General features: G+C 42.2%; 6 protein-coding genes and 5 long non-coding RNA genes across 17 annotated transcripts; 10 read left to right on the top strand and 1 right to left on the bottom strand.

Annotated features, from left to right (window-relative positions):
* Positions 1–24,329: 24,329 nt before the first annotated feature.
* lrrc3c (leucine rich repeat containing 3C) lies at positions 24,330–187,839 on the bottom strand. 7 transcript variants are annotated; one of them, XM_031894813.1, is made up of 7 exons: positions 187,623–187,839; positions 185,915–186,019; positions 184,681–184,785; positions 48,813–48,951; positions 39,444–39,884; positions 34,414–34,489; positions 24,330–27,548 (listed from the first exon to the last, which is right to left on the bottom strand). In XM_031894813.1, the coding sequence occupies exon 7, from the start codon at positions 27,470–27,472 to the stop codon at positions 26,690–26,692; it is 783 nt and encodes a 260-aa protein (XP_031750673.1). In that variant the 5' UTR covers positions 27,473–27,548; positions 34,414–34,489; positions 39,444–39,884; positions 48,813–48,951; positions 184,681–184,785; positions 185,915–186,019; positions 187,623–187,839; the 3' UTR covers positions 24,330–26,689. The 7 variants fall into 7 exon arrangements, with proteins under 7 accessions (XP_031750673.1, XP_031750676.1, XP_031750674.1 ...); XM_031894816.1 differs by having other exon boundaries at positions 39,444–39,818; XM_031894814.1 differs by having other exon boundaries at positions 184,681–184,780.
* On the top strand, positions 71,240–78,898 carry LOC116407992 (serine/threonine-protein kinase mig-15-like). Its single transcript, XM_031894596.1, has 11 exons — positions 71,240–71,329; positions 71,807–71,854; positions 72,109–72,144; positions 73,128–73,193; positions 73,832–73,888; positions 74,817–74,942; positions 75,510–75,614; positions 76,201–76,291; positions 77,041–77,171; positions 77,362–77,416; positions 78,819–78,898. The coding sequence occupies exons 1-11, from the start codon at positions 71,240–71,242 to the stop codon at positions 78,896–78,898; spliced, it is 885 nt and encodes a 294-aa protein (XP_031750456.1).
* On the top strand, positions 78,964–80,543 carry LOC116408052. The gene is made up of 3 exons (XR_004220698.1): positions 78,964–79,285; positions 79,436–79,525; positions 80,263–80,543. It is a non-coding gene; the product is annotated as an uncharacterized LOC116408052 (long non-coding RNA).
* Positions 95,431–96,346, top strand: LOC116408054. The gene is made up of 4 exons (XR_004220700.1): positions 95,431–95,530; positions 95,636–95,671; positions 96,079–96,171; positions 96,321–96,346. It is a non-coding gene; the product is annotated as an uncharacterized LOC116408054 (long non-coding RNA).
* LOC116408053 lies at positions 98,342–98,960 on the top strand. The gene is made up of 3 exons (XR_004220699.1): positions 98,342–98,401; positions 98,604–98,639; positions 98,928–98,960. It is a non-coding gene; the product is annotated as an uncharacterized LOC116408053 (long non-coding RNA).
* Positions 111,186–111,847, top strand: LOC116408056. The gene is made up of 3 exons (XR_004220702.1): positions 111,186–111,221; positions 111,370–111,411; positions 111,802–111,847. It is a non-coding gene; the product is annotated as an uncharacterized LOC116408056 (long non-coding RNA).
* On the top strand, positions 112,970–125,312 carry LOC116408051 (serine/threonine-protein kinase dst1-like). Its single transcript, XM_031894812.1, has 20 exons — positions 112,970–113,074; positions 113,217–113,252; positions 113,660–113,752; positions 115,247–115,339; positions 115,471–115,530; positions 115,733–115,768; positions 116,056–116,103; positions 116,247–116,294; positions 116,549–116,584; positions 117,569–117,634; positions 118,273–118,329; positions 119,258–119,383; positions 119,951–120,055; positions 120,524–120,614; positions 121,526–121,656; positions 121,847–121,901; positions 122,804–122,879; positions 123,117–123,270; positions 123,945–124,034; positions 125,023–125,312. The coding sequence occupies exons 1-19, from the start codon at positions 112,994–112,996 to the stop codon at positions 123,984–123,986; spliced, it is 1,434 nt and encodes a 477-aa protein (XP_031750672.1). The 5' UTR covers positions 112,970–112,993; the 3' UTR covers positions 123,987–124,034; positions 125,023–125,312.
* On the top strand, positions 137,752–138,486 carry LOC116408055. The gene is made up of 3 exons (XR_004220701.1): positions 137,752–137,851; positions 137,957–137,992; positions 138,400–138,486. It is a non-coding gene; the product is annotated as an uncharacterized LOC116408055 (long non-coding RNA).
* Positions 139,771–150,493, top strand: LOC116407991 (serine/threonine-protein kinase dst1-like). Its single transcript, XM_031894595.1, has 18 exons — positions 139,771–139,957; positions 140,107–140,199; positions 140,331–140,390; positions 140,593–140,628; positions 140,915–140,962; positions 141,106–141,153; positions 141,408–141,443; positions 142,191–142,256; positions 142,895–142,951; positions 143,880–144,005; positions 144,572–144,676; positions 145,245–145,335; positions 146,317–146,447; positions 146,638–146,692; positions 148,009–148,084; positions 148,322–148,475; positions 149,150–149,239; positions 150,204–150,493. The coding sequence occupies exons 1-17, from the start codon at positions 139,940–139,942 to the stop codon at positions 149,189–149,191; spliced, it is 1,242 nt and encodes a 413-aa protein (XP_031750455.1). The 5' UTR covers positions 139,771–139,939; the 3' UTR covers positions 149,192–149,239; positions 150,204–150,493.
* A 162-nt stretch (positions 187,840–188,001) lies between the features above and the next one.
* Positions 188,002–199,699, top strand: psmd3 (proteasome 26S subunit, non-ATPase 3). Its single transcript, XM_002940377.5, has 12 exons — positions 188,002–188,210; positions 189,251–189,441; positions 189,767–189,904; positions 191,763–191,899; positions 192,002–192,192; positions 193,178–193,281; positions 194,299–194,413; positions 194,847–194,966; positions 196,351–196,454; positions 197,497–197,652; positions 198,761–198,811; positions 199,504–199,699. The coding sequence occupies exons 1-12, from the start codon at positions 188,093–188,095 to the stop codon at positions 199,579–199,581; spliced, it is 1,503 nt and encodes a 500-aa protein (XP_002940423.2). The 5' UTR covers positions 188,002–188,092; the 3' UTR covers positions 199,582–199,699.
* Positions 199,700–223,271: 23,572 nt separating this feature from the next.
* Positions 223,272–228,052, top strand: csf3 (colony stimulating factor 3). The gene is made up of 5 exons (XM_031894876.1): positions 223,272–223,376; positions 223,710–223,855; positions 225,749–225,856; positions 226,643–226,783; positions 227,468–228,052. Exons 1-5 carry the CDS (start codon positions 223,361–223,363, stop codon positions 227,612–227,614), a joined length of 558 nt encoding a protein of 185 aa, XP_031750736.1. The 5' UTR covers positions 223,272–223,360; the 3' UTR covers positions 227,615–228,052.
* Positions 228,053–239,049: the final 10,997 nt, after the last annotated feature.

Genomic DNA, 239,049 nt, shown 5'->3' with positions numbered 1-239,049 from the left:
GGAGAAGTTGTTACAATGTGTAACATCAGTGTTTTAGTCCCTCCTCCCCTGCCAGGATTTCAAATGATGCAGAAAGAGAAGAACAGTTTTGCAGTTGGATTTCAGCATATAAAAATGGTATTTATTCCTACTGTTTGAAAGAACAGATTTTGGTTGGGATGCCGGCGTTCCCCTTACCTTTTGTCACATATTAACTAGCAGTAGTCTATTTATACTATACTTTTGTGCAGGTTTGTGAGTTATTTCAGCCTCCATCTATGGCCATTTATCTGCTTTATGGCAGTTGTTCATCACGGCTCCACTGTTTCTTGACCAGTCAATAGATCTCTTCATAAATGCTGCATACAGTACCACTTAGTAGTCATATGTTTTTAACAATAGGAGCTTTATAATCTCTGCAGTGAGGCTCAATGTGTTCAAAAGGTAAACATGAAAAAAATCTCAGTCTAATAAAACTGTCAATGCATTGAATTCATATTCTACTGATCTTTTCAATGGGTCTATAAGGTTTTTTTTTAAAAAACTGAAACAATTGCTTACGTTTTTGCCTAGGAGAGCACTTCTACATGAACCCACAAGCTGACAGTTGGGTTTTTAAAGCCGTAATTAGCACAAAAATCAAATTGCCGAAAACAATTACTATTTGAATGTGGGTAAATCAGCTCTTTGCTGTCACAATCGCTGTCACTTGCTAAAGCCTGAACCACTGGTTAAGGGGTCACTGCCACAGGCAGTCATTATTTATTGGGCTGGTGGGTAGTGATGAGCGAATTTTTTTGCCAGGCATGGATTCGCAGCGAATTTCCGCATTTCACCATTGGTGAATTGTTTAGCGAACCTTCCGTGAAAATTCGCTGTGTAAAAATAAAGTTTCTTCGTCAAAAAGAGCACAGTCGTGTCAGATTGGACGAGCCCGTGTAAGAAAAGGCCGTGGTCATGGAAAATTGGGTGTGGTTACATCAAAAAGGGTGCGGTCATTTCAGATTGGGCGCGTCCGTGTAAAAAAAAGCCTGTGGTTGTGGCAAATTGGGCGTGGTTGCGTCAAAAAAGGGTGTGGTCGCATCAAAAAAGGGCACGGTTGCATAGAAAAAGTGCGGGCGACAAAAAAAAGGGTGTGGCCGCATCAAAAAAGGGCACGGTTGCATAGAAAAAGTGCGGGCGACAAAAAAAAACAGTGGGCGACCAAAACAGACGCGGCCAATTTTTTTGCCGTTTCGCAAATCTTCTTGCTGTTTTGCGAATTTTATGGCAAAGTGAAACGGGACAGATTTGCTCACCACTATTGGTGGGAGCTGCGAGGTCGCCAAGTGAGCAGATCTTCTCCCGATTTCCCCACCTACAGGTGAGCGATATCAGGCTAATTCGGTCATTTGGCCTTGGGGCCAAAGATCAAATTAGAATGGTGGGTAAAGGCATCAACGAGCCAATGGGGTCTACGCTCCGACGAAAAATCAAACCTGCACGATTGAGATCTGGCCGATTTCAGGGCAGAATTCTGCTTGGCAGACCCATTGTTAGTGCCCATACAGGGGCAGATAAGCTGCCCAGTCAGTCTAAAGGACCCATATCGGCAGCTAGAATTGGCCCCTGTACGGCCACCTTTAGCCAGGGTGCTAAGTGCCTGATATTTCCCATATAACCCCCTTGGGTTAGACATACAATAATAGCATTGCTTGAAGACCCTGTACTTTTCTTCAGTTACAGCCTGGCATATCTGTTAGATTGGAGGGCAAATGATAGTAATATTTTATTGGCATATTAAGATATAAGGGTTTGTTGTGTATTTTTGCCTTCACGTCTGTAGATAAGTCTCTGTACAGTTCGGCGGTACCAGGTCCAGAGCTGTCACGTTCAATTATACAAAGCTCATCAAAGCCTGATCCCAAAGGCTCCTACCTACTGTGAGTTAGTGGTCGGACTTGAAGTATTGCCAAACTGACCTTTCTGCAGAGACAATGCGATCTCTAGAGCCAAAACCTTTCCTTTCCAACGCGCCCAGCAGGAGCTTCCCGAGGCATCTGCTTTTTTTGAAGTGAAGGTGAGTGGAAATGCTACGGTCTTGGCTTTTTTTTTCATCTCCTGCAGAATTCTTCCAGCGATGGAGAGTGATGAGAGCAGAACTAGACTGGCAGTATTATGTAAGGCAGCCGAATTCCGAGGACATGGCCATTAGCGTTTCTCTGGCTGCTGCTTCTACCCAGCCGAGATAATACCCGCCGTGCCATTGTAACTCCATGCCATCGCCCATGATTTGTTTGCAAACAGATCTTATCTGAAGTATAAAAGAAAAGTCTTTTTTTAGATAAATGAGGATGTGATATTTCTCCCTTATTCTCTGGTTTGATCCCATATTGTGCCTGAAGCTATACAGCCCCCTAGAGAAAGCATTCATTGATGAGAAGGGTCCAACTAGGGTTGCCTATTGGCTGGTATTTCACAAGCGTAGCTGCCAGGGCCGGGGTCGCTATTACAAATTTTACGGCAATGTAGCTGGTGGTGAATTTGTAATAACTTACAAATCCGATCCACCCCTATCCAATATCCCACTTGCTATCCCCTCACCCAGCCTGCCCCAATCACTATTTCCCCTTATATGTGGCCCACCAAAATCATGCTCGCCCCATTTACCTCACAGCTCCACCTCTGATGTTAAAGACCAGCCCCCTTGTGGACCCACCCCTGCTCTGGCCGGTAAAAAGACTGAGGAAAGGTGGCAACCCTAAGTCCAACTGAGCAAGCTACGCTCTGTCGGGAACAGTCACGCTAAAGGTCCCCATACATGGGCCAATTCTAGCTGCCGATATGGGTCCCTTAGACTGATTCGGCAGCTTATCGGCCTGTGTATGGGCACTAACGACGGGCCTGCCCGACTGATATCTGGCCTGAAATCGGCCAGATATCGATCTGGCGGGTTAAAAAATCTAGTCAGATCGGGGACCGCATCAGCTCGTCCCCGACCCGACTTTGCCTATACCCATCATTATAATTCAATTAGCCTGGATTCTCCCGATATCACTCACCCGTAGGTGGGGATATCGGGAGAAGATCCGCTCGCTTGGCGACATCACCAGGCAAGTGGATCTGAAGGTGTATGGGCACCTTAAGAGGCAGATTTCTGGCACCAACTTCATCCAATACTTGTGGAGTAGTGGAGTAGTGATGAGCGAATTTTTTCGCCAGGCATGGATTCGCAGCAAATTTTCACATTTCACAATTGTCTAATTGTTTCGTGAAACTTCCGTGAAAATTCGTAGCGGAAATTTTTTTTTCTGTCACTCCAAAAAAAGGGTGGGCGACAAAAAAAATGTGCGACAAATGCGTTTTGCAAATGGCGAGAGATTCGCTCATCACTATTGTGGAGGGGAGGGCTGCCATCAGGAGAGAAGGTGTTCTGCAGTCAGGGATCCTTGAATCCTACAATTGCTAGCGGGTGGGTGGCTTTTGGATGGGGTTTGGGTAAAATGGGGCATGTTTGGAGCAAATCAGGGGCCTGGTATGGGGGTTCCTGGATAGGAGAGGCCTGCTAACTTAGTTGTATAGGGCCCCGTTATTTCTGATGGTGGGCCTACTATTAACCTAGCTACAATAACAATTATACTGTGTACGCATCTGTACTTTGAAAATGGTTCCTTCAGGGACCCAGTAAGGCAGTGGTTCCTAAACTGTGGAGCTGGCCACACTGCGGGTCTGAGGGTCAGACTGAGTACTTAGTGCTTAGTTATGTTGCTGGGTATCCAAGGAACCATAGGAAAGTGACTGTTAATGACAATATTTCCTCTGACCACATTTTAGATGGTTGAAGAGGGTCTACTCTGAACCTAAAAAGTCTGCACGTCTTCAGTAAAAGCTGTCGTTCTCTTTAGTTTCATCCCCCTGTAGACCTGCTGAGACCCCTCTTAGGTTAATACTCCTGTCACATTCAGGGATAATTCCCATAATATCCTGCACACTCTTTGTATTTTGAGCTGAGGCCACTAGATGGCTTATTGTAACTGTATAAACCCTCTGCCTGGTAGGATTGATCGATTGCCGGCTGGAGAATGGATTCTCTATAATGGAAAAGGTCCCAGTGGTCAGAGGGGGTTTATTTATAGTATATGAGTGTGTAGTCCTTCAATTATATTGGGATATATCATTAGGGTTTGCATCCCAGTAAAAGAGTTATTAGTCTCAGTGGCGTTGTGTTGAACATCATCCAGCCATGTAATTTGGCATGTTAGCAAACAGAATGTACGGCATACACCCTGGGCTACATGTCGGTCTAAGCCACATGAACAGCTAAGGCTAAGAACACAACAAAGTCAGGGCTGATGGGTAAAATTCAGTTGATAAAGGTAAAATAGAAATCCAGCATAGGAGAGGCCAGTCACATGGATGGCACAGATAACATATAAGTAATGATAAGCAACATTTTTCACCAGGTTTCGCCATAAAGAACACCACCCATAGACTTTAATGTGTTTTTTGGCAAAGAAAAAAAATGTCCCCGTTCACCTCGGGGTGCCGAGAACTTAAATCCGGCCCTGACTGCATATCTAAATTCCCAGATCCCTGCTTGCTTCTCTGAGATATGGTGCTGGCAGCCTACAGCAGTGTGAAGCCTACAGTGACATCACTGAAATCTCTCTCCCCTTCCTGTAGGTGCCAGCGGCAGCCTTCCTATTCTCTGAGCATGTGTGTAACTTGATCCTGTCTCCTGTTCTGAGCTACACATGCCCACCAGCCAATCAGAAGCGGATCTGGCAGAGGGGAGGGGGGGGAGGGAATAAAACACATGTGCAGTATGAAGCAAGGAGGGAAAGGGAGGGAGAATACCTGTTTAGAGATTGCTGCCTGTTCTAGAAAATGTGCAGTAAGTGTGAGTGAGTAAATATGTGATTAGGTGAGCCAAAAGTGTGGTGTTTTTACTAAACAACAGGAGGACTATTGGGCAGTATGCTTTTTACATTTTGACTTGCATTCTCCTTTAAACCCATTTACCCTGTATGAAGCCTAATCAATGCTGATAATAATTAGTGCTATTGCAGACATACAGGTCACTTATTAGTGAATCCCACCCTGAATAAACGATTACAGGAATGATTCATGTATTTAACAGCGGTTTTCCCAGGAAAGGCAAATTTTTATATTCTAAGCGTCTGTGTTACCAACAGCGACAACAGGGGGGGCTTCAAAGAAATCTACTGGAAAATTCCACTTGACTTGAAATTTGCTTACAAATAAGCGGCGCATTAGCATTCGGCGGGCGGATTAGCGGAACCGCCATACATTTGCACACAATCAGGGTGTAATAAAGGGGGTGAACCTTTATTAATATTAATAATTTGTATTAATTGACATTAATGACAAATATTAATAATAATGCAGGATCAATGATTAAACCTTCTGATAGACTGTTAGTGAGCAATAACTTACACACACACAAGTAATAATAGAATTAAATAGATTTACTTATCTTCGTATGATTAGTTACAAGTATAGCCAGTTCTGTATCAATTCAGCACAATCGGGGAGCCCCACAGCCTTTGGCGCAAGACCTTCAGGTTCCCGATAACCAAGCGATGATCCAAATGTCCCGGCACTCGTTCAGGAGTCCTAGGCGAAGCTACCGACCCATGGTGGGGGCTCCCTTTTATACCAGAGGTCTTTGCAAATCCCCAACACCAAGTGCTGACTTATTGTGCAATATTGTGTGCAAACTTTTGTCATGAACAAAACCTAACTAGACAATTTACTAACTTTGTAGAAAGCCTTATTTGTTTCTCAAATAAGTTGTACATTAAGTGTATTGTCTATAAGCTGTCTGTTTGTTTATTCCAAGGATATTTGCTGGGTAGCAATACCTGTGTTTACTGTTTACCCAGCAATATACATAGAACAAAGACATTGTACCTTGAACACTGGACAATAGCTGGCCCAAAATCTACTGCTTTTACTTGACTCAAACCTAAGATTTGATTCATATGTCAAAGCAGATGTATATTGTAAATCATTATAAAATCAAAATAAAATCCACCGTGCTACACAGGGTGACTTTCCTAGGGAGTACAGCGAGCAAGAAACTGACGGATCGGATCAAACGCTCGACAGAAGCGCAAACTCAGCCTCCAGCCAAGCAGCCAGCGGGGCATCAGCCTGGGCAGAAAGGCTTTAGCATGAAATGTGGCACAAGCGAGCGCGGAGCCTGGGATTCAACCAGAGCAAGGAATGGATTATTCTTTTTCTTTATTTATGTGGCACCGACCGATCCTGCATTATTTTATAGAGATTTATATCAGTCCCTGCCCCAGTGGAACTTCCTATGGTCAGTTTTATCAGCCAATTAACCTGCTGGCTGTGTGTGCCCAGAAGTACCCAGAGGAAAACAACAGAGCCACAGGGAGAACCTATAAATGTTGTACAGAGGGGCCCTAAAAGCTCCACACCAACAGGGTCGGACTGGGGGGTGCAGGGCCCACCGGGGCTCCCGCCCCAGGGGCCCTGCAGGTGCCCCAGCCAGCCGTGTCCCCTACCCCCTAGGGGCCCCCACCCGACGTCCTCCCCGAGCGTGTATAAATTGAACGTGTCAGGGGAGGAACAGTCAGTAGGGGGAGTGCCGGTAAAGGTTGGACTGGGCCACCGGGGCCCATTAGGGCCGGGGCCCACCAGGATTTTTCCCGGTGTCCCGGCGGCCCAGTCCGACCTTGCACACCAATAGTATTGGACGCTACCTGGGTGCCTGGACAATGTAGCAGAATGTAGATAAGAAGAGGAGAACGACACTCACAGGAAATTTCACACTGGAGACATCAAATGAAGTGTAGAAAGTGAGGTCTTTTATTTAGTCCGACGTTTCAGTTCCAACTGGAACTTTCATCAGGGGCAACAGTTTTCCTGGTATCCCATTGGGCCATTCTGACACTGTGTAAGAGCTAATACTGATAAGAGCTAGAATGATAGGGGAAAGAGGCAACCCTGGGGCTTTGCATTGTTATGTTCTTTGTTTCTGTTATAAGAAAATTCCAGTTATTTTCCCTTAAGAGTTACAATTCTTAATGGAAGCTAGAATCAATAAGTAGCAGAAAGGGCAGTTTTCATTACAGTGACCTCCTTACGGAGAACAACGGTAATAATAACGCCCCAAACCTGTTGGCAGAGGCTTCCTATCGACTTTCCAGCCTATATTTGCTTATTTGTAGAGCAGTACAACAGGAAGCAGTTTCCCATTTACTGCTGCATGGATTGGTTCTGCCTCAGACAGGCTTCCCAGCAGAACATGGGCCAGAAACCCATAGAGTGCCCCTCAAATATATATATATTGGGCATGGACCCAAGGGACTCAGTCCTAAGCCCTGCTCCTGCCGTGCCCCTGGCTCTGCTCCTCTGTTGTTACCTCACAGCCCTGGGAGTGTGCCACTGGCACTAGCATCGGTGCCTCGGTTTCTGGCTAATCAATATCAGTGTTAGACGTTGCCATGGAAAATGATCTTTCTGAGCTGAAGTTGGAAAGGATACACTGAAACTGAGGCCGGATAAATACAAGTAGTACAGGGCTGCTGCACTTGTGGCTCATTAAGAGCTATCTGTCACCCTATTCTTCCCCAGTACCCAGCTGCTCAGGGTCGGACAGGTTATGGCCCAAGAGGACTGGGGCCCACCATGTTTTTTCCGGTTTCTGTGGCCCCAGACCTGATCCCCGGCAGTGTTCCACTTTCAATATCCCTCTCCCAATCGTGCTGAAAATACTGTATATACTCGAGTATAAGGCTCCCACTAGCAATACTTATTCCCCCTTACATCCCTCCAGGACTGGGTCTGCTGCCAGTTTGCCAATGCACAATGAGCGTGGGGTAGTACTCATATTGTTTTTGTTGACCCTCTTCTCCGCTTACAGAGCTGGTTTACTGTTTTTCTTTGAAATAAATATTGAAAAACATATACCCCACTGATGCCTCAATTAATGTTATTTTATTGGTATTTATTTTGATTATTAATCCTTAGCAGTAGCGGCTGCATTTCCCACCCTAGGCTTATACTTGCGTCAATAAGTTTTTCCAGTTTTCTTAGGTAAAATTAGGTACCTCGGCTTATATTCGGCTTATACTCAAGTATATACGGTAAGTATAATGTACTAGCACTTGGGGGGAGGGGCTAGCAGACATTTGGGCCCCCGGGTCAGCAGCACTGGTGGGCCCTACACACCCCAATCCGACCCTCGCTCAGGTGCAAAATCACCACTTTCTTCAGCATTTGTGTAACCTCCTATTTGTATCTGTAAGTTAGACTGTAAGCTCTACAGGTCAGGGACCTCCATCCTCTTGTACATTGTCACTTAGCCCTGTGGAATCTTTAATGCAATTGTACTCTTTATTAATTTGTATTCCTTACTGTACTCTGTATTTATCTATTAATGTACTGACTCCCTGTTTGTTTATTATTTAATGTTCTGCTGTACAGCGCTGCGTACATAAGTAGCGATATATAAATAAAAAATATACATATAAACATTCTTTGTTTTTTTCCTTTATTAATGCACAGAACTGTCTATTTGGGGTGGACGTTTTCTGAAAAAGCCAGGGACACCCTGTTTTTGAAATTAGGACATTTTAGGATCCCCCCAGACTTCCAAGGACACACCCTTTTTAACTAACCACGCCCACAGCCTGCTCTAACCCCTCCCGTTTCCAGTAATCCCCACCCCATTTTGGCTCCACAACCCAGGACCCAGGTATGGCGGCTTGCAGTGTATCCTGATTAAAAGAATAGACATAACTAGAGCTGTATGATCTATGGTTTTGATTCCCACCAGCAGTGAAGGGGTATCTGCCAGCAAACCAGACTGGTCATTCTAACAGCAGAAGGGGTTAATGCCTAATTCTTCTCCAAGATGCAAAATCAAGACTGGAAAAAAAGATCTGAATAATTGATGATGAGAGCAGGCATTTTGGCAGCAGAAAAGGGAGGAGAGCAAAGAGCAAATTATTTTCATGTCTCTGACAATAAATATAACAAGTCACTGGCACGGATACCCTATAGCATCACTAGCCCGGGCATGGCCAGCTGCTGCCTGGGCACAGCATTAGCACTAATCCCACAGGGGCTCACTGGGGCGCTGTAGATGGATAATGAGGTCCGTTCGTCCTGCAAAACTAATAAAAGCTGCACCTATTTGATCAAAGCCTTGTTCCATTATGCTTAGTGCTAAAAACCAATGCCAGTATTATATAAGAGGGGGCTGCTGGGAGTTGTAGTATCTGCTGTTTTGCTGAAAGTTGCAGTTGGTTTCTACTGAAGTCACAACTTATTTCAGTGTCGGCAGTCAAGTACTTCTAGTGCCAATGTGGCTCCAACACGTCAGACTGGTATCTAGCCATATGCGCCCAGATCTGGTTGGGCAGTTGCACCGTGGCCAGTCCTGCTTCCCCCATGGTTACGTGTCTGTATGAGCCCATGCGGAATGGAAGAGTTATTTGGGTAAATATATTAATTATAAAACACAGCAGGCAGAATGGAGCGCCATGTAAGCAGCTCCTATACTCACGCCTGTCTGTTCTTCATAGGGTGCCATTATGCAGTCCAGCAGTAGTTACCCCCTATTATTCTGGCATTTATTCCCACCTTAGGTTCCTACAGACCTAATAGTCCAGGTGGAAAACTATACCCCCGAACAACGTAGGTCTCTATAAAAAATATATTGTATAAAGCAGCTCATATGTAAAACCCTGCTTTATCTAAATAAACCATTTCATAAAAATATACTTTTCAGTAGTATGTGCCATTGGGTAATCCTAAATAGAAAACTGCCATTTTAAGTACTAAGGGCCGCCCCCTGGATCATAGGATTCACAGTGCCCACAAACAAGCCAAGGCACACATACATGTTAGGCCCCATCAGCCAATGAATGGACAGAGTTCTGCCTGTTACTCCCACACTACTTCCTGTTACAGTTAGAGCTGCATTATTTCCTGTCAGCTGATCTCTGAGGGAGCACACAGCCCAGCACAAAATGGCGGCTCAAGGGAAAGGATGTAAAAGGGCAATATTTACTGATATATATATTCCAGTTGGGTAAGATTCTTCAATAAGTCCCTTAATATAAAATACTATCTGTAGGTTAAGTATTCATTCTGGGGGTATAGTTTTCCTTTAACCACAGTTTTATACTGGAGGCCTTCAAAGCATTGAGTGCCTCTGCACATAAGTCCCACCTGGGGGCCCACACACTGACATATATTTAGTTTAATTGTATGTGGCCAGGTTGGCCGGGTCAATCCATATGCATTGCATGGCCGGTGGCTTCATTATTTTGACAGAGCTGTCTATACCTATGTGAGCCAATTCTCATTTGTTGGTCGGGCACAGTCAGCTTCTCCACCAAACTGTTGCTGTAAGCGGAGGCTATTGCCGTGACAAATTCCATTGTTATTCTACTCTGTTTTGACGTCCGATAGAATGGTATCCACAAACGCCGGCAACACGGGAAAATTGACCACAAAGACAAAGCACATCGGCTTCTTATTATTTACAGGCAATTACTGGGACCATCAAGCCAATATCAGATGATCTATGGAGCTGTAGTTCTCTCCGGCAGCGCTGGGCATTATCCTCTGCCGCTCATTTATCTGTCAGTAGGACACTGCTAATGCAGCAGCTATTGTAACCCCCCATCTCATCAGGGAAGAGGTTAATGGACTGGAGTTTAGTGCCAGACGTACTACAAAATGATGCTGAAGAACAAAGCACTAGCGGTGAGGCTATAATGGGCCTTGGGTTCCTATTCTCCTGAGCTCGTGTTTTAGGAGAGACAGAATATTCTTTTATATCGGATAGTGTTCCAGTAATATTTTGGCACATCGCTGTTATTAGACGGGGGAGGTGCTCTCTGTGGCGCCTGATCCACAACCTACCATGGCGGAGTGGTACCTATATAGGAGGTACCTCCTTGGGAGACTGAGTAAGGTAAAGCACCTAAACAACCACAAAAGATCCTCTGCACTCACCCATTATCAATATGTAGAAATAGGACATTAGGACATTTCTGTGCATTCAGCTACTAAGAAATGCCCTCCCCCCCCAGACCCAAAAGAGGGATTGTTTGTCCGTACATTGCAATATACTTCAAGCTGGCCAACTACGTCAAAGTCATCCTTTCTGGCCAGTCCTACACTGACCTATATAAGTAATTTAAGATTAGTACTGAGCAAAGGGACTAAGTTTTACCAGCAACTTTCTTGCTTATATGGTTAAAACCCCCTTATGGTTGCCATTTTATTGGCTCCATTGGGATCACCTGACTGTAGCTGGGAAGAGTGGGGGCTACAGCATGGAGCTGGCCACTGCTCCTGTATAAACTTATACTTATATAGGTCAGTGTAGGACTGGCCAGAAGAGATGACTTTGACGTAGTTGGCCAGCTTGAAGTATATTGCAATGTACGGACAAACAATCCCTCTTTTGGGTCTGGGGGGGGAGGCATTTCTTAGTAGCTGAATGCACAGAATTGTCTTAATGTCCTATTTCTACATATTGATAATGGGTGAGTGCAGAGGATCTTTTGCGGTTGTTTATATGTATTTTGTGGTCACAACCTCATTGCACATTGTAATTGTAATGGTTTACAATTTAGTGGTTGAGCACAACTTTCCTTTTTCTTGTGTTAAGGTAAAGCACCTGTCAGCTTGGCACCACTATGGAGGGCAGTCTGGATAGTTACTCCAATACTCAGGTTGAATACCTTTAGCTGGAAAGGATCCTACAGCCGACTATGGATCAGGGATTTACACTGACCTGTATCCTGTGTCTTAACTGTGGCCCTAGGCTAAGGCAACATTGCCTGTATGGAAGGTACTTCCAGCTAACCTCCTGGTTGGAGCCAGAACTGCTCTTACTCTCTAGTTCTATCTGTCTCATCCTCCTAGAGAGTGCTATTACTACTGCTATTCTACATAGTCCTCATTCACAGGGTCCCTGTCCCCGACTTCATCAGAGTGGATGTTAACTCTGGGGCAATGTCTTGGCTTAACTGGGGCCTATTCTGATCCCAAGCTCAATGGACTTCACCTGAGACACAGAGGCAGCCAAAGAGGAAGCCACACCCTCCTGCTAAACACTATAGGAGAGTGCAAGAGGCGTGGTCAACCCAATAACCAATAAGGGATAAGGCAAACTCTAAACTGACACATGGGTCTTTGCCCAGTAACAGCATAAACTAAGGAAGTTGTAGGGTTTAAAGCCATAGGGACATGTTAACCCTATGGGTCCCTACATATTTATATATCAGTAAATATTGCCCTTTTACATCTTTTCCCTTGAGCCGCCATTTTTTGCTGGGCTGTGTGCTTCCTCAGAGATCAGCTGACAGGAAATAATGCAGCTCTAACTGTAACAGGAAGTAGTGTGGGAGCAAAAGGCAGAACTCTGCCCATTCATTGGCTGTTGGAGCAAATCAAGTTCAACCTGTTTGTCTAAGTGAAACCTGGCTAACTGCCTTGTAAGAGGAAACATTTCCTTCCCGACTCCCAAGATGGCAGTCGGACCAGTCTCTAGAGAGTTATTAGAGCCGGTTTCCATAACTTTGTATTTTCACACTTTTTATGAGAATAGAAAATGGAGGTGGGATAAGCCGTGTTATTATCACACAGTAATTAGGCCCCTGTGCTGCAATACACAGGGGGGGTTTCATCTTCATTTTACCCAGGATCTGAAATTGTCATTCTGACTGTCAGCGCTGGCAAATTAGTGTCTAATATTAAAGGCAATTAAAGCCGTAGGCATGAAAATGTATTGATCCTGGTGAATAATCTCCCTGGGGAACGTCACCGGTCTTGCAACAATTATCTTTGCTTCTGTATGTAATTAGCAGTGTGGGCGGGGCCAATTACATGATGTCATTTCTCCTAAAAACATTGGGAATAGACGTAAAATCCCTCCCTCGTTATAAGAATAAATAATAAATAACTATAGTATGATTAATATCAACTATGCTGCCATTTTATTCATATTTTATTAACATTAACCTTTGCAAAGCAATGATTGGCTGTTTAAGAACTGACCTTTACCCAGTAAAATAGCTTTCCCTCTTATCCAAATGGCATTAACGTTGCAATCCCTTTAAAGTTAAAGGGGACCCGTTACCCTAAGGAATAATTCAAAATCCTTTTCTATCATGTTAGAGAGGCAAACTAAGCATTACTTACCCTATATACATTATTTATACCTTGTTTCCTTTACACTTGGAATTCACAGTTACAGCATACAGGCCGGCGCCATTTTGTGGGCACTGTTATTAAGGCAAGTTTTGAATCTAATTCTAAAATCTGACCTGCTGGGTGGGTTTGGACGTTCGGCTGAATCCTGCTGGGTGGGTTTAGAGGTTCGGCTGAATCCTGCTGGGTGGGTTTGGAGGTTCGGCTGAATCCTGCTGGGTGGGTTTGGAGGTTCGGCTGAATCCTGCTGGGTGGGTTTAGAGGTTCGGCTGAATCCTGCTGGGTGGGTTTGGAGGTTCGGCTGAATCCTGCTGGGTTGGTTTGGAGGTTCGGCTGAATCCTGCTGGGTGGGTTTGGAGGTTCGGCTGAATCCTGCTGGGTGGGTTTAGAGGTTCGGCTGAATCCTGCTGGGTGGGTTTGGAGGTTCGGCTGAATCCTGCTGGGTGGGTTTGGAGGTTCGGCTGAATCCTGCTGGGTGGGTTTGGAGGTTCGGCTGAATCCTGCTGGGTGGGTTTGGAGGTTCGGCTGAATCCTGCTGGGTGGGTTTAGAGGTTCGGCCGAATCCTGCTGGGTGGGTTTAGAGGTTCGGCTGAATCCTGCTGGGTGGGTTTAGAGGTTCGGCTGAATCCTGCTGGGTGGGTTTAGAGGTTCGGCCGAATCCTGCTGGGTGGGTTTGGAGGTTCGGCTGAATCCTGCTGGGTTGGTTTGGAGGTTCGGCTGAATCCTGCTGGGTGGGTTTAGAGGTTCGGCTGAATCCTGCTGGGTGGGTTTGGAGGTTCGGCTGAATCCTGCTGGGTGGGTTTGGAGGTTCGGCTGAATCCTGCTGGGTGGGTTTGGAGGTTCGGCTGAATCCTGCTGGGTGGGTTTGGAGGTTCGGCTGAATCCTGCTGGGTGGGTTTGGAGGTTCGGCTGAATCCTGCTGGGTGGGTTTAGAGGTTCGGCCGAATCCTGCTGGGTGGGTTTGGAGGTTCGGCTGAATCCTGCTGGGTGGGTTTGGAGGTTCGGCTGAATCCTGCTGGGTGGGTTTAGAGGTTCGGCCGAATCCTGCTGGGTGGGTTTAGAGGTTCGGCCGAATCCTGCTGGGTGGGTTTAGAGGTTCGGCTGAATCCTGCTGGGTGGGTTTAGAGGTTCGGCCGAATCCTGCTGGGTGGGTTTAGAGGTTCGGCCGAATCCTGCTGGGTGGGTTTAGAGGTTCGGCTGAATCCTGCTGGGTGGGTTTAGAGGTTCGGCTGAATCCTGCTGGGTGGGTTTAGAGGTTCGGCCGAATCCTGCTGGGTGGGTTTAGAGGTTCGGCTGAATCCTGCTGGGTGGGTTTGGAGGTTCGGCCGAATCCTGCTGGGTGGGTTTAGAGGTTCGGCCGAATCCTGCTGGGTGGGTTTAGAGGTTCGGCTGAATCCTGCTGGGTGGGTTTAGAGGTTCGGCTGAATCCTGCTGGGTGGGTTTAGAGGTTCGGCCGAATCCTGCTGGGTGGGTTTAGAGGTTCGGCTGAATCCTGCTGGGTGGGTTTGGAGGTTCGGCCGAATCCTGCTGGGTGGGTTTAGAGGTTCGGCTGAATCCTGCTGGGTGGGTTTAGAGGTGAATCCTGCTGGGTGGGTTTGGGAGTTCGGCTGAATCCTGCTGGGTGGGTGCGGGAGTTCGGCCGAATCCTGCTGGGTGGGTTTGGGAGTTCGGCTGAATCCTGCTGGGTGGGTTCGGGAGTTCGGCCGAATCCTGCTGGGTGGGTTCGGGAGTTCGGCCGAATCCTGCTGGGTGGGGCTACCCAATAGCCAATCACAGTGCTTATTTGGCCCCCAAAGAACTTTTTTCATGCTTGCATGGCTCCCCAGCACTTTTTACATCTGAGTGTCGCTTACAAGTAAAAAAAGACTGAAAGATTGGGGATCCCTGGTCAAAAGTATAATGAGACCTGTCTGTTCAGCCCCCCATTCTGAAATCAAGGTATAAATATAAATCTTTGTATAACTTTATTTATATGAAATTCTGTACAGTAAGATCATCTGTTGGTCCTGTCTTGGATTCTGTAACAACCCATTCTCTTCTGTAGGATTTGTTTCCATTCAGCCCAGAGAGCATTAGTGAGGTTGGGCACTGATGTTGGGCACTGATGTTGGGCACTGATGTTGGGCAATTGGACCTATGGCACCTTATTTAGCTATTAATGCCGGCTTTTAGGTTGGGGGTGACATTACTTGCATTAATTAGGGGTGAGGAAATGGGCGGGGCAGGCAGGGGAATGGGCGGGGATATTGGTGGGTAGGGATAATGGGTGGGGATGGGATCTGCCACAGAAAGAGCCAGGGAAGGGATTATAGGTAAAATACCAGCACCAGCCAGAGACGGCGATTTACTGGATAGGCTGGTCACATACCAACTGGGTGGTACAGTACAGGTATGGGACCTGTTATCCAGAATGCTTGGGACCTGAGGTTTTCCGGATAAGGGATCTCTCCGTAATTTGGATCTCCTACCTTAAGTCTGCTAAAAATCATTTAAATATTGAACAAACCCAATAGGGCTGTTCTGCCCCAATAAGGGGTAATTATATCTTAGTTGGGATCAAGTACAGGTACTGTTTTATTATTACAGAGAAAAGGGAATCATTTAACCATGAAATAAACCCAATAGGGCTGTTCTGCCCCAATAAGGGGTAATTATATCTTAGTTGGGATCAAGTACAGGTACTGTTTTATTATTACAGAGAAAAGGGAATCATTTAACCATGAAATAAACCCAATAGGGCTGTTCTGCCCCAATAAGGGGTAATTATATCTCAGTTGGGATCAAGTACAGGTACTGTTTTATTATTACAGAGAAAAGGGAATCATTTAACCATTAAATAAACCCAATAGGGCTGTTCTGCCCCAATAAGGGGTAATTATATCTTAGTTGGGATCAAGTACAGGTACTGTTTTATTATTACAGAGAAAAGGGAATCATTTAACCATTAAATAAACCCAATAGGGCTGTTCTGCCCCCAATAAGGGGTAATTATATCTTAGTTGGGATCAAGTACAGGTACTGTTTTATTATTACCTGTACCATTTGATCCTACAGGCGGTCCATTGGGTTAAGGTAACCTGCCAAGTTCTTTCACTCTCTACTCAGCAAACCATGGTGGTATGGACCTGGCTTTGTGCATTGCCATGCTGAAATAGGATGGGGCCTACCCCTAGCTGTTGCCCAAAAATAGTAAGCTTGAAAAACAGTCTGTGAGCCAGTAAATCTGGGATTGTAGCCGAAAACATAAAAAAACAGCCCCAAGTCATTATTTCTCCTCCGTCGTTACGTTCCGCATTATGCATTCAGTGCTTTGTGCCTATGCCGTACCCACGATTCTTAATTATTAACTAATAAATGAATGAATGAGTACATTGGAGGCTTATTCCCAGCATGCAGCACAGCGTAGCCGCGTACCCAAGGGGTGTCTATGCCCTCTATTCCTTTATGTTGATTGGGTCTGGAGTGAAAAAATCTTGAAAAAAAAGAAAGTCTCGAGCATTAACCTAACCTGTTCCCAGCAGGACGTATTTATTTTCCCATTCAGGCCCTCGGTTCTGGCACAGCGCTGGAAATGAATATTATTATTAACCCCTTGGAGTGCATTTGTTTTGTTGCTCGAGCGGATCTGGCAATGGAATGTATCAGAACACGGAGTTTAGTTTACACATGAGATTATCAGAACGCCGGCGTATCAGTGTCGGCTACCCGAGAAGCTTTAGCCAAGATTACTAAGAGCAGGGCCTTATCACTTACACTGATCCACGCACATTATACATAGGAAACTGCCGGCTCCGATTCTTTCATTAGTTCTTACTAAGTGTAAATTCCCTTTACGGGGGGCATGGAAAGGAGAGGTAAGAGGGGGAATTGAATTTCCTGAGTAATTCTTGAAAAAGCATGTTTTCGTGATTTTTATGGTATCGTTTTTATCACTATATTACACTGTTCACATTGAAAATAATTCATTCTACCATTTAACATTGAATTTTTCAATAAATGTATATTTTAGCTGCAATATTAGTATGTAGGCACCATATCAATACATTGTGCCTGAGTCTGAGCTTTCAGCCAGCGCTACACATTAGAACTGCTTTCAGCTAACCTATTGTTTCTCCAACTCCCATGTAACTGGAGGAGTCCCAAGCCGGACTTGGATTTCTTACTATTGAGTGCTATTCTGATACCTACTGGGAGCTGCTATCTTGCTCCCTTCCCATTGTTCTGCTGATCGGCTGCTGGGGGTGGGGGGGGGGATATCACTCCAACTTGCAGCGCAGCAGTAAAGTGTGCCTGAGTCTGAGCTTTCAGAAGGAGCCAGTGCTACACATTAGAACTGCTCTCAGCCAACCTATTGTTTCTCCTACTCCCATGTAACTGGAGGAGTCCCAAGCCGGACTTCTTTCTATTCTTTTCTATTGAGTGCTATTCTGATACCTACTTGCACCCTTCCCATTGTTCTGCTGATTGGCTGCTGGGGGGGAATGATATGCAGTGCTGAAATTCTAACACAGAGTTGTGGAACCACAAATTTTGCCACAAATCTGCATCAGACAAAAAAAAATGTGCTCATCCCTACTCATAAATGGCCATGACAGACCCCGGACGGGATTTAAAATACACAGACGCCCCCAAAAGCCCAATAAATAGTGAGTGCCTATGGCATCTTACAGCAGCCCCCCTGGCATTTGGCAGAACCCACAGTTTGCCAGTCCACAACCCAGGTACATAGGACAAACGTAACTACTAAATTCTATTCGGCATTTGGAATCATTTGCTGGGGACTCCCTTAGAGAAATCATAAGGAAAAATAATGGTGGCCATACCCGTTAAGATCTGCTCGTTTGGCGAGGCCAACCGATCAAATTATAAAGGGAGCAATGGGCGCAGTCGGTTCGGGGACTGCATCAACGAGCCAATGCGCCCCCCGATCCGACTAAATCTTTTAACCTGCCCGATCGATATCTGGCCGATTTCAGGCCAGATGTCGGGCGGGCAGGCCCCTCGTTCCTGTCCCTCATTCCTGTCCCTACACGGCACGATAAGCTACAGTCGGCCCGTGTATGGCCACCTTTAGAACATTCCGGCTTTTATACTTGAATTATAGGTTGGGATGTTGCATTATGGGTAAAAACATGGAGACAACATTTTTAAAATTGCACTCTGCCGTTATGTTCTTAAACAACCCCTAAAATCATTTGTTGGGACTCTGGATAGTGAAATAGCAAACTGAGCAGTCACTGCCCTACACTATTGGGAGAGTTCAACTTGAAAAGTACTTTTTAGTGTATTATATAGACATTTTGCAACTGGTCTTTTTTATTTTCTTTGATTTTACTTGCATCTGCTACAGCTCTATTGGGGGCAGTCTGCACACAATGCTGCCGTGCCCAGGTATACCCTATTGTACAGCGCTGCGCAATATGTTGGCGCTTTATTAATAAATGTTAATAATAATACCCCTGTGTAAGTGGAAGTTCCTATTACACTATTATCTATGAAAGAGCATTAAGGTCCCCATACACGGGCCGATTCTGGCTGCCAATATGGGTCCCTTAGACTGATACAGCAGCTAATCGGGCCGTGTAGGGGCACTACCGACAGGCCTGCCCGACCGACATCTGGCCTGAAATCAGCCAGATCTCGATCGGGCAGGTTAGAAAATCTAGTCGGATCAGGGACCTCATCGGCTCATTGATGTGGTCCCCGGACCGACTTTTCTAATGCCCATCACTATAATTCGATCGTTTGGCCCCAGGGTCAAACGATCGAATTATCCTGGATTCTCCCAAAATCGCCCACCCGTAGGTGGGGATATTGGGAGAAGATCCGCCAAGCGAGCGGATCTGCCAGTGTATGTAGACCTTTAGGGCTCTATTGAATTTTAATAGTCAAAATGATGACTTTTTATCACATAATTATGACTAAAACTCAAATTTATCTTATCTTATTTTTTTTGAAACCATGAAAAATCACATGCAGGAAAAAGTCGCAGAAAAAGTTGCAAAAAGCGAGACTTGTCTGTCTTGTCGCACCATAATCACTACTCTTTCTAACTGTCATGCAAAAACCAGTGTCAAAAATTTCCAGGGAAGGGACATCTGCCGTATACATGACCTCAACAGGCGGAGAGTTCTTGGATTCAAAAAAAAAAATCTTGAAAGTGGCGCCGTTTTTACATGCAGCTTTTTAGGGGGTTGTGACTAGCGATGAGCAAATCTCTCCCGTTTCACTTCGCCATAAAATTCGCAAAATTGAGTTTTCTTGGCAAGGAATGCCCCCTGAAAAGTTTTTTTAGTAAAAAAGTTTTAACAAATGCCCCCTAAAAAGTCTTAAGGTGGCCATACATGTGAAGATCCGCTCGCTTGGCTTGGCAAGTATATTTTCTCCCGATATCCCCACCTAAGGGTGGGCGATATCGGGAAAATGTAGGCTAAAGGTGGCCATACACGGGCCAATTGTAGCTGCTGATATTGGACCCTTGGACTGATTCAGCAGCTTATTGGCCCGTGTAGGGGCAGGAACGAGGGGCCTGGACAACCGATATCTGGCCTGAAATTGGGCAGATATCAATCGGACAGGTTAAAAGATTTAGTCGGATCGGGGACCGCATTGGCTCGTTGATGTGGTCCCCGAACCGACTGCACCCATTGCTCCTGTTATATTTAGCCTTTTCCTGACATCGCCCACCCGTAGCTGGGGATATCGGGAGAAGATCCGCTCGCTTGGCGAGGATCTTAATGTGTATGGCCACCTTAATTCGATCGTTTGGCCCTGGAGAGCAATGGGCGCAGTCGGTTCAGGCACCGCATCAATGAGCCGATGAGGTCCCCGATCCAACTACATTTTTTAACCTTCCCGATCAATATCTGCCCAATTTCAGGCCAGATATCGGTCGGGCATGCCCCTCGTTCCTACCCCTACACGGGCCCATAAGCTGCCCATATCGGTCCAAGGGACCACCTTAAGTTTTGACTTTCAAAAGCCTGGCCTCTGTGCTCTTCCGTAGTTATCGACATATATAGAAGGGAAAACAAAATTGAACTGGCAAGATGATCATCTAGAAATAGCCAGGGCGGCTTAATACCTTACTGAGAAATGGGTTTCCCAGGAGGTGACATAGATACAGCCAACTGCACGGCAACGGTGACCTCAGAGCACAGGGAAGTCGAACATGGAACAATGCCGCGAAGATCAAGTTACCTGGAGGTTTTGTGTGCGGCGGAGTTAGATGCCACCTTATCTCTCAGCCCAAAGTTGTCTGTATATATTATTCATACCCAGGAGAATCTCGTCAGCTTCCTACAGGAGGTGAGCCTTGCAAGGAGACTTAACCCCCTCCCGCTAGACAGTAAGGATACGCCTGGCTGCAGGGGAGGATTTATATCTAAATACATTAAAAAGGGATATGCTATCTAATAGGCGTGAAGGGCTGGTGCTTTAGGAACTGAAAATACAGGTATGGAATCTATTATCCAGAATGCTCGGGACCTGGGTTTTCTGGATAAGGGATCTTTCCATAATTTGGATCTCCATAACTTAAGTTTGCTAAAAATCATTTAAACATTAAATAAACCCAATGGGATGGTTTTGTCCCCAATAAGGGGTAATTATATCTTAGTTGGGATCAAGTACAGGTACTGTTTTATTATTACAGAGAAAAGGGAATCATTTAACCATGAAATAAACCCAATAGGGCTGTTCTGCCCCCAATAAGGGGTAATTATATCTTAGTTGGGATCAAGTACAGGTACTGTTTTATTATTACAGAGAAAAGGGAATCATTTAACCATTAAATAAACCCAATAGGGCTGTTCTGCCCCCAATAAGGGGTAATTATATCTTAGTTGGGATCAAGTACAGGTACTGTTTTATTATTACAGAGAAAAGGGAATCATTTAACCATTAAATAAACCCAATAGGGCTGTTCTGCCCCCAATAAGGGGTAATTATATCTTAGTTGGGATCAAGTACAGGTACTGTTTTATTATTACAGAGAAAAGGGAATCATTTAACCATGAAATAAACCCAATAGGACTGTTCTGCCCCCAATAAGGGGTAATTATATCTTAGTTGGGATCAAGTACAGGTACTGTTTTATTATTACAGAGAAAAGGGAAATCATCTTTAAAAATTAGAATTATTTGCTAATAATGGAGTCTATGGGAGATGGCATTCCATAATTCAGAACCTTGTGGATAACGGGTTTCCGGATAAGGGATCCCATACCTGTACTATGTTTAATGTGAGGTTTGCAGTGTAAGAACACCATGGCTGGGGTCAGAAGAGGGCCTCAATTTCACTGCCAGAGCCCACGAGGAACCAGTTACCCCACTGCCATTTAGTCTAGTCTAATTTTTTTATGATATAAAGGTATCCAGTATTTTGGATCAGGCTGCACTCATGGAGACTTTCTTAATTAGCCTTTCTGCACACAGCATGTTAACATGGCTTGATAATGCCAGCCACATTACATTAGCTATTGCCAAGCAGATCATGGAGTGACATTTCTGTTCCGGCCGGCCCTGTTGCGCTAATGGGCAGAACCATTTGGCATCCGAAAATCCTGCTTTTGAAGGCAGGGGGCAGCGGTGCAACTAGAAGTTACTGGCTCTCGCAGCAATGTCCCTTTAGGGCCCCACTAAACTCTGAGAATAGAACATTTTTCATAGAAATACAACTGCTCAGTATCCCCGATGGTTCCCTCAGTAAGTAAGTGCAGAGTCTGCTCCATCCGGCAGGGGCATAACATTGGCAGCTTTATTCAACAGCCTCTGAGCCACCGTATTACACCACTTTATTATAAATTCTTTGTCAATAGATTTCTTCATTTCAAGGGGAACTCCACCCAAACACAACTTTTGAAAAGTAAACATGATTAAAAGCAACTTTGCAAGTTGTTACAATGTGTGTTTAGTCCCTCCTCCCCTGCCAGGATTACAAATGATGCAGAAAGAGAAGAACAGTTTTGCAGCTGGATTTCAGCATATAAAAATGGTATTTATTCCTACTGTTTGAAGGAACAGATTACAGGGATAGGGATATTAGGGGTTTCTGGGCTGTCTGGGGCTTTTTCTTATTGTAAATGATCCCTAGTTCCTCCCGCTGTGTGATCCTGTGCAGTGCATGGTAAAATTGGGGTAACTAAGCCATATGGTTCTATACTCAAGGGGGGAAGATATTCAACACAAAAACCCGAATTGACAGACTCACTAGTAACACACACGCCTACTGTATAATATATATATATATATATATAGTTTTTCCCTGAGGAAGAGCACAGTTGGTGCTCGAAACATTGGGTTTTTATTTTCCCGGTCCCGGTGTGTGCGGCTCACTGTCTTGCTATATATATATATATTTATATAACACATATAAGGCATATTTCCTACCATAATACAATTCTCAGCTTCCGCGGCACACCTATACTTTGTTCTACTCTCTACTATGGTTATTTATGACTGTTATTGCTCCATCTAATATTTTCAGAGGGGTGGGTTGCATCTCTTTGAGAGTATTCCTTCAAAATGGTGCTTGTGGGAGCGACTACTAGGTCAGGCCCAGGGTGGGGTAACGTCCAGGGTTCCCCAGTGCCAACAGGTAAAGTTGCTCCCCATTTGTTAAAAGAGGCAGGATAAATGCATAAGGGGTCAATTTAGAATCTACCCCCAGAGACAAATGGGGAGCATGTGAGTATCCGGACAGGATCATGCATTTCCAAATGGTTGCCTATGCCTGCATCTTGCTTCTTCTGATGAATGGTGGAGAAGATTGCATCAGCTAGAGGCAGATGGGTGGGGGGCTACGGGATGGTGGGCATAGTGCCAGCAGCTGGAGGTTGGTGTGGGTAAGTGTTACATAGTTACATAGGGTTGAAAAAAGACCAGAGTCCATCAAGTTCAACCCATCCAAGTAAACCCAGCACCCACACCCTATACTTACCAATCTATACACTCACATACATAAACTATATATACAACCACTAGTACTAACTGTAGATATTAGTATCACAATAGCCTTGGGTATTCTGCTTGTTCAAGAACTCATCCAGGCCCCTCTTATAGGCATTAACAGAGTCTGCCATTACCCCATCTCTAGGAAGGGCATTCCCCAACCTCACTGCCCTCACCGTGAGGAACCCCCTACCCAACATCCCCCGGCAGGGCATTCCCCAACCCCCTCACTGCCCTCACCGTGATGAACCCCCTACCCAACATCCCCCGGCAGGGCATTCCCCAACCCCCTCACTGCCCTCACCGTGAGGAACCCCCTACCCAACATCCCCCGGCAGGGCATTCCCCAACCCCCTCACTGCCCTCACCGTGAGGAACCCCCTACCCAACATCTCCCGGCAGGGCATTCCCCAACCCCCTCACTGCCCTCACCGTGAGGAACCCCCTACCCAACATCTCCCGGCAGGGCATTCCCCAACCCCCTCACTGCCCTCACCGTGAGGAACCCCCTACGCTGCTTCAAATGGAAGCTCCGTTCCTCTAATCTAAAGGGGTGACCTCTGGTGCGCTGATTGTTTTTATGGGAAAAAAGAACATCCCCCAACTGCCTATAATCCCCTCTAATGTACTTGTACTAAGTGTGGGCTGCAGAGGGAGGGTATGAGCCCCAGGGTTAGTGCAGGCTGTGGTGGAGGGTTTCAAGCAATGGGCATGGGGCCTAGGGATGCCAGGGGCAGGCTTAGCCACCAACCTGGTCAGCCACCCCGCCCCTGCAACCTCTCCACCCGGCGTGCCCATGCATACACAATGCTGTGGGAGGGGGGGTCATTACCCCTACTGCACAATGATAAATGGTGGGGGCAATGTCAACGGAGCACAGACTAGGGGCAGGCTGGAGAGGTACTTGCCTGGCGCCCCCTCATTGTTGCACCCTAGGCAGTTGCCTCTTCTGCCTGCCCCTAGGGAAACTCTACATTATACACATTGAACCTGTATTTGTTATTGGCCCCCAAAGGGCAACCACGCAAAGGTGCAGGATTAAAGTAATCTTTAAAATAAATCACTATGCGCTCTCTGTGTCTATTTTAGGGCACCAACACTTTGTTTATAAATCCCCCCTAGTCACATTCAAACACACTTACCCCCTACTGACACCCTAGTGCTTTAGTCGTCCTTAAATAACAAAAAAAGACACATTTTTGTATCAGTTTATTGTGAAAGTAATAGTTAAGGCAAGTGTCTTCCCACTCTGTCTCATGTATTGATCTCTAGCCCAGAGTAGAGGGTTTCAGTTGGGGAGAGATACACGGTTATTCTCAGTTATACGGCCAACGGGATCACATTTTATTAAACAAGAACCATATAAAATTGGGGTACCAGGTACCCGGGCCGCCCAGCAACGGGCCTGATGCAAACGTTCCGTGTTGTTTGCAAAACTGCTTCACAGTTTTCTGGTCAATATCTAAATGTATTAAAAAGGTTCACCTGATCTTTAAATCCCTAGAAAGACATGGAAATGCCCCGTAAACGCCGCTCGTTTAATGGAAACACAATGGAGGATAAAGCGGAATCTGGCCTAGATCCAGCAAACGGGTTTAATATTCATGTTAAGCGACTTAGGTTCGTAGCATCGCCATCCGCTCAGCCCTGACTCGGAGATGAAATGGATGGAAATTTCATGTAAATCTAGTGATTATGCCGGGGAGATGAGATTTGGCGGAACACAGAGGAACGTACATCGTAAGAGAGGAAAATATACGGCATTGACATCTGGCGCTTAGCGCGCGTAATAAAATAACATGTGGAATGGAGCTGCCAAGCAAGAGGGATGCAAAGCAGAGGCTCGGGGCAGCTCCATCCTATCAGGGAAAAGGAAGGGGGGGGGGAATCAATTTTAAAAAGGCAGACAGTTTGCAAATCAAATCCTGAATAGAGTGGCGGCCAATATGTCATGCCTCATAGAATAAGAAGGGGTATAAATCTCCTAAGAGAATAAAAGCTCTGATGTACGTCAGAGATCTCAACGCTAGCCGTAGGAGCTTCTTGCCCCACCGTAATGGCTATTGCTGCTTTTCTAGACCTTTCCGTTACAGGTTGCATCACCTTTTCTCCAAGCCAAGAATCCATGCTGCAAATAGAACTACACTGTATTATTGTCAGTGCTGTATTATTTTCAGTTGGTGAACCTTTATAAAGGGCAATGTGTTTGTTTCTTTCATCTGGAATTCAACAGCTTCTATAGGAAATCATTGCAGACAAAAATGTCTAGCGGCTGAGGGACCAGGGCAGGCTATCTAATGCAGGGAACCCATATCATTGGAGCTCACTGGCAACATTCCATGGGCATCAATAACAAGGTGATTCAGGGCATGTAAGTATGGTGGCTAGCAGGCACCAACAGTGAAAGTGGCTGAGGGACCAGGGCAGGCTATCTAATGCAGGGAACCCATATCATTAGAGCTCACTGGCAACACTCCATGGGCATCAATAACAAGGTGATTCAGGGCATGTAAGTATGGTGGCTAGCAGGCACCAACAGTGAAAGTGGCTGAGGGACCAGGGCAGGCTATCTAATGCAGGGAACCCATATCATTGGAGCTCACTGGCAACACTCCATGGGCATCAATAACAAGGTGATTCAGGGCATGTAAGTATGGTGGCTAGCAGGCACCAACAGTGAAAGTGGCTGAGGGACCAGGGCAGGCTATCTAATGCAGGGAATCCATATCATTAGAGCTCACTGGCAACACCTCATGGACATGGTGATTTGGGGAACATGGATATGGTGGCTAGCAGATACCAAACAACATGGAAACATGTCTTGTCAACGTCTAATGGTAACAACGGCACAGACTGCTTGCACTGAAAAATATATGAAACTGTTGCCATCAACCAGCCCCCCCACTACTGGCCTTATTTGTGTTTCTCTATGGACAGTTCTCTCACTGGGTGGAAATGAAGGCAAGGCATGCATACGATTGGGCATGGACACACACACACGCAATACATATCCCTAGGGGATCACATTTTGTGCACGCATACTTATCTAGTCCTATACCCACAGCTATTGGTTTATATTTTCAGCATGATAAACTATAATATCTTTAGAGTTTAGGTTACCCAGGCCATTCCTAATGATGATCTTGTGCCCTGCAGCCTATCTGTTGGAACCCTAAACCTATGCACCGTATATAACCTCCCATCCTCGCTCAGCTTCTAGACCCCCCTCTATCGTGATCAAAAACATGAGATTCTATTTAATTAGCTCTGTTTTTATCACTCATTCCCTTGGATTTATGGCTGTCATGGAATGAAGAGAACATGTAGAGCATGGAGAAAGCAGTGTATGTTTCCAGTGATTGATAACCTAGTCAAGGTAGGCAGGGAGGCCATTGCGTTGGCCTTATGACCTAATGATCCAGTGAAGGTTAGCTGGGGTGGCTGAATGTTGACCTTAAGTGATAGGAATAATCTCTTCAGCCATAAAGTACCAAATAGAAGAAACAGCAATTAAAACCCTTATCATAAAGAGCCTCATTGGTCTTTTCCCTGAGTCACACCACAGTGCTGAGGGTGGATGGCTCCTCGGAGTGCCTCTGCTTGCTTGGCAGGGATTTGAGGTACTCAAGGTGGCGTCTAGCGTCCTCCTGGTTCTGACGCACATAGTACACTAGATAGGATATGACCATGGCAAACCATCCAAACATGGTGACAAGCATAGCCACATCTGTGGTTTTCTTGTAAACATTACAGAGATCAACCTCTTTTACTACCTGCAGGAAAGGCTTGCCTGCGTGCTCCTCTAGTACCGAGGTAGCACAAACGATCCCACTGGATGAACCTGGGTCCAGCTCCATCAATCGGAACACTTCTTGGAGCTCACAGTCACACATCCAAGGATTGCCAGATAGGTTTGTCCGAGCCTTCAGATTGGCAAAGATCTCTTTGCTAATAGTCACCAGTTTGTTGGAAGACAGGTCCAGTGAGTGTAAGTTATCACTCAGGCCCTTTAAGGAAGCAACATCCAAACGTCCCAAAGAATTGTGGGAAAGGTCCAGCTCCATAAGCACAGGAAGGTTACGGAAGGCGTCAGAAGGGAGGTAGGTGATCTGATTGAAGTCTAAGTAAAGACGATGGGTGTCATTGGGGATGCCCCTCGGTACCTCTGTTAGCTGTGCATTGCTGCATCGCATAGTCTTGTAGCCATCCTCCTGAGAGAGGTAACAGCCTTTGGGGAAGGTTGTGGCTGGCTGGAAGCAGAGAGACATAAGGACAAAGCTGTGCAGCAGCAGCCATGTGGCCAATGAGCACCGGAGATACCAGTCTAAGAAAGGCATGGCCAGCCAGCAGCATGCTCAGGTGGAAATAGGGAGGTACGGAAGATGTCAGAACGTAGAGGTACTCACATTTCCTCTGAAATACAAACAAAAATATGATATTAATGGTGGCATCAGATCACAAATATCTACCTCTCCCATTCAACAGCAATAAATGCATCTCCCTCCCGGTATAGGGATGCTCACCCCGCTAGGTAGCGCTCAACTCAAGCTGAAAGTGCCAGTGTCCTTCATAATATTGTTCTACATTATTGATTCTACAACAGAGCTTAGGTACACATAGATGCTACTGACAATCAGATAACATTGGAGTAAACAACAATTCCGCTAGAACTAATTATTACGACAGCATTTGGGGTACAGCTAGAACAAGGGGTAGGCCAAACATCTTGGTGATGGCTGGGGGTGCACCAGTAGCCTGTCTCCAGTCATTCTATGCTTAAACCAGTCCCCCCCCCATATAACTACCCCTGTATGTACTTTATTTCCAACCAAGAACCAGCAGCGGGTGATTTGCCCAGTGAGCTGAAGATCTCAAGGAGAAGGCAACGTTCAGGCAGCTGATTTTGCTTTCGGACGAGTGACATTGAGTGCAGCCACGTGTGAAATGACAGGGGAATATGATTTCTATTGGTAGACTGACTTGGCCAAGATCATAGCATTAGTGAAGAGTTAAATGTGACATGATTTAGTCTGATAATGAATACAGGCGACGAGAAAGAGAGAGGGGGGGGGCAGTATCAAGAGTTTCTCCAAGGCAACAAATGTTATTGACAGAATGAATGGCAAATGTATTGTTTGTGAAATATCATGGGGATGACAGTAGGAGGATGGGCGAAATCCAATTAATTCCCTCCAGAGGGGCTATCCTATCAAAAGTTAGACTGCATCCGTTGTGTGACAGCAGAGAGACAGCCTTGTTCAATGGAACAGAGACAGGAGCACAGGGCAAGAGGAGACGTACATGGATTTACCGATGTTCGAAGGCGGCGTTTCTGGCCAAAGACTTTATTAGTTTTCCTTAAGCAGTTGGTGTAAATAAAGAACCAAGGACATAGCCTTGAGGGACCCCATCAGACTGACAGTGGGAATACTGTATGTGCTCTATATATAGATCTGAATATACTGTACATTAAAAGTCTGGGTCTACTGTCAGAAACAGCAAAGAGACCAAAAAGAATTATTATAGGTACAGGTCTGGGATCCCTTATCCGGAAACCCATTATCCAGAAAGTTCCAAATTACAGAAAGGCCGTCTCCCATAGACTCCATTATAAGCAAATAATTCTAATTTTTAAAAATGATTCCCTTTTCTCTGTAATAATAAAACAGTACCTGTACTTGATCCCAACTAAGATATAATTACCCCTTATTGGGGGCAGAACAGCCCTATTGGGTTTATTTCATGGTTAAATGATTCCCTTTTCTCTGTAATAATAAAACAGTACCTGTACTTGATCCCAACTAAGATATAATTACCCCTTATTGGGGCAAAACAGCCCTATTGGGTTTATTTCATGGTTAAATGATTCCCTTTTCTCTGTAATAATAAAACAGTACCTGTACTTGATCCCAACTAAGATATAATTACCCCTTATTGGGGCAAAACAGCCCTATTGGGTTTATTTCATGGTTAAAGGATTCCCTTTTCTCTGTAATAATAAAACAGTACCTGTACTTGATCCCAACTAAGATACAATTACCCCTTATTGGGGCAAAACAGCCCTATTGGGTTTATTTCATGGTTAAAGGATTCCCTTTTCTCTGTAATAATAAAACAGTACCTGTACTTGATCCCAACTAAGATATAATTACCCCTTATTGGGGCAGAACAGCCCTATTGGGTTTATTTCATGGTTAAATGATTCCCTTTTCTCTGTAATAATAAAACAGTACCTGTACTTGATCCCAACTAAGATATAATTACCCCTTATTGGGGGCAGAACAGCCCTATTGGGTTTATTTCATGGTTAAATGATTCCCTTTTCTCTGTAATAATAAAACGGTACCTGTACTTGATCCCAACTAAGATATAATTACCCCTTATATGGGGCAGAACAGCCCTATTGGGTTTATTTCATGGTTAAATGATTCCCTTTTCTCTGTAATAATAAAACAGTACTCCGTTATCCGGAAAACCCTGGGTCCTGCGGATTGTGGATAATAGATCCCATTCCCAGCATGCATTATGGGAAGACACGCTGAGTTTGGCTTATAGGGTTGTTTACTGCAAACTGAGCAAGTTGAGCTTGTGATGTACAAGTTCTATGGGAACAGATGGGAATTAGGGAGATGGGAAGATAATGGCAGAGCTAAGCCGCTGCAGATGAAGGGATAGTTCTATACCCTGGGATTAATGCAGACATGAGTTAATATATACAGGAAGGAGTCAGATTTAAAGAGAAGCTTTGATTCCGTTTTCACAAAGTTGAAAGGGGATCTAAATCCAAAAACGTAATTGATAACAAGTTATGTGACGTGATCCTCAGAGCAACATTACAATTTACATTCATTTTCTGCTCTTATAGGTTTCCGAGATATTAGCAGTTCTACCCCCCTATGTAATAAAAGGCAGGGGCCATTTATAAACTCTGGGACAATTTGCACCTGGGCAGTAACTCATGGCAACCAATTAGATGATTGCTTTCAGTGTTCAACCTGAAGCTGGCTGAAAAAATCAAATCACTGACTGGTTGCTATGGGTTACTGCCCGGGTGCAAATTTGCCCAGTTTCTATAAATGAGTTTGCCCAGGAGCAATAATCCATGGAAATCAATCTTTGTTTTTAAACATGTGACCAGTAAATGCTACTTGCCGATTGGTTGCTATGGGTTAATTTGCCCAGTTTTTATAAATAAATTTGCCCAGGAGCAATAATCCATGGAAATCAATCTTTGTTTTTAAACATGTGACCAGTAAATGCTACTTGCCGATTGGTTGCTATGGGTTAATTTGCCCAGTTTTTATAAATAAATTTGCCCAGGAGCAATAATCCATGGAAATCAATCTTTGTTTTTAAACATGTGACCAGTAAATGCTACTTGCCGATTGGTTGCTATGGGTTAATTTGCCCAGTTTTTATAAATAAATTTGCCCAGGAGCAATAATCCATGGAAATCAATCTTTGTTTTTAAACATGTGACCAGTAAATGCTGCTTGCTGATTGGTTGCTATGCGTTACTGTTCCCGGACAAACTTTACATAACCCCATTAGTGTCAATTAACGTTCTAACCGCTTTCTGTATAGCCACTTAGGCCTAGGGCCCCTGACTTTTATTTGAGCCAAAAGCCTGGTATCAGCAGTCTAAAAATGCAAATATCACAGAAAGCTCAAAGAAGACCCTGATGATTAATCTTTTGGGTTTATGTGCCTTGTAAAGGAGAAATAAACCCTTTTTTGTATTCCTAGGACCCCCCTCCAGAGCCCAGATTTTGCCATTGCCTTGATTACATTTCTCAAATGCCTTTCAGATTAATCCTGCACTGATTTAAACTATAGCTTTCGGATAAGAGGGCTCATTTACTACCATAGGTGCTATATTGCACAAGTGGAGTTGCCAATAGCAACCAATTAGCAATTGGCTTTGAAAGGTCTACGACAACTTGGCAGATGAACAGTCTGATTGGTTGCTATGGGTAACTGCACGGGTGCAATTTAGCACCTATGTTCGTAACAACCACAGCGGTTTGAATGCTCTGAATGATTACTTGCACATTAGCCATAAACCACGTCAGAACTGCTGCGCTGTGAGGGAAAGAAGGGAGACCATTTGAATATACTTTATTACTGAAAGTGTCTCATTAAAGGGGTTGTTCACCTTTGGGTTAACTTTTAGCATGATGTACAGAGTAATATTCAAAGACTAATTGCAATTGGTCTTCATTTTTTAATATTTGTTGCGTTTTTAAACATTTCCTGTTTTGCTCAGCAACTCTCCAGTTTGGAATTTCAGCAGCTATCTGGTTGCTAGGGTTGAAATTACCTTAGCAACCAAAGAGTGGTTTGGATGAGAGGCTAGTATATGAATAGGAGAGGGACTGAATAGAAATACAAGGAATAAAAAGTAACAATAACAATAAAATTGTAGCCTTATAGAGCAGTAGTTCTTTGGCTGCCGGGGTCAGTGACCCCTATTCGAACAATGGAAAAAGTCAGAAGTAGTAATGAGCAAACTTTTTCGGCAGGCATGGATTCGCATCAATTTTCCGCATTTCGCCATTGGTGAATTGTTTCACGGAACTTCCGTGAAAATTCGGCGCAGAAAAGTTTGTCGCACAGAAATTTTGTTTTTTTCGTGCGTCAAATTGGGCGTGGTTGCGTAAAAAAATGGCTCGGTTGCGTCAAAAAAAAGATTGTGGCCGTATCAAAATTGGGTGCGGTTGCGTAAAAAAAACCGCCTGGGTGTCAAAAATAATCGTGAATTTTTCGCTGTTTCGCGAATTTTATGGTGAAGCGAAATGGGACAGATTCGCTTTTCACTAGTCAGAAAAAGAAAGCAAATAATTTAAAAACTATAAAAAATAAATAATGAAGACCAATTGAAAAGTTGCCCGTTCTATAACATACTAAAGCTTAACCATCCCTTTAGTGCAGCAAGAGTCTATGGGATGTTGTAAGAAACAGAGAGAGATGGAGGTATAATGGGGCTCAGTGTTAGAAACAGATGGGCAGTAGGGTGGGGGGGGGGGGGTAATTACTGGGCTGAGATGTCAATTAAGAGATCCTGTTAAATTATGCAATGATCAGTACACAGTGAATATGGCAGCTCCACCCTCTTTGCCCAATGAGAGACATCGCAGCTCTAAGCCCATTCCCAATATACACTCGTTACAAACCTGAGATTATTGTAAAATTAATTGGAAATGAAATTGCAACTGGAAGCCGTTATGTATTTGGCCAAAATGTTTAATTCTCAGTTTGATTACATAAACAACAAAATCACCTCTCCTGCAGCCAAGACTCCAATTCCCACAATGCTTTGCGTGTCTCTATTATTCTGCTTGTCATGGCTGTTAAAGGGAAAATAACCCCCCATTTTTTTTGTTTTACTCAGTTGGGCTTATGTATATGTGCATAAACACTATATGAACTGCCTGAAATAAATATAAATGATTCTGTAGATACCTGTGATGGGCCGGTGCCCAACATCCTATAGGCTGACAGTGTAATGTAACCCCTTCCTCACCTTGTTCCATTGTGAAGTGATGGATTGTGGGACCTAAAGTCCCTCTGCTTTGTATAGTGGGTGGTGCACATACAGGCCAAGCTGTTGGGCAGTATAACATGAAATCAGGCCAAACTGCCAGACCTATCAGGGTATGTATGGCCAGTAAACCAGCACACTTTTGCCACTATGCTATATCAGGCCTGGACTGGGATACAGAATAGGCCCTGGCATTCCCAGTACCCAGAGGCCCAAACAGCCCCCCACCAGCCCAATAAATAGTGAGTGTCTGTGGCACTTTACAGGCCCTCTGGTCTTGTCTCCTCACCCCTTTAATACCAGCCACATACTGAATCTTTTCCTTTGAGCCACCATTTTGTCTGTGTGCTCCCTATTGGGTTTATTTCATGGTTAAATGATTCCCTTTTCTCTGTAATAATAAAACAGTACCTGTACTTGATCCCAACTAAGATATAATTACCCCTTATTGGGGCAGAACAGCCCTATTGGGTTTATTTCATGGTTAAATGATTCCCTTTTCTCTGTAATAATAAAACAGTACCTGTACTTGATCCCAACTAAGATATAATTACCCCTTATTGGGGGCAGAACAGCCCTATTGGGTTTATTTAATGGTTAAATGATTCCATTTTCTCTGTAATAATAAATCAGTACCTGTACTTGATCCCAACTAAGATATAATTACCCCTTATTGGGGGCAGAACAGCCCTATTGGGTTTATTTCATGGTTAAATGATTCCCTTTTCTCTGTAATAATAAAACAGTACCTGTACTTGATCCCAACTAATATATAATTACCCCTTATTGGGGCAGAACAGCCCTATTGGGTTTATTTCATGGTTAAATGATTCCCTTTTCTCTGTAATAATAAAACAGTACCTGTACTTGATCCCAACTAAGATATAATTACCCCTTATTGGGGGCAGAACAGCCCTATTGGGTTTATTTAATGGTTAAATGATTCCCTTTTCTCTGTAATAATAAAACAGTACCTGTACTTGATCCCAACTAAGATATAATTACCCCTTATTGGGGGCAGAACAATCCTATTGGGTTTAAATGATTTTTTAGTAGACTTAAGGTATGGAGATCCAAATTATGGATTATGGAAGCCCCAGGTCCCGAGCATTCTGGATAACAGGTCCTATACCTGTACTAAAAAACTTATATTTAATGAAAATGGTTAATTTAGATGAAGCAGAATTTTACATATGAACCCTTTATGTGCTATATATCCCTACATTGATTGGGGATGGAGTTTCCCTTTAATTGCCACTAGATACATGCACTCTTTGCACTGTAGGGAGTTGATGAGGTCACGAGAGGAGCCCAATTAGCGCCAGGCAATATGGCAGCCACGGGGGAGAATTATTCAGCATTCGTTTTCGCACGTTGGTTCTACACATTGTGAAGGTGGTTCGGGTTGGGCGCTTACCAGCTGTAATAATAAACCTGCCTTTCTTCCCCCTTGGAATTGTGCTGATGGGCTGAGACAGGAGAGGATAGATTTTCCGCTAACAGAGGGCTGCTGGGAATTACAACAGATGGAGCACTTAAAGTTGCCATTCCTGCATTAGCGGAAATTAAGTGTCAAAGCCATATAGAGAAATTGTGCCTGTGTTTTGTAACCCCGAGGCCGTGTATAATGACTACACGGATGTCATGTGTGTTTTATGGGGAGGAGGGGGGTCATATAATAATAAAATGTAATATGCCAATACCCCAGCCCCACTCTGTATATGGCAGAAAGCTCACCTTTATTTACAGAGATGGGCAGTAGTAGTAGTAGGGTGGATCTTCCATTGTGCAGGGTGTCCTATTGCCTGGAGGCCTGAAACCATAACAAATAGATCAATAACATGAAACAGAATTCTAAGAGTGTGATGTAGTAACAGGGACACACATGGGTCTTGTAACTCATAGCAACCAGATATCCTGTTTTCATCAGTTGACTAACCTTGGTTGTTAGACCAGGATGCTTAAGGGGTTATGTGGAGCAGAAACCCATAACAACCAATCAGCAGGCAGCATCTACTGGTCACCTGTTTAAAAGCAAACATCTTATTGGTTACCATGGGTTACTGCTCCAGGGGAAACTTTGTGCCTTTTATTACATATGGGGGTTAAAGCTGAAGGTACAAAACAGATCCAATACTGCAGACTGAATATTTTGGGTCCTGCTAATGCAAAAGGTCCATGGAGCACAGCTGGTTCCTCTGGCCCAAATGGCAATGAGTAAACAATGAGACAGAGTTTAGGTTTTCCCCAGGTCCCCAGAGAAGTGTTTGAGAAACCCAAAAGCTAAATATCCCACAGGTACTTGCTGGTCCATGTCGAGTCCGGAAGAAGAGACAGATGTCGCCAAGGAACTTTTTTAGTTAAGCTCAAGGCTTCAAATGGCAATGATGGCTAATATAATGGTAGATGGACCAATTGTTGTTTATCCCTGCCACCATGATCTCTATCATTTATACATATGTAAAGACCCATTTATGAATGGGGCAAAGTACCAGAATGGGTGCAAAGTGGTATATGGGTGCCCTTAAACGTCATTAAGATGTACAGACTAGGGAGCACCAATGGGTGCAAGACACAGAGCGCCCTGTACTTACCTCCTGCCTAGGGCAAGTATTACATACAGGGCTGTGTTCTGCCCAGCCCCCTATTCAGTGCCAGGTGAGAATGTCTGCAATGAAATTCCTGGACTGGGATGGCCCATTGCCCCATTGCCGCCAATATAATTTGATCGTTTGGCCCCAGGGCCTACACACTCCCCGATATCACCCACTCGTAGGTGGGGATATCAGGTGAAGATCTACTCGCTTGGCAATCTCGCCAAGTGAGTAAATCTTAACGTGTATGGGCACCTTTAGGGTCCAAGTGTCCCTGGCCAAAGGTCGGACTAAGCCAGCGGTACACCAGGAGAATAGCCGGTGGGCTCCAGCCCTCATGGGCCTTGCCATCCCAGACTAGTGGGATGGCATCCCCTCCAGGACTAGTGGGCACAGGTTTTCAGGAGGAGGGGGATGTAGAAGATACGGACAAGCAGTATTGGGCAGTTGGGCGAGGGGGAAGCCAATCTGGTGCATTGGGCGGGTGAGTTGACCAATGTTGGGGGTGAGTTCACAACAGAGGTAGGGAAAATGGCCCCTTGAGGTTGGGCCCCAGTAAGCCCCGGACACCCCAGTCCAACACTTTCCCTTAGAGCTCTAGAACTTGTACCCAGGGAACTGATAATGACCCCTATACAGTTCTCTAGAACAATGACTATAGAGTAGATATTATATCTTGTGGATATTGTTCTTTATTCACAGACGCCCCTGTGCAGCTTGCAGTGTTAGATCACATTGACACAGACACCAGTGGCAGTTTCATCCTGAGCAAATCATCTTCAAGCTGCCTATATGTTATTGCAGTATGCCGGGAGATTAGAGAACCCAAAGGAAACCCACAGAAGCCCTGGGATAACATACGGCTGGCAGATAGTGTCCTGGTCAGAACTGACATTTAAGGAGATTATGGGAGATATCAACTGTGTAAGACATGAAAGTGACAAAAGCATCTACAAAAGAGCAGCTGCAGGGAGCAGTTAGTTGGGGGTTAATGGCCAGGGAGCAGTTAGTTGGGGGTTAATGGCCAGGGAGCAGTTAGTTGGGGATTATTGGCCAGGGAGCAGTTAGTTGGGGATTATTGGCCAGGGAGCAGTTAGTTGGGGATTATTGGCCAGGGAGCAGTTAGTTGGGGGTTATTGGCCAGGGAGCAGTTAGTTGGGGGTTATTAGCCAGGGAGCAGTTAGTTGGGGGTTATTGCAGGGAGCAGTTAGTTGGGGGTTGTTGCAGGGAGCAGTTAGTTGGGGGTTGTTGCAGGGAGCAGTTAGTTGGGGGTTATTGGCCAGGGAGCAGTTAGTTGGGGGTTATTGGCCAGGGAGCAGTTAGTTGGGGGTTATTAGCCAGGGAGCAGTTAGTTGGGGGTTAATGGCCAGGGAGCAGTTAGTTGGGGGTTAATGGCCAGGGAGCAGTTAGTTGGGGATTATTGGCCAGGGAGCAGTTAGTTGGGGGTTATTGGCCAGGGAGCAGTTAGTTGGGGGTTATTGGCCAGGGAGCAGTTAGTTGGGGGTTATTGGCCAGGGAGCAGTTAGTTGGGGGTTATTAGCCAGGGAGCAGTTAGTTGGGGGTTATTGCAGGGAGCAGTTAGTTGGGGGTTGTTGCAGGGAGCAGTTAGTTGGGGGTTGTTGCAGGGAGCAGTTAGTTGGGGGTTATTGGCCAGGGAGCAGTTAGTTGGGGGTTATTGGCCAGGGAGCAGTTAGCTGGGGGTTATTAGCCAGGGAGCAGTTAGTTGGGGGTTAATGGCCAGGGAGCAGTTAGTTGGGGGTTAATGGCCAGGGAGCAGTTAGTTGGGGATTATTGGCCAGGGAGCAGTTAGTTGGGGGTTATTGGCCAGGGATGTGGGCCGCTTCAGGGGTTCTTTCGAAGAGAACAGTAGTTGTAGAGAAGTTTCAGGATACCCATACACAACCCTCCCTGCACCCAGCTAGGATCCGCTCAGTATTATATTCTCCCATATCCCCATAATCCACCCGACAGCCAATTACCTAATGATTTCATGTTCTCTGATTAATTTACTGATATAATTGTACAGTAATTAAACTTCCTCCAATGACATTACGTGTGCCAGTTTATCACATGACGTGCTGCGGCCAGACTGACGGGATCATGTATTAATTCATGTAATGCTGGACAAGTGTTATTAGCCGGGGCTGCTGGACGTGCTTTTGCTTTCCCAGGGGAGAAGCCATTGCTGCTTTCCAGTTAAAGGGGGATCTGGCTGAGCGTTTACAGGTGCAGAAATACATGGTGGCGCTATGGTGGTCTCAGAGATGCTTGCTAATGTGTATAGCTGGAGGAGGTGGGTGAGGAGGGCAACACCCTAAGTTTATTTTTGGGCTTTGGTTCCTCGCGAGTCAAGTCTACAGCTAAAGGTTGGGGCAGATTTAATGGATGAAAGTGTAAGTTATAGCCGGGAGTATTAGCCTCTAACTCACAAGCCAAGGGAGGTCCTCGGTGGCCCATGGTCCTCTGTATTAGTGTTGAATTCTGGTTACTTAGTACCCTGTCTTTCCTAAAACATATAATTATTGTGATAATTCATAGTTCTAAAGCATTGATATCTGTGGGGAATCCCTCTGCTAGGGCCGCTCCCTCTCCCCCCGGGCTTTTCCCAAAGCTTTTCCACTACTGTCTCAAGAGCAAGTAAGTGTCCACTGTTCTTCTCTTGTGAATAGGATCTGTTTTGCGGAAACCCATTATCCAAAAGGCTCCGAGTTACAGGAAGGCCATCTCCCATAGACTCCATTATAATCAAATAATTAATTTTTTTTAAAATGACTTCATAATAAAACAGTACCTGTACTTGATCCCAACTAAGATATAATTACCCCTTATTGGGGGCAGAACAGCCCTATTGGGTTTATTTCATGGTTAAATGATTCCCTTTTCTCTGTAATAATAAAACAGTACCTGTACTTGATCCCAACTAAGATATAATTACCCCTTATTGGGGCAGAACAGCCCTATTGGGTTTATTTAATGGTTAAATGATTCCCTTTTCTCTGTAATAATAAAACAGTACCTGTACTTGATCCCAACTAAGATATAATTACCCCTTATTGGGGGCAGAACAGCCCTATTGGGTTTATTTCATGGTTAAATGATTCCCTTTTCTCTGTAATAATAAAACAGTACCTGTACTTGATCCCAACTAAGATATAATTACCCCTTATTGGGGGCAGAACAGCCCTATTGGGTTTATTTAATGTTAGAATGAATTTTTAGCAGACTTATAGTATGGAATTCCAAATTACAGAAGGTTCTCTTATCCAGAAAACCCCAGGTCCCAAGCATTCTGGATAGCTGTACACACATAATATTGCATATATATATATATATATATATATATATTTATATTATATATATATATATTTATATTATATATATATATATATATATATATATATATATATATAGGAATAAAGGGCTGGCTTTCCAGTACAGCAGAAATAGAACTTTCCCTATGCCCCTAATCTCTAAAGGTGCCCCTTAGGGTAAATGTTATTTTTATTTCCAGGCATCTATGCTGACACATTTCCACAGTGCTTTACAGATACATCATTCCCATCAGTCCCTGCCCCAGAGGAGCTTACAATCTAAACTCCCTATGACAGTCACACAAAATAGGGTCAAGTTAATTAGGAGCCGGATTAACCTGCCTGTATGTTTTCGGGTGTGGGAGTATACTGGAAGAAACCCATACAGACATGGGAAGAACATACAAACTCCTTGAAGACAGTGCCCAAGCCGGAATCAAACTCAGGACCCTAGTGCTACAAGAGAGAAGTGCTGCTACCCACACAAAAGTATATATATATGTATATATTAAGGGTGTCTGCAGCTCCCTAGTTCTTATTGAACCCCCAATGAATAGCTGTAGCTCAACGATAGATTGGACATCCCTGATTTATGGAATGCCCCTAAGATGGGGGGCCACTATTACCAAACCACCCCTCTACTCTGTATAAAGGCACACATAGATACACACACACAATTATTTTGTACTGGGAGGAACCAACAACATATAACACACCCGCATCCCCTTTTCTCCCCAAAAAAGTACCAAACTTCCTTCTGCATGGAGAGTTCTTGCCATCACCTCCTATTGGGGTCTGCCTGCCTATAAGCAATATCTTGCCGTAGAAGATAAGAACATATAAAGAAATACTATGTTCTTACCTGAATATCCTTCTTTCCGGACGCTTGTCCCACTTTGGAATAGAGATGCTGAGCCTGGAAATCCAACCATCTACAGCACCCACATTGTAGATCACCCCCAAATAGGAATAAGGTCCGCAAGCAACAGGCTTGTTCTCATCATGGGGAAAGAGAAAGTTGAGCTGGGGAGATAGGAAGATCCATCCTATGCAGGGAGGGAAATGATGGGCTATGGTAGCCTCTTCGGCTTCTGACTGGCCCTGCTGGGCTACTCGTGTACTGGGAGTGTGTAGCAGATCATCCCCGTACTGTGGTCCAGCCTCACCTCTCCCTAACAAGCTCTGTGTTTTCCTACACGAGAAATGAGGTCCCTCTGCTGGGGATTGGAGACTCCGCCTGATGTGAGAGAAGGAGGGAGACTGGGGGGAGGCTGGGATAAGGAGAGAGGACGGGAGGCATCGGCTAAGGATCCAGGGAAGGAGATGGGAGAGAGGTAAATGACAGAGGGAATGGCACGGCACAGAGATAGACACAATCATTGGGTTAGCAATAGTGACAAATATTCCCTGCATTCCTGGTTCTGACTCCTGAAACAATGTGGCAGAAGCCAGCTGATTAACAGTGACACCTGCAGCATCTTTCCAGCATCAGTCGACTAAAGACAAGAGGGGGATAAACAAACCCAGGCCGTTACAATGGAACTGGGCAATAAATGTGCATTGGGAAGTTGCTCAGCATTTTGGGTGGAGTTCCCTCCCCTTTAATAGAAGACGAGGACCGTGCTATCCCGCTGCCGGCTATAGAAACGGAGCAGGGCAGTTTGCACGATGGAAATCACACTAAAACAAACTGCCTGCTGTTTGGAAATGGCTCTTAAGCTTTAATGCCAGTTAGGAAAGTGGCGGCTTCATTAGGCGCTGGGAGAAACCACAGCCACTTTCCCTGCTGCTGCTAATGCCTTGGAGAAACCATATAGAACAGCCCAGTAATTGCTTATGTCTCATTCTCTGTGTGTAGCTGAACTACAGCTCCCACTATTCTCACATACCTATCACTGGCATGAACTGTGGCAGGGAAGTAGTGCAGTTGCCCCAAGACGTGGGGTTGGATGTAAAATGGTAATTGCCCCTTTCAGAGCATAGCTTTACATGTAGAATATGTTGTTGCACACAAGGAGCCAGTTGTAAGCAGGTTTAAATAAGCAGGGCAAGTGTGGCCAGCATTTTCCACATGGGGTGGGGCTAATGAGTAGCCGCAGGCACTGGATGTATCCTGCCATATGCTTGGGGGTTATTATACATGGAATTGGTACTGTATGTATCCTGCCATGTGTTCTAGGGACATTGTACATTAAATTGGCATCTTATTTCATTTGCCATGTGTTCCAGGGTAACATGCATGAAATTGCCACTGCATACATGTTGCCAAGTGTCCTGCGGTATTTAACATGGAATTACAATGGGATACAATGTAGGATTCTAAACAACGAAAATGTTGCACGTCAAAAAATGTTTTCGCTTGCTGCTATTCTTTTGCCGCCCGCGGCTATTCTTTTGCCGCCCGCGGCTATTCTTTTGTCGCCTGCGGCTATTCTTTTGTCGAGCGGTTATTCTTTTGACGCCCGCGACTATTCTTTTTTGACGTGTGACTATTCTTTTGACGCGGGTGACAATTTTTGGATGCACGGTGAATTTTTTCGCGGCAATTTTTTTCATCCGTTCCACAAAACAATACGCCAATGGCGAAACATGGAAATTTGCAGCGAATCCATGCCTGCCGAAACAGGTTTAGGAATTTCAAGTAACAATTACTTACAAAAGCAGCTCTATCAGGGAAAAACATGACCTATAGGGAACTTTAAGAGTCGTTGTTTAGTGTCAATATCACTTTAAGAGCGTTCCTTACGTCATTCATATCACTCCGTGCCCCAGTGGAGCTTTACAATATAACGTCCCTATCCCTAGGGCCAATTAAATAAGCGGCAATTTAACCTTAATGTATGTTTTTGGACTATGGGAGGAAACTAGAGAAAACCCACCTAAACAGAGGGAGAACTTACAATCCCCTAAAGAGATTGCACCCTGGCTGGAACTGAACCTAGAACCCCAGCGCTTCAAAACTGAGAATTGAATATTATAATAAGAAATCATAAGAAATAAATAGCATATCACTCCCTAATCGGCAGCACAAGTGACGGAGCTCCTACTCGGGACTTATCTGACTGACCTCTGCGCCGCAAAGGGATCATTTAGTCTCCCCACTGCTATAGGGCAAGGCTTACACATTGATTAGATATCAAACTGCTCTCAATTTATTATATTCAAGGATACGGCAACCCCCAACTCTCCATCTGTTCCAGGACTACAGCTCCTAGCAGCCTCCATCAACCAGAGGCAAAGGGTTAGAGCCGGGCTGTGAGTGACAAACGCTGCCTATACCTGCTTAAGGGCTTGTGTTCTTGGAAGGTGACAGTTGATATTGTATGAAAGGTCACATAACAAGAATTTCCACTAGCGGCTATTAGATTAAAGCAGATGGGTTTTATTTGTGCAACGCTACAGGTTGGCTTGATATTAGTGCTACTGTCACATTCAGGGCTCTTGGGGCATTGAAAATACAGAGATATTATTATTATTATCATTTATTTTTAAAGTGTTATGTATATCCCGAGGCCATACAGAAAATAGCCGCCCATTGGCCTAGATATTGTACATGGCAGAGATATTGTTAAGCTGAGCTTCTGTTATTTAGGCATTAAAGGGGATATAATTAGTGATAGGCGAAATGTTTCGCCAGGCATGGATTCACGGTGAATTTCCGCGTTTCGCCATTGGCGGAATGTTTTGTGAAATGGATGAGAAAATTCACAGCGTGTCCAAACATTGTCGCGCGCATCAAAAGAATAGTTGTGCGTCAAAATAAATAGTCGCGCATCAAAAGAATAGTCGTGCGTCAAAATAAATAGTCACAGGCGTCAAAAGAATAGTCGCGGCATCAAAAGAATAGTCGTGCGTCAAAATAAATAGTCGCGGCATCGAAATAAATAGTTGCAGCGTCAAAATAAATAGTCACAGCGTCAAAAGAATCATCGCAGCGGGTTTCACGGGTGACATTTTTTTTATGCGCGACATTTTCGCTGTTTCGCGAGTCTTTTGAAAGATTTCCGAAGTTTTCGGCGAAGCGAAATGGGACAGATTCACTCATCACTAGATATAATGCCTAAATACCCCAGTGGGCAAGTCTGATCCTGGCGGTGCCAACATGTTAGGCACACAGTGAGAAAAATCCCTAATCTTTAGCACCACCAAAGCTGCAAATGCTCCTTGGACCATAAAAGTGCAATTGTGTGGCCACTGGGGTTGGTAATTAAACCCAATGCGTTATATTGACTTTATCTGTCAACTCAGATGGAAAAAATAAGACCCCCTACATGTTCTTTATTTTCTATACCCTGCAAGGGAATATCATGCCTAGATAGAAGCTCATTCTAATATACAAACGGTTTCTGGGCTAAATACACCAACCAGAAATGGTTCCATGCACTTTTTGAAGAAGCCAACAATAAGACATGGCTGATGGCTATAGCTCCGTAGCACTCACATGGTGTGACACCTTGTTTATATATTTATGTATGAAGCAATGATTTCACATGATAGGATCTCAGGGGCATAAGCAGCATTGGAAAAATGGAGTAGAGCCTAACCAGTAAGGAGTAAAATGTTATTTGCCTTATATTAGTCCAAGCTGGGATTTATGTTTAAACTAATTCACAATCTGAAAAAGGTATGATGCATAGAAAACAAGAAAAGCTTTCCTTTTAGTCCATACGAATTTAGAGTGTATTTTTTTGGTATCCAAGCAACCCCCCCAAAACCTGCAGAATAAGTATGCACACTAGTGATATGCGGGTCTGGGAAAACTCAACCCTTACCTGACCTTAAGCTGCAAAATGTTGCCACTGTAGGACCTGCACCCAACCCATACCCGTGTCTTTCCACTCTGTATGTTACTTCTGCGTGCACCTTAGGTTCCAAGAGGACCTGCACCCAACCCATACCCGTGTCTTTCCACTCTGTATGTTACTTCTGCGTGCACCTTAGGTTCCAAGAGGACCTGCACCCAACCCATACCCGTGTCTTTCCACTCTGTATGTTACTTCTGCGTGCACCTTAGGTTCCAAGAGGACCTGCACCCAACCTGTACCCTTGTCTTTCCGCTCTGTATGTTACTACTGCATGCACCTTACGTTCCAAGAGGACCTGCACCCAACCCGTACCCATGTCTTTCCGCTCTGTATGTTACTTCTGCGTGCACCTTACGTTCCAAGAGGACCTGCACCCAACCCGTACCTGTGTCTTTCCACTCTGTATGTTACTTCTGCGTGCACCTTAGGTTCCAAGAGGACCTGCACCCAACCTGTACCCTTGTCTTTCCGCTCTGTATGTTACTTCTGCGTGCACCTTAGGTTCCAAGAGGACCTGCACCCAACCTGTACCCTTGTCTTTCCGCTCTGTATGTTACTTCTGCGTGCACCTTAGGTTCCAAGAGGACCTGCACCCAACCCGTACCCGTGTCTTTCCGCTCTGTATGTTACTACTGCGTGCACCTTAGGTTCCAAGAGGACCTGCACCCAACCCGTACCTGTGTCTTTCCACTCTGTATGTTACTTCTGCGTGCACCTTAGGTTCCAAGAGGACCTGCACCCAACCTGTACCCTTGTCTTTCCGCTCTGTATGTTACTTCTGCGTGCACCTTAGGTTCCAAGAGGACCTGCACCCAACCTGTACCCTTGTCTTTCCGCTCTGTATGTTACTTCTGCGTGCACCTTAGGTTCCAAGAGGACCTGCACCCAACCCGTACCCGTGTCTTTCCGCTCTGTATGTTACTACTGCGTGCACCTTAGGTTCCAAGAGGACCTGCACCCAACCCGTACCCGTGTCTTTCCGCTCTGTATGTTACTACTGCATGCACCTTAGGTTCCAAGACAGGGAAACTTTGGGAGCAGGGGAAGGAATCACTTCTCCAGTCTGACCCGCACCCAGCCTGAACTGGCAAAGATCACCCAGATTTCAACCCTAGCCCATCTAACCTAAGGGTGGGCCTGTGGGTTCCATGGTTTGTGGGTCAACCCACACATCACTAATGCACAGTACTCCAGCACCATGAATATGCCATTGAGAGCATGTTAGAACCAAAAGAGATTGACCTGAATGGAATCAGTTAATTCCAGCTGACAGTAAGATCTGACAGTGAGGCCACACAAATGAGGACCCCTGGTGGGGAAGGGACTGTAAATAAGAGAAAGAATGGCTAAGTAACTAAGACACTGGGGCTGGTTAGGTAGGCCTATTTTGTTTTTCTATGTCAGATCTCTTACTTTAGCTAACCCATCCTAACCTATCAATAAAGCAGGGGTCTCCAAGCCTGAGTAAAATATATAATGCTTGAAAAGACAAATTACTAGTAGCAACCAGGAATAAGTAGTCAATAACTCTAGACAATGCCCCCACCCCCACCAATTCCTCACTATTACCTACCTCTCTCTCTCTTTTTTTTTTTTTTTAACTTTACCTTTTTAATCTATGTTCATTGATTAAACTGATTGATTATTCTCATGTAATTTGTAAAATGAATAAAAACGCAAGTTTAAAAAAAGAAAAGACGAATTCCGAAGCCAAGCAAGAGACTGAAGGCCTCAGCAAGCCCCCAGTGAAACCCCGGCTGGGCTCAAACAACCTCTGGCATGCCACCTGTTGGACAACTATGGTTTATATAACACAGGGAATAATAGGATTTGTCTCCCTGAATAAACAGACGTCTACCCCTAATGCAGGCAGAGTAAATGGGCCGTTTGCTCCAAAGAGCCCAAGTGAATCCTGGGAAGTCAATCTGCCTAACTAACAGAGTAGGTTTAATCCTGTTGCTCTCCTGCTTAGCATTTATTACAGAATGGAAAAGGTTAAGAGCACTCCAGCAGGGGAGAGAGAGGTTGTTTTATGCATGTGAAATAATTGGCGTTTATGTGGGATCTTCTCTCATGGGCATCATAGCTACTTAATGATTTTTCCTGTGCCATGTTATTGCTGGAGGGGTGAAAGCTTCACAAACCTTTTCTTCCTCTGATTAATCCTCCTCCTCCTCACTTCTTCTTCTAAACTCAAACCTCTAGTGCAGCAATTAATTAGGCAAAATCCTACTGCGCCATTGGACCAAACCGCTTTCATGTCTGTCGTTCAGTCCTGTGGAGGATGTTCCCTCTTATTCTGTTTAATGGCGCTGGCAGACAGAAAGGGCAAGAACAAGATTATTGTTTAAACAGACCGGGCATATTAGTTGCTGAAATTACCCGTTTTTGCCCCAACCTGCTGCCACTGCCAGTAAGATGCTCCAAAAATGGATATATCAAGTCACAAAGAATTACCGGGCAGCAGAGATGGTTCAATTGGTTACTAGTGATGGGCAAAATGTTTCGCCAGGCATGAATTCACGGCGAATTTCCGCATTTTCATGCAAAAATTGTTGCACGCGTCAAAAGAATAGTCACGCATCAAAAAAGAATAGCCGTGTGACAAAAGAATAGCCGTGGGCGACAAAAGAATAGCCGTGTGACAAAAGAATAGCCATGCAACAAAAAAATAGCCGCCGGCGACAAAAGAATAGCCGCCGGCGACAAAAGAATAGCCGCCGGCGACAAAAGAATAGCCGCCGGCGACAAAAGAATAGCCGCCGGCGACAAAAGAATAGCCGCGGGTGACAAAAGATTAGCCGCGGGCGACAAAAGAATAGTCGCAGGCAACAATTTTTTTTGACGTACAACATTTTCCGATTCGCGGATCTTTTGAACGATCCGCAAATTTTCCGGCGAAGCAAAACGGGACAGATTCACTCATCACTATTGGTTACCATTCCCAGTCTAGTTTCAATGATCTCCATTGTTTAAACAAGTGGGTTACATCTGCCAGTCACTGCCTAAATTTGCCCCCCAGCAATAGAGCTTTCTGCATTCATATATCTACAGAGCCAGGGGGCACATGCCAATGCAAGTGGCAAAATTTGATGTGAATATTCTACATAAGATATTCTCTACAGGGAGATACCAGGAAAACAGAGTAATATGGACAGTGTTTACCCTGGTTTAATAATCTATAGCAATGTGCGCTGTTTTCAGACTCAATATGATCAGTAAAACTGAACTGGATCAGATCAAACATAAATTTCTTCCTGCATTCAGTCTCATTTAGATTCTGTGCCACAAGAAGCTCAACTGCAGCTCTCTCAGCTACTTCCTAGTCTAGCAGAAAGTTCTGCACACTTTTCTTTGCTGAGCTCTTCTCATCTTCTGTAAAGATGGTTGAATGGGTGCCTACTGCGCATGCCTAATTGATTCCCATTGGAGCAGAGGCAGCAAGTGTGTGTAGTAGGCACCTCTTCTACCATCTTCACAGTAAGAGAGTGAAGGAAAGCTCCGCAAAGAAAAGTAAGCGGAGCTTCATGCTAGGCTAGGAAGTAGCTGAGAGAGCTGCATTTGGGCTTCTTGTGGCACAGAATTCTCATGAGACTCAATTGTGGGCGAAAGGTAGGGTTTAGGGTTATTTTAGAGATCCGAGAGAAAAAAAAGGTTTACTTATTCTCGGGGTTGTAAACTGTACAAGGGGTTGTAAACTGAAAAATACATAGATACATTTTTGACACAATTTTATATTATATGCAGTGGTGTAACTATAGAGGAAGTAGACCCCAAGGACGCGGGGGGGGGGGAGGGGGCACGGACCACATGGTCTGCTTTCTCTATATCATTGGTGAACCCCCCTCCCCATTGCTTTCCCACCTGAGAGCTAGCAGATAAGGAAGGGGCGGGAGTTGGGATGCAAGTGGTGGGCGGCGAGGGAGGACGTAAGGGGCAGGTGGGTGCAGAAGGGAGGGGCAGGTAGTGTTAGCGTTGCGTGCTGGGTTGCGGCGTCAGAATAAATAGTCGCGCATCAAAAGAATAGTTGCGGCATCAGAATAAATAGTCGCGGCATCAAAATTAATAGTTGCGTGTCAAAATAAATAGTCGCGTGTAAAAAGAAGTCTTGGCGTCAAAATAAATAGTTGTGCGTCAAAAGAATAGTTGCAGCGTCAAAATGATGCAGGTGTCAAAATAGTAGTCACGGGCGCCGTTTCGTGAATTTTTTGCCATTTTGCAAATCTTTTGAAAGTTTCGCAAATTTTTTGGCGAAGCGAAATGGGACAGATTCACTCATCACTAATGCTGTCGGCCCACCCCAATCAGCACCAAAAGAGTTAAAACCTTAAAAAAGCGGTGCATAAGAAAAAATCTGGCGAGCAGACATGTAAATAAGCAATTAATAGAACCGATGACCCATGGAAAATTGATTTTCTCTGTGTGTTGCTTAATGTATGAATGAAAAATTAGGAACCCGGGGACAGAGAAATAAATCGAAATTTTGTGACAGTAGATTAGAGTTTCACTAGTTTTCCTTGTTAGGCTGATATAAAGGGTAAATAAATGAAGCAGAAAATATAAATGAAAAAGCAAAAGAAATGAGCTAACTATTGCTCTAATTGATAAGTTTAATTAAAGAAGGTGTCCTAAACCCAGTTAAATAATGATTTAAAGGAGACGTATAAATTAAAAAAACTCAAGTCTTAAATAATATATGGTGCTGGTGCACCTTGGGCAAAAAATGGCTCCTTTACTGGAGCTCCCTTTAGCTCCTCCCTGGGTGGGCATGTCCTAACAGTACCTGCCAGAAGCACAGCAGGAGGGGGATAGCCAATCACAGTCCTGCAGTCACACAAACAAAGACAGGCTTCATTTCCCTATCAGGTCAGCCTAGCTGCTAATTGGTTCCTATCCATAGGGAAACAATCTAATTGTTAGAAATAGTTAAGTCCGGGGATCAGTCATTTAGGGAGAAACATACAGGGTCGGACTGGAGGGTGCCACCGCTGACCGTGCAGGGGCCCCTCCCCCCTAACCCCCCATAGGGGCACCCGCCAGACATCCTCCTGTGAACACACAAGTGAAACGCGTCAGGGGAGGACACCGGCGGCCAGAGGAGCAGTAAAAGGGATCGAGTCTCGGCCGCTGGGGCCCACCAGGTTTTTCCCGCTATCCCGGCGGCCCAGTCCTGGAAACATTTCACTTGCTGACGCCTAATCAGAGCACTTATAAGACAGTGGGCAGGGTCAAATAAAAGCAATATGTTATCATTATGTAGGGAAGTCCTGTTAGGAATGGACTGGGGGGTGCAGGGCCCACTGGGCTCTTGCCTCAGGGGGCCCCTGCACCCCCCAATGGCCCCCGCCACCTTCACACCTCCCCCCCACAGGAGCCCCCAACAGCTCTCCGACCCCCTCCCCCGAGTGCACCTAAATGAAATTCACCTGCGACACATCGGTGGAGGTTTGGGTCTGGGCTGCTGGGCCCACCGGGTTTTTTTCCATACAACACCATTGACTTTTCCCTGACGGAGCTGACGGCCCATCACAGCCACACAATGTTGATAGCAGGTCGTACAAACATCTGTCAAGGGGAAAATAAAGAAGAGCATGACATTAAAATCCCAGTGTACTTTTTTTGTTGTTGCCATAGAGCTTCTGTACACGCTGTTATGGATAGCAGCTTCACATAAAGAGTTAAAGTGATTTTTTTTTTTTTTTTCTAAATCAGCCTTGAGTTCTTTACATGTATATTGTGCAAGCAGCTGTCACATTTAAGAGCAGACTGTAAACATGATATAGTGCTTGATTTATTATTCAGAAACTGCCCACAAGCTTCCCATTCTAATCTAGGCTTTGGGCAAGAGGATACAGAGGCCATTTCAGTAAAGATCAGCAAGTGCCCATTGAGCAAAATAAAGCAATCGCCTGAAGTGCAGTTTCCAACTGAGAAAATGGAGTCATTTAATGCAGTAGCTTCTCGGCTCTGTATCGGAGAGGTAGGGGATCGAGTCGCCAATACGCAAAGGTGAATCTATCCCTCCAGGAGACAAGGATTTTGAGAATAAAAAATAATAGAGGAGATTTCCAAATTCAGCAATTGAGGATCTAATAGCCAGTCAGTGACTACTACTGTCTGAATGAAAACATAACAAATAGAAAATGTGTATTATAAGAAGTGACCGTAGGACATTAAAGAATACCATACATAAGGCATATATGTTATAAGCCACCATTTTGTGGTGCCCTGTGTGACACTCACTGATCAGCTGACAGGAAATAATGCAGCTCTACCTGTAACAGGAAGTAGTGTGGGAGTAAAAGGCAGAACTCCATTGGCCATTCATTGGCTGATGGGGCCTAACATGTATGTAGTTTTTTTTGTGTCAGTGTCACTTAAAAAGGGCAGTGCTCCAATATGTGATTATCTAAAAGCACATACTACAGGTATTGCATTGTTTATCTGAAAAAAAACTATAATCTAGATCAGGGGTATGAAACATATAAGGAGGCCGAAATCTAAAACACAGGCTAAGTTGTCAGTCAGATTTTTTATTAAGTTAGTTACTGTGTGGTCAGGCACAGTCACCAAGGGCCACACAAAACAGCCAGAAGGGCCGTATTCAGCCCACAGCCTTGTGTGTGACACATGTGATAGAGGAAGGCCATCTCCTATAGAGTCCATTTTAGGCAAATGATTCTAATATTTAAAAAAGATATAATTACCCCTTATTGGGGGCAGAACAGCCCTATTGGGTTTATTTCATGGTTAAATGATTCCCTTCTCTCTGTAATAATAAAACAGTACCTGTACTTGATCCCAACTAAGATATAATTACCCCTTATTGGGGGCAGAACAGCCCTATTGGGTTTATTTCATGGTTAAATGATTCCCTTTTCTCTGTAATAATAAAACAGTACCTGTACTTGATCCCAACTAAGATATAATTACCCCTTATTGGGGGCAGAACAGCCCTATTGGGTTTATTTCATGGTTAAATGATTCCCTTTTCTCTGTAATAATAAAACAGTACCTGTACTTGATCCCAACTAAGATATAATTACCCCTTATTGGGGCAGAACAGTCCTATTGGGTTTATTTAATGATTACATTTTTTTAGCAGACTTAAGGTATGGAGATCCAAATTATGGAAAGATCCTGAAACCCCCAGATCCCAAGCATACCTGTATTATATGAAAAAATATATATTTTTTAATAGTTTTTATATGAAACAGTGGTTCACATCTGGGCTATTTTTATAAAGACTTCCAATGTTTAAGGGTACAGTTTCCCTTTACATTGAAGGCCCATGTTTACTAATGTGCTTTAAGTGGGGGGAAAATTGGAGCAAAAAATTAATTTTTCCACACATCAGTGTCAAATGTCTACACTTTCACTTGTAAAATGAGACTCCCAGCACCCACCTGGTGTTACTTTCCTAGCAACAGGGCATAGAATAAAGGTTCCAGTGAATCCTGTAGGCCAGCCTTTGATAAGGGAATAGACAAGCATATTTTAAATGCCATCTACTAATAATTTGCCTAAGGTATAAATAAATGTACAGTATGTGTGGAATCCAATTATCCCATGTATAATTAGCCCTGGGGCTTAGAGATGTAACCATGACATTCACTTGAGTGGATGTATATTTGTATGAGATGTCTGTCCAAGCAGATTCCATTCCTCCACCAGCAAAATGATTATCCATTGCCCGCGTTTGAACCGAAATGCGTGGCTAGAAGTTAGGTTGATACAGAGGGACAATGAAGGCCAAGACTTGACATTATCTGTATATTATGTGTCCAAGGTACAGGTATGGGACCCATTATCCAGAATGTTTGGGACCTGGAGTTTTCCGGATAAGGGATCTTTCCATAATTTGGATCTTCTACCTTAAGTCTACTAAAAAAAATATTTAAACAGTAATTAAACCCAATAGGATTGTTTTGGCTCCAATAAGGGGTAATTATATCTTAGTTGGGATCAAGTACAGGTACTGTTTTATTATTACAGAGAAAAGGGAATCATTTAACCATGAAATAAACCCAATAGGGCTGTTCTGCCCCCAATAAGGGGTAATTATATCTTAGTTGGGATCAAGTACAGGTACTGTTTTATTATTACAGAGAAAAGGGAATCATTTAACCATTAAATAAACCCAATAGGGCTGTTCTGCCCCCAATAAGGGGTAATTATATCTTAGTTGGGATCAAGTACAGGTACTGTTTTATTATTACAGAGAAAAGGGAATCATTTAACCATGAAATAAACCCAATAGGGCTGTTCTGCCCCCAATAAGGGGTAATTATATCTTAGTTGGGATCAAGTACAGGTACTGTTTTATTATTACAGAGAAAAGGGAATCATTTAACCATGAAATAAACCCAATAGGGCTGTTCTGCCCCCAATAAGGGGTAATTATACCTTAGTTGGGATCAAGTACAGGTACTGTTTTATTATTACAGAGAAAAGGGAATCATTTAACCATGAAATAAACCCAATAGGGCTGTTCTGCCCCCAATAAGGGGTAATTATATCTTAGTTGGGATCAAGTACAGGTACTGTTATTATTACAGAGAAAAAGGAAACCATTTTTAAAAATGTTAATTATTTGATTAATATGGAGTCTATGGGAGATGGCCTTTCTATAATTCGGAACTTTCTGGATAATGGGTTTCCAAATAAGGGGTCCGATACCTGTATATGTATAAGTCAGGGACTCCCTATCTGCCTCATTGATAAGACCCTTGCCATAATGTGACTGTCAGTGGCTTAGTGTCACGTTAATACAGATGGTGCTTCGTAGTACGGAACAAACCCCTGTGAGGAGGTGACATAGTAAATGTACAATGGAAGCCATTGTTGCAGGCAACTAATGAAGTGTAAAGTGCACTGTGACACTGGACATTGCTGCACTAAATAACCATTTATTGATCAACTTTCCCATTCAAGTGAGCACCTTCATCAGTTGCACCCGTAGTAGTGAAATGTGAATCGATAAATGGTAAAATGAAATGTAGTGCTGCTAATGAGAAGTCCTGATGGCATTTGTTGCCCCAACATTGCACCTTCAAGTCAGGTATGTATCCCTGCTGTATATACTGAAAACATCTCACTAGGGATGCACTGAATCCAGGATTCTGCCAGGATTCAGCCTTTCAGAAGGATTCGGATTTGGCCGAATCCAAGGTCCTGGCTGAACCGAATCCTTAAAATCATGTGACTTTTTGTCAAATAACTAAGATATAATTACCCCCTATTGGGGGCAGAACAGCCCTATTGGGTTTATTTCATGGTTAAATGATTCCCTTTTCTCTGTAATAATAAAACAGTACCTGTACTTGATCCCAACTAAGATATAATTACCCCTTATTGGGGCAGAACAGCCCTATTGGGTTTATTTAATGGTTAAATGATTCCCTTTTCTCTGTAATAATAAAACAGTACCTGTACTTGATCCCAACTAAGATATAATTACCCCTTATTGGGGCAGAACAGCCCTATTGGGTTTATTTAATGGTTAAATGATTCCCTTTTCTCTGTAATAATAAAACAGTACCTGTACTTGATCCCAACTAAGATATAATTACCCCTTATTGGGGGCAGAACAGCCCTATTGAGTTTCTCATGTTTAAATTATTTTTAGTAGACTTAAGGTATGGAGACCCAAATTACACAAAGATCCCTTATCCAGAAAACCCCAGGTCTCGAGCATTCTGGATAACAGGGCCCATAACGTACTTTCATACATTGTGCAAATAAACAATATAGCTCCATGAGGCCAAGTCAAAGGGTTACATTATAACAAGAAACAGGATTCAGTAAGTGAAAGGCGCTCATTGTATTATGTACATACACACAATAATATATTTATGGCTTCATTTATAAATAAACACTACCAGCCACATCTCATATACTTCTACATCCCTTTGTATGTTTGTTTTGGCTGCACGGCAAAACAGAGCAGTTTTTAATGTGAAAGAAATTACATGCATCCTATAAACCCAGCCAGCAAACCATAATTTCAAGCAACTTTGCAATATACATCAATTAAATAATATGCAGCCTTTTCATGATGTTTAATGTAATAATCTGGTTTGGAACAGTTCCCTAAGCCCCGCCCCCTGTTCCCCTGCTGATCTGGCTGACTACTTTGTAACTCAAATAAACTGTAACAGTAGTCGCCTGTCCCTCAGCCTGCCTCCTACCAATCCCACAATTCCCTGCTGCACACGTGATGTCAATATGGAAAGGAACATCCCAGTGCAATGCATTGTGGGTTATGTAGTTCCTGCATGCTGTCTGTAAGCTGTGGAGAAGTTGTTACAATTTGTAACATCAGTGTTTTAGTCCCTCCTCCCCTGCCAGAATTTCAAATGATGCAGAAAGAGAAGAACAGTTTTGCAGCTGGATTTCGGCATATAAAAATGGTATTTATTCATGCTTTTTGAAGGAACAGATTACAGGGATAGGGATATTCAGAGTCGGACTGGCCCACAGGGATACCAGGAAAACTCCCGGTGGGCCCAGGTGTCAGTGGGCCCTCCTTCCTCTATTTGGCCTAATTCATGGTCATTTATTATTTCTCTATGGGAACAAATTGACTAAATATAAAGAAGAATAGATTATAGTATGTAAAGAAAAAAAACTAGAAAAATATAGAGGCCGAGTGAGAAGTGGATGAAAAATAGTTTGAAGAGTGGGCCCACGGTTCTTTGGTGGGCCCCTGGGGTCCCAGTCCGACACTGGGTATATTAGGGGTTTCTGTGTTATGTGGGGCAACATGTGTGTGTGTTTGCCCTTACAGAACCTGGTTCCAGTACTTTAACCTGCTCTGTATCTGCCTTTATTGGCTCACCCCGTATCTAGAAGTTACAAACATCAATAAACCCACCTACAATAAAAAAAGGAAAATATTATTAGTGGATGCATGTAGGCACAAGTTCAGCTTGGTTGTTATTATATACTCATACATATAAATAGTAGACACCCCAAACAAAAATGGCACCCCCCCTTCACTGAATGGTAAAACCCATAGTGCAAGTACAATATAGGCCTGAATATGGACCCCCAGTTGTGCCGTATGTGACATCTTCAGCTTGAGTTACGATGCTATCTATTCTGCACAGTGTACTCTATAGTGGCCAAGCAAGGAAATTGTAAAGGGGCAGAGCGCTCTCCTGTAACAGAAGAAATAACTGGAAATTCCCCTCTGTGCTTTAGCCTTAAGCCTCTCGGTGAATACATTAACATTTGAAAATATTGATTAAAACCAAAAGGCTACAAAACATGATCAATGAAATAAATTGTTATTATTGTGTATGTATGTGGTGCCCTATATATTGCACTTGTCATACAGACTGATCCATAAATACAGGGGTCTCTGCCCTTTGCAGCAGCCAAGCAGGAGAAGAGCTTCCCATATATAAATGATGCCGAGGCACAGAAATGTTTGGGAATACTACTAACCCAGCTGGAAGCCATTGAAACGTGAAGCAGTGGATAGGTGAGCCAAACCTGAGGGGCAATTAGGGGGATTGGGGGGTAAATGCAGCCCCTGTCACCGACTCCTGCAACTTTAACAAACCAACTGTGACAACATTATTTTAGTAACCTTTAACCTTGCCAAATGGGGCCTGACCAGCGTTATGTCCCAAATCCAAGAAGCCTGAACACCAGTGCTTTAGGGTATATTTATTGATATAGATTACAACTGGCCCTATTTATTTTGCTTTTTGTTCAGATGCTCTCCAGTTTGGAATTTCAGCAGCTATCTAGTTGCTAGGGTCAAAGTTAGCCTAGCAACTAGGCAGTGTTAAGGAAAAAGTAATTGGCTGCCGGGATCAGTGACCCCCATTTGAAAACTGGAGTCAGAAGAGAAAGGCAAATAACTCACAATCTATGGAAAATAAAAAATAAAGACAAAATGAAAATTTCTCCCTGACTCCAAGATAGCAATCGGACCAGTCCCTGGGTCAGCTTTGTGCTCAGGGTCGTATTCATATATAGGCACCCGAGGGCCTGTGCCTAAAGCAGCAGCATTGGGGGGGTGGCCCTTGGGTGCCTATATATTCAATAAAGTTTATAAAAAAGGAACAAATTAAACCCCCACAGCCACTCTCAGACCTACCAGTGGAAATCCAGCAGCAGAGCTGGTGCGATAAGGGGTCCGGCACAATTTCCCCCGTGTGGCGTCACTCGTACCAATAGCCGTAGGTGTGTGTGTGATGTCCCTTCCATCATCTGGGGGTGTATTTAGGGTGCCCAGGGTGGCACCATACCTAAATACTTCCCTGTTTATACTAAGAGCCAGGGTCGGACTGGGCCACAGGGGCCCCGGGAAAAAACCCAGTGGGCCCCCGGCCCTAACCTGATCCGTGTTGAGTGCAAGGGGTTGGACGGGTCATGGGGGCCCCTGCGGGGGGGTATGATGGCCACGGTGGGGGCCCCTTGGGGGATCCATGCCAGGCACTGGGGGTTGGAAGGGTCATGGGGGCCCCTGCAGGGGGGGTATGATTGCCATGGCTAATATACTTACACACCAGTGTGTAAGTGCCCTAAGTCTTGAGCTCTTTACAGGCAATGACACAAAGCAGCACAGAGCATATACAGTGAATCAGCAGAGAAGATGGGGAGCTACTGGGGTATTTCAGAGGCACAGATCTTGGTAAAGGGTCATGGTTGCCTTGGGCCGGTACAGAAGCCCAAAACCCTACTTGTTTTGTTAAGCTTTAGTTCTCCTTTAAATGCAATTCATTTACTGTACATGCAATCCCTCTACTAATTAAGTATATACCTCATGTTTACACTGATCTGGGAGTTTTGTACTGGTGAGTAGCCTGTAAGTGCCCCAAGAAATAAGCAAAGGTAGAAGGGGTAGAAGAGGTAGAAGGCTTCATCATTTAAAACACCCAGGGTTACAGAGCAACACCAACCTTTATGGCAGTTTAACCAAACAGTTAACTGATTGGGATTTCTGGATTTGTGAATTACCTTGTTTCTGCCCCTTGGGTTATACAGAAACATCGCTACAGAAGTCTGGATGTGATTGAATATAATTTTATGTAGTGTGTAGGGTTTGATTATAGTATGATATTTACATTCATTATTAGTACAAAAAAAATAAATTGGATCTTGTCTCTTATTAAGCCCTGCTAACAACACTTGTCCTACTTAGGTTTAGCCTGAGAACTAGGCATGGTGTGCCAGTGGCAAGATGGCGCCCAAAGATGCAGGCCATCACGCCGGCCTACAGACGTTTCACAGAGACAAAGCGCTGCCTGCAGTAAGTATATTGCCCCATTTACCCCACTGCTTGAATCCATCAGCTGTTCCACATTTATTTATAATGCAAAGTGACATAGCTATCAGCCTAATCCTTATATTGAAAATCAATACAAATAAATATTTCAGCTAACAACCAGAATCCTCACAAATCTAAGTAAATACATTTTATAGCAGGTAACACATATACCGATAAAGTCGGCCAGTTTGGCCATTTTCCAAAGCAATGGTTGCCATATGGCCACTTATCCTCAATTTCAGTGACCAAACAACCTCGGATCTTAACTGCCGTCCCCCCAGTGACCAACTTTGCAAATTTTGGGGACTCAGGCATAAAAACTGTGAGACTGACAGCATTTTACACTTCACCATTGAAAGTAAATAGGTAAAATGCTATTGGCTGTTGGTGGCTCCCCCCACTTTTTCTAACTCTGAACCGCAGTTACCAGGTGACTAGCTCTGCAGTTTGGAGACCTTAGTATTAATATTTAAAGAATGGCAGCAGTTTAAATTTAAACATATGAAGTGTATAGGTGAAATCTGATTGGTTGTTGTTGGCCCCGCCCACTTTTCTAAACTTGGAACATAGTCACCCAGTGACAAACTGTGCAAAGTTTGGGGACCCTGACATTAAACATATGAGAATGGCAGCAGTTAAAATTTCCCCACTGAAAACAATGAAAGAAATGTGATTGGCTTTTGGCGGCCCCGCCCACTATTTTTAACCTTAAGTACGAAGTCACGCAGTGACTGACTGTGCAAAGTTTGTGAACCCTGGCATCAAACCAATAAAATTCAATAGGTGAAATCTGATTGGCTGTTGGTGGCCCCGCCCACTTTTTCAAAACTAAAACTGCAGTCCTCTAGTGACCAACTGTGACAAGTTTGGGGACCCTGGGGTTAATACTGTGAGACTGGCAGCAGGTTGGATTTCCCCATTAAAAGTCCATAGGTAAAATCTGATTGGCTGTCACAGCTCCGCCCCCTTTTGGGCATCCAACAATCATCATATTTTCATTCAGGCTGAGCCCATGACTGTGTGATTCAAGTTTGGGGAGTGAAGTCTCAAAGCCGTAACATTGGCAGGATTTTCAATTTCCCCATTAAAGTCAATGATTAAAATTTGATTGGCTGCTGTTGGCCCCTCCCACTTTGGGGTCATCCAACAAATGTTGCTGCTTCATTCGGGGTGACCCTATGATTATGTTATTCAAGTTTGGGGGGTGTAGCTTCAAAGCTGTAAGAGTGGCAGCAGTTTGAAAATCTTCCCTGTCAAAGTCAATGGGAAAATTGGGGGGTTCAGGGGGGGGGGGCGCCACAAAAAGATGGGGGGCCGGATCACTTAGAAAAGCACAAGCAAGCTTGAACTATTTGCCCCCTGTTTCCTATTGCAGCCCCGAAGGGGGAGGAGTCTGACGTTTGTACCAGTTATATGAGTCCCTAGCATTAAACTAGTAACAGCATTTACTGGTCATCTCTCAAACGTCTCATAGACTGGGGTATTAGCAGCCTGATACCCTGGGGCTTTATACCTGTGTGGCACAAATTACACTTATACAGCTATAGGACCCAATATCCAGAATGCTCGGGGCCAAGGGTATTCCGGATAAGGGGTCTTTCCCTAATTTGGATCTCAATACCTTATATCTACTAAAAAAATCAATAAAACATTAATTAAACCCAATAGGAATGTTTTGCATCCAATCCAATCCAAGGATTATTTCTATCTTAGTTGGGATCAATTACAAGTTACCGTTTTATTTCTACATAGAAAATTTTAAAATTCTGAATTATTTGATTAAAATGGAGTCTATGGGAGACAGACATTCCGTAATTCGGAGCTTTCTGGATATCTGGATTCCGGATAAGGGGTCCGATACCTGTACATTGATTTTCTATGAGACAAGTGCCGATTATATTTTTTATTTCCCCTTGGAAAAACCTTTCTTTGTGATATAGGATTTATGGGGCAGAAGGTTCCGGTAGCTGCAGTATTACTGGCTACATTTCTATTATTATTATTAACATTTATTCATAAAGCGCCAACATATTCCGCAGCGCTGTACAATTCTAGGACATTGTTCTCAAGCTGCAACTTCTGATTGGTTGCTGTTCCTAGCATCTTGGGTGGCCTCTATGACATCATAATGGTTTCTCACTTGGAGCAGAAGAGCTGAGTGGGGAAGCATTGTGACATCACTAAGTGACAAGCTGTAGCAGTAACAGCCAACGGCTTCTCACTTTCTTTGGAGCCAGGAGAGGTGAGCGCATCGCTTTTGTTTTCTCTTATAAGTCAGTATTTTGGGGCTCACAGACACACGGTGGCAAAAATATGATATTTTTTTTAAGCAAAGAAAGCTTGCTTTATAATGTATTGCATAGAGTCACTATATACCAATTGGCAATTAGCCTAGTTTGTGATCATTATGGTGTCTGGCCTTCATTTTGCCTTTTTTCCAAATGTAAACTGTAAGATTCCACCAAATAACACAAAAATCTTGATTTTCCTAAATAGGCAGCTATCACTAATATAGGCCTGCGTGCCATAAATACCATTAATCCAATATTTCAGTATTCTCAGGTACATGCAGACACAAACCACCTAATATATCATTGTTTAACTAATTGTAAAACTCCCCCCCCGTCCCATAGCTGGGTTAATTATGATCCCATACTTACAGAGGCAAGATAATAATAATAATTTTATATTAATCAATTATATTGGGTCTCGTCATTTTCCCAGAAGCAAAAACCTATAGCAACCAATCTGCAGGAAGCATTTTCTGGTCAACTGTTTTTAAGCAAATGTCTTATTGGTTGCTAAGGGTTACCACTCCTGGGCAAACTTAGTGCCTTTTATTATATATGGGGGTTTGCGCTGTGTATTGAAATAGGAATGTACTACATGAATTGCACCCTAAGTTGCACAGTATTGCGCCTGTTACCATAGCAGCAGCTATCCTATAGACTGCACAATAACTAATAAGCCCAATGTTATTAAGACTAATAGACTGACAGTAGATTTTTGGTAAATTGAAATTATTTTTAAGATTTCAAACTTAGGGGCAAATTAACTAATCCACGAACGGTCCCAAGGCGTCCGAATGCGTTTTTTCGTAATGATCGGTATTTTTGCGATTTTTCCCATCGGCGGCGAAACTTTTTCGTATGTCCCGTGATTTTTTCGCTGCCGTCGTGACTTTTTCGTATATATTCTCCGCGACTTTTTGGTCGCCGTTGCAAAAAAAATTGGATTGGTTTTTCCACCATTTACTATTGCACAATACGAAAAAGTCGCGTCAGCGACGAAATAGTTGCGCAAAATACGATAAAGTCGTGACAGCAATGAAAAAGTCGCGACAAATACACTAATCCATGAACGGTCCGAAGGCGTCCGAATGCGTTTTTTCGTAATGATCAGTATTTTTTGTGATTTTTTCGTATTTGTCGCGACTTTTTCGTATGTCCCGCAATTTTTTTGTCGCCGTCGCAACTTTTTCGAATATTTTCCGCAACTTTTTGGTCGCCGTCGCGAAAAAAATCGGATTGGTTTTTCCGCCATTTACTATCGCTCGATACAAAAAAATCGCAGCGGCGACAAAAAAGTCGCACAAACTACGATAAAGTCGCGACGGCAACGATAAAGTCGCGACAAATACGAAAAATCACATCGGAGACGAAAAAGTCGCAAAATTTTCGTTTCCACGATTTTTTCCCTTTCGGGATTCGGATTCGTGGATTAGTAAATGTGCCCCTTAGTATATCATACTGAGTACATCCCCTCTATATTATTTATGTATGATATATGTACTGTATGGTATATATGTATATTTAGCCATACATGCCCAACCCCACAGCTTATTATTACAGAGAAAAGGGAATCATTTAACCATGAAATAAACCCAATAGGGCTGTTCTGCCCCAATAAGGGGTAATTATATCTTAGTTGGGATCAAGTACAGGTACTGTTTTATTATTACAGAGAAAAGGGAATCATTTAACCATGAAATAAACCCAATAGGGCTGTTCTGCCCCCAATAAGGGGTAATTATATCTTAGTTGGGATCAAGTACAGGTACTGTTTTATTATTACAGAGAAAAGGGAATCATTTAACCATTAAATAAACCCAATAGGGCTGTTCTGCCCCAATAAGGGGTAATTATATCTTAGTTGGGATCAAGTACAGGTACTGTTTTATTATTACAGAGAAAAGGGAATCATTTAACCATGAAATAAACCCAATAGGGCTGTTCTGCCCCAATAAGGGGTAATTATATCTTAGTTGGGATCAAGTACAGGTACTGTTTTATTATTACAGAGAAAAGGGAATCATTTAACCATGAAATAAACCCAATAGGGCTGTTCTGCCCCCAATAAGGGGTAATTATATCTTAGTTGGGATCAAGTACAGGTACTGTTTTATTATTACAGAGAAAAGGGAATCATTTAACCATTAAATAAACCCAATAGGGCTGTTCTGCCCCAATAAGGGGTAATTATATCTTAGTTGGGATCAAGTACAGGTACTGTTTTATTATTACAGAGAAAAGGGAATCATTTAACCATTAAATAAACCCAATAGGGCTGTTCTGCCCCCAATAAGGGGTAATTATATCTTAGTTGGGATCAAGTACAGGTACTGTTTTATTTCTACATATTACTCCAAAGAAAGTTACAGTTACAACTTGTCACTTAGTGATGTCATAATGGTTCCCCCATTATGACATCATAATGGTTTCTCACTTGGAGCAGAAGAGCTGAGTGGGGAAGCATTGTGACATCACTAAGTGACAAGCTGTAGCAGTAACAGCCAACGGCTTCTCACTTTCTTTGGAGCCAGGAGAGGTGAGCGCATCACTTTTGTTTTCTCTTATATATCAGTATTTTGGGGCTCACAGACACACGGTGGCAAAAACATTATATTTTTTTAAGCGAAGAAAGCTTGCTTTATAATGTATTGCATAGAGTCACTATATACCAATTGGCAATTAGCCTAGTTTGTGATCATTATGGTGTCTGGCCTTCATTTTGCCTTTTTTCCCAAAAGCAAACTGTAAGATTCCACCAAATAACACAAAAATCTTGATTTTCCTAAATAGGCAGCTATCAGTAATATAGGCCTGCGTGCCATAAATACCATTAATCCAATATTTCAGTATTCTCAGGTACATGCAGACACAAACCACCTAAAATATAATTGTTTAACGAGCTTTAATATGGGAAATGAATCCCCTGTAAAACTCCCCAACGTCCCATAGCTGGGTTAATTATGATCCCATACTTACAGAGGCAAGATAATAATAATAATTTTATATTAATCAATTATATTGGGGCTCGTCGTTTGCCCAGAAGCAAAAACCTATAGCAACCAATCTGCAGGAAGCATTTTCTGGTCACCTGTTTTTAAGCAAACGTCTTATTGGTTGCTAAGGGTTACCACTCCTGGGCAAACGTAGTGCCTTTTATTATATATGGGGGTTTGCGCTGTGTATTGAAATAGGAATGTACTACATGAATTGCACCCTAAGTTGCACAGTATTGCGCCTGTTACCATAGCAGCAGCTATCCTATAGACTGCACAATAACTAATAAGCCCAATGTTATTAAGACTAATAGACTGACAGTAGATTTTTGGTAAATTGAAATTATTTTTAAGATTTCAAACTTAGGGGCCGATTTACTAATCCACGAACGGTCCGAATGAATTTTTTCCTAATGATCGGTATTTTCGCGATTTTTTTCCATCAACGTCACAACTTTTTCGTATCTCCCACGATTTTTTCATCGCCGTCGCAACTTTTTCATATATTTTCCGCAACTTTTTGGTCGCCGTTGCGAAAGAAATCACATTGGTTTTTCCGGAATTTACTATCGCTCAATACGAGAAAATTGCGACGGCAACGAAAAAGTCGCACAAAATACGATAAAGTCGCGACAGCAATGAAAAAGTCGCTACGGCAATGAAAAAGTCACGACAAATACACTAATCCATGAACGGTCCGAAGGCGTCCGAATGCAGTTTTTTGTAATGATCGGTATTTTTGCAATTTTTTTTTGTCGCCGTTGTGACTTCATATGTCCCGCGATTTTTTCGTCGCCGCTGCGACTTTTTCGTATTTTTTCTGTGACTTTTTGGTCGTGGTTGCGAAAAAAAACGGATTGGTTTTTCCGCCATTTACTATCGCTCAATACGAAAAAATTGCAGCGGCGACGAAAAAGTCGCGCAAAATACGATAAAGTCGTGATGGGGATGATAAAGTCGCGACAAATACAAAAAATCACAACGGCGACAAAAAAGTCGCACAATTTTCGTTTCCAATACGTTTTTTTCCCTTTCGGGATTCGGATTCGTGGATTAGTAAATGTGCCCCTTAGTATATCATAGTGAGTACATTCTCTCTATATTATTTATGTATGATATATGTACTGTATGGTCTGATACTGATTGTAAACTCTACTGAGCAGGGATTTTGCATTATTGCCTCCAGAATGATATGTAGCTGCCAGATAGCAATACAAGCCTACTAATAACATTACTAATATTACAGGAAAGTAATTGTACAGCAAAAATAAATTGTACCTTTTCTTCTCTCCTTATAATTTCAACCCACAGTCTAGATATTCTAGAAAGGAATGGCTCGAAGAGTTTTGAAAAATTTATTTTGTTGTTTTTTTCCCCGATTAAAGAAAAAGAAGGTAAGGCTGCAAATTCTTAGTGCTGTTTGAATGTGGAATTTAGTGATTGTGTGTGAGTGTAGGTTGTGTAGAATACGGTTACAAAGCCCCTCTGTAGGGCTAATATCCCTCCCACAAGAAACCAGCACAAGGCAAGTTCTGGGAGGGGGTCAGTCCAAAGTGTCCCGGCAAATCAATAAACCGCTAAATTCCCTCATAGCATGCATAGGGAAATATAATAACATTTGAGGGGAGGCCCCGTTTTAGATCTTGGATATACAATAGGAATTAGGCCTCTCTTGGCACAAATGAAGGGTACTACAGGTTGGCCTGGAAGTGTAGCTAGTAGGAGAGTTAGACCTGATGTAGTTTGCCTCCAACATAAGACGCCATTGGGGTAGTTCACAAGAAGGCTGTGGCCTTGACTAGATGTTTAGTGAGACAGCGTTTGATAAACCAGCCCCCTAATATATAAACCTTCTATTCATAATGACGGCATCAAGTCACTTTATAACTAACAAGTCTTAATGATACAGATTTCCATGCGGCCTATGAGTTATGTGTGCCATGACTGTAAATGGTTCTTTTACGCTGAATAACTGACCCTACTTTTTTTTCTTTAAGAAAAATAAACCTGCAACAACTCCAGTGGATGATGATGTAAGTAGGAAATAATAACAATATGATGCATTATTGGTATTTAATTAAGAATAAGCAACGCTCTTGGCAGTTGACAGTAGCCATGAGATCACATGATTTGTGTACATGCTTGCGAAGCATACTACTTACCCAAAAGTCATGATCAGTGTCACATTATAAAGAATGGGTGGCACATGGGGCATATTCTCCACTGTAATGCCCAGAGAATCACCCCAAACTACCACTGTTGCTCCCCAATCCAAGAGCTTTTTGCTTGATTTTGCATAGTATCTTTATACAAATACAGGTATAGGACCCGTTATCCAGAATGCTCGGGACCAAGGGTATTCCGGATAAGGGATCTTTCCGTAATTTGGATCTCCATACCTTAAGTCTACTAAAAAATCAATAAAACATTAATTAAACCCAGTAGGATTGTTTTGCATCCAATAAGGAATATTTATATCTTAGTTGGGATCAATTACAAGGTACTGTTTTATTATTACAGAGAAAAAGGAAATCAGTTTTAAAATTCTATATTATTTGATTAAAATTGAGTCTATGGGAGACAGGCTTTCCGTAATTCTGAGCTTTCTGGATAATGGGTTTCTGGATAAGGGATCCCATACCTGTAATATAATTAGGCAGATTATATTTTTTGCCTTACAAGAACCTAGAAACTATTGATAGCAACTGGTAAAATCTATATATTATCTATATGAAGCAACCAAGTCTAAAGCTTTCGGATTCAGCTAGATAACTAATCCTTCACAAACATTCACCAAAACACTAAATGGAATCCAAACCTGATTTTTTTTATATATATGAGCAAAAAACAAAAATATTGCATGATTGATTCGGTGCATCCCTAACAAAAAATATATTGGTGTTAATATTTCAAACTTTCATTTGTTAGATTCCCATTGAAGAATGCTTTATATTAGAGCAGAAAGATGCAGGGCAAGGAAACATTTTTCAGGTAAGCCACTAAAGGAAATGGTGAGCCGTAGTCTTACTTTAACCATAATTTTTTATTTGTTCCTTTACCCTGCTAGAAATTTCCATTTCTGAGGGTGGAAAGGACTGGAGACTTAAGGCCATGGGCCGATAATAGCTGCTGATATGGGTCCCATGGACCGACTCGGCAGCTTATCTGCCCGTGTAGGGGCAGAAACGACTGGACTGGCCGACCGATATCTGGCCTGAAATTGGCCAGATATCGATCAGCCAGGTTAAAAGATTCAGTCGGATCAGGGGCCACATCGGCTCGTTGATGCGGTCCCCGAACCGACTGCCCCATTGCCGCTTACATAATCTGATCGTTTGGCCCCAGGGCACCCGTAGGTGGGGATATCGGGGGAAGATCCGCTCACTCGGTGATCTCGCCAAGCGAGCAGATCTTACCGTGTATGGGGACCTTTAGAAACACAGGGAACCTTATATATGTTCTTTTTTTTACCCACAAATCATAGGGCTTACATCTCATTTATGCTAGGCCTGGCTAGGACCCACTGTGAATAGAGTAGTTGGAGTTTTAGAGCTGAACCTTATGCTTTATCTGCCCTTATGAACACCTTTTACATCTCAGTGGGGCTCACATGTAATAAAGGTTGGGGATCCCTATAGTACGGTATTATCCCTATGTTTGTATGGCAAGACTTTTATCTTTCCCCATGAATCTATACACATAGCAGCAGTAGGGACAGACTCTAAATGGAAAGGAAATTGAGCCAGACCATTTTTATTGGGTTCGGCACTGGTTTCCATTCCCGTGGGTACCCATACCAGTTAATATATCAGTTAGTATATATATATATATATATATATATATTATATATATATATATATATATATATATATATACTAATGCTTAGTGAAATGTATATTAATATCACAACCACAGTATTTCTGTTAATACTCTCTATATATAGAGCTTTAAAATCTCTTTATTCTTTCCCAAAGGATGTAGAACCTCCAGCTCAGACTCCTCCAGCTGCTAGCTGTGTAAGTACAATCCAAAGGCCTTTTAGTTACTAGAATTCCTATTTGTTTAGAAGTTAGGTGAAAGCAAGGGGGCTATTTTAGGCCACAGCTGGGCTACTGGAGGCCAGTAGGACAAATCAGACAGCAATGAATTAAAGTAGTAATGAAAAAGATTTGTGTATATAAGATTGTAAGTAACACTATAACTGATACATGGTAAAAAACTGTATATGCCCAGTCAGGCAGCATGTTATGGGTATGTGAAAGAAGGGTATGAGGGCGATCACAGTAGCCTATATTGTGCTGGGCAGTGATATTAGATTCTAAGCAAGTTTTGGAGCCCCTTCATCCACTGACCTGTTTAAAGGCCCTGCCCCATGCATACAACTTATTATATTTCTCTTTTCTTTTAGGAGAGAGAAGCTGTAGACGGTCCATCAGTTGAATGCGTAAGTAGAAGTGATTTACAATAGAATAATAGAATCCCTGAACTATATATTAAGCACACAATAGACATATGTATGTTTATATACAGTAATACTCTCAGTAGTATCTCTAGTAGTATCTCTAGTAATGGGCTTTCTATGCATAGAGCTTAAAAATCTCTTTATTCTTTCCCAAAAGGATGTAGAACCTCCAGCTCAGACTCCTCCAGCTGCTAGCTGTGTAAGTACAATCCAAAGGCCTTTTAGTTACTAGAATTCCTTTTGTTTAGAAGTTAGGTGAAAGCAAAGGGGCTATTTTAGGACACAACTGGGCTACTGCCTGCCATGCATAAAACTTATAATATTTCTCTTTTTCTTTAAGGACGGAGAAGCTGTAGCAGGTCCATCAGTTGAATGCGTAAGTAGAAGTGATTTCAGCAAATATCAATATCTATATTAAGCACGCAACAAACATGTGTGTGTTTATGTACAGTAATATTCCTAGGGGCTGATTTACTAATCCACGAATCCAAATGGGAAAAATTTGGATTGGAAAACGAACATTTTGCGTCTTTTCCGTATTTTTTGCGACTTTTTCGTAGCCGTTACGACTTGCGCGAATTGTCGCGACTTTTTCGTATTGAGCGCTCGAAAAAGTCGCAAAATACCAATTACAAAAAAAACGCATTCGGATGCTTTTCGGGCATTCGTGGATTAGTAAATGTGCCGCTTAGTATGTCTAGTAATGGGCTTTCTATGTATAGAGCTTAAAAATCTCTTTATTCTTTCCCAAAGGATGTAGAACCTCCAGCTCAGACTCCTCCAGCTGCTAGCTGTGTAAGTACAATCCAAGGGCCATTTAGTTACTAGAATTCCTTTTGTTTAGAAGTTAGGTGAAAGCAAAGGGGCTATTTTAGGGCACAACTGGGCTACTGCCTACCATGCATAAAACTTATAATATTTCTCTTTTTCTTTAAGGACGGAGAAGCTGTAGAAGGTCCATCAGTTGAATGCGTAAGTAGAAGTGTTTACATAGAAATAATGCAATCTAATCACAAAGCGGCATGTCCGGTATTAGGGTTTGTTGGCCTGTGTGTAAGCTCCTCCGCTAGCATCTCCTCACTTGTGTGTCTGTACCCAAAGGCACCATGTCAGCCTGGGCGCAGACAAGTTTCTGTAGCAAAATTCATTTCATGTGTGTGCACCCAGGCCAACTCAGTGCCCCTAGTTGCAGACACACAAGTAAGTGAATGCCAGCACAACGGCTCATTCTGGGCCTGCAAATTATAATAGGCAAGCAGAAAATCTGTCCCGTTGGGCCGTAGCCTTATAGATATTTTGCACCCCTATATTTGCACTTTTTTTTGACTGCTTTCCATCCTTTTGTGCATAAAATTGATCAGCTATTTCTACCTTTTTAGATTGAAAACACACCGGAAACATCAGAGAAGAAAGATGAATCTCTGTGTGTTCAGGTCTTGAAGGATGAAGAACCTATGGAAAGTGATGGAGATGTAAGTAGAAGAGCTTGACATAACAATTACACCTAGGGGCACATTTACTAACCCTCGAATCCGAATTGGAAAAATTCCGATTGGAAAACGAACATTTTGCGACTTTTTCGTATTTTTTGCGATTTTTTCGGCGCCTTTACGACTTTTCGGAAATTGTCGCGACTTTTTCGTTACCAATACGATTTGCGCGAAAAAAACGCGAGTTTTTCGTAGCCATTACGATTCGCTCGTATCTTGTCGCGGCTTTTTCGTATTTAGCGCTCGTAAGCGGCGGGCGAAACTTTCAGACTTAGCATGATTTTGGAAGCCTCCCATAGGACTTAATGGCACTCTGCAGCTCCAACCCGGCCCAAGGAAAGCCTCCCATAGGGCTCAATGGCACTCTGCAGCTCCAACCCGGCCCAAGGAAAGTCTCCCATAGGGCTCAATGGCACTCTGCAGCTCCAACCCGGCCCAAGGAAAGTCTCCCATAGGGCTCAATGGCACTCTGCAGCTCCAACCCGGCCCAAGGAAAGTCTCCCATACGGCTCAATGGCACCCTGCAGCTCCAACCCGGCCCAAGGAAAGTCTCCCATAGGGCTCAATGGCACCCTGCAGCTCCAACCCGGCCCAAGGAAAGTCTCCCATAGGGCTCAATGGCACTCTGCAGCTCCAACCCGGCCCAAGGAAAGTCTCCCATAGGGCTCAATGGCACTCTGCAGCTCCAACCCGGCCCAAGGAAAGTCTCCCATAGGGCTCAATGACACTCTGCAGCTCCAACCCGGCCCAAGGAAAGTCTCCCATACGGCTCAATGGCACCCTGCAGCTCCAACCCGGCCCAAGGAAAGTCTCCCATACGGCTCAATGGCACCCTGCAGCTCCAACCCGGCCCAAGGAAAGTCTCCCATAGGGCTCAATGGCACTCTGCAGCTCCAACCCGGCCCAATGAAAGTCTCCCATAGGACTCAATGGCACTCTGCAGCTCCAACCCGGCCCAAGGAAAGTCTCCCATAGGGCTCAATGGCACTCTGCAGCTCCAACCCGACCCAAGGAAAGTCTCCCATAGGGCTCAATGGCACTCTGCAGCTCCAACCCGGCCCAAGGAAAGTCTCCCATAGGGCTCAATGGCACTCTGCAGCTCCAACACGGCCCAAGGAAAGTCACCATACTGAAGCTTGAATGAATCCGAATGAATCCGCGTCCTAAGAAAAAAATCGCCAGATTTTGCGCAACTTTCGGAATGGCTACGAAAAAGCCGCAACAATTTTCCGAAAAATCGCAAAATACCGATCATTACGAAAAAAACGCAATCGGGCGCATTCGGCCCATTCGTGGGTTAGTAAATGTGCCCCCTTGGGTAAAAGGGGTGGCTTGAATAGCATATCATTGCAACCCTATATTTGCACATTTTTTTACTGCTTTCCATCCTTTTGTGCATAAAATTGATCAGCTATTTCTACCTTTTTAGATTGAAAACACACCAGAAGCGTCAGAGAAGAAAGAAGAAGAATCTCTGTGTGTTCATGTCTTGAAGGACGATGAATCTATGGAAATTGATGGAGATGTAAGTACAAAAGCTTGACATTAGTGATGGGCGAAATGTTTCGCCAGGCATGGAATCGCGGCGAATTTCCGCGTTTTGTGATTGGCGGATTGTTTTGTGAAACGAATGGAAAAATTTGCCGCCGAAAAATTCGCCGCACATCCAAAAATTGTCGGCGGCGTCAAAAAAGAATAGCCGCGCGACTAAATTATAGCCACGGGCGACAAAATAATAGCCGCGGGCGACGAAACAATAGCCGCGTCACAAAATAATGGCCGCGGGCGACAAAATAATAGCCGCCGGCGACGAAACAATAGCCGCGCGACAAAAGAATAGTCGTGGGCAACAATTTTTTTTGTCACACAACATTTTTTGTCGCACGAACAGATTCGCTCATCACTACTTGACATAACAATTACACCTTGGGTAAAAGGGGGGGCTTGAATAGCATATCATTGCACTCCTATATTTGCACATTTTTTTTACTGCTTTCCATCCTTTTGTGCATAAAATTGATCAGCTATTTCTACCTTTTTAGATTGAAAACACACCAGAACCATCAGAGAAAAAAGAAGAAGAATCTCTGTGTGTTCATGTCTTGAAGGACGATGAATCTATGGAAATTGATGGAGATGTAAGTACAAAAGCTTGACATTAGTGATGGGCGAAATGTTTCGCCAGGCATGGATTTGTGGCGAATTTCTGCGTTTTGTCATTGGCGGATTGTTTTGTGAAACGAATGGAAAAATTTGCCGCCGAAAAATTCGCCGCACGTCCAAAAATTGTCGCCGGCGTCAAAAAAGAATAGCCGTGCGACGAAATTAAAGCCACGGGCGACAAAATAATAGCCGCGGGCGACGAAACAATAGCCGCGTCACAAAATAATAGCCACGGGCGACAAAATAATAGCCGCCGGCGACGAAACAATAGCCGCGCGACAAAAGAATAGTCGTGGGCAACAATTTTTTTTGTCACACAACATTTTTTGTCGCACGAACAGATTCGCTCATCACTTCTTGACATAACAATTACACCTTGGGTAAAAGGGGGGGCTTGAATAGCATATCATTGCAACCCTATATTTGCACATTTTTTTTACTGCTTTCCATCCTTTTGTGCATAAAATTGATCAGCTATTTCTACCTTTTTAGACTGAAAACACACCAGAAGCATCAGAGAAGAAAGAAGAAGAATCTCTGTGTGTTCATGTCTTGAAGGATGAAGTATCTATGGAAATTGATGGAGATGTAAGTAGAAGAGCTTGACATAACAATTACACCTTGGGTAAAAGGGGGGGCTTGAATAGCATATCATTGCAACCCTATATTTGCACATTTTTTTTACTGCTTTCCATCCTTTTGTGCATAAAATTGATCAGCTATTTCTACCTTTTTAGATTGAAAACACACCAGAACCATCAGAGAAGAAAGAAGAATCTCTATGTGTTCATGTCTTTAAGAATGAAGAATGTTTGGAAAGTGATGGAAATGTAAGTAGAAGAGCTTGACATAACAATTACACCTTGGGTAGTAAAAGGGGGGGCTTGAATCACATATCATTGCAGCCCAATATTTCTATTTTGCCAATACTCACTGTGCTTTTCTGCTATTGCCCCAACAGGTATATTACTCATTTAAGACTGGAGGGTCACCAAGATCAGAGCCTCCACACACGGATGATGTAAGTCTGACGGCATGTTGGGAATATTGCAATATTAGAATCCTATTTGGTATTTTTAGGATTGGTGTTAACCAATTCTTCTCCAAAATGTTAGAATAAAACTATAGGGTTCACTAATGCATTAGCACCCAGCCCAATAAAGCCTTTAATGAGAGAGGGACTGCCATGCATAAAGCTGATCATATTTCTCTTTTTCTTTAAGGATGGAGAAGACTTTGAATTTGTAACAGCTAAAAGTGTGAGTAGAAGAGGGTAACACAATATAATGCATAATAACGTCACACCTTGCTTTATTACACAAGGCTTGCTTATCTTGATTTAATTGGAATTTAGGGTTCCTTACTATTTTTTTGGGGGGTGGCAAGGCCATAATGCAAAGCCCTATGGAAAAGTATGGAGCATCCCAAGCCTAAAACAGGATGACTTTCTATTATTTTATGGGATTTTTATGAGAAAGTTTTGTATAGTACATTTATATTTAATTGACACCTTTATATTTACAACACCTTTTCTGATCCCTTAAGGCTGAAATTCCTCCAGAACAAGAAGCACTGCCTGCAGTTGCTGACTATGTAAGTACTCCAACCCTCTAGCACCCAACACAGTGCCATGACATGATACAAATTCATATGGATCTTTCAAAGAAAGGTTTATATAGTACATATATATTTAATTTACACCTTTATATTTACAACACCTTTTCTGATCCCTTTAGGCTGAGAATCCTCCAGAGCAAGAAGCACTGCCTCCAGTTGCTTACTATGTAAGTACTCCAACCGATGTTACAAATTCATATGGATCTTTCAACCTGGCCATACACTGGCCAATATGAGCTGCCAACTCAATTTGGTAACTCATTGGCTTGTGTATACAGCCAAGTCAATGTCCTGTCCAAAATCACCCAGGTTTCCATTTTCCTGCATTATGATTGGATAACTGATAATATCAAATTAGCACAATTTGGCATTATGATGTTGTGTATAAAAATGATGATGTTGTTTCTTGTTTTCCTTTTAGAATGAACAGGCAATAGGAATTCCAGTGGTTTATGATGTAAGTAACGTGTTTATTATGTATAATGACATGAAAGAAAGCTGTACTATACAAGACAAGTTCAATATTTTGCCATTATTTCCTATATAATCTTATGCCTTTTTCACACCGCTTCCATTACACTGATCCATTGGTTTGGCCAATAGCTAGAATAATCAGATCTACAGCAGAATGAGAGTATTTATGCCCCTCCCACCTCCAGATCAACCAATGTGTCTCAATCTGCTTTCCAAAAAGAGGGATTCAGTGCATGTCTATCCACATTAAAGGGGATAAAGTTGATTGGGAGAGTGAAATAAAATTATTCTATGTAGTATTGAAGTGGTTGGCAACTTTATCAAGTATTTAAGGGCTAATTAAGGTAACTAATTTTGCTCACAATCTACTAAGCCATAGCAACCAATCAGCAAGTAGAAATATGTATTTGGTTGCTGCTGGGTTACTAGACCTAGGGGCCTATTTACTAATCCATGAACGGATCGAAAGCGTCCAAATGCGTTTTTTTCGTAATGATCAGTATTTTGCGATTTTTTTTGTCACCGTCGCGACTTTTTTGTAAATTGTTGCAACTTTTTCGTAGCTGTTACGACTTGCGCGAATTGTCGCGACTTTTTTGTAGCCGTCGCGAAAAAAATCGGAAAGGTTTGGCCGCGTTTACTAGCGCTCAATACAAAAAAGTCGTGACAATTCGCACAAGTCGTAAGGGCTACGAAAAAGTCGCAACAATTCACGAAAAAGTCGTGACGGCGATGAAAAAAAATCGCAAAAACACGAAAAAGTCGCAGAATGTTCGTTTCCAATCCGATTTTTTCTCATTTGGGATTCGGATTCGTGGATTAGTAAATCAGCCCCCTAGTGTACACTTTCCTTACGTGACTCCCCTAAGTTTTTATATTATCCTGGTAAATTATATTTATTAATATATAGTAATTCATCATATTTATGCACCAGAAAATTTATGCTATTCTATATTTTTGTTTAAGTATCAAGCAGTAGATTATTATGACTGGAAAAAACTTGGACAAGGAGGATTTGGAACTGTGTATAAGGTAAGCCTCTCATGGAAACCCCCAATGAAATGTTTGGTTGTAACCACAGTTATGATGAAAGTGCTATCACTGTTCCCCCAAGAGTATAACTAATAGCTTAACCCTAATTTAATCTAATATCAGTGCTGTCCAACTTTTTGCATGTAATTGGTCAGTTTCCCAGTATATAAAATATACACTAGCCAATTGTGTATGTCATTGGGCAGCCTGGGGGCCAGGAAAGTGTCTTGGAGACTCATATTTTTCCTGTGATCTGTTGATGCAGATCATGTAGGGTTTTATTCGTTTTTTGATATCTCCATTGGGATTCTTCATTATTCCTTTACAGAGAATTTCTTCAGCTATTTCTCCCATTAGAAGGAGTTATAGTTGAAGGTAAAACAGTTGTAGCAGTAGTGTCACCACTTTATTCTCCATCTTTGTGTACTGTATTGCCTTGAGTGACAGAAGACCAAGTTAGGACAATTTGATTTGGAATCATAGAGCAAGTAAATGTGCTCACGTTCATAAAATTATTTTCCTCTCCCAATGTTTTACTCGAAAGGCTACAAAATACATCATAAACCTCGTGGCAACCCTGTCACGTTTCTAAGTTTAAGTAAAAAAATAACAAGAAAATGTTTCTGTTTGTGTTACAGGCAAAACATCGAGAGACCCACTACCCTGTGGCTATAAAGATCACAGAAATCCAAAAGGTAATGAACCAGAGGCCTGAGGGTTTTAATACATTTTACTGCAGTGGTGTAACTATGGAGGAGGTGGGCTTTGCAGCCATGTGGGAGCCCTGGGGAGGGGGCCTGGACTGTGGGGTCTGCTTCCTCTATAGAAACCCTACCTGAGAGCTGGTGGGGAGTGGGGGACGTGTGGGGCAGGCTGGGTAGGGGTGTACACCTGGCCCCTCTGAAGATTTTTTTGCATGGGGACCTGGCCATATACAGTAACACCACTGTTTTACTGTATATCTGAAGACTCGTTGTACTGTGTTTTTAATTAGCTACTGTAATTAGCTACATGTAAATCTCACCATATAAACTATGTATATGTAAAGAGAATCAGTTAAAGTTACCAGATGCTAAATCCTCAACAAAAGTTTAATCTCTCTTGTGCCATAAACAACGAGGGCCAGTTAAATGTTGCCTTTAATGCTCACAAAGCTACCAGACTCTTTAATAACTAGTCTTTACCAACAAAAGGTAATCCCTTATACAATACTTTTCTCCCGTGGCACCAACATTTACCATGTCAATCTGGCACCTAATTAGAAGTAAGAGTCACCATCCATTTTAGATAACTGTAGTATTACTACTATGGCACATTAGCAAATCGGCATTTAGAAGGGTCTTATTTAGCAACTCGGTGCCTTTATTTGCTTCACTTTCCCTATGGTGCCAAGCCGCTCAGAGAAAGACACAGACCTTTTGCTCTCAGTTTTATTATTTTTAGGCCTTATTATTTTATTATTTTAGGCAAATACAGTACATGTTTTGTTCTGATACAACTGTTTCTCTATAAGCGCTTATATATTTATAATAAACGCCTTTCCTTGTTCCTATGGCGGGAAAAGCAATATGTCAGTTTGCAATAACGGTTTGTATTTTTCTATACTTATTCTCTGTTGTATAGAGATACACTGAAGAAATCAAAGAACTAGAGGAGGTGTATCTGATGCAGACAGTCTCTGGACACAAAAATACTGTGGAATATTACGGTTCCATGATCAATGTCACTCCAGAGTCAAGCCAGTTATGGGTAAGGAAATATTCATCATAAATTGTTTTAGCAGAAAAAAAAATACACTGACATGGGCCAATCCCATCTGAATGCTGTTATCCCCAATATGCCTACATTTAAGTAAAGTGGGCCTAACAATAAAATTGACCTTTTGCTCAATGTCAATCAAATATGAGGGTGCTACTGAATCCATATATCTATAAATTATCCTACCCCTCTGCACCATTTCCAATTATACACTGAGTAACATGGAAAGGAATAGGGTGGGACACGAGGGGCATTACTTGTAAGGGTAAAACAGAAGATGAGGTAGCCAGCTCTGGCTAGAAAGACCAATTATCCCATAAGGCTTTTTCCTCATAAAATGGCAGTAACGGCAGTAAGAGCACCAACTGCTACTGTCTGGCATCTGTATTGTCTGTAGTGGCCTGCAGAGAAATACGATTAATCCAATAATCCACTAGTAGGTATGAAATCTTATGAGAAGGGTAATGGAAGATAGAATAAAAGGTGTGTGTAGGTAGTGTATAGTGTTTATGGTCACGTTTGTAGCTTATTTGGTCTGCATTCTCTCACTTATTCTAGTGCATTATGGAATATTGTTGTGGCGGATCCCTATATGACCTGCAGAAAATGTACAGATCCCTCCCAGAGTATGCAATTCAGTATATATCTAGAGAAGTGCTAGAGGTAAGCCTGGCTTAACCTTAATCTTTTTCTTATATATAATCTCATATTTTTCAACAGGGGGCACTTTATTTATTATAACACGCAAGTTTCAGTGAGTCATGTGACAGAAATTACATCACTTAGCACTGATGACATCACTAAGCGCCATTTATAAGGATATTATTTACAGGATATCAATGGCTTTTGTGTATTATATATATGTTAGTAATGTGCGGGCTGGCCTGATACCCGCGGGTGGGTTTGTGCCGACCTCAGCACATCACATGCGGATTGCAGACGGGTTCTGGCCGAGTTCTTCCACTCGCCCGCCCGCCTGCAACCTTACACTGCCGGCAGCTCTCTTCCTGATTCTCTAGTTATAGGCGTGTCCCCAGGAAAGGCCCACCCCTTTTGTGACGGGGTGGGCACGGGTCTATAAATGGAGAGAGGGAGCCAGGTCGAGTAGGGTCATGACTCGCACATCACAAATATATATATATATGCACATGTGTATCTAGGATGTGTTAGGATAAGAAATATAATGTTCCATTGATTTCTTAATTATCCATGGAGAATAATCACTATTTGTGCTCATTTATCTTATTAGGGCTTGAACTACCTACATGAGAAATGTATTGTGCACCGTGATATCAAATGCATGAATATCACGCTAACCTATCCAGCTAAAGTTAAGATAAGTAAGTAAAATTCACTATTTTTTTTAAATTCAAGCATTCATAGTTAATAGCTTAAATAAATGTGGGGTAGGGGTGTTTGAGTCTGCAATTTGACATGTATAACTAGGATGTATCAGTCTTTTTTACTCTTATTGTGTGGGTGAGAAATCGGGTAAATGGGTTAGGCCAGAGATAAGCTGGTTCTATATACTATATTATCAGGGCACCAGGTGGTTAAAGGTCCCCATACACGCTGAGATCTGCACCCAATATCCCCACCTACGGAGCGTGTAGTTAAAAAAAATAATAATTTGATCGTTTGGTCCTGGGGCCAAACGATTGAATTATACTGGCAGCAAGGGGCAGTCGGTTCGAGGACCACATCAACGAGCCAATGTGGTCCCCGATATGACGGAATTTTCTAACCTGGCCGATCGATATCTGGCCAATTTCAGGCCAGATATCGGTTGGGCAGGCCCCTCGTTTCTGCCCCTACACGGGCCGATAAGCTGACGAATCTGTCCAAGGGACCAATATCGGCAGCTACAATCTGCCTGTGTATGGGCACCTTAACACTAAGGGGAGTTATCTCCGAGATTGAGCCCTTGCGACTGCATTCTTCGGGGGTTATTCTCGCTTTAAACTGTAACAGCTACAAAAAGATGGCGCAAAATAAAAACAGGGTGTGTAGCGGTTGCAGAAATGATAAAGATCTGCTTTGCTGTGTTACCCATGCTGCAAGAAACATTTTATGTATGCTTCTGTTTCAGTTGATTTCGGGCTGGCTGTGCAGTTAAGAAGCCCAGATGACATTACAAGTGGTACCTGTGGAACAACCTGTTGGATGGCGCCAGAAGTTATTGCCTGCAAATACTATCGAAATTGCACATATGGCTTAAAGGTGAGTTGCAAGCTCTGTAAATATAGTGCATTCAGCGGCACTAGTGTTCCTACTAACTCACTGCCAATAGCACTTTAGTCTGGAACATGCAGCGCTGCAATATCTAATTCATCAGCACCTACAGTTATAGATTATGTACAACTCCGCACAGACATTAACTTACTCATTTTCTTTGTATTTTTATTTCCAGTGTGATATCTGGTCGTTTGGCATTACCGCCATAGAGATGGCAGAAGGACAGCCACGTAAGTAAAACACAAATTTTGTAACTTTAGTTAAGGCTGCTTCTAAGGTGAATACTGTGCCTCAGTGGGCGCTATTCAGTACCTTTTAGCCAACTTTGTTTCCTGATATCAAAAACAATTGGCCCTATATTCTTATAAAATATTTAATTGACTACAGGGATAGAGTAAGACAGCTACTTCTTGCCGGCCCTGAGTTTGCATGTAGGTCATTACCTGTAGGGCAAGTTGCAAAGTGTAAAAAAAAAAAAGAGCCAATGCCAGAGGGGCTGCTGTAAGGTGCCACTGGGTACTGGGAATGCCGGGGGGGCTGTAAGGTGCCACAGACAGTCACTATTTATTGGGCTGGGGGGGCTGTTTGTGCCTCTGGGTACTGGGAATGCCAGAGGGGCTGCTGTAAGATGCCATAGACACTCACTATTTATTGGGCTGGGGGGGCTGTTTGTGCCTCTGGGTACTGGGAATGCCAGGGGGGCTGTAAGGTGCCACAGACAGTCACTATTTATTGGGCTGGGGGGGCTGTTTGTGCCTCTGGGTACTGGGAATGCCAGGGGGGGCTGTAAGGTGCCACAGACAGTCACTATTTATTGGGCTGGGGGGGCTGTTTGTGCCTCTGGGTACTGGGAATGCCAGGGGGGCTGTAAGGTGCCACAGACAGTTACTATTTATTGGGCTGGGGGGGCTGTTTGTGCCTCTGGGTACTGGGAATGCCAGAGGGGCTGTAAGGTGCCACAGACAGTTACTATTTATTGGGCTGGGGGGGCTGTTTGTGCCTCTGGGTACTGGGAATGCCAGGGGGGCTGTAAGGTGCCACAGACAGTCACTATTTATTGGGCTGGGGGGGCTGTTTGTGCCTCTGGGTACTGGGAATGCCAGGGGGGCTGTAAGGTGCCACAGACCGTTACTATTTATTGGGCTGGGGGGCTGTTTGTGCCTCTGGGTACTGGGAATGCCAGAGGGGCTGCTGTAAGATGCTTTAGACTATTTAGTGGGACTCTATGTGGCTGTTTGGGCCTTTGTGTTCTTGAAATTCCAGGGCCTACTTTGAATCCCCGTCCACCCCTGTTCCCTCCCCTAACTTGCATATCATTCAAGCCAACAGTGGGTGCAGGCCAGAAATACAGCCTGTAATACAACCGACCTTATGGTAGATAGTAGGAAAGGGCTGCTTTACACCTGCTGATGTTGTGCTTTGTCATAAGCAATTGAGCAGGGTGGGGTGTGTAAGGCAGGCAGGGTTCCAGTCCAGTGTATTAGGGTTAGAATTAGTAGTATTACTTAGGGCACCAATACTACCTGGCCTTTGAATCTCATAGCATTCATGCTTCCCATGATATACAGTAATATGTGCTTTGGATATCATCAGTGCTCTGCAGTTTTTAATATGCTGTTTTATATCCTTTAGCTTACTATCACGCGTTTGATCCAGCGGCCCTCATTTACACCTATGAGGCGCCCACACTATTTGAACGAAACTATTGGTGAGTCCTTCTACAGAATTCCCTATGTCTTTTAACTAGCAATTCTCTTCCAAGATTGGTATTCTAGTCCACAATTCTGATGAAGTATTGCTATTGGCAAATGTATATAGAACTATTACACACTGAGACGTGTAATTGTACTAGGACCGATTTTTATCATCTATCATATAAGGAACATATCATATTTTAATCAAAACATCCCTTGATTAAAGCTGAATATTTACTGCTTTTTCCCAGGTCTGAAAGTTTTGAGGATTTCCTAGCGCTGTGTTTGATAAAATCACCTGATCAAAGACCGACGGCCAAAATGCTTCTCGAACACAGCTTTATAAAGGAACAACCAATGGCCGATAGCATGGAGAATTGGTTAATGGATTATATCTACAGTGTGGTAAGAGCATTTTTTTATACAAATAATGTAACTGTTTCAATGTGTTTTATACTCTTTATCTTTATATCCATAACATTTAGTCATTTCAGAGTAGACTATTCTTTATTTAGCATGGAAATCCATTTTTGCACTCGTCTCTTTCTTTTATAGTACTGGAATGCTGAAGGGTACGGCCCAGAAAATGCCCAATAAGATACACTGAGGAGTAGTGGCAAATAAGGACTATATCGGCTATTTAAGGTTGGTCTAGCATTTCAAGTTCATGGTGTTATTAATCATATTTTGTTTATTATACTGAAATCTGTGTTAAGTTGGAGGACACTCCCAAAGAAGCTAAATAATAGGCCGAAACCCCATACAGATGCAACTGCTTATTCCTATTTATCTATTAGAGAGATACTGACACTTAGGGGCCAATTTACTAATCCACGAACGGATCGAAAGCGTCCGAATGCGTTTTTTTCGTAATGATCGGTATTTTACAATTATTTCGTTGCCATCGCGACTTTTTCGTAGCCGTTACGGCTTGCGCCAATTGTCGCGACTTTTTTGTAGCCGTCGCGAAAAAATCGGGAAAGGTTTGCCCGCCGCTTACTAGCGCTCAATACGAAAAAGTCGCAATTTGCGCAAGTCGTAACGGCTACGAAAAAGTCGTGACAATTCACTAAAAAGTCACGGCGGCGATGAAAAAAATCCCCAAAAAATACGAAAAAGTCGCAAAATGTTCGTTTCCAATCCGATTTTTTCCCATTCGGGATTCGGATTCGTGGATTAGTAAATCAGCCCCTTAATACTGATATACTGACACCCTGCCTGCCGCTCCCCAATCCCCAAACTCTGCCAATCGGTTTCTCACATTTCTTTCTCAGAACCTAGGAATCTAGTCATCCCTTTAGTATCTAGGGCCAGGGAGAAAAAAGGGTTTATGAAGTTTTTAAAAATGCATCTTCTCACACATTTTTCTTTGATCTAACCAGCTACAGTCATGGAACAGTGGGCCTACGTTACATGTTCCTGAATGGCAAGTCTTCTTAAAGGTCCTCAGGAACTGCAGCCATAATGATTCCATCTAATGGACTGCGGCCACAATGGAGCTGGACCTGGACTTTGGAATGAATGTCTGCGCTGGCTGAGAAGAGACTGCCAATAAGAAAGCAGCCAGCGGGTGGTGGAGGGTTTAAGGATTCCAACATCCTTGGGAACTAAGTTCCCAGCCAAGTTTTGTAAATATGTCCGTAAATAAAATTGTAATATACTTTGTCTGTGTTTTGAATGATTCCTTTGTGAAAAATTTAGCACTGAAACAAAGAATCTTTTAATTTTTTAAAGCCTTTATTTTGATTTTTTTAAGTTCAATAACAAACAGTTGTAGAAATTATCTGTAGAGATAGACTATTTTTAGCCCCACTATGGTTTCTGTGTTACAGATCATTTCAGCCACAGGGCTGTATTTGTATATAGGCGCCCAAGGGCCTGTGCTTAGGGCAGCAGCTTTTGGCTTATGGGGGGTGGCCCTCGGGTGCCTATATATAAAATTTTTCTTTAAAAAAGAAAAAAAAACTTCACCCAGCCTATTATCTAATAATAATAATAATACAATGCATCCATCAATGCAAGCCTGTTTATTGGTTGCTGGTGTCAGCGACCCCCTACAACCAGATTTTCAACTGCAGGATTTAATGAAGCAGAATTGGAAATCTATTTTAAAAAAACATATAAAACGGTCATAGAAATTTACACCCTGTATATTAGGGGTTTGTGTGTTATGTGGGGCAACATGTGTGTGTGTTTGCCCTTACAGAACCTGGTTCCAGTACTTTAACCTGCTCTGTATCTGCCTTTATTGGCTCACCCTGTATCTAGAAGGTACAAACACCAATAAACCCACCTACAATAAAAGTGGATGCATGTAGGCATAAGTTTAGCTTGGTTATTATATACTCATACATATAAATAGTAGACACCCCAAACAAAAATGGCACCCCCCCTCCACTGAATGGTAAAACCCATAGTGCAAGTACAATATAGGCCTGAATATGGACCCCCAGTTGTGCCGTATGTGACATCTTCAGCTTGAGTTACGATGCTCTCTATAGTGGCCAAGCAAGGTCCCCATACACGAGCAAATCCGCTCGCTTGGCGATGTCGCCAAGCGAGCGGATCTTCACCCGATATCCCCACCTGCAGGTGGGCGATATCAGGGAGCATTTAGGTAAAAAAAAAATAATTTGATCGTTTGGCCCTGGGGCCAAATGATCGGATTATGTGGGCGGCAATGGGGCAGTCGGTTCGGGGGCCGCATCAACGAGCCGATGCGGTCCCCGATCCGACTGGATTTTCTAACCTGGCCAATTGATATCTGGCCAATATCAGGCCAGATATCGGTCGGCCAGGCCCCTCTGTTCTGCCCCTACACGGGCCGATAAGCTGCCGAATCTGTCCAAGGGACCCATATTGGCAGCTACTATTGGCCTGTGTATGGGGGCCTTTAGCCTCTTGGTGAATACATTAACATTTGGAAATATTGATTAAAACCAAAAGGCTACAAAACATGATCAATTAAATAAATTGTTATTATCGTGTATGTATGTGGTGCCCTATATACTGCACTTGTCATACAGACTGATCCATAAATACAGGGGTCTCTGCCTTTGCAGCAGCCAAGCAGGAGAAGAGCTTCCCATATATAAATGATGCCGAGGCACAGAAATGTTTGGGCTTACTACTAATCCAACTGGAAGCCATTGAAACGTGAAGCAGTGGATAGATGAGCCAAACCTGAGGGGCAATTAGGGGGATTAGGGGGATTGGGGGGTAAATGCGGCCCCTGCAACTATAACAAACCAACTGTGACAACATTATTTTATTAACCTTTAACCTTGCCAAATGGGGCCTGACCATTGTTATGTCCCAAATCCAAGAAGCCTGAACACCAGTGCTTTAGGGTATATTTATTGATATAGATTACAACTGGCCCTAATTATTTTGCTTTTTGTTCAGATGCTCTCCAGTTTGGAATTTCAGCAGCTATCCAGTTGCTAGGGTCGAAGTTAGCCTAGCAACCAGGCAGTGTTAAGTAAAATGTAATTGGCTGCCGGGGTCAGTGACCCCCATTTGAAAACTGGAGTCAGAAGAGAAAGGCAAATAACTCACAATCTATGGAAAATAAAAAATAAAGACAAAATGAATATTTCTCCCGGACTCCAAGATAGCAATCGGACCAGTCCCTGGGTCAACTTTGTGCTCTGGGTCGTATTCATATATAGGCACCCGAGGGCCTGTGCCTAAAGCAGCAGCCTTGGGGGGGTGGCCCTTGGGCACCTATATATTCAATAAAGTTTATAAAAAAGGAACAAATTAAACCCCCACAGCCACTCTCAGACCTACCAGTGGGAATCCAGCAGCAGAGCTGGTGCAATAAGGGGTCCGGCACAATTTCCCCCGTGTGTGACGTCACTCGTACCAATAGTTACATAGTTACATAGGGTTGAAAAAAGACCATTGTCCATCAAGTTCAACCCATCCGAGTAAACCCAGCACACAACCTATACTAACCAATCTATACACTCACATACATAAACTATATATACAACCAGTAATACTAACTGTAGATATTAGTATCACAATAGCCTTGGATATTCTGCTTGTTCAAAAACTCATCCAGGCCCCTCTTATAGGCATTAACAGAATCTGCCATTACCCCATCACTAGGAAGGGCATTCCCCAACCTCACTGCCCTCACAGTGAGGAACCCCCTACGCTGCTTCAAATGGAAGCTCTGTTCCTCTAATCTAAAGGGGGGGCCTCTGGTGCGTTGATTGTTTTTATGGGAAAAAAGAACATCCCCCATCTGCCTATAATCCCCTCTAATGTACTTGTACAGAGTAATCATGTCCCCTCGCAAGCGCCTCTTTTCCAGAGAAAACAACCCCAACCTCGACAGTCTAACCTCATAGTTTAACTCTTCCATCCCCTTAACCAGTTTAGTTGCACGTCTCTGCACTCTCTCCAGCTCATTAATATCCTTCTTAAGGACTGGAGCCCAAAACTGCCCCCCATACTCAGGGTGAGGCCTTACCAGGGACCTATAAAGGGGCAAAATTATGTTCTCATCCCTTGAGTCAATGCCCTTTTTTATACAAGACAGCACTTTATTTGCTTTAGTAGCCACAGAATGACACTGCCTGGAATTAGACAACTTGTTATCAACAAAAACCCCTAGATCCTTCTCTATTAAGGATCCCCCCAACACACTACCATTCAGTAGATCGTTCGCGTTTATATTATTTCTACCAAAGTGCATAACTTTGCACTTCCCAATAGCCGTAGGTGTGTGTGTGATGTCCCTTCCATCAACTGGGGGTGTATTTAGGGTGCCCAGGGTGGCACCATACCTAAATACTTCCCTGTTTATACTAAGAGCCAGGGTCGGACTGGGCCACAGGGGCCCCGGGAAAAAACCCAGTGGGCCCCCGGTCCTAACCCGATCCGTGTCGAGTGCTAGGGATTGGATGGGTCATGGGGGCCCCTGTGGGGGAGTATGATGGCCACGGTGGGGGATCCGTGCCAGGCGCTGGGGGTTGGACGGGTCATGGGGGCCCCTGTGGGGCGGTATGATGGCCACGGTGGGGGCCCCTTGGGGGATCCGTGCCAGGCACTGGGGGTTGAACCGGTCATGGGGGCCCCTGCGGGGGGGTATGATTGCCATGGCTAATATACTTACACACCAGTGTGTAAGTGCCCTAAGTCTTGAGCTCTTTACAGGCAATGACACAAAAATATACCTGTTGGACCAAAACAAAAATGCATTTTATAGCATCCTCCAGTGTCTCTGTAAAGTGTGCTCTGGGCAGCTGTTGTGAAACTGAGCTTAGGGGCTGTCTCAAATTATCAAGCAGAAAATGAGGTTCGCCTGTCATATACACTGATACTACACAGCTGATTATTATACCAATTGTACTAGTTTCCGAGCTGCCATGTACAGATTACCTGAATTATATACTTATCAGCCTTATACTGTGTCATTTATGAATGACCTGTTAAAGTTTCTGCCCCTTGGGTTATACAGAAACATCGCTACAGAAGTCTGGATGTGATTGAATATAATTATGTAGTGTGTAGGGTTTGATTATAGTATGATATTTACATTCATTATTAGTACAAAAAAAATAAATTGGATCTTGTCTCTTATTGAGCCCTGCTAACAATACTTGTCCTACTTAGGTTTAGCCTGAGAACTAGGCATGGTGTGCCAGTGGCAAGATGGCGCCCAAAGATGCAGGACATCACGCCGGCCTACAGACGTTTCACAGAGACAAAGCGCTGCCTGCAGTAAGTATATTGCCCCATTTACCCCACTGCTTGAATCCATCAGCTGTTCCACATTTATTTATAATGCAAAGTGACATAGCTATCAGCCTAATCCTTATATTGAAAATCAATACAAATAAATATTTCAGCTAACAACCAGAATCCTCACAAATCTAAGTAAATACATTTTATAGCAGGTAACACATATACCGATAAAGTCGGCCAGTTTGGCCATTTTCCAAAGCAATGGTTGCCATATGGCCACTTATCCTCAATTTCAGTGACCAAACAACCTCGGATCTTAACTGCCGTCCCCCAGTGACCAACTTTGCAAATTTTGGGGACTCAGGCATAAAAACTGTGAGACTGACAGCATTTTACACTTCACCATTGAAAGTAAATAGGTGAAATGCTATTGGCTGTTGGTGGCTCCCCCCACTTTTTCTAACTCTGAACCGCAGTTACCAGGTGACTAGCTCTGCAAAGTTTGGAGACCTTAGTATTAATATTTAAAGAATGGCAGCAGTTTAAATTTAAACATATGAAGTGTATAGCTGAAATCTGATTGGTTGTTGTTGGCCCCGCCCACTTTTCTAAACTTGGAACATAGTCACCCAGTGACAAACTGTGCAAAGTTTGGGGACCCTGACATTAAACATATGAGAATGGCAGCAGTTAACATTTCCCCACTGAAAACAATGAAAGAAATGTGATTGGCTTTTGGCGGCCCCGCCCACTATTTTTAACCTCAAGTACGAAGTCACGCAGTGACTGACTGTGCAAAGTTTGCAAACTCTGGCATCAAACCAATAAAATTCAATAGGTGAAATCTGATTGGCTGTTGGTAGCCCCGCCCACTTTTTCAAAACTAAAACTGCAGTCCTCTAGTGACCAACTGTGACAAGTTTGGGGACCCTGGGGTTAATACTGTGAGACTGGCAGCAGGTTGGATTTCCCCATTAAAAGTCCATAGGTAAAATCTGATTGGCTGTCACAGCTCCACCCCCTTTTGGGCATCCAGCAATCATCATATTTTCATTCAGGCTGAGCCCATGACTGTGTGATTCAAGTTTGGGGAGTGAAGTCTCAAAGCTGTAACATTGGCAGGATTTTCAATTTCCCCATTAAAGTCAATGATTAAAATTTGATTGGCTGCTGTTGGCCCCTCCCACTTTGGGGTCATCCAACAAATGTTGCTGCTTCATTCGGGGTGACCCTATGATTATGTTATTCAAGTTTGGGGGGTGTAGCTTCAAAGCTGTAAGAGTGGCAGCAGTTTGAAAATCTTCCCTGTCAAAGTCAATGGGAAAATTGGGGGGTTCAGGGGGGGGGGCGCCACAAAAAGATGGGGGGCCGGATCACTTAGAAAAGCACAAGCAAGCTTGAACTATTTGCCCCCTGTTTCCTATTGCAGCCCCGAAGGGGGAGGAGTCTGACGTTTGTACCAGTTATATGAGTCCCTAGCATTAAACTAGTAACAGCATTTACTGGTCATCTCTCAAACGTCTCATAGACTGGGGTATTAGCAGCCTGATACCCTGGGGCTTTATACCTGTGTGGCACAAATTACACTTATACAGCTATAGGACCCAATATCCAGAATGCTCGGGGCCAAGGGTATTCCGGATAAGGGGTCTTTCCCTAATTTGGATCTCAATACCTTATATCTACTAAAAAAATCAATAAAACATTAATTAAACCCAATAGGAATGTTTTGCATCCAATCCAATCCAAGGATTATTTCTATCTTAGTTGGGATCAATTACAAGTTACCGTTTTATTTCTACATAGAAAATTTTAAAATTCTGAATTATTTGATTAAAATGGAGTCTATGGGAGACAGACATTCCGTAATTCGGAGCTTTCTGGATATCTGGATTCCGGATAAGGGGTCCGATACCTGTACATTGATTTTCTATGAGACAAGTGCCGATTATATTTTTTATTTCCCCTTGGAAAAACCTTTCTTTGTGATATAGGATTTATGGGGCAGAAGGTTCCGGTAGCTGCAGTATTACTGGCTACATTTCTATTATTATTATTAACATTTATTCATAAAGCGCCAACATATTCCGCAGCGCTGTACAATTCTAGGACATTGTTCTCAAGCTGCAACTTCTGATTGGTTGCTGTTCCTAGCATCTTGGGTGGCCTCTATGACATCATAATGGTTTCTCACTTGGAGCAGAAGAGCTGAGTGGGGAAGCATTGTGACATCACTAAGTGACAAGCTGTAGCAGTAACAGCCAACGGCTTCTCACTTTCTTTGGAGCCAGGAGAGGTGAGCGCATCGCTTTTGTTTTCTCTTATAAGTCAGTATTTTGGGGCTCACAGACACACGGTGGCAAAAATATGATATTTTTTTAAGCAAAGAAAGCTTGCTTTATAATGTATTGCATAGAGTCACTATATACCAATTGGCAATTAGCCTAGTTTGTGATCATTATGGTGTCTGGCCTTCATTTTGCCTTTTTTCCAAATGTAAACTGTAAGATTCCACCAAATAACACAAAAATCTTGATTTTCCTAAATAGGCAGCTATCAGTAATATAGGCCTGCGTGCCATAAATACCATTAATCCAATATTTCAGTATTCTCAGGTACATGCAGACACAAACCACCTAATATATCATTGTTTAACTAATTGTAAAACTCCCCCCCCGTCCCATAGCTGGGTTAATTATGATCCCATACTTACAGAGGCAAGATAATAATAATAATTTTATATTAATCAATTATATTGGGTCTCGTCATTTTCCCAGAAGGAAAAACCTATAGCAACCAATCTGCAGGAAGCATTTTCTGGTCAACTGTTTTTAAGCAAATGTCTTATTGGTTGCTAAGGGTTACCACTCCTGGGCAAACTTAGTGCCTTTTATTATATATGGGGGTTTGCGCTGTGTATTGAAATAGGAATGTACTACATGAATTGCACCCTAAGTTGCACAGTATTGCGCCTGTTACCATAGCAGCAGCTATCCTATAGACTGCACAATAACTAATAAGCCCAATGTTATTAAGACTAATAGACTGACAGTAGATTTTTGGTAAATTGAAATTATTTTTAAGATTTCAAACTTAGGGGCAAATTAACTAATCCACGAACGGTCCGAAGGCGTCCGAATGCGTTTTTTCGTAATGATCGGTATTTTTGCGATTTTTCCCATCGGCGGCGAAACTTTTTCGTATGTCCCGTGATTTTTTCGCTGCCGTCGTGACTTTTTCGTATATATTCTCCGCGACTTTTTGGTCGCCGTTGCAAAAAAAATTGGATTGGTTTTTCCACCATTTACTATTGCACAATACGAAAAAGTCGCGTCAGCGACGAAATAGTTGCGCAAAATACGATAAAGTCGTGACAGCAATGAAAAAGTCGCGACAAATACACTAATCCATGAACGGTCCGAAGGCGTCCGAATGCGTTTTTTCGTAATGATCAGTATTTTTTGTGATTTTTTCGTATTTGTCGCGACTTTTTCGTATGTCCCGCAATTTTTTTGTCGCCGTCGCAACTTTTTCGAATATTTTCCGCAACTTTTTGGTTGCCGTCGCGAAAAAAATCGGATTGGTTTTTCCGCCATTTACTATCGCTCAATACAAAAAAATCGCAGCGGCGACAAAAAAGTCGCACAAACTACGATAAAGTCGCGACGGCAACGATAAAGTCGCGACAAATACGAAAAATCACATCGGAGACGAAAAAGTCGCAAAATTTTCGTTTCCACGATTTTTTCCCTTTCGGGATTCGGATTCGTGGATTAGTAAATGTGCCCCTTAGTATATCATACTGAGTACATCCCCTCTATATTATTTATGTATGATATATGTACTGTATGGTATATATGTATATTTAGCCATACATGCCCAACCCCACAGCTTATTATTACAGAGAAAAGGGAATCATTTAACCATGAAATAAACCCAATAGGGCTGTTCTGCCCCAATAAGGGGTAATTATATCTTAGTTGGGATCAAGTACAGGTACTGTTTTATTATTACAGAGAAAAGGGAATCATTTAACCATGAAATAAACCCAATAGGGCTGTTCTGCCCCAATAAGGGGTAATTATATCTTAGTTGGGATCAAGTACAGGTACTGTTTTATTATTACAGAGAAAAGGGAATCATTTAACCATGAAATAAACCCAATAGGGCTGTTCTGCCCCAATAAGGGGTAATTATATCTTAGTTGGGATCAAGTACAGGTACTGTTTTATTATTACAGAGAAAAGGGAATCATTTAACCATGAAATAAACCCAATAGGGCTGTTCTGCCCCAATAAGGGGTAATTATATCTTAGTTGGGATCAAGTACAGGTACTGTTTTATTATTACAGAGAAAAGGGAATCATTTAACCATGAAATAAACCCAATAGGGCTGTTCTGCCCCAATAAGGGGTAATTATATCTTAGTTGGGATCAAGTACAGGTACTGTTTTATTATTACAGAGAAAAGGGAATCATTTAACCATGAAATAAACCCAATAGGGCTGTTCTGCCCCCAATAAGGGGTAATTATATCTTAGTTGGGATCAAGTACAGGTACTGTTTTATTATTACAGAGAAAAGGGAATCATTTAACCATGAAATAAACCCAATAGGGCTGTTCTGCCCCAATAAGGGGTAATTATATCTTAGTTGGGATCAAGTACAGGTACTGTTTTATTATTACAGAGAAAAGGGAATCATTTAACCATGAAATAAACCCAATAGGGCTGTTCTGCCCCCAATAAGGGGTAATTATATCTTAGTTGGGATCAAGTACAGGTACTGTTTTATTATTACAGAGAAAAGGGAATCATTTAACCATTAAATAAAAATCTTGATTTTCCTAAATAGGCAGCTATCAGTAATATAGGCCTGCGTGCCATAAATACCATTAATCCAATATTTCAGTATTCTCAGGTACATGCAGACACAAACCACCTAATATATCATTGTTTAACGAGCTTTAATATGGGAAATGAATCCCCTGTAAAACTCCCCAACGTCCCATAGCTGGGATAATTATGATCCCATACTTACAGAGGCAAGATAATAATAATAATTTTATATTAATCAATTATATTGGGGCTCGTCGTTTGCCCAGAAGCAAAAACCTATAGCAACCAATCTGCAGGAAGCATTTTCTGGTCACCTGTTTTTAAGCAAACGTCTTATTGGTTGCTAAGGGTTACCACTCCTGGGCAAACGTAGTGCCTTTTATTATATATGGGGGTTTGCGCTGTGTATTGAAATAGGAATGTACTACATGAATTGCACCCTAAGTTGCACAGTATTGCGCCTGTTACCATAGCAGCAGCTATCCTATAGACTGCACAATAACTAATAAGCCCAATGTTATTAAGACTAATAGACTGACAGTAGATTTTTGGTAAATTGAAATTATTTTTAAGATTTCAAACTTAGGGGCCGATTTACTAATCCACGAACGGTCCGAATGAATTTTTTCCTAATGATCGGTATTTTCGCGATTTTTTTCCATCGACGTCACAACTTTTTCGTATCTCCCACGATTTTTTCATCGCCGTCGCAACTTTTTCATATATTTTCCGCAACTTTTTGGTCGCCGTTGCGAAAGAAATCACATTGGTTTTTCCGGAATTTACTATCGCTCAATACGAGAAAATTGCGACGGCAACGAAAAAGTCGCACAAAATACGATAAAGTCGCGACAGCAATGAAAAAGTCGCTACGGCAATGAAAAAGTCACGACAAATACACTAATCCATGAACGGTCCGAAGGCGTCCGAATGCAGTTTTTTGTAATGATCGGTATTTTTGCAATTTTTTTTTGTCGCCGTTGTGACTTCATATGTCCCGCGATTTTTTCGTCGCCGCTGCGACTTTTTCGTATTTTTTCTGTGACTTTTTGGTCGTGGTTGCGAAAAAAAACGGATTGGTTTTTCCGCCATTTACTATCGCTCAATACGAAAAAATTGCAGCGGCGACGAAAAAGTAGCGCAAAATACGATAAAGTCGTGATGGGGATGATAAAGTCGCGACAAATACAAAAAATCACAACGGCGACAAAAAAGTCGCACAATTTTCGTTTCCAATACGTTTTTTTCCCTTTCGGGATTCGGATTCGTGGATTAGTAAATGTGCCCCTTAGTATATCATAGTGAGTACATTCTCTCTATATTATTTATGTATGATATATGTACTGTATGGTCTGATACTGATTGTAAACTCTACTGAGCAGGGATTTTGCATTATTGCCTCCAGAATGATATGTAGCTGCCAGATAGCAATACAAGCCTACTAATAACATTACTAATATTACAGGAAAGTAATTGTACAGCAAAAATAAATTGTACCTTTTCTCTCCTTATAATTTCAACCCACAGTCTAGATATTCTAGAAAGGAATGGCTCGAAGAGTTTTGAAAAATTTATTTTGTTGTTTTTTTCCCCGATTAAAGAAAAAGAAGGTAAGGCTGCAAATTCTTAGTGCTGTTTGAATGTGGAATTTAGTGATTGTGTGTGAGTGTAGGTTGTGTAGAATACGGTTACAAAGCCCCTCTGTAGGGCTAATATCCCTCCCACAAGAAACCAGCACAAGGCAAGTTCTGGGAGGGGGTCAGTCCAAAGTGTCCCGGCAAATCAATAAACCGCTAAATTCCCTCATAGCATGCATAGGGAAATATAATAACATTTGAGGGGAGGCCCCGTTTTAGATCTTGGATATACAATAGGAATTAGGCCTCTCTTGGCACAAATGAAGGGTACTACAGGTTGGCCTGGAAGTGTAGCTAGTAGGAGAGTTAGACCTGATGTAGTTTGCCTCCAACATAAGACGCCATTGGGGTAGTTCACAAGAAGGCTGTGGCCTTGACTAGATGTTTAGTGAGACAGCGTTTGATAAACCAGCCCCCTAATATATAAACCTTCTATTCATAATGACGGCATCAAGTCACTTTATAACTAACAAGTCTTAATGATACAGATTTCCATGCGGCCTATGAGTTATGTGTGCCATGACTGTAAATGGTTCTTTTACGCTGAATAACTGACCCTACTTTTTTTTCTTTAAGAAAAATAAACCTGCAACAACTCCAGTGGATGATGATGTAAGTAGGAAATAATAATAATAATATGATGCATTATTGGCATTTAGTATTTATATTTAGTATTTATAAGCAACGCTCTTGGCAGCTGACAGTAGCCATGAGATCACATGATTTGTGTACATGCTTGCGAAGCATACTACTTACCCAAAAGTCATGATCAGTGTCACATTATAAAGAATGGGTGGCACATGGGGCATATTCTCCACTGTAATGCCCAGAGAATCACCCCAAACTTCCACTGTTTCCTCCCCAATCCAAGAGCTTTTTGCTTGATTTTGCATAGTATCTTTATACAAATACAGGTATAGGACCCGTTATCCAGAATGCTCGGGACCAAGGGTATTCCGGATAAGGGATCTTTCCGTAATTTGGATCTCCATACCTTAAGTCTACTAAAAAATCAATAAAACATTAATTAAACCCAATAGGATTGTTTTGCATCCAATAAGGAATATTTATATCTTAGTTGGGATTAATTACAAGGTACTGTTTTATTATTACAGAGAAAAAGGAAATCAGTTTTAAAATTCTATATTATTTGATTAAAATTGAGTCTATGGGAGACGGGCTTTCCGTAATTCGGAGCTTTCTGGATAATGGGTTTCCGGATAAGGGATCCCATACCTGTAATATAATTAGGCAGATTATATTTTTTGCCTTACAAGAACCTAGAAACTATTGATAGCAACTGGTAAAATCTATATATTATCTATATGAAGCAACCAAGTCTAAAGCTTTTGGATTCAGCTAGATAACTAATCCTTCACAAACATTCACCAAAACACTAAATGGAATCCAAACCTGATTTTTTTTATATATATGAGCAAAAAACAAAAATATTGCATGATTTGATTCGGTGCATCCCTAACAAAAAATATATTGGTGTTAATATTTCAAACTTTCATTTGTTAGATTCCCATTGAAGAATGCTTTATATTAGAGCAGAAAGATGCAGGAAACATTTTTCAGGTAAGCCACTAAAGGAAATGGTGAGCCGTAGTCTTACTTTAACCATCATTTTTTATTTGTTCCTTTACCCTGCTAGAAATTTCCATTTTTGAGGGTGGAAAGGACTGGAGACTTAAGGCCCCCATACATGGGCCGATAATAGCTGCCGATATGGGTCCCATGGACCGACTCGGCAGCTTATCTGCCCGTGTAGGGGCAGAAACGACTGGACTGGCCGACCGATATCTGGCCTGAAATTGGCCAGATATCGATCAGCCAGGTTAAAAGATTCAGTCGGATCAGGGGCCACATCGGCTCGTTGATGCGGTCCCCGAACCGACTGCCCCATTGCCGCTTACATAATCTGATCGTTTGGCCCCAGGGCCAAACGATCGGATTTTTTTTTTTTTAACTTCAAGCTTCCCGATATCGCCCACCCGTAGGTGGGGATATCGGGGGAAGATCCGCTCACTCGGTGATCTCGCCAAGCGAGCAGATCTTACCGTGTATGGGGACCTTTAGAAACACAGGGAACCTTATATATGTTCTTTTTTTTACCCACAAATCCTAGCGCTTACATCTCATTTATGCTAGGCCTGGCTAGGACCCACTGTGAATAGAGTAGTTGGAGTTTTAGAGCTGAACCTTATGCTTTATCTGCCCTTATGAACACCTTTTACATCTCAGTGGGGCTCACATGTAATAAAGGTTGGGGATCCCTATAGTACGGTATTATCCCTATGTTTGTATGGCAAGACTTTTATCTTTCCCCATGAATCTATACACATAGCAGCAGTAGGGACAGACTAAATGGAAAGGAAATTGAGCCAGACCATTTTAATTGGGTTCGGCACTGGTTTCCATTCCCGTGGGTACCCATACCAGTTAATATATCAGTTAGTATATATATATATATATATATATATATATATATACTAATGCTTAGTGAAATGTATATTAATATCACAACCACAGTATTTCTGTTAATACTCTCTATATATAGAGCTTTAAAATCTCTTTATTCTTTCCCAAAGGATGTAGAACCTCCAGCTCAGACTCCTCCAGCTGCTAGCTGTGTAAGTACAATCCAAAGGCCTTTTAGTTACTAGAATTCTTATTTGTTTAGAAGTTAGGTGAAAGCAAAGGGGCTATTTTAGGACACAACTGGGCTACTGCCTGCCATGCATAAAACTTATAATATTTCTCTTTTTCTTTAAGGACGGAGAAGCTGTAGAAGGTCCATCAGTTGAATGCGTAAGTAGAAGTGATTTCAGCAAATATCAATATCTATATTAAGCACGCAACAAACATGTGTGTGTTTATATACAGTAATATTCCTAGGGGCTGATTTACTAATCCACGAATCCGAATGGGAAAAATTTGGATTGGAAAACGAACATTTTGCGTCTTTTCCGTATTTTTTGCGACTTTTTCGTAGCCGTTACGACTTGCGCGAATTGTCGCGACTTTTTCGTATTGAGCGCTCGAAAAAGTCGCAAAATACCGATTACAAAAAAAACGCATTCGGATGCTTTTCGGCGTTCGTGGATTAGTAAATGTGCCTCTTAGTATGTCTAGTAATGGGCTTTCTATGTATAGAGCTTAAAAATCTCTTTATTCTTTCCCAAAGGATGTAGAACCTCCAGCTCAGACTCCTCCAGCTGCTAGCTGTGTAAGTACAATCCAAAGGCCTTTTAGTTATTAGAATTCCTATTTGTTTAGAAGTTAGGTGAAAGCAAGGGGGCTATTTTAGGCCACAGCTGGGCTACTGGAGGCCAGTAGGACAAATCAGACAGCAATGAATTAAAGTAGTAATGAAAACGATTTGTGTATATAAGATTGTAAGTAATACTATAACTGATACATGGTAAAAAACTGTATATGCCCAGTCAGGCAGCATGTTATGGGTATGTGAAAGAAGGGTATGAGGGCAATCACAGTAGCCTATATTGTGCTGGGCAGTGATATTAGATTCTAAGCAAGTTTTGGAGCCCCTTCATCCACTGACCTGTTTAAAGGCCCTGCCCCATGCATACAACTTATTATATTTCTCTTTTCTTTTAGGAGAGAGAAGCTGTAGACGGTCCATCAGTTGAATGCGTAAGTAGAAGTGATTTACAATAGAATAATAGAATCCCTGAACTATATATTAAGCACACAATAGACATATGTATGTTTATATACAGTAATACTCTCAGTACAATCTCTAGTAGTATCTCTAGTAATGGGCTTTCTATGTATAGAGCTTAAAAATCTCTTTATTCTTTCCCAAAGGATGTAGAACCTCCAGCTCAGACTCCTCCAGCTGCTAGCTGTGTAAGTACAATCCAAAGGCCTTTTAGTTACTAGAATTCTTATTTGTTTAGAAGTTAGGAGAAAGCAAAGGGGCTATTTTAGGACACAACTGGGCTACTGCCTGCCATGCATAAAACGTATAATATTTCTCTTTCTTTAAGGACGGAGAAGCTGTAGAAGGTCCATCAGTTGAATGCGTAAGTAGAAGTGATTTCAGCAAATATCAATATCTATATTAAGCACGCAACAAACATGTGCGTTTATATACAGTAATATTCCTAGGGGCTGATTTACTAATCCACGAATCCAAATCCGAATGGGAAAAATTTGGATTGGAAAACGAACATTTTGCGTCTTTTCCGTATTTTTTGCGACTTTTTCGTAGCCGTTACGACTTGCACGAATTGTCGCGACTTTTTCGTATTGAGCGCTCGAAAAAGTCGCAAAATACCGATTACAAAAAAAACGCATTCGGATGCTTTTCGGGCGTTCGTGGATTAGTAAATGTGCCCCTTAGTATGTCTAGTAATGGGCTTTCTATGTATAGAGCTTAAAAATCTCTTTATTCTTTCCCAAAGGATGTAGAACCTCCAGCTCAGACTCCTCCAGCTGCTAGCTGTGTAAGTACAATCCAAAGGCCTACAATCCAAAGGGGCTATTTTAGGACACAACTGGGCTACTGCCTGCCATGCATAAAACTTATAATATTTCTCTTTTTCTTTAAGGACGGAGAAGCTGTAGAAGGTCCATCAGTTGAATGCGTAAGTAGAAGTGTTTACATAGAAATAAGGGAATCTAATCACAAAGCGGCATGTCCGGTTTTAGGGTTTGTTGGCCTGTGTGTAAGCTCCTCCGCTAGCATCTCCTCACTTGTGTGTCTGTACCCAAAGGCACCATGTCAGCCTGGGCGCAGACAAGTTTCTGTAGCAAAATTCATTTCATGTGTGTGCACCCAGGCCAACTCAGTGCCCCTAGTTGCAGACACACAAGTAAGTGAATGCCAGCACAACGGCTCATTCTGGGCCTGCAAATTATAATAGGCAAGCAGAAAATCTGTCCCGTTGGGCCGTAGCCTTATAGATATTTTGCACTCCTATATTTGCACATTTTTTTGACTGCTTTCCATCCTTTTGTGCATAAAATTGATCAGCTATTTCTACCTTTTTAGATTGAAAACACACCAGAAGCATCAGAGAAGAAAGAAGAATCTCTGGGTGTTCATGTCTTGAAGGATGAAGAACCTATGGAAAGTGATGGAGATGTAAGTAGAAGAGCTTGACATAACAATTACACCTTGGGTAAAAGGGGGGGCTTGAATAGCATATCATTGCACCCCTATATTTGCACATTTTTTTTACTGCTTTCCATCCTTTTGTGCATAAAATTGATCAGCTATTTCTACCTTTTTAGACTGAAAACACACCAGAAGCATCAGAGAAGAAAGATGAATCTCTGGGTGTTCATGTCTTGAAGGATGAAGTATCTATGGAAATTGATGAAAATGTAAGTAGAAGAGCTTGACATAACAATTACACCTAGGGGCACATTTACTAACCCACGAATCCGAATTGGAAAAATTCCGATTGGAAAACGAACATTTTGCGACTTTTTCGTATTTTTTGCGATTTTTTTCGGCGCCTTTACGACTTTTCGGAAATTGTCGCGACTTTTTCGTTACCAATACGACTTGTGCGAAAAACGCGAGTTTTTCGTAGCCATTACAATTCGCTCGTATCTTGTCGCGACTTTTTCGTATTGAGCGCTCGTAAGCGGCGGGCGAAACTTTCAGACTTAGCATGATTTTGGAAGCCTCCCATAGGACTCAATGGCACCCTGCAGCTCCAACCTGGCCCAAGGAAAGTCTCCCATAGGGCTCAATGGCACTCTGCAGCTCCAACCCAGCCCAAGGAAAGTCTCCCATAGGGCTCAATGGCACCCTGCAGCTCCAACCCGGCCCAAGGAAAGTCTCCCATAGGGCTCAATGGCACTCTGCAGCTCCAACCCGGCCCAAGGAAAGTCTCCCATAGGGCTCAATGGCACTCTGCAGCTCCAACCCGGCCCAAGGAAAGTCTCCCATAGGGCTCAATGGCACCCTGCAGCTCCAACCCGGCCCAAGGAAAGTCTCCCATAGGGCTCAATGGCACTCTGCAGCTCCAACCTGGCCCAAGGAAAGTCTCCCATAGGGCTCAATGGCACCCTGCAGCTCCAACCCGGCCCAAGGAAAGTCTCCCATAGGGCTCAATGGCACCCTGCAGCTCCAACCTGGCCCAAGAAAAGTCACCATACTGAAGCTTGAATGAATCCGAATGTTTCGTACTCGGCATGAAAGCTGCGAAAAAGTCGCGACTTTTCGCTTAAGTTTTAACGCTACAAAAAAAATCACCAGATTTTGCGCAACTTTCTGAATGTCTACGAAAAAGTCGCGACAATTTTCCGAAAAATCACAAAATACCGATCATTACGAAAAAACGCAATCGGACGCATTCGGCCCGTTCGTGGGTTAGTAAATGTGCCCCCTTGGGTAAAAGGGGTGGCTTGAATAGCATATCATTGCAACCCTATATTTGCACATTTTTTTTACTGCTTTCCATCCTTTTGTGCATAAAATTGATCAGCTATTTCTACCTTTTTAGACTGAAAACACACCAGAAGCATCAGACAAAAAAGAAGAAGAATCTCTGTGTGTTCATGTCTTGAAGGATGAAGAATCTATGGAAATTGATGGAGATGTAAGTAGAAGAGCTTGACATTAGTGATGGGCGAAATGTTTCGCCAGGCATGGATTCGAGGCGAATTTCCGCGTTTCGACATTGGCGGATTGCTTTGCGAAACGAATGGAAAAATTTGCCGCCGAAAAATTCGCTGCACGTCCAAAAATTGTCGGCGGCGTCAAAAAAGAATAGCCGCGCGACGAAATTATAGCCACGGACGACAAAATAATAGCCACGGACGACAAAATAATAGCCGCCGGCGACGAAACAATAGCCGCGCGACAAAAGAATAGTCGTGGGCAACAATTTTTTTTGTCACACAACATTTTTTGTCGCACGAACAGATTCGCTCATCACTACTTGACATAACAATTACACCTTGGGTAAAAGGGGGGGCTTGAATAGCATATCATTGCAACCCTATATTTGCAGATTTTTTTTTAATGCTTTCCATCCTTTTGTGCATAAAATTGATCAGCTATTTCTACCTTTTTAGAGTGAAAACACACCAGAACCATCAGAGAAGAAAGAAGAAGAATCTCTATGTGTTCATGTCTTGAAGGATGAAGTATCTATGGAAATTGATGGAGATGTAAGTAGAAGAGCTTGACATAACAATTACACCTTGGGTAAAAGGGGGGGCTTGAATCACATATCATTGCAACCCAATATTTCTATTTTGCCAATACTCACTGTGCTTTTCTGCTATTGCCCCAACAGGTATATTACTCATTTAAGACTGGAGGGTCACCAAGATCAGAGCCTCCACACACGGATGATGTAAGTCTGACGGCGTGTTGGGAATATTGCAATATTAGAATCCTATTTGGTATTTTTAGGATTGGTGTTAACCAATTCTTCTCCAAAATGTTAGAATAAAACTATAGGGTTCACTAATGCATTAGCACCCAGCCCAATAAAGCCTTTAATGAGAGAGGGACTGCCATGCATAAAGCTGATCATATTTCTCTTTTTCTTTAAGGATGGAGAAGACTTAGAATTTGTAACAGCTAAAAGTGTGAGTAGAAGAGGGTAACACAATATAATGCATAATAACGTCACACCTTGCTTTATTACACAAGGCTTGCTTATCTTGATTTAATTGGAATTTAGGGTTCCTTACTATTTTTTTGGGGGGTGGCAAGGCCATAATGCAAAGCCCTATGGAAAAGTATGGAGCATCCCAAGCCTAAAACAGGATGACTTTCTATTATTTTATGGGCTCAGACAAAGAAAGTTTTGTATAGTACATATATATTTAATTGACACCTTTATATTTACAAACACCTTTTTCTGATCCCTTAAGGCTGAAATTCCTCCAGAACAAGAAGCACTGCCTGCAGTTGCTGACTATGTAAGTACTCCAACCCTCTAGCACCCAACACAGTGCCATGACATGATACAAATTCATATGGATCTTTCAAAGAAAGGTTTATATAGTACATATATATTTAATTTACACCTTTATATTTACAACACCTTTTCTGATCCCTTTAGGCTGAGAATCCTCCAGAAAAAGAAGCACTGCCTCCAGTTGCTTACTATGTAAGTACTCCAACCCATGTTACAAATTCATATGGATCTTTCAACCTGGCCATACACTGGCCAATATGAGCTGCCAACTCAATTTGTTAACTCATTGGCTTGTGTATACAGCCAAGTCAATGTCCTGTCCAAAATCACCCAGGTTTCCATTTCCTGCATTATGATTGGATAACTGATAATATCAAATTAGCACAATTTGGGCATTATGATGTTGTGTATAAAAACGATGATGTTGTTTCTTGCTTTCCTTTTAGAATGAACAGGCAATAGGAATTCCAGTGGTTTATGATGTAAGTAACGTGTTTATTATGTATAATGACATGAAAGAAAGCTGTACTATACAAGACAAGTTCAATTTTTGCCATATTCCTATATAATCTTATGCCTTTTTCACACCGCTTCCATTACACTGATCCATTGGTTTGGCCAATAGCTAGAATAATCAGATCTACAGCAGAATGAGAGTATTTATGCCCCTCCCACCTCCAGATCAACCAATGTGTCTCAAGTCTGCTTTCCAAAAGAGGATTCAGTGCCTGTCTATCCACATTAAAGGGGATAAAGTTGATTGGGAGAGTGAAATAAAATTATTCTATGTAGTATTGAAGTGGTTGGCAACTTTATCAAGTATTTAAGGGCTAATTAAGGTAACTAATTTTGCTCACAATCTACTAAAGCCATAGCAACCAATCAGCAAGTTAGAATAGTATTTGGTTGCTGCTGGGTTACTAGACCTAGGGGCCTATTTACTAATCCATAACGGATCGAAAGCGCCCAAATGCGTTTTTTTCGTAATAATCAGTATTTTGCGATTTTTTTTTGTCACCGTCGCGACTTTTTGTAAATTGTTGCAACTTTCTCGTAGCTGTTACGACTTGCGCGAATTCGCGACTTTTTTGTAGCGTCACTTTCCTTACGTGACTCCCCTAAGTTTTTTATTATCCTGGGTAAATTATATTTATTAATATATAGTAATTCATCATATTTATGCACCAGAAAATTTATGCTATTCTATATTTTGTTTAAGTATCAAGCATTAGTTATTATGACTGGAAAAAAACTTGACAAGGAGGATTTGGAACTGTGTATAAGGTAAGCCTCTCATGGAAACCCCCAATGAAATGTTGGTTGTAACCACAGTTATGATGAAAGTGCTATCACTGTTTCCCCCAAGATATAACTAATAGCTACCCTAATTTAATCTAATATCAGTGCTGTCCAACTTTTTGCATGTAATTGGTCAGTTTCCCAGTATATAAAATATACACTAGCCAATTGTGTATGTCATTGGGCAGCCTGGGGCCAGGAAAGTGTCTTGGAGACTCATATTTTTCCTGTGATCTGTTGATGCAGATCATGTAGGGTTTTATTCGTTTTTTGATATCTCCATTGGGATTCTTCATTATTCCTTTACAGAGAATTTCTTCAGCTATTTCTCCCATTAGAAGGAGTTATAGTTGAAGGTAAAACAGTTGTAGCAGTAGTGTCACCACTTTATTCTCCATCTTTGTGTACTGTATTGCCTTGAGTGACAGAAGACCAAGTTAGGACAATTTGATTTGGAATCATAGAGCAAGTAAATGTGCTCACGTTCATAAAATTATTTTCCTCTCCCAATGTTTTACTCGAAAGGCTACAAAATACATCATAAACCTCGTGGCAACCCTGTCACGTTTCTAAGTTTAAGTAAAAAAATAACAAGAAAATGTTTCTGTTTGTGTTACAGGCAAAATATCGAGAGACCCACTACCCTGTGGCTATAAAGATCACAGAAATCCAAAAGGTAATGAACCAGAGGCCTGAGGCTTTTAATACATTTTCCTACAGTGGTGTAACTATGGAGGAGGTGGGCTTTGCAGCCATGTGGGAGCCCTGGGGAGGGGGCCTGGACTGTGGGGTCTGCTTCCTCTATAGAAACCCTACCTGAGAGCTGGTGGGGAGTGGGGGACGTGTGGGGCAGGCTGGTAGGGGTGTACACCTGGCCCCTCTGAAGATTTTTTTGCATGGGGACCTGGCCATATACAGTAACACCACTGTTTTACTGTATATCTGAAGACTCGTTGTACTGTGTTTTTAATTAGCTACTGTAATTAGCTACATGTAAATTTCACCATATAAACTATGTATATGTAAAGAGAATCAGTTAAAGTTACCAGATGCTAAATCCTCAACAAAAGTTTAATCTCTCTTGTGCCATAAACAACGAGGGCCAGTTAAATGTTGCCTTTAATGCTCACAAAGCTACCAGACTCTTTAATAACTAGTCTTTACCAACAAAAGGTAATCCCTTATACAATACTTTTCTCCCGTGGCACCAACATTTACCATGTCAATCTGGCACCTAATTAGAAGTAAGAGTCACCATCCATTTTAGGTAACTGTAGTATTACTACTATGGCACATTAGCAAATCGGCATTTAGAAGGGTCTTATTTAGCAACTCGGTGCCTTTATTTGCTTCACTTTCCCTATGGTGCCAAGCCGCTCAGAGAAAGACACAGACCTTTTGCTCTCAGTTTTATTATTTTTAGGCCTTATTATTTTATTCTTTTAGGCAAATACAGTACATGTTTTGTTCTGATACAACTGTTTCTCTATAAGCGCTTATATATTCATAATAAACACCTTTCCTTGTTCCTATGGCTCCCCCACTTTTTCTAACTCTGAACCGCAGTTACCAGGTGACTAGCTCTGCAAAGTTTGGAGACCTTAGTATTAATATTTAAAGAATGGCAGCAGTTTAAATTTAAACATATGAAGTGTATAGCTGAAATCTGATTGGTTGTTGTTGGCCCCGCCCACTTTTCTAAACTTGGAACATAGTCACCCAGTGACAAACTGTGCAAAGTTTGGGGACCCTGACATTAAACATATGAGAATGGCAGCAGTTAAAATTTCCCCACTGAAAACAATGAAAGAAATGTGATTGGCTTTTGGCGGCCCCGCCCACTATTTTTAACCTCAAGTACGAAGTCACGCAGTGACTGACTGTGCAAAGTTTGCAAACTCTGGCATCAAACCAATAAAATTCAATAGGTGAAATCTGATTGGCTGTTGGTGGCCCCGCCCACTTTTTCAAAACTAAAACTGCAGTCCTCTAGTGACCAACTGTGACAAGTTTGGGGACCCTGGGGTTAATACTGTGAAACTGGCAGCAGGTTGGATTTCCCCATTAAAAGTCCATAGGTAAAATCGGATTGGCTGTTCACAGCTCCGCCCCCTTTTGGGCATCCAACAATCATCATATTTTCATTCAGGCTGAGCCCATCACTATGTGATTCAAGTTTGGGGAGTGTGGCCTCAAAGCTGTAAGATTGGCATCAGTTTCAATTTTTCCATAAAAGTCAATGGGTAAAATTTGATTGGCTGTTGTTGGCCCCTCCCACTTTGCAGTCTTTTTAAAAAAAACAAAAAAAAACTTGAATGCATAGTCACCCAGTGACTGACTGTGCAAAGTTTGGGAACTCTGGCATCAAACCAATAAAAAATCAATAGGTGAAATTTGATTTGAAAAGTGGGTGGAGCCACCAACAGCCAATCTAAAACTGCAGTCCCCTAGTGACCAAGTGTAAAAAGTTTGGGGACCCCGGCGTTATTACTGTGAGACTGGCAGCAGGTTGGATTTCTGCCAAATCAATAGGTAAAATCTGATTGGCTGTTAAAAGCTCCGCCCACTTTTGGGCATCCAACAATCATCCTATTTTCATTCAGGCTGAGCCCATGACTGTGTGATTCACGTTTGGGGAGTGTAGCCTCAAAGCTGTAACATTGGCAGGATTTTCAATTTCCCCATTAAAGTCAATGGGTGAAATTTGATTGGCTGCTGTTGGCCCCTCCCACTTTGGGGTCATCCAACAAATGTTGCTGCTTCATTCGGGGTGACCCTATGATTATGTTATTCAAGTTTGGGGGGTGTAGCTTCAAAGCTGTAAGAGTGGCAGCAGTTTGAAAATCTTCCCTGTCAAAGTCAATGGGAAAATTGGGGGGTTCAGAGGGGGGGGCGCCACAAAAAGATGGGGGGCCGGATCACTTAGAAAAGCACAAGCAAGCTTGAACTGTTTGCCCCCTGTTTCCTATTGCAGCCCCGAAGGGGGAGGAGTCTGACGTTTGTACCAGTTATATGAGTCCCTAGCATTAAACTAGTAACAGCATTTACTGGTCATCTCTCAAACGTCTCATAGACTGGGGTATTAGCAGCCTGATACCCTGGGGCTTTATACCTGTGTGGCACAAATTACACTTATACAGCTATAGGACCCAATATCCAGAATGCTCGGGGCCAAGGGTATTCCGGATAAGGGGTCTTTCCCTAATTTGGATCTCAATACCTTATATCTACTAAAAAAATCAATAAAACATTAATTAAACCCAATAGGAATGTTTTGCATCCAATCCAATCCAAGGATTATTTATATCTTAGTTGGGATCAATTACAAGTTACTGTTTTATTTCTACATAGAAAATTTTAAAATTCTGAATTATTTGATTAAAATGGAGTCTATGGGAGACAGACATTCCGTAATTCGGAGCTTTCTGGATATCGGGTTTCCGGATAAGGGGTCCGATACCTGTACATTGATTTTCTATGAGACAAGTGCCGATTATATTTTTTATTTCCCCTTGGAAAAACCTTTCTTTGTGATATAGGATTTATGGGGCAGAAAGTTCCGGTAGCTGCAGTATTACTGGCTACATTTCTATTTTATTTATTAACATTTATTCATAAAGCGCCAACATATTCCGCAGCGCTGTACAATTCTAGGACATTGTTCTCAAGCTGCAACTTCTGATTGGTTGCTGTTCCATCATCTTGGGTGGCCTCTATGACATCATAATGGTTTCTCACTTGGAGCAGAAGAGCTGAGTGGGGAAGCATTGTGACATCACTAAGTGACAAGCTGTAGCAGTAACAGCCAACGGCTTCTCACTTTCTTTGGAGCCAGGAGAGGTGAGCGCATCGCTTTTGTTTTCTCTTATAAGTCAATATTTTGGGGCTCACAGACACACGGTGGCAAAAATATGATATTTTTTTAAGCAAAGAAAGCTTGCTTTATAATGTATTGCATAGAGTCACTATATACCAATTGGCAATTAGCCTAGTTTGTGATCATTATGGTGTCTGGCCTTCATTTTGCCTTTTTTCCAAATGTAAACTGTAAGATTCCACCAAATAACACAAAAAAATCTGATTTTCCTAAATAGGCAGCTATCAGTAATATAGGCCTGCGTGCCATAAAACCATTAATCCAATATTTCAGTATTCTCAGGTACATGCAGACACAATTCACGTAATATATCATTGTTTAACTAATTGTAAAACTCCCCCCCCGTCCCATAGCTGGTTAATTATGATCCCATACTTACAGAGGCAAGATAATAATTTTATATTAATCAATTATATTGGGGCTCGTCGTTTGCCCAGAAGCAAACACCTATAGCAACCAATCTGACATCATAATGGTTTCTCACTTGGAGCAGAAGAGCTGAGTGGGGAAGCATTGTGACATCACTAAGTGACAAGCTGTAGCAGTAACAGCCAACGGCTTCTCACTTTCTTTGGAGCCAGGAGAGGTGAGCGCATCGCTTTTGTTTTCTCTTATAAGTCAATATTTTGGGGCTCACAGACACACGGTGGCAAAAATTGAATATTTTTTTAAGCAAAGAAAGCTTGCTTTATAATGTATTGCATAGAGTCACTATATACCAATTGGCAATTAGCCTAGTTTGTGATCATTATGGTGTCTGGCCTTCATTTTGCCTTTTTTCCAAATGTAAACTGTAAGATTCCACCAAATAACACAAAAATCTTGATTTTCCTAAATAGGCAGCTATCAGTAATATAGGCCTGCGTGCCATAAATACCATTAATCCAATATTTCAGTATTCTCAGGTACATGCAGACACAATTCACGTAATATATCATTGTTTAACTAATTGTAAAACTCCCCCCCGTCCCATAGCTGGGTTAATTATGATCCCATACTTACAGAGGCAAGATAATAATTTTATATTAATCAATTATATTGGGGCTCGTCGTTTGCCCAGAAGCAAACACCTATAGCAACCAATCTGCAGGAAGCATTTTCTGTTCACCTGTTTTTAAGCAAACGTCTTATTGGTTGCTAAGGGTTACCACTCCTGGGCAAACGTAGTGCCTTTTATTATATATGGGGGTTTGCGCTGTATATTGAAATAGGAATGTACTACATGAATTGCACCCTAAGTTGCACAGTATTGCGCCTGTTACCATAGCAGCAGCTATCCTATAGACTGCACAATAACTAATAAGCCCAATGTTATTAAGACTAATAGACTGACAGTAGATTTTTGGTAAACTTAAATTATTTTTAACATTTCAAACTTAGGGGCCGATTTACTAATCCACGAACGGTCCGAAGGCGTCCGAATGCGTTTTTTCGTAATGATCGGTATTTTTGCGATTTTTTTCTTCGCCGTCGCGACTTTTTCGTATGTCCCACGATTTTTTCGTCGCCGTCACAACTTTTTCGTATATTTTCCGCAACTTTTTGGTCGCCGTTGCGAAAAAAATCGGATTGGTTTTTCCGCCATTTACTATCACTGAATACGAAAAAATTGCGACGGCGACGAAAAAGTCGCGCAAAATACGATAAAGTCGCGACAGCAATGAAAAAGTCGCTACGGCAATGAAAAAGTCGCTACGGCAATGAAAAAGTCACTACGGCAATGAAAAAGTCGCGACAAATACACTAATCCACGAACGGTCCGAAGGCGTCCGAATGTGTTTTTTCGTAATGATCGGTATTTTTGCGATTTTTTCCGTCGCCGTCGCGACTTTTTCGTCGCCGTCACAACTTTTTCGTATATTTTCCGCAACTTTTTGGTCGCCGTTTTGAAAAAAATCGGATTGGTTTTTCCGGCATTTACTATCACTCAATACGAAAAAATTGCGACGGCGGCGAAAAAGTCGCGCAAAATACGACAAAGTCGCTACAGCAATGAAAAAGTCGCTACGGCAATGAAAAAGTCACGACAAATACACTAATCCATGAACGGTCCGAAGGCGTCCGAATGCGTTTTTTTGTAATGATCGGTATTTTTGCGATTTTTTTTTTGTCGCCGTTGTGACTTCTTCATATGTCCCGCGATTTTTTCGTCGCCGCTGCGACTTTTTCGTATATTTTCTGTGACTTTTTGGTCGTGGTTGCGAAAAAAATCGGATTGGTTTTTCCGCCATTTACTATCGCTCAATACGAAAAAATTGCGGCGGCGACGAAAAAGTCGCGCAAAATACGATAAAATTGTGATGGCGACGATAAAGTCGCGACAAATACAAAAAATCACAACGGCGACAAAAAAGTCGCACAATTTTCGTTTCCAATACGTTTTTTTCCCTTGCGGGATTCGGATTCGTGGATTAGTAAATGTGCCCCTTAGTATATCATAGTGAGTACATCCCCTCTATATTATTTATGTACGATATATGTACTGTATGGTATATATGTATATTGAGCCATACATGCCCAACCCCATAGCTTATTATTACAGAGAAAAGGGAATCATTTAACCATGAAATAAACCCAATAGGGCTGTTCTGCCCCAATAAGGGGTAATTATATCTTAGTTGGGATCAAGTACAGGTACTGTTTTATTATTACAGAGAAAAGGGAATCATTTAACCATGAAATAAACCCAATAGGGCTGTTCTGCCCCAATAAGGGGTAATTATATCTTAGTTGGGATCAAGTACAGGTACTGTTTTATTATTACAGAGAAAAGGGAATCATTTAACCATGAAATAAACCCAATAGGGCTGTTCTGCCCCCAATAAGGGGTAATTATATCTTAGTTGGGATCAAGTACAGGTACTGTTTTATTATTACAGAGAAAAGGGAATCATTTAACCATTAAATAAACCCAATAGGGCTGTTCTGCCCCAATAAGGGGTAATTATATCTTAGTTGGGATCAAGTACAGGTACTGTTTTATTTCTACATATTACTCCAAAGAAAGTTACTGTTACAACTTGTCACTTAGTGATGTCATAATGGTTCCCCCATTATGACATCATAATGGTTTCTCACTTGGAGCAGAAGAGCTGAGTGGGGAAGCATTGTGACATCACTAAGTGACAAGCTGTAGCAGTAACAGCCAACGGCTTCTCACTTTCTTTGGAGCCAGGAGAGGTGAGCGCATCGCTTTTGTTTTCTCTTATAAGTAAATATTTTGGGGCTCACAGACACACGGTGGCAAAAATATGATATTTTTTTAAGCAAAGAAAGCTTGCTTTATAATGCATTGCATAGAGTCACTATATACCAATTGGCAATTAGCCTAGTTTGTGATCATTATGGTGTCTGGCCTTCATTTTGCCTTTTTTCCAAATGTAAACTGTAAGATTCCACCAAATAACACAAAAATCTTGATTTTCCTAAATAGGCAGCTATCAGTAATATAGGCCTGCGTGCCATAAATACCATTAATCCAATATTTCAGTATTCTCAGGTACATGCAGACACAAACCACCTAATATATCATTGTTTAACTAATTGTAAAACTCCCCCCCCCCGTCCCATAGCTGGGTTAATTATGATCCCATACTTACAGAGGCAAGATAATAATAATAATTTTATATTAATCAATTATATTGGGTCTCGTTGTTTGCCCAGAAGCAATAACCTATAGCAACCAATCTGCAGGAAGCATTTTCTGGTCACCTGGTGAATGCTCTTTTTCCGTAATGATCAGTATTTTTGCGATTATTTCGTCGCAACTTTTCCGTATGTCCAGCGATTTTTTCATTGCCGTTGCGACTTTTTCGTATATTTTCCGCGACTTCTTGGTCGCCGTTGTGAAAAAAATCGGACGGCAATGAAAAAGTCGTGACAAATACACTAATCCATGAACGGTCCGAAGGCGTCCGAATGTGTTTTTTCCTAATGATCGGTATTCTTGCGTTTTTTACCGTCGTGACTTTTTCGTGTGTCCCACGATTTTTTCGTCGCCGTCGCGACTTTTTAATTTATTTTCCGTAACTTTTTGGTTGCCGTTGCGAAAGAAATCGCATTGGTTTTTCCGGAATTTACTATCGCTCAATACGAAAAAATTGCGGCGGCGACGAAAAAGTCGCGCAAAATACGATAAAGTCGTGATGGCGACGATAAAGTCGCGACAAATACAAAAAATCACAACGGCGACAAAAAAGTCGCACAATTTTCGTTTCCAATACGTTTTTTTCCCTTGCGGGATTCGGATTCGTGGATTAGTAAATGTGCCCCTTAGTATATCATAGTGAGTACATCCCCTCTATATTATTTATGTATGATATATGTACTGTATGGTATATATGTATATTGAGCCATACATGCCCAACCCCACAGCTTGTGTCTGATACTGATTGTAAACTCTACTGAGCAGGGATTTAGCATTATTGCCTCCAGAATGATATGTAGCTGCCAGATAGCAATACAAGCCAACTAATAACATTACTAATATTACAGGAAAGTAATTGTACAGCAAAAATAAATTGTACCTTTTCTTCTCTCCTTATAATTTCAACCCACAGTCTAGATATTCTAGAAAGGAATGGCTCGAAGAGTTTTGAAAAATTTATTTTGTTGTTTTTTTCCCCGATTAAAGAAAAAGAAGGTAAGGCTGCAAATTCTTAGTGCTGTTTGAATGTGGAATTTAGTGATTGTGTGTGAGTGTAGGTTGTGTAGAATACGGTTACAAAGCCCCTCTGTAGGGCTAATATCCCTCCCACAAGAAACCAGCACAAGGCAAGTTCTGGGAGGGGGTCAGTCCAAAGTGTCCCGGCAAATCAATAAACCGCTAAATTCCCTCATAGCATGCATAGGGAAATATAATAACATTTGAGGGGAGGCCCCGTTTTAGATCTTGGATATACAATAGGAATTAGGCCTCTCTTGGCACAAATGAAGGGTACTACAGGTTGGCCTGGAAGTGTAGCTAGTAGGAGAGTAAGACCTGATGTAGTTTGCCTCCAACATAAGACGCCATTGGGGTAGTTCACAAGAAGGCTGTGGCCTTGACTAGATGTTTAGTGAGACAGAGTTTGATAAACCAGCCCCCTAATATATAAACCTTCTATTCATAATGACGGCATCAAGTCACTTTATAACTAACAAGTCTTAATGATACAGATTTCCATGCGGCCTATGAGTTATGTGTGCCATGACTGTAAAGGGTTCTTTTATGCTGAATAACTGACCCTACTTTTTTTTCTTTAAGAAAAATAAACCTGCAACAACTCCAGTGGATGATGATGTAAGTAGGAAATAATAACAATATGATGCATTATTGGTATTTAATTAAGAATAAGCAACGCTCTTGGCAGTTGACAGTAGCCATGAGATCACATGATTTGTGTACATGCTTGCGAAGCATACTACTTACCCAAAAGTCATGATCAGTGTCACATTATAAAGAATGGGTGGCACATGGGGCATATTCTCCACTGTAATGCCCAGAGAATCACCCCAAACTACCACTGTTGCTCCCCAATCCAAGAGCTTTTTGCTTGATTTTGCATAGTATCTTTATACAAATACAGGTATAGGACCCGTTATCCAGAATGCTCGGGACCAAGGGTATTCCGGATAAGGGATCTTTCCGTAATTTGGATCTCCATACCTTAAGTCTACTAAAAAATCAATAAAACATTAATTAAACACAATAGGATTGTTTTGCATCCAATAAGGAATATTTATATCTTAGTTGGGATCAATTACAAGGTACTGTTTTATTATTACAGAGAAAAAGGAAATCAGTTTTAAAATTCTATATTATTTGATTAAAATTGAGTCTATGGGAGACGGGCTTTCCGTAATTCGGAGCTTTCTGGATAATGGGTTTCTGGATAAGGGATCCCATACCTGTAATATAATTAGGCAGATTATATTTTTTGCCTTACAAGAACCTAGAAACTATTGATAGCAACTGGTAAAATCTATATATTATCTATATGAAGCAACCAAGTCTAAAGCTTTTGGATTCAGCTAGATAACTAATCCTTCACAAACATTCACCAAAACACTAAATGGAATCCAAACCTGATTTTTTTTTTTATATATGAGCAAAAAACAAAAATATTGCATGATTCGATTCGGTGCATCCCTAACAAAAAATATATTGGTGTTAATATTTCAAACTTTCATTTGTTAGATTCCCATTGAAGAATGCCTAATAATAGAGCAGAAAGATGCAGGAAACATTTTTCAGGTAAGCCACTAAAGGAAATGGTGAGCCGTAGTCTTACTTTTACCATCATTTTTTATTTGTTCCTTTACCCTGCTAGAAATTTCCATTTCTGAGGGTGGAAAGGACTAGAGACTTAGAAACACAGGGAACCTTATATATGTACTTTTTTTTACCCACAAATCCTAGCGCTTACATCTCATTTATGCTAGGCCTGGCTAGGACCCACTATGAATAGAGTAGTTGGAGTTTTAGAGCTGAACCTTATGCTTTATCTGCCCTTATGAACACCTTTTACATCTCAGTGGGGCTCACATGTAATAAAGGTTGGGGATCCCTATAGTACGGTATTATCCCTATGTTTGTATGGCAAGACTTTTATCTTTCCCCATGAATCTATACACATAGCAGCAGTAGGGACAGACTAAATGGAAAGGAAATTGAGCCAGACCATTTTTATTGGGTTCGGCACGAACATGTAAATATGTAAAAAATGCTGATGCATTGGTGCGCATCAGCATTTTTTATTTTATATATATATACTAATGCTTAGTGAAATGTATATTAATATCACAACCCCAGTATTTCTGTTAATACTCTCTATATATAGAGCTTTAAAATCTCTTTATTCTTTCCCAAAGGATGTAGAACCTCCAGCTCAGACTCCTCCAGCTGCTAGCTGTGTAAGTACAATCCAAAGGCCTTTTAGTTACTAGAATTCCTATTTGTTTAGAAGTTAGGTGAAAGCAAAGGGGCTATTTTAGGACACACCTGGGCTAGTGCCTGCCATGCATAAAACTTATAATATTTCTCTTTTCTTTAAGGACGGAGACGCTGTAGAAGGTCCATCAGTTGAATGCGTAAGTAGAAGTGATTTCAGCAAATATCAATATCTATATTAAGCACGCAACAAACATGTGTGTGTTTATATACAGTAATACTCTCAGTATGTCTAGTAATGGGCTTTCTATGTATAGAGCCTCAAAATCTCTTTATTCTTTCCCAAAGGATGTAGAACCTCCAGCTCAGACTCCTCCAGCTGCTAGCTGTGTAAGTACAATCCAAATGCCTTTTAGTTACTAGAATTCTTATTTGTTTAGAAGTTAGGTGAAGGCAAGGGGGCTATTTTAGGCCACAGCTGGGCTACTGGAGGCCAGTAGGACAAATCAGACAGCAATGAATTAAAATAGTAATGAAAAACATTTGTGTATATAAGATTATAAGTAACACTATAACTGATACATGGTAAAAAACTGTATATGCCCAGTCAGGCAGCACGTTATGGGTATGTGAAAGAAGGGTATGAGCGCAATCACAGTAGCCTATATTGTGCTGGGCAGTGATATTAGATTCTAAGCAAGTTTTGGAGCCCCTTCATCCACTGACCTGTTTAAAGGCCCTGCCATGCATACAACTTATTATATTTCTCTTTACTTTAAGGAGAGAGAAGCTGTAGAAGGTCCATCAGTTGAATGCGTAAGTAGAAGTGATTTACAATAGAATAATAGAATCCCTGAACTATATATTAAGCACACAATAGACATATGTATGTTTATATACAGTAATACTCTCAGTAGTATCTCTAGTAGTATCTCTAGTAATGGGCTTTCTATGTATAGAGCTTAAAAATCTCTTTATTCTTTCCCAAAAGGATGTAGAACCTCCAGCTCAGACTCCTCCAGCTGCTAGCTGTGTAAGTACAATCCAAAGGCCTTTTAGTTACTAGAATTCCTTTTGTTTAGAAGTTAGGTGAAAGCAAAGGGGCTATTTTAGGACACAACTGGGCTACTGCCTGCCATGCATAAAACTTATAATATTTCTCTTTTTCTTTTAGGACGGAGAAGCTGTAGAAGGTCCATCAGTTGAATGCGTAAGTAGAAGTGATTTCAGCAAATATCAATATCTATATTAAGCACGCAACAAACATGTGTGCGTTTATATACAGTAATATTCCTAGGGGCTGATTTACTAATCCACGAATCCAAATCCGAATGGGAAAAATTCGGATTGGAAAACGAACATTTTGCGTCTTTTCCGTATTTTTTGCGACTTTTTCGTAGCCGTTACGACTTGTGCGAATTGTCGCGACTTTTTCATAGCCATTATGACTTACGCGAATTGTCACGACTTTTTCGTATTGAGCGCTCGAAAAATTCGCGAAAAAGTCGCAAAATACCGATTACAAAAAAAACGCATTCGGATGCTTTTCGGACGTTCGTGGATTAGTAAATGTGCCCCTTAGTATGTCTAGTAATGGGCTTTCTATGTATAGAGCTTAAAAATCTCTTTATTCTTTCCCAAAGGATGTAGAACCTCCAGCTCAGACTCCTCCAGCTGCTAGCTGTGTAAGTACAATCCAAAGGCCTTTTAGTTACTAGAATTCCTATTTGTTTAGAAGTTAGGTGAAAGCAAAGGGGCTATTTTAGGACACAACTGGGCTAGTGCCCTGTCATGCATAAAACTTATAATATTTCTCTTTTCTTTTAGGACGGAGAAGCTGTAGAAGGTCCATCAGTTGAATGCGTAAGTAGAAGTGATTTCAGCAAATATCAATATCTATATTAAGCACGCAACAAACATGTGTGTGTTTATATACAGTAATACTCTTAGTATCTCTAGTAATGGGCTTTCTATGTATAGAGCCTCAAAATCTCTTTATTCTTTCCCAAAGGATGTAGAACCTCCAGCTCAGACTCCTCCAGCTGCTAGCTGTGTAAGTACAATCCAAAGGCCTTTTAGTTACTAGAATTCCTTTTGTTTAGAAGTTAGGAGAAAGCAAAGGGGCTATTTTAGGACACAACTGGGCTAGTGCCCTGCCATGCATAAAACTTATAAATATTTCTCTTTTCTTTAAGGACGGAGAAGCTGTAGAAGGTCCATCAGTTGAATGCGTAAGTAGAAGTGTTTACATAGAAATAAGGGAATCTAATCACAAAGCGGCATGTCCGGTATTAGGGTTTGTTGGCCTGTGTGTAAGCTCCTCCGCTAGCATCTCCTCACTTGTGTGTCTGTACCCAAAGGCACCATGTCAGCCTGGGCGCAGACAAGTTTCTGTAGCAAAATTCATTTCATGTGTGTGCACCCAGGCCAACTCAGTGCCCCTAGTTGCAGACACACAAGTAAGCGAATGCCAGCACAACGGCTCATTCTGGGCCTGCAAATTATAATAGGCAAGCAGAAAATCTGTCCCGTTGGGCCGTAGCCTTATAGATATTTTGCACTCCTATATTTGCACATTTTTTTGACTGCTTTCCATCCTTTTGTGCATAAAATTGATCAGCTATTTCTACCTTTTTAGATTGAAAACACACCAGAAGCATCAGAGAAGAAAGAAGAATCTCTGTGTGTTCCTGTCTTGAAGGACGATGAATCTATGGAAATTGATGGAGATGTAAGTAGAAAAGCTTGACATTAGTGATGGGCGAAATGTTTCGCCAGGCATGGATTCGCGGCGAATTTCCGCGTTTTGTCATTGGCGGATTGTTTTGTGAAACGAATGGAAAAATTTGCCGCCGAAAAATTCGCCGCACATCCAAAAATTGTCGGCGGCGTCAAAAAAGAATAGCCGCGCGACGAAATTATAGCCACGGGCGACAAAATAATAGCCGCGGACGACAAAATAATAGCCGCGGGCGACGAAACAATAGCCGCGTCACAAAATAATGGGCGCGGGCGACAAAATAATAGCCGCCGGCGACGAAACAATAGCCGCGCGACAAAAGAATAGTCGTGGGCAACAATTTTTTTTGTCACACAACATTTTTTGTCGCACGAACTGATTCGCTCATCACTACTTGACATAACAATTACACCTTGGGTAAAAGGGGGGGCTTGAATAGCATATCATTGCAACCCTATATTTGCACATTTTTTTTTACTGCTTTCCATCCTTTTGTGCATAAAATTGATCAGCTATTTCTACCTTTTTAGATTGAAAACACACCAGAAGTGTCAGAGAAAAAAGAAGAAGAATCTCTGTGTGTTCATGTCTTGAAGGACGATGAATCTATGGAAATTGATGGAGATGTAAGTACAAAAGCTTGACATTAGTGATGGGCGAAATGTTTCGCCAGGCATGGATTCGTGCCGAATTTCTGCGTTTTGTCATTGGCGGATTGTTTTGTGAAACGAATGGAAAAATTTGCAGCCGAAATTATAGCCACGGACGACAAAATAATAGCCGCGGGCGACGAAACAATAGCCGCGTCACAAAATAATAGCTGCGGGCGACAAAATAATAGCCGCCGGTGACGAAACAATAGCCACGCGACAAAAGAATAGTCGTGGGCAACAATTTTTTTTGTCACACAACATTTTTTGTCGCACGAACAGATTCGCTCATCACTTCTTGACATAACAATTACACCTTGGGTCCTAGGAAAAAAATCGCCAGATTTTGCGCAACTTTCGGAATGGCTACGAAAAAGCCGCAACAATTTTCCGAAAAATCGCAAAATACCGATCATTACGAAAAAAACGCAATCGGGCGCATTCGGCCCATTCGTGGGTTAGTAAACGTGCCCCCTTGGGTAAAAGGGGGGGCTTGAATAGCATATCATTGCACCCCTATATTTGCACATTTTTTTGACTGCTTTCCATCCTTTTGTGCATAAAATTGATCAGCTATTTCTACCTTTTTAGACTGAAAACACACCAGAACCATCAGAGAAGAAAGAAGAAGAATCTCTGTGTGTTCATGTCTTGAAGGATGAAGTATCTATGGAAATTGATGGAGATGTAAGTAGAAGAGCTTGACATAACAATTACACCTTGGGTAAAAGGGGGGGCTTGAATAGCATATCATTGCAACCCAATATTCACATTTTTTTTTACTGCTTTCCATCCTTTTGTGCATAAAATTGATCAGCTATTTCTACCTTTTTAGAGTGAAAACACACCAGAACCATCAGAGAAGAAAGAAGAATCTCTATGTGTTCATGTCTTTAAGAATGAAGAATGTTTGGAAAGTGATGGAAATGTAAGTAGAAGAGCTTGACATAACAATTACACCTTGGGTAGTAAAAGGGGGGGCTTGAATCACATATCATTGCAACCCAATATTTCTATTTTGCCAATACTCACTGTGCTTTTCTGCTATTGCCCCAACAGGTATATTACTCATTTAAGACTGGAGGGTCACCAAGATCAGAGCCTCCACACACGGATGATGTAAGTCTGACGGCGTGTTGGGAATATTGCAATATTAGAATCCTATTTGGTATTTTTAGGATTGGTGTTAACCAATTCTTCTCCAAAATGTTAGAATAAAACTATAGGGTTCACTAATGCATTAGCACCCAGCCCAATAAAGCCTTTAATGAGAGAGGGACTGCCATGCATAAAGCTGATCATATTTCTCTTTTTCTTTAAGGATGGAGAAGACTTAGAATTTGTAACAGCTAAAAGTGTGAGTAGAAGAGGGTAACACAATATAATGCATAATAACGTCACACCTTGCTTTATTACACAAGGCTTGCTTATCTTGATTTAATTGGAATTTAGGGTTCCTTACTATTTTTTTGGGGGGGTGGCAAGGCCATAATGCAAAGCCCTATGGAAAAGTATGGAGCATCCCAAGCCTAAAACAGGATGACTTTCTATTATTTTATGGGCTCAGACAAAGAAAGTTTTGTATAGTACATATATATTTAATTGACACCTTTATATTTACAACACCTTTTCTGATCCCTTAAGGCTGAAATTCCTCCAGAACAAGAAGCACTGCCTCCAGTTGCTGACTATGTAAGTACTCCAACCCTCTAGCACCCAACACAGTGCCATGACATGATACAAATTCATATGGATCTTTCAAAGAAAGGTTTATATAGTACATATATATTTAATTGACACCTTTATATTTACAACACCTTTTCTGATCCCTTTAGGCTGAGAATCCTCCAGAGCAAGAAGCACTGCCTCCAGTTGCTTACTATGTAAGTACTCCAACCCATGTTACAAATTCATATGGATCTTTCAACCTGGCCATACACTGGCCAATATGAGCTGCCAACTCAATTTGGTAACTCATTGGCTTGTGTATACAGCCAAGTCAATGTCCTGTCCAAAATCACCCAGGTTTCCATTTTCCTGCATTATGATTGGATAACTGATAATATCAAATTAGCACAATTTGGCATTATGATGTTGTGTATAAAAATGATGATGTTGTTTCTTGCTTTCCTTTTAGAATGAACAGGCAATAGGAATTCCAGTGGTTTATGATGTAAGTAACGTGTTTATTATGTATAATGACATGAAAGAAAGCTGTACTATACAAGACAAGTTCAATATTTTGCCATTATTTCCTATATAATCTTATGCCTTTTTCACACCGCTTCCATTACACTGATCCATTGGTTTGGCCAATAGCTAGAATAATCAGATCTACAGCAGAATGAGAGTATTTATGCCCCTCCCACCTCCAGATCAACCAATGTGTCTCAATCTGCTTTCCAAAAAGAGGGATTCAGTGCATGTCTATCCACATTAAAGGGGATAAAGTTGATTGGGAGAGTGAAATAAAATTATTCTATGTAGTATTGAAGTGGTTGGCAACTTTATCAAGTATTTAAGGGCTAATTAAGGTAACTAATTTTGCTCACAATCTACTAAGCAATAGCAACCAATCAGCAAGTAGAAATATGTATTTGGTTGCTGCTGGGTTACTAGACCTAGGGGCCTATTTACTAATCCCATGAACGGATCGAAAGCGTCCAAATGCGTTTTTTTCGTAATGATCAGTATTTTGCGATTTTTTTTGTCACCGTCGCGACTTTTTTGTAAATTGTTGCAACTTTTTCGTAGCTGTTACGACTTGCGCGAATTGTCGCGACTTTTTTGTAGCCGTCGCGAAAAAAATCGGAAAGGTTTGGCCGCGTTTACTAGCGCTCAATACAAAAAAGTCGTGACAATTCGCACAAGTCGTAAGGGCTACGAAAAAGTCGCAACAATTCACGAAAAAGTCGCGACGGCGATGAAAAAAATTGCAAAAACACGAAAAAGTCACAGAATGTTCGTTTCCAATCCGATTTTTTCTCATTTGGGATTCGGATTCGTGGATTAGTAAATCAGCCCCCTAGTGTACACTTTCCTTACGTGACTCCCCTAAGTTTTTATATTATCCTGGTAAATTATATTTATTAATATATAGTAATTCATCATATTTATGCACCAGAAAATTTATGCTATTCTATATTTTTGTTTAAAGTATCAAGCAGTAGATTATTATGACTGGAAAAAACTTGGACAAGGAGGATTTGGAACTGTGTATAAGGTAAGCCTCTCATGGAAACCCCCAATGAAATGTTTGGTTGTAACCACAGTTATGATGAAAGTGCTATCACTGTTCCCCCAAGAGTATAACTAATAGCTTAACCCTAATTTAATCTAATATCAGTGCTGTCCAACTTTTTGCATGTAATTGGTCAGTTTCCCAGTATATAAAATATATACTAGCCAATTGTGTATGTCATTGGGCAGCCTGGGGGCCAGGAAAGTGTCTTGGAGACTCATATTTTTCCTGTGATCTGTTGATGCAGATCATGTAGGGTTTTATTCGTTTTTTGATATCTCCATTGGGATTCTTCATTATTCCTTTACAGAGAATTTCTTCAGCTATTTCTCCCACTAGAAGGAGTTATAGTTGAAGGTAAAACAGTTGTAGCAGTAGTGTCACCACTTTATTCTCCATCTTTGTGTACTGTATTGCCTTGAGTGACAGAAGACCAAGTTAGGACAATTTGATTTGGAATCATAGAGCAAGTAAATGTGCTCACGTTCATAAAATTATTTTCCTCTCCCAATGTTTTACTCGAAAGGCTACAAAATACATCATAAACCTCGTGGCAACCCTGTCACGTTTCTAAGTTTAAGTAAAAAAATAACAAGAAAATGTTTCTGTTTGTGTTACAGGCAAAATATCGAGAGACCCACTACCCTGTGGCTATAAAGATCACAGAAATCCAAAAGGTAATGAACCAGAGGCCTGAGGCTTTTAATACATTTTCCTACAGTGGTGTAACTATGGAGGAGGTGGGCTTTGCAGCCATGTGGGAGCCCTGGGGAGGGGGCCTGGACTGTGGGGTCTGCTTCCTCTATAGAAACCCTACCTGAGAGCTGGTGGGGAGTGGGGGACGTGTGGGGCAGGCTGGGTAGGGGTGTACACCTGGCCCCTCTGAAGATTTTTTTGCATGGGGACCTGGCCATATACAGTAACACCACTGTTTTACTGTATATCTGAAGACTCGTTGTACTGTGTTTTTAATTAGCTACTGTAATTAGCTACATGTAAATCTCACCATATAAACTATGTATATGTAAAGAGAATCAGTTAAAGTTACCAGATGCTAAATCCTCAACAAAAGTTTAATCTCTCTTGTGCCATAAACAACGAGGGCCAGTTAAATGTTGCCTTTAATGCTCACAAAGCTACCAGACTCTTTAATAACTAGTCTTTACCAACAAAAGGTAATCCCTTATACAATACTTTTCTCCCATGGCACCAACATTTACCATGTCAATCTGGCACCTAATTAGAAGTAAGAGTCACCATCCATTTTAGATAACTGTAGTATTACTACTATGGCACATTAGCAAATCGGCATTTAGAAGGGTCTTATTTAGCAACTCGGTGCCTTTATTTGCTTCACTTTCCCTATGGTGCCAAGCCGCTCAGAGAAAGACACAGACCTTTTGCTCTCAGTTTTATTATTTTTAGGCCTTATTATTTTATTCTTTTAGGCAAATACAGTACATGTTTTGTTCTGATACAACTGTTTCTCTATAAGCGCTTATATATTCATAATAAACGCCTTTCCTTGTTCCTATGGCGGGAAAAGCAATATGTCAGTTTGCAATAACGGTTTGTATTTTTCTATACTTATTCTCTGTTGTATAGAGATACACTGAAGAAATCAAAGAACTAGAGGAGGTGTATCTGATGCAGAAAGTCTCTGGACACAAAAATACCGTGGAATATTACGGTTCCATGATCAATGTCACTCCAGAGTCAAGCCAGTTATGGGTAAGGAAATATTCATCATAAATTGTTTTAGCAGAAAAAAAAATACACTGACATGGGCCAATCCCATCTGAATGCTGTTATCCCCAATATGCCTACGTTTAAGTAAAGAGGGTCTAACAATAAAATTGACCTTTTGCTCAATGTCAATCAAATATGAGGGTGCTACTGAATCCATATATCTATAAATTATCCTACCCCTCTGCACCATTTCCAATTATACACTGAGTAACATGGAAAGGAATAGGGTGGGACACGAGGGGCATTACTTGTAAGGGTAAAACAGAAGATGAGGTAGCCAGCTCTGGCTAGAAAGACCAATTATCCCATAAGGCTTTTTCCTCATAAAATGGCAGTAACGGCAGTAAGAGCACCAACTGCTACTGTCTGGCATCTGTATTGTCTGTAGTGGCCTGCAGAGAAATACGATTAATCCAATAATCCACTAGTAGGTATGAAATCTTATGAGAAGGGTAATGGAAGATAGAATAAAAGGTGTGTGTAGGTAGTGTATAGTGTTTATGGTCACGTTTGTAGCTTATTTGGTCTGCATTCTCTCACTTATTCTAGTGCATTATGGAATATTGTTGTGGCGGATCCCTATATGACCTGCAGAAAATGTACAGATCCCTCCCAGAGTATGCAATTCAGTACATATCTAGAGAAGTGCTAGAGGTAAGCCTGGCTTAACCTTAATCTTTTTCTTATATATAATCTCATATTTTTCAACAGGGGGCACTTTATTTATTATAATACGCAAGTTTCAGTGAGTCATGTGACAGAAATTACATCACTAAGCGCCATTTATAAGGATATTATTTACAGGATATCAATGGCTTTTGTGTATTATATATATGTCAGTAAAGTGCGGGCTGGCCCGATACCCACGGGTGGGTTTGTGCCGACCTCAGCACAACAAATGCGGATTGCGGGCGGGTTCTGGCTGAGTTCTTCCACTCGCCCTTCCAGCCTGCAAACCTTACACTGCCGGCAGCTCTCTTCCAGATTCTCTAGTATCACTAATATATATATATATATGCACATCTGTATCTAGGGTGTTTTAGGATAAGAAATATAATGTTCCATTGATTTCTTAATTATCCATGGAGAATAATCACTATTTGTGCTCATTTATCTTATTAGGGCTTGAACTACCTACATGAGAAATGGATTGTGCACCGTGATATCAAATGCATGAATATCACGCTAACCTATCCAGCTAAAGTTAAGATAAGTAAGTAAAATTCACTATTTTTTTTAAATTCAAGCATTCATAGTTAATAGCTTAAATAAATGTGGGGTAGGGGTGTTTTGAGTCTGCAATTTGACATGTATAACTAGGATGTATCAGCAGGCCCGGATTTGTGGGGGACCTCTCGGGACCTCTCCCCACTGCTCCGTATGGGAGTTTAAAGGTTTGCGCATGCGCACTCACACCTGCGCACGGGGGGGGGGGGTGTCGCGCGTTCGCGCATGCGCACAGGGGGCGGGGCGACCAACGGGGGCGGCCTCGGGGAGCCCTGAAGATAAATCTGGCCCTGTGTATCAGTCTTTTTTACTCTTATTGTGTGGGTGAGAAATCGGGTAAATGGGTTAGGCCAGAGATCGCCAAGCGAGCGGATCTGCGCCCGATATCCCCACCAACGGGTGGGCGATATCGGGGAGCGTGTAGTTAAAAAAAATAATTTGATCGTTTGGCCCTGGGGCCAAGCGATTGAATTATACTGGCGGCAAGGGGCAGTCGGTTCGAGAACCGCATCAATGAGCCGATGCGGTCCCCGATATGACGGAATTTTCTAACCTGGCCGATCGAGATCTGGCCAATTTCAGGCCACATATCGGTTGGGCAGGCCCCTCGTTTCTGCCCCTACACGGGCCGATAAGCTTTTGAATCTGTCCAAGGGACCCATATCTGCAGCTACAATCTGCCCGTGTATGGGGACATTAACACTAAGGGGGGTTACCTCTGAGATTGAGCCCTTGCGACTGCATTCTTCGGGGGTTATTCTCGCTTTAAACTGTAACAGCTACAAAAAGATGGCGCAAAATAAAAACAGGGTGTGTAGCGGTTGCAGAAATGATAAAGATCTGCTTTGCTGCGTTACCCATGCTGCAAGAAACATTTTATGTATGCTTCTGTTTCAGTTGATTTCGGGCTGGCTGTGCAGTTAAGAAGCCCAGATGACATTACAAGTGGTACCTGTGGAACAACCTGTTGGATGGCGCCAGAAGTTATTGCCTGCAAATACTATCGAAACTGCACATATGGCTTAAAGGTGAGTTGCAAGCTCTGTAAATATAGTGCATTCAGCGGCACTAGTGTTCCTACTAACTCACTGCCAATAGCACTTTAGTCTGGAACATGCAGCGCTGCAATATCTAATTCATCAGCCCCTACAGTTATAGATTATGTACAACTCCGCACAGACATTAACTTACTCATTTTCTTTGTATTTTTATTTCCAGTGTGATATCTGGTCGTTTGGCATTACCGCCATAGAGATGGCAGAAGGACTGCCACGTAAGTAAAACACAAATTTTGTAACTTTAGTTAAGGCTGCTTCTAAGGTGAATACTGTGCCTCAGTGGGCGCTATTCAGTACCTTTTAGCCAACTTTGTTTCCTGATATCAAATACATTTGGCCCTACATTCTTATAAAATATTTAATTGACTACAGGGATAGAGTAAGACAGCTACTTCTTGCCGGCCCTGAGTAGGGGCCATAGAACAATGGCAGAATAGCCTTGTGAGATGATAGACAGTCAGTCACTATTTATTGGGCTGGGGGGCTGTTTGTGCCTCTGGGTACTGGGAATGCCAGAGGGGCTGTAATATGCCACAGACAGTCACTATTTATTGGGCTGGGGGGGGGCTGTTTGTGCCTCTGGGTACTGGGAATGCCAGGGGGGCTGTAAGGTGCATCAGACAGTCACTATTTATTGGGCTGGGGCTGTTTGTGCCTCTGGGTACTGGGAATGCCAGGGGGGCTGTAAGGTGCCATAGACAGTCACTATTTATTGGGCTGGGGGGGCTGTTTGTGCCTCTGGGTACTGGGAAAGCCAGGGGGGCTGTAAGATGCCACAGACAGTCACTATTTAGTGGGACTCTATGTGGCTGTTTGGGCCTTTGTGTTCTTGAAATTCCAGGGCCTACTTTAAATCCCAGTCCACCCCTGTTCCCTCCCCTAACTTACTTATCATTCAAGCCAACAGTGGGTGCAGGCCAGAAATACAGCCTGTAATACAACCGACCTTATGGTAGATAGTAGTATTAGAGTTAGAATTAGTAGTATTACTTAGGGCACCAATACTACCTGGCCTTTGAATCTCATAGCATTCATGCTTCCCATGATATACAGTAATATGTGCTTTGGATATCATCAGTGCTCTGCAGTTTTTAATATGCTGTTTTATATCCTTTAGCTTACTATCACGCGTTTGATCCAGCGGCCCTCATTTACACCTATGAGGCGCCCACACTATATGAACGAAACTATTGGTGAGTCCTTCTACAGAATTCTCTATGTCTTTTAACTAGCAATTCTCTTCCAAGATTGGTATTCTAGTCCACAATTCTGATGAAGTATTGCTATTGGCAAATGTATATAGAACTATTACACACTGAGACGTGTAATTGTACTAGGACCGATTTTTATCATCTATCATATAAGGAACATATCATATTTTAATCAAAACATCCCTTGATTAAAGCTGAATATTTACTGCTTTTTCCCAGGTCTGAAAGTTTTGAGGATTTCCTAGCGCTGTGTTTGATAAAATCACCTGATCAAAGACCGACGGCCAAAATGCTTCTCGAACACAGCTTTATAAAGGAACAACCAATGGCCGATAGCATGGAGAATTGGTTAATGGATTATATCTACAGTGTGGTAAGAGCATTTTTTTATACAAATAATGTAACTGTTTCAATGTGTTTTATACTCTTTATCTTTATATCCATAACATTTAGTCATTTCAGAGTAGACCATTCTTTCTACTTTGTCGTCACTTAAGGTCCCCATACACGGGCCGATAGATATTGGTCCCTTGGACCGACTCGGCAGCTTATTGGCCCGTGTAGGGGCAGAAACAAGGGGCCTGCCCGACCGATATCTGGCCTGAAATTGGCCAGATATCGATCGGGCAGTTTAGAAAATCCCATCGGATCGGGGACTGTATCGGCTCGTTGATGCGGTCCCCGAACCGACTGCCCCATTGCCGAATTCGCCTACATGCCTCCCCGATATCACCACTCGTAGGTGAGGATATCGGGTGAAGATCCGCTCGCTTGGTGACATCGCCAAGCGAGCGGATCTGCCCGTGTATGGCCAGCTTTAGTCCTTTCACAGATACATAACCATTTTTGTAGGAGATGAAAGGAATACAGGCACATGTGACCCATACGGATATCACAGCCCTGCTCCATCTACACACAGGATCACAGCTCCCTCTCTATGTCATATACATATCAGACAGCACAGATCACACATTAGTAATATGCTGCTTTAATATACAGTTATTTAGCATGGAAATCCATTTTTGCACTTGTCTCTTTCTTTTATAGTACTGGAATGCTGAAGGGTACGGCCCAGAAAATGCCCAATAAGATACACTGAGGAGTAGTGGCAAATAAGGACTATATCGGCTATTTAAGGTTGGTCTAGCATTTCAAGTTCATGGTGTTATTAATCATATTTTGTTTATTATACTGAAATCTGTGTTAAGTTGGAAGACACTCCCAAAGAAGCTAAATAATAGGCCGAAACCCCATAAAGATGCAACTGCTTATTCCTATTTATCTATTAGAGAGATACTGACACTTGATATTGATATACTGACACCCTGCCTGCCGCTCCCCATCCCCAAACTCTGCCACTCGGTTTCTCACATTTCTTTCTCAGAACCTAGGAATCTAGTCATCCCTTTAGTATCTAGGGCAGGGGTGGGCAAAATTTTTGGCTCAGGGGCCACATTGACTTACAGACGGCCCGGGCCGGACCAGCGTTACGCCCAGGGCCGCCATTAGAAATCACGGGGCCTCTCAGCTCCCACCCAGCACCCTGCAGCTCCCCACCCCAGCATCCTTCAGCTAACCCCCAGCATCCTCCAGCTCCCCCCTCAGCATCCCACCAAGCATCCTCCAGCTCTACTCCCCAGCATCCTGCAGTTCCACCCAGCATCCTTCAGCTCTCCCCAGCATCCTTCAGCTCCACCCCAGCATCCTTCAGCTCCACCCCAGCATCCTTCAGCTCCACCCCAGCATCCTTCAGCTCCCCCCTCAGCATCCTACCCAGCATCCTGCAGCTCCCCCCAGCGTTCTTCCCATCATCCTGCTCAACATCCTCCCACCAGCTCCCCCCCCAGCGACCTACAGCTTCCTTTGGCTCCATCCTCCAACGACCCGCCCCCGGCTCCCGCTCCATCTGAAGTTTTATACGGTTGCGCCCCGTGCGTTCTGACGTCACGTGCACGCACGGGGCGCAACCAATCAGAAGTCGGCGGGCCGGATTAAAAAGGCAAACGGGCCGGATGTGGCCCGCGGGCTGTAGTTTGCCCACCCCTGATCTAGGGCCAGGGAGGAAAAGGGTTTATGAAGTTTTTAAAAATGCATCTTCTCACACATTTTTCTTTGATCTAACCAGCTACAGTCATGGAACAGTGGGCCTACGTTACATGTTCCTGAATGGCAAGTCTTCTTAAAGGTCCTCAGGAACTGCAGCCATAATGATTCCATCTAATGGACTGCGGCCACAATGGAGCTGGACCTGGACTTTGGAATGAATGTCTGCGCTGGCTGAGAAGAGACTGCCAATAAGAAAGCAGCCAGCGGGTGGTGGAGGGTTTAAGGATTCCAACATCCTTGGGAACTAAGTTCCCAGCCAAGTTTTGTAAATATGTCCGTAAATAAAATTGTAATATATTTTGTCTGTGTTTTGAATGATCCCTTTGTGAAAAATTTAGCACTGAAACAAAGAATCTTTTAATTTTTTAAAGCCTTTTGATTTTGATTTTTTTAAGTTCAATAACAAACAGTTGTAGAAATTATCTGTAGAGATAGACTATTTTTAGCCCCACTATGGTTTCTGTGTTACAGATCATTTCAGCCACAGGGCTGTATTTGTATATAGGCGCCCAAGGGCCTGTGTTTAGGGCAGCAGCTTTTGGCTTATGGGGGGGTGGCCCTCGGGTGCCTATATATAAAAATTTTTTTAAAAAAGAAAAAAAAACTTCACCCAGCCTATTATCTAATAATAATAATAATATAATGCATCCATCAATGCAAGCCTGTTTATTGGTTGCTGGTGTCAGTGACCCCCTACAACCAGATTTTCAACTGCAGGATTTAATGAAGCAGAATTGGAAATCTATTTTAAAAAAACATATAAAACGGTCATAGAAATTTACACCCTGTATATTAGGGGTTTGTGTGTTATGTGGGGCAACATGTGTGTGTGTTTGCCCTTACAGAACCTGGTTCCAGTACTTTAACCTGCTCTGTATCTGCCTTTATTGGCTCACCCCGTATCTAGAAGGTACAAACATCAATAAACCCACCTAAAATAAAAGTGGATGCATGTAGGCATAAGTTTAGCTTGGTTATTATATACTCATACATATAAATAGTAGACACCCCAAACAAAAATGGCACCCCCCCTCCACTGAATGGTAAAACCCATAGTGCAAGTACAATATAGGCCTGAATATGGACCCCCAGTTTTGCCGTATGTGACATCTTCAGCTTGAGTTACGATGCTCTCTATAGTGGCCAAGCAAGGTCCCCATACACGAGCAAATCCGCTCGCTTGGCGATGTCGCCAAGCGAGCGGATCTTCACCCGATATCCCCACCTGCAGGTGGGCGATATCAGGGAGCATTTAGGTAAAAAAAAAAAAATTTGATCGTTTGGCCCTGGGGCCAAATGATCGGATTATGTGGGCGGCAATGGGGCAGTCGGTTCGGGGGCCGCATCAACGAGCCGATGCGGTCCCCGATCCGACTGGATTTTCTAACCTGGCCAATTGATATCTGGCCAATATCAGGCCAGATATCGGTCAGCCACGCCCCTCGGTTCTGCCCCTACACGGGCCGATAAGCTGCCGAATCTGTCCAAGGGACCCATATTGGCAGCTACTATTGGCCTGTGTATGGGAACCTTTAGCCTCTTGGTGAATACATTAACATTTGGAAATATTGATTAAAACCAAAAGGCTGCAAAACATGATCAATGAAATAAATTGTTATTATCGTGTATGTATGTGGTGCCCTATATATTGCACTTGTCATACAGACTGATCCATAAATACAGGGGTCTCTGCCCTTTGCAGCAGCCAAGCAGGAGAAGAGCTTCCCATATATAAATGATATAAGGCACAGAAATGTTTGGGCTTACTACTAATCCAACTGGAAGCCATTGAAACGTGAAGCAGTGGATAGATGAGCCAAACCTGAGGGGCAATTAGGGGGATTAGGGGGATTGGGGGGTAAATGCGGCCCCTGCAACTATAACAAACCAACTGTGACAACATTATTTTATTAACCTTTAACCTTGCCAAATGGGGCCTGACCAGTGTTATGTCCCAAATCCAAGAAGCCTGAACATCAGTGCTTTAGGGTATATTTATTGATATAGATTACAACTGGCCCTAATTATTTTGCTTTTTGTTCAGATGCTCTCCAGTTTGGAATTTCAGCAGCTATCCAGTTGCTAGGGTCGAAGTTAGCCTAGCAACCAGGCAGTGTTAAGTAAAATGTAATTGGCTGCCGGGGTCAGTGACCCCCATTTGAAAACTGGAGTCAGAAGAGAAAGGCAAATAACTCACAATCTATGGAAAATAAAAAATAAAGACAAAATGAATATTTCTCCCGGACTCCAAGATAGCAATCGGACCAGTCCCTGGGTCAACTTTGTGCTCTGGGTCGTATTCATATATAGGCACCCGAGGGCCTGTGCCTAAAGCAGCAGCCTTGGGGGGGGTGGCCCTTGGGCACCTATATATTCAATAAAGTTTATAAAAAAGGAACAAATTAAACCCCCACAGCCACTCTCAGACCTACCAGTGGGAATCCAGCAGCAGAGCTGGTGCAATAAGGGGTCCGGCACAATTTCCCCCGTGTGTGACGTCACTCGTACCAATAGTTACATAGGGTTGAAAAAAGACCATTGTCCATCAAGTTCAACCCATCCGAGTAAACCCAGCACACAACCTATACTAACCAATCTATACACTCACATACATAAACTATATATACAACCAGTAATACTAACTGTAGATATTAGTATCACAATAGCCTTGGATATTCTGCTTGTTCAAAAACTCATCCAGACCCCTCTTATAGGCATTAACAGAATCTGCCATTACCCCATCACTAGGAAGGGCATTCCCCAACCTCACTGCCCTCACCGTGAGGAACCCCCTACGCTGCTTCAAATGGAAGCTCTGTTCCTCTAATCTAAAGGGGTGACCTCTGGTGCGCTGATTGTTTTTATGGGAAAAAAGAACATCCCCCATCTGCCTATAATCCCCTCTAATGTACTTGTACAGAGTAATCATGTCCCCTCGCAAGCGCCTCTTTTCCAGAGAAAACAACCCCAACCTCGACAGTCTAACCTCATAGTTTAACTCTTCCATCCCCTTAACCAGTTTAGTTGCACGTCTCTGCACTCTCTCCAGCTCATTAATATCCTTCTTAAGGACTGGAGCCCAAAACTGCCCCCCATACTCAGGGTGAGGCCTTACCAGGGACCTATAAAGGGGCAAAATTATGTTCTCATCCCTTGAGTCAATGCCCTTTTTTATACAAGACAGCACTTTATTTGCTTTAGTAGCCACAGAATGACACTGCCTGGAATTAGACAACTTGTTATCTACAAAAACCCCTAGATCCTTCTCCATTAAGGATCCCCCCAACACACTACCATTCAGTAGATCGTTCGCGTTTATATTATTTCTACCAAAGTGCATAACTTTGCACTTCCCAATAGCCGTAGGTGTGTGTGTGATGTCCCTTCCATCAACTGGGGGTGTATTTAGGGTGCCCAGGGTGGCACCATACCTAAATACTTCCCTGTTTATACTAAGAGCCAGGGTCGGACTGGGCCACAGGGGCCCCGGGAAAAAACCCAGTGGGCCCCCGGTCCTAACCCGATCCGTGTCGAGTGCTAGGGATTGGATGGGTCATGGGGGCCCCTGTGGGGGAGTATGATGGCCACGGTGGGGGATCCGTGCCAGGCGCTGGGGGTTGGACGGGTCATGGGGGCCCCTGTGGGGCGGTATGATGGCCACGGTGGGGGCCCCTTGGGGGATCCGTGCCAGGCACTGGGGGTTGAACCGGTCATGGGGGCCCCTGCGGGGGGGTATGATTGCCATGGCTAATATACTTACACACCAGTGTGTAAGTGCCCTAAGTCTTGAGCTCTTTACAGGCAATGACACAAAAATATACCTGTTGGACCAAAACAAAAATGCATTTTATAGCATCCTCCAGTGTCTCTGTAAAGTGTGCTCTGGGCAGCTGTTGTGAAACTGAGCTTAGGGGCTGTCTCAAATTATCAAGCAGAAAATGAGGTTCGCCTGTCATATACACTGATACTACACAGCTGATTATTATACCAATTGTACTAGTTTCCGAGCTGCCATGTACAGATTACCTGAATTATATACTTATCAGCCTTATACTGTGTCATTTATGAATGACCTGTTAAAGTTTCTGCCCCTTGGGTTATACAGAAACATCGCTACAGAAGTCTGGATGTGATTGAATATAATTTTATGTAGTGTGTAGGGTTTGATTATAGTATGATATTTACATTCATTATTAGTACAAAAAAAATAAATTGGATCTTGTCTCTTATTGAGCCCTGCTAACAACACTTGTCCTACTTAGGTTTAGCCTGAGAACTAGGCATGGTGTGCCAGTGGCAAGATGGCGCCCAAAGATGCAGGCCATCACGCCGGCCTACAGACGTTTCACAGAGACAAAGCGCTGCCTGCAGTAAGTATATTGCCCCATTTACCCCACTGCTTGAATCCATCAGCTGTTCCACATTTATTTATAATGCAAAGTGACATAGCTATCAGCCTAATCCTTATATTGAAAATCAATACAAATAAATATTTCAGCTAACAACCAGAATCCTCACAAATCTAAGTAAATACATTTTATAGCAGGTAACACATATACCGATAAATTGGGCCAGTTTGGCCATTTTCCAAAGCAATGGTTGCCATATGGCCACTTATCCTCAATTTCAGTGACCAAACAACCTCGGATCTTAACTGCCGTCCCCCAGTGACCAACTTTGCAAATTTTGGGGACTCAGGCATAAAAACTGTGAGACTGACAGCATTTTACACTTCACCATTGAAAGTAAATAGGTGAAATGCTATTGGCTGTTGGTGGCTCCCCCCACTTTTTCTAACTCTGAACCGCAGTTACCAGGTGACTAGCTCTGCAGTTTGGAGACCTTAGTATTAATATTTAAAGAATGGCAGCAGTTTAAATTTAAACATATGAAGTGTATAGCTGAAATCTGATTGGTTGTTGTTGGCCCCGCCCACTTTTCTAAACTTGGAACATAGTCACCCAGTGACAAACTGTGCAAAGTTTGGGGACCCTGACATTAAACATATGAGAATGGCAGCAGTTAAAATTTCCCCACTAAAAACAATGAAAGAAATGTGATTGGCTTTTGGCGGCCCCGCCCACTATTTTTAACCTCAAGTACGAAGTCACGCAGTGACTGACTGTGCAAAGTTTGCAAACTCTGGCATCAAACCAATAAAATTCAATAGGTGAAATCTGATTGGCTGTTGGTGGCCCCGCCCACTTTTTCAAAACTAAAACTGCAGTCCTCTAGTGACCAACTGTGACAAGTTTGGGGACCCTGGGGTTAATACTGTGAAACTGGCAGCAGGTTGGATTTCCCCATTAAAAGTCCATAGGTAAAATCGGATTGGCTGTTCACAGCTCCGCCCCCTTTTGGGGATCCAACAATCATCATATTTTCATTCAGGCTGAGCCCATCACTATGTGATTCAAGTTTGGGGAGTGTAGCCTCAAAGCTGTAAGATTGGCATCAGTTTCAATTTTTCCATAAAAGTCAATGGGTAAAATTTGATTGGCTGTTGTTGGCCCCTCCCACTTTGCAGTCTTTTAAAAAAAAAAAAAAAAAAACTTGAATGCATAGTCACGCAGTGACTGACTGTGCAAAGTTTGGGAACTCTGACATCAAACCAATAAAAAATCAATAGGTGAAATTTGATTTGAAAAGTGGGTGGAGCCACCAACAGCCAATCTAAAACTGCAGTCCCCTAGTGACCAAGTGTAAAAAGTTTGGGGACCCCGGCGTTATTACTGTGAGACTGGCAGCAGGTTGGATTTCTGCCAAATCAATAGGTAAAATCTGATTGGCTGTTAAAAGCTCCGCCCACTTTTGGGCATCCAACAATCATCCTATTTTCATTCAGGCTGAGCCCATGACTGTGTGATTCACGTTTGGGGAGTGAAGTCTCAAAGCTGTAACATTGGCAGGATTTTCAATTTCCCCATTAAAGTCAATGGGTGAAATTTGATTGGCTGCTGTTGGCCCCTCCCACTTTGGGGTCATCCAACAAATGTTGCTGCTTCATTTGGGGTGACCCTATGATTATGTTATTCAAGTTTGGGGGGTGTAGCTTCAAAGCTGTAAGAGTGGCAGCAGTTTGAAAATCTTCCCTGTCAAAGTCAATGGGAAAATTGGGGGGTTCAGAGGGGGGGCGCCACAAAAAGATGGGGGGCTGGATCACTTAGAAAAGCACAAGCAAGCTTGAACTATTTGCCCCCTGTTTCCTATTGCAGCCCCGAAGGGGGAGGAGTCTGACGTTTGTACCAGTTATATGAGTCCCTAGCATTAAACTAGTAACAGCATTTACTGGTCATCTCTCAAACGTCTCATAGACTGGGGTATTAGCAGCCTGATACCCTGGGGCTTTATACCTGTGTGGCACAAATTACACTTATACAGCTATAGGACCCAATATCCAGAATGCTCGGGGCCAAGGGTATTCCGGATAAGGGGTCTTTCCCTAATTTGGATCTCAATACCTTATATCTACTAAAAAATCAATAAAACATTAATTAAACCCAATAGGAATGTTTTGCATCCAATCCAATCCAAGGATTATCTATATCTTAGTTGGGATCAATTACAAGTTACTGTTTTATTTCTACATAGAAAATTTTAAAATTCTGAATTATTTGATTAAAATGGAGTCTATGGGAGACAGACATTCCGTAATTCGGAGCTTTCTGGATATCGGGTTTCCGGATAAGGGGTCCGATACCTGTACATTGATTTTCTATGAGACAAGTGCCGATTATATTTTTTATTTCCCCTTGGAAAAACCTTTCTTTGTGATATAGGATTTATGGGGCAGAAGGTTCCGGTAGCTGCAGTATTACTGGCTACATTTCTATTATTATTATTAACATTTATTCATAAAGCGCCAACATATTCCGCAGCGCTGTACAATTCTAGGACATTGTTCTCAAGCTGCAACTTCTGATTGGTTGCTGTTCCTAGCATCTTGGGTGGCCTCTATGACATCATAATGGTTTCTCACTTGGAGCAGAAGAGCTGAGTGGGGAAGCATTGTGACATCACTAAGTGACAAGCTGTAGCAGTAACAGCCAACGGCTTCTCACTTTCTTTGGAGCCAGGAGAGGTGAGCGCATCGCTTTTGTTTTCTCTTATATATCAGTATTTTGGGGCTCACAGACACACGGTGGAAAAAACATTATATTTTTTTAAGCAAAGAAAGCTTGCTTTATAATGTATTGCATAGAGTCACTATATACCAATTGGCAATTAGCCTAGTTTGTGATCATTATGGTGTCTGGCCTTCATTTTGCCTTTTTTCCCAAAAGCAAACTGTAAGATTCCACCAAATAACACAAAAATCTTGATTTTCCTAAATAGGCAGCTATCAGTAATATAGGCCTGCGTGCCATAAATACCATTAATCCAATATTTCAGTATTCTCAGGTACATGCAGACACAATTCACCTAATATATCATTGTTTAACTAATTGTAAAACTTCCCCCCGTCCCATAGCTGGGTTAATTATGATCCCATACTTACAGAGGCAAGATAATAATAATAATTTTATATTAATCAATTATATTGGGTCTCGTCGCTTCCCCAGAAGCAAAAACCTATAGCAACCAATCTGCAGGAAGCATTTTCTGGTCAACTGTTTTTAAGCAAACGTCTTATTGGTTGCTAAGGGTTACCACTCCTGGGCAAACGTAGTGCCTTTTATTATATATGGGGGTTTGCGCTGTGTATTGAAATAGGAATGTACTACATGAATTGCACCCTAAGTTGCACAGTATTGCGCCTGTTACCATAGCAGCAGCTATCCTATAGACTGCACAATAACTAATTAGCCCAATGTTATTAAGACTAATAGACTGACAGTAGATTTTTGGTAAATTTAAATTATTTTTAAGATTTCAAACTTAGGGGCCGATTTACTAATCCACGAACGGTCCGAAGGCGTCCGAATGAATTTTTTCCTAATGATCTGTATTTTCGCGTTTTTTTTCCATCGACGTCACAACTTTTTCGTATGTCCCACGATTTTTTCGTCGCCGTCGCAACTTTTTCATATATTTTCCGCAACTTTTTGGTCGCCGTTGCGAAAGAAATCACATTGGTTTTTCCGGAATTTACTATCGCTCAATACGAGAAAATTGCGACGGCAACGAAAAAGTCGCGCAAAATACGATAAAGTCGCGACAGCAATGAAAAAGTCGCTACGGCAATGAAAAAGTCAAGACAAATACACTAATCCATGAACGGTCCGAAGGCGTCCGAATGCGTTTTTTTGTAATGATCGGTATTTTTGTGATTTTTTTTTTGTCGCCGTTGTGACTTCTTCATATGTCCTGCGATTTTTTCGTCGCCGCCGCGACTTTTTCGTATATTTTCTGTGACTTTTTGGTCGTGGTTGCGAAAAAAAACGGATTGGTTTTTCCGCCATTTACTATCGCTCAATACGAAAAAATTGCGGCGGCGATAAAAAAGTCGCGCAAAATACGATAAAGTCGTGATGGGGACGATAAAGTCGCGACAAATACAAAAAATCACAACGGCGACAAAAAAAGTCGCACAATTTTCGTTTCCAATACGTTTTTTTCCCTTTCGGGATTCGGATTCGTGGATTAGTAAATGTGCCCCTTAGTATATCATAGTGAGTACATCCCCTCTATATTATTTATGTATGATATATGTACTGTATGGTATATATGTATATTGAGCCATACATGCCCAACCCCACAGCTTGTGTCTGATACTGATTATTGCCTCCAGAATGATATGTAGCTGCCAGATAGCAATACAAGCCAACTAATAACATTACTAATATTACAGGAAAGTAATTGTACAGCAAAAATAAATTGTACCTTTTCTTCTCTCCTTATAATTTCAACCCACAGTCTAGATATTCTAGAAAGGAATGGCTCGAAGAGTTTTGAAAAATTTATTTTGTTGTTTTTTTCCCCGATTAAAGAAAAAGAAGGTAAGGCTGCAAATTCTTAGTGCTGTTTGAATGTGGAATTTAGTGATTGTGTGCGAGTGTAGGTTGTGTAGAATACGGTTACAAAGCCCCTCTGTAGGGCTAATATCCCTCCCACAAGAAACCAGCACAAGGCAAGTTCTGGGAGGGGGTCAGTCCAAAGTGTCCCGGCAAATCAATAAACCGCTAAATTCCCTCATAGCATGCATAGGGAAATATAATAACATTTGAGGGGAGGCCCCGTTTTAGATCTTGGATATACAATAGGAATTAGGCCTCTCTTGGCACAAATGAAGGGTACTACAGGTTGGCCTGGAAGTGTAGCTAGTAGGAGAGTTAGACCTGATGTAGTTTGCCTCCAACATAAGACGCCATTGGGGTAGTTCACAAGAAGGCTGTGGCCTTGACTAGATGTTTAGTGAGACAGAGTTTGATAAACCAGCCCCCTAATATATAAACCTTCTATTCATAATGACGGCATCAAGTCACTTTATAACTAACAAGTCTTAATGATACAGATTTCCATGCGGCCTATGAGTTATGTGTGCCATGACTGTAAATGGTTCTTTTATGCTGAATAACTGACCCTACTTTTTTTTCTTTAAGAAAAATAAACCTGCAACAACTCCAGTGGATGATGATGTAAGTAGGAAATAATAATAATATGATGCATTATTGGTATTTAATTAAGAATAAGCAACGCTCTTGGCAGTTGACAGTAGCAATGAGATCACATGATTTGTGTACATGCTTGCGAAGCATACTACTTACCCAAAAGTCATGATCAGTGTCACATTATAAAGAATGGGTGGCACATGGGGCATATTCTCCACTGTAATGCCCAGAGAATCACCCCAAACTACCACTGTTGCTCCCCAATCCAAGAGCTTTTTGCTTGATTTTGCATAGTATCTTTATACAAATACAGGTATAGGACCTGTTATCCAGAATGCTCGGGACCAAGGGTATTCTGGATAAGGGAGCTTTCCGTAATTTGGATCTCCATACCTTAAGTCTACTAAAAAATCAATAAAACATTAATTAAACCCAATAGGATTGTTTTGCATCCAATAAGGAATATTTATATCTTAGTTGGAATCAATTACAAGGTACTGTTTTATTATTACAGAGAAAAAGGAAATCAGTTTTAAAATTCTATATTATTTGATTAAAATTGAGTCTATGGGAGACGGGCTTTCCGTAATTCGGAGCTTTCTGGATAATGGGTTTCTGGATAAGGGATCCCATACCTGTAATATAATTAGGCAGATTATATTTTTTGCCTTACAAGAACCTAGAAACTATTGATAGCAACTGGTAAAATCTATATATTATCTATATGAAGCAACCAAGTCTAAAGCTTTTGGATTCAGCTAGATAACTAATCCTTCACAAACATTCACCAAAACACTAAATGGAATCCAAACCTGATTTTTTTTATATATATGAGCAAAAAACAAAAATATTGCATGATTGATTCGGTGCATCCCTAACAAAAAATATATTGGTGTTAATATTTCAAACTTTCATTTGTTAGATTCCCATTGAAGAATGCTTTATATTAGAGCAGAAAGATGCAGGGCAAGGAAACATTTTTCAGGTAAGCCACTAAAGGAAATGGTGAGCCGTAGTCTTACTTTTACCATCATTTTTTATTTGTTCCTTTACCCTGCTAGAAATTTCCATTTTTGAGGGTGGAAAGGACTGGAGACTTAAGGCCCCCATACATGGGCCGATAATAGCTGCCGATATGGGTCCCATGGACCGACTCGGCAGCTTATCTGCCCGTGTAGGGGCAGAAACGACTGGACTGGCCGACCGATATCTGGCCTGAAATTGGCCAGATATCGATCAGCCAGGTTAAAAGATTCAGTCGGATCAGGGGCCACATCGGCTCGTTGATGCGGTCCCCGAACCGACTGCCCCATTGCCGCATACATAATCTGATCGTTTGGCCCCAGGGCCAAACGATCGGATTTTTTTTTTTTTTAACTTCAAGCTTCCCGATATCGCCCACCCGTAGGTGGGGATATCGGGGGAAGATCCGCTCACTCGGTGATCTCGCCAAGCGAGCAGATCTTACCGTGTATGGGGACCTTTAGAAACACAGGGAACCTTATATATGTTCTTTTTTTTACCCACAAATCATAGGGCTTACATCTCATTTATGCTAGGCCTGGCTAGGACCCACTGTGAATAGAGTAGTTGGAGTTTTAGAGCTGAACCTTATGCTTTATCTGCCCTTATGAACACCTTTTACATCTCAGTGGGGCTCACATGTAATAAAGGTTGGGGATCCCTATAGTACGGTATTATCCCTATGTTTGTATGGCAAGACTTTTATCTTTCCCCATGAATCTATACACATAGCAGCAGTAGGGACAGACTAAATGGAAAGGAAATTGAGCCAGACCATTTTTATTGGGTTCGGCACTGGTTTCCATTCCCGTGGGTACCCATACCAGTTAATATATCAGTTAGTATATATATATATATATATATATATATATATATATATATATATATATACACTAATGCTTAGTGAAATGTATATTAATATCACAACCACAGTATTTCTGTTAATACTCTCTATATATAGAGCTTTAAAATCTCTTTATTCTTTCCCAAAGGATGTAGAACCTCCAGCTCAGACTCCTCCAGCTGCTAGCTGTGTAAGTACAATCCAAAGGCCTTTTAGTTACTAAAATTCCTATTTGTTTAGAAGTTAGGTGAAAGCAAGGGGGCTATTTTAGGCCACAGCTGGGCTACTGGAGGCCAGTAGGACAAATCAGACAGCAATGAATTAAAGTAGTAATGAAAACGATTTGTGTATATAAGATTGTAAGTAACACTATAACTGATATAAACTGTATATGCCCAGTCAGGCAGCATGTTATGGGTATGTGAAAGAAGGGTATGAGGGCGATCACAGTAGCCTATATTGTGCTGGGCAGTGATATTAGATTCTAAGCAAGTTTTGGAGCCCCTTCATCCACTGTCCTGTTTAAAGGCCCTGCCCCATGCATACAACTTATTATATTTCTCTTTTCTTTTAGGAGAGAGAAGCTGTAGAAGGTCCATCAGTTGAATGCGTAAGTAGAAGTGATTTACAATAGAATAATAGAATCCCTGAACTATATATTAAGCACACAATAGACATATGTATGTTTATATACAGTAATACTCTCAGTACAATCTCTAGTAGTATCTCTAGTAATGGGCTTTCTATGTATAGAGCTTAAAAATCTCTTTATTCTTTCCCAAAGGATGTAGAACCTCCAGCTCAGACTCCTCCAGCTGCTAGCTGTGTAAGTACAATCCAAAGGCCTTTTAGTTACTAGAATTCTTATTTGTTTAGAAGTTAGGAGAAAGCAAAGGGGCTATTTTAGGACACAACTGGGCTACTGCCTGCCATGCATAAAACTTATAATATTTCTCTTTTTCTTTAAGGACGGAGAAGCTGTAGAAGGTCCATCAGTTGAATGCGTAAGTAGAAGTGATTTCAGCAAATATCAATATCTATATTAAGCACGCAACAAACATGTGTGTGTTTATATACAGTAATATTCCTAGGGGCTGATTTACTAATCCACGAATCCAAAACCGAATGGGAAAAATTTGGATTGGAAAACGAACATTTTGCGTCTTTTCCGTATTGTTTGCGACTTTTTCGTAGCCGTTACGACTTGTGCGAATTGTCGCGACTTTTTCGTATTGAGCGCTCGAAAAAGTCGCAAAATACCGATTTAAAAAAAAAACGCATTCGGATGCTTTTCGGGCGTTCGTGGATTAGTAAATGTGCCCCTTAGTATGTCTAGTAATGGGCTTTCTATGTATAGAGCTTAAAAATCTCTTTATTCTTTCCCAAAGGATGTAGAACCTCCAGCTCAGACTCCTCCAGCTGCTAGCTGTGTAAGTACAATCCAAAGGCCTACAATCCAAAGGGGCTATTTTAGGACACAACTGGGCTACTGCCTGCCATGCATAAAACTTATAATATTTCTCTTTTTCTTTAAGGACGGAGAAGCTGTAGAAGGTCCATCAGTTGAATGCGTAAGTAGAAGTGTTTACATAGAAATAAGGGAATCTAATCACAAAGCGGCATGTCCGGTATTAGGGTTTGTTGGCCTGTGTGTAAGCTCCTCCGCTAGCATCTCCTCACTTGTGTGTCTGTACCCAAAGGCACCATGTCAGCCTGGGCGCAGACAAGTTTCTGTAGCAAAATTCATTTCATGTGTGTGCACCCAGGCCAACTCAGTGCCCCTAGTTGCAGACACACAAGTAAGCGAATGCCAGCACAACGGCTCATTCTGGGCCTGCAAATTATAATAGGCAAGCAGAAAATCTGTCCCGTTGGGCCGTAGCCTTATAGATATTTTGCACTCCTATATTTGCACATTTTTTTGACTGCTTTCCATCCTTTTGTGCATAAAATTGATCAGCTATTTCTACCTTTTTAGATTGAAAACACACCAGAAGCATCAGAGAAGAAAGAAGAATCTCTGGGTGTTCATGTCTTGAAGGATGAAGTATCTATGGAAATTGATGAAAATGTAAGTAGAAGAGCTTGACATAACAATTACACCTTGGGTAAAAGGGGGGGCTTGAATAGCATATCATTGCACCCCTATATTTGCACATTTTTTTGACTGCTTTCCATCCTTTTGTGCATAAAATTGATCAGCTATTTCTACCTTTTTAGACTGAAAACACACCAGAAGCATCAGAGAAGAAAGATGAATCTCTGTGTGTTCATGTCTTGAAGGATGAAGTATCTATGGAAATTGATGAAAATGTAAGTAGAAGAGCTTGACATAACAATTACACCTAGGGGCACATTTACTAACCCACGAATCCGAATTGGAAAAATTCCGATTGGAAAACGAACATTTTGCGACTTTTTCGTATTTTTTGCGATTTTTTTCGGCGCCTTTACGACTTTTCGGAAATTGTCGCGACTTTTTCGTTACCAATACGACTTGTGCGAAAAACGCGAGTTTTTCGTAGCCATTACGATTCGCTCGTATCTTGTCGCGACTTTTTCGTATTGAGCGCTCGTAAGCGGCGGGCGAAACTTTCAGACTTAGCATGATTTTGGAAGCCTCCCATAGGACTCAATGGCACCCTGCAGCTCCAACCTGGCCCAAGGAAAGTCTCCCATAGGGCTCAATGGCACTCTGCAGCTCCAACCCAGCCCAAGGAAAGTCTCCCATAGGGCTCAATGGCACCCTGCAGCTCCAACCCGGCCCAAGGAAAGTCTCCCATAGGGCTCAATGGCACTCTGCAGCTCCAACCTGGCCCAAGGAAAGTCTCCCATAGGGCTCAATGGCACTCTGCAGCTCCAACCCGGCCCAAGGAAAGTCTCCCATAGGGCTCAATGGCACCCTGCAGCTCCAACCCGGCCCAAGGAAAGTCTCCCATAGGGCTCAATGGCACTCTGCAGCTCCAACCTGGCCCAAGGAAAGTCTCCCATAGGGCTCAATGGCACCCTGCAGCTCCAACCCGGCCCAAGGAAAGTCTCCCATAGGGCTCAATGGCACCCTGCAGCTCCAACCTGGCCCAAGAAAAGTCACCATACTGAAGCTTGAATGAATCCGAATGTTTCGTACTCGGCATGAAAGCTGCGAAAAAGTCGCGACTTTTCGCTTAAGTTTTAACGCTACAAAAAAAATCACCAGATTTTGCGCAACTTTCTGAATGTCTACGAAAAAGTCGCGACAATTTTCCGAAAAATCACAAAATACCGATCATTACGAAAAAACGCAATCGGACGCATTCGGCCCGTTCGTGGGTTAGTAAATGTGCCCCCTTGGGTAAAAGGGGTGGCTTGAATAGCATATCATTGCAACCCTATATTTGCACATTTTTTTTACTGCTTTCCATCCTTTTGTGCATAAAATTGATCAGCTATTTCTACCTTTTTAGATTGAAAACACACCAGAACCATCAGAGAAAAAAGAAGAATTTCTGTGTGTTCATGTCTTGAAGGATGAAGTATCTATGGAAATTGATGGAGATGTAAGTAGAAGAGCTTGACATAACAATTACACCTTGGGTAAAAGGGGGGGCTTGAATAGCATATCATTGCAACCCTATATTTGCACATTTTTTTTACTGCTTTCCATCCTTTTGTGCATAAAATTGATCAGCTATTTCTACCTTTTTAGAGTGAAAACACACCAGAACCATCAGAGAAGAAAGAGGAATCTCTATGTGTTCATGTCTTTAAGAATGAAGAATGTTTGGAAAGTGATGGAAATGTAAGTAGAAGAGCTTGACATAACAATTACACCTTGGGTAGTAAAAGGGGGGGCTTGAATCACATATCATTGCAACCCAATATTTCTATTTTGCCAATACTCACTGTGCTTTTCTGCTATTGCCCCAACAGGTATATTACTCATTTAAGACTGGAGGGTCACCAAGATCAGAGCCTCCACACACGGATGATGTAAGTCTGACGGCGTGTTGGGAATATTGCAATATTAGAATCCTATTTGGTATTTTTAGGATTGGTGTTAACCAATTCTTCTCCAAAATGTTAGAATAAAACTATAGGGTTCACTAATGCATTAGCACCCAGCCCAATAAAGCCTTTAATGAGAGAGGGACTGCCATGCATAAAGCTGATCATATTTCTCTTTTTCTTTAAGGATGGAGAAGACTTAGAATTTGTAACAGCTAAAAGTGTGAGTAGAAGAGGGTAACACAATATAATGCATAATAACATCACACCTTGCTTTATTACACAAGGCTTGCTTATCTTGATTTAATTGGAATTTAGGGTTCCTTACTATTTTTTTGGGGGGTGGCAAGGCCATAATGCAAAGCCCTATGGAAAAGTATGGAGCATCCCAAGCCTAAAACAGGATGACTTTCTATTATTTTATGGGCTCAGACAAAGAAAGTTTTGTATAGTACATATATATTTAATTGACACCTTTATATTTACAACACCTTTTCTGATCCCTTAAGGCTGAAATTCCTCCAGAACAAGAAGCACTGCCTGCAGTTGCTGACTATGTAAGTACTCCAACCCTCTAGCACCCAACACAGTGCCATGACATGATACAAATTCATATGGATCTTTCAAAGAAAGGTTTATATAGTACATATATATTTAATTTACACCTTTATATTTACAACACCTTTTCTGATCCCTTTAGGCTGAGAATCCTCCAGAGCAAGAAGCACTGCCTCCAGTTGCTTACTATGTAAGTACTCCAACCCATGTTACAAATTCATATGGATCTTTCAACCTGGCCATACACTGGCCAATATGAGCTGCCAACTCAATTTGGTAACTCATTGGCTTGTGTATACAGCCAAGTCAATGTCCTGTCCAAAATCACCCAGGTTTCCATTTTCCTGCATTATGATTGGATAACTGATAATATCAAATTAGCACAATTTGGCATTATGATGTTGTGTATAAAAATGATGATGTTGTTTCTTGCTTTCCTTTTAGAATGAACAGGCAATAGGAATTCCAGTGGTTTATGATGTAAGTAACGTGTTTATTATGTATAATGACATGAAAGAAAGCTGTACTATACAAGACAAGTTCAATATTTTGCCATTATTTCCTATATAATCTTATGCCTTTTTCACACCGCTTCCATTACACTGATCCATTGGTTTGGCCAATAGCTAGAATAATCAGATCTACAGCAGAATGAGAGTATTTATGCCCCTCCCACCTCCAGATCAACCAATGTGTCTCAATCTGCTTTCCAAAAAGAGGGATTCAGTGCATGTCTATCCACATTAAAGGGGATAAAGTTGATTGGGAGAGTGAAATAAAATTATTCTATGTAGTATTGAAGTGGTTGGCAACTTTATCAAGTATTTAAGGGCTAATTAAGGTAACTAATTTTGCTCACAATCTACTAAGCCATAGCAACCAATCAGCAAGTAGAAATATGTATTTGGTTGCTGCTGGGTTACTGGACCTAGGGGCCTATTTACTAATCCATAAACGGATCGAAAGCGCCCAAATGCGTTTTTTTCGTAATGATCAGTATTTTGCGATTTTTTTTGTCACCGTCGCGACTTTTTTGTAAATTGTTGCAACTTTCTCGTAGCTGTTACGACTTGCGCGAATTGTCGCGACTTTTTTGTAGCCGTCACTTTCCTTACGTGACTCCCCTAAGTTTTTTTTATTATCCTGGTAAATTATATTTATTAATATATAGTAATTCATCATATTTATGCACCAGAAAATTTATGCTATTCTATATTTTTGTTTAAGTATCAAGCATTAGATTATTATGACTGGAAAAAACTTGGACAAGGAGGATTTGGAACTGTGTATAAGGTAAGCCTCTCATGGAAACCCCCAATGAAATGTTTGGTTGTAACCACAGTTATGATGAAAGTGCTATCACTGTTCCCCCAAGAGTATAACTAATAGCTTAACCCTAATTTAATCTAATATCAGTGCTGTCCAACTTTTTGCATGTAATTGGTCAGTTTCCCAGTATATAAAATATACACTAGCCAATTGTGTATGTCATTGGGCAGCCTGGGGGCCAGGAAAGTGTCTTGGAGACTCATATTTTTCCTGTGATCTGTTGATGCAGATCATGTAGGGTTTTATTCGTTTTTTGATATCTCCATTGGGATTCTTCATTATTCCTTTACAGAGAATTTCTTCAGCTATTTCTCCCATTAGAAGGAGTTATAGTTGAAGGTAAAACAGTTGTAGCAGTAGTGTCACCACTTTATTCTCCATCTTTGTGTACTGTATTGCCTTGAGTGACAGAAGACCAAGTTAGGACAATTTGATTTGGAATCATAGAGCAAGTAAATGTGCTCACGTTCATAAAATTATTTTCCTCTCCCAATGTTTTACTCGAAAGGCTACAAAATACATCATAAACCTCGTGGCAACCCTGTCACGTTTCTAAGTTTAAGTAAAAAAATAACAAGAAAATGTTTCTGTTTGTGTTACAGGCAAAATATCGAGAGACCCACTACCCTGTGGCTATAAAGATCACAGAAATCCAAAAGGTAATGAACCAGAGGCCTGAGGCTTTTAATACATTTTACTGCAGTGGTGTAACTATGGAGGAGGTGGGCTTTGCAGCCATGTGGGAGCCCTGGGGAGGGGGCCTGGACTGTGGGGTCTGCTTCCTCTATAGAAACCCTACCTGAGAGCTGGTGGGGAGTGGGGGACGTGTGGGGCAGGCTGGGTAGGGGTGTACACCTGGCCCCTCTGAAGATTTTTTTGCATGGGGACCTGGCCATATACAGTAACACCACTGTTTTACTGTATATCTGAAGACTCGTTGTACTGTGTTTTTAATTAGCTACTGTAATTAGCTACATGTAAATTCCACCATATAAACTATGTATATGTAAAGAGAATCAGTTAAAGTTACCAGATGCTAAATCCTCAACAAAAGTTTAATCTCTCTTGTGCCATAAACAACGAGGGCCAGTTAAATGTTGCCTTTAATGCTCACAAAGCTACCAGACTCTTTAATAACTAGTCTTTACCAACAAAAGGTAATCCCTTATACAATACTTTTCTCCCGTGGCACCAACATTTACCATGTCAATCTGGCACCTAATTAGAAGTAAGAGTCACCATCCATTTTAGATAACTGTAGTATTACTACTATGGCACATTAGCAAATCGGCATTTAGAAGGGTCTTATTTAGCAACTCGGTGCCTTTATTTGCTTCACTTTCCCTATGGTGCCAAGCCGCTCAGAGAAAGACACAGACCTTTTGCTCTCAGTTTTATTATTTTTAGGCCTTATTATTTTATTCTTTTAGGCAAATACAGTACATGTTTTGTTCTGATACAACTGTTTCTCTATAAGCGCTTATATATTCATAATAAACGCCTTTCCTTGTTCCTATGGCGGGAAAAGCAATATGTCAGTTTGCAATAACGGTTTGTATTTTTCTATACTTATTCTCTGTTGTATAGAGATACACTGAAGAAATCAAAGAACTAGAGGAGGTGTATCTGATGCAGAAAGTCTCTGGACACAAAAATACCGTGGAATATTACGGTTCCATGATCAATGTCACTCCAGAGTCAAGCCAGTTATGGGTAAGGAAATATTCATCATAAATTGTTTTAGCAGAAAAAAAATACACTGACATGGGCCAATCCCATCTGAATGCTGTTATCCCCAATATGCCTACGTTTAAGTAAAGAGGGTCTAACAATAAAATTGACCTTTTGCTCAATGTCAATCAAATATGAGGGTGCTACTGAATCCATATATCTATAAATTATCCTACCCCTCTGCACCATTTCCAATTATACACTGAGTAACATGGAAAGGAATAGGGTGGGACACGAGGGGCATTACTTGTAAGGGTAAAACAGAAGATGAGGTAGCCAGCTCTGGCTAGAAAGACCAATTATCCCATAAGGCTTTTTCCTCATAAAATGGCAGTAACGGCAGTAAGAGCACCAACTGCTACTGTCTGGCGTCTGTATTGTCTGTAGTGGCCTGCAGAGAAATACGATTAATCCAATAATCCACTAGTAGGTATGAAATCTTATGAGAAGGGTAATGGAAGATAGAATAAAAGGTGTGTGTAGGTAGTGTATAGTGTTTATGGTCACGTTTGTAGCTTATTTGGTCTGCATTCTCTCACTTATTCTAGTGCATTATGGAATATTGTTGTGGCGGATCCCTATATGACCTGCAGAAAATGTACAGATCCCTCCCAGAGTATGCAATTCAGTACATATCTAGAGAAGTGCTAGAGGTAAGCCTGGCTTAACCTTAATCTTTTTCTTATATATAATCTCATATTTTTCAACAGGGGGCACTTTATTTATTATAATACGCAAGTTTCAGTGAGTCATGTGACAGAAATTACATCACTAAGCGCCATTTATAAGGATATTATTTACAGGATATCAATGGCTTTTGTGTATTATATATATGTCAGTAATGTGCGGGCTGGCCCGATACCCACGGGTGGGTTTGTGCCGACCTCAGCACAACAAATGCGGATTGCGGGCGGGTTCTGGCTGAGTTCTTCCACTCGCCCTTCCAGCCTGCAAACCTTACACTGCCGGCAGCTCTCTTCCAGATTCTCTAGTTATAGGCGTGTCCCCGGAAAGGCCCACCCCTTTTGTGACGGGGTGGGCACGGGTCTATAAATGGAGACAGGGAGCCAGGTCGAGTAGGGTCATGACCCGCACATCACTAATATATATATATATGCATATGTGTATCTAGGGTGTTTTAGGATAAGAAATATAATGTTCCATTGATTTCTTAATTATCCATGGAGAATAATCACTATTTGTGCTCATTTATCTTATTAGGGCTTGAACTACCTACATGAGAAATGGATTGTGCACCGTGATATCAAATGCATGAATATCACGCTAACCTATCCAGCTAAAGTTAAGATAAGTAAGTAAAATTCACTATTTTTTTTAAATTCAAGCATTCATAGTTAATAGCTTAAATAAATGTGGGGTAGGGGTGTTTTGAGTCTGCAATTTGACATGTATAACTAGGATGTATCAGCAGGCCCGGATTTGTGGAAAGGCCACAAAGGCCCGGGCCTAGGGCGGCAGAAGTTTAGGGGCGGCATGCCGCCCCGCCGCAACAAAATTTTTAAATTTGGCTCCCATACGGAGCAGTCGGGACCTCTCCCCACTGCTCCGTATGGGAGTTTAAAGGTTTGCGCATGCGCACTCGCACCTGCGCACGGGCGGGGCGACAAACGGGGGCGGGGCGACCAACGGGGGCGGCCTCGGGGAGCCCTGAAGATAAATCTGGCCCTGTGTATCAGTCTTTTTTACTCTTATTGTGTGGGTGAGAAATCGGGTAAATGGGTTAGGCCAGAGATCGCCAAGCGAGCGGATCTGCACCCGATATCCCCACCAACGGGTGGGCGATATCGGGGAGCGTGTAGTTAAAAAAAATAATTTGATCGTTTGGCCCTGGGGCCAAGCGATTGAATTATACTGGCGGCAAGGGGCAGTCGGTTCGAGAACCGCATCAATGAGCCGATGCGGTCCCCGATATGACGGAATTTTCTAACCTGGCCGATCGAGATCTGGCCAATTTCAGGCCACATATCGGTTGGGCAGGCCCCTCGTTTCTGCCCCTACACGGGCCGATAAGCTTTTGAATCTGTCCAAGGGACCCATATCTGCAGCTACAATCTGCCCGTGTATGGGGACATTAACACTAAGGGGGGTTACCTCTGAGATTGAGCCCTTGCGACTGCATTCTTCGGGGGTTATTCTCGCTTTAAACTGTAACAGCTACAAAAAGATGGTGCAAAATAAAAACAGGGTGTGTAGCGGTTGCAGAAATGATAAAGATCTGCTTTGCTGCGTTACCCATGCTGCAAGAAACATTTTATGTATGCTTCTGTTTCAGTTGATTTCGGGCTGGCTGTGCAGTTAAGAAGCCCAGATGACATTACAAGTGGTACCTGTGGAACAACCTGTTGGATGGCGCCAGAAGTTATTGCCTGCAAATACTATCGAAACTGCACATATGGCTTAAAGGTGAGTTGCAAGCTCTGTAAATATAGTGCATTCAGCGGCACTAGTGTTCCTACTAACTCACTGCCAATAGCACTTTAGTCTGGAACATGCAGCGCTGCAATATCTAATTCATCAGCCCCTACAGTTATAGATTATGTACAACTCCGCACAGACATTAACTTACTCATTTTCTTTGTATTTTTATTTCCAGTGTGATATCTGGTCGTTTGGCATTACCGCCATAGAGATGGCAGAAGGACTGCCACGTAAGTAAAACACAAATTTTGTAACTTTAGTTAAGGCTGCTTCTAAGGTGAATACTGTGCCTCAGTGGGCGCTATTCAGTACCTTTTAGCCAACTTTGTTTCCTGATATCAAATACATTTGGCCCTATATTCTTATAAAATATTTAATTGACTACAGGGATAGAGTAAGACAGCTACTTCTTGCCGGCCCTGAGTAGGGGCCATAGAACAATGGCAGAATAGCCTTGTGAGATGATAGACAGACAGTCACTATTTATTGGGCTGGGGGGGGGCTGTTTGTGCCTCTGGGTACTGGGAATGCCAGGGGGGCTGTAAGGTGCCACAGACAGGTCACTATTTATTGGGCTGGGGGGCTGTTTGTGCCTCTGGGTACTGGGAATGCCAGGGGGGCTGTAAGGTGCCACAGACAGTCACTATTTATTGGGCTGAGGGGGGCTGTTTGTGCCTCTGGGTACTGGGAATGCCAGGGGGGCTGTAAGGTGCATCAGACAGTCACTATTTATTGGGCTGGGGGGGGGCTGTTTGTGCCTCTGGGTACTGGGAATGCCAGGGGGGCTGTAAGGTGCCACAGACAGTCACTATTTATTGGGCTGGGGGGGCTGTTTGTGCCTCTGGGTACTGGGAATGCCAGGGGGGCTGTAAGGTGCATCAGACAGTCACTATTTATTGGGCTGGGGGGGGGCTGTTTGTGCCTCTGGGTACTGGGAATGCCAGGGGGGCTGTAAGGTGCCACAGACAGTCACTATTTATTGGGCTGGGGGGGCTGTTTGTGCCTCTGGGTACTGGGAATGCCAGGGGGGCTGTAAGGTGCCACAGACAGTCACTATTTATTGGGCTGGGGGGGCTGTTTGTGCCTCTGGGTACTGGGAATGCCAGGGGGGCTGTAAGGTGCCACAGACACTCACTATTTATTCGGCTGGGGGGGCTGTTTGTGCCTCTGGGTACTGGGAAAGCCAGGGGGGCTGTAAGATGCCACAGACAGTCACTATTTAGTGGGACTCTATGTGGCTGTTTGGGCCTTTGTGTTCTTGAAATTCCAGGGCCTACTTTAAATCCCAGTCCACCCCTGTTCCCTCCCCTAACTTACTTATCATTCAAGCCAACAGTGGGTGCAGGCCAGAAATACAGCCTGTAATACAACCGACCTTATGGTAGATAGTAGTATTAGAGTTAGAATTAGTAGTATTACTTAGGGCACCAATACTACCTGGCCTTTGAATCTCATAGCATTCATGCTTCCCATGATATACAGTAATATGTGCTTTGGATATCATCAGTGCTCTGCAGTTTTTAATATGCTGTTTTATATCCTTTAGCTTACTATCACGCGTTTGATCCAGCGGCCCTCATTTACACCTATGAGGCGCCCACACTATATGAACGAAACTATTGGTGAGTCCTTCTACAGAATTCTCTATGTCTTTTAACTAGCAATTCTCTTCCAAGATTGGTATTCTAGTCCACAATTCTGATGAAGTATTGCTATTGGCAAATGTATATAGAACTATTACACACTGAGACGTGTAATTGTACTAGGACCGATTTTTATCATCTATCATATAAGGAACATATCATATTTTAATAAAAACATCCCTTGATTAAAGCTGAATATTTACTGCTTTTTCCCAGGTCTGAAAGTTTTGAGGATTTCCTAGCGCTGTGTTTGATAAAATCACCTGATCAAAGACCGACGGCCAAAATGCTTCTCGAACACAGCTTTATAAAGGAACAACCAATGGCCGATAGCATGGAGAATTGGTTAATGGATTATATCTACAGTGTGGTAAGAGCATTTTTTTATACAAATAATGTAACTGTTTCAATGTGTTTTATACTCTTTATCTTTATATCCATAACATTTAGTCATTTCAGAGTAGACCATTCTTTCTACTTTGTTGTCACTTAAGGTCCCCATACACGGGCCGATAGATATTGGTCCCTTGGACCGACTCGGCAGCTTATTGGCCCGTGTAGGGGCAGAAACAAGGGGCCTGCCCGACCGATATCTGGCCTGAAATTGGCCAGATATCGATCGGGCAGGTTAGAAAATCCCATCGGATCGGGGACTGTATCGGCTCGTTGATGCGGTCCCCGAACCGACTGCCCCATTGCCGAATTCGCCTACATGCCTCCCCGATATCACCACTCGTAGGTGAGGATATCGGGTGAAGATCCGCTCGCTTGGTGACATCGCCAAGCGAGCGGATCTGCCCGTGTATGGCCAGCTTTAGTCCTTTCACAGATACATAACCATTTTTGTAGGAGATGAAAGGAATACAGGCACATGTGACCCATACGGATATCACAGCCCTGCTCCATCTACACACAGGATCACAGCTCCCTCTCTATGTCATATACATACCAGACAGCACAGAACACACATTAGTAATATGCTGCTTTAATATACAGTTATTTAGCATGGAAATCCATTTTTGCACTTGTCTCTTTCTTTTATAGTACTGGAATGCTGAAGGGTACGGCCCAGAAAATGCCCAATAAGATACACTGAGGAGTAGTGGCAAATAAGGACTATATCGGCTATTTAAGGTTGGTCTAGCATTTCAAGTTCATGGTGTTATTAATCATATTTTGTTTATTATACTGAAATCTGTGTTAAGTTGGAGGACACTCCCAAAGAAGCTAAATAATAGGCCGAAACCCCATAAAGATGCAACTGCTTATTCCTATTTATCTATTAGAGAGATACTGACACTTAATATTGATATACTGACACCCTGCCTGCCGCTCCCCATCCCCAAACTCTGCCACTCGGTTTCTCACATTTCTTTCTCAGAACCTAGGAATCTAGTCATCCCTTTAGTATCTAGGGCAGGGGTGGGCAAAATTTTTGGCTCAGGGGCCACATTGACTTACAGACGGCCCGGGCCGGACCAGCGTTACGCCCAGGGCCGCCATTAGAAATCACGGGGCCTCTCAGCTCCCACCCAGCACCCTGCAGCTCCCCACCCCAGCATCCTTCAGCTAACCCCCAGCATCCTCCAGCTCCCCCCTCAGCATCCCACCAAGCATCCTCCAGCTCTACTCCCCAGCATCCTGCAGTTCCACCCAGCATCCTTCAGCTCTCCCCAGCATCCTTCAGCTCCACCCCAGCATCCTTCAGCTCCCCCCTCAGCATCCTACCCAGCATCCTGCAGCTCCCCCCAGCGTTCTTCCCATCATCCTGCTCAACATCCTCCCACCAGCTCCCCACCCCCCCAGCGACCTACAGCTTCCTTTGGCTCCATCCTCCAACAACCTCCTGCCTCCTCCGGCTGTGTCAGTCCCCCGGCTCCCGCTCCATCTGAAGTTTTATACGGTTGCGCCCCGTGCGTTCTGACGTCACGCGCACGCATGGGGCGCAACCAATCAGGAGTCGATTAAAAAGGAAAACGGGCCGGATGTGGCCCGCGGGCTGTAGTTTGCCCACCCCTGATCTAGGGCCAGGGAGGAAAAGGGTTTATGAAGTTTTTAAAAATGCATCTTCTCACACATTTTTCTTTGATCTAACCAGCTACAGTCATGGAACAGTGGGCCTACGTTACATGTTCCTGAATGGCAAGTCTTCTTAAAGGTCCTCAGGAACTGCAGCCATAATGATTCCATCTAATGGACTGCGGCCACAATGGAGCTGGACCTGGACTTTGGAATGAATGTCTGCGCTGGCTGAGAAGAGACTGCCAATAAGAAAGCAGCCAGCGGGTGGTGGAGGGTTTAAGGATTCCAACATCCTTGGGAACTAAGTTCCCAGCCAAGTTTTGTAAATATGTCCGTAAATAAAATTGTAATATATTTTGTCTGTGTTTTGAATGATTCCTTTGTGAAAAATTTAGCACTGAAACAAAGAATCTTTAAATTTTTTAAAGCCTTTATTTTGATTTTTTTAAGTTCAATAACAAACAGTTGTAGAAATTATCTGTAGAGATAGACTATTTTTAGCCCCACTATGGTTTCTGTGTTACAGATTATTTAAGCCACAGGGCTGTATTTGTATATAGGCGCCCAAGGGCCTGTGCTTAGGGCAGCAGCTTTTGGCTTATGGGGGGGTGGCCCTCGGGTGCCCATATATAAAATTTTTCTTTAAAAAAGAAAAAAAAACTTCACCCAGCCTATTATCTAATAATAATAATAATACAATGCATCCATCAATGCAAGCCTGTTTATTGGTTGCTGGTGTCAGCGACCCCCTACAACCAGATTGCATTTTTAACTGCAGGATTTAATGAAGCAGAATTGGAAATCTATTTTAAAAAAACATACAAAACGGTCATAGAAATTTACACCCTGTATATTAGGGGTTTCTGTGTTATGTGGGGCAACATGTGTGTGTGTTTGCCCTTACAGAACCTGGTTCCAGTACTTTAACCTGCTCTGTATCTGCCTTTATTGGCTCACCCCGTATCTAGAAGGTACAAACATCAATAAACCCACCTTCAAATTAAAAAAAGAAAATATTATTAGTGGATGCATGTAGGCATAAGTTTAGCTTGGTTATTATATACTCATACATTTATTATTAGTAGGCACCCCAAACAAAAATGGCACCCCCCCTCCACTGAATGGTAAAACCCATAGTGCAAGTACAATATAGGCCTGAATATGGACCCCCAGTTGTGCCGTATGTGACATCTTCAGCTTGAGTTACGATGCTCTCTATAGTGGCCAAGCAAGGTCCCCATACACAAGCAAATCCGCTCGATTGGCGATGTCGCCAAGCGAGCGGATCTTCACCCGATATCCCCACCTACGGGTGGGCGATATCAGGGAGCATTTAGGTAAAAAAATAATAATTCGATCGCTTGGCCCTGGGGCCAAATGATCGGATTATGTGGGCGGCAATGGGGCAGTCGGTTCGGGGACCGCATCAACGAGCCGATGCGGTCCCCGATCCGACTGGATTTTCTAACCTGGCCAATTGATATCTGGCCAATTTCAGGCCAGATATCGGTCGGCCAGGCCCCTCAGTTCTGCCCCTACACGGGCCGATTAGCTGCCGAATCTGTCTAAGGGACCCATATCGGCAGCTACTATCGGCCCGTGTATGGGAACCTTTAGCCTCTTGGTGAATACATTAACATTTGGAAATACTGATTAAAACCAAAAGGCTGCAAAACATGATCAATGAAATAAATTGTTATTATCGTGTATGTATGTGGTGCCCTATATACTGCACTTGTCATACAGACTGATCCATAAATACAGGGGTCTCTGCCCTTTGCAGCAGCCAAGCTGGAGAAGAGCTTCCCATATATAAATGATATAAGGCACAGAAATGTTTGGGCTTACTACTAATCCAACTGGAAGCCATTGAAACGTGAAGCAGTGGATAGGTGAGCCAAACCTGAGGGGCAATTAGGGGGATTGGGGGGTAAATGCGGCCCCTGCAACTATAGCAAACCAACTGTGACAACATTATTTTATTAACCTTTAACCTTGCCAAATGGGGCCTGACCAGCGTTATGTCCCAAATCCAAGAAGCCTGAACACCAGTGCTTTAGGGTATATTTATTGATATAGATTACAACTGGCCCTATTTATTTCGCTTTTTGTTCAGATGCTCTCCAGTTTGGAATTTCAGCAGCTATCCGGTTGCTAGGGTTGAAGTTAGCCTAGCAACCGGGCAGTGTTAAGAAATAAGTAATAAAAGGTAACAATAAAATCATAGCCTTACAGAGCAATAGTTATTTGGTTGTTGGGGTAAGTGACCCCCCCCCCATTTGAAAGCTGGAAAGAGCAAGAAGAGAAAAGCAAATAATTCACAATCTATGGCAAATAAAAAAATAAAGACAAAATGAAAATTTCTCCCTGACTCCAAGATAGCAATCGGACCAGTCCCTGGGTCAGCTTTGTGCTCACAGTCGTATTCATATATAGGCACCCGAGGGCCTGTGCCTAAAGCAGCAGACTTGGGGGGGTGGCCCTTGGGTGCCTAAATATTCAATAAAGTTTATAAAAAAGGAACAAATTAAACCCCCACAGCCACTCTCAGACCTACCAGTGGAAATCCAGCAGCAGAGCTGGTGCGATAAGGGGTCCGGCACAATTTCCCCCGTGTGGCGTCACTCGTACCAATAGCCGTAGGTGTGCGCATGATGTCCCTTCCATCATCTGGGGGTGTATTTAGGGTGCCCAGGGTGGCACCATACCTAAATACTTCCCTGTTTATACTAAGAGCCAGGGTCGGACTGGGCCACAGGGGCCCCAGGAAAAAACCCAGTGGGCCCCCGACCCTAACCTGATCCGTGTTGAGTGCTAGGGGTTGGACGGGTCATGGGGTATGATGGCCACGGCGGGGCCCCTTGGGGGATCCATGCGAGGCGCTGGGGGTTGGACGGGTCATGGGGGCCCCTGCGGGGGGGTATGATGGCCACGGAGGGGGCCACTTGGGGGATGCAGCGGCCCCTGAGGCAGCAGCCCTGGTGGGCCCTGCACCCCCTGTCCGACCCTGCTAAGAGCCATTTTCAATAGCCCTGTATTCCCTCACTTGCAAGAAATCCATCCAACAGCACTTATATTTGCCTATTTGTTTTGATAAGTTACCCTCCCATATAGATTGTAAGCTCTACAGGGCAGGGACCTCCATCCTCTTGTGTCTTTGACTCTTATCTTATTGCAACTGTATTTATCTGTATTTATTGTTATACTTTGTATTTATCTATTATTATCTTAATAACCCCCCGTTTGTATTAATGTATTCTACTGTACAGCGCTGCGTACATAAGTAGCACTTTATAAATAAAGATATACATACCTACTGCTAAATAAAGCATTAGAGAGATTATTATATGATCCCCTTATATATTTAAGTGCCTCGTTATCACAAGTTGCCCCCGTACGTAAAACTACTGCTTTTTATTTACCCCTTTTTGCGCCCCCACAAGCAGGACCCCATTTATCTGTGGTCTGTCAGCGACATCTGTGCCAACCCCCCTCTAGCAGATACGTGTATATCCGCGGAACTGTATTTTGATATGATTTAGTTGATTTATATGCCATCGTCCCATTGGGAATAAATGCTATTACTAGTTATAATATCTTTTTGTTCTGGACCGGCGCACATTACATTATCCTTCTACTTATTAATTGCATGGATTCATTTTGAGGTTTGTGCTTTTGTCACTTCTCATTATACAGTTTCCTTGTGGTACAATCAGTTTATGGATCTGGAGACAGGCTTCAGTTCCCTATCAGGTCAGCCTAGCTGCTGATTGGTTCCTATCTTACAGTGCAGTGTACTGAGTCAGGGTCAGACTGGGCTGCCAGGACACCGGGAAAATATCCGGTGGGCCACAGCCCAGACCCGACCCTATGGCTGCTTCCTCTGGCCTCCGATGTCCTCCCCTGACGAGTTTCACATACCTGTTCAGGGGAGGACATCGGACAGGGCCCCCTGCGGGGGGGGGGTTTAGGGGTGCACAGCGGGGGCCCCTGCGGGGGACACGGCTGGAGGAGGCACCTTGGGGGATGCAGTGCCCCTGGGGCAGCCCCTGCACCCCCCAGTCAAACCCTGTACTGAGTGCCACTGGCACCCCTGCTCAACCTGGGAAAGGCAACAGGAAGTGGAACAGATGGGCGGGACTAGTGGGGTTTTAGGAGAAACACTACTTTATAAAGCACGTTCCTTCCATATTTAGTTGAGTACAATTCATTGGCACAATATTGTTTTTCACACAACATGTCCCCTTTAATATTTGGCTCATTTCCTTAAGAGAAGCCAGTAAATACGTTTCCTTGTTTCTCTGGGACCGACAACCAATATTTTTTTCTTTTTCCAGTAAAAAAAGACCGAAAGAGGAAATTAAGCACTGGTGCCCTAGAAATGTTAGAAAAAAGGTTTAGATGAAAATATTGTTCCTAGAGGACACCGAATTGATTAGAAACCACTTATACTTTTAAGGATTTTGATGATAAAGCAATAAATATTTTCAGCGATTGCTCTCGGGGCCATATACCCTTTCATTCACAATCCAGGATTTGGAAGGTCAAGAAACATCAGAGCAGACTATGAAATATTGAAATATGAAAACTTTGCTTGTTTATGGAGAAAAATCAGAAATGACCGTTATGGGAGAAAATAATCAATGGAATATAATAGGTAATTAAATGTGTTTTATTACAAATACATCTATCATAGCAAATCTGTAATAACATGAGTTATATATATATGTGTGTGTGTGTGTGTGTGTATGTGTGTGTGTGTGTGTTTCCCTGATGTTCTGTTATCCAGAATGCTCTGGATCTGGGTTTTCTGTAATTTGAATCCCCATAACCTTAACTCTACTATAAAAATAATTCAAATATTCATTAAACTCAATAGGAATGTTTTGCCATCAATATGGATCCACGCAGCTTAGTTGGGATCAAGTACAGGTACTGTTTTATTATTACAGAGAAAAGGGAATCATTTAACCATTAAATAAACCCAATAGGGCTGTTCTGCCCCCAATAAGGGGTAATTATATCTTAGTTGGGATCAAGTACAGGTACTGTTTTATTATTACAGAGAAAAGGGAATCATTTAACCATTAAATAAACCCAATAGGGCTGTTCTGCCCCCAATAAGGGGTAATTATATCTTAGTTGGGATCAAGTACAGGTACTGTTTTATTATTACAGAGAAAAGGGAATCATTTAACCATTAAATAAACCCAATAGGGCTGTTCTGCCCCCAATAAGGGGTAATTATATCTTAGTTGGGATCAAGTACAGGTACTGTTTTATTATTACAGGGAAAAGGGAATCATTTAACCATGAAATAAACCCAATAGGGCTGTTCTGCCCCAATAAGGGGTAATTATATCTTAGTTAGGATCAAGTACAGGTACTGTTTTATTATTACAGAGAAAAGGGAATCATTTAACTATGAAATAAACCCAATAGGGCTGTTCTGCCCCCAATAGGGGTAATTATATCTTAGTTGGGATCAAGTACAGGTACTGTTTTATTATTACAGAGAAAAGGGAATCATTTAACCATTAAATAAACCCAATAGGGCTGTTCTGCCCCCAATAAGGGGTAATTATATCTTAGTTGGGATCAAGTACAGGTACTGTTTTATTATTACAGAGAAAAGGGAATCATTTAACCATGAAATAAACCCAATAGGGCTGTTCTGCCCCCAATAAGGGGTAATTATATCTTAGTTGGGATCAAGTACAGGTACTGTTTTATTATTACAGAGAAAAGGGAAATCATTTTTTAAAATGTGAACTGAATAAAATGGAAAATGCCATCCCGTAATTCTGAGCTTTTTGGATAACGGGTTTCGAGATATGGCATTCTATATTTGTTATATATCTTGTATTTGTATCCCCTGTGGGACACAATAACATGTTAATAAGAGGGAATCTATGGCAAATGATTCAACTTGAAAAGGAGATTCAGAACACGCACAATGATTATTATATATATATATATAGCAAAAAAAAGAAAGTTGTGCTTAATCACTACATTTTAAACCATTAGGCGGGGGGTGCAATGAGGCTGTGACCACAAAATTCATATAGATATAGACAAAAGCCCCTCTGCACTCACCCATTATAAATATATATATAGGACATTGAGCCATTCTGTGCATTAAGCTGCCAAGCAATGCCCTCCCCTATAAGCAAAACAGGGATTGTTTTTCCATATATTGCAATATATTGAAGCGGCATGAATATCAACTGGTGCCCGCCATTGCCTGCTTTAGAAGATAAAAGAATTGTCACATAGAATTGTTAAATCAGTAGGTAAACCTATTAGGGCTTATTTACAATGCCTTACGCAGTGTGCAAAGTGCATAGAAATGGCACAATTAGTGATGTGTGAATCTGTCCCATTTTGTTTCACCAAAACATTTGCCAAACTGCTAAAAAAATTGTAAAATGGCAAGAAGAAAATTGTGAAATGTGGCTACTGCACGACTTTTTTGACACTTTTTTGACGTGACAACGACTATTTTGATGCGACCGTGACTTTTTCCTCACTCTGCAAATTTTCGACAGCAGTTTCGAAAAAAATGATGAAATGCGGAATTTCGCAGTGACTCCATGGCACAAAGATTCGCTCATCACTAGCCGCAATATGTCTCATTCTGAAGCGGCAGGACCCACAGCCCACTCTTTTGCCCCTTAGTGCTTTTGCATTGAGCCCCCCCAGGGTCATAAATTACCCCTCTTGTGTTGATTGTGCCACACAAACTTCACACTACGGGGCATTTCTGAACGCTCAAGCCTTCCTAGCTTTTTTATTTTTTGGTCGGGGAAAAGAAAAACCCAATACACACAAATTGGGCTATTCGGATGAAGAAACCATGAGAGAGTTTGGGAACTCCAGTGCGGTTTTGGGATACGGAGGCTCCAGCGATCATAAATGTACCCCTGCGTTTCAGAAATAAGCCCCTTTGTCTGCAATCCAAATCCAACTGAAGAACTACTTGGTGAAGTGGAGGATTTGCAATCTTGGATTTTCTCGAGAGCTTGGTCTTTGCACTAAAATGTGGTGAGTTTGTTTTCCCAATGCTTTTCCCTGAGTCATTGATTCCGAGGGCTTTCTATACCCCGGGGAGAGGGACATGGCCACCGTATAGTAGTCAGAGACCATGATAACGCTGAGTTTGAAAGCTCTGTAATCAAGGTTCCTGCTTCATAGAGCGCCAAGCCTTTCCTTTCAACCTTTTAAACATATTTCATTCTCTGTGTGCCGTGGGGGAGGGCGATAAATCCATTTTATATTATGTCTCCTTTCTTGCCGAAGCACATAGTGACAGTGAGGTTGCACCACAGACAGGGGTCCATCAAGCTTGGCCTTGTCTAAACCTCTTTATATTGATGCACAAAATGACAAATGAATTGCCAGACTGAGGCATAGTAAACCTCAATAGGATTGGAAAAGAATACTTTTTTTTGACCCCAAAATCAAATTATGACCTGTATTAGTGATTATTTTCTTTGGTAACCATGACTATAACTATTTCTTTTGCTAGCAACCTGTCCAACCCTACCATTAAAACCAATCAATAAATCATTACTTCCAAATTAATTGAGTCTCTCCTTTTCACTTGTCCTGCGTCCAATGTCCTAGAGATTAAAAATGATTAGAAAACTCTTGTTAGATTTTCTCATCTTCATTGTGTCACATTTACAGTAAGATGTGTATTTTGTCATTCCAACAAACACAGATTGACAAGTCTGTCTATATACCTTGCCATTGTTTTTCTCATGAGGTCCTGGTTCTTCATCTTGTATCTCTACTTCCTGATGTGAAAAAGCAAGGTCACATGGGGTTAAACATGGAGATGGACCACGTCTATCATTCTTGGAGTAGACTGAATCCTCCACAAAAAGAACTGAATGTCTAACTCAGTCCAAACTGTAATTTTCATATGAAGATATGAGAAAAATAATACATCTTCTGATCTGTGTTCAGTCGTCCAAGGAAGATCTGAATTGGGTTTATCTCCGCACCAAGAAGTCAGCCAGATACAAATACTGTAGTGAGTAGATACAAGGCACATAAATAATCGTCAACAGGTTAGCTTCAGAGCCTATTGGCTGACCGTACTCCCGTCACATGATTTATTTCTCATAAAGCAGACAGCAGGCCTTTAAAGAAGCTCTTGTGATATCTGATACTTGACTGATGGTTTCCTCCCAGACCTTTTCTTACAGTTGACCCCATAACACAGTGGTTCCCAAATTCTGGGGCTGGCCCCCAAGGAAGTGACCCCTCCCAGTCAGCCTGAAGGACAGTTATATTGAGACTTTGGGGACAAAGGCCATTTGCTCACCAGAAAGACCACCTTAAAGGTCAGTTTGAGTGAAATGTGGGGCAAATGTACCCCAGGTTGGAGCAATATTCTGCTATTAGCAGCATCAGCCCGGGGTATCAGGAAAGGGATCTTAATTAATATTGCACAAACTAAGGTGGCTTAACACAAGCCAGTTTTATTATGGCCGGTCATTTTGAGTGTTTGAGAGACTGGATATACAGTATGTTATTGTGCCAAACTCAAGGGTGGTTCTGGATGCTTCTCAGCTGGCCGTAATACACAGGTGGAGAAAATGCCCAATTTATCTACTATGAACTGATTGGTCAGTGTGTGGTCAGCTCAATGCAACTTCAGGATCAACCGGTTTCTTTTACGTTTAGCATCATATAAAGTAAACATATTTTGCAGTGTTTACCACCGGATGCCCGGTGCGCGCCCTTACTTTAGCACTCCACTGGGCTTTCCTTGTGTGTGCTCAGGGAGGAAAGTGGTTGCGCGGGGTCTACAAACACATACCTACCAATCCGAAGGTAGCGTTTAACTTAGTAACGTAAGCATATTTTGTTGCATTCCTTATTAATATATTATTATTTTTTTATCTGCAATGTTTTCTCTATCTTCCATGATGATGATAGGGTTTTGTGCAGGTGTGTTAAAAGAAATGGATGCCTAGGCTTATACTCGAGTCAATAAGTTTTTCCAGTTTTCCCTCGGCTTATATTCGGATCGGCTTATACTCGAGTATTTACGGTATGTAGGTATGTATGTATGTATATCTTTATTTATAAAGTGCTACTTATGTACGCAGCGCTGTACAGTAGAATACATTAATACAAACAGGGGGTTATTAAGATAATAATAGATAAATACAAAGTATAACAATAAATACAAGATACAGTTGCAATAAGTTAAGAGTCAAAGACACAAGAGGATGGAGGTCCCTGCCCCGTAGAGCTTACAATCTATATGGGAGGGTAAGAGCCAAAGACACAAGAGGATGGAGGTCCCTGCCCCGTAGAGCTTACAATCTATATGGGAGGGTAAGAGCCAAAGACACAAGAGGATGGAGGTCCCTGCCCCGTAGAGCTTACAATCTATATGATACCCTTTATGGTGGGTTAAAATATCCGTTTTGCTGTTACAACACAATTATCCCAATTGTAACCTTTTCAACCAATCTATAAAAAAAATCTAGTTTTTATTTTTTCTGTAGCAATGCTTCACTTGGACTCTTCATTAACCTTTGTCTGGGTTACATACTGTGTATAGGTCTGAAGCTGTGTGATTACATACAGTAGCCGCACCGCATTGCTTTGGTGATTTTGCTTGGCAGGAATATATGACAGTTTATATTTGCATGGTGCTATCACCAGTACATAGTAGCTATGGCTCCTGTTAGTCCAAAAGGCCAGTATTCCCTTCAGGGAGCAATTTCCAGATTTATACCGGGTTATAGAGTAAAATGTTGATTGTTTCATGCTGTGACCTTTCATTATAGTCTCTCTTTATTTTCTGCACTCACCCATTACCAATAAATACATATAGCCCCCATATGTAATGAAAGGCACTATGGGGCATGTTTACTAAGAAGATAAATATCACTGTGATGTTGCCTGTAGCAACCAATCAGAGCTTTGCTTTTGATTTCTCACTTCTAGGTGATCGTTTAAATTTAATTGCTTATTGGTTGCTATAAGCAACATCTCCGGTGATAATTATCTCCAATCTTAAGGGGTATATTTATGATGCTGTGTAAAAAGTGGAGGGAAGCATTACCGGCGATGTTGCCCAGGGCAACCACTCAGGAATTAGATTTCAACAGTTAGAAAATCAAAGCAAAGTATCTGATTGGCTGCTATGAGCAACATCACCAGTGATGTTTTACTCCACTTTTTACACAGCATGATAAATATACCCCTTAGTAAACATGCCCCTAAGTTTGCCCAGGAACAGTAACCCATAGCAACCAATAAGATGTTTCCTTTTAAATAGGTGACCAGTAATCATTCTGTATCATTGCTCTATGTATAAAATGTCACGCTAATGCTTGAATCATGCGTATGAAAACTTCGGGTTGACATTAGAAAATCCCGAATTTGGGTGGTATGCAGTGGGGGGAGGGGGCTGACATCGAGTGTAGCAGCTCCAGACTGGGGTTGCCCTAGGCAACCCGGTTGGCCACCTCGTCCCTGCACCTCCATCGCAGACACCCCCCCCCGGCCGTGTGTTTTGGCGCGCATGTGCAGTTCAAACGAGCGGGGGGGGGGGGCGATGTGCGATGCAAAAGCGACGCAACACAAAACGGATCACAGACTAGGGGTAGGCAGGAGAGGCTCCTGCCTGGCACCCCCCAATCATTGCACCCTAGGCAGCTGCCTCTTCTGCCTACCCCTAGTTCCTGCCCTGGTGGGGGGCCCCCACGTGACAGCTCCAGACTTGGGTGGGGGGCCCCCAGGTGGCAGCTCCAGACTCGGGTGGGGGGCCCCAGGTGGCAGCTCCAGACTCGGGTGGGGGGCCCCAGGTGGCAGCTCCAGACTCGGGTGGGGGGCCCCAGGTGGCAGCTCCTGCTGGGCCCGGACACTCCACTTTGCTGAGTTGCATCAAACACAACTATACAGAAGTGCAAGAAGTGCCTATTGATATATGTACCTTAAATAAATTGAATTTGTAGCATAACTGATTACAGGCCACAACTCGCTTATGAGTACAGTCGAAATTGCTTGACCCAAAATGCAGGACAGACCCCAAAGGCTTTTGTCAAGAAGTGAATTCCGTGCTGGTTGAACATTTCTTACATTTTGTATATAATTGGTGGATAAAATGTTAATATGACGTTGGTAAGCTGGTCAGACACTTTATCTTATGGTCAGAATGCTATTGCCTGTAGTAAAATGTGATTGTTTGTTTTTATAGTATCAAATACAAATTATAGAGAAAAAGCAAAAGGCTGCATTGTAGTAAAAAGCCGAGTTGGAACCCAGACACAGGAACGTGGACTGTAAAACCATTTATTGCTCCTATTAAATTAAAAGAACATAAATAGATAGACGCAAGGGGACTGTTCCAGGTTTTAATAAGCAATGTGTAGAACTCGTCAATTTATTATGGATAATTGTATCAGAGTTAACGATGAAGGATGGATATTAATTGCCGTATTTAAGGAGATATTTATCTTCGTGTCAAGGGAGCAACTGATGCAATTATGTGAACGTATGGCTTGCACTGAATTGGGCAAATCCACAGGCGGTGCAATTGTGCCATTGTCAGCAAAGAAGCCATTTTTATCTTTCCAATGCTCACTAATGCCACTGAACAGTTTCTAGCAACACAAAAAGAAAATCTGAACAACAGACATAGATTATTTTACTGGTCAAAATCTTGTATGTGTTTATGTCTTATGCCAGTGCTGTCATACTGGGGGGCCATGGGCCCCCCCCCCCGTGTGGCCCCCCAACTGTCTGGCTGCTGTGACTGCTTGCCTTGTGTAAGATTTTAATGGATCAGTACGGAGATTAACTGTAATCCCCTGTATTGTTTAAACATGTAATCCCTTTTACTGTTCACACTTTTTAATCCCTCAGGTTGTAAACCCCCACATTGTTCACCTGTTCACACCTCAGACATTCCCTCTGACACATCTTGCATATTGTCACTGTATGTTGCCTGTGTGTGCCATACTCAGCCTGTCCTATGCTACCTGTATATGCCATACTCAGCCTGTCCTATGCTACCTGTATATGCCATACTCAGCCTGTCCTATGCTACCTGTGTGTGCCATACTCAGCCTGTCCTATGCTACCTGTGTGTGCCATACTCAGCCTGTCCTATGCTACCTGTATATGCCATACTCAGCCTGTCCTATGCTACCTGTGTGTGCCATACTCTGCCTGTCCTATGCTGCCTGTGTGTGCCATACTCTGCCTGCCCTACCCTGCCTGTGTGTGCCATACTCTGCCTGCCCAATGCTGCCTGTGTGTGCCATACTCTGCCTGCCCTATGCTGCCTGTGTGTGCCATACTCTGCCTGCCCTATGCTGCCTGTGTGTGCCATACTCTGCATGCTCTGTGTTGCCTGTTTGTGCCCTCTTGTGATAACATGGGTGCGGTTTGAAGTGGGTGCAATTTAAAAAAGGGGAGTGGCCAAAATTGGGTTCCATTATCAGCTCTCCACCATGTAGGCCAGAAAAATTCCAGCCCTTGGTAACACAGAAGTTGGACAGCACTGTCATATGGTAGATGTATATAATGCTGGTAATAACGTTCCCCAGGGGGCGGCCCTTAGTACTTAAAATGGCAGTTTTCTATATAGGATTACCCAATGGCACATACTACTAAAAAGTATATTTTTATAAAAATTATTTATTTAGATGAAGCAGGGTTTTACATATGAGCTGTTTATGCAATATATTATTATAGTAACCTACTTGTCACAAGACAACTGTGACTTTTTCATAGTCGCCAGCGTCAAAAATCTGAAATCTCTAACAATTCAAAGCCAAGGAAGATCTTCGAGGGAAGGGAAGAGACATCTGCCATTGACTCCTACCTGATCTCGACAAGTTTTAGATGAAGTAGTTTCGGATTCGGAATTTTGTCACATTGTAAATCTCACCACTTTTTATTGCTATCTTACTATCTACTTACTATCTGACCATAAGTAAATGGCCCCTGTTTTGGACTTAACACTGTTGTCCTAGATATTCCTGTTACTATGGCTGGTGCCATAATGTTTCTATAACCTTGGTATGAGCTGTTATGAGAGTGGCCATGAAACTATGTTGTCCTCAAAAGCCCATTGTTTTAGACCCACAGACCGTTGCACCAAGAAAATATGAAATAAAACAACACTTCGCAATGACTGACTTGGCTACTGAAAGTAAAGGACTTTTGAAAGCATCAAAAGTCACAGACATGGCTTCTCTGCACTGTAAGTAATACTCAGCGGATACAAGGGCACCCCCCCCCTTGGCATCAGATAAAAGGGAACTTTCACCCTAAACCGTGGAAAGGTTTTTCTTTACAACAAGGAGAGTAAAATTGGGGAATTTTGCCCCAAAAAAGGTAATTGGAGCAGAAAGAGAAGATAGTTCCCAAACGCTGGATATCATTTTTGAAAATTAGAAACTAAAACTCAACTGGTGTTAGTACATAGTTTGATCCAAATAAACAAAATAAACAAATATAAAATATATGTGTAATTATATGAGTACCTTTCCCATTATTCCCTCAAAAATCTGAATATTTAAAACCCCCACCTGGTCCTACAGTTTCCTCCAGCCAAGCCCACAAAATGGGCCAAACCCCACCAATAGCAATGGGCGAAATATTTCGGCAAGCATGGATTCAAGGGTAAAAAGATTAAAAAAAACGCATTACAAGAAATTCCGACGTCTACTGTTTGTACAGGTATGGGATCCAGAAAAGCTCAGACTTATGGGAAGGCCATCCCCCATAGACTCCATTTTAATCAAATAATTCCCATTTTTGAAAATTATTTCCTTTTTCTCTGTAATAATAAAACAGTACCTGTACTTGATCCCAACTAAGATATAATTACCCCTTATTGGGGGCAGAACAGCCTTATTGGGTTTATTTCATGGTTAAATGATTCCCTTTTCTCTGTAATAATAAAACAGTACCTGTACTTGATCCCAACTAAGATATAATTACCCCTTATTGGGGCAGAACAGCCCTATTGGGTTTATTTCATGGTTAAATGATTCCCTTTTCTCTGTAATAATAAAACAGTACCTGTACTTGATCCCAACTAAGATATAATTACCCCTTATTGGGGGCAGAACAGCCCTATTGGGTTTATTTAATGGTTAAATTATTCTCTTTTCTCTGTAATAATAAAACAGTAGGAAAGTCCCCTTATCTAGAAAACCCCAGGTACCAAGCATTCTGGATAACAGGTCCCATACCCGTACTATAAATTAACTGGTAGTTATAACAATGAATCCCTGCCATCTAACATACAGGACTGGCTGATATCCTGGTTGGGGCTTGCAATGCACAATACATCACATTTTAGCACACAAAGGGTTTTTTGACCTCTTCTTCAGGGTAACCATACAGCTCCTATATATAAATGTAATTATTATATCTATTGGCCAGGGAGAGCCGTGACAGAAGCACTGAAACATGAGAATATTTAAGTAACCAGGAACCAATAAAACAATTGAGAAATAGGTGTTTCTATTTCATAAGAGAACTATCATTTGGATATTTTGCTGCTTTCCTGCAGTTATATTTCCTATAGCCATAGCAGTGAGGGTAATGGCATAATATATTGATTTCATTCTGTAAGCATCACACCATAATGCATTTTATAACCCACAGAGACTGCACTCTCTTTGCACTGAATGGCTGTAACTTTCCCAGCAATTTCAGTGTCCTGTGTTTGAAGAGCTGGGAGTGTTTTGATAGGCTTACAGTTTCTGCTCCTTGTGTATGAATGTACAGTGCATGGATAGCAGTCGTGTTGCCCCAACTCACCCATTTATTAACATTCTCATGTTCAAAACCAAGAATAAACTCATTTTCTAGAAAACTACAAATGTCAAGTGATTTATTAAAACAGCACAAATGAAAAAAATTAGAATTTTTCTCCTTGCCTCATATAAGCCACATCCTGCCTTCAAATATGGCCCCTCTCTATAGCTGCCATGGCTGGAAGGCCACCAGGAAGAGGAAGCCGGCACGAATACTCAATATAACCCTTACTATGGTTCCTCCTTATTGCTCCATATAACCCTCCCTATAGCTCCCCCTATTGCTCCATATAACCCTCCCTATAACTCCTCCTATTGCTCCATATAACCCTCCCTATAACTCCTCCAATTACTCCATATACCCCTCCCTATAACTCCTCCATATACCCCTCCATATAACTCCTCCAATTACTCCATATAACCCTCCCTATAACTCCTCCAATTGCTCCATATAACCCTCCCTATAACTCCTCCAATTACTCCATATACCCCTCCCTATAACTCCTCCCATTGCTCCATATACCCCTCCCTATAACTCCTCCCATTGCTCCATATACCCCTCCCTATAACTCCCCCTATTGCTCCATATATCCCTCCCTATAATTCCCTCTATTGCCCCATATACCCTCCAATTACTCCATATACCCCTCCCTATAACTGCTCCCATTGCTCCATATACCCCTCCCTATAACTCCTCCCATTGCTCCATATACCCCTCCCTATAACTCCCCCTATTGCTCCATATATCCCTCCCTATAATTCCCCCTATTGCCCCATATACCCCTGCCTATAACTCCCCCTATTGCTCCATATAACCCTCCCTATAACTCCTCCCATTACTCCATATATCCCTCCATATAACTCCTCCTATTGCTCCATATAACCCTTCCAATACCCTCCTATTATCCACAAAACAATTCCCCATAACGCCCCTCTATCATTCTTAATATTATAGTGCATTGTTCCACATATAATATACACTATTATGCCTCCTGTTGCTCTATATAACGCTACTATTGCTTAGTCTCCCCTATAACACCTCCTATTACTACATATAGCCCTCTGTCCTTCACAAGTGTCCTAGTTTTCAGCAAAAACAACATATAACCAGTTCATTTTCATTTTTTTATTTTGAACTGAACCTCTAAATTGGCTTTTAAGTAGGTGGGGCGTCACTTTAACACAATCATAATTTCCATTAACCAAAGTGCAACCACCACTAATAGTTACAAGTTAATGTATGAGCAGGGAATGGTTGGAGTCTGAAGCTGTGGGGCCCCGCGTTGCTCTCAGCATCTCTTTACATTCATAAAACTGCTTCCTCTGCAAGGAGAGGTCACTGGTAATACGAGAAATAACTGTGTATAATTACTGTAATAGCTACTGAAAATAATATTTCTATAGGAAAGGGACTCCACAGATACCATCACAGACAAGAGATTTCTTCTTAGAAAAAAAAAGAGATTCCGTTCAGGGACGGGATATCGGTTTCAATGGGCAAGCAGAGATTCCACAAGCAGGAGAAATAAGATTTAATCACCATGAAAGTCTGTATTACAAGGGCAGTCATGTTGTATCTAAACTCAAAAACAAGATACCACTGTCAGAATGGGATGCCCCCTAGAAACTAGCTTTACCACTTGTTTGACTCCTTTGCCAGTTTTCTATATAAAGATATTTCAGCATCTGGTTGCTGGGGTCTGGGCCTTACGTACCCTAGCAACCAGCCAGTGGTTTGAATGAGAGACTGGAATATAAATAGGGGAGGCATTGTTGGAAGCCAGAGTGGATGTTTGTACAACAGGCAGCTGGAATCATACATTGCACCGGTGCTCCGTGTTCCTATAAAGCCAATGCTGGTGGGGTTCCAGTTCAGATATTGATTGAACAGTTGGAACCATCGTGATTATTAGATATAAGATCTAGGCCAGTGGTTTCAGAGTTCTTATGTTCAATATCCCCTTTGTGGTCTCATATCTGCTCAGCCCTCCCCCACTTTACAGTATAATAACACCCTTGTATCAGCCTTACTGTAACAGTTACAGCCTATAAGCATTTTGGCCCTGTTTTATTCTAACCAGTCTAAGCTTGGGAACCTACGATCTAGAGTGAAAATTTTTTTTTATATTGAAGGGGAACTTCACCCAAACAAAACAAAAAGCTTTTTGAAAATAAAATAACATTTCAAGCAACTTTGCAATATATATCAATTAAAAAATATGCAGCCTTTTCATGATTTATAATGTAATAATCTGGTTTGGAGCAGTTCCCTAAGCCCCGCCCCCTGTTCCCCTGCTGATCTGGCTGACTACTTTGTGACTCAAATAAACTGTAACAGTAGCGCCTGTCCCTCAGCTTGCCTCCTCCCAATCCCACAATTCCCTGCTGCACACGTGATGTCAATAAGGAAAGGAACATCCCAGTGCAATGCATTGTGGGTTATGTAGTTCCTGCATGCTGTCTGTAAGCTGGGGAGAAGTTGTTACAATCTGTAACATCAGTGTTTTAGTCCCTCCTCCCCTGCCAGGATTACAAATGATGCAGAAAGAGAAGAACAGTTTTGCAGCTGGATTTCAGCATATAAAATGGTATTTATTCCTACTGTTTGAAGGAACAGATTACAGGGATAGGGATATTAGGGGTTTCGGAGCTGTGTGGGGCTCCTGCAAGTCTGTAAGCAGTGGAGAAGTTGTTACAATCTGTAACATCAATGTTTTAGTCCCTCCTCCCCTGCCAAAATTTCAAATGATATACTGTATAAATAACTCCCTTATTGTGCCTGTAACAAAAAGAACCTTTAGAAACAAATACAAATAAAAGTGTGGCCATAGTTTATTAGAGGGAACCTATGAAGCACAGTATGAAGCAGAATTGCCCTATCATTCTGCCCCATGGTGTGACTTGCACATGTATGTTCCGGTGATGAGACACCAGCAGGGTTTCTTGGATCTATTTTCCCTTTGATTTGGGCTGCACTGGCCCTGGGAAATATAAGCAATATATTCTGCTTTGTATTCATGGTTCAGAAATGAATGTTTGCTGTCTGCTGCTGCTTTTCCAGATAGCCGTGACACGGAGTGGCTTATCCGCAACTGCATCTCCCTGCTCCAAGAACCCTTTTGGCCCCTTTCATTTGTCACTGTCTTCAAAGCTCCATGACTTGCTGTAGGGGTTGAGTGAGTTTAACGGTGAGTAATAGGAATTATAAATGCAGGAATTGTACATTACGGCTAGCTCCACTCTAGCAATGTCTCTTCCCTCTATAGCTGTAGCCAGGTCCGAACTGGGATTCAAAATAGGCCCTGGAGTTTAAGTATACAGAGGCCCAAACAGCCCCCAGTAGGCCCAATAAATAGTAAAATAGTAAGTTGGGTTGAAAAAAGACATACGTCCATCACGTTCAACCATAATGCCTATATATAACCTGCCTAACTACTAGTTGATCCAGAGGAAGGCAAAAAGCCCATCTGAAGCCTCTCTAATTTGCCGCAGAGGGGAAAACATTCCTTCCTGACTCCAAGATGGCAATCGGACCAGTCCCTGGGGCAACTTGTACTAACAGCTATCTCCCATAACCCTGTATAATAGGAATGATAAATGCAGGAATTGTACATTACGATACCTGCGGACCAGTCAATAGCACCTGTCTTCAACCCCAGCAAACAAAACATTATTTGCCTTCTTCCTCTGGCTCTATCCAACTTTCAAACGGGGGTCACTGACCCCAGCAGCCAAAAAAAAACGAATTGCTCTGTGAGGCTACAATTTTATTGCTAATGTTACTTTTTATTACTTATTTTTATATTCAGTCCCTCTCCTATTCTCCTACAGTCTCTCATTTAAACCACTCCCTAGTTGCTAATGTAATTTGAATCCTAGCAACCAGATAACTGCTGAAATTCTAAACCTGAGCGTTCCTAAACAAAAAGTGAAATAATGGAAAAAAACGCGAATAATAAAAAAAATTAAGACCAACTGCTAATTGTCTTAGAATATCACTCTCTGCATCATACTTAATGTTAACTCAAAGGTGAACAACCCCTTTAAAATTTGGGAAATGCAACTTTTTTGACGCAACCGTGACTGTGACTCTTTCCTCACTTGGCATTTTTGTTGCGCCAAATTTTTGTGGCAGATTTATTAAAAAAATTCTCCAATGGCAAAGTGTTTTGCAGCGAAACCATCACTAAATCACTAAAGCACACACACAGCACTATAATGGGGTTATGTAATAAAAGGCACTAAGTTTGCCCAGGAGCAGTAACCCATAGCAACCAATCAGCAGGAAGCATTTACTGGTCACCTGATTAAAAGCAAACATCTTAGTGGTTGCTATGGGTACTGCTACTGGGCAAACTTAGTGCCTTTTATTACATATGGGGGTAAATATGTAAAGAATGTTAAATATGGTTTCTCTGTGTATTTATCTCTATGCAGCTTTGCAGTTGGGTTTCTTTCTGAGACAGCTGTAAACTAATTTATCCAGGCACAGTTCATATTCTGTAAAAGTCTAAATGTTGGTGCCTCAGGCGCCGGGAGATAAAATGATATACCCAAGGTCATCAGTTGTTTAACATGACAATTGTATCCACATCTAATTATGTAGCATATAACTGAATGTTAGATGTAATGGGCTTATGTGTAAAGGTGTTTCTATGAAATATCCATGAACAGGACTCTATGTATCTGTGCACTGAAACCTAAAGGTGGCCATACACGAGACGATTTCGCTCGTTGTGCGATGAACGATTATATCGACAAACGATCGTATGGCGATCGAGTTCCCATATGATATGCCATCCACGGGCAACGATAATTCGGGAAAGATTTTGTCGCATCATTATCGTAAAATACCTACGATTGTACATCTACGTACAATCGATGTCGTTGACTTCTGCTGCTGGCAATCGTGACATGCGCAGAGAACAATCGTTGAAAGACAAATGTCTGACACTCACACCAACTGGCAGATTTTATCGTTAAACGACCAAAATTTTTAAACCTGGCCGATCGATTTTGGGGACGATAATGTCGGCTCGTTTAGTGGCCCAACAATCGTTCGTACACCACCAACTATACGATAACTTAACGATAGCATCGGATCGTTCGGGAATCGGTCGTTTGTAAGTAAAAAATCGGTCCGTGTATGGCCACCTTTAGCCAGTGGGAAAATAAGGTTTTGTTTTTAAAGGTTCTGCCCCCAATAAGGGGTAATTATATCTTAGTTGGGATCAAGTACAGGTACTGTTTTATTATTACAGAGAAAAGGAAATCATTTAACCATGAAATAAACCCAATAGGGCTGTTCTGCCCCAATAAGGGGTAATTATATCTTAGTTGGGATCAAGTACAGGTACTGTTTTATTATTACAGAGAAAAGGGAATCATTTAACCATTAAATAAACCCAATAGGACTGTTCTGCCCCCAATAAGGGGTAATTATATCTTAGTTGGGATCAAGTACAGGTACTGTTTTATTATTACAGAGAAAAGGGAATCATTTAACCATTAAATAAACCCAATAGGACTGTTCTGCCCCAATAAGGGGTAATTATATCTTAGTTGGGATCAAGTACAGGTACTGTTTTATTATTACAGAGAAAAGGGAATCATTTAACCATTAAATAAACCCAATAGGACTGTTCTGCCCCAATAAGGGGTAATTATATCTTAGTTGGGATCAAGTACAGGTACTGTTTTATTATTACAGAGAAAAGGGAATCATTTAACCATTAAATAAACCCAATAGGACTGTTCTGCCCCCAATAAGGGGTAATTATATCTTAGTTGGGATCAAGTACAGGTACTGTTTTATTATTACAGAGAAAAGGGAATCATTTAACCATTAAATAAACCCAATAGGACTGTTCTGCCCCAATAAGGGGTAATTATATCTTAGTTGGGATCAAGTACAGGTACTGTTTTATTATTACAGAGAAAAGGAAATCATTTAACCATTAAATAAACCCAATAGGACTGTTCTGCCCCCAATAAGGGGTAATTATATCTTAGTTGGGATCAAGTACAGGTACTGTTTTATTATTACAGAGAAAAGGGAATCATTTAACCATTAAATAAACCCAATAGGACTGTTCTGCCCCAATAAGGGGTAATTATATCTTAGTTGGGATCAAGTACAGGTACTGTTTTATTATTACAGAGAAAAGGGAATCATTTAACCATTAAATAAACCCAATAGGGCTGTTCTGCCCCAATAAGGGGTAATTATATCTTAGTTGGGATCAAGTACAGGTACTGTTTTATTATTACAGAGAAAAGGGAATCATTTAACCATTAAATAAACCCAATAGGGCTGTTCTGCCCACAATAAGGGGTAATTATATCTTAGTTGGGATCAAGTACAGGTACTGTTTTATTATTACAGAGAAAAGGGAATGAGTTTTAAAATTCTAAATCATTTGATTATAATGGAGTCTATGGGAGACGGGCTTTCCGTAATTCAGAGCTTTATGGATAACAGGTTTCCGGATGAGGGATGCCATACCTGTACATTAAAAATCATGAAAAGGCTGCATATTTAAAGTTATATATGCTTTTCAAAAAGCTTAAGTTGTGTTCGGGTGGAGTTTCCCTTTAAATTAAATTAAATTTCCTCTTCTCCCCGGGTTCTGCCAGGGTCTGACCTGCTGACTCCGACTCATGTCCCACTTTCCCCCATCTGTCGGTCCCCCTGTTAGTGACCAAAGCAACGCTCTCCCGTGTAATTGCCTATTTAAACCAACATTTTAATTAGGGGCTATTTCCCTTTGCAGCTGACATTTAGTAGCGGATGCTTAATTAAATAAATACCGAAGTCCTTGTAAAGCATCACTTTTCGAAGAGTCCTCCATTAAACTCTGCTCTGTTATTAATCTATCACACCCACACACAGCTACTCCCTTGTAATTTAAGGCTTCCCTCCCTTCCCTAAGCGGCGAATCCCTAAGCTAAAAATAAGGTGACAAATGGCTTACAGGTTTTCCCCTCAAAAAAATAAGTGTCAAGGGCTGGGAGTTGCTATGGGACCAGTCTGTTGCCGGGCAACCATCGCTAACAAAGATTATCCAGGACCAGATGCCACCAGCCGGGTCACATGACAGGGATACAGATCCATCACCCATTGTGTATAAACAGACGTGCAGAAGCCTTATATTTATCGACACTGAACGCCAATCAATACATAGGTTTGTGTGCACACAGATGTACTCGGACAGGCACGTAAACAGGCATTATGCGCCAATGCGTTATGAATCAAACATGCAATTTCATTACTGTCGCTCAGAGAATAAATTATTGTTGCTCTGGCTCTGGGGCTGTTAATTCTGCAGTAATTAACTGTGCGCGCGGTTCTAGTCCGTAATAAGCGGAAAGCAAGGCATCCAGATAAAATGGGACTGAAGGAGTTGAGCTGCTGGGATACACAGAGGCGGCTGGGGTACCACTGCCATGATAAATGCAACCCATTAGCTTTAGACTTTTTGGGTATGTTTTGCCTAGGGCATGATCAATTCCATCTGCCCCTTCTTGTATTCTCAGTGAACAGACTAACAACAACCTTAGTTTCTGTCTAGCACATACTGAAGAATGAGCTTAATATAGCTACAGATGGAGCAAAATGTGTCACAGAGAATAAACAGATCATAAACAAAAACACACCTAGATATAAAGAGTTTATACTCAAGAATGAGCCTAATATATCTACAGATGGAGCAAAATGTGTCACAGAGAATAAACAGATCATAAACAAAAACACACCTAGATATAAAGAGTTTATACTCAAGAATGAGCCTGATATATCTACAGATGGAGCAAAATGTGTCACAGAGAATAAACAGATCATAAAGAAAAACACACCTAGATATAAAGAGTTTATACTCAAGAATGAGCCTAATATATCTACAGATGGAGCAAAATGTGTCACAGAGAATAAACAGATCATAAAGAAAAACACACCTAGATATAAAGAGTTTATACTCAAGAATGAGCCTAATATATCTACAGATGGAGCAAAATGTGTCACAGAGAATAAACAGATCATAAAGAAAAACACACCTAGATATAAAGAGTTTATACTCAAGAATGAGCCTAATATATCTACAGATGGAGCAAAATGTGTCACAGAGAATAAACAGATCATAAAGAAAAACACACCTAGATATAAAAAGAAGCTGTACTTGATTAAAAACTAGTTGCTGTCTAGTTTATACTCAAGAACAGCGGTTCTCAACCTGTGGGTCGGGACTCCTTTGGGGGTCGAACGACCCTTTCACAGCGGTCGCCTTAGACCAATCGGAAAACACATATTTCCAATTGGTCTTAGGAATCATTTTATGGTTGGGGGTCACCACAACATGAGGAACTGTATTAAAGGTTCGCGGCATTAGGAAGGTTGAGAACCACTGCTCAAGAATAAGCCTAATATATCTACAGATGGAGCAAAATGTGCCAATAGGGATAAAAAGATGCTTAATCAAAACACACACAGAATGAGCCTGATATATCTACAGATGAAGCAAAATTTGTCACAGGGTGTAAATAGATCATAAAGATAAATACACCTAGATATAAAGATAAGCTTTACTTGATTGAGAATTACTTGCTGTCTAGTTTATACTCAAGAATGAGATAAATATATCTACAGATGGAGCAAAATGTGTTACAGGGTGTAAATAGATCATAAAGATAAATACACCTAGATATAAAGAGAAGCTGTACATAACTCAGAACTAGTTGCTTTCTAATTCATACTCAAAAATAAGCATAATGTATCTACAGACGGAGCAAAATGTCCCACTAGGGATAAACAGATGCTAAACACACCTAGCTATAGAGAGTAGCCTTCCTTCATTTAGAACTAGTTGCTTTCTAGCTCATACTGAAAAACAAGCCTAAAATAACTACAGATGGAGCAAAATGTGTCACAAGGGATAAACAGATCCTAAATAATATCATACCTAGATATAAAGAGAAGCATTACTTGATTCAAGCTCTTATGTGGTACACCCAAATGAGATCTACAGATGGAGCACAATGTGTCACACAGAATTCTACCAAAACACGCAAGTAGTATTGACACCTAACGCAATTCTACTTGGCCTGGCACCCTGCCTGCGTTTTGCAGCCCTTTGTGCTCTTACACCTGCGCCGAGGGTCAAAGAAAGTGACCCCTGGGGAGTCACCTGTGCCATATAACTGCCCGGAGTTTGCTCCATCTGTAGCAAATTAAATCAAGTATCTTATAAATATGATACAATATTAGTACCGATAAGCATACATTTGCCTTGTTACATTTTATATCTGTTTTATTTATTTGATTCTTATGTAAGCATACATTCTTCATGTGGTCAGACTGGGCCAGTTGGGCACTAGGAGAAAACCCAGTGGGCCCTGTGGCCCATACTGACCAATGCCCACTCTCCCCCCTACACCTGTAACTGCTCCCAATGGAGGTGGGGGGCCCCCAGGCAGCGGTCGGACACCCCAATACGGCCCTGATTTTTCATATAAAATGGCTGCCATTTTGCAATGCTTTTTCACGTCAAAAGGAAGAGATTCTGGTTTTTGTAGATAACCACCTCCTTCAATAAACACTTGGAACAAAAAAAACCTGCTATTGATTCCTCCTGTCTATAAAAAAAGATATACAAGATCCAGTTTCCACTGAGAGAGCAGTTAAATATAGAAATGTATTAGCAGTGACAGTCAGCAAGAGGGTATCCCTTGGGTGAGCAAAAATGAGACATACAATGCCGGGTAAGGAAAATGGAGACGGAGAGAGAGAGAATAGAGAGAAATGAAATAAAGGGGAAATAAATAAGAGATATTTCTGGTGAGGGATCTTAATAGCTTTTCCCAGACAGAAGGAAAGGAGAATTAGGAAGAAAAATACTAACTGTCAGGGTGAAAAGGCCAACAATGTACAGAGGGATAATAACAATCCTAAATGTCACCTCCAGCAATTTACGGGTTAATTGTATCACAGACCCTTTTTTACCTCCTCCCTCGTCCCCGTATTCCACTCGCCTGACTATTTTTAGGCTCGCGAGCGACTGCATTGAATTATTCAGCAAGTTTTACATTCACGGAGGGTTTAAAAATAGAATCCGGCTGATTATCCCCCTCCTCGTCTGCGCTGAAAAAAGCCTGCGCTCCCTTCTACGGATTAAAAATATCTTCCGTATCAACGGGGGGAAAGGATGCTTGTCTCTGCTTGACAATCACGGGAGGAAAGAAAGTGAATGTAAACAACTGTAGGGGACGCGGGGCAAACCACTACTTAAAGGAAAACTAAACCTGCAGAATTAATACTTAACTAACTGATAGTTTATATCATATTAAGTGGCCTATTAAAGAACTTTACCAAACTGGAACATATATATCAGTAAATATTGTCCTTTTACATCTTTTCCCTTGAGCCACCATTTTGTGCTGGGCTGTGTGCTCCCTCAGAGATCAGCTGACAGGAAATAATGCAGCTCAACTGTAACAGGAAGACAGAACTGTGCCCATTCATTGGCTGATGGGGCCTAACATGTATGTGTGCCTTGGCTTGTTTGTGTGCCCTGTGACTTCTATGATCCCAGGGGGCGGCCCTTAGTACTTAAAATGGCAGTTTTCTATTTAAGATTACCTATTGGCACATACTACAGGTATAGGACCCGTTATCCAGAATGCTCGGGTCCAAGGGTTTTCCGGATAAGGGGTCTTTCTGTAATTTGGATCTTCATACCTTTAGTCTACTAAGAAATCAATAAACATTAATTAAACCTAATAGGACTGTTCTGCCCCCAATAAGGGGTAATTATATCTTAGTTGGGATCAAGTACAGGTACTGTTTTATTATTACAGAGAAAAGGGAATCATTTAACCATGAAATAAACCCAAAAGGGCTGTTCTGCCCCCAATAAGGGGTAATTATATCTTAGTTGGGATCAAGTACAGGTACTGTTTTATTATTACAGAGAAAAGGGAATCATTTAACCATGAAATAAACCCAATAGGGCTGTTCTGCCCCCAATAAGGGGTAATTATATCTTAGTTGGGATCAAGTACAGGTACTGTTTTATTATTACAGAGAAAAGGGAATCATTTAACCATGAAATAAACCCAATAGGGCTGTTCTGCCCCAATAAGGGGTAATTATATCTTAGTTGGGATCAAGTACAGGTACTGTTTTATTATTACAGAGAAAAGGGAATCATTTAACCATGAAATAAACCCAATAGGGCTGTTCTGCCCCAATAAGGGGTAATTATATCTTAGTTGGGATCAAGTACAGGTACTGTTTTATTATTACAGAGAAAAGGGAATCATTTAACCATGAAATAAACCCAATAGGGCTGTTCTGCCCCCAATAAGGGGTAATTATATCTTAGTTGGGATCAAGTACAGGTACTGTTTTATTATTACAGAGAAAAGGGAATCATTTAACCATGAAATAAACCCAATAGGGCTGTTCTGCCCCCAATAAGGGGTAATTATATCTTAGTTGGGATCAAGTACAGGTACTGTTTTATTATTACAGAGAAAAGGGAATCATTTAACCATGAAATAAACCCAATAGGACTGTTCTGCCCCCAATAAGGGGTAATTATATCTTAGTTGGGATCAAGTACAGGTATTGTATTATTTTTACAGAGAAAAAGGAAATCAATATCTGAATTACTTGATTAAAATGGAGTCTATGGGAGACAGGCCTTCCGTAATTCAGAGCTTTCTGGATACTGGGTTTCTGGATAACGGATCCCAAAACTGTACTATTTGTACAAAAATTCTTTATTTCGATGAAGCAGGGTTTTACATATGAACTGTTTTATGGTATATGTTTTTGTAGAGACTTACATTGTTCAGGGGTATAGTTTTCCTTTAAAGCAAGGAAGCCAAAGGTGTCAGCCTACTGAAAGTACACAGCCCTGGTCTAAAGCTTTTAGGAAACCACATATATTTTAGTGTTCATGCCAAGCAGTAGGCAAGCAATGGTTTGGTCCAAAAAGATGATTTTATTTAGTCTATATACCCGCATACGGGGGACTAAGCCCGTTCCTTCAGTGCCTCTGTGGCTTAGCTGCAGTTACCCCGCCTCTGCACAATGTTGGATTTGCCTTAGCTTGCCAACTAAATCAATTTGCACAGATCTCATTAGTCAGCCAAACTCTGCCATTAATATTTAAACACCTAGAACATTAATATTGAAGGAAGATTAATCCCTAAATAGAAGATAGTCTTATATGAAAGGCAATGATACACAGTTTATCCTCAATTCCAGCAGCAAAAGGTTCAAGGTTCTCAACGGTATGGGGAAAGGCTTGCACCCAAGTGAACAGTGTTGCTCCCTACTTATATAAATATGTGCCACCCTAGGCCTATAGAAACAGTGGGGTAACAGTCACCCCGGTATAGTTCCAGGTGTACCCAGGGCACAAATAAGCACTTACCCCAAATCCCCCCCTAACTGGCCTTCAGGCTGGGCCCCCTTAGCCCATAACAAGGTTACAGATATATAGAAACATTAGGGTAACAGTCACCCTGCTATAGTTCCAGGGGTACCCAGGGCACAAATAAGCACTCACCCCAAATCCCCCCCTAACTGGCCTTCAGGCTGGGCCCCCTTAGCCCATAACAAGGTTACAGATATATAGAAACATTGGGGTAACAGTCACCCTGCTATAGTTCCAGGGGTACCCAGGGCACAAATAAGCACTCACCCCAAATCCCCCCCTAACTGGCCTTCAGGCTGGGCCCCCTTAGCCCATAACAAGGTTACAGATATATAGAAACATTGGGGTAACAGTCACCCTGCTATAGTTCCAGAGAATAAACAGATCATAAAGAAAAACACACCTAGATATAAAGAGTTTAAACTCAAGAATGAGCCTGATATATCTACAGATGGAGCAAAATGTGTCACAGAGAATAAACAGATCATAAAGAAAAACACACCTAGATATAAAAAGAAGCTGTACTTGATTAACAACTAGTTGATGTCTAGTTTATACTCAAGAATGAGCCTAATATATCTACAGATGGAGCAAAATGTGTCACAGAGAATAAACAGATCATAAAGAAAAACACACCTAGATATAAAAAGAAGCTGTACTTGATTAACAACTAGTTGATGTCTAGTTTATACTCAAGAATGAGCCTAATATATCTACAGATGGAGCAAAATGTGTCACAGAGAATAAACAGATCATAAAGAAAAACACACCTAGATATAAAAAGAAGCTGTACTTGATTAACAACTAGTTGATGTCTAGTTTATACTCAAGAATGAGCCTAATATATCTACAGATGGAGCAAAATGTGTCACAGAGAATAAACAGATCATAAAGAAAAACACACTTAAATATAAAGAGTTTATACTCAAGAATGAGCCTAATATATCTACAGATGGAGCAAAATGTGTCACAGGGCATAAATAGATCATAAAGATAAATACACCTAGATATAAAGATAAGCTTTACATGATTCAGAACTAGTTGCTGTCTAGTTTATACTCAAGATCAGCGGTTCTCAACCTGTGGGTCGGGACTCCTTTGTGGGTCGAACAACCCTTTCACAGGGGTCGCCTTAGACCAATCGGAAAACACATATTTCCAATTGGTCTTAGGAATAATTTTATGGTTGGGGGTCACCACAACATGAGGAACTATATTAAAGGTTCGCGGCATTAGGAAGGTTGAGAACCACTGCTCAAGAATAAGCCTAATATATCTACAGATGGAGCAAAATGTGCCACTAGGGATAAAAAAATGCTTAATCAAAACACACACAGAATGAGCCTGATATATCTACAGATGAAGCAAAATGTGTTACAGGGTGTAAATAGATCATAAAGATAAATACACCTAGATATAAAGATAAGCTTTACTTGATTGAGAATTACTTGCTGTCTAGTTTATACTCAAGAATAAGATAAATATATCTACAGATGGAGAAAAATGTGTTACAGGGTGTAAATAGATCATAAAGATAAATACACCTAGATATAAAGAGAAGCTGTACATAACTCAGAACTAGTTGCTTTCTAATTCATACTCAAAAATAAGCATAATGTATCTACAGACGGAGCAAAATGTCCCACAAGGGATAAACAGATGCTAAACACACCTAGCTATAGAGAGTAGCCTTCCTTCATTTAGAACTAGTTGCTTTCTAGCTCATACTGAAAAACAAGCCTAAAATAACTACAGATGGAGCAAAATGTGTCACAAGGGATAAACAGATCCTAAATAATATCATACCTAGATATAAAGAGAAGCATTACTTGATTCAAGCTCTTATGTGGTACACCCAAATGAGATCTACAGATGGAGCACAATGTGTCACACAGAATTCTACCAAAACACGCAAGTAGTATTGACACCTAACGCAATTCTACTTGGCCTGGCACCCTGCCTGCGTTTTGCAGCCCTTTGTGCTCTTACACCTGCGCCGAGGGTCAAAGAAAGTGACCCCTGGGGAGTCACCTGTGCCATATAACTGCCCGGAGTTTGCTCCATCTGTAGCAAATTAAATCAAGTATCTTATAAATATGATACAATACTAGTACCGATAAGCATACATTTGCCTTGTTACATTTTATATCTGTTTTATTTATTTGATTCTTATGTAAGCATACATTCTTCATGTGGTCAGACTGGGCCAGTTGGGCACTAGGAGAAAACCCAGTGGGCCCTGTGGCCCATACTGACCAATGCCCACTCTCCCCCCTACACCTGTAACTGCTCCCAATGGAGCAGGCAGCGGTCGGACACCCCAATACGGCCTTGATTTTTCATATAAAATGGCTGCCATTTTGCAATGCTTTTTCACGTCAAAAGGAAGAGATTCTGGTTTTTGTAGATAACCACCCTGCCTCCTTCAATAAACACTTGGAACAAAAAAAACCTGCTATTGATTCCTCCTGTCTATAAAAAAAGATATACAAGATCCGGTTTCCACTGAGAGAGCAGTTAAATATAGAAATGTATTAGCAGTGACAGTCAGCAAGAGGGTATCCCTTGGGTGAGCAAAAATGAGACATACAATGCCGGGTAAGGAAAATGGAGACGGAGAGAGAGAGAATAGAGAGAAATGAAATAAAGGGGAAATAAATAAGAGATATTTCTGGTGAGGGATCTTAATAGCTTTTCCCAGACAGAAGGAAAGGAGAATTAGGAAGAAAAATACTAACTGTCAGGGTGAAAAGGCCAACAATGTACAGAGGGATAATAACAATCCTAAATGTCACCTCCAGCAATTTACGGGTTAATTGTATCACAGACCCTTTTTTACCTCCTCCCTCGTCCCCGTATTCCACTCGCCTGACTATTTTTAGGCTCGCGAGCGACTGCATTGAATTATTCAGCAAGTTTTACATTCACGGAGGGTTTAAAAATAGAATCCGGCTGATTATCCCCCTCCTCGTCTGCGCTGAAAAAAGCCTGCGCTCCCTTCTACGGATTAAAAATATCTTCCGTATCAACGGGGGGAAAGGATGCTTGTCTCTGCTTGACAATCACGGGAGGAAAGAAAGTGAATGTAAACAACTGTAGGGGACGCGGGGCAAACCACTACTTAAAGGAAAACTAAACCTGCAGAATTAATACTTAACTAACTGATAGTTTATATCATATTAAGTGGCCTATTAAAGAACTTTACCAAACTGGAACATATATATCAGTAAATATTGTCCTTTTACATCTTTTCCCTTGAGCCACCATTTTGTGCTGGGCTGTGTGCTCCCTCAGAGATCAGCTGACAGGAAATAATGCAGCTCAACTGTAACAGGAAGACAGAACTGTGCCCATTCATTGGCTGATGGGGCCTAACATGTATGTGTGCCTTGGCTTGTTTGTGTGCCCTGTGACTTCTATGATCCCAGGGGGCGGCCCTTAGTACTTAAAATGGCAGTTTTCTATTTAAGATTACCTATTGGCACATACTACAGGTATAGGACCCGTTATCCAGAATGCTCGGGTCCAAGGGTTTTCCGGATAAGGGGTCTTTCTGTAATTTGGATCTTCATACCTTTAGTCTACTAAGAAATCAATAAAACATTAATTAAACCTAATAGGACTGTTCTGCCCCCAATAAGGGGTAATTATATCTTAGTTGGGATCAAGTACAGGTACTGTTTTATTATTACAGAGAAAAGGGAATCATTTAACCATGAAATAAACCCAAAAGGGCTGTTCTGCCCCCAATAAGGGGTAATTATATCTTAGTTGGGATCAAGTACAGGTACTGTTTTATTATTACAGAGAAAAGGGAATCATTTAACCATGAAATAAACCCAATAGGGCTGTTCTGCCCCCAATAAGGGGTAATTATATCTTAGTTGGGATCAAGTACAGGTACTGTTTTATTATTACAGAGAAAAGGGAATCATTTAACCATGAAATAAACCCAATAGGGCTGTTCTGCCCCAATAAGGGGTAATTATATCTTAGTTGGGATCAAGTACAGGTACTGTTTTATTATTACAGAGAAAAGGGAATCATTTAACCATGAAATAAACCCAATAGGGCTGTTCTGCCCCAATAAGGGGTAATTATATCTTAGTTGGGATCAAGTACAGGTACTGTTTTATTATTACAGAGAAAAGGGAATCATTTAACCATGAAATAAACCCAATAGGGCTGTTCTGCCCCCAATAAGGGGTAATTATATCTTAGTTGGGATCAAGTACAGGTACTGTTTTATTATTACAGAGAAAAGGGAATCATTTAACCATGAAATAAACCCAATAGGGCTGTTCTGCCCCCAATAAGGGGTAATTATATCTTAGTTGGGATCAAGTACAGGTACTGTTTTATTATTACAGAGAAAAGGGAATCATTTAACCATGAAATAAACCCAATAGGACTGTTCTGCCCCCAATAAGGGGTAATTATATCTTAGTTGGGATCAAGTACAGGTATTGTATTATTTTTACAGAGAAAAAGGAAATCAATATCTGAATTACTTGATTAAAATGGAGTCTATGGGAGACAGGCCTTCCGTAATTCAGAGCTTTCTGGATACTGGGTTTCTGGATAACGGATCCCAAAACTGTACTATTTGTACAAAAATTCTTTATTTCGATGAAGCAGGGTTTTACATATGAACTGTTTTATGGTATATGTTTTTGTAGAGACTTACATTGTTCAGGGGTATAGTTTTCCTTTAAAGCAAGGAAGCCAAAGGTGTCAGCCTACTGAAAGTACACAGCCCTGGTCTAAAGCTTTTAGGAAACCACATATATTTTAGTGTTCATGCCAAGCAGTAGGCAAGCAATGGTTTGGTCCAAAAAGATGATTTTATTTAGTCTATATACCCGCATACGGGGGACTAAGCCCGTTCCTTCAGTGCCTCTGTGGCTTAGCTGCAGTTACCCCGCCTCTGCACAATGTTGGATTTGCCTTAGCTTGCCAACTAAATCAATTTGCACAGATCTCATTAGTCAGCCAAACTCTGCCATTAATATTTAAACACCTAGAACATTAATATTGAAGGAAGATTAATCCCTAAATAGAAGATAGTCTTATATGAAAGGCAATGATACACAGTTTATCCTCAATTCCAGCAGCAAAAGGTTCAAGGTTCTCAACGGTATGGGGAAAGGCTTGCACCCAAGTGAACAGTGTTGCTCCCTACTTATATAAATATGTGCCACCCTAGGCCTATAGAAACAGTGGGGTAACAGTCACCCCGGTATAGTTCCAGGTGTACCCAGGGCACAAATAAGCACTTACCCCAAATCCCCCCCTAACTGGCCTTCAGGCTGGGCCCCCTTAGCCCATAACAAGGTTACAGATATATAGAAACATTAGGGTAACAGTCACCCTGCTATAGTTCCAGGGGTACCCAGGGCACAAATAAGCACTCACCCCAAATCCCCCCCTAACTGGCCTTCAGGCTGGGCCCCCTTAGCCCATAACAAGGTTACAGATATATAGAAACATTGGGGTAACAGTCACCCTGCTATAGTTCCAGGGGTACCCAGGGCACAAATAAGCACTCACCCCAAATCCCCCCCTAACTGGCCTTCAGGCTGGGCCCCCTTAGCCCATAACAAGGTTACAGATATATAGAAACATTGGGGTAACAGTCACCCTGCTATAGTTCCAGGGGTACCCAGGGCACAAATAAGCACTCACCCCAAATCCCCCCTAACTGGCCTTCAGGCTGGGCCCCCTTAGCCCATAACAAGGTTACAGATATATAGAAACATTGGGGTAACAGTCACCCTGCTATAGTTCCAGGGGTACCCAGGGCACAAATAAGCACTCACCCCAAATCCCACCCTAACTGGCCTTCAGGTTCTACATACTGATACATAGAAATCTCTTTTACAACAACCTGGTCCAGAATCTTCCCCCCATCACTATATTGTCAGATATACAGTATACAGCTCTGCATTAGCTCAGTACTCTAGTCTTTCTGGGGGGGGGGGGGGAATACAGTATATTTACTAGTGTGGTTTATACAGGACTGGATATAAAACTGTCAGCAGAGTCATATTTCAAACAGGCAGTAATCAAGTCAAACCTGCTTATATATGATATATATGTATACACCCCTCGGTGAATTTCGAGGAAAATGGCTGACTGGTCTGTTTCCACATTGGAAGAGCTGTTACCTGTCACCCCAAAACTGTTTCCACTAATAGAGCCTGCTCTCTGGTTGTGAAGAAACAATATATATATTTGTTTTATATTTTAAACAAATGCTAGCTTGAATTACATCACACACCTGTGAGAGATGCTCATTATTACATACGTGCCACTAAACATGGCTGCAGCCACCAGGAGCTCCTCCCCAGGGGCCTAGCGCTTGAAGGGGCCATTTTTTTATTTTACATATTTTATTTAATTTATTTTATTTCTTTCTAAACGTAAATATCAGGTTAGGGAGAATCAGGCTACATCAAATCAAGAAGTGTTTCTGATTATTTCATGTTCTGGGGATGTCACTTATTTTTGCCAAAAAATCACTGTATCTGGGGACAAGCAATCACAGCCTGACAAGCGCTGACATGAGTGAACACATAACTAAAAGCATGACTCCATCAACAAAGTGATCCAATGAGGTTAAATCTGAAATATATCCAAAAGCAACAACAGCACCATCTACTGGTTATATAAAAGTATGACGTACCACAATTAAAGGGGAGATTAAACTTTAAAACCACATATTAAATCTGGGCAGATACTGCTTAATAGTAATTCTATCAAGATTAATTATATTTACAAATAGCTTTAAAATCTGCAATGAAAGTTTGTATACTCTATAAATGGTAGAATTCATTTTATTTGCATGTAGAAGTGAAGGGAAGTAAAAGAAAACCCTAGTATTATAAATAAAGTTTCAGAGATTGAGAACTCTTGCCTCCCACCCAAAGGGAAGTTATTTCACAGAAATAAAGGTGAGGGGTGGCACCCCCATGCATCCCTCCCCAATTCCAACACTGCATTCATGTACATTAAAAATAATTGATTACTGAAATGAACTGGTTATAATATCATTTCATAATATTCAAACAACCAAATAATAATGACTATTTTATACAAACTGTTCATTGCTGTGGTCATTTTCAATAGCGCCAAAACAGAATCAGCAAGATATATGGCAGATCCTACGGCCGCCACATCAACTTGCACCTAAAGTTAACTGTTTGGAAATGGCGCCAAACAAATGATTGCACTTTATTAAATGTGGGGACAGAGTTCATTTTGGCGCAAATAAATGAGTTAATTTCAGCAGAAAAACTTTAGCTCATACCTCCCAAATGTCCGGATTTTCACGGAACAGTCCCTCTGTTGACAGCTCAACCCGCAGTCCCGGATTCTTACTGAAAAGTCCCTCATTTCCCTTTGATCTCCTGCACTGAAAAAGATGCAAATTTAATTAAAAGTAGCTTTTGGCCGAGAACCCAGAAATCTTAACGAGCCTCACCTGCAGTTAGATACAGTGTTTCTCACTTTTAATTAAATAAGTGGGCTTTGGGCAGAGAGCCCAGAAAGGTAAAAAGCCCCCCTGCACGGAGATACAATTGTAACTAATAAGCTTACCAGGTCTCTTGGGGGAACTGAGACTCACAGCCTAATGGTGCCCATACACTATTAGATTCGCTCGCTTGGCGACATCTTCACCCGATATCCCCACCTACGGGTGGGCGATATCGGGTAGCAAGTAACTTAAAAAAAAAAAAAAAATCTGATCATTTGGCCCTGGGGCCAAACGATCGGATTACATTTGTGGTTATGGGGCAGTCGGTTCGGGGACCGCATCAACGAGCCGATACGGTCCCCGATCCGACTGGATTTTCTAACCTGCCCGATCGAGATCTGCCCAATTTCAGGCCAGATATAGGTCGGCCAGGTCGCTCTGTTCTGCCCCTACACGGGCCGATTAGCTGCCGAATCTGTCCAAGGGACCCATATCGGCAGCTATAGTCGGCCCGTGTATGGGGACCTTAAAGGGCAACTTCACCTTTTCAGCAAAACTGTAATAACACATAAAACAGGAGCCCAAAACCACCAGAAATGTGTTCAAACTTTCAACAACCTGCCAAATTTAGTCAAATGGGAGTGGTATTTAGGGGGTGTGGTCACAAAAATGGGCGTGGTGAAAAAAATTCGCTGCACTGCGCGCGCCATTTATTTTTCTCCCGCTTTCCATTTTGTAAAATGTTGGGAGGTATGCTGAAATTAACTGGTTATAATATTTCATAATTGTCGAATAACCAAATAATAATGACTATTTTATACAAACTGTTCATTGCCTTGGCCATTTTCAATAGCGCCAAAACAAAACCCGCAAGATTTATGGCAGATCCTACTGGGCCGCCACATCAACTTGCACCTAAAGTTAACTGTTTGGAAATGGCGCCAAACTAATTATTGCACTTTATTAAATGTGGGGTCAGAGTTCATTTTGGCGCAAATAAATGAGTTAATTTCAGCAGGAAAACTTTAGCAGACAAAACTCTCTGAAGGCAAGATTTAGCTCATACCTCCCAAATGTCCTGATTTTCTCGGGACAGTCCCTCTGTTGACAGCTCAACCCGCAGTCCCGGATTCTTACTGAAAAGTCCCTCATTTCCCTTTGATCTCCTGCACTGAAAAAGATACAAATTTAATTAAAAATAGCTTTTGGCCGAGAACCCAGAAATCTTAACGAGCCTCACCTGCTGTTAGATACAGTGTTTCTCACTTTTAATTAAATAAGTGGGCTTTGGGCAGAGATCCCAGAAAGGTAAAAAGCCCCCCTGCACTGTGATATAATTGTAACTAATAAGCTAAACAGGTCTCTTGGGGGAACTGAGACTCACAGCCTAATGGTGCCCATACACTATAACAGGGGTCGGGAACCTTTTTGGCTGAGAGAGCCATAAACACCACATATTTTAAAAATATAATTCCGTGAGAGCCATACAATATGTTTGGCTGCAGATGCTGCGGGGCAAGGTAGGGTGGATGCCGGATGCGGATGCGATGCAGAGGAGGACATGGCCTGCGCTCGGCAGATAGAAGAATTGTTCTAAGGCTTAGAACACGTGTTCTATCTGCCGAGTGCAGGGGCAAGGTAGGGTGGGTGCCAAGGATGCCGGATGCGATGTGGAGGAGGGTGTGGCCTGCGTTCAATGGATAGGGTGGGTGCCAAGGATGCCGGATGTGTGGCTTAGAGCACGTCTTCTATCCGCCAAGCGCAGGCCACGCCCCCCATTCATTTTTTTATTAAAGATTTGGCAGAGAGCCAGATGCAGCCATCAAAAGAGCCACATCTGGCTCCCGAGCCATAGGTTCCCTACCCCTGCACTATAAGATCCGCTCACTTGGTGATGTCGCCAAGCGAGCGGATCTTCACCCGATATCCCCACCTACGGGTGGGCGATATCAGGTAGCAAGTAACTTAAAAAAAAAATAATCCGATCATTTGGCCCTGGGGCCAAATGATCGGATTACATTTGTGGTTATGGGGCAGTCGGTTCGGGGACCGCATCAACGAGCCGATGCGGTCCCCGATCCGACTGGATTTTCTAACCTGCCTGATCGAGATCTGGCCAATTTCAGGCCAGATATCGGTCGGCCAGGCCGCTCTGTTCTGCCCATACACAGGCCGATTAGCTGCCAAATTGGTCCAAGGGACCCATATCGGCAGCTATAGTCGGCCCGTGTATGGGCACCTTAAAGGGCAACTTCACCTTTTCAGCAAAACTGTAATAACACATAAAACAGGAGCCCAAAACCACCAGAAATGTGTTCAAACTTTCAATAACCTGCCAAATTTAGTCAAATGGGAGTGGTATTTAGGGGGTGTGGTCACAAAAATGGGCATGGTCAAAAAATTCGCTGCACTGCGCGCGCCATTTATTTTTCTCCCGCTTTCCATTTTGTAAAATGTTGGGAGGTATGCTGAAATGAACTGGTTCTAATATTTCATAATTGTCGAATAACCAAATAATAATGACTATTTTATATAAACTGTTCATTGCCTTGGTCATTTTAAATAGCGCCAAAACAAAACCCGCAAGATTTATGGCAGATCCTACTGGGCCGCCACATCAACTTGCACCTAAAGTTAACTGTTACAGGTCTGGAAATGGCGCCAGACTAATTCTTGCACTTTATTACAAGTGTAGGCAGAGTTAACTTGGAAAATGAGTTCATTTCAGCAGGAAAACTTTAGCAGACAAGAGGCCTAGCTTTTAACTCTCTTACCTCAAGATTTAGGCACCCCCATAGACTGGGCTGTAACTATAGAGAAAGTATACCCTGCCACTGCTAGGAGCTTAGCTCACACAGTATAGGGCAACCAGTAGACTGATAAGTTGTTCCTCTGTCTGTTTATCGGAAATATATTACAGGTAAGCAGCTCTGCCACTTTATAAAGGCAGTTTCCAGTACTAAAGATGGCCGCCGCTATGCCTGAAGGCCCCTGTGTGATTCAGCCGTTCAGTTGGATGCGATCGACACTCTACCCTCCAGGCTGCGTGCGGCGGTCTCTGCATCCCTTTGGCCGCCGCTATGCCTGAAGGGACCTGCGTTCAGTTGGATGCGATCGACGTTCTACCCTCCAGGCTGCGTGCGTCGGTCCCAGCATCCCTTCGGCCGCCGCTTTGACACAGACTTGCCAGTCATCCCGTCCCCGGAAGCGGAAATTTAGCCGAGCAAACACCGGGGAGGCCAACATGAAAGAGGCAGTGGCTAAACGAAAAGAACCGGAGGACGTAGAGATGAAAGATGAGGAGCCGGCATCGGGAACGGGCGAGGGAGGGAAGAAGGAGCTGGACAGCGTCACATTGGAAGGTAGCAATTGGCTTCCATTTACACAATGTGGCCAGTAACCAGTCTGAGTCTCTGCACTGCTGGTTCTGACTACTGAAATCTGACCTGACTGGGCTATTGTTGTTTCAATTATCAGACCCAATAAATATAAAGGGGCAGATATTATCTATTTATACAGGGACTAACAGGGTTTGTACAGTAAATATACCACTGTTTCACCCTAACCAAGACCTGGGGAACCTGCTGAAGCCAGTGGGGCAAATTCAGGCTACAAACACTTTTCTGGCATGGGGTTGTTCATGAAAGTGATATTCCAGAACTATTTTCAGTCTTTATTTTTTATTATTTCACTTTTTTGGTTCAGCAGCTCTCTCCAGTTTGGAATTTTAGCAGCTATAGGGTTGCTAGGGTGCAAATGACCCTGGCAACCAAGCAGTGATGTGAGTGAGGCGTTAGAATATGAATAGGAAAGGACCTAAATAGAAAGAAAAGTAAAAGACAAGTAATAAAACTGTAGCCTCACAGAATAATAGTTTGTTGGCTTCTGGGGTCAGCGACTCTCATTTGAAAGCTGGAAAGAACTGGAAGAAAAAGGCTTATCATTTAGAAACTATAATGAAAAAATAAGACCAATTGAAAAGATGCTAAGAACTGGCCATTCTATAACATGCTAAAAGTTAAATACCCCTTCATAAAGTATGAATAAATACCATTTTTATATGCTGAAATCCAGCTGCAAAACAGTTCTTCTCTTTCTGCATCATTTGTAATCCTGGCAGGGGAGGAGGGACTAAAACACTGATGTTACAGATTGTAACAACTTCTCCACAGCTTACAGACAGCATGCAGGAACTACATAACCCACAATGCATTGCACTGGGATGTTCCTTTCCTTATTGACATCACGTGTGCAGCAGGGAATTGTGGGATTGGGAGCAAAGTAAATTTTTCAGTATTTATTGTATAGAAAATGGGCTGGTTCGTGCATGTATGTGTATATATATATATATATATATGTTATGTTATAATATAATATGTCTATCCTTTCTGTGCTTCTGCAGATATTAAAGAGCACGTAAAGCAGATTGAGAGGGCCGTGTCTGGTAAGGAGCCACGATTTGTACTTCGAGCTCTAAGAGCTTTGCCCTCAACCTCTCGCCGCCTCAACCCCAACGTTGTGCACAAGGCAATTAATGGGTTTTTCACCTCCAACCCTACAACCCGGGATTTTCTGCTCGGCTTCCTAGAAGAGGTAAGGGTTCTAACAAAGGTGTTTTTCATGTTATACAAGCACAGCGGTTTTAGTGCCTTTTAATACTTACCCCCAAAGAATTTGGCCAGGGGCAGTAACTGATAGCAACCAATCAGCAGGTAGAATTTGCTGGTCACCTGTTTAAAAGCAAATATCTTATTGGTTGTTATAGGTTACTGCTACTACTGCCCAAGTCCCAGTGGGTGATAGAACCTACTAACATTTGCAATTATTAATACAATTTTAAAGCTAACTTTTGTCACTTAATAGGTTAATAATTTAGCAATATCCTGAATTCACTCTGCGTTCCTTTTTACATTCCTAGCTGATGGACACAGAAGGAGATGTGCAGTTTCGGCCACGCACTGGCAAGGCTGCCTCCACTCCCCTGCTGCCAGAGGTAGAGACGTATCTCCAGCTGTTACTTGTCATTTACCTGATGAATAGCAAACGCTACACAGAGGTGAGTACTTTGTGGCTGGCACACACAGGTTGCTATGGAAAGATTCCATAGATGAGGAATAGGCACCCACAAGCTTATTTATGCCCAAACTATTGCAGTGTATGGTAAGACAGAACATTGTAAGGCTATTGAATTTACTTTTAAGTTGATAAAATTGTGGTCACATCTGTTTGCTTGCATAGGAGTATCCCATTCCTAGTACTTATACTGTGACTGATTCAGCATTGTTCATGCCACAGTCCAGAGATTTTACATAAGTAAAATACATACTTTTAACATACATATGTACCTGCATAGTGTGTGTGTGTGTATATATATATATATATATATATATATATATATATATATATATACAGTAACACCCAAGAATAAGTGTAGAAAAGTAATTAGGATATAATGTACTGCTGCCCTGCTACTATAGTTTATATAAATACCCCGCTGTGTAGCCCCGGGGGCAGCCATTCCTGCACTGGTACAGCTGGGGTGTTTGCTACAGAAACCCTACTATAGTTTATATAAATACCCCGCTGTGTAGCCCCGGGGGCAGCCATTCCTGCACTGGTACAGCTGGGGTGTTTGCTACAGAAACCCTACTATAGTTTATATAAATACCCTGCTGTGTAGCCCCGGGGGCAGCCGTTCCTGCACTGGTACAGCTGGGGTGTTTGCTACAGAAACCCTACTATAGTTTATATAAATACCCCGCTGTGTCGCCCCGGGGGCAGCCATTCAAGCTGGAAAAAAAGGAGAGAAGGCACAGGTGACGTAGCAGATAACAGAGCCTATCTGTTACCTGCTATGTAACCTGTGCCTTCTCTCCTTTTTTCCACCTTGAATGGTTGCCCTCAGCGGGGTATTTATATAAACTATAGTAGGGTTTCTGTAGCAAACACCCCAGCTGTACCAGTGCAGGAATGGCTGCCCCCGGGGCTACACAGCGGGGTATTTATATAAACTATAGTAGGGTTTCTGTAGCAAACACCCCAGCTGTACCAGTGCAGGAACGGCTGCCCCCGGGGCTACACAGCGGGGTATTTATATAAACTATAGTAGGGTTTCTGTAGCAAACACCCCAGCTGTACCAGTGCAGGAACGGCTGCCCCCGGGGCTACACAGCGGGGTATTTATATAAACTATAGTAGGGTTTCTGTAGCAAACACCCCAGCTGTACCAGTGCAGGAATGGCTGCCCCCGGGGCTACACAGCGGGGTATTTATATAAACTATAGTAGGGTTTCTATAGCAAACACCCCAGCTGTACCAGTGCAGGAATGGCTGCCCCCGGGGCTACACAGCGGGGTATTTATATAAACTATAGTAGGGTTTCTGTAGCAAACACCCCAGCTGTACCAGTGCAGGAACGGCTGCCCCCGGGGCTACACAGCGGGGTATTTATATAAACTATAGTAGGGTTTCTGTAGCAAACACCCCAGCTGTACCGGCGCAGGAACGGCTGCCCCCGGGGCTACACAGCGGGGTATTTATATAAACTATAGTAGGGTTTCTGTAGCAAACACCCCAGCTGTACTAGTGCAGGAATAGCTGCCCCCGGGGCTACACAGCGGGGTATTTATATAAACTATAGTAGGGTTTCTGTAGCAAACACCCCAGCTGTACCAGTGCAGGGCAACAGTATATTATATTTTAATTACTTTTAGAAACTTTTCCTTTATAAGTGCCTGCACTCTAATGCCCAAAAATCAAAAATGAGAGGCACGGTGAAAAAAGTATTTTTACTGTACTAATGTGAAGTAGTTATTCTCAGATATACTGCACAGATATAGGGGCACGTTACTAGGTTTGACCAAAACAGTTATTGTCCATTGTCACATTGTGCCCTTTCTTTCTGCACATTCCAGGCTCAAAAATTATCTGATGACTTAATGCAGAAGATTAGCCCCCAGAACCGGCGTGCACTAGACTTGGTGGTTGCAAAATGTTACTATTACCATTCACGTATTTACGAGTTCCTTAATAAGCTGGATGTGGTCAGGAGGTGAGTACCAGTTGCTGCTTTAAGGCTGCTGCAGGAAATATAAGTTTAAGACTTGACCAGGTATCAATAGCTGACGCCATTTTTCTCTTCCCCCCCCCCCAGTTTCCTGCATGCAAGACTGCGCACAGCCACACTCAGGCACGATGCAGATGGACAAGCCACACTACTCAACCTGCTGCTCAGAAATTATCTGCAGTACAACTTGTACGATCAGGCTGAAAAATTGGTGTCCAAGTCTGTGTTCCCTGAGCTGGCAAATAACAATGAGTGGGCCCGCTATTTGTACTACACAGGTAACAGGATATTTATGTGTATGGGTGTCTGTGTGTTTTAAAGGGGTGGTTCACCTTAAAGTTTTAGTATGTTATAGAATGACCTATTCTAAGCATCGTTTCAATTTGTCTTCATTATTTATTTGTTATAGTTTTTTAACTATTTGCCTTCTTCTTGCAGTTTTTAAATGGGGGTCACTGATACTGGCAAACCTATTGCTCTGTGAGGCTGCAGTTATTTTTTGTAACTTTCTTTTCTATTCAGGCCCTCTCTTATCCATTTAATAGTCTCTCATCCAAACCACTGCCTGGTTGCTAAGGTAACTTGGACCCTAGCAACCACAAAACTGCTGAAACTCCAAACTGGAGAGCTCCTGAACTGAAAATGAAATAACTAAAAAACTACAAATAATAAAAAATTAAGACCAATTACAAATTCTCAGAATATCACTCTCTACATCAGGGGTCCCCAACCTTTCTTACTTGTGAGCCACAGTCAAATGTAAAAAGTCTTGGAGAGCAACACAAGCACCATAAAAGTTAATGGAGGAGCCAATTAGGCAGCCTCCGCTTACAGGGGGCTTTATTTGGTAGGAAATCTTGTTTTTATTCAACCAAAACTTGCCCCCAAGTCAGAAATTCAAACTAACTACCTGGTTTGGGGGCACCGAGAGCAACACCCAAGGGGTTGGGGAGCAACATGTTGCCCCTGAGCCACTGGTTGTTGATCACTGCTCTACATCATACTAAACGTTAACTCAAAGGTGAATGCAGAGGGTGGGGATGAACCCCAGTGGTAAGATTTTAAACCAATTGAGTGGCCATATTCTATGCAGAAGGATAATAAGGACACTTTAGTGTTTGGTTGTGCCACTGACGGATTTTTGTCTTCTGGGGTAGCTGCCTAAGGGCCCTGCATGGCTCCATATACTGGGCAGACTGGGAGAACTGCCCCATCCCAATAAGCTATCTGTATACATTCTGACTTTACACATTATTTCGTTAGGGCGGATTAAAGCTATTCAGCTAGAGTACACGGGAGCAAGGAGAACTCTGACTAACGCCCTGAGGAAGGCTCCCCAGCACACTGCTGTGGGCTTCAAACAGACGGTAAGCTTTTTGTACCATTTCCTCTCTTCCTTTGACACACAAGTCTTTTTTAAACAACTTAGGATGCTAGCTATATAGCAGAACTGTACTGGATGGTGTGGCAGTGTAATGCATTGTCATTCATCTGCATAGAGGCGTGAGTATAGTTAAGGTGGCCATACACGCACCGATAATATCGTACGAAACCTCGTTTCGTACGATATTCGGTGCGTGTATGGTATGTCGGCGAGTCGACCGATATCGCAGGAAGCTGCTGATATCGGCTGACTCGCCGATTGGACCAGTTTGAAAATTTTGATCGGGCGATGGACCAGTTTGAAAATTTTGATCGGGCGCCATAGAAGGCGCCTGAGCAAAATTCTCCCTTCAGTGCTGAATCGGCAGAAGGAGGTAGAAATCCTATTGTTTCTTCCTCCTTACCTGCCGATTCAGCCCTGAATGGTGTGTGGCGGATCTGACGATGTATCGGTCGCACGAAACATCGTCAGATCGCCAAGTGTATGGCCAGCTTTAGGGTGAGAGATAATAGGTAGCATGAGCAAAGTCATGGGGGTACCATTTATGTAGATATTTTATATTTCATAGAACTTTTAAAAAGCTTAAAGAGATACTGACACCAGAAATGAAACCTTTTTTACATCTATCATAACATTATCTTTGCATGAGCTTTATAATTTTGCCAGAAAAAGTATTTCCTGATGCTTTTCCATTCCTTATCTGATCCCCCATGTTCTTCTATGAGGGGGCGGCCATATTTGTGCAGCAGTAGGCCGTTAGCATTAGAAGCTGTAACTGACAGGCTGAGACAGTCAGGTTGGCAAAACATTCAGGTTTAGGCACTTCAAGTAACAATTACATACAAAACCAGCCCTAACAGTGAAAAAAGATCAACATGACCTATAGGTAACTTTTTATGTAGAATCCATAATTTGAAAAGTCATTTTTTCGTGTCAGTATCACTTTAATGCTTTTGGTAGCAGTTCTTACAGATGGGACATATTTTCTCCCTCCCCTTAGGTTCACAAGCTTCTGATTGTGGTGGAGCTGCTGCTTGGAGAAATCCCAGATCGTCTCCAGTTCAGGCAACATTCTCTCAAGAGGTCACTTATGCCCTATTTCCTCCTTACTCAAGGTCAGTCCCTTTATACTCACTATATTGATAAACCCAGATACTCCCTAATACTGATTATGACTGCACACCTGCTGTGCCATTACCTTTTGTTACTCAGTCATACCACAGCCACTCAAAGTAAATCTATACCCCCAGAATGTATACTTAGCCAGCTGTTTATGTTAAATCTTTCCAAACTGCAATATATATATTTCAGTAAATATTGCTCTTTTACATCCTTTCCCTTGAGCCACCATTTTGTATTGGTCTGTGTGCTCCTTCAGAGATCAGCTGACAGGGAATAATGCAGCAATATATTTTTATAGAGACCTACATTGTTTGGGGGTATAGTTTTCCTTTATGATTACAGTTGGAGCATTTCCAATTGTCCTTTTCTAGATAGCTTTTAGCTTTCGTCTCTTAATTGTTCTTTGTCACTCCTTGACTATTTCAGCCGTTAGGACTGGAAATCTGTCCAAATTTAACCAGGTGCTTGAACAGTTCTGTGAGAAGTTCCAGTCTGACGGGACATACACACTTATCATTCGTCTGAGGCACAACGTCATCAAAACAGGTAACAGATCGTTGCTGTGCTTTGTGCATGTACTATTGTCACAGTTGGGAAAACAAAAGTCTTACTTTTGTTCCAGAAACCCGTTATCCAGAAAGTTCCAAATTACGGAAAGGCCTTCAACCATAGACTCCATTATAAGCAAATAATTCTAATTTTTAAAAATGGTTTCCTTTTTCTCTGTAATAATATAACAGTACCTGTACTTGATCCCAACTAAGATATAATTACCCCTTATTGGGGGCAGAACAGCCCTATTGGGTTTATTTAATGGTTAAATGATTCCCTTTTCTCTGTAATAATAAAACAGTACCTGTACTTGATCCCAACTAAGATATAATTACCCCTTATTGGGGGCAGAACAGCCCTATTGGGTTTATTTAATGGTTAAATGATTCCCTTTTCTCTGTAATAATAAAACAGTACCTGTACTTGATCCCAACTAAGATATAATTACCCCTTATTGGGGCAGAACAGCCCTATTGGGTTTATTTAATGGTTAAATGATTCCCTTTTCTCTGTAATAATAAAACAATACCTGTACTTGATCCCAACTAAGATATAATTACCCCTTATTGGGGCAGAACAGCCCTATTGGGTTTATTTAATGGTTAAATGATTCCCTTTTCTCTGTAATAATAAAACAGTACCTGTACTTGATCCCAACTAAGATATAATTACCCCTTATTGGGGGCAGAACAGCCCTATTGGGTTTATTTAATGGTTAACTGATTCCCTTTTCTCTGTAATAATAAAACAGTACCTGTACTTGATCCAAACTAAGATATAATTACCCCTTATTGGGGGCAGAACAGCCCTATTGGGTTTATTTAATGGTTAACTGATTCCCTTTTCTCTGTAATAATAAAACAGTACCTGTACTTGATCCAAACTAAGATATAATTACCCCTTATTGGGGGCAGAACAGCCCTATTGGGTTTATTCAATACTTAAATGATCTTTAGCAGACTTCAGTTATGGAGATCCAAATTACAGAAAGATCCCTTATCCGGAAAACCCCAGGTCCTGAGCATTCTGGATAACAGTTCCCATACCTATACAGTTCACGTATTCTTTGGACCACCAATCTGAATATCAAGCTATATATATCAAGTTATTATAGCATGTATTATATTATGGGTTGGTTACATTTATTAAAGAAAATGTATAAAGTTCAAACTTCTATAAATCGCTGAAATAGGAGAAAATCTGCTTATAGGTTTTGGCTAGGTGCCGTGGGTGTGTTATAGATAGCAGCTGCTGTTGTACCAGGGAGCGGCACGTGCAGCACATTACCCTGCACTGAGTTTGCTTGAGAATAAAGCAGGGCAGTGATATTGGGATGGGGGCAATAGACTAAATGATTGTATTTATTTATCTGCTGTAGGTGTGCGCATGATCAGCCTGTCCTACTCACGGATCTCTTTGCCTGACATTGCTCAGAAGCTGCAGCTGGACAGCCCCGAGGATGCAGAGTTTATAGTGGCCAAAGTGAGTCTGATAGTAGGGAGAGAGTCAGCTTCATCTAACCCACTGGTTTTTGTGTGTGTTCTTGTTTGTTTTCCCCTATTCTTCCCCTTCTTTTTCTTTCTCTATGTTCTGTTTTGCTGTATTCTGCCCCAATAATTGTTTGTTAACTTTAAGTATGTTATAGAATTACCAGTTCTAAGCACCTTTTCATAGTTACATAGGGTTGAAAAAAGACCAGAGTCCATCAAGTTCAACCCTTCCAAGTAAACCCAGCACCCACAGCCTATACTTACCAATCAATTGGTCTTCATTGTTTATTGTTATAGCTTTTTTTAATTATTTGCCTTTTTCTTCAAACTCTTTGTAGCTTTTAATGGGAGTCACTGACCCCAGCTGCCAAAAAAACCATTGCTATGTAAGGCTGCAATTTTATTCACTTTTTGTGTTCTATGCAGTCCCTCTCCTGTTTATTTATCAGTGTCTCATTCAAACCACTACCTGGTTGCTAAGGTAATTTGGACCCTAGCAACCCTAAACTGGAGAGTTGCTGAATGTTTATTGAAATAATTAAAAAACTACAAATAATAAAAAATGAAGACCTATATATTAAAAGTTAACGCAGAGGTGAACAACCCCCGTAAGATGGCCATACACACTACAATTATAATGTTTCCCACAACCGCTGGTCGTAGGAAAGATCGTTGGTCCACCCCCAATCACGTTAGGAGCTGAATCATTAGATATGCAGGTAAAACAAAGGAATTCTTACCTCTATCTGACAATTCAGCATTAACGTTTGCCAATGTGGGGGAACATTCAACGACTCCCGATTAAAATTTTCAGACCTCCCCGATCAATGAGACAACCAATATCCAAGGCTTTTACTGATATCAGTCTCCGTCTCCCACCTTACACGCACTGAATGCCTGTGTGGCCACCTTTACCTTACATCTTAGAATTATCTGCTTCTTCCCCCTCTCATAATATTATCTGTAACCAAACCAGCACTTCTAAAACTGTGCCCCATAATTAGCCACTAACTCCTTAATCCTGTGTATTCCAGGCCATTCGTGATGGGGTTATTGAGGCCAGCATTAACCATGAAAAGGGCTACGTCCAATCCAAGGAGATGATTGATATTTATTCCACACGAGAGCCACAGCTGGCATTTCACCAGCGCATTTCCTTTTGCTTGGATATACACAACATGTCTGTAAAGGTACGGTGAGAACAAGGAGGGAGTATGTTGCAAGGTGGAAATATATCTATATATATTATTCAGATGTTAGTAAAACATGTACCTGACCAGAACTGTCCAAATGGAGAACTGCAGTTCTTATGATTTGTATGGAAACGAGCGTGCCCAAAAGTTCTGGTAACTCCTTAACTCATTTTATCTTCTCTGTATCCAGCATAGCAGCTAATGAACCTGACTAGTGATGGGCAAAATGTTTCCCCAGGCATGGATTTGCGGCGAATTTCCACATTTCCACAAACAATTCACTGCGGAAAAATTCGCCGCATGTCCAAAAATTGTCGCAAGAATAGTCACGGGCAGCAAAATTGTCTCAAGAATAGTCGCGCGCCCAAAATTGTCGCAAGAATAGTCGCACATCCGGAATTGACGCGTGCCCGAAATTGTCGCAAGAATAGTTGCACGTCCGAAATTGTCGCAAGTATAGTTGCGCGTCCGAAATTGTTGCAAGAATAGTCACGCGCCCGAAATTGTTGCAAGAATAGTCGCGCGCCCGAAATTGACGCAAGAATAGTCGCAGGCCCAAAATTGACGCAAGAATAGTCGCGGGCTTCAAAATTGTTGCACGCCAGAAATTGACGCAAGAATCGTTGCATGTCCAAAATAGTCGCAAGAATACTCGCAGGCATCAAAAGAATAGTCGCACCTCCGAAATTGTCGCAAGAATAGTCGCGCTTCCAAAAATTGTCGCAAGAATAGTTGCGTGACCAAAAATTGACGCAAGAATAGTTGCGTGACCAAAAATTGACGCAAGAATAGTCGTACGTCCAAAATTGTCATAAGAATAGTCACAGGCATCAAAAGAATAGTTGCGGGCGACAATTTTTTTTCCCGCGCAAGATATTCGCCATTTCGCGAATCTTTTGAAAGATTCATAAATTTATTGGCGAAGCGAAACGGGACAGATTCACTCATCACTAAACCTGACAACTGTAAATACTGCCAATATTATACCTGCCCCTTTATATTAGGGGTGCTGCTTTTTACATTTTTACATTTACAGGTTTTTTTTATCGTATTATAAATGCTTCCCTGTTACACTTTGTAAAACTCCACTTCTTTTTTCATTTAGGCTATGCGATTTCCCCCAAAGTCCTACAACAAAGACCTGGAGTCTGCAGAGGTAAGAACCTGACCCTGTTATTGATAAGAAAGTACTTGGGGTTAAGACATGATAGAGGTTACTGCCAATAGATTCGCCCGGTGTCGGACTGGTCCACCAGGATACCAGAAAAGCTCCCGGTGGGCCCAGGTGTCAGTGGGCCCTCTTGCTTCTAACAATTTAGCCTATTTCATGGTCATTCCCTATTTCTGCATGGGAACAGGGAAGCTTAATAGAAGGAAGAATAGAGTACAGTATGTAGAGAAAAGAGACTAGGATAATAAAGAGGGTTTTCTGGTGGGCCCCTGTCACCTCAGTCCAACAATAGATTTGCCACATTAGTGCCACCTAGAACTCTATATTTATTCTGCAGAAAGCTTTACCATACCTGAGTAAAGAGCCATAGAAGCTGCCATTTTAGCTTGGTCTCAGTAGCTTCTGTGCTGCGGCTCTGGCTGCTGGTAGCTCAGATTACAACACAGTTGGAAGAGGGAGAGAGGAGCAAATTGAGACTCGTACCATGCAGGAAGCCTGATACCGAAGAACATGTGTACACAAAAGAAATAAATACTCCAAAGAGCATTTATGTGCTAATAAATATTTGTTTAACCCTATATTTTCAGACAGGTTGCAGGTTCATGACAGATGGAGCCCCTTGATATTGACGCTTGTGTAACAACTAACTTTGTTTTGTATTCTTTTCCCCACTGCAGGAACGCCGAGAGAGAGAACAGCAGGACTTAGAATTTGCTAAGGAAATGGCAGAAGATGACGACGATGGATTTCCATGACCTCTGTCTCCACGGCCATTTTTGTTTTTGTTTTGATTCATTGTTTCTGTTTGTTTCTTTTGGTTTCAACAATACACATGTGACTTGCCACTCTTCCCTGGCCAATCACTTGTCTTTAGCAAAGCCTCATATGCATGGTTTTTTTTTCCACTGGAAAAGCTAGGGGGCGCCGGGGTTGAAAAATTGGGATGGGCTGGTTTATCAGTTATGGGACGGACATTTATCTGCCCTCTGTGGTTATTCATTGCTATTATGTTCTTCAGAAACTTGTATAGGGCACTTTAACCTTATTCTGCATCCGCTGTTTATTCCTCAGACCATTCACCAACAAGATACTGTTCCTTCATATAAAATAAACATACCTCACACTGCAAATCCTGTTAAAGGGAAATCTAATGTATTTATAAATGTTTTCTTTTCCCTTAAACGAGAGCAAAGCTTATTGTATGCACAGCTCAATCCTAACCAGCAGAATTACATTTATACTAATGGACGGACCTGCCATACTGCTTGGTTTTCGCTTTAAAGGAACAGGTCAGTGTAAAAATGAAACTGGGTAAAATAGACAGACTGCGCAAAATAAAAAATGTTTTCAATATAGTTAGTTGGGAAAAATGTAATCTATAAAGGCTGGAGTGGGCAGATGTCTAACATAATGGGCAGAACACTACTTCCTGCTTTCAGCTCTCTAAGCTGTTAGCAGTCAGTGACCAATCAGTGACTTGAGGGGGAATATGGGACATAACTGTCAGTTTGCATTTGAATCAGACCTGGGTGCTCACAAACTAACTGACAGTTGTGGCCCCCCTAAAGCCACTGACTAACTAAAGGTCCCTATACACCTTAAGATCCGCTCGCTTGGCGACCGCCTACGGGTGGGCGATATCGGGAGAATCAAGGCTAATTCGATCGTTTGGCCCAGGGCCAAACGGGTATAGGAAAAGTCCGTCCAGGGACCGCATCGCCAATCCGACTAGATTTTTTTAACCTGCCCGATCGAGATCTGGCAGATTTCAGGCCAGATATCGGTCAGGCAGGCCTGTCGGTAGTGCCCATACACGGGCCAATTAGCTGCTGGTATCGGTCCCTTGGACCGATTCGGCCCATGTATGGGGACCTAAAGAGGTTAAAGCAGGAAGTAGTGTTCTGCCTATTATGTAAGACATCTGCCCACTGCAGCCTTTATAGATTACATTTTTGCCCAACTAACTTTATTACAAATATTGTTTATTTTGTACAGTCTATTTTACCCAGTTTTTTTACACTGAACTGTTCCTTTAAATCTTTACGAGCAGTGTGCCAATGCCAGTGATTATGTGCAAAGCACTCGTAACGGAACCCTCTATTTAATAGAAGATAAATAGATAAACATTATATATAAATATTTTTGCTCTTTAAAGGAGAAGGAAAGGCCAAATCACTAGGGGGTGCCCATTGTCAGGCAGCGATTGTAACTTTCCTTCCTACATAGGGGTGTAAATCGCTCACTTCCAGTATTTGGAAAGTAAATAAAAGAGCCCCCAGCAGGTTCCCACAACAGATCTTATTACTGTAATATCACTGCGGGGAGGGTGGAAGTATAGAGAAATCTAGCGCCAGTCTCCCGATGCACACTGCCAGTGTTAACTCTTTATTATTATTTTCTTCCCGTTAATCAGGCAACTCCATATTATGTGAGGGCTCAGAACCAGGCAGCTTTGTTGCAACTGTATTGAATTAAGAAGGTGGAATTTTTAATTCTGCTGAAGAGTCAGGCATTAAATGTCCACTTGTTAGTGTATCGGAGGAAAAGGAAAGCGGGGCTTATTTCAATTTCATTCAGCTCCTTAGCTTGTCTGTTTATCTGTAGCCCAGATCTGTATTACACATCAAACAAAAGAGGATGTTTTTTATATTGGGTTTATTTAATGGTTAAATGATTCCCTTTTCTCTGTAATAATAAAACAGTACCTGTACTTGATCCCAACTAAGATATAATTACCCCTTATTGGGGCAGAACAGCCCTATTGGGTTTATTTCATGGTTAAATGATTCCCTTTTCTCTGTAATAATAAAACAGTACCTGTACTTGATCCCAACTAAGATATAATTACCCCTTATTGGGGGCAGAACAGCCCTATTGGGTTTATTTCATGGTTAAATGATTCCCTTTTCCCTGTAATAATAAAACAGTACCTGTACTTAATCCCAACTAAGATATAATTACCCCTTATTGGGGCAGAACAGCCCTATTGGGTTTATTTCATGGTTAAATGATTCCCTTTTCTCTGTAATAATAAAACAGTACCTGTACTTGATCCCAACTAAGATATAATTACCCCTTATTGGGGGCAGAACAGCCCTATTGGGTTTATTTAATGGTTAAATGATTCCCTTTTCTCTGTAATAATAAAACAGTACCTGTACTTGATCCCAACTAAGATATAATTACCCCTTATTGGGGGCAGAACAGCCCTATTGGGTTTATTTAATGGTTAAATGATTCCCTTTTCTCTGTAATAATAAAACAGTACCTGTACTTGATCCCAACTAAGATATAATTACCCCTTATTGGGGGCAGAACAGCCCTATTGGGTTTATTTAATGGTTAAATGATTCCCTTTTCTCTGTAATAATAAAACAGTACCTGTACTTGATCCCAACTAAGATATAATTACCCCTTATTGGGGGCAGAACAGCCCTATTGGGTTTATTTAATGTTTATATTATTCTTTAGTAGACTTAAGGTATGGAGATCCAAATTACGGAAAGATCCCTTATCCGGAAGACCCCAGGTCCTGAGCATTCTGGATAACGGTCCCATACCTGTACACCCTATATCTTAAAGGACATGTCAACCCCCCAAAAAACATTTTTTGCCTAATAAAAGAAAACATAATTCCTAACAACTTTCCAATATGAATTAACTACAATGTTTTAGTGCTTTAAAGGTTATTTATAAATGTAATTGCTATTGAAAGCAGCATTTGTTGAACTCCTGGTTGTTACTTGTTAAACAATGTTGCAAAGGTCGGTCTCCTCCAGCGAGTCAGGTCTGTCAGGCTGCTGCCTTGTGTTACATTGTTTCATATGCCAGAGCCCCACGGGCAGGGAATAGAAAGGGACAGGCAGATACTACATTTAATAGCAATTATATATACAAATAAGTCAAAAACCATTACAAAATTGTAATAAATGTATGTTGCAAAGTTGCTTAGAATTATATTTTTCTATCTTTTGGGTTGATGTGTCGTTTAATATAAAATAAGAATGCGTCTCCTGCCTCTTCCCTGCTCCGTTCAATCACACTGAGCCATAGAATGTACCAGGAGGCAGTAAAATAAGCTGCTGACATTGGTGAACAGCAGGGGGCGCTTAGGTTACAGTTACAAGGGAAAGCAGTTCTATATCAGTAATACAGATCAGAGCTAATAAGCGGCCTGCGGGATATATTCCAAGTGGCAGATAAGTCAGTTATATATACACATTGGGTCAGTTTCAGGCTTTGAAACCTCTATCTACAAGAGATTAAGTCAAACAGTAGTTAAATGGAGGGGGGAAGTACAGAGAGAAAAACTGGTGTGGTTGGATATTGCTAAAAAATAATAAAATTTTAAAAAAAGATAGTATTAAATGTGTATGTCATTTGGTGTTTGTCCAGCTGGGGGCACTGTGTTGATAAACATTAAAGGGGAACATAGTATCAAGGCAGTTATAACAAATACAGGTGAAAGGGGGAAGGTAATGTGGCCCCTGTCATTGGAGTACGGCCATTTATATTTATACCTACCTGACCCCAACTGTGAATACAGTCCGTAGTTAAAAGCCCCCGTTATTGTTACATTTAACCCCATGTTTCCTATTCTGGGGTCCTAGATATGATGTTGAAGAATCCCGGCAGCCCAGCAATAACGGGGGCCCCCAGTCAAGAAACAGAGCACTCATAAGGGTATGAGTAAATCTTGGGTGGGAAAATTCTTGAGAATTTTATTTATATTTTGATTTCTCACAGTGTTTGTGTTCCGACATTTATTCCAGCGAAGTGCAGTAACATTCCATTGCGGGGATTCTGGGCTGCATCTTAATCAGATTGTTACGATCAAATGTAAACCAATAGTCCCTTGGCAAAAGGCAAGTGTTGTGACTAAAGCCTAAACTGCATGATCCCTACTCCCGGCCTGGGCTGGGATACAAAATAGGCCCTAGCCCCGCAAGTACCCAGAGGCCCAAACAGCCCCCCCCAGCCCAATAAATAGTGACTGTCTGTGGCACCTTACAGCCCCCCTGGCATTCCCAGTACCCAGAGGCACAAACAGCCCCCCCAGCCCAATAAATAGTGACTGTCTGTGGCACCTTACAGCCCCCCTGGCATTCCCAGTACCCAGAGGCACAAACAGCCCCCCCAGCCCAATAAATAGTGACTGTCTGTGGCACCTTACAGCCCCCCTGGCATTCCCAGTACCCAGAGGCACAAACAGCCCCCCAGCCCAATAAATAGTGACTGTCTGTGGCACCTTACAGCCCCCCTGGCATTCCCAGTACCCAGAGGCACAAACAGCCCCCCAGCCCAATAAATAGTGACTGTCTGTGGCACCTTACAGCCCCCCTGGCATTCCCAGTACCCAGAGGCACAAACAGCCCCCCAGCCCAATAAATAGTGACTGTCTGTGGCACCTTACAGCCCCCCTGGCATTCCCAGTACCCAGAGGCACAAACAGCCCCCCAGCCCAATAAATAGTGAGTGACTGTGGCACCTTACAGCCCCCCTGGCATTCCCAGTACCCAGAGGCACAAACAGACCCCCCAGCCCAATAAATAGTGACTGCCTATGGCACCTTACAGCCCCCCTGGCATTCCCAGTACCCAGAGGCACAAACAGACCCCCCAGCCCAATAAATAGTGACTGCCTATGGCACCTTACAGCCCCCCTGGCATTCCCAGTACCCAGAGGCACAAACAGCCCCCCAGCCCAATAAATAGTGACTGTCTGTGGCACCTTACAGCCCCCCTGGCATTCCCAGTACCCAGAGGCACAAACAGCCCCCCCAGCCCAATAAATAGTGACTGTCTGTGGCACCTTACAGCCCCCCCTGGCATTCCCAGTACCCAGAGGCACAAACAGCCCCCCCCCAGCCCAATAAATAGTGACTGTCTGTGGCACCTTACAGCCCCCCTGGCATTCCCAGTACCCAGAGGCACAAACAGCCCCCCAGCCCAATAAATAGTGACTGTCTGTGGCACCTTACAGCCCCCCTGGCATTCCCAGTACCCAGAGGCACAAACAGCCCCCCCAGCCCAATAAATAGTGAGTGACTATGGCACCTTACAGCCCCTCTGGCATTTGCCTAAACCCACAGATTGCCAAACTGTCTCCAGATGCAGTTTCAGCCCAAAGACTATAGGCAACTTGGGATTTTTATGGGTGATCAGACCTGAGCTCACCATGTATAATGCCAGGCATTGGCTGGAGCAGCATAAAGGTCTCCTCGGCCATTGGACTCTGGAGTGATATAAATGGCAATTTAGCAACTTGTAGGCTGATGGAAAAGTCCGGGTTTGGCAGAACACTACCTGTTTGTGTAATGGCAAATGTGGAAGAGGAAGAATAAGGGTCTGGAGTTGATTTCCACACTTTTTACTTTGAGGAGCAGTTTGGGGAAGGTCCTTTCCAACTTTACCACAATATTGCCCCATACACAGAGCCAGTTCCATACAGAATGGGTTTGCTAAGACGGGAGTGGAAGAACTTCCCTGGCCTCTGGATAACCAAACCCCTGTGACATGAATTGGTATGAGCCAGCCCTCAGCCCCCCCAACCTCACTAATGCTCTCACCTTCCAAGAAGAGCAGAGGCAGCTATATCAGCAAATGGGGTCAACAACCTCTTATTAACCCCCTTGGTTTGGGAATGAGAGGTAGCCACGTGCCTGAATACTTCTGCCCATAAAGCCAAACGATCACAAAGCCTGGGGGGTACATGAGCCCGAAAAGGGTTTCCACCGGCAACTATAGAAGTCGCCAATGGAAACCGTCTTCAGACTCGTTACTCTGCACTGATCTATCGCGGGTGATTAAATCGCTCCATGGGTGACAACTAAATCTTTTTGAAACTCTGAGCATCACATAATTATAGTGATTTTATTATTATTAACATCATTTCAAGCAGCTTTGCAATATACATCAATTAAAAAATATGCTTTTCATGATTTTAAATATAATCTGGTTTGGAACAGTTCCCTAAGCCCCGCCCCCTGTTCCCCTGCTGATCTGGCTGACTACTTTGTAACAGTAGTCGCCTGCCCTCAGCCTGCCTTCAGCCTGCCTCCTCCCAATCCCACAATCCCCTGCTGCACACGTGATGTCAACAAGGAAAGCAACATCCCAGTGCAATGCATTGTGGGTTATGTAGTTCCTGCATGCTGTCTGTAAGCTGTGGGGAAGTTGTTACAATCTGTAACATCAGTGTTTTAGTCCCTCCTCCCCTGCCAGGATTACAAATGATGCAGAAAGAGAAGAACAGTTTTGCAGCTGGATTTCAGCATATAAAAATGGTATTTATTCCTACTGTTTGAAGGAACAGATTACAGGGATAGGAATATTAGGGGTTTCTATGTTGTTTGGAAGCCGTAGTTCCCCTTTAATATCCTGCCTGTATCCCAGCAGGTTCGGCTGCAGTCCCACCCTGCACTGCTGCGTAGCCTGAGGAGCACAACAGCTGATTTCCTGAGTGCAGGTCACAACCTGCCAATGTAGGGATTCTAGGAAACTAGGAACTAACTACGTCAGAGAGCGGAACTAATTGTAAGCCGACTTTTCATAAGAAGCATCAGTTTGTGGTGTCTGTGCTGTAATCCAGCGCTGCAGGAGGGGAGAGAGCTGCAATAGCGGAGCGGCTGGATGTGCAATCCCTACTGACTTCCCTGGCACCTTGGCAGCGCAGCTCACACCCTGCTCATTGCTGACGTCAGATTCCATTATCACCTCTTGAAAGTGTGTAAATCACTGAGTCAGCGGAAAAAATGTTGAAAATCTGTTGAAAAATCTAAGATTGCGGCTCTGAGGGGATTTTTAAACAGTTCCCAGTGCCCTGAGCTAAACTGTAACCTGAGTCAAGTGTATGTGTAGGGGCACAGGCTCATAGGCAGCACTGTATATTGTATTATATGGCATAACCTCATTATATGTGATACTCGGTTTCCCTGTATAACTCAGCCTGCAGCCTTGTGCCTTTATATGGGGGGCACAGAACCCCTCAGTGACTGCTAATATCCTTATCATTTACAGTAGGGGGTACATTATCCCTTATAATACATGAGTGATACTCAGAGTTCCCTGTATAACTCAGCCTGCAGCCTTGTGCCTTTATATGGGCACAGAACCCCTCAGTGACTTCTAATATCCTTATCATTTACAGTAGGGGGTACATTATCCCTTATAATACACGAGTGATACTCAGAGTTCCCTGTATAACTCAGCCTGCAGCCTTGTGCCTTTATATGGGGGGCACAGAACCCCTCAGTGACTGCTAATATCCTTATCATTTACAGTAGGGGGTACATTATCCCTTATAATACATGAGTGATACTCAGAGTTCCCTGTATAACTCAGCCTGCAGCCTTGTGCCTTTATATGGGCACAGAACCCCTCAGTGACTTCTAATATCCTTATCATTTACAGTAGGGGGTACATTATCCCTTATAATACACGAGTGATACTCAGAGTTCCCTGTATAACTCAGCCTGCAGCCTTGTGCCTTTATATGGGCACAGAACCCCTCAGTGACTTCTAATATCCTTATCATTTACAGTAGGGGGTACATTATCCCTTATAATACACGAGTGATACTCAGAGTTCCCTGTATAACTCAGCCTGCAGCCTTGTGCCTTTATATGGGCACAGAACCCCTCAGTGACTTCTAATATCCTTATCATTTACAGTAGGGGGTACATTATCCCTTATAATACATGAGTGATACTCAGAGTTCCCTGTATAACTCAGCCTGCAGCCTTGTGCCTTTATATGGGGGGCACAGAACCCCTCAGTGACTGCTAATATCCTTATCATTTACAGTAGGGGATACATTATCCCTTATAATACATGAGTGATACTCAGAGTTCCCTGTATAACTCAGCCTGCAGCCTTGTGCCTTTATATGGGCACAGAACCCCTCAGTGACTTCTAATATCCTTATCATTTACAGTAGGGGGTACATTATCCCTTATAATACATGAGTGATACTCAGAGTTCCCTGTATAACTCAGCCTGCAGCCTTGTGCCTTTATATGGGGGGCACAGAACCCCTCAGTGACTGCTAATATCCTTATCATTTACAGTAGGGGGTACATTATCCCTTATAATAAATGAGTGATACTCAGAGTTCCCTGTATAACTCAGCCTGCAGCCTTGTGCCTTTATATGGGGGGCACAGAACCCCTCAGTGACTGCTAATATCCTTATCATTTACAGTAGGGGGTACATTATCCCTTATAATACATGAGTGATACTCAGAGTTCCCTGTATAACTCAGCCTGCAGCCTTGTGCCTTTATATGGGCACAGAACCCCTCAGTGACTGCTAATATCCTTATCATTTACAGTAGGGGGTACATTATCCCTTATAATAAATGAGTGATACTCAGAGTTCCCTGTATAACTCAGCCTGCAGCCTTGTGCCTTTATATGGGGGGCACAGAACCCCTCAGTGACTGCTAATATCCTTATCATTTACAGTAGGGGGTACATTATCCCTTATAATACATGAGTGATACTCAGAGTTCCCTGTATAACTCAGCCTGCAGCCTTGTGCCTTTATATGGGCACAGAACCCCTCAGTGACTGCTAATATCCTTATCATTTACAGTAGGGGGTACATTATCCCTTATAATAAATGAGTGATACTCAGAGTTCCCTGTATAACTCAGCCTGCAGCCTTGTGCCTTTATATGGGGGGCACAGAACCCCTCAGTGACTGCTAACATCCTTATCATTTACAGTAGGGGGTACATTATCCCTTATAATACATGAGTGATATTCAGAGTTCCCTGTATAACTCAGCCTGCAGCCTTGTGCCTTTATATGGGCACAGAACCCCTCAGTGACTGCTAATATCCTTATCATTTACAGTAGGGGGTACATTATCCCTTATAATACATGAGTGATACTCAGAGTTCCCTGTATAACTCAGCCTGCAGCCTTGTGCCTTTATATGGGCACAGAACCCCTATAATTTACAGTAGGGGGTACAAGAGAAATGTATGTCTGGGCATGGACGAGCTTTGCCCCTAGAGTGCCATATATACACTTTTGCCCCAAACATAAATACTTGGGGAATTAATAGATAGCAGCAGGAACGAGCATAAATAAGTAAACAGGACATGTCCTACTATTACAAGAAGAAACATTCAGGAATGCTCTTTTTATTAAAAAATAGATCTCCTTGTTGAGAAATAGTGTACACTTTCCCTTTAACAATGGTAGGGCTCTTTTATGTATGTAGGTATGTATGTATGTATGTGTGTATGTGGGTGGGTAGGTAGGTAGGTAGGTGTGTATGTATGTACTGTATGTAGGTATGTAGGTAGGTATGTATGTATGTGTGTAGGTATGTATGTACTGTATGTAGGTAGGTATGTATGTATGTGTGTGTGTATGTATGTAGGTAGGTGTGTATGTATGTACTGTATGTAGGTATGTATGTATGTATGTATGTGTGTAGGTATGTATGTACTGTATGTAGGTAGGTATGTATGTATGTATGTATGTGTGTATGTGGGTAGGTATGTATGTATGTATGTATGTGTGTATGTGGGTAGGTATGTATGTATGTATGTATGTGTGTATGTAGGTAGGTATGTATGTATGTGTGTGTGTATGTATGTAGGTAGGTGTGTATGTATGTACTGTATGTAGGTATGTATGTATGTATGTATGTGTGTATGTATGTATGTATGTGTGTGTGTATGTGGGTAGGTATGTATGTGTGTATGTATGTATGTATGTGTGTGTGTATGTATGTATGTATGTATGTGTGTATGTGGGTAGGTATGTATGTATGTATGTATGTATGTATGTGTGTATGTGGGTAGGTAGGTATGTATGTATGTATGTATGTGTGTATGTATGTATGTATGTGTGTATGTATGTATGTGTGTATGTATGTATGTATGTATGTATGTAGGTGTGTATGTGGGTAGGTATGTATGTATGTATGTATGTGTGTATGTATGTATGTATGTATGTATGTATGTATGTATGTATGTATGTAGGTATGTATGTATGTATGTATGTATGTGTGTATGTATGTATGTATGTATGTATGTATGTATGTATGTATGTATGTAGGTATGTATGTGTGTATGTATGTATGTATGTATGTATGTATGTAGGTATGTATGTGTGTATGTATGTATGTATGTATGTATGTATGTATGTGTGTATGTATGTATGTATGTGTGTATGTATGTATGTATGTATGTAGGTGTGTATGTATGTATGTATGTATGTATGTATGTAGGTATGTATGTGTGTATGTATGTATGTAGGTGTGTATGTGGGTAGGTAGGTGTGTATGTATGTATGTATGTATGTAGGTGTGTATGTGGGTAGGTATGTATGTATGTATGTATGTGTGTATGTGGGTATGTATGTATGTATGTATGTATGTATGTATGTATGTAGGTGTGTATGTGGGTAGGTATGTATGTATGTATGTATGTGTGTATGTACCACAGGACTAATTGGCAGCAGCTCCTAGAGAGAGGGAATTCCCTGCATCCTGTGAGTTGCCTAATGATCAGTAAATAATACCTGGGGAGGTGCTGCCATTACCCAACTCAGCGCAGCAAATCTACTTTCCCAGAATGAATGACATTCTTTCCTTTATTGTCTAAAAGCAGAGATTCCGGCTGCAACTGCCTTGTTTTCCTCCGTCCCACTCTCACTTTATTTCCTCTGTGTGAGTGACACCAGGGTCGGACTGGGGGGTGCAGGGCCCACCGGGGCTTCTGTCTCAGGGGCTCCTGCACCCCCCAATGGCCCTTCACCACCTCCCCTGAGCACTCCCAAAAGAAACTTACCTGCGGTGCAATCGGGGAGGGAGACGGCAGATGGCAGGAGTGCCCGGGGGGGATCAGGGGGGTCGGCCCAGTCCGACACTGAGTGACACTGGTGCAATGTTGAACTAATACTCACTACGTCTGTATTTCCCCTGCACAACTGTGCTGCACTACAGAGTTGCACCTATAGGGAACATTGGGGTATCAGTCATTCCTAACAATACCTAGGGCAGCAAATACGTGTTTGCCCCAAAGCACATACCCTGACCCTCAGTATGAGCTCCCAGGAGTACCTAGAAGGGAAAAGAGCCATCCTGCCCCCATATTGCTTCTCAGGCTGATTCCCTCAATCATGACCGGAGCCGAGACCCACAGTTTGGGTAACACTGTTCTGAAAGCGGCAGTCTAATGGCTAACGTAACTCAGATATCTGTTTTCCAGTTTTAAGCCTTCTTGACTTATACGCTAGGTGCCATTTACAAATACCCCAGACAGTGGTGAAAAAGGGCTCCCCTAGTGCTCATTCAGAGAATACTTCTGTCCTGGGTCTGGTTGCAGTCAGTACAAAATTTAGGATAATGGAGGGCACTCCGGGCTAAGATATTCTTGCCCCTTACAAACAATCAAAAAAAGAATAAATGACAATATATGAAATATCCAGGTGCTAGGGTTTCAGCAATCCCCCCTCTGGTTGCAGTCAGTACCTTGGGGACCCAGCCAGCTCTTTACTTACACCCTGCCCTAATACAGATTCAGGGTCGGACTGGGCTGGAGGGACACTGGGAAAAAGTGAGCTCCGGTTTTCATGGACCATGCCGACCCAGACCCCCCCCCCCCAATGTATTCTGTTCACTGGCAGGGTAGAGTGGGAGGGGACCCCAGAAGTTGCAAAGAGGGGCCCTTGAAGGGCTGAGGGGCTGTAAGATACCACAGACAGTCACTATTTATTGGGCTGGGGGGGCTGTTTGTGCCTCTGGGTACTGGGAATGCCAGGGGGGCTGTAAGGTGCCACAGACAGTCACTATTTATTGGGCTGGGGGGGGCTGTTTGTGCCTCTGGGTACTGGGAATGCCAGGGGGGCTGTAAGGTGCCACAGACAGTCACTATTTATTGGGCTGCTGGGGGGGCTGTTTGTGCCTCTGGGTACTGGGAATGCCAGGGGGGCTGTAAGGTGCCACAGACAGTCACTATTTATTGGGCTGGGGGGGGCTGTTTGTACCTCTGGGTACTGGGAATGCCAGGGGGGCTGTAAGGTGCCACAGACAGTCACTATTTATTGGGCTGGGGGGGCTGTTTGTGCCTCTGGGTACTGGGAATGCCAGGGGGGCTGTAAGGTGCCATAGGCAGTCACTATTTATTGGGCTGGGGGGGCTGTTTGTGCCTCTGGGTACTGGGAATGCCAGGGGGGCTGTAAGGTGCCACAGACAGTCACTATTTATTGGGCTGGGGGGGGCTGTTTGTGCCTCTGGGTACTGGGAATGCCAGGGGGGCTGTAAGGTGCCACAGACAGTCACTATTTATTGGGCTGGGGGGGGCTGTTTGTGCCTCTGGGTACTGGGAATGCCAGGGGGGCTGTAAGGTGCCACAGACAGTCACTATTTATTGGGCTGGGGGGGCTGTTTGTGCCTCTGGGTACTGGGAATGCCAGGGGGGCTGTAAGGTGCCACAGACAGTCACTATTTATTGGGCTGGGGGGGGCTGTTTGTGCCTCTGGGTACTGGGAATGCCAGGGGGGCTGTAAGGTGCCACAGACAGTCACTATTTATTGGGCTGGGGGGGGGGGCTGTTTGTGCCTCTGGGTACTGGGAATGCCAGGGGGGCTGTAAGGTGCCACAGACAGTCACTATTTATTGGGCTGGGGGGGCTGTTTGTGCCTCTGGGTACTGGGAATGCCAGAGGGGCTGCTGTAAGATGTCACAGACAGTCACTATTTATTGGGTTGCTGGGGGTCTATTTTGAATCTCAGCTTGGGCCTGATCGGTTTCCTTAATAGCACAGCCTTGTAATTACAGAGCCCCTGTGTGTCCAGCACCCTCAGACCCCCCCCTAACTTGGGTGTCTGCCCCACATTATGTAGATGACCCTTCTGAATGTTCCGGAATTTGCAGCCATCGCAAGGAATAAACATGGTGCAGAGCCAAGATCTTATATTTGCACGGAAAAACCCACAATGGCCAAACACGTAACCCAATGGGCTGACTCATTTATTCAAAGCTTTAACCATCAGGGAAGTTGACTTACCTGGGTCTCAGCTTGTATTAATATCAGTGTAATGTGGGGGGGGTGAAAGGATTCCTGCTAATTGCACAGTGAATAACGACTAACTTTTGTCAGACAAAATATTGAGCAACAAGAAAAAAAACCCGTATTAGATGCACCTTTTTAAAGGGAAAGTCATTCCAATATTCATTCAGTAAAATGTAGCGGAAGTCAATTCTCCTCCGGGTCAGCTGGCTTCTGCTACATTGTTTCAGGCGTCAGAACCAGAGGTGCCAAGAATGTAAACAGTCAGAGAGACACTGCATTGAATATTAGTTTCATTCAGAAATCATTTAAAAACTATTGACAAATAGTGTAAGAAATATATATACAGGTGAGGATGTTCAGTCTACAAGGGGTTTACCCAGGAAGGGGAATATGATTAATTTCTTAATTTAAGCAATAGGCAAAACCAATTTCCAGCATGATCCCTGTTTATTAAGGAAGTGGAAACAGTATTTGTTTGATATGAGATCAAAAACAGGCCCGTGACTAAGCCCAATGTTTGTGCTAATACAGGTGTAAGATCTGCTATCCAAAACCCGTTATCCAGAAGGCTCCAAATTATGGGAAGGCCAGCTCCCATAGACTCCATTATAATCAAGTAATTCAGATTTTTCTCTGTAATAATTAAACAGTACCTGTACAGGTATAGGACCCGTTATCCATAATGCTCGGGACCAAGGGTTTTCCAGACTACTAAGAAATCAATAAAACATGAATGAATCCCAATAGGATTATTTTAAATCTAGTAAGGATTAATTATATCTTAGTTGGGATCAAATACAGGTACTGTTTTATTATTACAGAGAAAAGGGAATCATTTAACCATTAAATAAACCCAATAGGGCTGTTCTGCCCCCAATAAGGGGTAATTATATCTTAGTTGGGATCAAGTACAGGTACTGTTTTATTATTACAGAGAAAAGGGAATCATTTAACCATTAAATAAACCCAATAGGGCTGGTCTGCCCCAATAAGGGGTAATTATATCTTAGTTGGGATCAAGTACAGGTACTGTTTTATTATTACAGAGAAAAGGGAATCATTTAACCATGAAATAAACCCAATAGGGCTGTTCTGCCCCCAATAAGGGGTAATTATATCTTAGTTGGGATCAAGTACAGGTACTGTTTTATTATTACAGAGAAAAGGGAATCATTTAACCATTAAATAAACCCAATAGGGCTGTTCTGCCCCCAATAGGGGGTAATTATATCTTAGTTGGGATCAAGTACAGGTACTGTTTTATTATTACAGAGAAAAGGGAATCATTTAACCATGAAATAAACCCAATAGGATTGTTCTGCCCCCAATAAGGGGTAATTATATCTTAGTTGGGATCAAGTACAGGTACTGTTTTATTATTACAGAGAAAAGGGAATCATTTAACCATGAAATAAACCCAATAGGATTGTTCTGCCCCCAATAAGGGGTAATTATATCTTAGTTGGGATCAAGTACAGGTACTGTTTTATTATTACAGAGAAAAGGGAATCATTTAACCATGAAATAAACCCAATAGGGCTGTTCTGCCCCCAATAAGGGGTAATTATATCTTAGTTGGGATCAAGTACAGGTACTGTTTTATTATTACAGAGAAAAGGGAAATCAATTTTAAAAATCTGAATTATTTGATTTGATGGTTAAATGATTCCCTTTTCTCTGTAATAATAAAACAGTACCTATACTTGATCCTAGCTAAGATATAAATAATTCTTATTGGATGCAAAACAATCCTATTGGGTTTAATTAATGTTTTATTGATTTTTTGTAGACTTAAGGTATGGAGATCCAAATTACAGAAAGACCCCTTGTCCGGAATACCCTTAGTCCCGAGCATTCTGGATAACGGGTCCTATACCTGTACTTTATTCAGAACAAAGTCTTGCCAAAGAGATACTTCATATGCAAATAAGTGAACTATTTAGAGTCTTGCAAAATTCACAAATATATATCAGTAAATATTGCCCTTTTACATCCTTTCCCTTGAGCCGCCATTTTGTGCTGGGCTGTGTGCTCCCTCAGAGATCAGCTGACAGGAAATAATGCAGCTCTAACTGTAACAGGAAGTAGTGTGGGAGTAAAAGAGTTCTGTCAGTTCATTGGCTGATGTAACCTGACTTTAGTACTTTACATGGCACTTTTATAAGTATTAAATAGTGTTTTATGTGATATATTTTTATTATATTTATCCTCGTTATTGGAACAGGGAGAAATATTGTAAATGTCGGTTTCCCCAACACCATGAGTAGCAGCTGATTCGCACTGGGCACCATGGAAACATTCTGTGAGAAAAAAATAGTCCCCAATGATGGTAAATGACAGAAACACACAATATTCAATATGCCTATGAAGGTTTATCATAAAACAACCAGCTAATTCTTAAAATAACTACCAACTAAAAGGGTCATACATCTCCTCACAGACATGAATAGAATGCAGAAGACCTGTTATGTGCAAAGGACCTGGAATATAGATCCACCCTTGGCATGGAAGATCTGTTCCCTAAAACATGAAATGGAAATGTTGAACTCTGTGGCTGGAAAGTTTCCTTTTTGCTGTTGAAATCTGGTTCGTATCCTGATATACAGAACTTGGCGGAGGAAGCAGAGCTGCAAACAGTTACCCACAAATGGCCGAAAACCCAACCCGAATACACAAGTTTCCCTCAAAATTAACTTTGTGTATGATGGACACATTAGTACTCTACTAATTGTTGGGGTTTTTTAAATCTTATCTGGTCTGGTTTTTGGCCCTGGGAAAAGTGACCTAGGCAAGGAGACCGACTTGAGAGTGGTAATGTAATAGAAACTGAATAGAAAGGCTCAGAGATTTAACCGTGGGTGCCTAAGGGCTCTGGCAGATTAGTCGGCCGCGACAAATCTCCCTGTTCGCGGGCGACTAATCTCCCCGAATTGCCATCCCACCGGCGACAATGTAAGTCGCTGGTGGTATGGCACACGCTGCGCAGGCAATATCGGCAAATCGCCGAAGTTGCCTCGCGAGGCATTTTCGGCGATTTGTCAAAATCGCACCGCCGCGTGTGCCATCCCACTGGCGACTTACATTGTCGCCGGTGGGATGGCAAGTTATGGCAACTCGGGGAGATTAGTCGCCCGCGAACAGGGAGATTTGTCGCGGGCGACTAATCTCCCCGTGTGCCAGAGCCTTAAAGGTGGCCACAACCGGGCCAATTCTAGCTGCCGATATGGGTCCCTTAGACAGATTCGGCAGCTTATCGGCCCGTGTAGGGGCACAAACGACGAGCCTGCCCGACCAACATCTGACCTGAAATTTGAGCAGATATCGATCAGACAGATTAAAAAATGTAGTCGGATCAAGGACCACATTGGCTCACTGATACGGTCCCCAAACCGACTGCACCTATTACCGTCGTTCTAATTCAATAGTTTTGCCCCAGGGCCAAACGACCGAATTAGCCTGAATTTGCCCAATATTGCCCACCCGTAGGTGGGGATATCGGGAAAAGATCTTAACGTGTATGGCCACCTTAACTCCCTGGCGGACATGAGCCTTAGGGTGAAGACACACAGAGCTACTAGTAGCAACTACTTGTCACGGCTACACTGAAAATTGTCTCTACGTGTGTTTTACTAAAGGCAATTCTCATTATTATCTAAGGCAGGGGACTTTTTGGGGTTTAGTAACTGTGACAAGTAGCTGCTACTAAGTAGTACTTTGTGTCTTCACCCTTAAGGTGGCCATACACGTAAAGATATCCCCACTTACGGTTGGGCGATATCGGGGGAAATTTAGGCCCCAGGGCCAGACTATCAAATTATAACGACTGTTAAGAGCGCAGATGCTTCAGGGACCGCATCAACGAGCCAATGCGGTCCCCGATCCGACTGAATTTTTTACCCTGCCCAATTGATATCTGCCCGATTTCAGGCCAGATACCGGTCGGGCAGGCCAAGGGCAGGCCCCTACATGGGCCCATAAGCTGCCGAATAGGCTTGTGGTTAAATCTCTGATACTACGGGCGACTAATCTCCCCAAAATACCTTTCCACCGGCGATTGGCTTCATTGCTGATGGAAAGGCATTTCGGGAAAATAAGTCGCCCGCAGTAGCCGAGATTACCGGTTGCAGATTTGCTTACATTTATTACTACAAATTCAATCAAAGGTCAGTTTCTCTTATCTAATACAGATAAGGAAAACACATGTAGGGGATCAGAGAATCCTGTCCCCTGTTTCTCAGTCTGTGATCTCATCCAGCCTAGCTACAGCCTGGGGAGGGATCCGGTTGGCTGGCTGCCCCAGTGCACATCTGGGAGAGGTGTGCCTAAGCTTTGGAGCCAAAAATATAGGGGCGGGCCCAGCAGCTTATAAAGGGAGCCCCTGCTGTTGTTTGCCAGTTCAGAGGAAGACCCAGAGTGAGCAGTTAGCACAAACAGTGTGTGTTCAGACTGGAAAGGATAAAAGTCTGCTGGACTGCCAGGGAATATAAAGTCCTCTGTGGTACTCTGTGTGTGTGTCCCCTGGAGGAACAGGTATTGCAATTGCCTGCTACGTGGGAGCAGCCACCCTTTTCAACAGGGAAGGTACTCTGGGGCAGGTAGCGCTACCTGGGGGGACTAAAGAGCTCTTGGGGAAGGGACTGAACTGATTTAAGGGTTGGGGGTCTATCCGGATTTAAAGTGGGCTGGGCAAGTACAGAGACTGTGCCAGTGTGGATAGCCCTCCCAAGTTTCCTCAGGAAAGGATTATCAGTCACCCAAAAGCTGTTCTACTGTTTATGTCCAAAAGTTATATAAAGTTTAATATTGCTGCAAACTATGTGTGATTATTCCTAGTGGAAATCCCCTAGAGGTGTGTTCCTCAGTGTCCACTAGGTGGAGGCACTGCGCTGTTCCCAGTTCCCAGTATCAATATTCTTTGAAAACACACATCTCCTGTGAAAATACAGCCCATATTAAGTGAATGTGCCAAGAAAGGGTTACACACAGATCTTAGCACAGCTCTTCGCTTGGTATTTTCATTGCCACCCATGATTAAAGGCCATTGTTAGTTAGCTTTATCTGTTTCCTCCAAATCTGTCATTTACATACTGTAATCCTTTTTATTTGACTTTTATCTGAATAATATGAACTCAGTTCAGTCGCTGCCAGGAATGCAGAACATTGGCAGGAAAAGAACACAATTTGGGATAGTAACGAGACCACTGGGTATTGTGGCGTTATATAAAGACACAGAGTCAACACAAAGCCCCACCTTCCCTTTCCACATTGGATTTCGTCAGCACTCGCAGTGCCCAAAGGTACTTGGAGGAATGGGATATGCGCCATTTCTAGAAAGGACTGTGTCATGCTCTCCTCAGAACATTTTGTGTTCTGCTCCAAATATATAACTGTACATACACATTCCAGTCAGTACGCACATCATTTAGGGTACATTAATCATTAATTAAAAGACTCGCAAGTCTTTTTCGGCGATTTTGGGAAATCGCGCCACCGCGTGTGCCATCCCGCCGGTGACTTACATGTTCGCCGGTGGGATGGCGGGTCATGGCAACTCGGGGAGATTAGTCGCCAACGAACAGGGAGTTTTGTCGCGGGCGACTAATTTCCCCATGTGCCAGAGCCCTTACTCTCAGGGTGCTTATCTGCTGACTTGCTGGGCAATGCTGGCAAATCTGGGAACACTCCGTGGGAGTACACAGCCTGGGAATCATGGTAAAGGTATTGGACCCCTTATCCGGAAACCCATTATCCAGAAAACTCCAAAGTACGGAAAGGCCAAATCCCATAGACTCCATTTTAATCAAATAATTCACATTTTTAAAAACAATTCCCTTTTCTCTGTAATAATAAAACAGTACCTGTACTTGATCCCAACTAAGATATAATTACCCCTTATTGGGGCAGAACAGTCCTATTGGGTTTATTTCATGGTTAAATGATTCCCTTTTCTCTGTAATAATAAAACAGTACCTGTACTTGATCCCAACTAAGATATAATTACCCCTTATTGGGGCAGAACAGCCCTATTGGGTTTATTTAATGGTTAAATGATTCCCTTTTCTCTGTAATAATAAAACAGTATATGTACTTGATCCCAACTAAGATATAATTACCCCTTATTGGGGCAGAACAGCCCTATTGGGTTTATTTCATGGTTAAATGATTCCCTTTTCTCTGTAATAATAAAACAGTACCTGTACTTGATCCCAACTAAGATATAATTACCCCTTATTGGTGGCAGAACAGTCTTTTTGGGTTTATTTAATGGTTAAATGATTTCCTTTATCTCTGTAATAATAAAACTTAGATATAATTAATCCAAATTGGAGCCAAAACAATCCTTGTGGGTTTAATTATGGTTTAAATATTTTTTTTTAGCAAACTTAAGGTAGGAGATCCGAATTATGGAATTACTTATCCGGAAAACCCCAGGTCCCGAGCATTCTGGATAATGGGTCCCATAGCTGTACCCAGTTACACAGTGCCTACCCCTCTATAAAGTCCTGCTATGAGATACAATAACAATGCACAGATACAAACTATACCAATAAAATCCTATTAGAAAAGTTAACAGGGTGGTTCACATTTGCGTTAACCTTTTGTGTGTTATTGAATGACTATTCCTAACAGCTTTGCAATTGGTTGTCATTACTTATCTTTTACAGTTTTTGGATTATTTGCCTCTGCCGAGCTTTCAGATGGGGGTCACTGACCCTAGCGGCAAAACCTATTGCTCTGTGTGGCTATGGGCTACTACAGGCATGGGACCTGTTATCCAGAATGATCGGGACCCGGGGTTTTCCGGATAACGGATCTTTCCGTAATTTGGATCTCCACAATTTAGGGCTGCTAAAAATAATTTAAATACTGAATAAACCCAATAGGCTTGTTTTACCTCCAATAAGGGGTAATTATATCTTAGTTGGGATCAAGTACAGGTACTGTTTTATTATTACAGAGAAAAGGGAATTATTTAACCATTAAATAAACCCAATAGGGCTGTTCTGCCCCCAATAAGGGGTAATTATATCTTAGTTGGGATCAAGTACAGGTACTGTTTTATTATTACAGAGAAAAGGGAATCATTTAACCATGAAATAAACCCAATAGGGCTGTTCTGCCCCAATAAGGGGTAATTATATCTTAGTTGGGATCAAGTACAGGTACTGTTTTATTATTACAGAGAAAAGGGAATCATTTAACCATGAAATAAACCCAATAGGGCTGTTCTGCCCCCAATAAGGGGTAATTATATCTTAGTTGGGATCAAATACAGGTACTGTTTTATTATTACAGAGAAAAAGGAAATAATTTTTAAAAATTAGAATCATTTGAGATGGCCTTTCCGTAATTTGGAACTTTCTGCATAATGAGTTTCCAGATAAGGGATCCGATACCTGTAGTAGCAGCTACTTATCACGGCTACTAAAATAGAGAATGCTAATCATTTACTGATAATTGTCTCTACGTGTGTTTAGGAGAGGCAATTCTCAGTAATGTCTATGGCAGGGGATTTTCTGGCATTCAGTAGCCGTGAAAAAGTATCTGCTACTAGTAGCTCTGTGTGTCTTCACTCTAAAGGTGGCCACACACGTGGCAATTTTAGATCTTTTGTGCGACCATCGGTTGCACGAAAGATCATACAACCTGCAACTAACCGTTCAGGGATGAAACGGCACCCGATCAAAATCTTTAAACTGGCCCGATCGGCGAGTCAACCAATATCAGCAGCCTCCTGCGATATCGGTCGACTCACCGTCTTGCCATACACGCACCGAATATCGTACGAAACGGGGTTTCCTACGATAGTATCGGTGCTTTTATAGCCAGCTTAATTGTTCCTGTGTGTTCTTTATCTTTCTTTCTGTCTTATCAGTATCACTAGTTTCAGGAAATACACTCTCCCATCCCACGAAAGCACAATATTGATTTAGACTTCTTCAAAACTACCAAAAATAGTTAACAATGCATGATGCAGCATGACAAGTAGTTTCTATATACAAATACAGAAACATTTTCCCTTATTTTGGTAGCAGTGTCCCTTTAATATCTATTACTTACACTGATAGGACTGGTGGGTTCCTTACACTGCCCAGCTAACCCCTTCCTTTCTATACATAAATATGTATATCCCTGGGCCTAAAATGTTTATTATTATTATTTATATATATATAGTGCCTACATATTCTGCACCAGTTTAGCATGCCGTTTACCAGCCCCTATTGTGTGTAAGGGCTCTGGCACACGGGGAGATTAGTCGCCCGCGACAAAACTCCCTGTTCGCGGGCGACTAATCTCCCCGAGTTGCCTTCCCCTGCCATCCCACCGGCGAGAATGTAAGTCGCCGGTGGGATGGCACATGTGGTGGCGAGATTTCCCGAAACGAGTCTTTTTCGGCGATTTACAGAAATCGCGCCACCGCGTGTGCCATCCCGCCGGCGACTTACACGTTCGCCGGTGGGATGGCGCATCATGACAACTCGGGGAGATTAGTCGCCCGCGAACAGGGAGTTTTGTCGCGGGCGACTAATCTCCCCGTGTGCCAGAGCCCTAATGGGATCCCTGAGGTGAAAGTTTGTATACATACCTTGGAAATTAACTGCAGTGTAAACAGATATATTTGACTTTTTTTGCCATAAAAAATTAACAGGTTCTGCGGGTTCTGCTTCGGGACCCGGGGTATTCTGGATAAGGGATCTTTCCATAATTTGGATCTCCATACCTTAAGTCTACTAAATAGTAATTTAAACATTAATTAAACCTATTAAAATAGTTTTGCCTCCAATAAGGATTAATTATATCTTTGTTGGGATCAAGTACAGGTACTGTTTTATTATTACAGAGAAAAGGGAATCATTTAACCATGAAATAAACCCAATAGGGCTGTTCTGCCCCCAATAAGGGGTAATTATATCTTAGTTGGGATCAAGTACAGGTACTGTTTTATTATTACAGAGAAAAGGGAATCATTTAACCATGAAATAAACCCAATAGGGCTGTTCTGCCCCCAATAAGGATTAATTATATCTTTGTTGGGATCAAGTACAGGTACTGTTTTATTATTACAGAGAAAAGGGAATCATTTAACCATGAAATAAACCCAATAGGGCTGTTCTGCCCCCAATAAGGGGTAATTATATCTTAGTTGGGATCAAGTACAGGTACTGTTTTATTATTACAGAGAAAAGGGAATCATTTAACCATGAAATAAACCCAATAGGGCTGTTCTGCCCCCAATAAGGGGTAATTATATCTTAGTTGGGATCAAGTACAGGTACTGTTTTATTATTACAGAGAAAAGGGAATCATTTAACCATGAAATAAACCCAATAGGGCTGTTCTGCCCCAATAAGGGGTAATTATATCTTAGTTGGGATCAAGTACAGGTACTGTTTTATTATTACAGAGAAAAAGGAATCATTTAACCATGAAATAAACCCAATAGGGCTGTTCTGCCCCCAATAAGGGGTAATTATATCTTAGTTGGGATCAAGTACAGGTACTGTTTTATTATTACAGAGAAAAGGGAATCATTTAACCATGAAATAAACCCAATAGGGCTGTTCTGCCCCCAATAAGGGGTAATTATATCTTAGTTGGGATCAAGTACAAGGTAGAATTATTTGCTTAAAATGGAGTCTATGGGAGAAGGCCTTCCCATAATTTGGATTAATTGGTTTCTGGATAACGAATCCCATCCCTGTATTGGCCAAATGTTATTATTTTGTCTTTTGAGCAAGTTACGTGTATTTATTATTATTTATATATTACAATTTATATATTATTATTTATAGGCATATATCAAATCAGCGCCACAGCATTAGATCACAATGGTTTTTCTGCTGAACTACAATTCCCAGGACCCTCCTGAAAACGCAGCTCGTTAGAGATCATAGTAAGGGCTGCAGTTCTGCAACACTTGGAGCCCTATACCTGGTGGTAAATAATTATTTTTTATCAAAGTTTATGTTCTTAATGTTGCTGACTTACTGCACCTTTTAACACCCTGTACGATTTTTAATAGAATTTCCTATAGATTTGTACAAACAAATAAAAGAATCATTGTACTTAAACATATAAAATTCCCTTAAACCCAAAGCGGCCGGCGGACTCCTAAGAATTTTGATACGTTGCCAATAACTCTGCTTTTCTGCCGCTGATTATGTAACTATTCAATCCTCGGGCTCGGCAATGCTAAATGCGTATGTACGCAGTATTTTGATGGAATAAATATATATATATGTCAATCTACACGAAAAAATATGTTCATATATATATATAAACCTGTACAAGCGATAATAGGCTTTCTTTCCCCAGAAAAAAATTACTCAGCCAATTTCAGTGTTGTAATCAGTTAGGGTTACGTCACTTAGGTAATTCCATGGTAGCAGGAATGGGCTATATAAGCCCCAGAGTGGCCCAGCATGGATCATTCAGACACCAACCAATCAGCCTTCTATACCCACGTTTGGGACAGGGACCATCTCAGCACCAGAAATCATGTTCTCACTTAGAGGTGAGTATTGGGTGCAGGGAAAGAGAGAAGATACCAGAATTGAAGGGGGGTGAAGCTGTACTTCTGAATAGGGAAGAAGCGGCTGCAGAAGCAGAAATGGTTAAATCCCAGGCAACTGGGCTCCGGGCAAGTGTTGCAAACGTCTGTCTTCCTTTCCTGTTGCTGGAATGTCCCATGGGCAACATCAGGAAGGAATGCACCAGGCAAGGGGAAAAGATAGGAGGAGATTAGAAAGTTGTGGTCAGGCCATGTAAAACATCAGTGTATGGGATACCGGTACCTGTCGGGGTGTTTGTGCCACCATCTGCTGACCCACTGCCATTTCCCTTGCAGATTTCCTCTTCATTTTGTGCCTGTCTTGGCGGGTCCTCTCAGCGCCCCTCCCTGGAATTTTATCCACGAACAAAGAATTTCTGCAGATTAACAAGGAATTTAGCCGGAAAATCACCAGGGATGCGGAGAAACTGAAGAACCTTATGGTAAGTGCTCGCTCTGACATATAATGTCCAATCACCAACCCATGTAGATGTTCCTTTTGGTTATATAATTAACCAATTGCACTTGTTTCTGCTCTGCGTCTTTGTCACCTTGTGGCTGATGAAGGCTGGTAGAGTCCAGTAGACATGTTTCTATGTCGGAAACCTAGTTTGCCCAGGTGCAGTAACCCATAGTAACCAATCAGCAGGTAGCCTTTACTGGTCAGCTGTTTAAAAGCATCTTATTGGTTGCGAATTGGTTGCACAAACTTTGTGCCATTTATTGCATATTGGGGTTTGGGTCTTAAATCTTACTGTTAGACCCCACAGCTGCCTATACACAGAAACATGTAGACTTGTCCACTCCAGACCAAGTTGGTAGCTTATTGGCCCATGTATGGGTCAGTTTCAGTGGCCCGTGTGATCAATATCTGCTGAAAACTGGGCAGATATATACTGGGCAGGTTAGAGAATCCTATTAGGTGAGGATCACAGGAGCTCCTTGGTGCAGTCTTCTACTGGCAGGTTCCAATTATAATCAACCCAATTATCCAACCACTGGGTGGTGATATCTGTGTATTCCAGTTGGGAAATCTCTGATGTGTTTGGTCTGTGCCCAGGCCCAGACTGGCAATCGGTGGGTTCAGGCAAATGCCAGAGGGGCTGTTGTAAGGTGCCATAGGCACTCACTATTTATTGGGCTGGGGGGGCTGTTTGGGCCTATGTGTACTTGCAATGGCAGGGCCTATTTTGAACTGTGCCCCATCTATAAGTTCCTGCTATTAATATGCCAACACTTTCAGTCAATTAATGGGGTTTCAGTCAATTAATGGGGTTTTTCAACGTAGAGAGTGATATTCTGAGACAATTAGCAATTGGTCATTATTTTTTATCATATGTAGTTTTTTAGTTATTTTGTTTTCAGTTCAGGAGCTCTCTAGTTTGGAGTTTCAGCAGCTATTTGGTAGCTAGGGTCCAAGTTACCTTAGCAACCAGAGAGTGGTTTGGATGAGAGGCTGGTATATGAATAGGAGAGGGACTGAATAGAAAATTAAGTTGCAAAAAGCAACAATAACAATAAAACTGGAGCCTCACAGAGCAATAGTTTTTGGCTGCCGGGTCAGTGACCCCCATTTAAAAACTGCAAAGAGTTGGAAGATGAAGGCACATAATTCAAAAACTATAACAAATAAATAATGAAGACCAATTGATTAGAATTGGCCATTCTATAACATAATAAACTAGAATAGAATTGGCCATTCTATAACATAAGAAAAGTTAACTTTATGTGAACCACCCCTTTTAGTTCAAGCAGGTCTCAGTTTCAAAGCTTTCATTAGAATTGAACTATCACTCCCATCTACTATAAACTGCTGTTCATTCCTGACTATATTTTATTTGTCACTTTGAGGTTATGTGCTACCATAGGCAGATTGTACCCTGCTCCATAAACCCCTAGTAACCAATCAGCAGTTACATTTAACTCATCTGTCATCATCAAAAAAGTAAAAGTAAATACCCGTTTGGTTGCTATGGGTTACTGTAGGGCAATAAACATTGTCTTTTGTGACGCTATGATCCCCTTTGATGGTTTCCCCCGTGACTGGGCTGGTAATTGCCCCTTCTGCCTACGGCTGGTTGCGCCAACAGGAAGGAGCTGAAATGACACAGGAGGTTTCCCCATTTCCCTTTGTGTGTGGGACCAGCCTTTCACCCTTGTTTGCCTTTTCTGGTCACATTTATTTCGGTATCCGTCTGGGTTGCCATTTCTGTTTCACAGGGAAATAAATGAAATGCAATAAAGATTCCTGCTGAGCAGAGTAGGGTTCTATGTAAGCGTATGTTATTATATGATATTATATATAATACTTACTGTATATCCCCTTTCCTATACAGTGTGACAATCACGGTCTGTGTGAGAAGAGTGAGCTGACACTCATTCAGGAGCATCTCCAGCTGCCAGACGTGCCTCTGGGCCAATGCCAGGCCGGTTCCTTTAGCCAGGTGAGTGCAGCCTGCGCTCTATAATACTGTGTAATAATATTTACAGATAATATTCAACTTTTTTTACAAAGAGAATTCAAAGATCAATAGATTTTGCACTAATTCTAATTCGTTACATTCATTTCTTAAACACATTTCAATAAAATACATTTTTAAACAAAAACATTATTATATTCTGATGATGAATTGACTGGAATATAGCGATTTTAACAATCTAGATGTTTTTTTGTCCCTGGATAAAGGTGGCCATACACGGGCCGATTGTAGCTGCTGATATCGGGCCCTTAGACAGACTCGGCAGCTAATCGGCCTGTGTATGGGCACTACCGAAGGGCCTGCCCGACCGATTTCTGGCCTGAAATCGGGCAAATATGGATCGGGCAGGTTAAAAAATTTAGTCGGATCGGGGACTGCATTGGCTCGTTTATGAGGTCCCTGAACAGACTGCGCCCATTACCGTCGTTATAATTCAATCGTTTGGCCCCAGGGCCAAATGACCGAATTAACCTAAATTCGCCCCATATCGCCAACCCTTAGGTGGGGATATCGGGAGAAGATCCGCTTGCTTGGCGACCTCGGCTGTGGTTGCTATGAGCAACATCACTAATGATATTTATCTCCAATGTTAGTAAACACGCCCCAAAGTTATCTCTATACTGTCATCAATGTATATACTGTATTAAAAGTGCAGCCCAGTGCTAGCTGGCCATTCCATCAGTTAAGGAATTCTTGTAGGAATGAGTTTAGGTTTTCCTCTAACCTCACATTTAATTTTCCTAATTTCAGGAGGGCTGCTTTTCTCAACTGTCCAATGGCCTGCAAGAGCTCCAGAGAAGGGTTGTGGCCATGCCCGGGCACCTACCGGAGGCAGATCTTCAGAGACTGGAAAAGGACATCAGTGACTTGCTTGTCAACATCCAAGAAGAGGTAAGAGGACTGGATAGGAAGGGTACAGGCCTGTAGGGGGTTTCAAATTAAAGGGGAACTCCACCCAGACTGAGATTATTAACTAACATAATTTCAAGCAACGTCACCAATTAAATAATATGCAGCCTTTTCATGATTTTTAATGTAGAGCGCAGTTCCCTAAGCCCCGCCCCCTGTTCCCCTGCTGATCTGGCTGACTACTTTGTGACTCAAGTAAAATGTAACAGTAGCGCCTGTCCCTCAGCCTGCCTCCTCCCAATCCCAGAATCCCCTGCTGCACACGTGATGTCAATAAGGAACATCCCAGTGCAATGCATTGTGGGTTATGTAGTTCCTGCATGCTGTCTGTAAGCTGTGGAGAAGTTGTTACAATCTGTAACATCAGTGTTTTAGTCCCTCCTCCCCTGCCAGGATTTCAAATGATGCAGAAAGAGAAGAACTGATTTGCAGCTGGATTTCAGCATATAAAAATGGTATTTATTCCTACTGTTTGAAGGAATAGATTACAGGGATAGGGATATTAGGGGCTTCTGTGTTGTGTGGTTTAGGTTCATGCAGGCATTTTCCACATTGGATTTATCATGGTGCAATTGGCCCACCCAGGTATATACATCCCCACAGCTATTCTCAATGTGTGATCCTGTCAGTGTCACTGAACAACTGTCTGTCCTCTCTTTCCAACAGATGGAGGCCCAAGGCATCACCGCTCAGAGCTCCCCATCCCAGGCACTGCCAACATACAGCAAGGGCTTCCACAAGAAAGTAGCCATGTTCCTTATCCTTTCCGACTTGGCCAGCACCATGGGGACCTTGCAGAGCTTACTGGGATAAGGAGGCCGCGCGGAATAGGGATAACGTTTAATATTTAAACCTGCGTCCCGAGAACCAACGGCGGCTTTGCGTCTAGAACTCCCGGTTGCAGAGGTTGCAATGTCAGAAATACAAGTAGTGAATATTTCACTTTTTTTGTACGAAGGAAAGTAACCTTTTTCTTCTCCCCAACGCCAATTATGAGATTGTTCATGTTTTATGTTTTTGCATTGAAATGCATTTATTTATTTATAATATATAAATGTATTTATTTATTTATATAAATGAATACGGGGGAGCACTCAGCAGACGGGTTGAACTGCAACTACGTCTCCAAGCACCCCCGATCCAGGCGCAACTTTAGCCAATATCCATTGAATGTAATGGAGCAACGGAAACATCTTTTCATTAGGAAATAACTTTTATTTTGTCCATTAAAACCATCACAGAGTTTAACACCTACAGCTTAACGCGTTTCATGGCTTCTCGCCACTTCATGGGAAGCTCAAACTTCTGATAAAGGGGCAAGAAGCCATAAAACGCATTAAGCTGTAGGTGTTAAACTCTGTGATGGTTTTAATTGGACGAAATAAAAGTGAATTCTTTATGAAAAGATGTTTCTGGTGCTTCGTCGACATTCTGTGGATATTTATTTATTTATGTATTTATATTTTTATTGTATTTAAACTATTTTTTATTATGTATATTTGGACAGTTTATCAGTATTTGGAAGTGAAATGCTTTTGTATAGTATTCAGATGGTTCTAAAGGGTAATTTAATATTTATAGATTGTGAAATTCTATTTTTATTCAGGGTTGAAGGGAAAACATAGCTATAAAGTGCATCCAAAACTATAGAAACTCCTAGATATACAGTAGATAGTTCCAGATGGTATAGGGTTTTATATAGGCCCACAATGGAACTAAGGATGGGCTGATGGGATTTCTCCTAGGCTTTGGGGGGGGGGGCACAATAGAGCTAGAGGGGGATTTTATTTTCAATTACAGGAACAGTTCCCCTTTAAACAGTTGATGGCTTCTCTTGTACCTGCTACCACAGGTATGGGATCTGTTATCCAGAATGCTTGGGACCTGGGGTTTTCCTGATTTAGATCGCCATGCTTAGGTCTACTAAAAAATAATTTAAACATGAAATAAACAGGTACTGTTTTATTATTACAGAGAAAAGGGAATCATTTAACCATGAAATAAACCCAATAGGGCTGTTCTGCCCCCAATAAGGGGTAATTATATCTTAGTTGGGATCAAGTACAGGTACTGTTTTATTATTACAGAGAAAAGGGAATCATTTAACCATGAAATAAACCCAATAGGGCTGTTCTGCCCCCAATAAGGGGTAATTATATCTTAGTTGGGATCAAGTACAGGTACTGTTTTATTATTACAGAGAAAAGGGAATCATTTAACCATGAAATAAACCCAATAGGACTGTTCCACCCCCAATAAGGGGTAATTATATCTTAGTTGGGATCAAGTACAGGTACTGTTTTATTATTACAGAGAAAAGGGAATCATTTAACCATGAAATAAACCCAATAGGGCTGTTCTACCCCAATAAGGGGTAATTATATCTTAGTTGGGATCAAGTACAGGTACTGTTTTATTATTACAGAGAAAAGGGGATCATTTAACCATGAAATAAACCCAATAGGGCTGTTCTGCCCCAATAAGGGGTAATTATATCTTAGTTGGGATCAAGTACAGGTACTGTTTTATTATTACAGAGAAAAGGGAATCATTTTTAAAAATTAGAATTATCTGCTTATGAGAGATGGCCTACAGTATGAAATTTTCTGGATAACAGGTTTCCAGATAACAGAACCCAATAACCTGTATTGTTTACTTGAAAAGTGCAGATTTGCATGTCTCTCTTGTATGTGTTTGTGATGTGGCTGAACCCTGAATCCTTTGTAAAAGATTTGGGCGAATACTGAACCACATTTGAATCTTAGGTTTAAGCCACGGAACTATTAAAGTGTTTATGTGACAAAAAGTCATACAATTTTAAAGGGATTCTGTCATGATTTTTATGGGGTACTTTTTATCTCTAAATGACACTGTTACACAGCAAATAATTCCCTCTGCCATTTAAACTTTTATTCCTGAACCAACAAATGTATTTGTAGCTGTAATATTGGTGTGTAGGCGCCATCTCAGTGCCTTGTGCCTGAGTCTGAGCTTTCAGCCAGCGCTACACATTAGAACTGCTTTCAGCTAACCTATTGTTTCTCCTACTCCCATGTAACTGGAGGAGTCCCAAGCCAGACTTGGATTTCTTACTATTGAGTGCTATTCTGATACCTACTGGGAGCTGCTATCTTGCTCCCTTCCCATTGTTCTGCTGATCGGCTGCTGGGGGGGGGGGGGGGGGCTATCACTCCAACTTGCAGCGCAGCAGTAAAGTGTGCCTGAGTCTGAGCTTTCAGAAGGAGCCAGCGCTACATATTAGAACTGCTTTCAGCTAACCTATTGTTTCTCCTACTCCCATGTAACTGGAGGAGTCCCAAGCCGGACTTGGATTTCTTACTATTGAGTGCTATTCTGATACCTACTGGGAGCTGCTATCTTGCTCCCTTCCCATTGTTCTGCTGATCGGCTGCTGGGAGGGGGGGGGGATATCACTCCAACTTGCAGCGCAGCAGTAAAGTGTGAGTGAAGTTTATCAGAGCACAGGTCACATGGCTGTGGCACCCTGGGAAATGAAAAATATGGCTAGCCCCAGGGGAAAAACTATTACAATGCAGGATTCTGCTGGAGAATCTCCATTAACTGGTGGGTTTTGAAAAAATGACAGTATCCCTCTAAGAAATTGGATTCAGTTTGACCAGGCACATGGATTTGGCTGGATTCGAATCCTGCTTGGCCAAATCCCGAACCGAGTCTTGAATGTCAGGGGTGTATGTTATTGTCTTGTATTGATTTGTTCAATGTACTGGAAATCCTTTTTGCATAAAAAATAAAAGTTTCATTGTTTTTTTTATGGGGGCAATACACAGCCTACAGACTGTAGCGCAGCCTGTTCCCATAGAAAACAATGGCCCTGTCAGTATTTTGTTGGACTCAGGATTAAATTCATTGTTGCTGTTTGTGCCTTGTTTTACTTGTACTTTTTTTACGAAAATGTTTTGCTAAGAAAATAAAAAATATTTATTTATTAAGTTATTTGTCTTGCTTGCTTATATCTATACATAAGCGCTGTACAGTTACCATACAGAATAAGAAAGCTGTAACCACAACATGCACGGATTCTATTGCAGTGTATTTGAAACTGGAGAAGCTTTTATCGGCCCCTGTATGGCCACCGTTAGAGGTTACATTGATCCTAGGTTACATAGGTAAGTGCTGTCTTGCAGCCAGGGGCGGGCCAAGCCGACCGGGCGCCCTAGGCAACCCGGTCGGTCAACTCCGCCCACCTCCCCGCCCCCCCGAACGGCGCATGCGCGCCAAAGCACAGGAGGCGGTGCAGGGGGGGCGGGGCGATTAGATCGGTCATTGCCTCCGCCGCTAATGAAAAGCGGCGGAGGCAATGACAAAGTAGCACTAGGGATAGGCAGGAGAGGCTGCCTGGCGCCCCTCAATCGTTGCGTCCTAGGCAGCTGCCTCTTCTGCCTACCCCTAGTTCCGGCCCTGCTTGCAGCTGACAGTGGAACAGCTAGAAGAAAGAGCAAAGGGCACAATTGGGAAGAGGCTTTTAAAAATTACATAATAAAAAAAATATACATTATACTGGTCCGGACTGGGATTCTGAATAGATCCTGGCATTTCAAGTACACAGAGGCCCAAACAGCCCCCACACACGGGGGTGCAGGGCCAACTGGGGCTACTGCCTTAGGGACCCCTGCGCCCCCTGATGGGCCTCTACTGCGGCCTTCATACTCCCCTTCCCCCCAGCAGGGGCCCCCAACACCCGTCTGACCCCCTCCCCCAAGTGCACGTAAATTCAACTTACCTTCAGCATGTCGGAGGAGGGAGACCGGCAGCTTGGGGGAGCATCCTGCAGGGATCAGGTCTGGGCTGCAAGGCTCCACCGGGTTTTTTCCCGGGGCACTGGCGGGCCCAGTTCGTCTATGTAGACAGTACTGTCTATGGAATCTATGGCATCAAATGATCTTTCCCGTGACCAAAAGTTATGGAAAAGATTTTGTATCTTGTATGGGCAGGTTTAGTGTGAGTTGGACAATGGCAATCGATAAGCTGGTGATGCCGGGGTCTTGTAAGGGTTTATGGTTAATTAGGGGGAGTTAACCCATTTGGACAAAGAATTAAGTTATTGTGTGCACAGTTCCCTGATTAAAATTTGACTTTAGTTTTCCTTTAATGTTTTTTTTTTTTTTAATTTTTTCCACTGCTATATATATATATTAACCTGCAAGTAAGATAATTGCTAATCCTATTATAGGGTTCAGAGGGCATCTGACACCCACCTTCTTCCCAACCACGAGGGTCTGCATGCAATATTGCGTAGGTCCGACTCCATTTCAATCAAATAATTCTAATGACTTGCACTCTGAACTTCAGTCACACTTTACTGCTGCGCTGCAAGTTGGAGTGATATCCCCCCCCCCCACCCCCAGCAGCCGATCAGCAGAACAATGGGAAGGGAGCAAGATAGCAGCTCCCAGTAGGTATCAGAATAGCACTCAATAGTAAGAAATCCAAGTCCGGCTTGGGACTCCTCCAGTTACATGGGAGTAGGAGAAACAATAGGTTAGCTGAAAGCAGTTCTAATGTGTAGCGCTGGCTGAAAGCTCAGACTCAGGCACACTTTACTGCTGCGCTGCAAGTTGGAGTGATATCCCCCCCCCACCCCCAGCAGCCGATCAGCAGAACAATGGGAAGGGAGCAAGATAGCAGCTCCCAGTAGGTATCAGAATAGCACTTAATAGTAAGAAATCCAAGTCCGGCTTGGGACTCCTCCAGTTACATGGGAGTAGGAGAAACAATAGGTTAGCTGAAAGCAGTTCTAATGTGTAGCGCTGGCTGAAAGCTCAGACTCAGGCACACTTTACTGCTGCGCTGCAAGTTGGAGTGATATCCCCCCCCCCCCACCCCAGCAGCCGATCAGCAGAACAATGGGAAGGGAGCAAGATAGCAGCTCCCAGTAGGTATCAGAATAGCACATAATAGTAAGAAATCCAAGTCCGGCTTGGGACTCCTCCAGTTACATGGGAGTAGGAGAAACAATAGGTTAGCTGAAAGCAGTTCTAATGTGTAGCGCTGGCTGAAAGCTCAGACTCAGGCACACTTTACTGCTGCGCTGCAAGTTGGAGTGATATCCCCCCCCCCCCCCCCAGCAGCCGATCAGCAGAACAATGGGAAGGGAGCAAGATAGCAGCTCCCAGTAGGTATCAGAATAGCACATAATAGTAAGAAATCCAAGTCCGGCTTGGGACTCCTCCAGTTACATGGGAGTAGGAGAAACAATAGGTTAGCTGAAAGCAGTTCTAATGTGTAGCGCTGGCTGAAAGCTCAGACTCAGGCACAATGCACTGAGATGGCGCCTACACACCAATATTACAGCTACAAATACATTTGTTGGGTCCAGAATAAAATGTTAAATGGCAGAGGGAATTATTTGCTATGTAAACAGTGTAATATAGTAATAAAAACTATACAATAAAAATCATGAGAGAATCCCTTTAAGGTATAGAGATCCAAGTCACAGAAAGGGTTCAGAGAAATACAGCAGCCTAAACTGAAGTTGGATTTTGGCCAGATGGTTACTGCAAGCAGGGAACTCGTCTCCAATAGGTACTGCATGGGGGGGGCAGCGCAGTATGGGTGCCAGAAAATGGATGTGCGGGCAGAGGTTAACCCTTCAGCTCTGAATTTTTAATTGATTACATCTCAAAAAATCATTAATATTCAGTTGTTAGGTTAAATGAATGCTACATGAATAAATGAACTGTTTCACAATCCCCAAGAATGTAACATGGTATTTGTAGAAGATTTATTGTGTATATTGTACTAATTTTGTTTCATTTTCCCTTTCAAAGAAAAGCTTTCTCCGAGAGAGCAGTGGATCTAATGAATAGGCTGTCTATGGAAAAATAACATGAATGTTCCCTCCTACAATTTATACTGTTGCCAGTACATGTATGGGACCCATTATCCAGAATGCTCGGGACCTGGGGTTTTCTGGATAAGGGATCTTTCTGTAATTCGGATCTCCTGCCTTAAGTCTACAAAAAAAATCATTTAACCATGAAATAAACCCAATAGGGCTGTTCTGCCCCCAATAAGGGGTAATTATATCTTAGTTGGGATCAAGTACAGGTATTGTTTTATTATTACAGAGAAAAGGGAATCATTTAACCATTAAATAAACCCAATAGGGCTGTTCTGCCCCCAATAAGGGGTAATTATATCTTAGTTGGGATCAAGTACAGGTACTGTTTTATTATTACAGAGAAAAAGGAATCATTTAACCATTAAATAAACCCAATAGGATTGTTCTGCCCCCAATAAGGGGTAATTATATCTTAGTTAGGATCAAGTACAGGCACTGTTTTATTATTACAGAGAAAAGGGAATCATTTCAACATGAAATAAACCCAATAGGGCTGTTCTGCCCCCAATAAGGAGTAATTATATCTTAGTTGGGATCAAGTACAGGTACTGTTTTATTATTACAGAGAAAAGGGAATCATTTAACCATGAAATAAATCCAATAGGGCTGTTCTGCCCCCAATAAGGGGTAATTATATCTTAGTTGGGATCAAGTACAGGTACTGTTTTATTATTACAGAGAAAAGGGAATCATTAATCATGAAATAAACCCAATAGGGCTGTTCTGCCCCCAATAAGGGGTAATTATATCTTAGTTGGGATCAAGTACAGGTACTGTTTTATTATTACAGAGAAAAGGGAATCATTTAACCATGAAATAAACCCAATAGGGCTGTTCTGCCCCAATAAGGGGTAATTATATCTTAGTTGGGATCAAGTACAGGTACTGTTTTATTATTACAGAGAAAAGGGAATCATTTAACCATTAAATAAACCCAATAGGCTGTTCTGCCCCCAATAAGGGGTAATTATATCTTAGTTGGGATCAAGTACAGGTACTGTTTTATTATTACAGAGAAAAGGGAATCATTTAACCATTAAATAAACCCAATAGGGCTGTTCTGCCCCCAATAAGGGGTAATTATATCTTAGTTGGGATCAAGTACAGGTACTGTTTTATTATTACAGAGAAAAGGGAATCATTTAACCATGAAATAAACCCAATAGGGCTGTTCTGCCCCCAATAAGGGGTAATTATATCTTAGTTGGGATCAAGTGTTTTATTATTACAGAGAAAAAGGAAATATGTTTTAAAATTCTTTTATTAAAATGGATTCTACGTTTTCCCATATTTCAGAGCTTTCTGGTTTTGTGTGTGTAATATATATATATATATATATATATATATATATATATATATATATATATAGGGATAAAGGGGCCACATGTGAGTTGGTGCTACATGTAATTGCAGGGTTGATACGGGGCTAGTGGATACACATTACATATCTATTCTTATTATGTTGTTTGTAACGTAGGCTCGGCTGATGAAGGTTTCCCAAGCAATGATGAGGTTTAACAAAAGTGATGAAAAGGGCAGAATTCCCTTTGTGTATTAATTACATACATGCTGGGGGGAAAAAAATCCAGCATTGCTCCACTTGCCAATTTCCGGCATGTGAGAGACGTTGAATAGGCTCAGGTGAGACGGGGGGTCACATTACTCATATATAATGACGCAATGCATTGTTGGGGGGGGGGGCTTTCTAAGAGCCGACTAGCAGGGACAGGCATTGGCATCTTTCTGCCCCAAAGGAAGGAGTTGTATTGAAAGTTATTGGAGCAGGGATAACCCAAGATCTCCAGCTGTGACCAATTTGATGCAATCTCACCAAATACTTACGGTCAGTTTTGTAGTTTACAGGTCCTTGCGAAAGCAACCTGATTGTTCAGCTGACTTGTAGGCTGTAAACACTTATAAACCATGCAATATACAGTAATATCCTAAAAGTGCACCCCTTAGGGCCGCAGGTATATTCATTTCTAATAAAGGTAGAACTGCAAGGATCAGTCCCGTGCTTGCACTAGTGGAATTATTTGAATATGCAGGAGGTTTCCTCCTATCAGAAGGATCTATAGCCACGTTAATCCCCAAAACTTTGTGCGCTGGGCTTAGGAGGGGCAAAAAAGCTTCTCCCTGCCCCCCAGAGCTCTCAGCCATGCCTGGAAGTCTTCTCCGCTTTTATGCACGGCAGTACCTTACTAAGCCAGGATACTGACACCAGTCGTGACCAGGGTTGGACTGGGGGTTGCAGGGCCCACCAGGGCTACGCTCCATCCCTCCTTGCGCCCTCCCTAACCCCCCACAGGGGCCCCCTCCCGATGTCCTCCCCTGAGCGAGTATAAGTGAAACACATCAGGGGAGGACACTGGTGGCCAGGGGAGCAGCAACAGCATCGGGTCTGGGCTGCCGGGGCCCACCGGGTTTTTCCCGGTGTCCCAGTCCGACCCTGGCCATGGCCCAAAGAGACAGGCAGAACAGCAGTTCTAGTCACAGTTTACCCATAGGTCAGGCTGGTTTGGGCTAAAATGTGGGCACACATGGCAGGTTCAGAATGGGCTCAAACTGGTCATGCAGGGCACACAGCACCTTTTAAAACTTCTTTAAATGGGCAGTTTTAACTTTTCAATTGGTCTTCATAATTGTTTTTTTTTATATAGTTTTTGAATTATTTGCCTTCTCCTAACTCTTTAAATGGGGGGATCACTGTCGCCGGCAGCCAAAAAACTATTGCTCTGTGAGGCTACAATTTTATTCTTATTTTTTATAACAAATTTGCACATGAGCAGCTGGGCAGATACTTGTAAAGGGATGTCATTGGTAACTAACCTTGGCCGGAACCTGGTGCAACCCAGCCCCCTCCAGACGCTCACTTTTACACCATTGGCGCATATGAAGAAAACCTCCTCCGTTCTGCTGCTCCTGGACCTAGAGGGGGTATTGTGCCACTATCATTCCTGCCCAGCCGCTGCATCTCTGCTTTTGCCCTGCAAAATTGCTCCACTCATCTACTATAATATATTGGCACCACTGACTGGGGGTATGGGTTGGTTGTGGGTCCTAATTTGGCAACATTTTGCAGGTTATGGTTTTTTGGGATTGGATCTGGTGCGGGCTATAGTTTGTGGGTTAGGGTTGGGGGCAGGTTTTTTCAGACCCTACATAAATAAAGCAAAACATGGCAGAGAGCCGGACTGGGCGAGGTTGCTCCATCTTTGTAGGCCGCAGCCCAGCAAAGCCTTGGGGGGGGGTTTGCAGTCTTAAAGTGGCACCACAAGAGCTCTCTGAGTAGATGTACTTGTACACCAAAACAAACACTGGTAATAAAACTTTGTGCGTAGATGATATTTGTAAATTGACACTGTGGTTTGAGCTGTTTGAGGTAAAGAGAATGAATGTGGCGCAACACGGAATTAACAGGTTAATCATCCCTTTGTTTAGCAAGAGCGGTTTGCATGGAGGCCTTATTCAGCTTCACTGCAATAATGGAAGTCACCCTGAGCTCACCCATGGATCAATTACAATACAAAGTGAAAGTGATGCCAGTTTATACAGGTATAGGATGTGGTATCTGGAAACCCATTATCCAGAAAGCTCCAAATTACAGAAAGGCCATCTCCCATAGACTCCATTATAAGCAAATAATTCTAATTTTTAAAAATGATCCCCTTTTCTCTGTAATAATAAAACAGTACCTGTACTTGATCCCAACTAAGATATAATTACCCCTTATTGGGGGCAGAACAGCCCTATTGGGTTTATTTCATGGTTAAATGATTCCCTTTTCTCTGTAATAATAAAACAGTACCTGTACTTGATCCCAACTAAGATATAATTACCCCTTATTGGGGGCAGAACAGCCCTATTGGGTTTATTTAATGGTTAAATGATTCCCTTTTCTCTGTAATAATAAAACAGTACCTGTACTTTATCCCAACTAAGATATAATTACCCCTTATTGGGGCAGAACAGCCCTATTGGGTTTATTTAATGGTTAAATGATTCCCTTTTCTCTGTAATAATAAAACAGTACCTGTACTTGATCCCAACTAAGATATAATTACCCCTTATTGGGGGCAGAACAGTCCTATTGGGTTTATTTCATGGTTAAATGATTCCCTTTTCTCTGTAATAATAAAACAGTACCTGTACTTGATCCCAACTAAGATATAATTACCCCTTATTGGGGCAGAACAGCCCTATTGGGTTTATTTAATGGTTAAATGATTCCCTTTTCTCTGTAATAATAAAACAGTACCTGTACTTGATCCCAACTAAGATATAATTACCCTTATTGGGGGCAAAACAATCCTATTGGGTTTATTTCATGTTTAAATGATCTTTTAATTGATCAAAGGTATTGTGATCCATATTATGGAAGATTCCCCGGTACTGAGCATTCTGGATAACAGATCCTATACCTGTATATAAAAAAGCACTGTGTGAACTCAAAGCTGCAGCAGTCACATTCACTAAAGCACTGGGCGTAGGATTCCCTTTGGCCATTGAGGAGTTGTATCTTTACTCTGAACTGGACCCTCAGCCCTGCTGGCAGCTCAGTCAAAAGGTTCTTACACTGTTTTACAAACCAAAAACAGAATGATTTATTCCCCCACATTCACATGCTTTGTTTTTAAATAATGTAGTAAAGTAAATATTGTAAGCAATAAAAAAGGCGAGCATTTATGAAGTTCCGGTAGTGGCCAACATGATTTTGGGGCTGGATAAGGTGGAGACTTTTACCAACTCAGAGACCTGGAAGAGAAACAGGAGGATATTTAGAGAGGCAATAAAACCTATGTAACCCTATGACACAGGAGATTCAGCACGGGGGGCAGAGAGGGCCAACAACCCGTCCTGAACAACGCTAAAACTGAAACAGGCTGAATGTTTCCACCAGGTACTAATATATCTGTTGTCCTGCTATAAGCTGAGGGGAGTGAGGCGGAAAGGATTGGCTGGCCTATTGGCACGTGTGTCTATGCGCAGAAATTTATTGCCGGCATAAAGACAGATACCTACCAATTACTGTATATACTCGAGTATAAGCCTAGTGTATATATAAGGGGTTGTTCACCTTTCAATTAACTTTTAGTATAAACAATTTGCAAGTGGTCTTTATTTTTTTCATTATTTGTGACGTGAATTATTTAGCTTTTTGTTCAGTAGCTCTCCAGTTTGGGATTTCAGCAGCTATCTGGTTGCTATGGTCCAAATTATCAACCTAGCAACCAGGCAGTGGTTTAATAACAACTGGAATATGAATAGTATATGGTCTGAATACAATGATAAGTAATGATAAGTAATAATAAGTAACAATAACAATATAGCTGAAGCCTCACAGAGCAATTTGTTTTTTGGATTC

This window comes from Xenopus tropicalis, chromosome 10, assembly GCF_000004195.4.
Source record: "Xenopus tropicalis strain Nigerian chromosome 10, UCB_Xtro_10.0, whole genome shotgun sequence".
Taxonomy (NCBI): domain Eukaryota; kingdom Metazoa; phylum Chordata; class Amphibia; order Anura; family Pipidae; genus Xenopus; species Xenopus tropicalis.
This window is presented reverse-complemented; position numbering and strand designations above follow the sequence as displayed.

Coding starts and splice junctions, on each gene's coding strand:
- lrrc3c (XM_031894813.1), bottom strand. CDS start 27,472: ATGCCTTTCTTAGACTGGTATCTCCGGTGCTCATTGGCCACATGGCTG.
- psmd3 (XM_002940377.5), top strand. CDS start 188,093: ATGAAAGAGGCAGTGGCTAAACGAAAAGAACCGGAGGACGTAGAGATG. Junction 192,193..193,177: donor CCGCTATTTGTACTACACAG/GTAACAGGATAT, acceptor TTATTTCGTTAG/GGCGGATTAAAGCTATTCAG. Junction 193,282..194,298: donor CTGTGGGCTTCAAACAGACG/GTAAGCTTTTTG, acceptor CCCTCCCCTTAG/GTTCACAAGCTTCTGATTGT.
- LOC116407991 (XM_031894595.1), top strand. Junction 140,963..141,105: donor TGCCTGCAGTTGCTGACTAT/GTAAGTACTCCA, acceptor TGATCCCTTTAG/GCTGAGAATCCTCCAGAGCA. Junction 144,677..145,244: donor TATCTAGAGAAGTGCTAGAG/GTAAGCCTGGCT, acceptor TTATCTTATTAG/GGCTTGAACTACCTACATGA.
- csf3 (XM_031894876.1), top strand. Junction 223,856..225,748: donor AGAAACTGAAGAACCTTATG/GTAAGTGCTCGC, acceptor TTTCCTATACAG/TGTGACAATCACGGTCTGTG. Junction 226,784..227,467: donor TTGTCAACATCCAAGAAGAG/GTAAGAGGACTG, acceptor TCTTTCCAACAG/ATGGAGGCCCAAGGCATCAC.
- LOC116407992 (XM_031894596.1), top strand. CDS start 71,240: ATGAGAGAGGGACTGCCATGCATAAAGCTGATCATATTTCTCTTTTTC. Junction 73,194..73,831: donor GATTTGGAACTGTGTATAAG/GTAAGCCTCTCA, acceptor TTTGTGTTACAG/GCAAAACATCGAGAGACCCA. Junction 77,417..78,818: donor GATGGCAGAAGGACAGCCAC/GTAAGTAAAACA, acceptor TATATCCTTTAG/CTTACTATCACGCGTTTGAT.
- LOC116408051 (XM_031894812.1), top strand. CDS start 112,994: ATGTATAGAGCCTCAAAATCTCTTTATTCTTTCCCAAAGGATGTAGAA. Junction 116,104..116,246: donor TGCCTCCAGTTGCTGACTAT/GTAAGTACTCCA, acceptor TGATCCCTTTAG/GCTGAGAATCCTCCAGAGCA. Junction 120,056..120,523: donor TATCTAGAGAAGTGCTAGAG/GTAAGCCTGGCT, acceptor TTATCTTATTAG/GGCTTGAACTACCTACATGA.